Source organism: Aulonocara stuartgranti (genome assembly GCF_965226115.1).
Source record: "Aulonocara stuartgranti genome assembly, chromosome: 20".
NCBI lineage: Eukaryota > Metazoa > Chordata > Actinopteri > Cichliformes > Cichlidae > Aulonocara > Aulonocara stuartgranti.
This window is the reverse complement of record NC_138956.1, coordinates 35,783,706-36,006,523: the sequence shown is the minus strand read 5'-3', so window position 1 is coordinate 36,006,523 and position 222,818 is coordinate 35,783,706. Positions and strand designations below refer to the sequence as shown.

The 222,818-nt window shown below is 43.5% G+C and overlaps 2 protein-coding genes and 4 long non-coding RNA genes across 15 annotated transcripts; 1 reads left to right on the top strand and 5 right to left on the bottom strand.

The window, feature by feature from the left end:
• Positions 1–67,232: 67,232 nt before the first annotated feature.
• On the bottom strand, positions 67,233–73,093 carry LOC309697039. Of its 2 annotated transcripts, none has more exons than XR_014273732.1 (4): positions 72,958–73,093; positions 67,750–67,960; positions 67,464–67,675; positions 67,233–67,380 (listed from the first exon to the last, which is right to left on the bottom strand). It is a non-coding gene; the product is annotated as an uncharacterized lncRNA (long non-coding RNA). The 2 variants fall into 2 exon arrangements; XR_014273733.1 differs by having other exon boundaries at positions 67,750–67,883; positions 73,034–73,093.
• A 109-nt stretch (positions 73,094–73,202) lies between these two features.
• On the top strand, positions 73,203–191,901 carry LOC309697016 (extracellular sulfatase Sulf-2-like; the record flags this gene model as incomplete). 7 transcript variants are annotated; one of them, XM_082518628.1, is made up of 25 exons in its annotated part: positions 73,206–73,613; positions 93,480–93,517; positions 111,930–111,987; positions 147,614–147,842; positions 148,807–148,927; positions 149,843–149,961; positions 150,033–150,184; positions 150,371–150,540; positions 157,759–157,909; positions 162,076–162,175; positions 162,764–162,839; positions 164,887–165,015; positions 170,258–170,314; positions 170,839–170,968; positions 177,959–178,199; positions 179,837–180,029; positions 180,112–180,208; positions 182,140–182,234; positions 182,314–182,373; positions 182,482–182,651; positions 182,926–183,068; positions 184,374–184,497; positions 185,908–185,941; positions 186,116–186,172; positions 187,232–191,901. In XM_082518628.1, the coding sequence occupies exons 4-25, from the start codon at positions 147,683–147,685 to the stop codon at positions 187,260–187,262; spliced, it is 2,610 nt and encodes an 869-aa protein (XP_082374754.1). In that variant the 5' UTR covers positions 73,206–73,613; positions 93,480–93,517; positions 111,930–111,987; positions 147,614–147,682. The 7 variants fall into 7 exon arrangements, with proteins under 7 accessions (XP_082374757.1, XP_082374754.1, XP_082374751.1 ...); XM_082518625.1 differs by having other exon boundaries at positions 185,905–185,941; XM_082518630.1 differs by lacking the exon at positions 186,116–186,172.
• LOC309697040 lies at positions 124,039–132,272 on the bottom strand. Its single transcript, XR_014273734.1, has 3 exons — positions 132,049–132,272; positions 127,484–127,565; positions 124,039–124,393 (listed from the first exon to the last, which is right to left on the bottom strand). It is a non-coding gene; the product is annotated as an uncharacterized lncRNA (long non-coding RNA).
• Positions 132,916–138,619, bottom strand: LOC309697041. The gene is made up of 3 exons (XR_014273735.1): positions 138,528–138,619; positions 133,589–133,703; positions 132,916–132,977 (listed from the first exon to the last, which is right to left on the bottom strand). It is a non-coding gene; the product is annotated as an uncharacterized lncRNA (long non-coding RNA).
• LOC309697042 lies at positions 159,532–162,064 on the bottom strand. The gene is made up of 2 exons (XR_014273736.1): positions 161,017–162,064; positions 159,532–160,902 (listed from the first exon to the last, which is right to left on the bottom strand). It is a non-coding gene; the product is annotated as an uncharacterized lncRNA (long non-coding RNA).
• A 497-nt stretch (positions 191,902–192,398) lies between the features above and the next one.
• On the bottom strand, positions 192,399–215,082 carry LOC309697671 (myosin-7-like; the record flags this gene model as incomplete). Of its 3 annotated transcripts, XM_082519769.1 has the most annotated exons (45): positions 192,399–193,417; positions 193,500–193,643; positions 194,898–194,993; positions 195,086–195,190; positions 196,374–196,453; positions 196,728–196,818; positions 197,069–197,194; positions 197,282–197,491; positions 197,700–197,886; positions 198,596–198,711; positions 198,782–198,906; positions 199,132–199,297; positions 199,395–199,578; positions 199,742–199,938; positions 200,049–200,167; positions 201,278–201,404; positions 201,813–202,044; positions 202,397–202,554; positions 202,635–202,725; positions 202,853–202,998; positions 204,002–204,178; positions 204,267–204,509; positions 205,134–205,218; positions 205,319–205,489; positions 205,758–205,894; positions 205,975–206,098; positions 206,177–206,294; positions 206,715–206,802; positions 207,051–207,127; positions 207,239–207,371; positions 208,146–208,325; positions 208,418–208,588; positions 208,905–209,054; positions 209,157–209,275; positions 209,786–209,924; positions 209,998–210,101; positions 210,781–210,879; positions 211,401–211,464; positions 211,571–211,663; positions 211,770–211,863; positions 213,191–213,218; positions 213,477–213,633; positions 213,720–213,863; positions 214,138–214,241; positions 214,983–215,082. In XM_082519769.1, the coding sequence occupies 45 exons, from the start codon at positions 215,080–215,082 to the stop codon at positions 193,406–193,408; spliced, it is 5,811 nt and encodes a 1,936-aa protein (XP_082375895.1). In that variant the 3' UTR covers positions 192,399–193,405. The 3 variants fall into 3 exon arrangements, with proteins under 3 accessions (XP_082375895.1, XP_082375896.1, XP_082375897.1); XM_082519770.1 differs by lacking the exons at positions 210,781–210,879; positions 211,401–211,464; positions 211,571–211,663; ... (4 more) ...; positions 214,138–214,241; positions 214,983–215,082 and adding an exon at positions 210,443–210,450; XM_082519771.1 differs by lacking the exons at positions 210,781–210,879; positions 211,401–211,464; positions 211,571–211,663; ... (4 more) ...; positions 214,138–214,241; positions 214,983–215,082 and adding an exon at positions 210,356–210,381.
• Positions 215,083–222,818: the final 7,736 nt, after the last annotated feature.

The window sequence follows — 222,818 nt, the reverse complement described above, 5'->3', positions numbered from 1 at the left end:
CGCCGCTGCCAGGACTGAGAGAGGCAAAAATTTAAGGCTCATTAACATTCATGAAAACGCTGTCCCACGGCTCCCACGCGCACACTCTGACATCAAACTTCCCTCCAACTGCAGCCTCCCAGAGAAGCTGCGGCTTTGGAGGGAAGGCGCTGTCCTCGGGGTGGTAATTACCCACAGCCGTTTACTTCATTTCATGTGACGGTGAGTCATGTTAATTTATTTCTCATCACATGTTGTTTCTTGTGCAGCAGCCCCGCAGCCTTTGATATCCACACGGGTAAAATGCATTAATTGGTCTGCTTACACTTCCATAATTTCCCACCTGCCTGCGGCTCTTGTTTGGCTCTGATTTGTGTCTGTAAGCTCTAAACCTGAACTTTGACACAGAGGTGAGCGCTGATGCCTGCATATAACCGAATGCATTCAGGAAACTTCTTTTCCAACTATTTATTTGCTCTCTCTGTGCTGACAAAACCTCTTCCTGTGGATGCTGGGTCCATTTCCACCTTAAGTATAAAAACGAGCAGCACTGAAGCCATTTAAGTAATGAGCACGTTTTTCCTGTCTGGGTTTAAATTAAACCAGAGGAAGAGAGTGCATTCTTAACTGGTGGCTTTTCAGACACATGTGAAACTTGGATTTGTTATTTTTCATCCAGAGTGTTTGAGGAAGGACGGAAACGAGATTATAATCACCTGCGTTGGTCCTTACTGGCGAATAAGAGCGCAGCCATCGGGTTTTTGAGACCGAGCTGTTGTAATTTAAAGCTTAATGACATTTTCCTCATATTCAGGTTGACTCAGTACGTCACATTTTTCAGCCCATCTGTATCCTGTGATGACTCATCTATAAGGAACATCTTTATAGATAAAGATGATATATAGATCTGATATTGCTGTATTGGTGTTGCTCAGGTGGAGAAGTGGTATCATTTGATGTGGTGTGGCTGCCTGGTCATAAACTCTCTTTATCTTGTCGTTCTGTTGACGTGTAGGTGAACATATTTCTGATAAGGTTTTGTTTCACTTTGTTGGCGCTGTAAAAAGTCCAAATGGTGAATGGGCTGCATTTTTCAGGACGTTTTGTTCACTGAGTCATAAATTAGGGAGCCACCTCGTGTCTGCTCCGATGATGGTGGTTTATGTCTCACTTTTGCAGAATTCTAGCAGATTTTTTCCACCAAATTAACTTTTTAACCTTCACCTAACCTTCCTTCCGTAACAATGGCTTGAATAAACTTATCAGTGGCTCGTGTCATGTTGGCTCTGAGTTATCAGAAACCCTTTTCAACTCTTATGCACGTGACTGGTCGCTGTGTGTTGGCTTGAGTTCAGGGAGTTTGGATTGAAATCAAAAAGTTGCAACTTTAAAAATAAGAATCATGTTTGCATTAAAGTGTGACAACAATTATGTGCAATCGACTCGCTCTGGTCATTTCTCTGGTCCATGAAGGTCATTAGTTGATAAGAACATCAGTCCCTTCAACCCTTGTGTGAACACTGAGCCATTAAACACATAATCTCCACCCATGCACCTCTGATGATATGATCTCCTTCCCTCAGGCAAATGTTACAAGTCCCACAGTGCAAATCTGTCATTCAGCACAACCTCGTTTAGACTTTAAATAGCACCACTAGGACACACAGCTATTTTTAAATTATTGACACTTATACACCTTCCAATTTGTGTTTAATTGCATTTCACTCAGACACACCGCTACACTTTCTGCTGATGGTCTTTGTCTGTGTATAGATACAAACTTTCTTAAAGAATCATTATAACAAAGCTATTGGCAATAATCATAATGTAGTAATCAGTTTCCTTTTCACTGATCCTCTTGCCCTTTGGATGCACCCCAAATCGACAATCTTGGACTGCAGATGGCAATGGCTGCAGCCTCTGGGACCCCCTTTGCCATCTGCAGTCGAAGACGACAGAGTTATATTCCATCCTACAGCTATAGGAGCAGTCCACCCCGCAAATGAGCCGGAATAGAAAACACAAAATGAGAAAGACCCAGGACTAGCAGTGTCTGCACTTTAGTGTCCACCAGTAAATTGTGGATGGTATTTTATTTTCAGACAGATTAAATAAAGTTCTCCACTGAAAATGTTTGGACTGATAGACGTAGCCACCACGATGCAGCATTAGTGTTTGCTTTGAAGAGAAGTGAGCTAAGCTAGCTGCTAACTTAGCAAGACTGTGCAGATGCAATGCACAAAAACACATATGACAGTATGTGTAAGTAATAACATGCTAAAATTTAACCCACCGTAACTGAAGCACACAACCCTTAAACTTGTTGAGCTGCGGCACACATTGTCAGATTATGTGTCAGCTAGTTCTAGACATAGATCAGTTAGATCTGTCAGTCACAGCGGCCCATGCATGACTCAAAAATCCAGAACGAATAGTTATAACAATAATTCTCCACCATAGTGTGGTAACAAAGGGGAAAACTGCTGAGGAACAATGATGCATTCAGATGCATATCAAATGAGAAAATTAATATGGATCATTATCAACACAGGTTATTCATTAAATTGATTTAAATATTTTGTGAATTTGTGGGTTAAACAAATGAAAAAAGGCAGAACATCTGATCATTTTAACTAACTGGTGTTTTTATGTGACTCTGCTGTATAAAAATCCTGAAATCAGAAGCTTAGAAAGAAGACTCACCTGCAAAATGACACTTATCAACATGCAGCCCTGGGAACGCTACAGGTCCTGATGGAATCCCACAGAGGCTGCTCAGGAGATGTTTCACCTTTCACTGTCACATTGCACAGGCCTAAATGCCTCGAGTCTTCCACCATTGCACTTGCTTCCCCCCCCCCCCCCCCCCCCCCCCCCCCCACTAGTCTCTAAAATAACCAATGACTGCACAAAAACCCACAACACCAACTTAGACATCAAGTTTGCAGATAGGACCACTGTAATTGAATTAATGCACCATGGTGATGAGTCTGCCTACAGGGATGAAGCCTGCTGACCGTCCCAATGGTCCTCCATCATCAACCTGCCAATCAATGTCTCCAAGACAAAAGAGCTGATCAGCTTCAGGAGACAGAAAAATGTTCCATCATGCAGGCAGAGACATTGTGGAGATAGTGCCAAACTTTAAATTCCTCAGCAGACATTTCCCAGGATCTGAGAGACTTGGACCCTAAATCCTAAACACAACTTCTCCTTTGAGGAGGGCAAAGAAGTGGCTCTACTTCTTAAAGAGAGTGTGGCATGTCAACTCCATTGAGGCTGACAAGAAGGCTCTTCATCAAAGGATTCATCAAACCAGCACAAAGGACCACCAACACTCTGCTACCTTCACTTGACCAGATCTACATCAAGGCCTCTTCTCATCCTGACTGCCACCTTTTCACTCCTTTGCCTTCTGAAAGGTGCCACAGATTGATAATCTCTGTACCTCCAGACTACAGGACCTGTATTCAAATCCCATCAAAGTGTTTATCTCTATCACTATGGTCTGTAGAAACGATATGTGCATATATCCTTTGTAGGACCTGCCTGTGTGCATGCATTGCATAAAAACTTTGCAAAAAAATATAGAAATTAGTGTTGATTGATTGTTGTTCATTTCCCCTTAAATGGGCACCAGAGTTGAGCAGCAGAGTTTGTGAGTTGCGTGCAGGAAAAAGCTGCCAAACAGCTTATTCTGCTTGTTTGGTGTCATTTATTCCATTGGATAATTGAAGTATGAAGTTTTTGTTGTAAACCTGTAGAACGACCAATGAAGACATTCTGTTATATTCTATACGACAGTTGTTGTGGTCATATCTTCTTTGTGGCCCTTCCTTCTCAGACACCAAACTCAGAGCGATTAAGTAATGTGGAAGGAATTAAATTCGGTTAATTCAAGAGAAGCCATGATCAGGTCCGAGGTTTAATCTGGGCTTTATTTTATTCTGGGAAAATGCAGCATCAAGTCCTCAGTTGGCAGGAAACCAGCAGATACACTCCTCCCGTGCATCTCTGTGTAATTAGAGAGCAGACTTATGTTCACTACTTTAACTTGCACTAACCTGCGTTTTCAGTTTCTGAAGTCTGTTTGGTTTGGCAAAAAAAGTCAGCAAAGGAATTTTGTGCCCAACCCACGAACAACAACGGTCCCATTCACATCCCACTGTGAACATTTTGACTTGGCATCTGTAGCTAATAATGGCAGAGCTCCACTCGGGCGTGGCAGCGCTGTGACACTGTGCTATTGTGGTGGCGGTTTCACGCTGTAACTCTCTGTTGGACTCGTGATGGACGTGAAACCGTCACAGATATGATCCGAGACTTGTTTTTGCTCCTGCGTCCTCCTTCCTACCATATTAATGCAAATCTTCACGAGTATAAACAATGATGTGTTGAGCTTATTGGACTGTTTCCATAACAGCTTTAGGGCTCACCCTGGTTGGTTTGAATCCCTGTGAATGTCGTCACGGTTGTATCACCTACTGGTTTCTTAAATCCTGTTTCAAACCCTGTAATTTAGCATTTTAGCAACAACCATCTTGGCTTTTGTACCAGAAGTGATCATATTGGGATAAGAAGGCGAGGTATTAATGCTAGTAAGTGAATCCAGAGACATTACAAGTGCATACAATTTAAATGCATCTTAAATAGCGCCGCATAGTGTAGGAATAAAAAACAGCAGCTAGCCTCACAGCAGCCACAGGCAGTACAACCGTGACTGTGTTAGACTGCTTCTAGTGTCCTGAGTTTGTGGTTCCAGTCGTACTAGTTAGCGAACATAAACTAATATTAGTCCATTAGATGCATTCAACAAACCAACCCTGGCCCGAAGGTTCAAAACATGTTCACAATATAAGTTAGTTTATAAGTTAGTTTTTTACATTTTGGATTACTTTCTGAATGACGGTTTTTCTATTTATTTATCTTAGACACTATTATGTAAATGACTTTTTGGTTTTCAGATAAAGTAAAAATTCAGTGTGTTGTATTCATTGCAGTACTCACTCCTATTATATTGTATATTAGTATGAACTGACCAGCTGAGCTGCCCTTGTGTATTTCTACACTCCTGTCTGATTTAGGTTTGGCCACTAGCATCTTAGTATTGAGCAAATCTAGATTCACCTTCTTAGCTACGTCTTGCTAGTACAGGGTTGGAGCCCTGCCTTACGTCTTTGTAGAACAGAACAATGAATGTAGTCAGCAACAATATTCGGGTTGGCTGTGGTGTTTAAACAATGCTCTCTTGGGACTAAGGAGCTGAAGTGTGTCCCACCACCGGCCTGAACTGTTGTCTTACTTTGGTTAGCTTGTGTGTATTGTAGCCTGAGTTTCCTGCTAGCTGAGAGAGGTGGTACCTGGAGTGGTCGTCTGCTGCCAGAACCCACCTGCTTTGACCTTTGACGTGCTGTGTCTTCAAAGATGGGCTTCTGCATACCTTGGTTGTAATAAACTGTTTTTATTTTCGAGTTACTGTTTCCTTTCTGTGAAGCAGACCTCTCACATCAAGACATTTTCAGTCAGAGAACAGCTGCTCACTGGATATTTTCTCTGTTTTTGACCTCTCTGTAGGTAGAAACAACCACGACATGTTCAAAGCCACCTAAATCACCCTTCTTCCCTCGTCTGATGCTCAGCTTGAACAGCAGCAGGTCGTCTTGACTGTGTCTATAGGACTAAATGCACTCAGTTGCCATTCGATTGGCTAAACAATTATTTGTGTTACTGCAGATTGGCAGGGGCAAATAACATCTCTGAAGGTCTTGTGCTATTCCTAAAGCTTAATTGCTGTGAGTGCTGCACTCATTAAAATCGATCTCGACGAGCATATCAACATTTTTATCAGCTCCACTCGCCTCTCATCTGAAACATGACTGCAGGACAGTAAAAAGACTGTTCTGGGGGAAATCTTAAGTCAAACATATTAGAAGTTTGTCAGTGGAAAGCATCTAAATGCAGATTTAGAGAGAATGTATGTGGTCTGTACCTAAAGTACACCAGCTGGCTCTAAAGCTGCTGTTTGCATTCCTTAACTGTGAAATAACAAACCAAAAGGAAGCAAATACTGATTCATGAGCATGTGCACATTGTGCTGCATCACATTCAGCCAGCAGGACAGACTCTACAGACAGTTTGTTCTCTCAGGACATTTTCTATAAGCGAGGGAGAAACCGTGTGTTGACATTTTCCCTTCGGAGCAAAGTAAATGGTAGAAAAACGCTGATTTAGACCCAGTTGTGTAGCGTGCAGCTGCGAGGACAACAACTGGTGTGTGGATGTGACTGCGTAGCCCTTGTTGCCATGTAGCGATGCATCGATGTGTTTGTGCGTGTGCAAGTCAGAGGTATTGATTAAAAAGCGAGCCTGCTGGCTGCAGTTATTAATATTTGAAGCCGACTTCTAATGGAAGCCTTTGAAGCCGAACAGTTTGAAGTGCTCTGACATGAAGTTAAAGCTCAGTCAGGACAGAAACACTTAGAATGCTAGCCTGAAATCTTCACCCAAATATATTTTTTATATGAATAGATTAAATAAAAACAAGACAGCAGCTTGATGCTGGGGTGGGTGTTTGCTGGACTGCTAACCATCAGCAGCACACAGATTCTTCTCCATCGAAGGACTTTGCAAAACAAACTTCCATAGAAGGCTTCTTATGCGTTTTCTCCTTGCTTGTGAGGGATACACATACAGAGATTATTGGTTGGATGACAGGACAGGACAATAGCAGCAGCAGTTTTCTTCTACCACAGATGCAGAGGCACAAACTGGCAGTTTCTGACACACAGTTGTTCATCCAGCATCTAAAGGCTCCACGTGCTTCTACAACCACTGACCTTTGACACTCACCGACAGATGTGTGCTTTAAAATCATTTATTTTTCTAGTTTAATCAGTCTGTATATAAAAATAGTTAAGATCTCTCTTATGGCCAGCAGGAGACGACCGTGGGGTTTACAAAGACCTTTAGTTTTATAGAAGTCTGTTACTGTTGGTACAATTCATTAATAACCACAGTAAACACTTACCTCACGAGTTTATGGCCTCAGTCACAAGTTTCAAGTCTTTTGTAGAAACACAACTATAGTTGGGTTACCTGGATCGTTGGCCCAGTGTTTTGAGTTTTGAGTCTTATTTATTCATTATTAGGTTCTCTGTGTGTCGTTTTCTAGTTCAGTTCGCTTGGGCTCTTGAATTTTTCAGTATTTCTGGTTTAGGTTTCCTTGGTTGTTAATCGGCCCGTTTGTCTCTTTGTCTCGTCTCTGTGTGTGTCTTTCTGTCCTCGCTCCCTCGCCTTCTCTATCCTCCCTCTGTTCCCTGGGTTTTGTCAGTCTGCGTCTCAGTGTGTGTGTTTCCAGTACTTCCTGTTTTACTTTGATAGTAATTCTCTGTTTGAACCTGTCTATTGCTGTTTGCCAGTTAGCCTTCCAGTTTTGTTGTTTCTGTAAAACCAGCAATAAATCCATTTCCGAGCACAGTGCAGCCTGCGAGTCAGCACTGTGGGCCCACAACTCTGCCTGACACCAAGGTGCACAAACAAATCTGAAGAGGCTAAAGCTGTACCACACTCGCAATATTATCATCAATTTACTTTTGGCTTCAAACACACGTCTGAGGTAAAAAGAACAATTAAGCGGGATGCTCTGCAAAAAGGCCCAGTGTAGCTTGAAAGCTACCTTTGGCTGCTCCCTTTTCAGAAGGGGTCACCACAGCAGGTAGCTCTAAATATTTAATTTGGCAAATTTTTAGACTGCCAAGTGATTTATGTCTCTGGCAGGGATCAAACCAGGGACATGTTTTAATGTGGGCACCATTACATCATGGATCCACTGGGACAATAGAGTAGTTGGCCCTTTTACTGTCCTTACATAGTGCAGGGACAGTTCAAGAGAATCAGAATCAGAATCAGAAAGGGTTTTATTGCCAAATGTTGAGCAGGTTTACAACATTAGGAAATTGCTGCGGTGCTTCAGTGCAAACATACTGTCATAAATTGCGCTTAAATAGACATGAAAAAATAAAAGTAAGAAGAAGAAGAAGAATTAAAAGTGCTACGTAGAAAGATATATGCATGAGATATATACATGAGAATAAGAATTAAGTGCTACGTAGAAAGATATATACATGAGTGCAGGTGGTGATCAGTGCCAAACATGGAATGATGCAGTGAACACAGCGTAGGGTCATGTGTTAGTAGTGGGAACAGTCATACGTTTATTGTTCATGTGTCCAACAGCAGAGGGGAAGAAATAGGATTAAACTCAACTGTAAATTCCAAAAAGATCTATTTAGAGTTGAAGAATGAAAATTTGGAGATGACGACAACAAGTAGCAGGTCTCCTATAATGAACCAGCTAGAACCCACGTGTGTGTGGAATCGTCCTGTGTGGACCCAAGTGGGCCTCATGTTAGATGCCCGTGTGGTTCCCCCTACAAAAAGAACGTGAGACCCATAAAAATGTGGGCGGGATCTTTGTGACACAGACTTTTGAATTTCATAAGACATGCAGCGTGTGTGTATCCTGATACTTCAACAACGTGGAACTGAAACATTCTGCTGGTTTGTAGACATTTGTGTTACTGTCGCAGTGACGCTGGCTGTCTCCAAAGCTCCACATTTGGTCAACGTCGACGTTTCTTCTTGCAACTGCAGTTATACATAATTACACCATTATAAAAAAGTCCCCCTAAAGTGAGCAGAGCTAACATAGATTTTAATGTAAAATTCCTGTTTCTACGTTTTCATCCCAAAAACGGTGAATCAGGAAACTCAGTTCCAGCTGGACTGCGTTTCAGTTTGTATACAGACAGAAAACACTTTTGCTCCACACTTCAGCTTCTCTCTGGTGTTTGCATTGCACCTTAAATTGTTCAACCTTTCATCCTCTTTCTTTTCTCTCTTGCATCCACTGGGATATTGATAAGCCTGGTCCCCGAGGAAGCCATTAGTTCATTGGCTCTGAGGACTGTATTTGTGTGTATGTAAAATACTCCCTCCTGCTGTGCTGGTCCATTCCTGCTTTTTCAGGTTCTGGCTTTAGAAGAAAAGACCTTCATCTATTATTGAATGACTGCAGAGAGCTGCCTCATTGAAAGAGGTGAGCACACAGGTAGGAGGTTGGTGATGTAGACGGGTTAGGTGGACAGACGCAGCAGAAAAAACTCATTTTACAATGTTTGTTACGGGTTGCATTAGTGATTTGACTCATGCCGACACTGTTTGTGCTCCGGGGGCTGTATTTACTGGTGAGGTAATATGAGTAATCTGTAGAAATCACTGAGTCCAGTTCCAAGTAATGCCATCAGTTTAATCAGTTTTAATAAGAGGGTGTTCCAATCCCCTAAAACAAACAGCTTGATTGCATTGTCTCTTTCTATCTTCATCAATATCTTCAAACAGGTTTTGGAAGAATATCAGAGCCAGTGTGGTAAAGAGAAAAAATGATAGAAAAACAAACATATGAGCAACTGTGCTTAGCCTGCATGCTGCAGCAGCACTGTTTATGGAAATATGGATTATATGCAGAAAACCAAACAACACTGCATTAAGACCAGGTAAATAAACCAGAATAGCAAAGGCCTGCAACTATTTCATTTAGCATCACTTAATCCAGTCTTCAGGTTATATCAGTCAAAGCCACTGGCATGGCTCAGTTATGTGTAAATGGACTGGTTTGTATAGAGCGCTTTCCTAACTCATACGAGAAACTTGCAGTTAGTATCTTCCCTGAGGGTGCAGACTGGAGCAGATGAACCACCAACCTTCTGGTTTGCAGGTGACCTTCTCTGCCAACTGAGCTAAAGCTAGCTTGTCTGTGGAGCTGATACTGCCACCAACTTTGGGACCATTGCCAAAGGTTGTGTGTCACGATGGTATCCCACAAAAGGGGGACAACATCCCACGAAAACAAATTTCTCCAGACTACTGAAGCTCTAAACACGGGGTACTTTGTGTTGAAGGATCTTTATTTACCACATAGTTTGTTTCCATATTTATTTAGTGAGATTAAAGGAATGTTTAATGATTCAAAGGAATAAAATAAAATGTTACGACGGATGTAGTTTTTGTTGAACTTGATTTCTGCTGCAAAAAAGAAAAAAAGAAAAAAGATATGCAGTAAACTTTCTGAAACCTGGTTAAACAACAACTCTTTTCCTGACTCATTGTTATAAAGCTGTTAAATGTGATCTGGCAGAAATGTTTTCTCATTCCAGTGTGATATTGTGCATTAGGAGATTTATGTATTTCAAAGATCCTCCCAGTAGTATCTGATCCAAAGAGCCCCAGGTCAGGCAGCTTTGCCTTCAGTTTGGTAGCGCTCACTGACTTAATTTGTGGATGTTTTGAAGTGAAAACATCCTGGAATAATAACACAGCCTAAATATTACTTGGACTGTGTTTGCTGAAACAATATATTTTCCACGCCTCTGTCAGTGCGCCCCAGGGTGGCTGTGGCTACATTGTAGCTGCCATCACCAGTGTGTGAATGTGTGTGTGAATGGGTGGATGACAGGTTGTGTAAAGCGCTTTGGGGTCCTATGGGACTAGAAAAGCGCTATATAAATACAGGCCATTTACCATTTACAAAGTGCCATAATTAAGCAAAATAAGTAAGAATTAGAGATTTTATATTTTGGACTGCCTGATGAAACGTTATAATCAGTAAAACAATTATTTCAGATACACAACATAACAAATATAACACAAGGTCAAAGATGAGCCTTAAGCCAAGCACTTAAATGAAGAGAAACAAGCGCGCAAAACAAATGACAGAACAGCTAAGAGGGTGAAAATAATCACACTGAACACTGGGACAAGACTCCTTTGTTCTTGTTATCTCTTCCTACTTGATACCATTCAGCCATTAGGAGCCTGAGTTCGGCTAACAGCTAGTCCCGTTTGCATGCAGTTAGTCAATGACGTCGAGCCACGTATGAGACGGAGCGCGACAGTGGAGCCTCGGTTTCTTAACATAAAACTCATTGTTGCACCCGGGGCGGCACAAAGGTTTTAGTTTTAGTGTCCTTGTTTTCCTCTCAGTTACGTCACTAGTTTGCTAACATAAGCTAATGTAAGTCTACAGCGGCAACCAACCAACCAACCAACCAACCGACCATGTGACGTCACATTTCGTGTTGAACATGTTTTTAAAACTTTAACTTTAAGCACTTATATTTAAAATCTAGCTTCACAGACAGAGTTTCATCTATTTTACATCTATCTATTTTTTGAGCGCAGGGCTCCATGATGTAAATTATGGATATGTGTGTGCTACATGTCCCCTTTAAACGTGTGTCTGCATTTCCACACCTGAACGTCTACCGGGGTCCACTGGAATCTAACTGATTTATATTTTACCGTCAGATCAGACTCATCTGTGGAGACTTTGCATTAAAACGCACCAGTTATGCCCCCTTCAGGCAGACTTCAAGCGGTTTTCATTATTAAGTATAATGAGAATGGCTGCTGATCCATGGTGTCTGCAGCTGTCTGTGTCACTGTCAACAACCGAGTATAATCCCCGTCTAGCACTCGTAGCATCCAAACACCCAGTACTTCTGTGATTCAGCACATGTGGCCAGATGCAGCCAGTGAGCTCAGATGATGATCTCAGCTTCAAAATGAAACTACTAAAAATTTGCCGTGATAAAAACTTATAAAAATGACATAAGTTTTGTCATTTTGTGTCGAGTCTCAGCTCTGACTCAGAAGCCTGGAGCGATGATTTTGCATTGCTCGTCATTTTAATTGCAAAGGCATTGTTTTTATCTCCAGATACATATTTTCCAGTTTTTGTGTGTCTGTCTGTCTGTGTGTGCTTGTGCTTTATTTGTCTGCCCCGGTGTCGGGTCCTGACAGGTGTGCTTTGGCTCAGGGTGTGCGTGGGCTTCGGGTGACTCAGCAGACATTGATTTGTTATTCAGGGAGTGCCGTGAACCTGGACTTAACCGCCCACCCTCACACAGGCAGACACACACACCCTGTTACCTGTGGGGACCTGTTGCAAGTGATGAATTCAGACTGTTGGATATAAAACTTCTCAGGCTAGTTTGCCCTAAAAACCAATTTATTGATTCCACATCTGTTAAAAATGATTCATTCTGTTTTATGATTAAGCTGTTTTTTTCCCAGTGATGCATTTTCACTTTAAAACTCTATATTAGGATAATATTTTCAGGCTACACAGACTGCCTATGTGTTTCTGCTCCTGTGTGTCCATTTGCCAAAGACTGTGTTGCCTGGTTTTCAGTGTATTTGTGTTCAGTTTTCAGACCAGGTTAAATTAGATTCAGCAGCCACGTAACCGCTCGCAGGACTTGAAACATGTTAACTGTCTGAGTTTCCATATGAATAATTTGAACCTATTAAATCAGACACAAAAGCATAACACTGTAAACTGAGTGAGTGGAGGTAAAGTTGGAGTTAACATCAACACCTTTTTTTAATTTGTGCCTGTTTGGACCATTGAACTTTAAAAGCTCTAACAGGAAAAAACTTTATTGGAAATCTACCATCTTCTACTTCCTGAAAATTTAGCACGAGGCTAAAACGAGACACAAAGGTTGGGTTAAACATGCAGACACAGAGTTGAAAAGTAAACTTTGTGCACCTTCATGTTATTTACCTGTTGATTATAGGACGACACAGTTAATCTTCTCACCTCGTGCAGGCTGTTGCATCATGTTGCATGAATCTTCTGTTAAATCTGTTACCTTCAAACACGTTTCTAGACAACTGAACAGTTTCCTCAGTCGTGTTCAGGTGAACTTATTTATCTTCTTTACCAGCTTTCACATAATTTGTGAACGCTTACATCAAACATAGCTGGAGTTTCAAATAACGGGGTCAGCTACAGGTACTCCCTGAGAGCCAAAGGCTGCTTTCAACGCTTCGTTGCACACTTTTATCACGCTATAATAATTCCCACCATTTCACAGCTTACAGAGCCGACTTGAGTTCCTTTTCATGGAAGGTATAAAAACATTTTTGTTGCATGATTGACACAAATCACACACCTGGATATGCCTCACAGCGCACAGCGTTTGGGAACCACTGGTCTGTGACTGGTTCCTGATCATCTGGCACGATATCTTAATAATTATCTCTTTGCATGTTTGTTAACTCACGAAAGACGTGTCGCTGCACCTGCACGCGGTGTTGTTCTTGTTCAAAACCGCCACTTGGTTGGTTCGGCTCGAGTTACTCTGAACTTTCACTATGTTAAATCAAAACCCCCTGTTTGCAAAGATACTTTGCTCCATGACTGGATCCTGGGGGAAAACATCCTGTCAGTGAACAGATTATTTAGACGCAAAGACTCCAGCGGCGCGGCTTTACCAGCTGACCAACGTGCTGCGGCTCGTGGCCTTCGTAGGGGTCATTGCAAAGTGTTTGTGTTTTTAAATAAAAAACAGGAAACAGAAAAAACAGATTATTGAAATGGATATTAAATCAAATTAGATTGTTTTTTTTTTATTAACAACATCATCACAATATTAACAAATGAACAGAATCTCATTTACTCTACTATTACCTCCTTCTAGTTAATACATATAAAACTTTATGGCACAGCACATGATTGTCTTTTAATAATTGTAAAATGATGTCTCCGCTGATACGAAGAGGACCAAAGCTGTTGCAAATATCATGTATTTGTGTTTCAGCGTTAATGGAGGATGACAGGTTTTCATTGTTGCTCGGTGTGTCCCAGTCTGGATCCACTGAATCCATCCAATCTCCCTCCATCTGTCTCTCGTCTTTCCCTCCGTCCCTGCGCACCATATGTTGGTCATTATGTTGTTAGTGCCCGTGGTCATTGAACCCACAATCCTCCATATCTAACGACCACAGCAACTGGACCACAGACAGAGGGAGGCGTTCGGATGAGATTGCAGTTTCAGGCCCTCCAGTTTCTCAGCACAGGAGATTTATAACCTGCAGCAGCAATGGCAGATTAACAAGGTTGTGGGCCTAATTTCCGAAACCATTTATTTACCTTACTTAAACTGTACTGGGAGTTATAGCTTAAGGCCGGCAAAGTCCTTTCAGTTCTTTTTGGCTTCTGCCTAACAGAGCTTTGGGAAAGGACAAGGCATTATCTCCAGTATGAGCTGACACTATGGTGAGCAGAGCACAATAGCAAGATGTGACACAGAAGGCAAAGTAGGAGAAAAAAGTTGGTATGTGTTAGAGTTTCATGAATTATGCAACACATATTTGCATTTGTATACAAACCTCAGGGTGAAGGTCCTTCCTGACCAAGTAGGCTTGTCTCTGTGTGTGTTTATGGTCCTCAGCAGTTCCTGGACACAATCAGCCTGTTTTCACTTACTAAAGCATATATCAAAGCCTCTGTAAGCCTGGAGATCGAATTAATGAGGATCTATTTTCAAAATGACCACCGGCACACTTATTAGGCAGCCCAGATTTACTGGTTCAGATAATAATGACTCACTAAAGTGGAAAAAAGAGCTTTGGATTTAACCTCGGATAGTTGGAGCTTAATCAGCTGAGCATACAGAGGTTTACAAAGTACAACAGCAAAATGTGACATTAAAGCAAAGTAGGAGAGAAAGATGATATGAATCATTTAACACATATTTGCATTTGTATGCAAAACTTATGATGAAGGTCCTTCATAACCACGTAGACCTCTCTATTTGTGTTTGCATGCTCCAACATTGTCTCCCAGCAGTTCGTGGGCACAATCACCCCTCCCTGTTTTCATTTATATGGACAGTTTCATCGGGCCGTGTGTCATATCTGCTGATAGTGAAGAGTCTCCACATTTAAATGGCTAAAAAAACACACTTTCTGAGACAGACAGGTTTAGGATTGGACGTGTTCTCTACTATCTTGATGTTCAGAGACACAAATGAAAGGTGACTGGTTAAAAATCTCAGTATCACATAGAGGAAGCTTGAAAAAACGGTCGTCTGTTACATTCATGAGGTTAAATCTGACAGAAAAAATATCAGCACATCTCAAAATTAGGCGAAGAGTGTGGTCCAAACTCCTTAGCATTTACTAATATGCTGACTAAGCGGGCAGGTATAGTAAGGGAAGAAGTTGAACATGAAACTTATTATATGACAACATGCTGAATATGGTCAAAACTGCTCCTCTCCACTGCCACGCTCACCTCACTCAACATCACTGTGTCTGATATTGAGGTTTTTAGAATCCACAGTCTCCCAGGAAGTGTACTGAAAGAAAAAAACAGAGCCTAGTTCGTTGTATGTGTACACATACTTGGTCAATAAAGCTGACTCTGGAAACTCAAGCACAGGAAATAAATGAGCCGTTGGCCAACTTGCTAAGGCAAACATCAAAGTCTCTGTAAGCCTAGAGATCAAATTAATGAGGGTTCAGTTTCAAAATGCTCATCAGAGAGCCCAAATTTAGTGGTTCAGATAATAACGTGTCACTAAAGCAAAAACAGAGCTTTGGATTTAGCCTCAGATTGTTGGAGCCTAATCAGTTTAGCATACAGAGGCTGACAGTTTTCACAAAGACTTTCTTGTCTAATGTAAATGTTAACATTACTAATGATCAGTAAACAATCATCATTTAATTGTTTATTGCTACCAGTATAAAATGTATCAGCAACGCTTCACATATAGTTAGATTTGTTATGATTTTATATGGCTGAGATGTCAGGACTTATATTTGTGCAAACAGCAATTGCAGATGCCGGATCTCAGCCACAGCTGTAGACCCAATAATGCCCATGTGGTGCATATCTGGTAATTTTGCATCTTCTCTGGCTGTAACACAAGTGACATATTTTAAATTAGCGAGGTCAAAGCAGTGGATTCCATTAACATACTACAACCTCGGTGCTGATAAGAGAGTCAGAGAAAAGGATGTTATTCTTTCAAGCATGTCTAAACTGGTCCATTAGAGCCCGTCTAATGTACAGTCAACAGTTTCCCAGAGCCTCATTACACAAACACACACAAGTGCACACAGACACTGATCCTCCGATTAAAAAGGTCACATATTGGACAGTTTGATGGAGCCTTATTACACCCAGACTCAACAGCTGAAGGAGATCAAACTGCTGATCTGCTGACAGACGCACTCGCTCAGTTAGCTGCCACACACACCGGTGATGTATCAGATCTCAGCACACACACCTGCTCCAGATGTCAAATCCCCGCTTCATCTCTTCCCTCTTTCCTCTGCCAAAGTTCACATCGGGGGATCTGTCATAACCAGTCTGAAGGCAAGCTACCATGTCTTGTTAAACTTCCTGTTTGAGAGTCGGAAGGTCTCACAAGCTGTTTTGGGTAAAGTCCTGAAGAGTTTTGTCTAATGAGGCCACTACAGCTGAAGGTCAGCCTGTGTGGACACAATCAGACATTAGACGCTCTGAGAAATGACTCAGAGTTTAGAAACTTACCTTATTAAAAATCAAGTTAGATCTTTTACCTTGACTTACAGACTTTTACTTTCTTAACGATATACAGAGTTATTAAGGACCGTGGTGGCTGTGTAGGTGAAGAGATATTACAGACAATTGAGCAGTGTCTTCAGTCAAGCCTCAAATGAAAGAAAGTTTTGATGGACTGTGGTTCAAACTTTCTTGGGTGATTTTTTTTTTTACCTTTGGTTATCCAATGTAAAATTGTGACAGTCTAGGCATCTGTGGATCTCTCTAACCATCGCCTAAATTTCTTCAGGGTGGACATTGAGGCATATCCTAACCACTTGCTAGATGGACGCTCCCAAAACACATTACCTAAGCTGTGGAAGCAACTTGGTCAGACACTCAAACCACGTCCTCCGGATCGAAGCAGTTCATCCTCTCACACTTTATCCAAGGACGAGTTCAGAGGACCCTTCAGAGGATGCTCATTAATAACTTCTTCTCAAACTCATTCTGCTCTTTTTCCAGATAACTTTGAGGTAATAATTCTAGAGGTACAGCTTTGAGGTACTAACTTCTATCCCACTTCATGGTAGCAAGTATATAAGGATGGCTGGATTACCAAGAAATGTGGTTCATGTTCCTCTAGGGACTCATTCCGATACATTTTTTAGTCCTCTATACTCATCAGCAGTTTATCCAGCAGAATTGTTCGTTTACTTTTTGAATTAATCTGATGATTGTTTACATCTCATGTAGTATTTTAAAATCCCTCCATAAGAACTGCGAAGATGATTCGAAAGCTGGAAACTTTACTCACTTTACTCGGCTTCTTTAGAAACTTCATAGCTTTTGAATTTTGTCCAGAAATTTTTCCGGAGCCTAAAGCTCCTCCAGTACTTTGTGTCTGGCATTTCAATGGCAGGGCAAAAGTCCCGGGAAGAAGAAAATTAGTCCATTGTTGCATATAACGTGAAGCAGTTTCTGATTGCCTTGCTTACAAAAACACAAAACAAAGCCTTGTCAGTTCATCTGTTGTGAAATGTTTAGGCTGCTCCAACCCGATTGCAGTCAGCCACAAGCTACAGGCAGAACAGCTCGTTTGCACTTGACTGGTTTAACGCTGTAGTGTTCATCAGTGGGACAATCGCTGGCAATACTTTCACGAGGAGAAAAGCACTATGTCAATAGTCTTTAAACATTGTTACAGTATTTTCTTACACATTTTTACACAGATTTACACGTTTTGAATTTTGCACCTAAAATATCCATATCTCAACAGTTTAAGTGTTGGGAAGCTGACAAATAGAAATTATTGGTTAATTTCACACAGAGAAGAGTTGTAAAATATGTCTGCATATTCAGAGGCAGATGCACTTACATTGTGTTAATAAGACATCATCTAATTGGAGCAACTTCAGCCCGTCTATAACGCTTCCCTTCGTATTTACACCTGGGTTTTGAGCCATCATGTAGTGATTTATTCCTCCAAAGAGACCTGCTGTAATTTTGGAGTTCACATTCTCCTCACCTAAACAGTGGTATTTTACCTGAACATATCCTGTGATGGAGTTCTGAATTGTATTTTATTTTTCATGTGTAGACACAGCACAACCTAAAAGCACCCAGGCCTTGGATTTAAGGGCAAATCTCATCTTCCTCCTGCCAAGTTGCAAAGCTTTTAACATGAGTAACATCTGAGAGAGAGGTGGTAACGGAATCTCCCTCAGATTACAGAGGAGCCTAACTGATTTAAGCTGTTTGAGCTGTTTTCTTTACTACTTGTGTCTTTGTTGGAATACACGTCCAGCACGTTAATGTTAGACGTGGTTCTTTTTAATCAGGACCTGCTGACATTTCACTTGTGAGATCCTGAGTGTATGTGTACACAGCAGTTATTGAGTGCTGGGGTGTTTCTCTTTGATGATTTGAATGGCTACAAACTAAGTAAACTCCTATCCGGGCTTTAAGTCTGACGTCATTAGCCATGTCTGGGCCCAAACTCCGCCACAGGTCCCTAAGTAAAATGATCACTGCAGCATTACTGAGAGTTGAAAAACTGTCTAAATTCTTTCATCTGTAATAAAAATGATCACTGTTGCTGCTCCACCAGGTGTAACAATTAAGTTTAACATCCAGGCATCCATGAATATGGAATTTATGACATTTAACGGAGTTAGAAGTTAGCAAGGAGTTAGCTCGCTAGCTTCCCTCTAAGTATAATATAGCATGTTCTGACTGAGAGATTTATGAAACAAATTCAAACGTACAGCTCTGCTATCACTTCTAACATAAATGAAGACAGGAAAGTAAACAGCAGTGACGTTTGAAAGGTTACTGAAGTTGGGCTAGCTGGTATATAATGTTGTGCTACGTGATCGCTAGCCACACAACTACGTTAGCATAACAAACACAGTGAAGCTTTTTTCCACTCGATAAAAGTTAACGTGAGGGTTCCCGATGGTTAGGGACAAATGCAATCGCATGGCAGGATGCTGTAAACGGACCAAACTTCATTCAGGAGAACAACTGAGATAATCCATCCACAATATCAGGGTAGTCATTAATATACTGCTGCATGGGCTGGGCTGTAGTTGCATCACAAGGGTTTAAAAACTGAGCTTTAAAATGATTAGCGGTAATAAAAACCAAGAGAAGCCAACTGTGATCACTGACTGTTTTTACGGGCTTGTTGAGATTAAATAGAACAACATTAAAACATGTTAAAAACATGTTAAAAAAGTTACAGACCGGATAGACTCGCATTGATATCGTCCGTGTTTGTGCTATTGGTACTGTTGTGAGCTACTGCCTGTCTAAAAAAAATGTAACTAGTGCTAATTAGCAGATATGTATGCGGATATGATTAACCCGTATAGTTTATGAATCACCTGTACAGTCTATGATGCAAAATTGCTAAACAAGGTAGCTAGCATTAGCTGATAATTTCCATCCTCACTGAAAGGAGCTAATTGGGGTGTTTTGTGCATCTGATTGGGATGGTTTCTTAGCAGGCTCCCTGGTTGAGGTGTTCTGGCTATGTCCTAACAGGAAGAGGCCCTGAGATAGACCCAGGACACACTGGAGAGATTAGGCTGCATCTTTCGGCTGGCCTGGGAATGCCTCAGTGTTCTCCTGGATGAGCTAAAGGAGGTGGCTGGACAAAGAGGTCAGGGCTTCTCTGTTTAAGCTCCTGCCCTGGTGACCCAGCTCTGAATAAGTGGCAGGAAATGGATAAATGGATGGCTCTCAATGAATGGTCACTTCTGATTCAAAGTTTCTTGGGACTCAAACTCAGTCCACTGCATTTCAGCCATGCGTTGTCTGCCCAACCAGTAAGCTAAACTGGTGCCCGGGTTTAGTGTTCCTGAAATATGCAAGACCTAGACCCTTAAAAAGATGTAATCTGGAGCTTATCTTGCTCTAAAACTTGTATATATCTCTCAGCTCTGATGTGATCGTTCCATAAGTGCGAGTTTTTCGCTATTTAAATGAAATATTATTGACCCCCGTACAATCAGAGATGCAGACTTAAGAACTGAGCAATTACAACAAGTCAGACTGAACCTCTGCCTTTTAGTCCGGAGGATGTGGAGTCCATGTTTTCCAAAAAAGAATATAAAATTTTGATTTCCAGTTTTTTCACTTTGCCTCAGTCCATTTTGAGCTTTTGCAGTCTTTAATGCCCGTGGGCCCAAAGATATCCCATATCCAATGTCGATTTTCGACCCCGTCCATCTTAAACGGAGACGTCTGTGAAAAGATAATGAGATGTTCAAAGTCTTGAAAATTTTATATCGAGGAACATTTTTCTGAAATTGTGCCACAATTGTTAGCTCACTTGTTCAACGGTTTTAGTTTCAGTCCTTGCAGAGCTCTACTCACATCTTAAACATCCAATTTTTTTCTGGGAAAACAAACAATAAATGGTTGAATTGTTCCACTTTGTAATCAATCATCAGATGTGTTAGACTCTTGGCTTGCAGTTTCCAACACCTCTCCCTGCCTTTTTCCTCCTTTTAGGGTCAGTGAGGTGACCTTGTCTGTCAAGGAGATCCCTGCAGGATCTCTGACAGATGGATAATCCATAATCCTGAATGTATGATGCTGCTGTTGGCTTTAAATCCTCTATACTGGATGTCCCATGTCATGTTTCCAGGGTCAAGAGTTAAAAGGTTGCATCTCTTTCATGCATCTCTAAATACATCAACAGAAAAAAAATGACAGGTGGTGTTATTGCTTCTGTGTGGCAGCCCCCTGCCACATTATCACCCACCCACATAACACTTATTTCTCCATCACCTCCTCCAGCCTCAGTGTTGGTCTCTTATGAAACGCAGCTGATGAATCCAACCTGCCAGAAGGACGTTTTGCTCATATTACAGCCTTTTAAATCAAGGTTCTCTGTATTTTCTGCAGCAACATTCAACAACTGAGCTGTTCACGTCTCATCCTGTCAAACTAGTGACCTGAAGTGAGTTAACACTGAAGGCAATCACTGTACATGGACAGTCATATGAAAAGGAAAGTACACCCTCTTTCAGCTCTAAGGTAGAAATCACTGGGTTCAGTTTTAGGTCTTAAAATGAGGTAAATACAACCTGACATATGACAGATTACAAGATGTTGTTATTTATTTGTCAAACACTAAAGAGAAAGAAAAAAGTGTGAAAAATGAAGTGCGTCTCCATAGGAGTATTCCCACTAATCAAATGCACTTGATTAAATGATCATGAGCCAGTGTGAGCACCTCTGTCAGAGAAGATGTTTTGGATGTTTGCTGGTCTTAAGAATTCAGGGATGTTTTGACAAAAGGCCAAGAAGGGAAAATATCAGCGATCTTAAAGAAGCAATTGTTGTCCATCATCCTACAGTAAGACAGATTAAACATTCATCGCAGACGCTAATCAGGAAGCAACCTCACCCCAATAAGGTGCGATGCTTAAAGAAAGCATCTCAGACTCTGCAGGCATCAGTCAAATGTTAAAGTTCATGGCAGTGTTAGCCCTTGTGAATAAGGTGTTCTCTTATTCATACAGGATTGCCCACAGAGAGTAGCTCTGCATGTTTGACTAAGCAGACTTTTATACAAGATGCCCTTAATGATGCAACCCCAAAGGATTTGTGTCTCCTGAACCCTGGGAGTTTATACTTGTTATACAAATGTGTAAACCACCACACTATGAGCCACTGTTAAAGTTCATGGCAGAGCAATTAGAAAAAGACTGAAAAGGCTTGTTTGGAAGCTGATGATCTAGTCCAGTATTTACTTGGACGTGACCAATTAACCAATACCAACCTGTTATGTGTCAGCTGTTCTATCTATTAAGATGTGATTGGTTAATTTGAATTTTTTTTGTTCCCTGTCTTTTATTTAAGCATACTTCTACAATGTTTTTCTATGACCCTGATGAAGGTCACAAGCCGAAATGCGTTGGTCAATCAATCAATCAATCAATCAATCAATCAATCAATCAATCAATCAATCAATCAATGCTTTATTCGCCACGTGCAGGTTGCCCTGCAGTGAAATGGGACCCCCTCCCCTGACCATACACACACAACACAGACATCACATGGGGATACAGGTCGGAGATCGGTAGCGTTACAGAAAAACACTGAAATATACACTACAATGGGAAAGTACAAGAGGAAAAAAAGAGACCTCTACTCATGCTGGGCTCCTGGGAGGACAGCATGAGAACAGGAAACAAAAAAACTCCTCTGCACAAAAAAGCACATAAATGTCCACAGCACAACATTATGGAACACGTGACAAGCCACAGGGTCGGGTGGGGGGTGGGGAGTAATCTGAAGCAAACACAGCAGCCATCCTGCCCAGCGCTACCATTCCAGCGTGGGCTCAGACCCGCCGTGTTCCCAGGAGGGAACAAGCATCGAAGGCGTTTGGAAAGGGAGGGGTGATGCGTGTGTGCATATCAGTGTATATGTATGTGTGTGTGTGTCCAGAGTTCAGCTGAGACAGTGTCCTTCGCCCTGCTAGGCTAAGTAAACAGTCTGCCAGCCAACACAGGTGGCTTTGCATGGAATGGGAAGGAACAGACTAAACAGTCGTTATCAGGGTGTTGTTGTTCGGCTCCAGCCTTGAGCCCACAGCTGGCGCCGAAGGGATAGCCGCATCATAATGGTGGTTTTTCTTTTATGCGAACAACTCATGAGAATTTCAAAGCTGTTCTTTAACACTCCGACACTGGTCTCTCAATCTCCCGTTGGAGAGCCGCGAGCTTCTCCATGATGTTATCAGACTTGCGCTCCGTGGTCTTGTCATTCTTGTGCTCAAAGAGCCGATTCTGAGAACTCACGACTGCAGTGAGCTGCTCCAAGATGTGATCCAACTTTCGCTCAGAGGTCTTATTCTGATTGAACTTCTCCCTGATGTAATCCAATGTACGCCGTTCTGAGAAGTCGCGCCTCGTCCCATCGTTTCAATCCCAGCGGGCAGCCTTGGGGGGGTTTGAACAGCCGGTTCCGCTTTCTTAATTCTCCGATAAGCCAGGGCCAAGCCAGCTCCGATCAGCAAGATCCCTGTTATCATGGTTCCGAATAGGTAGATATCTTCAGCGTCCTCGATCGACAGTCCCGCCAGGCACACGACCCTCCATGTCTGCCACCCGTCCATCGTGTATCCAGCAGGGAAAGTCCCTCCAGGGCACTCGGGTTCTCCCGAGCCCAGACTTCTCGTTGAGGAAAGGGTGTCAATAGAATTCAGAGACCAGTTGATCAAATCCATAATTCTCTTTTAGGTTTTAGAAACAGACTGTGAGAGAGTGTTCCAGGGAAAAGTAAAAACACAAGACAAGACAAGGACATAAGAAGCTAAGCAGAGAAGATAAGGGAGAGGAGAGGAGAAAAAGTGCGACCGCCTTCGCCGAGAGCCAAACGAGAAAATGTCAGTCAATAAAGTTGTTCCTCTTCCCTTAAGTGTTGCTGGAGTTCCTGCATTGTGAATTGTTTGGAAGAGCTGCCAGGAGAAAGCTCTTCTCTAAAAAGGACACGACAGCGAGGTTCAGGTTTGCAAAGTTGAGCAAACCACAAGACTTCTGCAACGATGTCGTTCAGACAGATGAGATGAAAGTAGAGATGTCTGGCCGTTATGCACAGCACCACGTCTGGTGAAAACCAAGGACAGCGTATCAGCGAAAACACCTCATGCCAACTGTCGGCAGGGCTGAGGATTTGGGAACCTTGCATTCACTGAGTTTACCACCAACTCCTCTGTGTACCAAAATATTCTGCAGTCAGATTTGAGGCCATCTGTCTGTCTGCTAACGCCTGACTGTAATTAGTTATTGCAACAAGACAATCATCCCAACATGCAGATCTCCAACAAAAAGGGAAAAAGAAGAAAACAAATTTCTGCAATGACTCAAAGTCCAGACCTCAACCTGATTTGAAATGCTGTGGCAGGCTCTTCAGAGAGCTGTGCATACACTAATGCTTACAGCATAAATGAGCTGACGTGATGCTGTCAAGAGCCAGAATTCATCCACAACTCTGTGAGAGTCTGATGAAGTCAAAACAACATATTCCTTCTAAAAGTGGTTCTACAAAATACTGAATCATTAGGCTAAAACTAATCGACAGTGGGTGTGCTTTCTTCTTCACATGACTGTAAATCTGTCCTGAATCATGTGATATAATTTTGTTCATTACAGATGAATCAGAATCACTCCCGTCAGTGAAAAAGTCCCCTGCTTGTAATGTCTAGTTTGTGCAGATATGATTAGGGATGGAACTTACTGAAGGACTCATCGAGTTTATGTTGTTTTAGGTTCAGGGAGTGTTCCAGACCGGAGTCTGAGACGGCCTCAGAAGGTTCGAGGTGTAAATTTGTTATGGTTGACGAAAAAGACACAAAAATAAAAGAATTTTAGTCCAGACTCACAAAGAAAGCAGAAAGACGAGACAAAACCCTGACAGTAATCCACACAAGTAACTAACCTTCAAACAGAAAAAGAAGTAACTGGAATAAGAACAAAGAACCACTCAGAGTCAGAAACATGAGAGCAAAGTAAAACCCAAGGATTACATCAGAACCAGCATGGAGACTTTGGCATTCAAAGTATTTGCTATATACTGTCAGAAATCTCATGAACTGTCCTACCTTTAAATACACAGTAGTGTTTGAACTAGGGCTGTTCGATATAACGATATATATCGGATGACGATATAAAAACGTCTATCGTTTCATTTTACGCTATCGTTTGTTTCGTGGTGTCGCAAAATCAACTGTTTACAGCAATATTTCTTCATGGTTTTGATGGTCACTGTAGTTATTATTCATTTCTTAAAGTTCTCTCTTTCTCTTATATTTAATATAACCACACTACAGACGGACAAGCGCCTGTTTTTATGCGTTGTCGTTAGCAACAATGACGGTAACAGCATCGCGTGTCCGCTTGTTTATGTTCCACATAAACCTTTCACAATAAAGCTCAAGATCCTGTTGAGACTTTTCAAAATAAACTGAATCACGTGAAAGAGCAGATTATTTACGGATGAGAAGTAAAAAAGAGCCGTCAGGTGCTAAAAAATAGACCTTAGACTCAAACGTTAGAACAGGCAGTTCCCTGCAGCAAGCGAAAATGTAACATTACAAAAAATGTTACATTTTTTTGATTTATATCGTTATCGGGACGATAGAATTCTTATATCGGGATATGAGATTTTGGTCATATCGCACAGCCCTAGTTTGAACATCTGTATTTGTGGCAGGAAATCTTGACCTGCAGGGAGTAATCTGTTCCAGCACCATGGCCCTAAAAGTGGAAGAGCTCCTCTTCTTCCGCTACTTTCAAACTTTGGTGTGATGAAGCCAAACACCACCACATCAAAAAAGCAGACTGCCGCCCACTTTCTGAGATTTCAGCAGGACTTTAGTACAACGCCTTTGAAATGTAGGGAAAAAAGCCCCCTCCAGATTGATTAGTAGGTTACCTGCTGATGTGTAATACCTACTCTGATTAGGGATAAAGCAAAAATGCATTAAAGGGAGAGCAGATATTCTGTGACTGCTGCTGTGCTTTCAGGTAAAACTTTGACCTGGGATTAAAAGCAGGCAGATTATGTCTGGAATATGATACTTTTATAAGACGAACCTGAAACAGATGCAATCTAATCCACCCTAAATACAGCTAAGGATGAGCAGAGCCGTGTGCCATGACAGAGACATTAGAAAACAGTGACCCTTTCTGTTAGAGCAACAAAGGAGTGTAGAGGAGGAGGAGGAGGATGTGAGGAATTTGGTTATGTGTCAGAGAGTGAGAGCATGGAGGCTGCAGGAGGAGGACGGCTAGAGTGACACTTAAATTACCATCCTGATGTTTTTTCTCTTTTTGTTTTTATGTAGCCATGTTTCCAAAAAAGTTTGGGCACTATATGAAATATAAATCACAAGAAACTACAAAGATCACATGTCAAATACTGAGTGTATTCAATCGATGAGCGGCTCATCACTGTCTTTGTTACCTGTTAATGTTCAGGCTGCGGTCGACACTCAGCTGTAACTGTGTGTTCTTGGCTAGCTTAGCGTTAGCATGCTGTCTGTGCAGGTGCTTGCAAGGAGCTGTTGTTGCGTTAGCAGCATAATGCGGTTGTTTCTGTCCTGGATGCATTTTACAGTCGTACTCGTATCTTTTTGTGCAATAACAATAAAAGTCAGGTCTGTATCTCCACTCCATCATTTTCCTCCCCACGCACACGGACTAATACCAGCTGACTGCAAGTGCAAGAAGAAAATTGAAAGTTTGTTTTGTGTTTGTTTCTTTCTGTCTGCCTGCTGCACAGATAACTGAAGAAGCTTTGTTATGCAGTGTAATTACTGAATTTAGTCCAGTAATATGTTACTGTCACGGTCTGGCTGGCAGACCGTGGGGATGTGGGGAAAGGAGGACCCAAAACGCAGACTCTGCGATGCAAACAGTGCTCTTTATTCACAGTGAAAAACTGTAAACACAATAACTCCCCGTTGCTCCCTTGAACCCCGTGTGCGTGCTTCCCTCCGACGTCTGTGCTCGTGCTCGTGCTCCCCGCTGTTGTGTTTCCGCACACCCCGTGCGTGCTGCCTTTCTGGCCCACTCTTCCTCCTGCAGGGAAACCATAGAGGCAGCCGTCAACACTAACCCTCGGCGGGCATATACGAACAACACAGACATATGCTGACACACTAACTTGGTACGATAACTCAATGATCCCGCGCCGGTGGGAGCTCCAACACTCTCCTAAGTAGCTCCCCCGACGAGCCCTGATCACCAACAGGTGTGGCAGGAACTTCAGGTGTGGCCAGTCCTTCGCAGGGCCACACCTATCAGGCCTGCAGGTGGCTGTGCTCCATCCTCCAGCCACACCCGCAGACATACACAGGTATACACCCACACCCTGCCTATACATACGAGTGGGACACAGACTAACACAGCATTGTGGAGAAAGCACACATCACCAAATAATAATAATACTAACAACAATAACAACAGTCAAAACTGGTCACGGACCCCCGAGTCCTCCAGAGCCGGGTCCGTGACAGTACCCCCCCTCAAAGGGTCAGCTCCCGACGACCCAAAAACACAAACCAAAAACAGCACAACCAACCCAGGGCGGGCGGCGGGAGGTCCAGGACGGAGGGCAGAACCAAAACAAGCAAAAACCCCCAAAGAAAACAACCCCCCCATGGTCACAGTCCCAGAGTCCGACCGCGCATCCCGCAGCGGAGCAACAAAAAGAAAAAAATGCCACAAAACAGTCTCAGGCGGCCCATCAACATAACAAAAGAGTTCAGGGGGCCTACCTCGAGTCCAATGGTGGCGACATTGCAGCTCCGGCGGGCAGCCACGGGTCCGGCAACAGCAGAAAAACGGTTCTGGGGGCCTGCCACTGCTCCAGTGGTGGCGGCACTGCTGCCCCTCCGGTGGCGAGCCCCGGGTCCGAAGGCGGCGGCGCTGCTCCCCAGGCGGCCTGCCCGGGATCCAGTGACGGTAGCAGCACTGCGGCTCCTCCGGCGGCCTGCCCCGGGTCCGACGGCGGCGGCGCTGCTCCCCAGGCGGCCTGCCACGGGTCCGGTGGCGGCGCTGCTCCTCCGGTGAGCAACAGCGAGGTGTGGCACACGGTTCATGACGCGCTGGTCGCTGACGTGGATGCAGAGGACGTGGATGGCGTGGAGGCCGCGCCAGACGTGGAGGTCCCTCCGTACCTCCGAGCTCCTCCGGTGGCAGCGCAGGCTCACCAGGCTCGCTGAGCTCCTCTGCTGGCAACGCCGGTCCCTCCGGCTCGTTGAGGTCCGCCAGCAGCGGTGCGGGCTTCTCAGTGGGTGGCTCGCTGAGCTGCTCCAGCTCACAGTGCTCCTCCGGCATTAGCTCGCTGGGCTCCCCCGGCTCACTGTGCTCCTTCGGCATGCCAAGCTCCTCCAGCATTAGCTCGCTGAGCACCTCCGGCTCGCTGAGCACCTCCGGCTCGCTGAGCTCCACAGCTGGCGACGCGGGCTCCCCCCGCTCACTGAGCTCCTGCTCGGGCAGCGCGAGCTCCACCTGCAGCTCCCGCTCGCTGAGCTCCTGCTCGGGCAGCGCGAGCTCCACCTGCGGCTCCCGCTCGCTGAGCTCCGGCTCGGGAAGATCGAGCTCCTCCCGCTCGCTGGGCTCCTGCTCCGCCACGCTGAGCCGCTCCTCCGGCTCGCCGGGCTCCTGCTCCGGCTCGCAGGGCTCCACAGCTGGCGGTGCGGGCTCCTCCCGCTCTCCGAGCACCCTGAGCACCTCCGGCTGCGCTACAGCTACTGACGGTCGATCTGGAGGTGAAGATGGTGATGCGGTGTCTGCAGGTGGGGAAGGTGAAGGTAGAGTAGGTGATGCAGATGGCGAAGCCGAGAGTGCTGCGGTCGCTGCAGTCTGATGGGACTCTGGTGGAGAAGTAGCTGCAGAGGGAGGAGGTGATGATGGTGCGGTCGCTGCTCCCGGTGGACTGGCCAACGATGCAGGGACAGACAGGTGAAATGATGGCAGAGGTGGTCCAGCAGGCATATCGACCTCCAACTGAGGATGAAGGTGAGAGGCTGACCGGACTGAAGACTCAGTCACCAGCTGGGCAGCAGACTCCGTTACTAGCTGGGCAGCGGACTGAGTTGAGGGTGATATGGCTATTATGAAGGGTGGAGAGGATGAGAATGTTACAGCTGGCTCAACAAATTCCAGGGGTCCAGAGGCGACTGAGGCCTCCAGTTCGGCCTCTGGGGAAGCCCCGGGGAGAACCTCTGTCTCCATATGGCCAGACTGAGCCAAAAAGTCATTTGGGTCTGTATGCTCGGAACTCCCCAGCTCCCAGCTTACAGTCTCAGAGGGAACATTTTCTGAGTCTTTGGAGGTACAGCAAACAGTTTCTATTTTCGTGTTTACAGGAAGGGAATTTATAACACCGGCAGAGTCCATTTTACTCACTGTGGCGTCCAGAGCCGCTGGTCCTGAGTCTTCGACCAGCACAGGAGTGAGTGTGGATGTGGTTGAACGCTGCTTGCGAGGACGCCTTCTCCTCCGTGAAGGCGGGGCCGTGTGCATGGAAATCCGCTGTTCATCTGTGTTTTGATTGTCAATGACAGGGTTCATTATTGAAACAATTGAGTCTGGTTTACTCACTGCGGTAATGAGCGCTGTCGGTCCGTTGCCAGCTGACCGGGCTGAAACCGCAGGAGTGGGTTGCGGTGTAATGGAATGGTGGTGGAGAGTGCGGCATGCCTTCTGTAATGGCGGATCAAACGATTGTGCCGCGAGCATCGACGGGAAAGCCCTCCGCCGACGCGTGAAAAACCAAGCGGCTAGAGTCTCTAGGAGAGCAGCCGAACTGTCCGTGCTCGGGCCACCCAAGCCAAATAATTCAAAACTCGAGCTCTCCCTTAAACTAGTGACCAATTGCCTAAGTTTGTTAATGTCCAAAATGTTCATGGTGAGGGTAGTGGATGTGAGGTAATTGTCAAGGAACACTACCTGTAGGTGTCTCTTGTGTGGGTCTACAGCCTGGATTACGCTCCGGCAGTAATCCCATAACTGCGCGAGCAATCTCTCCTCCGTGGCAACTCCTGAGTTTGCTGGGTCCATGGTGGTTGGCGGGATCATTCTGTCACGGTCTGGCTGGCAGACCGTGGGGATGTGGGGAAAGGAGGACCCAAAACGCAGACTCTGCGATGCAAACAGTGCTCTTTATTCACAGTGAAAAACTGTAAACACAATAACTCCCCGTTGCTCCCTTGAACCCCGTGTGCGTGCTTCCCTCCGACGTCTGTGCTCGTGCTCGTGCTCCCCGCTGTTGTGTTTCCGCACACCCCGTGCGTGCTGCCTTTCTGGCCCACTCTTCCTCCTGCAGGGAAACCATAGAGGCAGCCGTCAACACTAACCCTCGGCGGGCATATACGAACAACACAGACATATGCTGACACACTAACTTGGTACGATAACTCAATGATCCCGCGCCGGTGGGAGCTCCAACACTCTCCTAAGTAGCTCCCCCGACGAGCCCTGATCACCAACAGGTGTGGCAGGAACTTCAGGTGTGGCCAGTCCTTCGCAGGGCCACACCTATCAGGCCTGCAGGTGGCTGTGCTCCATCCTCCAGCCACACCCGCAGACATACACAGGTATACACCCACACCCTGCCTATACATATGAGTGGGACACAGACTAACACAGCATTGTGGAGAAAGCACACATCACCAAATAATAATAATACTAACAACAATAACAACAGTCAAAACTGGTCACGGACCCCCGAGTCCTCCAGAGCCGGGTCCGTGACAGTTACATTCAAAAAGAAAAGAAAGCAGAGGCTGCATTTTTGTTTCAGTGTTTTAGAGTTCGGACGCTGCATTTGTTAAAACTGATGTTCAGAGCCGCTGCTGAGTCCATGCAGTTATTTCCACCACAAAATCCTATTAATTCCTTTACTTTACAATATAACGCAGCTGTAAGTCTTTCCATGATAAACTCTGTCATGTTCTGTCGACAAACTTTACTCTTAAACTGTCAAACTGCCCTCAGAGTCTTCACGGGATCATGAATCAGTATTTCTGAAATGCTGTATTCATCCCAATCATATCAGTAGTTAACCTCTTTAGCTGTGACCCTCTGTGCTCATGTGATATTAATCTTGGATTTTCTGCACTTTACACTTTACACATTCTCCTCAACAACTTTAACTTTGTTCAACTATGTAAACTAAACTCATGTGAGGTCATCCTTAGTTTTTATACTAATATCAAATAGTTATGAGATATTAGCCCCAAACAAGAGGTGTCAGTGTTTGGTTTCCCTTGTCTGTTGTCTGTCTGCCGTTTTCCTTTTTGTAAATAAACATAGTTCTGTGCTTCTATATCTTATGAATCCCACACTGGGTTTCCATAATCACAGTTGCTCTGTGTTGTATTTTCCCATGTCCCGTGAGTTTTCACTGAATGAAGGCCTTGTATGTATATTTTGTGTTTATGTGCAGATGCATGCCCTGGTTTTGAGGATTATCCCAGTTCTGATCACGTTTAAGAAACAATAATTCTAAAGAGGGACGGGGCTCAGCGGGAAACTATATCAGAAATAAATGCCAAACCAAACCTGACTGTACCATTACAGCTGCAGCATTAAAGTAAAAGAATGAACTACAAGGACACAAAGCTGATAAAATGTGTCAAATGTAAACATGTTTCATTGTGTTGAGTGGCTCAAATAAAGGGGCGATTAAACTTCAGGGGTGGTAGGTGTTCCCCCAGGCAGTATCTTTGATTTAACATCAAACTTTATAATAATAACTACATGGAAATGCTCTGAAACACTAACTGTGGAAATATGTATGGTTTTGCTTTTTTCCTCATCTTAAACCAAACTGTTTATAGTTTCAGTATTTTACAGTCTAATACTTTGTGAATCACCATCAAATATATGTGCAGTTCACTGCTCCTCAACAATTTTTTATCAGTGGTGCGGTGTTTAAACGGACCGACCGACTGACGTCCTGCTGCTGTGATGAAAAACAGGACAGAAGGAAAAGAGCTGATGCAGTGAAGAGTTTTATTGTCTGTCTTCCAGGATGTAATCAGACTGGAATCTGCTTAATGGGAGGCAAACACTGAAGTACTGTCTGTACTGACATAGTGTGTGTGGGGGTGTGCCTCAACTAATAGACATTAAGGGTAATAGAAGGCACATGCCGGGAATAAAATAATAAAATCTTACACTGGGCAGCTAAAATAAGACGAGGTAGAAAGAGACAGAAGAAGAGAAAACCGATAAAGGTGAAAAATAAGACAGTTAATTTAGATGAAGAGATGATATCAAGTGGAAAGAGTGAGAAAAAGAGAGCTAGGGGTGATAGATAGATAGAGGTGACCTCTCTGAATATTGATCAGCGTCTCCCAGTCATCAATAAACTGATAGAGATCTGATAGGAGGCTGTCTGCATGCACAGGCACTCTCAGGGCAGCTCGGAAACGGAGGATGCTGCTGTGTTCGCTTTGTGTCTGCTTCCATCTGATAAAACAGGACACTTAGTCTTCATCCCGGCCTCTGCTGTGCTTCTGCTTCCTGAGTGTTCAAATCGAGATGAAGTCACGGCTTGTTCGCGTATTTCCGTTAGTGTTGTCGGCGTCGCACAGCAGGAAAAGATCTCGGATGTAAAACGGGGAGGTGCAACGTGTCGGAGGCCAATGCATCGGGAACTGATAATGAGTCAATAACCTTATTGTTCAGATGGCTGAATTCCTGTCAAAACAAACTACGTGACTGATGTTCTCAGCGCTTTCTCGCAATAGCCTCAGGCTAGACAGGCAATAGACGGGTCTACACTCTACGCCTGCACAACACACTATATATGAGATATGCTCTGAGCTGAGCTTAATTGTCCATATCAGGCCTGCCTGCGAGTGAACACACGGCTCTGTTTTCACTCTTATAAAACTTTCTCAGTCGAACTTCTCGGTTTTAGCTGGAACTGAGTGTAAAATGATGAAATGCTGGCAGCAGCAGTAACTAACGTTACATGTTTGTCATGCTTGATGACAGGTGAAATGAAACTTGAAGAACATACAGGCCATAAAGTGCTAGTCCAGATATCTGTGTGTGGATGAGAAGAACATCGCAGATGGTTTGCTGCTCGCTCACTAATCGGTTTCTCCTCCTGATGTGTTTCTTGGCATTCGTATCGTTGCCAGGCCTTTAATAAGGAAGCTTAGCATGAAGGTGAACCACTTGATTTATGGGTCAATCTACATTTCCACCCTCACCTTTGACCACAAGCTGTTGCTACTGAATACAGGATAAGATTTTTTTTATATATATATATTTTTTAAGCAGCCGAAATGTGCTTCTCCTGCAGGGAACATGAAGTTACCTTTAGAGAATCTGGACGATTCCTCCACATTAGAAGAGACAAGTTAACGTAGTTTGAGTATTTGACTAGAAAGCCTCCTGCCTTAGGTGTTTTGGGTTTGTACAGCTGAGGAGCCTGCAGCAGATCCAAGGCATGCTGGAGAGATTAGATAGTGGATAGAGACCCTCTGATTCCCTTAGGGTCAAAAGCATTTTAGCGATTAGCCTGAGTGTCTTGCACGAGCGGGGCAGTGAAGGCTAAATTAGCCTGCGGCGCGGTTCCAACTGGTGGCTAGTCTCCCATTGCTATCTTAAGCTGTATTTAGCTCCCCCGGCTGTGTGTCCTCTGGTTTCTTCAGTTTGTTGACTTTCACAGCATCTGGTAGTGAAATATGGTTGCTTGCTATTTTTTGAGTCCCACTAAACAAATCTACATTATAATTTCATTAGTTATGGTGCAATGTATAACCTGCCATCCCAAGATGCTTTCTGTTCAGCCAGTAAGAAGTCTCCTCTTTAGATCCACGTCCCAGTCAGAAGCTGTTAAATGGGGGCCAGTTTCCCTGCAGTTTATCTCGGCCTACCAGCCTTATCTCCTTCTCTTTGTAAACTGATGACTTTGATGATGTTTATTGGCTTCAGCCTACACAGACCGCATCATTCCTCCATTTGCATCAGCCTTCTGCTGCGTTACAGCATCCAGTCATGATGTGGCTGAATGACAGTGAATCTTTGTCTTGTCGGGAGATTTAAATGATGAATGTATTTATATTATTGCAGGATGTATATACTTCCCTGGGCTCTTACACTAAAACCTTTTCATACTCCCTGCATCAACTCTGCCAGCTGCACACCTAATAAAGTAAACTGCATGCCCAAGTTTGGACTCTTTCGTGAACTTGTTGGTGGGTAACAGGTTAGGCCCAGCACTAAGGCTTGCAAGGTGCTCCTCTTGGGCTACGTCCCCACTAGCCCGGATAAATTTGAAAACGGCATTGTCGTCTGAAAACGCTCCGCGTCTGCACTATCGTTTTCAGTCGTTTTCACAGAGTTGTGACGTTCCAGTCCTGCGCATGTGTGAAGCGCAAAACGATTCGACCTGCCTCATTTCTGTCTGCTGTTTATTTACTGTCCGGCTCTTCGAATCGTCGCGGCAAAATGTCGAGTTTTTTAAATGGACTAACAATGAGGTGGAAGGGTTCAGCAATCATTGACAAAAGCAAAACTTTATCAGGTCTTCTGGGACATAATTCAACCTGACACTAAAGCTTTTACACCAACCGTATTCCTGAATGTTGTCAAGTTCGGGCTCTTCCATTAAGTCATCATTTGACACTGAGATAACTTTATATAGCAAGCTAGGTCTGGTCCTGAAGTTTGAGTACAGCGTTCCAAAGCTGCTCCCAGCCCGTCAGGTAGAACCGCTTCCTGCTGATCTGAAACGATCACAGAAGGAAGAACAGCTGCTGATGATGACGTGTGCTGCGACGCACCACTGGAGACATGAAGAGTGTGTGTTGGAAGAAATGATCATACACTCCTACGCACATGCTTCCTCTCTCTCTCTATTAACACTGATGATGTTTCCCAGAAGTTGTTTCTGACAATGAGACCTGTTGGCTTCCAACCACACAGCTGCTAATTACTTTCTGTCACACACGGGCTCATTTGCACATCTATTCTAAGAAAAACGACTGCTGGATCGCAGCAGACTCGAGCAGATCTGCGGTTCGGTCTTGCTTTCGAGCTTGGAGCGAGTCTACAGTAAATAGCTCAGGTTTGAGCTTCACAGGCTGATTGTGTCGTTTGTGTCCTCACGGAGACAGAAGTATGAGACGAGTGTGTAATGAACAGGAGCAAAATAAAATAAAATAACATGACAGGCAAAAATAATAATAATTCAACACTGATAAAGGATGGATCTGTGTGTGTGTGGTGAGCTGCACACACACCACTGAAGGCAGTTAGCCGGGGCTGATTTGTGGTTTGGCTGCGTCACATGTTTATACAGTCGGAGTCCTGCGTGTGTTCATCTTCTTTTTCATTTCCTGCGAAACTTTGACTTTCTTATTTTCTTTCAGTAGTTCAATCATCGGGAGTCATGCACAACAGGTAAATGTTCCACTTTACAAAGGCGGGGAGGAACACGGCGAGCTTGTTTAGAGCAGCAAAATGTAGAAACGCTGGCAATAACTTTGCAGCAGCTTTTATTTAGAGGAGGCTTCTGTTGTTTCACGAGCTGTTTGACATTCAGTCGGAGCATCGCTGTTAAAGCAGAGACAAAAGCCCTTCTCTGAGCTCCAACTGCATAGACTGCTACAGTCACGTGTAGCGCAATTAATTGTCCACTGAGCAGATAGTTAAGCACAAGATGAATGAGAAAGCTCGAAACCTAGCGTGTGTTTTTTTGGCAGTGCACCTTTTAGCCTAGCAACCTTGGCCACATGCATAAAGCCACAGAGATGATTGGAGGCCTGGTGCACGCAACACGCTGACATCAGGAGGCCTCTGCTGCCAGCACGCTATCATGAAATGGCTCACGAACCACATGGAAAAGCATCTGACTTGTTATTTATGAGCTTAATTTTTGCTTTTCATGAGTCATTTCACTTCATTAGCGATGACCTGAACTTAACCCTATCCTTTTCTTTTCTCCTGTCATTGGACTGAAGGCACACTGGATGCTAAAGTGACTCACTATCCTCTCTTTAGACACAACGTGGTCAGACACCTCGAGGCACTTTGTATTACAGGTAGAGACCTACAATCGTGTCTTCTTGTCTTGTCAGGTGTTTCCAGTCTGCAGTGGGCAGCCAAGGCTCACTGAGGAGCAGTGATGGGAATTACAGCGTTACTATTTTCAGTAACGAGTAATCTAACTAATTACTATTTCTATTGTTACAACGCCTTTACCGTTACTAACAAGAAAATGCGGTCACGTTACTATTTTTCAACAAACAGACGGTTGAAGCTGTGTTCAGCCTTATATCAGTTGCACGGAAGTAGCTGTAAGTAATCTGGGTGCTACAGCTTTAAGCAGCTGCTCGCGCTCCCGCGGACGGCAATCACTTTATGGCACAACACCTGGTAGTGGTGCAACGGATCACGGTTGATCCGAAATCCGAACCGATCCCGCTCCACAGTTCGGTACGAACGTGATCCGAAGATTCGAAAAAGCTGCAGACGGGAGGCCGTCGTCTGTTGTGCAAAACAAGGGGTTTAAACTATGATTTCACGTTGCGCGTCCAGTTTAGTGGATCGTTCCAAGCATGTATGAGCAGGAGAAGTTTAAAGTTATGGCTGAACTGTCCCAGGCATCTTTTGTTACCCAACTACAAATGGGTGGAGCTCCAGGTCAACGGAAAGCTACATGACCGTGACCGCTCGTTACATCCCAGCGGAGTGGTAGATACAAGCCCTGTACTGCCCTGTGCTGCACCTTAATTTGTTTTATATAATTGCGTGGAATGAGTCTTGAGTTGAATGTTTTTAATAGGCAAAAAATACTTAAAAAGTTAATAAGTAAATGGTAAAATCTTGTCTTTTTTTTCTTTTTTCCTGATCCAAAAGTTGAGCCGATCCATGACTTAAAACCGTGATTTGATCCGAACCGTGAGATTTTTGATCCATTGCACCACTAACACCTGGAGCTAAGGGGGCAAAACAATCGCATGTGTGCTACTGTTTGACTGAGGAAGGATAAAGTAGTCGTGGTAAGACAATCACATGACCACTTAATGACAAAGCAACAAGGTGCCATATACCAGTTTATAAACTGTGTTGATAGGCCACGTAAAACCAGAGTCGTGATAAACAATATATACGTGTGTTTTTCCTCAATAGTTTCATGTTTACTGTCTAAGGACAGCGCAGCGACACTCTCTGCTTATGAGCAACAAATAATAAAACAAAACAAAAACAGCCCGTTTGTGTTGGTGGAAGAATGCACCATGTTGACCAATCAAAAAATGATATGGCAACATGACATTTGGTTGTTTAGGAAGAGAGAGAGAGAGAGAGTTTTGAGATGTGAGAGATTTGTGAGGTTTAGCGTGTTTGGAGTGTGTAGTTAATGTGTTGTGTAGTTAGTGTGTAGTGTTGTGGATAGTTTTGTGTGTCAGAACAATGAGGCGACTGCTGTCTCCAGGTAGAAACAGGAGTGACACACCTGCTGCTGTCAGACCTGCAGGTATCAGGCTGTGATGTTTCCTTTATAGTGGACAGAAATTATTATTTTGGAGTGGCACAAATAATTTGTGGCATCTTTTTGAAGAACAGCTGATTGTTCTGTAAATAGTTTGAAATGGTTATTTAAAAAATCAAGGTCAAAGGTAAATGGCTGCAAATAACTTGTTGTTTGCAAAACTTGTGCATATGATTTTAAAATTGACAATTTATATTTGCATTTAAAGTTATGAAATATGATTCATTAAACATGTTTGTGGTTGTTACAGTAAAAATATAACTTTTTAAACTTGGATTGTATGTTTTTTTGTCTGATTTTAGCTCAATTGTGTTAATACAGTTTGTCAAAATGAAAACATGACTGTAAATTCAGACACGTGAGGTTGTGCTGAAAAGGATGAGACCAAACAAGGCAAAATAACTAGAGGGAACATCAAAAGTAGTTAAAAATGGCCAATTATAATCTGGACCTCAGAGGGTTAAACATTTTTTTTAAAGTAACGCAGTAGTTACTTTTCAAGTAATTAATTACTTTTAGAATCTTGTAACTTAGTTACTAACTCAGTTACTTTTTTGTAGAAGTAACTAATAACTATAATTAATTACTTTTTCAAAGTAACTTGGCCAACACTGCTGAGGAGTGAAGGCTGGTCCGTGTGGTCCAACAGATGAGCAGCTGTAGCTCAAACTGCTGAAGACGTTCATGCTGGTTCTGATAGAAGTGCAGCGCAGGCTGTTGTCTCTGAGGCTGCATAGCTACACGCCAGTCAGCGTGCCTATGCTGACCCCTGTCCACTGCCAAAACAGCCAACAGCAGATGCAGTATGGAAAGAAGGCAAGCCAGAGGAGACAGCGTGACGCTTTGGGCAGTGCTCTGCTGGGAAACCTTGCCCACAGGAAACCTTGCCTGCTGACACCACAGCACAGCTCCAGGGATCTTAGTGGAGTCCATGCCTTGATGGGTCAGGGCAGTTTTGGAAGAAAAAGAGGGACCAACACAATATTAGGCATAATTTCAAGCCTGATTGGTGTATAGATAAGGACCAGACACATAATTCAATGAAGTCTTTTATGAAATGTAAAATTTTATTGATAAATTTTGGTAGTTTTTGACTTTTACACAGTGGCTCTAACTTCTCAGAGATTTCACTTAATAGTTAACAATGAAAAAAGAGTTTCAGATCATTTTTAGTGAGAGAAACATTTTCCTTATTCATTCACTTTACTTTTACACTGTTTTTGTTCCACTTTCAGAGTTTTTATGCCCGACGCATGAGATTCAACTCCTGTTTGATCATAGACAGCGGTCAGATGATCACGGCTCTTTGCTTCATCGTTTCATCACCTCAGACTGTTTTGTGGTCTAAGAAAAATAGATTTTCATCTCCTAAACGTGAGCGCCGGGGACTTCAGTTTGAAGAAGCTAACATAGCAGTTTGAGAAAACACAAATATGTGTTTTAAACTAAGACTTCAGGTAATTTGATTACTTTTTATTTATTTTCAATCTAATTATTTACACATCTTTGCTGGAGCTGTATTTTCGTTCCCGCTGCAGGTGGGTGCAATTTTCCAAAACTTTGTGACCAGCATTCTCAAAAGTACAAAATAATCCTCATTACTGAAATCATGCAGGCTGAATCAGTTTGGTTTGCCAGTAATCAGCCATCCTACAGGCACGGATGATTGAAGACAGATTCTGCTGACAGCAGAAATGTGTTTTAGATGAAGTGGGATCCCTTTATATTCAGGACTAATGATTTGTTTTGTTTTACTGCACTACTGCTTTGACCTCTTAAGTGTTTTTTCTTCAATTCTGGATGCGGGCGACTTGATTAGCATGCTAGCTTCCCCTTAAATGACCAACAGCCTGTTGTACCAGGAAATAGAAATATGTGTGATGTCTGTGAAGCTGTAAGAATTCAGGTAGTTTGGTTATTCATCTGAAACAGTTCCAGTTTAATCATTTAAACTAATGGATGCTCGCTGGAGCTGTCTTCTAGTACATGCTGGGCCTGTGTAATAGTTCCTGCTGCAGGTGGATGCAATTTTCCCACAAAATTGTGGCCAACATTCTCCAAACTAACAAGTTAAACTGAGTGAGTGAGGAAGATTTCTGTAATAAGGATTAGTTTCCCAGTAATCAGCTGTCCTGCAGGCAGAAGCGATTGAAGGCAGATTCTACTTACAGCAGAAACATATTTTAGATGAAGCAGGAGGTCTTAATGTTCAAGACTAATGATTTGTTTTGTTGTACGGCACTACTGCTTTCACCCCCTCAGTCTTCATTTTGTTCATTCTGGATTTCTGCTGAGTGTTGTCATGTAAATGCTGCAGAGTCGAACTCTCTGCGCTGTCTGCAGCGCTGACGCAGGAGGAGCTGCAGTTATCTCTTATCTCCCCTCTCTCATAGACATGCATATGTGTGACTCGAGAACATGACTGTTTTAAGAGTTTTTGTGCGTCCTTGCTTTTAAAGGATGATCCCATCTGTTCGGGTTTTAGGGGAAAACACAGTTAGGACCAGACAAGGACACACCAAGGAGGGATGTGTGAGTGTGTTTGTGTCCATCAGCTACAGATACGATCTGACACTCAACAATGTTGCTCTGACAGAACGCCTCGTCGCTGGAGGTGATGAAGAGAATACACGTCCAAATATGGGCAAAGAGTGATGGATGCTTCCTGTTGACATTCTGACCTTCAGGTGAGGCGTAGAGGTTAGTCTTTAATTTGTAGGAAAATGTGGCCAAGAGGAGGAAAACCGATGATTAGATGAGAGTGAGGCAAAGGGGAAAGGAGGAGAAGAATGCAGATAAGGAAGTATAGTAACAAGGACGAGATAAGACCAGAAGAAAGATGATCATGTAGAAGAGAGAGGTGGGAAAGGGGAATGGGGGGTAGACAAGAAAAATGGTGGTGAAATAAATGAACCTCAGAGGGAGGAAGGGAAATCAGATTTATCACATTCCTGTGTAGACCTTTGTGTTTTGCATGTGATTTAACTTTTTGAAATCCCAGATTAAAAAGACTGCGACTCTGTTTCCTGGTGTTCAGCCAGAGCTACACCATCCAAAGTGTGATGGAGGCTGTCGCGCCTAATAAGACCAGGTTTCCTCAGGAAGTTTTCCAATCATCCATAGATTGGGGTCACTCTGGCTCAGCAGATAGGGTGAGGTCATCTACCAATCAGAAGGTTTGGTGGTTTGAGCCCCAGCTACTCCTGTTTACATCTCAAAGTGTCCTGAGGTGACCCACAGTTGCATCCAGCAGAGTGTGTGTGGGTGTTAGACAAGGTGCTTAGCTTTACAACAAAATTCTACATTATATGTTAAGAGCCCTACAACATTAAAGAGAGAACCACAATGATCTCTCAGAGCAAGTATCTGGTGATGGTGAGGAGACAGAACTCCCTTTTTACAGGATGATCCCACTGGAAGAGCCAAGAACCACCATGACCAGTTGATTGCTTATAGAACAAGAAGCCAAAACAGAGGAGCAAAGAGAGATGGGATTAAGCACAAACTATGGAAGAGAGAGAAAAAACAGGTAATAATAGTCGCAAATAAATGAGTGACAGCAGGGAAGTAGACAAGAAATATTCGGTGCATTATGGAAAGCAACCAGCCTGATTCTACCCGTCTTTAAGTCTGACGTCATTAGCTGTGTCCGCTTCAGGTCCCAAAGTCAAATGAACACTGCAGCATCACTGAGAGTTACAAACTGTCTAAATCATTTCATCTGTAATAAAATCATCAGCGTTGCTGCTTTACCAGGTGTAACAATTAAGTTTAACAGCCAGGCATCAACAAAAACAGGATTTATGAAGTTTAACAGAGTTAGAAGTTAGCAGGAAGTTAGCTTGCTAGTTTCCACCTAAGCATGATATAGCATGTTCTGACTGAGAGATTTCTGAAAATTTCAAACGTACAGCTCTGCTGTCACTTCCAACATAAATGAAGACAGAAAACTGAAGTTGGGCTAGCTGGTATATAACGATGTGCTACGTGATTGCTAGCGACACAGCTATGTTAGCATAACATAAACACAGTGAAGCTGGAGCATGAACGCTAACTTTTTTCCACTCAATAAAAGTGAACGTGAGGGTTCCCGATGGTTAGAGACAAATGCAATCGCATGGCAGGATGCTGTAAACGGACCGAACTTCATCGTACACTACAATGTAAAGTTTTAAACTGAGTTTTAAAATAAACAGTAGTAATAAAAACAGAGAGAGGCCAACAGTGATCACTGACTTCTTTTAAGGGTTTGTTCAGATTAAATAGGACAACATACAAAGAATTACAACATGTTAAAAACACAACAGCCTTAATAAACACAGAGTAGTTTGGACCCAAAACCATAGTTCATACGTCATCACTTAAAGACCGGCTAGCAGTATTGTTCAGGGTCACCTGATACATCCCTAAATAAAAGCTTTATCAAAAACAAAAGTTTGAAGCCTCGAGTCCTGTTTGATGGACATGTGGAGGTCGTTGTTGAGAATCCCTGGTTTGTGGTTTGAGGACACGACTTTGCTAGGAGCACTGGAAAGATGTTAAGAGTGGATAATTGGCACAGGTGCACTGCTCAGAGTTGTTCCATCCATACTGTTGCACCTCCTCACTGAGGTATCTGAAGGGTTGTGCACATCCCCAGAATTCAGGGGCTTATCTCAGAATCTTTTTACAGGAAAGTTTGGAAAGCTTTCACTGAATGTGTGCTCTCCCAGTGGCTTACGTTGTGGCGACAGCTTTGAAGAACTGAGGCTGGGAATCGAGAAGTGCTAAGAGAGAGACGGAGACAGAAAACTAAAGGAGAAGAGAAGATGAAGAGACAGGAGAGGAGCGGAGTTATCAATAAGCCCCAGGACGTTGAACACTGTGCACTTAACTTTGCTCACCTGCTCTCACTACTGTGTGTGTGTGTGTGTGTGTGTGTGTGTGTGTGTGTGTGTGTGTGTGTGTGCGCCTGTGGGCTAATTAGCCGCACTCGCTATGAATTTATTTAAACACAAATTGGACTTCACTGTTGCTATGGTTACGAACATACATCCCTGCTCGTCTCTTTTTCGATCCACTGCTGTCACCCCCCAAGAGGACCTAGGTCTCTGACCACACACACACACACGCACACATGCACAGTTTCCGGTTATAGCTACTGTAGCTGTACAGTCCTCAGCCTGTTGGCTGTTGCTTAGTAACGGCTGATTTGGAGCCAGCGGACGTCGACAGCATTTCTCCGTTTTGTTTTTCAAGTTAAAGCTGCTGGAGGCAAATTTGGAGAGCAAAGTTTGAAAGTACACATGCAGCATACCCACAACACTTTTTTATTCCACAGTGTCACTGTTGCTGTTAATGCTGGAAGTTCTGAGGCTGAAAACTGATGAAAACTTTGACGGTAACATCTGTGCACACGGGAGAAGATGGAGCTTCAGCAGTAGCACTGACTCGCAGCTCACGGAGGCAGATGAGGAACTTTAATGCCCCTGGGGTGTGTTCGAGTTCTTGACTCAGTCACTATAAAGTGAATCAGCCATTTCGTACTGCTTCAGATTTTCAACTGTTAATTTTTTCCACTATATACCCACCCAAAGGTGGAGTGCAGAGATTTATGCACTCAGTCTGTGCATAAGAAGACGTGTTTCGCTGCACAGTGTGACCGCGAAAGAGTGGAAAGTAATACAATTCAAACAGTTCATCGATCGTGTCGTTTGCTGCAAAGTGAAAGCTCTTTTCACGCGTGCACTGCAGCGTGAACATCTTTTTAAAGCCAAAGTGACCAAACCTTTCTTGGCAAGCCGCTCCACTTGGCAGCCATCTTGATAACATCATGAGGGAGTTATTCCAGGGTAGTGAGACCAGGCTAATCAGTGAACCGGCAGAGAACCACAACTCTAGTTTCAATGGTACACAGAACATTAAAAAGCGTATGAATAGATAAAAATGTTCGGTGACTACGCCCTGATATAACACACGCACGCAGTTTCACATTCATTCGACCACCAAGCTAAAGTTCACTTTAGTGAACCTTAAATCAACATTACATCTATGCTGTACGTAACTGCAAACCCCTCTGAAAGACGACTGCATCATTTCTTCTCCTTTTCTTAAAGAAAACTAGTGTTTTAAAATGCAGAGCAATGCAGGCACATCACACACAACTATTAGCCTTTTCTGTAGGTTCGATTTGTGCATATTGATTGTATATAGTAGCAGGTTCTCAGTAATCCAGATCATAGGTGGATAGGTGTTCTTAAATATTCAACTTCTTTAGGTTTTCTGGAGACATTTCACTTCTCACCTAAGAGGTTTTTCAGTTCAGAGTAACTTGGTTTCCAGTTGACCCTTTGTTATTTTTAATTGTTCGGGTAGTTAGGGTCTAGGGTCCAGACTTCATGGGGCTATCGCTCATCTTCCCACCACATGGTTGAAACTGTTGGGAACCTTAGGAGTTCTCTTGCTTTGATGCAACAAAATGATTGGTTTGTTTGTTTATCTGGTTGGGCTATTTTAAAGCAGATGATTGGCTCTTTGGGGAGATGGGTTAGGCCACTTGCAACTTTAATGATACCCGTTCATCAGTCAGTGTTTGTAGACGACAGGTGGCTCCCATATCTGATGGGAATATTGCCAATGGAAGGTTATTTTAGAGGAATTCCTGGATTCCTCAAGTCTACTCATCGCTTGCTGGGCAGGAATGTAGATCCATCACGTTCAGCTCTCTGTTTACCAAAACAGGTTTCAGGCATCAGCTTGTTAATTAGTACAGTGCTCTTTGTGCCTGTCCTGCTCCAGATTTCCTCCAGTCAAGAACAGGATAATAATGTTGGGTATCACTGCCACATTTTCCATGTTGTACGAGGACAGATTGCAAAAGGCGATTAAACAAAGTTTCTGTATTTTCACTGAAAAGCATTTTCTTTTCTTTTTTGTATGATTTGCACCAACCCATATTCTTGATTTTGAAGTAAGTTATGATTGTATTTCATCTGCATAAACATATTTGATATAGTTGAAAACTTGAGCACTAATATTTTAAACGCCTCACTTGTTAAAATGACTCAGTTTCCACGTCCAAGCATCTCCTGCGTAAGTTTTTTTTTCTGACCCGACATAAACATCCAAAAACACTTTATTTGTTGTTCTCAGCCTCTCTGGGTTTTTATTAGCATGACTCACGTGCTGCACACCCGTAGACGAAGGTTTTCGAAAAAGCCTGTGGGGTCGTTTTTCAATGCTTCCAAGTATCTGGACCTGGAAACGGCTAATAAGCTGATTAAATAACGTGTGAGCTCACAGGAACTGTGCTTCAGTGTAGTCCTGTTTCATAAATCAGTCATAATAGCAGCGGTTCGCACTGTTTGACAAAGTGCCACGAGTCTTGGCAACATGATGCAACAGGTGCAACAGCCTCCACCGCGTTTCGACGATACGTGAATTTTCCCCTCACAGTGTGACTGAAGCACGATGCATGTATCGCTATAATCATTTTTTCACATTTCTCAGTGCATGTTTGCATATTTGCATCCAGACACATCCATTCATCCTCTCCTCCACCTAAACTCCCAACTGTCTGCTCATTCATCGATCCAGCCAGCCTGTCCTCCGTCCGTGCCTCCATCCCTGTACACCCACCATCTTCACCCATCTGTCCATCCCTCCATCCATCAGCGTCTGCTTTAACTGTTCTGCTGCCTTTTCTGCCTCTATTGTAGAGCTAATGACCCTCTCCCCCTCGTTTCCCATGTCTGTCTGCTGTGAATGTGTGTGCGTATGTGTGTGTGTGTCTGTGTGGTCTGACCGATGGCCGGTCTGTGTGTCAGGCCATGACAGGGCCTCTAAAGATGGGAGGCAAAGTGAAAACAAAGAAGAGAGCCAGCCAGCCAAGACGAATAGAGCGAGAGGGCAGAGAGCATGCTCGGATTGTGTGTGTCGGTGTGTGTGTCGGTGTGGGTTGGGGAGGTTCTAGGAAAGGGTCAGTCTAATTTGCAGCTCATTGAATAGGAACAAGCTTCCTCTGATGGATGGGTTGAGGGGTCGTCTGTGTGCTGGTGCGTGTGTGGAAGAAAGCAGCAGGAACAGTTTATATCTGACAGCAGCTCTCCAGCTACTTTACAGCTATTTTACTCTGAGATGCAGTTCATTTATCAGCATTTTGCCCACATTAAGATGCCACAAATAGTTCAGCACCGGCCTTTTTTCACACATCAGACCTCCGGACAGTGCCAGGAGAATCGCATCAGCTGCTTGTAGAGTTGTCTTCTCTCACATGCCACAAACAACAGGAGAAAGCGCTTCAGGAGAGTTCTCAGTTTGCTTTAGCCCGGAGAGCTGCAGGAGACATGACATCCACCCACTCCAGACTCCAGACACTATTTCATACTTTTATGCAGTTCACAATAAAGTAATGCTGTTTCATTTGCCTTGGAAGTTGGATGTTGGGGCTGAGAGTGACGTCACTCCCGAGTTAAGCGTGTTCTGGTTTTAAAGTTGGAAAAGCAAAGAAAAACTGGATTTCTGTTCCTCCTTAACAAACCGGAGCCATTCCTGCATCTCTGGCAATACAGCCTCAGCGATGTATTTCTGATCTATATGCACTGAATGGGCCACTGCGTCCAGGCGGCATGTGGTTGCCTGCTCATGCAGGGTCGCCTGCATTTTACTTCTCTGCATGATCCACACAGGGAGGGAGGATTAATCGGTATCGTTAATGTAAGTTTCTCATTGTCAGTGTTGGTTACCGCCGCTTCAATTATGCTTTGTCTCTGTCTGCGATGTAGCTTCAACATAGCTAACTGCTAATCTAACACTGAAATACTTATAGTTACAATATAAAATTCAATGTTTATGCTGCTTCAAACGAGGGATTTAAACCCAGATGTGTTGTTCCAAAGATGGCAGTGTTGCTAACACGCTATGTAGCTAAACTGCTCACATGCCCCAAACGTTCTCCAGGCTACCCAACATGTCTCGTGTGGTCGTACAGACAGAGAAAAAGCTTTGGTGAAGCAGATGTAAGCAACACCACCCCAACATCTCACTGATCACCAAACTACACCAGCACTATGAATCCTGCTCTGAGGAGACTCACTCAGCGAGAGATGGAACAAAGGCAAAGCAGCACTAAGCAAGGAAACGACCTCTTTCCAATAAGTAAACGCACGTCTCCGTTTCAAAGTTACTAAAGCCAAGCACACAGCACATACAGGCTACGTCAGCAACACGTCGCTACGTCTGAGGCTGTGATCTCAGCCTCACCGAGGAGGAACAGAAATCCTGTTCTTCCTTGTTTCTCCAGCTTTGGCACTAAAATGCACTGATAGTGACGGACGGTGCTGTGTGGTGTTTTTCTGTGATTAAAAACTCTGCTGCACCACATTCATGGTCAGTGCTCTGCATATGGTTTATTTAGTGAGTCACAAATACACAACAGTGGGAATCCAGATGAAAGGTTTTAGGTTTGCTGCTGTTTACGTTCACTGTCGCCATCCCGGATTGTTAAGTCGGGGTAGTGGGGCTGCTCCAACTGGGAACTTGGAAATTCCAACCTCCAACTTCAGCTGGAATGCACTAAAATACAAACACATGACACACAGTCAGATATCCCACTCAATAACCATGCACACATAACCAGTATCTGAAAGGCTAAAACTTAAGACTTTCCCTTTGAATTTGAATTCACCAGAGAACCGTCGACTTTATTAACACACACGGTGTGAAAAATTTAAGCCGTGCTCGACTTGTACCAGCTGTACCTGTGCACCTCCAAAGGTGGTACATCAAGATGTTGGCATCAAGCCCCAAGTGACATCTGACAAACTATATTATTTTACACTGAGAATAATGTGAGAATACCGAGTTAAAGACACGGGGTTAGATCTTTAGCTGTGTGCACATTTGTTACATTCTTAAAAGTCTGCTTGTGTTTCCAGTGTTGTTGTGTTGTGTGTGCATAACTGCATTATACATAGAGGGGAAAAGGTACTTCCTTAAAAACTGGTGCTCAAGCAGATGCTGTGTGATTTTAAAGGTGGGCTTCACAACAGGCCAACTGGAACAAATTTGAACCTTTATTGCATCCCATAATAGGTGCTTTGGTCTGGCTGAATAAAGTTCAGTTCTTAATTCAACAAGAGGCTTGAGTGGTCAAAAACGGATCATCACTGTGTGCTTTGTTCAGGAGAGTTTTCTGTGTGTTTGATTCATTCATTAGAGGCAGTGTGGTTGTGCAGGATTAGTAGAAGAGATGGGGAATAAAATATTCAGGGAATTTAACTCACGGTTCATTGCAGAGAGTATAAAACAAGAACTCATTCACACATTTTAAGGGTTTCTTTAGCTTCACTGACGGCTGTCTGTGCATCCACAGGTATGTTACAAACAGGAGCTGCTGTTAGCTGATTGGCTTGATTTTATGGGCTCCACTTCAAAAAATAAGTACGACTACATGATAAAAATATGACACTTGGCAGAACCTACATGCACAGTGAGCCTGTGGGCTGCAGCTCTCCTGTCTGCTTTAATTTGCTCAACACATTTTCAACTTCCACCACTTTTCCAAAAAGGCTTGGTGTCACACAGAGCTGTTAAAGGCTGACGTCCACAGCTGCTTTATACTAAAAGCTTTTTGGCATTTCACGAACCCCCAGCATTAAATCACAGCAACCCTTCATACCATGTTTACTGTAATTAAATCACAAATTACATCCAAATAAAACTGCACACATCAGAGCGGCCAGTTAGGACTCTTTGTGCAGCCTCAGAGACGTCGCATTAACAAGGCTTTCTGAGCAACGGCCTCCTTTTACTTTCCTTACTTAAAAATGAGCAATTCATGTTTTACTTTTCAGACACTTTAGGGTTGAAGATGCAGCTGTGATGTGAACATTTGCGTAGGGCAGGAATATACTGGAAGAGTTTCTCATAGACAGTCAGTCAAATTCCTCCACCCAGGAGAAGGTGCTGGGTTTTAATGATGTTTCTCAGCTTCTTCTTCATTGTCTGAAAGAAAGGTAGAATATCTGCTCCAGGCAGACAGCAGCATGAATTATGTTTCCACCCATTAGTTTTATTAGTTCATGCATTTCTTACTTTTAGATTCTGCATGTCCATAAAGCGAGCCATCATGTGAAGATGGCCACATTTATCAGTGTGATTAGAATCATCTGCTTGGTCACCCGATATGGAAAAGATTTATATAAATCTTATAAAGTTTGTGTCTGTCTGGTGTGAAACTTGTATGAAAAGCATAAAGAGTGAAAACAGATATAAGATCCCTTGAAAAATCATATAAATGAAACTTGTATCCTTTGGATACTTCCTATAACAATATATGAAAGTGGCCACTTTCATGAGTAAATCATATAAGCCTTACATGATTCACTATATGAAGTTGGCCACATCTTATGCAAGTCGTTTTTTCTATTTCTTTTCCATATGGGACAGTTCTCTTTGTTTAGACAACCATATAGCATAGCAGAGGAAGTCATACAGACTGATTACCTATAAATTATTTTCAGACATTTAAACAGTGTTGGTCAAGTTACTTGAATAATAATAATAATAATAATGGATTGCATTTATATAGCGCTTTACAATTCCACTGTTCATTCAGTCTCACATTCACACACTGGTGGAGGCAGCTACAGTTGTAGCCACAGCTGCCCTGGGGCAGACTGACAGAAGCGAGGCTGCCATATCGCGCCGTCGGCCCCTCTGGCCAACACCAGTAGGCGGCAGGTGAAGTGTCTTGCCCACGGACACAACGACCAGGACAGAGAGCCCGGGGATCGAACCGGCGACCTTCCGGTTACAGATGCGCTTCCCAACCCCCAGCGCCATGGTTGCTGAAAAAAGTAATTGGTAACTAATTACTGATTACTTCTCCAGGAAAGTAATCCTGTTACTTTACTGATTACTTATTTTCATAAGTAATTTGTTACTTTATTACTTCCTTTTTAAAAAACATAATACACAACCTGAATACGTAATAAAGCGAGAGACCTTTCAGCCCAATTCTACTTTTTCTGCATAATCCATCATATACAATTGAATCAAATGAAAAACTGTTTTATTAGTTTTACTCTTTTCACTTTGAATTAAGCAAAAATTTAATTATATGCAACTCTTTGACTGGAAGAAATTCTTTAACATTTAAACCTGTTTTCTGCATATTCCAGCATATAAAATAAAATAATGTTTTGTGATTACACTCAGTCTGTCGAGCAGATGAAATAATAAATACAATCAAAGATTCCTGTCGCTCTTAAATCTATTTTCACCTGTTTAGCAGGAGTGGGGCGGGGGAGGTTTGCCCGGTGCTGCAGTGGTCATGTCAGTGGGCGTTTCTCTGTGAATTTCACATTTCGGCGACTTGCTTGGTGTTTGCTCTGATTTGAAATTACATTTTTCGCTCTAGAAAGAGGGTTTCTTCCCACGTAGAGTGCACAGTGGACGCTAATGTTTTTGTCACTTTTTACGGACTAAATACTTATGGAAAAGGTTCTTTTACAGCCTTAAAGTAGACTGAAGACTCAAGAAGTTTATTGTCATTTCGTATGGTGTTACCCAGTCTGAAACGAAATACTGTTTCTCACCTGCCTCTACAGTGCAATAAGCAATACAGTTTAAAAAGAATACGTTTAAAAAAGAGCAGCAAAAAAAGACATAAATAGCATCAAATCTAAAACAAATTCCAGTCACGTTCGTTCAGGTAGACAGCAGCAGTCCTTTCACAGAAGGGGATGGTTAAATTAGGTAGTGTGTGTATCTGGGGAGTGTGTGTGTGTGTGTGTGTGTGTGTGTGTGTGTGTGTGTGTGTGTGTGTGTGTGTGTGTGTGTGGACAGGGGCAACACAGTCTGCTTGTTGATCTTACAGTGTAGCTGTGTGGGTGGCTGTGTGGGTGGGGAGGGGGCACAGTCCATTTATCCGTCTCACCGCTTGTGCAAAGAACCCTCCAGCATCCTGGTGGTTCTGCAGCTGATGCTCCCGTACCTCTTGCCAGACGGCAGGAGGGTGAACAGGCCACGAGAGGGGTGGTGGGGGTCTCTGATGATGGAGATAGGTCTGCGTATGCAGCGCTGTTTGTAGATCTCCTCCAGTGGTGAGAGAGGGGCACCAACAATCCTCCTGGCAGTCTTAACAATCCTATTAAGTTGACGCTTCTCGCAGGACTTGCAGCTGCCAAACCAAGCTGCAAAACTTTGTGTCAGGATGTTTTCAATGGTGCCTTTGTAGAAAGTTGTGTATGAAGTGTGGAGAGTCCTGCTTTTCTGAAACTTTTGTGCTTTTCTGATAACTCCTGTGGTGTTAACGGAGAAGGACAGGTAATGTCAGTACTTCCACGCTTTGACTGCTGCATGGTCGTACTCTCTCTCTCCCTCCATATTAGCCACTGTTGATCTGCACACGTCTGTTGATGCCATGAGCGTCACACACTCGTACGTCATTGTCATGAGACGCTCTCACAAACAAAATCACCAATTAGTAACGCAGTAACACAGCGTGCTTACGGGAAAGTAACAGTAATCTAATTACTTTTTTGCAATAGTAATCCCTTACTTTACTTGTTACTTGAAAAAGTAATCAGATTACTTTTGTTTTGTTTAAATCCGAAAGTAATCGGACTGCCCATATCTGCATTTAAATAATGGATTCAGCCCCATTGTGTTAAATATTTTTTACATTATAATCTTTTTGTGTTGCTGCCTGTTTTATTTATATAGCAAATGTAAACAGTGGAAGTTGACTTAAAGAGCTTTAAAGACAGGCACGTTTACACTCCAGGTCTCCATAGAAACCCAGTTTCAAAATAAAAGATGTCTAAAATGTGTTATTTTTGTTTTTGTGCAGAGTTCAAATCATTAAAGGTTCATATCTGGCAAACTGATAATGTTTCATCTCATAAATCAAATCGATACCAAAAATAGCAGTTGTGCCTGTGTCACTGTTATCCCTGAATGACAAATAGTCAGGTGATTGCCGTGCATCATTTCAAATAAGCAAGAGCTGTTAGAGGTGTGGAGGAATCCCAAAGCTCACTGACGGTTTGATCTGTTTTCACTTCTCTTAAGAATCTCACAGATGCAATCAAACTGTAAGGGGACAAATAAAAGCATCACATCTCACCCGTATGTGGCTGTACTCTGATATATTTTCTCTTTGGTGACTCATTACAGCCTGAGAATAGAAATACGTGCACATGGAAACATGAGAAAGAGAGAAGTGTGATCTAGCACAATGAGTCAGCCCAGGAGTTGTTTCTCTGGAGGAGAGGTTAAAATGCTTAAGTTTTTATCTTGGGATGAGAATGAAATAGTTTTTTTTGTGGGAGATTTTCTTTCTTGAAGGGAATATGTGAAATGCAAGTTTAACATGAGGAGGGTTAAAAGCAGCACTTTTTCCCAGAAAATTGTCCCCGCTCCAGCAGGCGATAAAAGTACTTTCCAGCACTCAGCTACAGACAGTCAATCCAGATGCATTTCACCGAGGATTTCAACAAGGCTAATATTAAGTCTGTTTTACTCCATTTCTACCAGCATGTTATATGCACAGCAAGAGAGAAGATATGTTCACATGTATTCAAACATTAAAAATGCATTGACTGGAGCCCTGTTTGCCTCATATTGGCAGCTCTGATTATCTCACTGTCCCTTCAGCGTACAGAGAAGAGAAGAGCCCCTGGTAGAGAAGGACATTGTGTGTGGAGGCTTTTCTACCTTTACAGGACAGCTTTGAGTGCACACAGTGGTGCATTTTCAAAAAAGACAGTAACAACTGGGGACTGCGTAGACCTTGAGCCATATACTGAGGGTGTGATTGGATTTATTAAAAAATGCAATGATGACGTGACTGTTATTAAATCTGTCAAGCTGCATTCCACCAATACACCTTGGCTAACTGGGGAGATCTGCTCCTTGTTGAGGCTCTGTGATGCTGCATTTACAGCTGGTGATATAAGACAGCAAGAAACAACCTAAAAAGAGAAATCAGGGAGTCTAAAAAGCCTCATGGGAAAAACGTTGTCCAATCACCAACACCAAAGACATGAGGCACACACAGACAACAGAGCACTACAAAGATAAGCACTGCCTCCTAGCAGCCAGGGTGCTGCTGGTCCAGATCACATCCCAGGTTGTGTGCTTAAGAGCTGTGTAGAAAAGCAGGATGCCTTCATGGACATGCTCAGTATCTCCTCCAGCCAAGCCAGATCGCCATTCTGTTTTAAAAGCACCACCATAGTACATCTGACTCAAGACCTGAAATCAAGTCTCTATGAACAGCTGTTGGCCTTGACCCCCACAGTCATGAAATGCTTTAAGAAGCTGGTCATGAATCAAGTCATACCTCCCAACTGATCTGGACCCACCCTGTTTCACCTCACTCTGACTCGTGACTTACTCACTTATGGAGTGAAGACCCAACAACACCTTTGCTCCCTCTGCAGGCTGAGGAAAGTGGACCTCCCCTCTTTTACCATATTTTACAGAAACACCACTGAGCAGATTTTCACTCACTGTATCTACTCCTGTTTCTGAAACACTGTGACAGAGGAAAGACATAAACTGAGCAGGGCAGTTCACACTGCTGAGGAAATCACTGCCACATCTTCAGGACCTCTATACTGAGGTGTAGGTGCGACTCAGTCAGTTTGATAATGGCCTCCATTCACTCTCATGGTTTGTGCCTAGTAATGCAGTCTGGACAAAGATACTGAAGTATCGGATCAAAGACCACTCAACTGTTAAACAGCTTTTTTTCAGACAGCATTCAGACAGCTAAACCTGAGTGTGAGGACTGTTCATGAGAAACTGTGATTGATTTTTACTGTATGGAAAGATGATGACAGCTGCATAGAGTCTATATAAAAGACAGAGGTAACATGATGTAACGTCAGTGGTTGTCTGTCAGGGGAAGCAAGGCAAGTAGTGTTTTTCCAGTGAAATCTAATTATAGCTATCAATTAAAATGAGATGAGATGAGATGAGATGGCCTTTATTTGTCAGTTGCAGGTCTTTTGCCCACAACCGAGATGACAGATCTTGCCGACCGTACATACAATACAAACATCACATTGGGGAGACAGATCAAAGTGAAAGCATCGCAAACCGAATTCTGTCCCATAATCTTCTCTCATTGCCTGTTTGCTCCAGCCTTACTAAGGTTACGGACACCGTGTGGCTGCAGTTGGTTATTGTGCTGGAAGCAGGATGAACTCCGCTTGCCTTTGATTCCACTGAAAGCTAAAGCATCGTTGTTTTCATGGGTGTGTCTGTCCTGAGGCCTTCTTTTGGTTGTTGGTTAAACTCCTGCTGTTTAATTGGAAACTGAGGGTAGGCTAGTGTACTAGTTAATCTGCCACTGGCTCTGCATCGACTGTTCTGAGATCAGTTACCATCAGCACTTGTGTGGAAACAGATCTAGCATTAGCGAATGAAAAAGGGTTCTGGTTTAGCACTGTAGCAGATGTGTTTTCTCTTACTGACAACCTTGGCCAGCATGTGTGATGTGGATAAATTACAGTGCTGTATGATAAAACTCCTTTAGCATGTGAGCAATGGAAGCCTCCATGATACAATGTCGTGTTTAATAGAGCAGGCAATAAAAAAAAAAAGGATAATTTTAAGCTCTAAAAAGATTTTTTAATCTTTTACCACACAGTTAAAGGCATACAGCTATAAAGACCATTTTATTTTGTATCAGGCTGTAAACATGTTTGTTTTTACTGGACAGTTGAATATTTTAACATTGTTCTAAATTACTTTCATTTTTTAGCTTCGAGGGTTGCTTTGAAGAGAATGATAAGACTAAAAACATCATTTATTTCTAAAGAAAACCCAATAAAATAGTTTCCTGTTTATCTTTGATTTAATTTTACTAAAAGTTAAGTATTTTATTTATTTATTTTATTTTTCATTTCCAAACACAGACACCAAATCCGTGCTTGTTTCTTAAAAAGTTCCGTTTTTACCGCTACCATGATCTCTGAGAAAATTTGGGAATTCAGTAAATAAATAAAGTAAATAAATAAATAATTTTGGAGATCATACAGTGGGAAAAATAAATAAGTAAAACCCTTCCATCTTTACCTAGCTGGAATGGAAACAGCTTTAATGTTGTTTGATTTAATTGTTTGAGGGAAGTGACCTTCTCAGTTCGCCCTCAGTGTTTCTGCATTTTGTCATCAAATTAAAACCTTTGAGTACTCAGAGGTCAGTAATGCCTGAAGGTCAGTGTGTGATCTCATTGGTCCTCCAGAGATGATGTCACTGTGGTATCAGGGCTTACTGCTCAACACCCAATGACATCACTTCCTGCAAAACCATGGAAAATTTGATTTCAGATGAAATAGTGAGGCCAAAGTCGCTCTGTTCGGGAATGTGTGTGTGTGTGTGTGTGTGTGTGTGTGTGTGTGTGTGTGTATTTGTCTTGGCTGTGGTCCTCTATTAATCCTGTTCAGTCTGACATTAAGTGTTGTTCAGGTTGAGAAATGAATTACCCTGCAGGGTGGCTAGCACACACATTCATCACCGTCTCTCTTTCTCATACAAACACGCACGCACACATGCACGCAGACACACACTGTTCACATGTCTAGCTGCAGTATTTTCCTGTCATTGTGTTTCGGTGGCAGCAGCCGTCCTCCAGTACGATGGTTTCTGTGCCACACTTTTCATCCTGAGCTGAACCTCTGTAGCACTCTGGAAGAATCAATCTTACTCCGACTGGACCTTTAGGTTTATTGATTTGAGACCCTGAAAGAGACAATGAAACACAGCGGTGTGTATTTTGCTCTCTCTGCCACTAATAAGTACCTGCAGAGAATGTATAAAATCCCCCATTTTTGAGTAATGTCTCTGCTGGGTAAACTGCACATGCATTCTGATTTCTTTTGTTCTCTCTCACACTTTTAAACATGGAAATGGTGACTGACCAGTACAGCTAGCCTACCTCACCTTTGAATTGCTAAAAAGGTCAAAATTGAGCTGTATATGTCAACTCTTTTGGAAGAAAGGGTCCAGCGTTTAATTTTCTTACCCTGTTGCACTGTGCAAGCTGCTTTGCAACCCACACCACGCCTCATCATTAATGCTCTGACTTACTTCAATCATTATCATGTCTGTTTTTATTCAAGAGCATCCTGTCAAAAAACTCGATATTCTGTTGTTCCTTCATCTGCAGAAGAAGATCAAGAAAAACTGGGATTAATGGGAAAACATTGTAACATTTTTAAAGGAAACAAAGTTACAGTTATAGAGTGCAGATCGCCACTCGACGGACTTTTAATAACTGTTCGTGCATGATTTTCACTGAAACCTGGCTGGACAGCGCCATTCCCGATGCGGCTATCGATCTAGCAGGCCGCACCGCCTATCGAGCCGACAGGTCTGCGGACTCGGGTAAGAAGACTGGCGGGGGGCTGTGCATCTATATTAACAACCTTTGGTGCACGAACGTCACGGTAACGGAAAGACTGTGCAGTACAGAGGTAGAACTGTTGGTGTTAAAGTGCCGTCCATTCTATCTCCCTCGGGAATTTTCTGCCGTTTACATCTGCGCTGTTTACATTCCACCAGATGCTAATGCTAAGCTAGCGTTAGCACAATTGAGCAGCAGCATCAATAACAGCCTGGTAGCACACCCGGACAGTGTCTTTATTGCGGCTGGGGATTTTAACCACGCGGACCTGAAATCTGTACTTCACAATTTCCACCGTAATGTGAAGTGTGCTACCAGAGGAGATAGAACGTTGGACCAGGTGTACACCAACATGGCGAATGCGTACAGAGCCCAGGCTTATCCCCACCTGGGTCTGTCAGACCATCTCTCCCTTCTGCTACACCCAATATACACACAAAAGATCAAGAGCACTGGGATTACAACCAAAACCGTGAGAACATGGCCGCAGGACGCTATTCCGATGCTTCAGGACTGTTTCCACTGCACAGACTGGGATGTATTCAAGGTGCAGGACACTGACAATCGTGTCGCATTGGACAGTTACACCTCCACTGTCTTGGACTACATCTGTTTCTGTGTGGACAATGTAACAACTTGGAAACGATTCCGTGTGTTCCCTAATAATCCACCCTGGATGACACACGGAGTTCAACAACTTATTCGAACAAGGAACAACGCTTTCAAATCCGGGGACCAGGAGGCATACAGTGCTGCCAGGGCCAACCTGAGAAGAGGCATCAAGACTGCCAAGCAGCAGCACAGGAGGCGTATCGAGGCCAGGTTTGAGAACAACACAAACCCAAGGCAGGTCTGGGAGGGCATCAGGGCTATCACGGACTACAAAAGAAGAACACCATCACCCTCAGCCGACAGTTCTACTCTGGCTGAGGATCTAAATCTCTTTTATGCCCGTTTTGACAGGGAGAACACCGACCCTGTCCTGTCCCCTCTCCCCTCAACCGACCCTGCTCCGGTCCTGAGCACTCATGAGCTGAGGCGTGTGTTCCGGAGCATTAACACCAGGAAGGCGGCCGGGCCGGATGGAGTGCTGGGCCGGGTGCTAAAAGACTGTGCTGCGGACCTGGCGGACGTCTTCACCTCTATATATAACACCTCGTTGTCCTGTTCACTGGTACCATCCTGTTTCAAAGCAGCAACCATCGTTCCCATCCCAAAACAGTCAAATGTCACATGTCTGAACGATTTCAGACCTGTGGCACTCACCCCCATTCCCGCCAAATGCCTGGAGAGACTGGTCATTAAACACATCAGAGCTGCTTTTCCACCATCCCTGGACTCGCACCAGTTTGCATACAGGGAGAACCGGTCAACCGAGGATGCGATCGCCACAGTGCTGCACACATTACTGAAGCACTTGGAACACAGGAACACCTATGCACGGCTCCTCTTTGTAGACTACAGCTCGGCTTTTAATACCATCCGGCCATACAAACTCCGTCCCAAACTCCACCAACTGGGACTTAACTCCTCTCTGTGCAACTGGATTGTGGACTTCCTCACTAACCGTAGACAGAGTGTCAGAGTGGGTAAGAACACCTCTTCCACCCTTGTGGTCAACACCGGTGCCCCTCAGGGGTGTGTTCTGAGCCCTCTGCTATACACTCTCTTCACCCATGACTGTATTTCCTCCTGCGCGTCCAATCTCATTGTTAAGTTTGCAGATGACACCACAGTGCTCGGACTTATATCCAACAATGATGAGACAAACTATAGGACAGAGGTGCAACAACTAGAGTCATGGTGCCACGACAATAACTTGGTCTTAAACACCAAAAAGACCAAGGAGATCATTGTAGATTTCCGGAAGAGGGGTCATAACCACCATCTGCCTCTCTTCATTGGCAGTGAGGCGGTGGAGAGGGTGAGCAGTTTTAAATTCTTGGGGGTAACTGTGACCGAGGACCTGTCCTGGGGCAACCATATCACCTCAGTTGCACGGAAGGCCCAACAGCGCCTCTACTACCTGAGGAGACTGCGGAGCGCACACATTCCCAGATCTCTGATGTTGAACTTCTACAACTGTGCCATCAGCAGCGTTCTGACGTATGGATTTCTAGTGTGGTTCCCCAGCTGCACCAAGGCCGATCAGCAAGCACTCCAGCGGGTGGTGAAAGAAGCTGGCAGAATTATTGGAACAAGTCTGCCAGAGATCAGTAATATCTTCCCCACTCGCTGTCTGAGGAGGGTGCACAGTATCCTGCGGGACCAACATCACCCTGCGCGCCACCTTTTCCATCTGCTGCCCTCAGGGAGAAGGTACAGGTCTATACAGGCCAGAACATCCAGACTGGCCAACAGCCTGTATCCACAGGCTGTGAGGCTCCTGAACTCTCTGCCCCCCTCTCACGGACAATAACCATATCCAACTTCTTAATAGCAATGAACTGGTCTGCATTGGTGCATCATATCTTTATTCTCTTCCCCCTCCTGCCCCCCCCCCCCCCCCCCCTCTTTCTTAAATAGATAACTATCATATCTGATATCATATCTCACAGTACAATAATATTGAATGGGTTGCATTGTTGTATTTTGTCATGTTTCTCAGGTCTTTGTCTGAATTTCTACGAACATTATTGCTAAGGATTGTCTTATTGCATTGGAGTCACACTGGGTTAAATATGTACACTTGGGTTTTAAGGGGTATTTATTATTTTCTTCTTTTTTTGGGTTGTATGGAAGCCCCAAACGCAATTTCATTGTTCTTGACAATGACAATAAATAAATAAATACTAAATACTAAATACAGTTATAGAAACTGACTGACAGCAGGTTGTTCTGGATTCACCCAGAGGTTTGTTAAGTATCTGTGAAGTATAGTCGTGTTGATCTCTCGATGAAATTTCATATATATTTGCCATTGCATCAGAAACTGCTGGTTTTGCAGAGGTAAGGCAGTGAGGACAGGTAAAGCGTATGCTGTGTCCAGTAATAAAACCTTACTTTGGTATGGAACTTTGACCTTATTTCCAAGTCTATGTGTGGCTTTCCTGCTGGTTTCACAGCTCTCGACCAGACTGTGAACTTTCCATGAATTTTTTGAACAATACAACATTAATGATCCTTTAAAAGTGCTAGCTAAAAACAGGAAGCCAAGGTTGCTGATGTTGCAATAATGGAAGACCTGCTTTCAGAAAGGAGAGTGTTTAGTCCTTGATTATCTCTCTTCTGTTTTGTACATCACTGATTTAGTCAGGTTAATTTGGTTATTTCCACCTGCAGTGAATTATATTTGGTGACACTGGCCTGTTCCTCCCCACCATTGCATTTACACTGTTGCAGCACAGAGCAGGCATCAGTGACAGCACAAAAAGAAAATAGTGGAGGTGGGTTTCACAGTAGCTTGCTGCAAAAAGGCGTCTTAAACAGTGGACAGTCTTCATCTTGCAGGACTGCAGCTGGCATTGACTTTGTGGCCTGCCTGAACTAATGCTATGCTCAATTTGTGCTGTCTTACATGAAGAGACATTGCTATGCCTCTTAGATCAGTTTGTGATTTGTAGATCACAAATGCATAGCTTACAAATTTGATGCTCAGAATCTTATATAAACTGTTTGGTGTGATCTTAAAGGCTCACGAGGGCTCATAGGTACAACTGACTGCTTTACTAATATTCTAAATCATAATGCAGGATTTTCTCTTCATTGTTCAGTAAAAAAAATAATCAGAAAATTTATATATTGTTATTGAGGTGGATGCGACCGTTGCTCAAGACACACATTTTTGATTTTTAGATATTCGGATGCTCTGAATTGGCTTGATTATTAGAAAGCTGCAGTGAGAGAGAACAAGCAGCATCACAGTCAGCTAATTTGCTGCTCCATGGAAGACATTAGAGGAGGATAATGTAGTGAGTCATGCAGTCAGAGTGCTCACGTTTTAGTGAGAGGAGAAAAAAAGAAGAGAAAATGTGTGCTTGGTGGGTTTTTTATGTTTTTTATGATCCTCGCTGAGGTACAGTGCTGTGCAAAAATCTTGAGCCACCCCTTATTTCTTCATATTTTTCCAGTAAAATGGGAAATACGTGCAAATTTGTACAATTGTAACAACCTTGGTGAGTCATATTTGATAGGAGGACCTTTACTTTTAACAGATCTTGCTTAGGAATCGTTCTTGTAATTTCTTTGTTGGCTGCCTGTTGCACTGGGAATCAAAATCACACGCTTGAATGCCTTCTCCAAGTCTGCAAAGCACATGTAGACTGGTTGGGCAAACTCCGTGCACCCTCGAGTATCCCTGAGAGGATAAAGAGCTGGTCCAGTGTTCCTCCTCTATCTGAGGTTCGACTCACGGATGGACTCTCTTTTCCAGCACTGGCAGACTTTCCCGGGGAGGCTGAGGTGTGATCCCCCTATAGTTGGTTCCCCTTCTTAAAGATGGGAACCACCACCCCAGTCTGCCAATCCAGAGGTATCGCCAATTTGATCCAAAAACTTTAATTTTGGATTCATCCATCCATAAATTCAGTTACCATTGATATTCAGTCCAGTTCTTGTGTAATTAGAGATACCTCAGACTTTTCTCCTTTTTCACTAAAAACCTTGAAAGACCTTCGAAAGGCCTGGAGAATTAAACTCAACTCCACAACACTTTGCTGCAATTCCAGCTGCCAGTCTTTTAGGGTCTGTCTCTACCAGCTTTGCACATCTACAGACTAAAATCTTTGCCCATTCTTCTTTGCAAAGCAGCTCCAGCTCAGTCAGATTAGATGCACAGCGTTTGTGAACAGCAGTTTTCAGATCTTGCCACAGATTCTGGATTGGATTTAGATCTGGACTTTGACTGGGCCATTCTAACACATGGATATGTTTGTTTTAAACCATCCCAGTGTTGCCCTGGCTTTATGTTTCGGGTTGTTGATGCTGGAAGGTGAACCTCCGCCCCAGTCTCAAGTCTTTTGCAGACTCCAAGAGGTTTTCTTCCAAGATTGCCCTGTATTTGGCTCCATCCATCTTCCCATCAACTCTGACCAGCTTCCCTGTCCCTGCTGAAGAGAAGCCCTCCAGAGCTTGATGCTGCCACCACCATATCTGACAGTTGGGATGGTGTGTTCAGAGTGATGTGCAGTGTTAGTTTTCCAGACATAGCGTTTTGCATTTTGGCCACAAAGTTCCATTTTGGTCTCATCTGACCAGAGCAGCTTCTTCCACATGTTTGCTGTGTCCCCACATTGCTTGTGGCAAACTGCAAACGGGACTTGTTATGGTTTTCTGTTAACAATGGCTTTCTTCCTGCCGCTCTTCCATAAAGGCCAACATGGGCCTCTGGGCTGCATTTCTGATCAGCGCTCTCCTTGTTCGGCCTGTGAGTTTAGGTGGTTGTCTTGGTAGGTTTACAGTTGTGCCATACTCCTTCCATTTCTGAATGATGGCTTGAACAGTGCTCCGTGGGATGTTCAGGGCTTGGGAAATCTTTTTGTAGCCTAAGCCTGCTTTAAATTTCTCAATAACTTTATCCCCGACCTGTCTGGTGTGTTCTTTGGACTTCATGGTGTTGTTGCTCCCAATATTCTCTTAGACAACCTCTGAGGCCGTCACAGAGCAGCTGTATTTGTACTGACATTACACACAGGTGCTCTCTATTTAGTCATTAGCACTCATCAGGTAATGTCTATGTGCAACTGACTGCACTCAGACCAAAGGGGCTGAATAATTACGCACACCCCACTTTGCAGTTATTTATTTGTAAAACATGTTTGGAGTCATGTCTGATTTTCGTTCCACTTCTCACGTGTGCACCACTTTGTGTTGGTCTTTCACGTGGAATTACAATAAAACTGATTCATGTTTGTGGCTGTAATGTGACAAAATGTGGGAAAGTTCAAGGGGGCCCAATACTTTTGCATCCACTGTAGTAAAGAAAACAGTCCTAAAGCATGAAGTCCAGTCTGAGGAATAAACTGGCAGTTATCCATGTTAAAACCATAATCTCTGTCAGCTGATCACCGCTTGATATGTTTTTTAAACCTTCTTGCAGATCCATTTTGCTTTAATTAGAAAGACAGTCAGAGCTTATCTTCATACTTTCTGTCAGGATGTCTTTGCAGTCTCTGCTGTGAGTGCCGTACCTGCCAGCAGTGCAAATAACACAGCACTCCAATAATAAACCTGATTCAGGAGCTCTGTGGACCGAAGCAGACAGCAGGTATTTTAACAGACACTGCGGTGCTGTTAGAGTCCAGAGCACAGGGCCATTTGTCTCCTTGTCGATGGTATTGACAGTTTCAGAGCCTGTTGGGAGCCTAAAGAGAAAATCAACACTCCACAGTAAACAGGATTTATGTCCAAATAGTGTTTTCTAACGAACTGAAAAGCTGAAGTGTCGAATCTGGAACACTTGTGTGATTTATTGTGTTTCAGTTAGGTGGCGTCCCTCAGGACTGATAATTACTTTTTTTCCATTTCTTTTCTTTATACAATGTTAAATCTGTGGATGGGGATTCTGGGCATAATTGTAGTTTTACAACTTTGCTGGACAGAAAAGCTTGTTGAATGTTGAAAACAGGACTGTGAAAGATTGAGCTGATGAATCTTCGCGTCTCCTGAGGTTTCAGACTGTTGGTCAGAATCAGAATAAAGCCACAGAGACGACGTGCCATATGTGAGGCATCCAGACTTCTGCTGGTGGTGTAATTCTGTGGGAATGTTTCCTTGGCACGCTCAATACCAACAATCATAGCTTGAATGCATAATAAGCATTGTCACTGATGGCTCGCATCCCTCGATGGCCACAGTCATTCTCTTAATGGCCACTTCTACCGAGATAATACTTCATGGCAAGTCTAACTTGTCTAATGAAACAGTGATTTCAGTGGCCTTGAGTGGCCTCCTCGGTAAGCAGATCTGGATTGAGTATAACAGCTGTGAGATGTGTTAAGACCAGGGCATCAAATACTGTTTACTAAAGCTGCTGGTGTCTTAATGAGATACATTTCCAGCGTCATCAGTTATGGTTGTAGGAGGATGGGCCTTTCAGTCCCAACTCATCATAAATCGGGGCCTCAACTTTGCATTTAATCACACAGGGTCAGCGTAATTCTTGATCCCACAATCCCATCCAAAACATAACCACGTAGTTATTCCAAGCCTGAACCAAACGAGTGAGCAAAAGCCAAAAAGCAAAATAAGGCCAATGCCAGTGGACATGTTGATGTGTTGGATCATCAGGTTTTCTGACGGAATAGCGGCATCGTACAAAATTACTGCAACAAATAAAATCTCAAAATGCAGCAGAATCTCATAGGAAGGGACACGCAATTTCCACTCAGTGTGGCTCAAACCTTGTGTTTGTGAGGGGCAACCAATCAGAAGAAAGCGGCCTTAAAGGGAGGGCAGGGCTAAGAGGGAGGAGTTATTTATATTTACCACAAGTTATTTAAGATAAACAAGACAGATAACAGTGTGAGATAAATTAAATTATTTTGAACTGTCAATCATGCAGCGCTGTTCTCGCACTGTGTAAGAATAAAATATTGAACTGGAAACTTAAAATTATAGGTCCATTTAAAACAGATAAACCAGTAAACAACTAGTAGAAGCATAGTGTTTCAATGTTGCCTTCTGGCAAACACTTTAAAACAATAGTACCAGCCTTATTACTAATATTTCAGTAAGGTGTAAAGTTTTCTGTCAGTGGTTCTGACTGAGGTGAAACATGTTCAGGCGGGCTGAGAATGCACCACCTTAATTTGAAAAATATGCGTGACACAGTAAAGGGAAAGTCAATCTGTATTTGGTTTCCCAGCCATCAGCAGAAATCAAACAGGTAGGACAAGCTGAGTAATGGCTTTTGGTTTCCCTGAGCTGCATACTTGACAGATGCACCAATCTGCTCATTAGATCTAAACATTTCTTGAGCGGATGGAGACAGGAGAGGAAGTGTCACATGCATCTTAAGAAATCATGTATCCTTAGAAGCATAATTATTGATTTGATATGTTTTAGAGTAATTCTAACCAAAAAATTTGCATGCCATTTAAAACTGGATGCAGTAAATTGGCATAACCTCTTCAAACATGTTCTACAAAGCAGACAAACCTCTGGGTTGTCACTATCCATCCATTTTCTCACACTTAATGTAGGTCTAGTTTGACTCGTCTCTTCCTCCCATCAGTCGATCAATGGATAGTGATAGATGGATGCTGTTTTTCAAATGCCAAAACTTTCAGGAACTTGAACCAAGTGGTTTTAAAGTCTAAAACTGACAAGACCTGAGAACCTTGGCTGAATGCTGCTGCCTAGACTCCTCACCTCTGTACGTCCACTGTGAACTCCTGTCTGTGACCTTAGGCCTATATAAGGTTCTCCAAGCACAGAATCATGGCCCTAAAATAACTCTTCACATAATCAATGGAAAATGAAAAGCTGTAAAATGCCATCTGCGTTTGGATGTTTCAAACAGGAAGGCTGTCAGCCAGTTCGCCTTCAGAACGCATCTGGTGGTAAAACAGGAAAAGTCCATTCTGACTTGGAAAATCTGCACGGACGAAGATTCAACCTGAAGTCGGAAAATGTTAGTGACCTAAATAAAATAGAAAAACTAAATCTTTGTTGGTTGCCAGAAAACTAAGGTCAGTGGTTTGACCTTATATATTTCACTGCAGTTCACTTGACAAGAATACTTCGAAATCTCCGCTCACCCCCAACCGGTTGCAGCTGAGTTTTTATTTCCCACTGTTGCCAAGTGAAGCTTGAGGAAGTTATTTTGGCATACAGTAAGTGCCCAAGGAGGAACTTTTACAAGAATGAATGGGGAACAACCCTGTATCAGTTTCTATTGCTCCTTCTTCACATCCACGAGCTAGTCCAGCATTATTGTTCGTCTCCAGCACTGCTCCTGCCTGGGTAAATATATCCACTCGGAGGCAGATCAGGGCTGCATCATCCCTGGCTGTCACATTTTCTTTTGAACCAAGTAAACACTCTGTGTCACTTGGGGAGGCTGCTGTATTGTTAATGAGAAACAGTAGAAAATGCTGCTGTTTCTCTTAGGTTTCCTGCATACATGCTGTAGTTTATTCAGCGTTTGCTGCTGAAGCATCCAATTCACACTGTTTCTTCTGCACGCCTAATTGTATCTTACAGAAACTGCATTTAGCATTAACATCTGACAACACAGGATTAGAGCTTAATGCATGGGGTGAATTGTTATTCATTTATTTAGTTTTGGCAAAATATCGATCATGTATATTATGTTCAGAGGGATTTCTAAGATCCGATATGTTAAGAAATTATTTCAATTAATAGTGAAATTTTCAGCGACAGTCGTGTAATTGTTTATCACACGTTAACTGTCATCAGTTTTAGGTTAGTGGATGGATTTATGTTGAAACTGTAATTAAAAGATCTTGCAGATCTTCTTTGCATGGTGGTTTGTAGATGATGTTTGGTAAATTCAGTCTGTCAGGAGTAAAGCTCTGCATCTTCTACATAATATTAATATCATGTACAGCAGCTCACCAGGCAGCCCCACATGTTCGATTTGACAGATTTTTATACCACATGTTCCTGACTCAGCTCCAAAAAGCCTCCTCCTGAGACTGGAGCAGCGTCTCACTATGTGCCCTGATAGAAAAGATCCTGTGATCATCTCCCAGTGGTGTCTTCTTCAAAGGCTGTTTTCTTGTATTTGTGTCAGTGTTGACTTGGACATAAACCACTACAGTGGACACTGATGTGTCACTCCATACCCTGCCATGTTTAAAAAAAAATGAAAAAAGTACATGTATATAAGTTAAAAAATGATTTTTTCATGCCTAAAGATGAATAAAAATACTTCCCGATTGAGGTTTTCATAATTAATGCATGAAAGCGTTAATGCTCCTTGTTATTGCTAAACTTTGCTTACCTGAATTACAGAGCTGAAGTTCGTAAACCCTTCATCCAGGTTTGATGCGAACGTCCTCAAATTAAAGCTAGTAGTCGGCACAATAGCCTGAACATGGTTTAAACAGCAAGAAAATGTGCACCCAAAATATAGGAATCAAACTTTATGTATGCTGAGAATGAAAGAATGAAAAAGAAATATAATTTTGCCTTTAGGAAAGATCAAGGCCGGGAATAAAAGTCTTTGACTGATCAAAAGCCTGAGCCGCTCATTATTCTCCACAGTAGGCCCAAGAAACAAACAGAGGCCTCATGTAACGTCAATAATGCTGCAATTTTAAACTACAGCAGAGAGTCAGCAGCAGCAAAATATATTCGCGCACTTTAGTTTATCCATAGAGAATCTATTAGAGATAGACATGGCCACCATAATATACATTTTACTGGCTTTTAGCTTTGATGACAACTGAAGGATGCTGCACATTTTATTTTATTTTATTTTATTTTCCCCTACTGTATCATGCTGCTGAGTGACTGCTGCTCGTCAAACACATTTCATTGCAATGTTGACCCTGTGCTAACTTGCATATTACAAATAAAACTGAAAACTGAAAACATTCATAAAGCATCTTGTAAATAACCCAAAGTCTATCTTTATTTTACTATAATGAGACATAATTAACATTGTGTAAGATGTTTAACAAGTGACTGAGCTGGAAACTAACAATTGAATTTGAAAACTAATTTCTCAGACATCTGTACAGTCAGGCTTCTTTTTGCAACCAGATGACTGAACCCCTGCTGGCCGTTATAAAGAATGCAGTTTCAAGGCACTTCAAGATTGGTTCACTGTTCAGACCTGGAATAATAATAATAATAATAATAATAAGAAGAAGTCACATAAAAACTGTAATAATCACCAGTGTGAGAACCTTCACAGACACCAGTGTGATGTAAGCAGCTGTTTCTCACTCAAAGATTGACATATTATTATATAATATTATTGAGAAAGAAAAACCTCACCTGGTAGAAAATGTATTTATTGAAATTGTAAGATGTCAAGCATGAGCTGTAATGAGATTGCTGAAACTTGGATCCCCTGTCATCATCAGTTGTTCGGTAACAGGAAACCCAGCCACACTTCTCAGGATACTGTAATGTATATAGCCCCGCCTTCCTCTGTGACCTCATGTATACAAATTAAAAAATGTCCACGCTGAACATAAAGAATGTAAGTGGAATTCATGGCAGAGCAGTGTGGGTGTTTTTCTTGGGTGATTTCTTCCATTTGTCTGCAGATGTGTTCTCACAGGCTTGTTAGTGTGTTGCAGGGGATCGAGTGCAGTTCAGTCAGTGAAGGCTTGACTGCAGAGAAAACAGACTGCTGAGTAAATATCTGCAAGTCTGTCGATGATTTAATGTGCATTTTTTCTGTAAATGCCTCAAGGCTGCAGCAGCTGGACAACTGCTTTCCCAGGATGCTTTACAGCTCAAAGACCCAGGAGGGTGTGTGTGTGTGTGTGTGTGTGTGTGTGTGTGTGTGCGTGCGTGCGCGCAGCAACTTGGGCAGATTTCCAGATGGTACCATTCCTGTGCCGTCCTGGAGCTGTATGCATACACTCACACAGAGATATTAGAGATATGCGCGTGTATACTTTCTCTGACTTGCACATTCGTGCTAATAACCCTGCTCTGGTTTTCACCTACACCCCGAAATCACTCTGGGTGCATTGTAGCCTGGTCTGTTTCTCATTAATGTGTCTGATGTCTCTCTGTGGGTCACTGTAGCTTTGCACTCTGTACAGTAAAACAGAGTGACGCACAAACAAAGAGCCAATGCATGATTTCTACATATCTGAGGAAGACGTCTCCCAGGTGTTTTGATCCGAGGGGAACGTCGGTCAGGTGGAGTTCCTCAGTTCTTTTGTTAGGATCAGTTTGCATGATGGAAATTGCACAGTGTGTCACAAAACGGCCGGAGGCCGAGCACCAAAATTCAAACCCACGTGCAGAAAACCCAAGGCGGAGGCAGAGTAAAGGGTTTAACAAAGGTTTATTTACTAACACCAAAAAATGACGTGGATTGGATTTAAGGCTTGACACGTGGGGTGTGAGGGTATTGGCCAGGGGAGTGGGGATAAGCAGGGGACAGGTCCAAGAAAGCAGCGGCAGCTGGCTGGTGATTAGGTACGTACTGGAAGAGAGGAGAGCAGTGTTAGAGCGGTAGCCAATGAAGGGTTCTGGAGAGGGTGGAAGATATGAAAATCTTCGTCTTACTGTGCAGGTGAGAGATGGAAGCGTTGAGGGAGAGGTGATGCGGTCCGGGTGGGTTTGGTGGTGTGTGGCAGCTGTCCTGAGCGGCGAAGGTCCAGAGGTGGTGTAAGGGCAGGAGGGCAGGCAGGTGAGGCAAGGAGATGATTCTAAAAGCAGGCGGGTTAACCAGATTTCCAAGACGAGTGGTTCAGTGTGATGGAGTTTTCCTGGAGTAACTAGAACACGAGATTACAAGGTTAGTAGAGCATTTGAGATTCATAGACATGATGCGTGAGGCCTGGTTACCAACATAGGGTAGTGGACGAATTGGCGTGGATGCAGTGTCAGCAAGCAGCTTAGATCTCCAACCTGATTGCTTCAATCAGCTTCAGGTGAGAGAGGCTGTAGGCCCTGCCCATGGGTGGATACCAGGGAGGTCCAGACCTTCAATGGAATTTTACAGCCACACACCCAGACCATGACACAATGTTTCTTTGATACGTAACTCTGCAAACACACAGCTGCACACGTGGACACAAACAGGTATGAGACGATGAAAATGCTGGAAATGGAAATCAATGAGCTAACAGCTTTTGTCTTAATATATCAAAGTCCCTCCAGAAGCAAGTCTTGGTGCTCAGCAGCCATCTTTGAAACTTCTGGTAAGGTATTCTGAAGCTCTTTAATTAATATGAAGAGAGCAATAAAGTTAATCTCAATGGTCACCAGGAAATAAAAACTGCACAGAACAAATAGTCTAATCAGATTTAATAAATGCTAAAAGTTTACTGGCTCTGATCAAAATAAGGATCAAAATGTGTCCCTTGCACAAGTTTCACTTCTACAAGACATGCACATAGTTACACAACAGTATGTTTAATTAACAGCTCAGATCCAGAGAGCCAGCACAGTCAGTGGCTCTGTCTCCTCCTGCATACAGGAGGGAAGCAAAAAGAAAGAGAAATCTCCCCTTTAAACTTCCCCCTTTAAGTGTAAAGAATTACAAGTGTATAAAAAAATCTGCATAATGACATACTGTATTCTGTTTCTGAAACAATCCCCAGAGCAGGCGTTTAAAGGGCGTTCTCACAGAGTCCCTGCTTCTGGCACCGTCAGCGGAACAAATAGGCCGTTAGAACACTAAACATCTGATTTGCTCACTGCACCACCGAGGATTTCCTCAGCCTGCATATTTCATTCTGTTTAACTGTCTGCCATTATTCATTGCTGCAGTAAAATTGCAACGCTGCTCGTATCAATACTGCAAAAACCTGCTGGACAGAGTGGAAACGTTTTGATGTGGATGCTAATGCAAGTTTCAGCCACGGAAGCCAGTGAGTCCCAGGAGCATAAAACTACAGTTAGTGCTAAAGATGGTCTACTGAAAAAACCCACACTTACCAGCAACTGGACAACGCAAGGTCACACCCACCTACAAGCAAGCACTTGGTGATAGTGGGAAGGAAAAACTCCCTTTTAACAGGAAGAAACCTCCAGCAGAACCAGGCTCAGGGAGGGGCGGGGCCATCTACGGCCATCATTACATTCCATGTAAAGTCTGTTATGTATGATTGGTCTGTAGATGCACTCCAAAAATCAGGTACCACAAATCTTCTCCATGCATTCATATGATGCATGTATGTTTATACAGATTACATACTGTACATGGAAGTTAGCACGTGACATCATATTGCGGGTGAATGCTGAATAGGCAGATTTTTTCAGAAAATTGAATAGATTAAAAGACACTAACTGAAAAGGTTATTTTTCAGATTAAAAGTTGCCTTCACTGCTTCTCTGTGCTTGCAGTAAACAGATTGTGCCTGTTGAAAGTCAGGCTATTAAATCCATTTAGAGTGCGATGCTAAAAGTCGAAATATTTTGAAGTGAAGGCACTCCGTGCCGTGAAAACATGCCACACTCTCAGCTCTGTCAAGCACATGAAACAGCAGCTCGTTTATGGAGAGCAGGAGGCGGCAGAGGAGGTTTCTGCTGCCGTGTTAGCCGGGTTTTGTCAGCTGACTAGTTCATCTGCCAGAGGCTCGTGTTGGTTTCTCAGCCAAGAGGCAGACCTCTCTTAAAACTGAACTAAAGAACCAAAAACACTCGTTTGATTTACATACAGCACACACATGTACATCGTTCACGTTCATGGTCACATTAGATATGGCTGGCCATAAAAAAAGTTCATGTGTAATGTGTGGACAAACACTCATTTTCCTCTCTCACATTATTTTTTCATCAGTTCAATCCGGCCCATCTTCAAGAGTTAGCACGAGCTGTGCTGTTTAGTGTTAGAACATGTCTGGTTATAGTATCAGTAAGATTGATGGTCACTCCCAACATGTCATGTATCAATGAGGAGGATTACTATTGTACAGAGATGTGTTTCAACCCACCATCTTTCCCTAAGAAGGCAGGTTTTAGTTCCTGAGCCTAACCAGCAAGTGGAAGCGACAGTAAAGTGAAGAAAAAAAAAGAAACTGTGTCCAAAACAAAAAGTTCTCAAGCAGACACGAATCGGTGTCCGGTTTGCTGCTAATCCTGGAAAGTACACCTTCCTATGAGGATTTTGGACATCTCTTAAACATGGCTGTTATCTCTTGGCAGCTGATGCAGCTGTGGCTGGAATGTCAAGAGTAGCCATGCTAAAGGACACTGTGTGCATAATGGAGAGACACAGCGAGTACCTGACAAAGCAGCACTGTACAGGAAAACGGTGCGCACATCGTTCCCTCAACAAGTACAAGATACTTCACTCGACTGCAAAGCATGAATAACGGTAAAGGTGTTGTGTTCATGTCATTGGTGACACAACCAGCTGGTGGGAAAAATGAGTTTATGTGAACTGATGTTGAGATTTAAAGCACAATCCTGACAAAGTGCAAGATTGACGTGCACTTTAGGTCCCGTGACACACCTGGGCTAATATGGTCCCTCGCTATAACGCGGTTCACCTTTCGTGGGTGGCCTCGCTGTTTCGCAGATTTTTTTGTGTGTGCAATTTTGCATGTTTTTTTTGTTTTGTTTTCGCTTTTTTTTTTTACACCGCATTGTGTTCTGTGTCCTGATTGGCTGTAGGCCATTGTCAAACAATCCCCTCCGTGCCGTGTCTCCTTTACAGTACAGAATGTGTTCAGCTTGTTAAACATACGTAAATCTTTGATCGCTAGCAGTGTGGAAGATGCTAACCATCACACAAAAAGTTGGACTTGTGGATGTGCTAAAGGAGGGTAGTATGGAAGGTTTTGGATTATAAGGCGCATTAAGCGAAACAAAACAGTCAGGCTTGCCTGGAACTCTGAAGTCTATACCCAAACGCCATGACCAAAGATGAAAATGAGAATTGATACAACTGCAGAAGCTGGACTGCAACATGTTCACAGCTCTGCTACAGTAATACGCTTTACCCTGACCACTGCAGACTTTAGTCAAACTGTCACTGAACAGGAGAAACTAGTAATGCATCATCCACCATGTCAAATCAACAGTGGCACTACGTCGTGCAGCAAAGACAACTGTTTTATTAGCGTGGCTGTTTCTTTATATTCATGTTCAGTGATAGAGTAGAATGACTTGTTTCTGTTTTAGGGGTCGTGTGATGGTTTTATGCAAAATGGATGCAAAAAACGAAGGTTGTGCAACATTTGCGCACAACCTGAGAACAAATTCCACCTGAAATTCACAAAATATCAGCGCGGCTGTCAAACACGATCTTTCCAAATATCACGCTTTCTCTGCAGCCCTGTGACTCATCACAGGCACTAATAGAAATGTCAGAAACACTGCCTTTACAGCCTCTTACTCATATGAAAATGTGACATGTAGCATGAAATTGTACCAAAAGCTACACACGAACACCTGTGTTTGAAGCTCGTCTTACTGCCTGCTGGTTCCTGAACATGCTGCTTCATTTACAGCTCCGCACCGCGTGAGGGAACGCTGCCTTGATTTGGTTAAGTAAACAAAGATGACTGCAATCTGCGAAAATTAACTTCTAAATGCACGAGTCTCCTCACAGACGATTTTCGGATGTTAAAAGCCCTCTTTTTAGAAATTGCACTCAGTAAACCTGCTGTGGCCCTGCTGGAGACTGCACCGTCTGCAGGTCTTCACTGCACGTTCTGTCTGCGATGCCTTTACCTGCTGGATTCATAAGCCCGTTGGACGTGTCGAGTCGCTGTGACATTTAATTTAATTGAATGGATCTGAATTCACCATTTAACATGTCTGCAAGTGTTTGCACGGTGCTCCTTGGAAAGGGCATAAGTAGACTTCTTGTTCAGTTGAAACTCAGCACCCCCCCCCCCCCCCCCCCCTGCCTCTCTCTGTTCGCTCCATTTAACTGAAGCCACCAGCTACATGAATACCCATGAACAGCCAGGAGCTCTGCCAACAGCTCCATTACAATCTGCACTCTACCTCCTCTTCATCCCTCCCTCCCTCTTTGTTCTCTCTCCATCGCTTCACTCTTTTCCCCTGCTCTTCTTCTCTTGCTTCAAATCTCTCTCTACCTTGTACTCCATGGCCAAAGTATGGGGACATCTGAATGTTGCACCTGTACAAAGTCCACTGATAGTCTGGTATCTAAATAGACACGCCGGCTCCTCGTTTATGTGATACTGATAGATGCCAAAGTAGTAACTATTTCTAGTTTGCATAGATCTGAAAAGGAGTTACTCAAAGTGTCACAGTAAGCCCATTTTGATTGTTCTTTATCAGCATGTCAGTAAAATTTACTGTTTTGCAGTCGTATACTTTTTTTTCAGCTTCTCCTCACTGACGCCAAATTTAAGCTCCTGTAAATCTTGTTTGTAACCTCTCATCTTGCAGCAATAATGCACGCGTGAACTCAAATCATTCCCTACACAGTCTGTAGCCTGAAGCTCTCCACTGTGTTTGTGGTGTTGATGCCTTTTGGAATATTTTAATAGAGTTCTGTGAAAACTAATGTGGCTTTCTCTTGCAAATTCTAGGATTTTATTAATCTGTTTAGTCAGCAGATTCGCGTGTCTGGGCTTCACACCTGTAAAGTTCATGAATGCAGCACGCTAACCAGGCTAGCTAGCTCTGCCCTCTGGTCACGTGTGGCTAAAACAAATCAGCAGTAAATCCATCATTTATATACAGTCTGTGGTTAAACTGTGATATCAGTGCACTGGAAACAGACAAACGTTTATCTGTCACTGCTGGTAACAATTTCAGCAACACAGGCCCAAATACCTCCGCTCTGACCCTACACCCCCCTCTGACCACATGCTCCTTTCATTCAAACTGTGCAGCTCTGCAGCAGTTTGGACAGCAGGCTGTCTGTCGCTCACACATCTTTAACCCGGACGGACACCAGAGAACACGGCACGCTTTTGACTTTTGTACAGTTTTATGAAATTGTAGCTTTCATGCAACTTTGCCCAGGTGTCTAAAAAAGTTGCTAGCTGTCTCTGTAACCCAGGACTTCCTCCCTTCATCGAAACTGAGAGGACACTAAAGCATTGTCTGCATATTTTTGGCCTCATACTGTCACGTCTGCGCCTCTGCGTTTCCCTTCTTGGGCCACCTCCCCTCTCTGCGTGTGTGTGTGCGTGGATATTTGCCTCTTGTATTTCTCCTTCCCTCCTGTATTTATTTCATTCTGTCCTCTCTGCTGCTGGTCCTCCCCTTCCAGTCAGGGTGAGGGATCTGTGCGCCTCCCCATTGGTTCAGAAACAGGGCAAAGTCCCGCCCCCTCCTCTCTCTCTCCGTCTCCGCGAGGCAGAGTGAAAGTGGAGGAAGCAGACAGACGTGTTGCAACAGATGGCTTCACCAGCGGCGGCTCGGCGGCTGCAGCACCGCCGTTAGACACACTCGGATGCAGACAGGGAGGGAGGGGAGCTCGTGAGCGTGGCTGTGGAACAAATCAAGAAAAAAAGGAAGAGAGGGAGACTTTTACCTCCTCCTCTGCCTCGGCTCACAAACTCACTCTTCCTTTCCAGACACACAGGAGCACATGCCGGTGTGAGCGCAAGTTTAAAAAACATTATTTTATGGATTTCCGAAACTAAGGGGAGTTATGGAGGTGGCGGTGTGAACCCAGCCTTCCTCCCCTTCCTGCCGGAGGGGTCAGAGGGGAGAACACCTGCTGACAGTGAGGAGTTCCTGAAGGAGGCGACGCAGCCGCAGGAGGAGGAGGAGGAGGTACAGCACTGTCTTCATGCTTCTGCAGGAGCGCCTGTGTGTGTGTGTGTGTGTTTGTGTGTGTGTGTGTCTTCAGTTCTGCTCTACTTCACTGTGTGTCACTTTCTGTGGTCAGAGCTGTTAGTCAGAGCAGCTTTGTTAATGTGTGTGTGTGTGTGTGTGTGTGTGTGTGTGTGTGTGTGTGTGTGTTGCTCCACTTTACCGATGTGTTCCTTGCATTAGTTTTGAGGCCATCCTGTACTTAGACTTGTTTGCAACTGTGTTTCACGTGCTTTCCCACCTTTTTCAAAGTGTGTCTGTGTGTGTGTGTGTGTGTGCATTTATTTATTGCTTCCTGATTGCTGAACACGTGGGAGTGTGTTATAGCTGCGCAACACTGAGGCCAGTCAGGATAGACGGAGAGGGAGGAAAGACAGAAAGAAGAGGTAGATGAATGGAGGGAGGGAAAGAGGAAAAAGGAAGGAAGGGAGGAAAGCTGTTCCACCCAGCTCTGTTTTTATTATAATCATATTTTTTATGCTCCACTTTACCTAAGTAAGTAACAAAGGGCTTCATGGGGAATATAAACCGTGAAAAGAGGCTGTAAAGAGCAACTCAGACCAATAGAAACCATAAAAACACAAGAAGTGTGCAACAACTACAGTGAACTGAGACGTGACACACACACCGTGCTGAGTTATGTGAGACTCCATGAATCCAGTAACAATAACTGAGCTCTTTCAAAAGCTCCGGGTGGAAAACGGTGACTTTGTTGTGTAATTATGCTGAACTCATGAAACGAGTCAGTGCTGCACAAACTTGTAATTGTTTTATACAGCTACACTAATAAAGTGCAGACACTATAAATATTCACACGCTGTGATTGGACGACACTGCAGACCTGGATAACTATTGGAGACTGAACGGCTCATTAAGATGAAACGAACTGTTTTGTACATGACTTCATGATAATGATGCTGCGTAGCACCTGTGTTTTGACTACATGTGTGTGTTAACCTGTTGTTGTGTGTGAGTGATGTAAATTACATCAGAAGGTCGGTGTGGGGCTCCCAGATAACCACGAGCCTCCAATAACACCCAGCAGGTCACTGATGGAGCGTTCAGGGTCAGGGGACGCAAAAGCTTTTAGTAGGAAAAACTGTGACGCTGTGTTTGAGGCTTTATTTGAAAGGTAACATGTTCCAGCCACGGGCGACCAGCAACTGATTGGAAATTAAGCTCACAATGAAACACTTTTTATATTTCTCCCCTTCGAACCATCTAAGCAAAAACTTTCACTGCTGACTGACCCTGGAAGACTCGCCACAAATGCTCCAAACATTCATCTCTCTCACTCTCATGAGTGAAATCAGACGTCCTCCTCTGCACCTGTGCATGGACCAGTTTCAGAATGAATACTTTGCGTGAACCTGGTGGAAAAGGTTGTTGCGATCAGTCCTTTTGTCGGCTTTGCTGTTTGTTGGGTTGGAATTCTGTTTTTTGCTGAATTAGAAAAATGAACTGTTCCCCGTCAGTACTAAGCCCCGCCCAACAGTTGGCCCTGAAACACCTCCCTGTTTATGCTCCAGTACTTCCTGCCTGGTGAAAACCTTTGGGGCAGATCTTTAAGAATTCAATATTGTTGTCTGGCCAAGAGAGCCGAGATCGTCCCTGCAGTTTTAGTTAATTATGCTGTAATACAACAATTTGGAGCCGTGGCAAAAATGAGCCAATGACAATCATCAGGAGTCAGAGACGGTGATCCAGATTGAAAAGGCCGGAAGACTGACACAGTTGTGATGTTTTGGGGGGAAATTATGCAATAAAATGTGATGAGCGATTGAGATATTATTTCTTTAGTTCCTTAGAAAGATGTCAGATATTTGTTTATAGAACTTTTGGTTTTGAGATAATCGACAGTTTTGCTTTATCTTTGAGCGCACTGATTACTAAAGACAACAGATCAAAGTATAAAGTTGAGCAGCAGCAGTACACTAAAACCTGTCCTCTGCACCTACTGTGTGTGTGTGTGTGTGTGTGTGTGTGTGTGTGTGTGTGTGTGTGTGTGTGTGTGTGTGTGTGAGAGAGATGGTGGAAACACAGTCCCCGCCAACACTGACCACTTCAGCCCACACACACACACACACACACACACACACACACACACACACACAGCACGGGGTAAATGAGGCTTATGGCTACTTTGCCACCACTGGAATGTAAACATTCACTGACCCAGACTCTTTAAATATTAACGGACACACACACACACACGAGTTTTACGCTCGCCACTCAGCAGAATTAATATTTAATGCCAGTAAGTCCTCACAAAACAACAAATAGAAAATACTACAGCGTACCAGAGTATTCAGAAATAAACAATTTTCAGCGTTTGTCCTCCTAAACTGAGGAGGAGGAGTCAGTGCAGAGGAGCTGCACGGAGTTAATACGTTGTAATGCACTGCAGAGCCACCAGAGGGCAGTCTCTGCTGTCGGATGAGGCTGCTGAGCTCGGCGAGCTGTGAAAGAAGGCGAGCGGTAAAGAGAGAAAAACACAGCCACCCTGTTTGGAGGCATCGGGGGTTTAGCCCCATTGATCGAAGTCAGCCAGCCAACACGGAGGAAGCTGTGCGGCTAAAGAGGGTAACGCTAAAGACTCCACCCCACACAGGTCATCGCTGCGTGAGCCACAGGAACAAGTTATAGGAGGTCATTCGGATTTGTGTTCACACCTCTGGACACCACGTGGCACTTCTTTGTGTTCGCTGTGTAATTGAGTGTTGTGTGTTAGGAGGAGGCGGTAGAGCAGCAACAGGTGCTCGCCACCCAACTACGTGGGTTCTCCAGCGTTGATCTTTGGAAAAAAATATAACCAATCATCTAAAAGAATTGATTAGTTTAAAAAGTAATAAATAATAATCGATCTGCATATTATGTAGGATTCATTTTCTGCAGCATTTTTGGCTGCAGTAAAGAATAAAGCCACAGTCTCGTGTTATAACAACGACGTAATTGTGTCATAAATGAACTACGTGTAAAAACGCTCATTAATAATTAAGGTTAATGTTGGTCATGTGACACACTTTCAGTAGCTGGACCTGCTTTCTAAAACATGTCTGTAACTACCATGATGTCACCGTTGGTTTCCATGGTTCCCAGGTGTAGTTTGAAGCCTCAATCGTATGTTGGCCACTGATTGTTGATTTTTGGGGGGTCATTTTTAAGTATTTATGATTTGTTTTGTTTTTTAGTCAGAAGTGGCCATATTTGGACGAGAGGTTTGACTGTTAAGCTCATGACACAGAAGTGACACCTGCTAATAAACAAATTCTAGAAATAAATTCTAGAAACCAAAACCTGTGTAAAGACTTGTGGGATTGTCTGAGTGACGTGTCCGGCCATATTCTTTGTTAGACGATACCATTAAAAATGCTCTGAAAGGCACAAACACAGTGACTCCATTTAGCAGCGGTGAGGCTCCGCCTGTCAGTCAAAGCGACCACGCCTCTAACTTCGAGCCCATGAATAAGGCTGAATAATTTAGTTATTAAAGAAACTGATGCCAGTGTTGGTTTGTTATAAAGCAGGATCAAACCCACAGATTTGATTTCTGCTTCTAATTTAACCCACGAGTCTGTGGGAACTGACCTGCTGTGGGAGCCTCTAGTGGCCATAAGAGGAACTGCAGTTTTTGACACTTTTGTGCTGGCTTCATTTTTTAAAAAAGTGTTGTTAAAAAAGTCGAACACTGTCCACCTCTGTGCTTCTGTGTTGTCAGGTTTGTGAAATGAAGTGAGCGGCTCAGGGCTGTGAGTTTTGTGTGTGGTACTTCTTGAGGCTTTGTTTCATATTGATGGGCGGTCACGCTGGTTTCCCCTCCATCGCTGCTCTTTGCGGAGCTGCACCGGCGCTGTGGACTCACACTGTCTGCACATATTTCAGCTTCTTTTCTTTAAGTTTGTCGAGAGTGAAATAAAAACTGAAGCAGCTTCAGGACAGGCGGCTCGCTGTCACGCGTCGCATCTGTGTGTGCGTGTGAAGCGATGATGACGATGACACTGGAGCCTGGAGCCGCTTCACATCGCTGTTGTCCTTTGACCTCCCGCCCTTCTGTTCTTCTCGCTGCACTTCCAGTGTTGTCACTTCGTGTTTCATCAGAGACTTCAGCTGGTTTGTGTCACGTGACTCTGTCTCCACATGAGCTCAGACCCGTTTCAACAGTCAAAGCAGAGAATGTGTGTTTTTGCACATGAACAGAGAGTGCTTTAAAAGAACACACAGCAGTCACATGAGTGATGTCGTGTTGTGAGTCTTTTTGTGTTGCAGATAGTGAGTCTGGTCTCTAAATGTTGATTAAATATGTCACGCAGTGAAACAGCTGCTGTGTGCTGTGGGGCGCTGATTGTCAGTCGAAGCATGCTGAAATGAACTGCAGCATTATGTTACATTTGGCTCTCAACATTATTTTAAACTGTGGTGTGAAGTTGTTCAGAATGTCAAATTGAAATGTTAAAATCGCTGCGTGACACTAAATATGTATCAAATTTGCAAAAAGGGTCGATGTTCCCACAGAAGCCTCACGAGACAATTTTCAGGCTTTATTGACAATCGAATGGTCGAAAAGCTCCAACCTGAATGAATCTTGCTCTGGGCAGCCTATCAACACCCAGCTGAGCTGCTGCAGTGCTGCTGAGCACAACGACATCATGCCCGCACGTCAGCTGATCCTGCTGAGCAAGGTCGATACCACGGCGATGACGCTGGGTGACCTTCGAACTTGTTACATGTTGGAGCCTGACACATGTGCAGGGTCTCACACACACACACACACACACACACACACACACACACACACACACACACACACACACACACACACACTTCCTGTGCTTCGGTTTGTTTTCGGCACTTTCCCTCTTCCTGTTCTTGCCCTTTTCTTCTTGTTTATTTTCTCTAATATTGATTCATTTGGAAAGTCGGCGGTTTGAAGCGTGCGAGGCGGCTCGGCTTCTCTCTGTGTGTGTTTGTACTCGTATACCTGCCTCTGTGAGGACCAATGAGATTGCTTTTCCTTACAAAGTGAGGACATTTTATCCGGTTCTCAGATTATTTCAGATCTTCAAAAAGCTCTTTATGGTTCCGACCTGATAAAAAGAGGTCGGGTTTGGGTCACGTGCAGATCAAGGGTTGAATTTAGTTGTGATTTAAAGGTTTTTGTAGAGTTTCATCATATAGGGGAAGAAAGAAAAACCTCAAAAGTCCCAGAACCACAGCTGTGAAGCCAAAACGTGCTACATTATGCTGTGTGGATAATAAAACATTGAGAGGAAATTAGGGGCAAAACTACCTCTCAGGAGTCATCTTGGAAACACCTCCAGGCAGTTCTTTGGGTTTTTTAGAAGGCCTTAAGTTCACATTAGCATCTCAACCTGGGTTTGTGGCCTGGTCATTGTCTGACTCCTTGCACCATAATGTTGATTCATGCCATGAATATACACTGCTCCAAAATTAAAGGAGCAATTTGAATACAGTAATGCTGGGCGTCTGTAGTGATGTGTTAGGAATGGAAAGATGCCACATCATTTCATGAAAGTAATCAACCTTCAGGGCTGAGTTCAAAGACACCTGATGTCTTCGATGGTGCTCCGTAGTTTGGATGGCCCCCACGTGCTCGTACGCATGCCCGAGAACCTCGGACCGTGCTCCTGATGAGCCGATTGAGGATCCCCTCCCAGATCTGGACCAGGGCATCACTGAGCACCTGGACACTCTGAGGTGCAACCTGGTGACATCGGACAACAAAATGTGTTCTGTTAGATTTAGGCAATGCAAGTCTGTGGGAACCAGCCAATGATATCACTGTCACGTGGGGCGTGACAGTGGGTCCAAGGACTTCATCCCGATACTTAATGGCAGCGAGAGAAGTCTGTGCAGGAGACTCAGCGGCTGCACCTGTAACACCAGTCTGATTAAAAAGTGCATCAGGCAGTGATGCAGCGCAGCAGTGGAAGTGATGTGTCACCACCTGATTGGGCGTGTGTGTTTGGTTTATTGTGCGGAGCGTAAAGCACGCTGAGCGTGCATGATGCTCTGAACCAGGTTGTGACTTTGGACTGTTTTCATTGGTTGGAGATTTTAGTCAGTTTTCAGCTTGTAGTTTGTCGTCTGCATCAATAATGTGACTGGACGGAGGTGTTGTTGTGTCGTTGGTCTTCTAATAACATGTTGTCTGGTCTGTTGATCTCTGGAGTTCTTCTGAAATTTACAAATTTTATTGAAAGTTTTCTTTAAAAGTTTTTTCTTAACATCCACCCAAAGCTCCTTTTTTATTAGTATTTTTCCATTTTATTGTTTTATTATATTTGCTTATCTTGAGTGGTCCTAATATTACTTCCTTTTTGTTTTGTTTCTTTCATCTTTAATTCATGTTTTTTCACTTCCTGGATGTTTGTTTCCTCACCTAGTTTTGGTTTAATTTGAGTTTTTTAACTGAAGCCTGCATGAATACTTTCCATGAGCTCAAGTCTGCTTGGTTCAGAGTAACAAAAATGTTGTTACAGTGGGTGAGCGTGAGGATCCACGTGCCCGCCTGTGTTTTTGTTTTTTCTTGACCCCTTGTTCGCATCTGCAGAGAATTTACATTACAATGCACCGAGTGTGCGTGTGCCCCAGCGGCAGAGTCCCCGCGGACTTCAAAGAAGTACAACGCGAATGCCTACTCAGCCGTCGGGTCTCCAGCTGTCCGTGTCCACGTTCAGTGTAATCTGGGCTTGAGTGTCCTCACAGGGATGGAAATCTCAGCATGTGTGAGCGACTGAGCGAGCGCCGGGTCACCGAGGTCACATGTAGAGATGTAAAGAACAGCAGGGACGCTTCTGGTCTTTAGAAACGAACACACACACACACACACACACACACACACACACACACACACACACACACACACACACACACACACACACACACAGTGGGACGAGGCTGCTCGTCTCTGTTGTGGAGCTGTTTAGATTCCACTCAGCATTACTTTTTAATTTGCTTTATCGCTGCTCTGAAAGTGAAAACTCGTCTCTGGACTCGTCCACAGTCACACGGCAGCAGTCTGCTCGTTCCCTGCAGCTCTGAGTGTGTAATGAGATGTGCAGTTTACTCAATGTGTATCCAGATGGAAAACAGAGAGCATTTTGGACCCTGGAGACTTTGGGAGAGTAAGTGCAGGTCTTTGTGGCTGCTGGAGCTGCTTTTCACAGTGTTGGAGGTAAATGTTAAAAAACACACAATTAGACCAAATGTGTAATATTTTGTAAGGAGGGAGGTGTTATTGTGTCAAATGTGCTTAATGTAGCAGTTATTAATTCTACTCAGGACAGTTTTCGTTGACCTTTTTGTTGTTGCTGTTGATCCCCATGTTGAAATGGTCTTTACAGTTCAACATAAATGATACTTAATAACATTTTAGTTCAGCTTTCAAACATGTCCCCCGGGTGTTCCTAATAAAGCGCTCGCTGAGTGCAGGAGCACTGATGCTGATTGGGGCTGATGTATCACCTCTGTTTGCATCTCTGCTCGTTCTCACTCACATTAATATCTGTGTGTTGCAAAAGTGAGACTGCTTTAAAATATTTGAAGTAAAGCTTTAAAAAAAACCTGACAGATGTGCTCATCCTGCACGTGCGTGATGCAACAAGCACCAAGAACCTCAAACAATCGACACAAACGGCGTCTCCGGCTACGCCAAAGGGAAAAGGAAGATATCATGCTGGTAGCAAAATTAGGAGGCAGCCTCAGACTACAGAACCTCAAGAAAAGGAACAATTATTTTAGTGAGTAATAAAAGTGTCAGGACAGAATAGAAATAAAAGAATAGAAGATTATGTCTCACTGTGTCACATGACTCTATTTACTGTTGTGTACTCGCTGGCAAGGAGACTGCTTAATTCAAAAAACCCTCAAATTAAACATACAGAAGCATTATAAATAGAATAATGCAGAAGGTGGCGTGCAAAATCACATTTGCATGGGCAAATAATAGAAGGATTACATAACTGTCATCATGCACACATTGATATATATAAATCATCAAGAGTGAAACAGCATATTGTGGAATGAGAGCCATAAAAACGTAACATGTTTTTCAAATATAACACAAATGATTGAAGGTAGAGTTTTTTTTATTCTAGCTGCAGTTACTGTTGCATGTTATGCCCTTCAAACTCAAACACGGCACCCTCAGCTCAGCTAATGGGAAAACTCAGGACAGGATGAACAGCACCACCCGTCAGCAGAGCGCGTGCACGCACACACACACACACACACACACACACACACACACACACACACACACACACACACACACACACACACACGTGTGATACAGAATTTGATCTGCGTCATAACATGGAAAGTAAAAAAAAGGTGCCAAGTAGCCCACGTGTTGGTGTATTTGCATTTTGTTATTTCCTCTGCATGTGAATGGAAAAACAAACTGTCTGTTATCTAAGAGGTTCAAATTTCACATCCAGGAAATCCCGTGTGGACCTGATGCAGGGCGCTGAAGCTGGTGCGTGTAAATATTGCATGCAAAGGGAAAGATGTCGTAGCGTTCTGAGTCTGGATGATTGTGTCCGTTGTGTTTAATAAACTAAAAAAATCTGCTGCTGACATCAGTAACCACAGATGTGAACGACACTCGGTCGGTCAGTGTGTCCTTTGAACATTTCATTTTATTATTATTCCTGTAACATAATCATAACACTGTATTAAATGTAGTAATCACATTACTGTTATCTATCAAACTAATATGTAGTTACTGTTGTTACATTCTTTAATTATCTGCACGATGGGTGGTAAAAGAATTTGGGAAGGAAAATAACAGAGTGGTGATGTGAATGCAAACTTTACTGCACGAAAAACAAAAGCACGACGTAAAGTTCAAACTGCAGGTCAGAAACAACCGTCCACAACTGGACAACGCGACATTGACTCTTTAAAAGCTCCCGCCAAGACTGCATGCTAACACCAAGCTAGCAGCAAGCAATGCCCAATCCAAGCAGCCGGAGCAGATCCTAACAGGAAACAGGCACACTACATCTCACGCCACGCTGTGCTGTAACACAACAGAACAGTTACTTTATGTGGGTAGGTTCTCACTCATCCAGGTCATGGTAACCTAGAGAGAGCTGAATGAAACCACTGGTGAGAGCTTGCCCGACCACCCAGTGTGACCAATAGGGGTCACCTGAGGTAAGGTGCACGGGGAAGGATCTCAAGACTGAAAGCTGATAGCTGGTGTCACAAGCCATCACCTCTGTCAGCCATGTAACAACAACAACAACTACTTCATATGGGGAGTAGTTAATGTAGTAAAATGTAATGCATGTAATGACCTCAGCCCTGTGGCCTTCAGGGTCCTTTAAATCTGCAGGTGTTTCTGCTGTTCGGCATCTGGTCATGCAAAGTCCCAGTCAGGATTAATGGAGACCGGATTCATATTCCTGAGTCTGAATGGGAAAAACCATTACTTCTGTTGACCCCTGATCTCTGATAGTTTTCTGATATCATTTCTGTGGACGATGTTTGCAGAAACTCAACCTTCTCCCAAGAACATTTAGCCTTCCTCTTGTTTTAGGCTGTAAGAAGACATCAATCTTTGGGATGTTCTTTTTCCGTTCGTCACCTTCTCACTGTGACTGCAATGACACCTGCGGCCTCCAGGGAGCGCCGACAGCATTCCCAGTCGTTCCCTTCTGAGCCCCGGCACGCCGCAGTGTTTTCTCGGCGGTTCTGTTTGCCGTGTGACTTTTCATCAGCGTCTCATAAATCGCCTCATAAATCTCCTCCACTTTAATTGTCCTTTTCACTTTGCTTCATTTAGACAGAAGGTCACTTAGGATGTATAAAAAATACAGCTGGAACAGCTCTGATTGGTGTTCGCCCTCCTCGCACTGTTATATTTAAAACCCCTCCTCGCCCTCCCCCTCACTGTAGCAGAATTGATGAAATTGGTAATCGTTGTAGACCGCTGCTTTGGAGCGGCTGACCTTCAGAGACGCTCGGTGAGAGCGATGGAGGGAGGCAGGAGGGGAGGTTTTAGTTTTTAATGAATGTAAATTCTTCATAGAGCAGCAGTTTTAAAGCGCGATGCTCTCTGCAGCAGCAGTGGAGCCAAACTAACTGCAGGCTGTAAGAAGTCATTTGACTGTGGAACATCCACAACTGCTGTGATAAATCAGAGACAAAGACGACGAGGAGAGGAGGAGTCTGCTGTTTAAATGGTAACACTAAATCCACATTTACTGCCAGAGGTTTCTGGGCCCAGTCTGAACCTGTCTTTGCTTTTCCTGTGAAAATCTGCTAATTCTGTCCTGAGCAATCAATAAAAATGATTGCTTTTTACTTCATGCTCTCAAACTCTACTGATATGAGCCGGTGTGGGAACCCATCGTCTGGTCTGCTGACTTAGCCTCTGGGGATAACGGCTGGTATTTAGTGTAGTCAGCAGTCATCAGGATTAAGCTTCTAGAAGCAGATACTGAAGGAGCTCATAAAAATGATATTTTCATTGTCAGGCTGATGGCTTTGAACAATAATCTGTACACACACTGTTTATTTTCTGCTTTACAAAGTCCGCTCCAGTTTGATGAAATCAGTGAGTTCTACATTTCTGTGGGTGAAGATCCCAAGGCTAGCTCCAAACCCCATCCAAAAAAGTCATTTAGGATAAAATGATTCTAGTTCTTTCTGCGTGTTGGTTAGAGCAACTATTTTATTTTGGTTTCTTCCCAGATGGTTGAGGACAGCTGAGGGGAAAAGAAACCTGTATATTGTGGTAGCGTTAGCGACAGGGTTGAGGTCATCACCAGCGATGACTTGGACCTCACAGGGTTAGAAGTTGGACAAATGGACCCAATACTACAGATGGAGTCCCTTATATTCAGTAGTTTGATCAGTACAGAAGGCCAACGAGGTAATTATAATGAAACTGTATTCATATTTTATAGTTTTTATTCAGTTTGAGCAAGACTGTGGCTTGTTTGCACAAGATGTGTGAACAAGCTGTTGTCTTGTGGATAGAAGAAAAGCATCTTCTTACCCTCAGTTATTTACCTTGTGTGTAAAATTTAACTGTGTGTATTAACTGAGGATAAGCAGCAAACAGCATGATGTGAGGTGAGCTTATTTAAAAAGAACAAATCTGTATCTGATTTCGCACTTTTTAGCTATAAAATCCTTCACAGGGACAAGAAAGTAAAAGAAAATGTCATAAAATCCGACTTTAGAAATCAGTCATCAAGGAGAGTTATAACCCGTGCGTCTCTGATGTGGTCTGTGCACGGCGGTGGGAGAAGTTAGAGGTGTCTTCTTAAAATCTTAAAATCTTCAAGATAACATCCACGTGTTTTAGTGCCGCTGGCGTCGCCGAGCATGTTGGGTACGTCTGAAGTGGAAGTGCTGAATAAAACAGCAGCAGTCAGACATGATCTCATGATGGCCCATCGGATGGAGGCGCACACAAAGAGCTGGATAGAGAATTAAACTCTCCAGCACCGTCTCCAGGAGAGGTACTGATTAGGTCGTGTGTGTGTGTGTGTGTGTGTGTGTGTGTGTGTGTGTGTGTCCGTGTCCGTGGGGCTCCATTAGCAGTGACACGCTGTGCAGAAATGGAGCAGAGTGATTCAGACTGACAGAACAGGGTGAAGACAGACAGCAGGAGGAAGTGAAGTGAGTTTCACATGAAGGTCACAGATGATTTTCTTGTCCCCCGCGGGAAACCTGTTGGTGGTCGAAACGACTGTTACCACGGTCACGGACACCATCCCAAAATACTCTGCTTGCTTTCACTGCTTCATCTTCTACAGCAGGGACACACCTGATGACTGAATACTTGTAGAGTTCATGTCCTACAGCTATCCCGGGATCAGCTACCGGATCGACCCACATTTTCCAACATTTGTTTTGACAAAGACTTTTAAAGGACAGACAACAGTTTGACACCTGCTGTATAGTTTCTCTGATATCTCATGTCCAGGGGTTCGTCTGTAGGGACAACATTTTAGCAAATCCTCGATAACATTTCAAACACGTCTCTAAATGCCGTGCTGGGTTTACCAGCAAAAAGCATGAGCTCCTCGCAACTTTCCCAAAAAGCTGAATTGTCTATGAATCATTAGAAACTTCAGAAACTTGCTGTGTCTGTGTTTCCCTTACGGTCGTGCAGAGGTCACCATGTTAACGCGTTACACCACCACTGTTTGGCAACAGTGTTACAGCGTTACTGTAAATACATTACATTTTTCAGTATTTACATTACAGTAACAATTATGCTGTTACATCCATTACAAAGGTTCTTCAGTTATCTTATTTTTACTGCACAAAAAGACAAGAGCATGATTATAAAAAGCAAACTGTATCCAAGACAGCAACAACTGCGTTAGACTGCTAACACAGCATGCTAACGGTGAGCTAGCCAAGAACCCAGAGTGCAGCCCAGCAGTCGGACCCTGAACTTCAACAGGTAACAAGTAGTAATTAAGTAATGTACTCCAGAAGAGTAACGGATAATGTGTAATATATAAACACGTCTCTCACCTGCCTCACCTCATAAAGAACACTGTTATCACACAGTGAAGTGTCATTTCTCAGCATGATGTTTCCTAAATATGAACCAAGTAGTTTTTGTTTCATGATCTTAAAAATGAAGTAAAAACAATAAGTGAGTGTAAACAAAACGAAGGTCAAAGCTCCCAAATGATCCACATCTTCTCTCTGACCATCTTAGTGCACCGCCCCCCCTCCATCCTCCAAATGTGCACAATGGTTATATATCGCCCATCATCATCATCATCACTGCCGCTGCTTCAGGGCACTGCCGGCAGTATCTGACATAACAGTATTTCTCGATGCCCTGGGATGTCTGTTATCTTTTTCTCTGGCTTTTAGCTCTTTTTTTTTTTTCTAGATATGGCTATTTTTCCCCAAAAGCTCCTCATTATACGTGTAACATCTTTTTGTCCAGTGACTGCTCCCCCATTAGCACGTGATCGTGCTCTCACGCAGCACGCAAAGCTGTCTGTGACTGGACTCTGTCAGTGAGCGAGCAGCTGTTGCAGGGTTGTTTTAGTGGTTTGTTACCCAGATGTTGCTGTCAGATAGGTATGAAGAAACTCTGTGTGGTTGTTATGTACCTGGGGAACATTTGAATCTGATCTCAGTTTACTTCTGTTAGATTATAAACAAACACATTTTTCTATAACATATCTGCTCCTCATGTTGGAAGGCCAAGTGAAGTGTGTAATTGCTCACTTACAAAGAAACGAACAGTCTGTAATTTTTATTGTAGTTTTATTTTAATGCAGAGAAACAGAATATCAACTAAAAAATCCAGAAAAAAACAGAAAAATATAAAAGGTTACTTTGCAGTTTGGCTTTTCACTCCACATTTTGAAGGTTAGTTTGGCCTCAGACATGTTTTTGTTTTTTTTCTTTTCATAGGATCTCTGAAAAAAATCAAACGTACAGCTCTGCTATCACTTCCAACATAAATGAAGACAGGAAACTAAACAGCAGTGACGTTTGTAGGGTTACTGAAGTTGGGCTAGCTGGTATATAATGATGTGCTACGTGATCGCTAGCGACACAGCTATGTTAGCATAACATAAACAGTGAAGCTGGAGGACGAACACTAACACTTTTCCACTTATAAAAGTTAACGTGAAGGTTCCTCATGGTTAGAGACAAATGCAATCGCATGGCAGGATGCTGTAAACGGACCAAACTTCAGTCAGGAGAACAACTGAGATAATCCATCCACAATACGAGGTTAGTCATTAATATACTGCAACAACATGGGAATAGAGCCGCTGCCAGAGAATTCAACATTAATGAATCAATGGTACAGAAGTGGAGGAAGCAAGAAGAATGAGTTTAATAAAGTTTGATTTATCTGACTGCTTTGTTTCGCTTAATGTGCCTTATAATCCCGTGCACCTTATGGTCCGAAAAATACGTACTGCACACTGCAGTTTAATGTTGCAAAGCACCTCTTTTTAACTTCAGTGGATATTATACATGGTTATGCTCAGGATATGTCAGCCCATTTCTACTGGAAATGCCTTTTGGTTAAACTTTCAGCAAGGAATTTGCATTTGCACTGTTACATTTTTATAAAGCTTTAATGTACATAAAAACCAGCTTCTTGTTTAAGTGAAAATAAATGGAAGGTTGTCTTTTTGCGCTAGTAATGTTGTGGAGTTGTATTTTGTCTCGCATCAATTATATCGTCGGTTATATCGTTATCGCAAATTTTCAAATATATATCGTGATAAATATTTTTGGCCATATCGCCCTGCTCTAGTTATAAGTTTACAGCATTAAAAAGCATGTTAGTGTAAAGTTTTCCACATAAGCTTCACTTTTCACACTTTATTGTTATTTAAGTGACAGAAAGCAGTTTGTGAAAATAAATGGTGGTTGCTCCTTATGTATGGACATTGCTTGTGGTGTACCCCAAGGGTCAGTTTTGGGTCCAAAATTCTTCAACTTGTACATTAACGACATCTGTAAAGTGTCCAAAGTATTAAAAATGGTTCTCTTTGCTGACGATACAAACATTTTTTGCTCTGGTGATGATCTGCAGAATTTATTGGAGGATATGACTAATGAAATAAGTAAAGTGAAGTTCTGGCTTGATAAAAACAAATTATCATTAAATTTGAATAAATCTAAACTGATGTTATTTGGAAATAGTAGTTTAAATACAAATGCAAAGATTCAAATAAATGGTGTTGATATTGAAAGAGTCAGTGAAAATAAATTTCTGGGGGTAATAATAGATGAAAAACTTAACTGGAGAGCTCACGTAAGATATATTCATTCCAAAGTATCACGAAGCATTGCAGTACTAAACAAGGCAAAACAGGTATTCGACAGAACATCACTTCATATTCTCTACTGTTCACTGGTTTCACCATACTTAAGCTATTGTGCAGAGGTCTGGGGCAATAACTATAAAACCACATTACATTCACTTTTTACTCTTCAAAAGAAAGCAATTCGAATCATCCACAATGCAGGTTATAGGGAACATACAAACTCACTATTTTTGCAGTCTGAAATATTGAAAATTGACGATATAGTGAAATTCCAAACAGCACAAATTCTATTCAAAGCAAAAAATAAAGAACTGCCAGGTAATATTCAGAGTATGTTTTTTTTGAAAGAAGGAAGTTATAATTTAAGGGGTTTTTGTAACTTCAAAACAATGAAGGTACGTACTACAAGAAAAGGCTTTTGTGTTTCTGTTCAAGGAGTGAAACTATGGAACAAACTGAATATGGAATTAAAGCAATGTCCAAACATAAAACTGTTCAAAAAGAGTTATAAAAATATGATCTTCTCGATCTATAAAGAAAAGGAAAATATTTAAATTAAGTGAATGTCTCTATTTAAAAACAAACAAACAAAAAATTCATGATGTGATATTATAGTATATAGTATATCAGAAATCTGTTCACTATTTTTATTACAAATTATATCAGTAAGGAAGCTGACTAAATATTCACTGATAATTTATGGGACAGGGGTGGGATTAAATAAGTGTATACTTCTTCCCACTCCCTTTCAACATGTAAATTAATCAGAATGTTTTTTTGTATGTAATTTGTATAGTATATATTTTTTTTCTCTCATTTCTTTTCTAAATGTACTTGTATATTGTTCACATGTTGAAATAAATTACCAATCAATCAATCAATCAATCAATCAATCAATATTGTAGCAAAACATTTTTTATCCCAAATACAGGTTTTTTTCTTTTCTTCTTTTAGTGGTTTTATGGCACCGACACAGGTGATGGATTTATTTCTAAACTGTCCCAGAAGTAGCTGCAGGAGAGGAAGAAGGGCCAATATCATTAATGTTTAGAGAGTAGAGGAACAAAGGAGAAAGAAGACGAAACAAGGATAGAAGGAAAAAGATTAAAGGATGGAAGAGGTAAGGAAAAAGGAAGCAAAGGGGGAGAGAAAGGACAGAAAAGAAGGAGGGTGATGAAGAGGAAAGAAGGTGAGGATTAGAAACAACGATGGCTGAAAAGCTTTTCACTGAAGCATGAAATGAGAATTGGGGGATTCTTTTACACACTCGTGCACAAAATCTCGGACCCATCACCTCCTAAAAAAGCTCCTCCTCTCCTTTCTGACCTGGTGGCGCCTCCCTGTGTATGTGGAGGCGTCAGAGCAGCACTCGTCGATACGAAACAGACGAAGAATCTGGAAACTGGAGATTCTCTCAGATGTCGATCACTCTGCTCCCTCAGAGTGCTGCTGCTGCTCAGCGTTTCTTCAGTTTTCCTTTAAATTCATTTGCCACTTGCTTTTCTCTACAGATACTTTTCATTTATACACATGCACGTCCTTCAGTTTTTAAAAACATAGTGCCGTCAGAAAGAATCAAGTTAAGTGATATTAAATGGGCATTTGACATCCGTAGTGAACTCTGCAGTAAAGAAACAGGAAAGGTCATCTTACTTCAACGTAAAACAGAAAAAAATCAAAGAGCTGCAGTGCATTCTCCAGCCAGTTACATTTGTACAGTTTCTGCCGTCTACCAACCAAAATCCACAACAAGACTTTTAGTGTGTTCCTCTATGGAGGCGTAGAACTGAACTGTGCTGTCAGTAATGCAAGGTTGCTGAATAGCCCTAAACTGACCCCCACTGGACTCGGCATTGGGGAATTTTAAAATATTTCATAAACTACCCGCTAAGCAGTTATGAAACAAACCATTAACCTTCAAAGTAAAAGCTGTGCAATTTTAAAAAAAAAGTAGCAAAGCTTTTATACCAAAGCTAACCATTCTCGGTGGTCAGTTAGCAAGTATTTGCAGATAAGTGCTTGAACTCGGGCGGTCGCGTGTCTCAAGCCTCATCTCAGTTCAGCTTGTTTCTCCGTGTTCTTGAGGGATGCCTGAAAACAAACAAGCCTTTTAAAATCTCACCGTTGAGGTGCACAATTTAACAGTGCTTGACAACAGCTTTGACTCTCCCTGTTGGACTGATTGGCTAATTGTTAGTCGCTATGGCAATGCTCATTTGGTCAATTGTTTCAAGAAACAGCTGTTTCATGTTACAGTGCAGGACCGAGCCCGTCAGCTCAGCTGAGCAAATGGATTTAAGAATCAGCAACAACAAAACCTCCTCTGTTACAGATTCTCTGCTTTGTGTGCCATCCAGCCCACATCTACACTTCACGAGTATCCATCCTGCAGCTAATTTAGCTCAGAGAAAAAAGCACTTCCTGCTTCATGTTGCTGGGAATAACCGCAGTTCTGAAAGTTCAAGAAATGTTCGATATAACTCGTGTATTTTCTGCATGACTGGATAAAAGATGCTGTGCACGCTGAAAGAAAGAAGATCAGTCAGTTTCAGTGCTTGGACTTTATTTCAGCTTTTTAAAATCTGACAGAAAAATGGAGCAGCATGCGTCCGAGCCTTTGCCGAAGATATTTGGCATTAAAGATCCAGCACCATAAAGCTGGTTGTTAATGTGAGACATTACGGTTGTTAGAACATGCTGAAACCAGTGTGGGCAGTGGATGTGGGCCTTTGGCGAGCATGAGGCCAGTACATACTGTGACTGTGCAGCAACAAATGACTACAGCACCATGTCTTTAAACTTCACAGGAAAACTGTGTGCAGCAAAGAAACCCTGAGACAGTTCAGGGTTAATGAAAGCTACAGCAGTTTGTCCTAAAGTTAATTACCAGAGTTATCATAGTTTTAATTAGTGTCAGTGTCGTGCTTGTCTGGTCACAGCGCTTTGATCTCAATTAAAATCGCAGAGTTTGTGATTAACGTGATGATTGGAAGTTTTAAATCATGGATGGAGCAGTGTTTCACCCACACGGAGCGTCCGCCCGCGAATCGTAAACTCTCAAACTTTTTTTAGTTTAGTTTTATTTTTTATCCACCCAAGAGAATGATGACATCATTTACTATCGTGACCATCATTCTTATTTTGTTTTGTTTCTGCCAACCAGCCCTGGCCCTTCCTGTTCTGTTCTATCAGATATTTATTGTTCCAGAGAGTTTCTCACCCTGGGTGGAGTAACTACACTGTAAAGGCCTGCTTTACAGCAGGTTGGAAACTATGTGCTGCTCCATCTGTGGGATGTGGAACTCACTGGAGAGGTGGCTGATCACTGCTCTGGTATCCATGGTTAGTGGCCGTGAAGTTACAGTGAACACTTGTGTTACCTTTCACTGTTTCCAGTTCACTGTTGTGTTCTTCAGGCCTTCATCACTGGATACTCAAATTCTCAGTGCACACGCTTTTTCTCAGATGGACCATTGAAAGTATTTGACTCCACATACGCACACGTCCATCTTTTCGTGTGTCTCGTAGTTTTTGGCTCGTTCCAAACCTTGTTAAAATTCAGTTACTTTAAACGTGAGCGTTTAACCGTTTCTACCACTTTTCCCAACCACAGTAACTGAAAGTGCTCTGTTAGAAATCTCACTGAATCAGCTTTTAATGCAAAACTAAAAAGTGTGGTCAGGTTCTGTTTTTTTAGGTTTTTTAAAGTAGCCAACTCCTGACTGCACTTTGATGTGTGGTTTGATAATCAAATTCAGTTATGATAAGCAGGTACACGTCTGGATTTGGTTACGATAAAATGCCCAGCGAGCTCCGTCTGCAGACCTGCCGCGGCTGTTTGCAGGACGCCTTCTGCAGAGGGCGAAAGAAAATACATTTTTGCAGACAGACTGAGGTCTTTAAGTGGAATCAGGTGGATCAGAAAGTCCAGAGAGCAGGTTCAGGTCCTGAACCTGCCTGAAGACCTCCACCATGTGGCCTCATTATCCAGCCACACACACCAAACCCCCCAAACAGACCACCAGCCCAGCTAATTGGAGATGTTGTATCACCTCCCTCGTGTCTTTTGCTCTTTCTGTTTCCCTCTCTCTCTCTCTCTCACACACACACACACACACACACACACACACACACACACACACACACACACACACACACACACGGTGACCCAGTGGGAGTTGGCAGCTCGGAGCGAATTGAAAGAGAAGGCAGAAAGTCATTACTTCTCTCACTAGATTGTGTGTGTGTGTGTGTGTGTGTGTGTGTGTGTGTGTGTGTGTGTGTGTGTGTGTAATCCCACCATCAGTATGCTGCTCATGCTTTGCAACAGAAGGGAGGAAATTGAAGAGAGAGAAAGAGAGAGGAGGGAGAGAATAGTAGGAGGGGGGAGGCGACAGTCCAACACGGAGTTCTTTTGATTACAGATGGTAAATGTGCCTTCAGTTACCACCACCTCCTCCTCCTCTTCATCGTCTCCTCGCTCCTTCTCACTCGGGGGATTTGAGGTGGACGTGAGCGGAATCGCTGACTCTGAGCCCCTCACCACTAAGGGAACACAATAGTCACATTTCATGGCCATAGGTGAGCCTAGGCTCGTAGCTCAACCAGGAAATGCCTTAACTTATCTTAGTGAATATTATTTCCAGGAACCAAAATCATTGTAATTATGATTTCTGTTTTTAATCAGGCAGCCTTATTGACATCGTTGCATTGTAAAAGACGCGTGGAGCTTCCACCTCTGAGAAGTTAACCCAACGAGTGTGCGCTGTGTCCACTTTTACGCCTCACTTCCAGCTCCATAACAGAACTTCATCAGTGCCTACATCAATAGTTATACTGTCTATGGCTGCAGCCAGTGTTTTCACCACTGTATGTGGTTTAAATGTGGCCGATGAGCTGTGACAGGCTACTGATTTAGCAGTTCATTAAGGTGCCTGCGCCTGTACTCGCCTGACGTCAGTGTAAATGTCAGTCAGAGCTCCTCGTTAACAGCTTCTTCTGTCTCTGTTTGTCTCTGCAGGACTGAACACAGCAGGAAACGCCACACACACCTGACAGGTAAAGCTATTTTTGCTCTTCGCTAATTTGGCCACGCCGTCTGTTTGCTGGTAACGAGGAGCACGGCTGCAGACAGATGCAAACAGCTGCAATGGATCACAATTATCTTGTAGATTTGTGGCACTCATGCTTGCAGAAACAATGATTACACTTATTACTGAAATAAATAAAAACTCTGCTTTTATTCATTTAACTTCCCCCAAACGATTTTCTTGGGACTCGATGGTTCGTGATTTCTTACTGTAACATCTGATCTCAGTCTGTCGTGTCATATGAAATCTCTTTAAAACCACGACGCTGTCATCGTGGGGTAATAACAGATGAATAGCAGCTTCACCAAACTGCTATTTTTAACCCTGTGAAAACAAGATGGGAAGTTGTAATCACAAGGAACAGCCTGTTATCCCAGGATATCAAGATCGCAGAGCTGTTTTACCGAGCTCTCTTAAACCGAAAAATAGAGTGTGAAGGAAACAAAGGTTAGAAAAACTCCACACGGGAATCCAAAAAATGAAACGTAGACTCGCAGTGATGCAGATGAGGAGGTGAGACTGAGCGTTGCAGCCTCGCACTCTCACGTTCCTGATTAATGACGGGGCTGTTCCCAAACAATGACAACTCACGGACACGGTCAGATTGTGTGTACACCTCACACTGGGGGGGGGGGAATTACACACAAGTGCAAAGTAGAAGCAGTAAAGCATGCATGGGTGTGACTCAAAAACACATACTGATCTACACTAGGAAGCTGGTAGTCCAAATCAGGTTAATCAGACCAAGACACGACCTAAAGACCGCCACAGTCACATGTTACAGTCACAGTGCAGGAAACAGCGGTTGAAGACCACAGCACGCCCAAGATGAATGCAACTGACTGCAGTCAACCTTTGATCGTTGTTGTCTTTGGTTGCTTCGAAGTCAGAGATCAGGGCTACGAGCGCTCTCAGCCAGGCACTGGTGAATTTGGTGCATCGACATGGTGATGATCCCTCTGACTTTAAAGATGTGCTGCACAGAAACAGGAGACGCGGCCATTACATCATCATTTCACAAGCTGACAGCGGCGCAGTCACCACATACACAAAAACTCTCTGATGGCCATGTTTCTCCATGAAATGTGTTCTTCTACTGCACCTGCCATGAAAGCGTGGACGTGGATAAGGACACGTGGATCGCTCAGTGCAAAAACAAACAGATGTTCGAGGCTGTAAATAAGACGCCTGCTTAAACAAATGAAGAGAAATGAAATGGCAGTTACATAAACACACCGTTGGAGCTGCATCAAGAACAAATCACGTCTCTCTCGTGGAGCGTGGCTGAACTTTCAACATTTAGTGCAATGAAATTCTGCCAGCTGGCGAACAAGCACGGGCAGAAATATCAGAAATATCAGTGCTGCAGATGTTTTCAAGACCAGCTGCATACGAGAAGTACGATGTTAGAACTCTGACAATAAAATGACTTGAATCGTGCGATTTGGGAGGCAGAGGTAAGTGTTTCATGTTTCTGTTAAATCTGCTGTGTAAAAAGCACAGAGTGGATCATGGAGACGCTGCAGAGTGAAGGAGTTGGTGCTTCAGCGTGAACTCTGCAGCCTCGTTTGTTTCCCTGCAGCTGATTTCTGGTTCAGCTCCAGATGACCTGTACTCCTCCACATTCCTCCCTGTGTGTGTGTGTGTGTGTGTGTGTGTGTGTGTGTGTGTGTGTGTGTGTGCGTGTGTGTGTGTGTGTGTGTTTTCACACACTGAGAGGACACAGAGGCAGAGAGAAAACTCGAGAGTTGTCACGTCGACGGATTTTTTCTCTGCATTACAAACAGCAGAATGATTAATTTACTGGTTTATTGATTAAGTGACTGGTTGATTGATTTGTGGGCGGCCTGTAAAGCGTGTCATGTTTTCCTTTCTTTTCTTTTTCTTTTTTAAATAGCAGCAGTGATATCCAAACAATCCATGATCTGATTGATTAACCTCACCCAGCAGCGCCCCCTGGTGTTTGGCATCTGCACTCTGTCTACATGTGAAATAAGCTACACAAAATATTTCCATCTTCCAAAAATTTCTATGCAACGTATACGTTACAAACATGTGACGATTGTCTCTGTCTGAGGTAACGACACTGATTGTGTAAGTGGAACATCATTGGTTCAAAGATCCGTCTGAGGATCTTTGCTGCTCCGCGGTCTCTCCCGTGTCCAGTCAAATGAAGTAATAAAGTAGAAATGCTCTTAAAATAATAAAAGTCTTTGAGTGGAAGCGGGTCAGAGGAACTTCAGGGATCATATCTGTCAGCGTTGTAGCCACTTCATCTATCAAGCATAACTCAGCTGTAGTGTTCACTCCCAGCGGTCACTGCAGTGAGGAGACTCACAGTGTTGTCAGCATGATGCATCACTGCCCTGTGTGTGTGTGTGTGTGTGTGTGTGTGTGTGTGTGTGTGTGTGTGCGCTTGTGTGTGTGGGACTGTTACTGTTCGGATGTGGGACTTATGGATAATCTACGTCTAATTGGCCCGTTCTCACTGCAGCCTTCATCCCTGCACAGTACGGGAGTTACCAAGTGATCGGTGCCTCACGCTGATTGTTTTTCTCTGGAAAGGAGACAGAATTAAATTCTCTCTTGTTTTTGATTTATTGAGTCTGTCACTTTTTCGGGCGGCCTACAGCAGAAATAACTTCGGATTGGAGGGAGCGTTGTGAAGCAGCACATCAGAGGAGAAAAAAACTCACTGCGTCTTACAATGCAGATTGCTCATTGGTTTTGATTGATTGATCATACTTTATTCATCCCGAGGGAAATTGGGTTAAGGCTGCCAGCCGTGCCAGCGCCATCTTACCCTTCCGACCATACATACATTACACAAACATCACATGGGGAAGACGGGTCAGAGAGGTATAACAATGGAAAATGCACAACATGAGGAAAGAGGCACTGGTCACAGGTCTCTCAATTCCCGTTGTTCTTCTGCAAGATCTTATCCAGATTGCATTCAGTAAACACAGTCTGAGTACTCACAGCCCTGCCCATCGTCTATCATGTCGAACAGCCTTGTGGGATTTTGAACAGCTGTAGCCGCTTCTTGTTCTTCGATAAGCCGGGTCCGATCAGAACTCTGTTATTGTGGTTCCGAATTGGTAGATGTCGTTCAGTGTCCTCCATCGAGAGTGTCGCCAGACACACGACGCAACGGACCATCAAGTATCCGACAGCAAACATCTCCACAGGACAATCAGGCTCTCCCGAGCCCAGCAGGGGGTCAATTCCATTTGACCAGTTGATCAAATCCATAATTCTTCTTCAGGTTTTTAGAGAACAAGTCTGGGAGACTCTCTTAGGGTTAGAGAATGCGCGAGACTATACAAAGGCCATGAGAAGCCAATCAGGAAAGATAAGGGAGAGGGAGAAAGTGCGACCGCCTCCATCAAGAGCCAAGAGAGAACGGAGAATTTTGATGTTTAATGTTAGTAATTGTCATATTTGTGCCTGTTTACATTTATCTTTTTAAACATTCATTAAATCAGATCAGCAGGCCGTTTGCATGCTGGATCAAGGCGAGACCAAGAAACGGAGTTTTGACTAAAAGAGCTTTAAGAAAGGAGCACGTGGCTGTCTGTGGATATATGAATGTGTTTAAGTGCTGCTGAGGCCTGCTGCTGGCCTCCGGGCCACAGCTTGAGAACCTCTGTGTGGAACGTAGCTGTAACTTTTTATTGTGATGATGTGATGATGCTGACTTGAATCATCTGGTTATCATGGAGCCACTCACTAACGTAGGCTGCCTGTGCAGGTTTACCAAGTGGTTGTCGTTACCTTTTTCTCTGTGAGATGAATGTTTGTATGACGCTCCTGGGAAAACGTCTCTGTAGCCTTTGCGTTTGTTGAATTTCCATTACTTTGTGTCACCAATAAGCTTTGTAACAAAACACGACACAAATTCAGCTTCAGAGCCTCAGCATTTAAACCTGAGCAGCAGGCTCCCGGCCGGCTGAGACAGTCAAACAGTTTGTGACAGAAACTCATATTAAATGAAATGTAATAATCAGTCTGTAATTGTTTAAATGTCAGGGCAGCCGATTGAGTGTGCGATCTTTGTGTGTTTAACCTTTATTTAACATGTTTATGTGTAAAGCAGCCAGCAGATTGCCTGAATGGTTTCAGAGTAATAAAGAGTCAAATACAGAGAAGAGCAAGATATTGATCTGTGAGAGATTTAGACTGGAACTGTGTCCTCACAAGTATAGGAGTGCAGGCGTGTGTGTGTGTGTGTGTGTGTGTGTGTGTGTGTGTGTGTGTGTGTGTGTGTGTGTGTGTGTGTGTGTGTTACAGAAAATGATAAATGGCTCCTTTTCTTTCTTTCTTTCTTTTTTTTTTTTTTCAATTTCCATTACGTCAGTCCAATCCTCCGAGGAAATTATTTGCAAAATTCAAATGTTCTCTGCAGCAGTGATCTGGAAGCCGATTGGCTGACAGATCAGCCTCACACCTACAGCTGAGGACTAAAATGACTGTAATGACTGTAACTAGACCTGTTCCTGACTCTAAGCTGTCCTGTCTTCAGCCACATGATGGCCAATCATGGACTGCATTTCAGCTAAGTAGCTAAATCATAGCCAAGTGATGGGAAGAGGAACAAAAAAATCCTTCCGTCCTTCCATCCTTCCTTCCTTCCTTCCTTCCTTCCTTCCTTCCTTCCTTCCTTCCTTCCTTCTGGATGAGTTGTCTTGCTCTTTGTGATGCTGTTGCACCGTTCAGTTCACTTTTATTTATATAGCACCAAATCACAACAACAGTTGCCTCAAGGCGCTGAAGTCTCTGCTACACAACTTGCACTTCCCTTCAGAGCAGCTTTCTTCACTTCTCCATTGTCATGCAGATTTCTTCCAACAGTCTTGATCTTATCCTTGTAATGGGGACATGCTGTCCTTCCTCTGCTCAGTGTATGGCATCACGGGTGTTGTGGCCGGTCTCTCAGAGTTGGTGCAGCATTCCTGAGGTGGGAATCATGGTTTCCTTCAGATCACTGATGTTGGCGTCTCCATCGATTGAGTTGATCTTCGGGATCTTTGGTGGAGCTCCATTGTTCTAAAGTGCCTGCTGTGGGCGCTCCATGATTCAGCAGCATACAGAAGGGTTAAGAGTCAGAAAACCACACACCCACACTGACCACGTCTTTGGACTGTGGGAATAAAAGTGGGAATCCTTCACAGGGACAACAGATGCACTCTGTACAGAAAAATCCAGAAACCTGGAAGCTTTTTGCTTTTCTCTGCACCACAGAGCCACCTGTAACTCTTTAAATCTTTATTTAAAATCGTATCCAGAGCCTGCTGCTGTAACTCACCAGGCTGAGTGGGTGAGCTTTATGCTGAAGGCCACTGCAGGGTTCCGGATCACTTCCTGTGTGCCATTCCTCCTCGCTCTCTCCCGGCATTCCGGTTTGCCAAAAAAGCTCAAAATGCCCCAAACAATTCTGAAAACTCGCTAACAGTTACATTTAGTTACATTTTTGTTATTTAACATGAAAACCACACGTTTCTGCTTCATTCATACCCACTAAAAAATCCCTCCACAGCTGAGGTCCACCATCATATCTGCTGCTATGCAGGCCCCCCTGGCTCAATGCAGGCAAACCGAAGGCATGTGTGTTAAATGACTCACTGACGTTCTATAATATACGCTCAGTTAATTAGGCACAAACAAACGCACGCCACTACAACCGCCAGGATGTAAATCCTGCCGTCATCAAGGCTGGAAGCTGCAGTAAACCAGAGGCTGTGAGAAGCACGTAAATATTAAAGGAGTCGAATCCCGTCAGACCTGCTGTCAGCCGTGAATCAGGTGGAAGAAATCTGCAGCAGGGTCTGCAGGAGCATACATTACATGTTTTGTCTTAATATATGTGTGCATACAGTAAAGTGAGTGTGTGCGTCCGGTGGTCATCTCCCAGCAGAGCGCTCCTGCTCTCCATCAGTCTATTTCTGTCTCTGAGTGGGCAGGATGGATGAACCGCCCGAAGGGATGGAGAGGGGGATGAAGAGAAAGTGAGAGAGGTGGAAATAGTAGAGGAAGAGCAGCGTATGTGATGCCGCCGTCCTCTCGTTTTGATCGACCTGTGTCGCTTTGTGTTCAATCTGTTTTTGTTTTTTTCCAGCTCGTAATGAATTAATTAGAGATGACATCACGGAGTGAGAGAGCGGCAGGTGTCGCTGCAATGGAAGACTGTGATAGGCTGTGAATGATGAGGGTGACAGACGAGGGGTGAAGAGGAAAGGACAAGAAGATTAGAGGGTTTAGAGTAAGGACACCTCAGAGGTCTAATTAGCGCCCGTCCATTAGTGAAGTCTTTGGACACCACTGGTTGTCACTGGCAGCAGACTTAAAGATCTGCAGACTGAAAGGAAGTTTTGTTTAACCGCTCATTGAAAGCTGAGTAAAAGTGCGTGCACCTGTCCAGGTGTCTTGTTGTACTCATGTTTCCCTCTAACAGGCTTGAGCATGAACATTTCAGTCAGCGTTTCCTTTTCAGGAACGTCTCAGCAACATGTCTCCTCTCGCCTCTCACTGCTTGCTGTGTGGGAAATTTGATCGCTGTAAGTTTGCCAGAAAATGAAAATGGTGACATGTTGGAAGAAAGACATCAGCAATGATCTTAAAGAAGCAAATGTTGCTGCCCAGCACTCTGGGAAGTGTCATAAGTCCACCCCAAGCAACTTGAAGTCGATCATTCTACAGTGAGAAAGATTATTAATAAGGGAAAAACACTGAAGGCTTCATGGCTCCTGTGGAGGGTTTGCCAGGACAAAAGCCTGAATATGTCAGCACAGCTTGGTTTGCGGAGTTGCATCACATAAACCCAGAGACCTCTGGAACTGCGTCCTTCTAGCAGACAAGACCAAAGTGGAGATGTCCGTCCATGATTCACAGCACCAAGTCTGGAGCACAAACACCTCACACTAACTATCAGCACGGCGTGGATGGGTGACAGTTGGGGCACCTTTCACTTACTGAGTCAAAGTATTCTAGAGTTAAATGTGAGGACATGTGTCCAACATCTAAAGCTTGGGTCATGCAGCAGGACAGTGATCCAAGCTCAGCAGCAAATCCACAGCAGAATGGAGAAAAAGAATCAAAGTGCTGCAGTGGAACAAGTCCAGACCTCAGCTTGGCTGAGATGCTGTTTGGGAACCTTCAGAGAGCTGTGCATGAACAAACGCTCTCAAACCTCAATGAGCCGAAGCGATAAATGTGGCAAAATTCCTCTAGAATGATGTCAAAGACATAAAACCATTACTTCAGGTTATTAGTGCTAAAGGAGGCTCTACAAGCTACTGACTCTGGAGCCAATCCCAGCTGACGCAGGGCTTTTTCACTGTGAGCCAGCAATGCTAACCACAGCGCCACCATGCTGCTCATTTAGCGTTTCTTAAACGAACAGCTGTTCTTCTGAGGATGCATTTGGCAAATTTTTAAGACCTCCTAGAAACTCCTGTTACATCAAACCTCATTTTATTTTTCTCATGATTGTGTCTTACCTGTTTTAAAGATCATTTATGCCTCATGTCGGGTGAGCAGCTGCATGAAAAAGATAAATGTCATGATTAAAGAGCTGCATTAGTTACCTAAAAGTAAAGATAAACTTTTGAGGAGGAAAATGACAACGTAGTATTAATAATTACTTTTCTCTTGACTCATTTTTAGACCAACACTGATTAGATAAGTGTGCTCTTTGGCTGCTCTGCCTCTAATCCTGCCTCAATGGTAGCCGAGGCATTTATGTGTAATTTAGCAGAAGCATCCATTACACAGAGCAGGATTAGGTTCGGGTTGCTGATGTGACTGAGGTCAGACTGAAGAGTCGCTGGCTCCGAGCGAACGTCGAGTCAGTAAATGAATAACAGAGAAAACTCGGTGAATCTGAGAGAGAGCGAGGCAGCAGCTGCTTCTCCTCCTGCTCGCAGGAAAACAGCTGCTTCACTGGTGGAGGATACCGCCTGAGGGACTCGCAGTGACACACACAGATCTCTTGTGTGCTGAGAGGTCAGCAGGCTACCAGGTAAAGGTGGAGGACGGGTGAGAGGAAAGAGAAGGAGCTGAGGGAGGCGAGGAGATTGAGGAGGAAAAGAAGGGGGAAGTGCTGAGTCTAACTGATGACCGCTGCTTGCTACAGCCTTCAGCTATTTGTACGTCGCAGGAAAAAAAGATAAATAAATAAAGAAGACAAATGTCCCCTGCTCTGTGGAGGACAAACTAAATCTTCCCTGCGGCTCTCTTCTGCTACTGTTTCAGAAACTCTAAACCAGAGAGGAGAGCAGCTAAAGAACAATAAATACATCCTGGGAAATGCGGCTCGCCGGCTGCTGCATTCGCCCGGTGTGGGCAGGGATTTGGTGACCTGCATTTCAATCCAGAGTAAAAGGACAGAGAAAGACAGAAGGGAGAGGAGAACGTGGACGTGCTGATGGACGGGTTGTAACAGAGACTCAAAACTCAAAGACTCAGAAAGACTGGAAACTCCTCCCACAGCTTTATTACTCCTCGTGATGAATGTACGGAGAAAATGGGCTAAATGAAAATTACATGCAGAACGAGTGAGTCCTGCAAAGGCCTCAAACTGAAACCTGAACCCTGTGTGACCAGTTCCCCCCTAAAAACATTGAATTTCATGACCTAAACCCCTCCTACACTGGGGATCTCCATCTGGGACATCATATTAGCTCCGTCTTCGTATCAGTTTGTTTACATAAGCTGCGGCTTAATACAGTGAAGGACCATAATGTTGTGAGTCGTTTTACCTTGAATGTTGGCTGTGTGTGATAACACACTTTATATTGTAGTGCAGTAGATAAACTTTAGTTAGTTTCTATAAATTGTAGCTTAAACTAAATCAAAGGTAACACAGCTGATGCTGCACACAGTCCTAGAACCTGCTGATAGGATAAACTGCATATAAAAGATGGCCTTCTGCTCTAAAAAGGGCCTAAAACACCAGTTCTTTCCAGTTGCCAGCAGGGGGCATCTCTCAATTAACTAAATGTTTGTTGGAAAACGACCCTTGATCTGTGACATCAGTGAACACTTTCAAATCTTATTTAATACAATGTTCAGTGTATTTTATTTATAAATCACCAAATCACAACATCAGTCACCTCGAGGTACAACCAGGGATCTTCATCAATCACAAGTCATTAGCCAATGAGCTGCGAGCGTCTTATTGGTAAAGTCCGTCCCACTTTTCTGATGTCTGGTTTCAAAAAGCCAAGATGGCCTTGATGTAATGCTGTTCAGCTGCACACATCACAGTTATTCAGGTTAATACTGTAATCGTGGTTGTTTAGCAAGTTAACAAATGTTGCAAATGAATAAAAATGAGGCGAGGGTCACGAGGGACACGGGTTTAACTGGTAGGGGGTGGATCACGGAATATAAGACCAGTTTCCCAAGGCCAGCCAGCAGTCACTGCAGGACAGACTCCACAGTGGGAGCAAAGAGAGCTCCAGGTCAAAGTGAACTTGCATCAGGTCCCTCAGAAGACCTTGAGCTAGAGAGAATAAACCAACAGCCACGTGCCTCATGCCACTGGCAGCAGAGCAGGAGACAAATCCTGAGACGAGGGCGGCTGCAGATAATCCTGGGACAGGTTCACCTACAGAAACCCTCTGAGTTTTATTTCCTCTGGTGTTGTTGATCAAAGGCTCTCTGTGTGCCAGTTAGCTGATATTAAGGTTTAGCTTAAAGTTAATCACAATAGGTGACATCACAGTGCGCTACAGCCATCTTTTATGTACAGTATGTGGTCAATATGCACATAGGTGAGAAAATCCCAATCGTGAAACTAAAACTAACGAATCCAACTAACGTTTGATGATCTTTATTCTGGAGATTATTTCTTTTAATTGAAAGACAAGATTAAAACAGGCTCCAGCAAACACTGGCCGTCCAAAGCTGTTACAACGTCGAAAAAGTAATTTTATCTGCTGATATCATCTGTTATGACGTCACCATCACCAGCTCAGTAAAAGGAAAGCTGTCCACGGCCTCACAGATGGACGCAAACCTGCAGGTGATGGTGCAGATGGTTGGGTTGTCCATAACGCAGTTAGCAAAATATTAATTCCAGGTGTTTCTCTCAGCAGACGGAAAACGAAACATTTGAAATGATTCATGTTCACTGCTTTGTTTGACTGTTTCTCCAAATCTCTGTCGCGCCATGCAGATGGAGCTCGCATCAATCTTCACTCCTGAAATGATCAAATGTAGAAAGTTTGATAGAAAATATAAACATTTTTTGCAGTAGTCACACACACACACACACACACACACACACACACACACACACACTCTGCACTGATGTGCAGCAGAGAAGACGAGCCACCCGGGGAGAGACTCTCCGTTTCCTGTCAGCCACGCCAACTTCCTGTCACCATGTTGATTTACTGTTCCATTACTCTACCTGTGGAGCTGTGTGTGTGTGTGTGTGTGTGTGTGTGTGTGTGTGTGTGTGTGTGTGTGTGTGTGTGTGTGTGAGATAATTCTGTGTTTTAGCCTTGTGAGTGTGTATAAGATAGTCTTTCAGTGTTTTGTGTGTGTTTCTCCCCAAAGGCAGGCATCACTGGCAGAGTGCCTCACTGGAGTAATTATAACACACACACACACACACACACACACACACACACACACACACACACACACACACACACAGCCTCACAAGCAGCAGTAGTTGTTACCATGGTGTCATCCTCTCTCTGACGATTAGCCTTTAGACTTTCTTCTTGTTGTGCTGAATATTTTTGCACTGAAAACATGAGTCTCATTTATAATTGGAAGTAAAAGTTCTTAAATGTCTCGGTGATGCTTTAATCTGGCTTCTTCTTTCTTACCACTTGTACATCAGTGTCATGATGGTGGATCTCTGCCTTGATACCGATACTGTGATCAATAATATCCATATGTATGTAATCGAGTGATGTCTGAAAGAACAGTTGTGCCTCGTGGTGTACCTCAGAGGTCTATTTTGGGTCCACTTCTCTTTTGGCTTCTCCCCATTGGCCATATTTTTAGATGTATTTGTGTTATGTTAGCAATTTCTTATTATCTCTATGCTAATGAGGTTCAGTTACACGGTTGTTTCAGCTTCTGAGTTTTCTAAAATGTTTAGTTTTAGTGATCGAATGACAAAAATCAAGCAATAGTTCACTGACACCTTCCTTTAAATCCTTTAAATATTGATTTAAAACAAACTATGATTATTGTTTCTTCAGAAATTAGGCAGAATATCAGTCTCAGAGATTTGGGTGTCATGTTTCTGGCTTATAAAAGAAGACGTTTTTATACAGTCAAACTTTTAACTAATGTCACGAGTTCGAAAATGTTGAGCAATGAAACAAACCAACAGAGGCCCAGGAGATGCAATCAAACGATGAGTTTATTAAAACACACGCAGGAGTCTGCAGCATCACATCAGCACACGTCTCCTGCTAAGAACACACTTGAAAATGATTTTATAACATCAGGGTTTACGCCCCTTCTTGCGTCGATTACAGATCAAATACATCGATTACAGTAAATTGTACATCCTAAATGGCTAAAAACAGACACAGAAGTTCCTCTTTCTATAACACCTTCCATACATGGCAATAGATTTCAAGCCTAGATGGTCTCTGAGGGCTTGTCCTTTTCTTAACTGGTCTTCTGTCATCTGTTACTAAGCAAACTGAAATGCAGTTAGAAGCTAAATGAATTTCGGGCCTCCTGCCTGGCAGGCTTCTGGATTATATGTGTGTTGTAAGCGTGTATGCTGTTCATCCTTCTGTGCTCCAAGTCACCTACACAATAGATTGTGACGACATAGCGCTTCACAAAGCTTAAAACCTTCTTTAATAGACTGAGCATCAACTCTGAATGAGCACAAACATGCAATGTGTATAAAATAATCATAGCTGCACCTGGAATAAAAAGGTTAACGTGGTGGCTATAGCTTTAATAAACATCTTTAATGCAATATCAAGGCTGTAGGGTATATTATTAATGCAATTAATAGTGCAGGTTATATTGTAGCAGTAAAATAATTTCTGTATCTCCACACTAACTTCATGTTTTATGTTGTATTCTATTGCTTTACATCGCTATAGTATGTTTTATTTCTAACATTTTATTTCGAAGCACTGGGTCATTATCTGTGAATTACTTAGTCACTATACAAAAAGAAAAGGAATAAGACTTCTCAGAATGTTAATTTAAAAGCTTTAGAGTAATTTTAATATTTTCCTCATTTCTTTTTCTCCTGATAATGCACCTTAACAAATGTAAGTAGAGGAATCTTCTATTATATATGTTTTGGACATCGTTGGCTTTAGGTCTGGTAAATAGTGCACATTCATACACTGCTCACATATTTTGTGCTCTAAGAACAAACCAAAACCAGCGAGTGATGTCACAGTGATTGTGTCCATCTTTTATATACAGTCTGTGGATATATCCTGGTTTTAATGCCTCTGACAGCTTGTCATAAAATACAATGTGATTAACGTGGTTTTGTTTTAGAGCAGCGGTCCCCAACCCCCGGGCCTCGGACCGGTCCGTGAGTCGTTTGGTACCGGGCCGCGAGAGTTGAGGCTCAGGTGTGAAATGTATGGTTTTCAGGGTTTTTATCGGTTTTCAGCGTTAACTCTGTTTTCACGTGTTATGGTAAAAGTGGTAAATGGCCTGCATTTGTATAGCGCTTTACACTACATCCAGTCATCCAGCCACTGGTGATGGCAGCTACATTGTAGCCACAGCCGCCCTGGGGCGCACTGACAGAGGCGTCACTGGCGCCACCGGGCCCTCTGACCACCACCAGTAGGCAAACACGGGGTTAGTATGTTGCCCAAGGATATTTGGCATGCAGCCAGGAGGCAGCCTGGGATCGAACCACCGACCTTCTGATTAGTGGCCGACCTGCTCTGCCACCTGAGCTACAGCTACCCCGACGAATAAATAACGAATAAATCTTCTTTTTTCGGTACCGGTACTAGTTTTATTTTGTTGTATTTATCCGCGACACCTTAAAGGCCGGTCCGTGAAAATATTGTCGGGCATAAACCGGTCCGTGGCGCAAAAAAGGTTGGAGACCGCTGTTTTAGAGGACTGAGGGACCTCCAGGGTCAAGAGGGTTGCTTTTTCTTTTTGTAAAGAGTCACACGGTGTGCTCGGGTGCTTGAAAATCTCTTCATCTTCACCAAAGCCCTCTGTTGGTTTGAGCTCAGTCTAAATGTGTTTGTGGTTTTCCGTTTGAACCCTGAAAGAAAAATGAAACTTCCACTCGCCAAGCTAATTTGCTTCATAATGACTCTGCCGGGGATGCAGTTTCAACAAAGAAAAGTGGCCTTTCGCAGAAAAACACAAAGCATCTACATGGGGACCGAGCCCCCTCCCGGTGCCCCCCGTTGATCCCAGCCAGGTTGTTTTGCAGCTGAGCTCTAATGAAACTCTGAGTCTATTTTGGTTTGTGCGACATGCAAACATTCGGGTGCCTCGGGCTGCACGCTGATCACAGTTCACAGGTTTTAAACAAGCGAGAACACGAAGACGACAAGTGTTTCCTGTCATCGGAGATTTACGCATCTGAGAGTGGAAACAGGATCAAACAATCAAATGTGTCTGTGCAGACAAACGAGCTGAAAGCACACGAAAGGATCCCAGACCGGCCCCGTCTCTCAAAGTGATCGACACGAAAGCTCGTGAAGTTTCATTTGAGGTCACGCAGGTTACACTTTCTTTGAAACTACTGATTATGTGTCAAATTCAGAACTATTGCTGCAATATGACCCAAATAATACTTTTTATTCTGTATTTAATGAGATTACAGTCGTATCGCTGTGAGATCTGGCTGTTACAATAAGGGAAAAGTTAATGGAGTTATCAGTCATCGCTGTACTTGAAAGGAGAGATGCTGGCCCAGCCAGATTTATTGTAATAAAATGTGTGGACAGCAACATGAGCCCACAGTTTTATGTCTCTATTGTTTTATAGTTTAGAAAATGATTTGCCAAAGATGAGTGCTTCCAGTTTTCTGCAGACTGCACGACCTGACTGTGGAAGTCGGTTTCTGCCACCGAAATATGAAGTCGATAATAGTTTTGTGTTATTTTCTCACAAGCTGGAGTCAATAAGTGGAGATAATAACCTGTTAAGTTTTGAATCATGATGATCTCTGTCAGTGCCTGCACAAAAATCTCAACTGTAGCTCAACACAACACAACCAAGTCCAGCACAATGAAAACACTGACCCCGGGTTTAAAGAGGACCAGAATGATCCAGAACAGAGTCAACGACTAATTAAATCTGACGGGTACTTCAATACAAAAACACACACAGAGTTCATTTTTCATGATCTGCAGCCTCACAAACAGCTGATGTCATGGAGGTATAAAGTCAGAGCAACAACGTTACTCTTACTGCGCATTTTTAATTTCTTTATTACTCCTTTATCATCCAACCAGAGTCAGAGAGGAGTCTACCCCACCCACCACAGGGCGAGAGGCGGGGTACACCCAGGACAGGTCACCACTGAAGTACCATAAAATCAAATCAAATGAAAGCATCCTTACAATAACTCTGCAGTGCTGTTTGAAGTACTTTTACGTTGCGCCATTGCTGCACTTCAAACTTGTCCTCAGAGCAAACATCAAATTCTCTTTCAAACTCTGAGGCTGTGGAAGTCTCCTGCATACTCGTAGAATAAGACGCCAACCAGAGTGCTGCTGTGCATGTGGTCAGCACTGACATGGACTTCAGATAGGGTTGCCAACTCCCTGAAAAATAAATAAGGGACACCTCGTGGCCAGGGCCGGGCGACCCAGTTGTCTTCACCCTTCCCAGTGTGGTGAATTTTCTAGCTCTTTTTTTGTGTGTGAAATTATTTTTTTTAACCCTTTGACTTGAATTTGATTTAAGTAGATGCATATTCTATTCTTTGTGATATGAACACATGTGAAACAAATGATCATTTAGCCATTTATTTTTAGCTCAAAATGACAACATTAACACAGTAAAACAGGTCTCCTTCTTAAACAGAAGCCTGTCATGCTTAACTTTTGAGAATATAAGTAAATCTTTCTTTAAAAGAACTCTGTCCTGCTTAACTTAAAATAATAGAAAGCAATAGAACGAAAAATATTCTTGTAACAGTGCACATTTAGTGCATTTAGTACAATCGGCTTCAGCTGAGGTATTATTTCAGCTTTTCTAAAGCTAATCAGCTGCTCCTGTTTGTAAACCCGCTTGCTCCCATGATTACGCATCTTAACTCATCATCATTATTCATCTATGTATTACTTTTATTTATTAGTCATCTATTTGTTGTAATCATCTATCCTTGCAGTTGTTTATTACACAAAATAAATTATATTATCACACTTCTGGCCACATAGCGCTGATATTCACTGCACATGCCCATATTAACTTTTTCCAGCCAGGTGTTTTCCTTTTCCCATTCTTCCCTTTCTCTGAGGGGAACAAACATTGCTGCTCTAACGCTGGGCTTACACTGTGCGGTTTTAGGCCCATTTTGAGCCGATTTTTGAGTGATTGGACCGATTTTGGCCTTCATCGTGCATCGTGTAGTATACGTGGGGTAACGAGAAGTGATTAACACCTCACGACCAGCTCCCGATCATCAATCGCTCGTGAGCCGCTCACACTGCTCGCGCGCAAACACGTAAGCGCCGTGAAAAAGACGGAGCAGCACGGCTGTGCAGCCTGTGATCTGGACACAAGCGATGGAGGCACAACTTGTAGAACTTTGAAAAGCTCATCCGAGCCTTTTCGATGTGGACTCACAAAATTATCACGACCACAACAACCGTGAAAACAGTTGGATCGACACTGCTGCTTAATCACAGCTGCCTGATCATGTTTTTCATTAGCAATTTAGCAAAGTTGATGGTGGTGGTGTGTCTGTGTGAGTGAAAGACTGAGAGAGCGAGCGACAGATTTTCTGTTATAACCTTCATTTTATGGAGGCACAGTGTGAGCACTCAGGTCGCATCAGAGCATCGGGCGGTATAGTGTGAGACCTGCATCGTGACCTACCAACTTCTAACCCCTGCGAGTCAATCGTGCAGTTTGAGCAGGAGCTGAATAACGTGACTGAAAAAATCGCACAGTGTCTGCCCAGCTTTAGGTGTACTGTCGTCCGAGACTTGCACCGCAGTGACGGCGTTTGTTTCCCTGTTGGCCATGCTTCTTGTTGTGGTCATCTGTTGTCTTCCGGTATTTTCTCCGCAAGCGACCTTTCCTCGACCAATGAGATGAGCGGTAATCTGAATTGTCATACTCGAATTGTCATAAGTGTGCTGTCAGCTCATTGGTCACAAAGCAGGAGAGGGGCTGGGAATTATGTTTTCAAACAAAGTGTTAATTCCATAAACATTTATAGACTACTTTTGATTCTCACTGTATTACGGGACAAAGTGCGTCCCTTATTAGCTCAATACGGGACGTGTACTTTTGTTTCTAAATACGGGACGATTCCGTATTTTAAGGGACGGTTGGCAACCCTAACTTCAGATGTAGAATATTTTCACTCCCTCACCTTCCCCAGACAGTTCTAACGTTACGCTCTTTAAACGCCATCAGACTTTGGCAGGACGGAGTCTGGAGGCTGCCTCATGGAAGAGAGGAGCTCTGCCTGTTTGGCTACATCCACACGTACACGGGTGTTTTTGAAAACACGGAGTTTCCGTTTTTGTTTTTTGTTTTGTTTTTTTAAATCCCGTCCACACGTGCAGTTTTGAAAAATATCTCCGTCCACATGTTAACGCCAAAAACAAAGTCAAACACTGTCGAGAACATGCCAAATCCTAACTGTGTAGAAAGGTTGGCCAATCAGAAGTCTCGAATCCTGGGAGGGAAAGACTAAACAGGGTTTTGTGCCGCTGAAAAGGTTAAATACTAATGAAAAAGTTGTTGTGTTTTTCTGGGATGGCAGCTCATTTTGTGTTACTTTTCCGATGCCTTCATCGTTTCAAATGTTAATAACTAAAAACAGTATTTTGGCTGGTGTAGACTCACAACTTAGGAATCAATAAAACACATATAGCATGCATAAATTTAATTTTCTAAAATTTAATTTATTCAAAACCGACGACGCCGTTGGCAGATAGATTAGCAGCAGCAGTATTTTGTCTCCATTGTAGAAATTCATCTCATGTAACCAACAACGTGGCCCAAAACGTGACATCAGAAAAGGCGTACACCTTTGATGTGGCGTGACTAAATCTCCTTTTTCTTCGTACACACGTAAACGCAAAAAAGACGTTTTCAAAAATCTCAGTTTTCAGTGAAAACGGCGTTTACCTGTGGACGAAAGGCGCAAACGCTCAGAAAAATCTGCGTTTTAAAAAATCCCGGTGTACGTGTGGGCGTGGCCTTACTCAGCTTTGATGCTGCTCATGTGTTCACTGAATAAAATTAAGTAACCGATCAAGGCAGCAGTGGAAGAGCAACCCTTACATTCGGTTTCTTGTATTTAAAAAATGCTCAGTTATAGCGAACGTTTAAACAGATGATCTTTGTAGGTGGGATAAACCTGTCTCCTCCCAGCAAGAAGGTCCTGGGTTTGAATCCATGTCTGCATAGATTCTCTCCTGGTGGCCTGACATCCTCCCACAGTTTAACTGCTTCTTGCCTAATAACACACACACACAGTCCTGTTTTTATATCTCCGTGGGGACATCTAATTGATGTAATGCTTTACCTAACACCTAACCCTAAAAACTGACTGCCTGACCCTAACCCTCAGCCCTAAACCCAACCATAACCTAATTGTACCCCTGACACTAAAACACCATGTTGTCTCAAAAACGCCTTCACACTCTTGGGGACGCTCGTTTTGTCCACACGAGTAGAGTCACATTCCAATTTCTGTAAACATGCTGCAAACACGACCCTGAACTGAAAAGATGGATGCATGTGTAAAATCCACATTGCTGCTGACTTGTTCACAGCAGGACTTTGTTTAGCTTCTGTACCAGTATTCCTGAATTGGCTTCTCCAAACCGGCAGCCTGCTGTTACCATCAGCTGTGGGAAATCTACAAACTCATTACAAAATATCCAAACTAAGACTTGTTTATCTGTTTAATCTTCACGATTTCTTCATCTTTTATTCGTAATCTGTTTTTCCCTTGCTTGTAAAAATCAAGCCTGTGCACACTTACGGTTCATTTTTGACGTTACGTACAATCAGCATGCACAAGATGTCTCGCAGGCATTTAGAAAATGTCCTCCTTGATAACTGTCTGCTGGAATGAGCACCGGCGCCTCTGGGGACTGCTGGCAGGACTTTCAAACACATCAGTGATGTTTCCCGTGATGGCGTCACGTCGTTTGTTTGCGTGTGTTTAATCTAATGTGTGTGTCTGTTTGTTTCAGGTCCCTGCTGAGCCCAGCGCTGTCAAACACTTGCCACACTCTACAGCATCAGAACAAGGTAACACGCGCACATACACATACACATTGTGCGCCTTCACCAGCCTTTCACACGGGCCAAACTAAATGAGTAACTGTAACCAGAACCCTCAAACGGTCCTTTGAAGCTCCGCCCCAAAGTGAGTGAGGACCGAAAACGTCCTCACGTCCAAGGTTGGTCCTCACAAAGACATATGTGCCGCTGTGCAGTCAGACGCACTCAGGACCAATTAGTTCTTGGTGTGTGATGAATTCGTCACCGTGTGCCTCCTGCGGCCAGGCTGCTACAGCTGGTCATCACGAGAACCAACAAATAACTGAGCCGTGCGTGTTTCTCATCTGTAACCATGGTTACATTTGGGTGCATTTTATTTGAAAAAGCTTTTACGTGGCCGGCGGCGTTGTGATGCGCTGTTGTGTGCCGGCGACGTGCGAGTCTCTGGATATTTCAGTGCTCTGCTGGTTTTCATGTTTTAATACGTCTGTCAGAGCAGCCAGAGGTCAAAAGGTCAAGCCGCGCTGCAGCTAACCCGCTAACTGATTAGTTCAGCCCGCTGCTGGCAACAAGGCTGACTGCGGGAGACACACACACACACACACACACACACACACACGCTCTGCCAAATGATGCCAGAGGCCCAGTAGGCTGCAGCATGCCATTACTCTCTCTCGGTGGATCTTGTTTCTGAGGCGCCTCAGTGGCTCCGTCCCTGCAAAGCTGGAAACACTCCCATTCTTCTTCTTTACCTTCCTCTGCTCCCAAAGTTGTTTTTTTTAATGTTTCTGCTGTTTTATCAAAGCTATATTATCCATCTTTAGTGCAAAACTCAAATCTTTATTAGCATGTATAGAGATGCCCTGAAGCCGGCACTCTCTGTTTTCATACGAGCGTCTTAAAACGTTGGAAGAAGCAGGTCTGGGCATTTGCCAGAGTTTTTCTTGCTGGCAGGAAGCTCACAGCAGGAGATGGTCTGCGACAAACGTGGTCTCACTACTGGAAGTACTCCATCTGGTTTGGGCAAGAGAGCCTCGCTGCCTAAGATGTCATGATTAGCTGGAGAGAGGAATCAAGTGAAGGCGTAAAGCAGGTTAAACAGCAGAAAGCAAACCTGTTGTTGGAAGATTAAAAAAAAAATCTCAAAATTAAAGCAAAACTGAAATTTAAAAAAAGGTTCACAACATGAAAAACAAGTGAATTATTCAAAAAGTTTGCAGAGTTAGACGTTAAAGACGTCAGCCCGATGTTTGGATCACATATCAGTCCACCGAAGCTGGACCGGATAGTTGACGTAGCGGCAACGTAACGTGCTGCTGACACGGCAAGTGAAGTTTATGCAGATAGCAAATAGGCCCCCCCCCCCCCCCCCCCCCCCCGAAAAGTAGGAAAAAGGACAGATAAGATAACTTTATTGTCATTGCACAGTCATACATAGCACAACAGTACAATGAAACTGGAAAACTGTCCCACATCGGCACTACCTGCAACACAACACAGTAACTTAACTTAAGTAAAGAAGAATAAGTATGTTTATTGCAGCTTGTTATAAATGTAAATATTAATATTGTTCTTGTTGTTACACCCCAAACAAGTCCAGGGAGGCCAATCAGGTCAGCTGTTAGCACTGATTAGGGCTGACAGAAATAATAGGAAAAATAATAAATAATTAGTTACAACAAAAGTAACGACAGTTACAATGATAATGATGGTGAACCCATCGGACCTAAGGATGGGTATCGTCACTGATTTCTAGAATCGTTTCGATTCGATTTGAATCGGGGAAATTTTTGCCTCAGACAGTCAGAAATATTATAATTCTGATCATGCATCAGTACATTTCCATATTTTTATATTTATAAAAAGAAAGCTGACACTTGTGAGACTTTATCAACGGTGTAAACATCACAGCAGAGGCCTTTGTGTCAAAGTAGCTGAGGATGAAACAGAAAAACATGAAGGAGATTTTCCTGGCCTGAGATTTTATACAAATATTCTGCAGTCGATCAAAAACGAAGGAAAACCATTAATCAACACATGAACATTATCTGATGCTGCTGAGGTGAAGCAGAGCAAAGTTACAGAGGTTTGATTACAGACACAGCTGAGAGTTTTGCAATTTTGCACAACTGTAAAAATTTTAATTTTGTTCAGTATTGAACGGCAGAAATTAGGTTTTCTTTTTGGAAGTAAGTAAAAGGAAAAAAACAGCGGCCGACAGGCTGTAAACAGCAGTAGACTTGTGCACAACAAACAAACGAATAATGAAGAAAACAGACTTTTAGACGGGAAACTGTCCTTGAAGTACAGAGAGAGAGAGAGAGCTGTGCATGAAGTGTGATTTTATCCTGGTGGAAGCAAAACAGCAAAAGTCAGAGTGAATTCATGACGATGTTTATGTGAAGCGCAGTTTGGATCTTCTTTTGCTGCCGGTTCAGTCAATATTGTTTGGAGAGAGATAAAACCTGCAGCTTTTGAATCTAGAGCAAAAAGGGCGTGAACACAAAGTAGTGATGTGCGATACCACTGATTTCCTTTCCGATCCAATACCAAGTAAAATTCAGGGTGGTATATCGACGATACTGATCCAATACCGATACTTTGTACAAAATCTTTAATCTTTTATTGTATCTCAAATTATAGCATCATAATGATTACAGGACATCAGGTTACTTGTTCTTATCACTTAATAATGCAGAGTTCATCATATAGAAATTTAAAAAAAAATGAAGTTGTGCACTATTTGAGCATGTTGCCTGCCTGCAGCACTAAAGGACTCCGTGGAAGACGTCTGTCTCGCCCTAGCAGCACCTGTCCCTGTCCACTACTCCTCTTCAGTTCGCCTCAACATACGCTCGTTATATTCTGTGATATGGTTTACTCTGAGGTGTTTGACAAGGTCAGTGGTGTTGCCACAACACCTCACTGTCTTACCACATGTATCGCAAACCACGTCTTGGCTGTTTGTGGATGCAAAATACGTGAGCACATGACTCCAATTACACTCAGCTATTGTTGTGAGTGTGCACGCAAAGGGGCTGCGACACAGTTATACAGCTGTATTTCACACATGACTATGGAAGGCGGAAGAGGAAGTAGTTCCTTCCAATGTAGACAATCCGAATGTTATAGTTTCTTTCCACTGTGTTAATGATAAACTACAATTTAACCCAAAATTATTAAAATATCGATATTTTAATGTGAGAATCGATTCTAGAACATAAATGACTGGTATCGGAAGAATCGATATTTCAGGATCGATCCGCACATCACTGACACAAAGCTCGACTCGCCGAAACATCAGAATCAGCGAGCTGTCGGCTTTCAGCCCCGACCGCGTCCGTGCCGTCGGTGAGAAAGGCGACATTTCATTGATCCTGATGCGTCGGCGGGTCAAGCTTTGTGTTTACGTCTTTGTGCAGAATCCGTGTTCCTGCTCTCAGTTACTGCTTTAGCTGTTTGATGGTTGTTGAAATTTTGTGAGCTTTAACCTGAGATTCTGGCATTTCTGGCAAAATAAATTTATATTAAAAAATTCAGGATTTTAATGAACTGATATCACGTTATCCAAGTCAGAATCGATTTTAATCAATAAATTGATCATCAAAACCCAGCCCTAATCAGACCCACCAGGTGTGTATCCATGAAACATGTCAGACATTACAACCAAATGATTTATAAGCAATGAGTAATGATCCTAACTGAGTTAGCCGCCCTGTTTAAACTGAGCCTGACACTTGCTTAGACATAAAGAACTATTCCCAAATCATCCCCACAGTGAGGGATGGAGATTATTGATTGGTAGACTGGTATCGGATCACTGCTTCATACTGGATGATACTCAAGCCACGCCGCGGGTATCAGGTCAAACCAGAAAAAGATGAATGAGGAACATTTTAACTTTTGCAGTGTCACCGTGGGCTTCAAACTGGAGGAGAAGGTAAACATCAGAGAGCCTGGAGCAGAATAAAAATGGCAGAACATCACTGGAGGTCGACGCGTGGTCAGGGCGACCCTCCAGAGGCATTTACAGCTCCTTTAAAACAGTTTGGGCGATCCTCGTGTCAACTATAAATACTGTGTCACTGTACCCAGGCTCCTGACTCTCCAGACGAAGCTGAACTTTTTCACATTAAAACACGTTTCTAATTAAAAGCCATGCAGATGTCAGCAGTTAATGAATCTCTGCACTGTCTGAGCCTTTCAGCTTCACTCTAAATCATCCATTTCTCATTACTTCAGTTCATCTTTAGTTGTTGTAACTCATCATAATTAGGACTTGATCAAAGAAAGCACTGATTGACTGTCACTGGTCCAAAATACAAGTTCAGATCTTTAAGTTGAACAAATTCTCGTATCTCTCCATTGATTTGTACTCGTTTCAACAATTAAAAATCCTTTTATCTGAACCTGGATGAATGTAAATTATATTTCTGACATACTAAAATATACAGGAGATGACTCAGCGTCATGCCCTTTGCTGTCATGTGCCTGAACTGTGATTAACAACCCTGCAACAAGGTTTGAAATTTTTTTCGTTGTTTGTTTATTCTTTCCTCCATTAGTCTGTTGTCCTGACGTGATCGTGAGAAAACCAAATATTGTGCTGATTGCTGAACTCTGCTCACCGTGAGCTGCACAACAGAAGAGCAAACACGACTATCATTTACTGGGATCCGTTTGCAATTTGTATTTCTGTGTTGAGTTCAGTTTCCTCGTCCCCTGAAAGCAGACTCGCCATCTGCCTCAATCGGATGTGATGAGCTCAGTGTGCTTTCCAACTGCGGAGGGTGGGGGGAGCTTTCAGACCAATCATCATCTCCTGTTTGTCAAAAACACAGAGCACTTCTGAAGCTTTCATTTCTGATGATATGCCTCTTTGTGACGTGAAAGGGGGGAAAGGGGACCTGGTAGTAATAGGATGGATTTGTAGGACATCTGTTTGGACGGGTTTCATCTGAGGCAACAATAATCAGAACAAATGACATATTTGAGTCCATTTCGTGACGTTATCACTTCAGTTTTTGGTTTTGTTTGTTTGTTTGAAGTCTGTATCGAAGGATCCATCACATCCCTGCAGCATGCAGATCATTAGCGCCTCAACATTCAGTCGCCTTTGTTGAGAAGATTGTAAATCTTGCTAACAAAGACTTTAATAGGTCTCAACAAACACTGTTTGGATCATTTTGGAGGACAAATCGTGCGTTGAGGTTCCTCTATGTTAGCAAGTTTGGACTTTCAGGGACGGCTGATTGACATCGCTGTGAAGTAAAGGAGTCCACTGGATGCAAAAGTCAAGACTGAAGAAGAACATGTTGAAAAAGTCAACACAGTAATAGTTTTATTTCATTTATATAATTATTGTGTGCTAAAGTTTGTATTGGAACTGGAGGAGTAGGAGGAAAGATGGGGTAGAAGGGGAGTTGTGTGGAGCAGCGGCTGTCCAGAGCTGCACGAGGACACCACCCTAAAGGGGGGATCTGCCAGAAATTGCAAAAACCAAAACAAAGCATATTTTGATTTTTGTGGCACGTCGACTGCTCTCTTATTTCTGCGGTGTAGTAATTCACATTTGTACAGCAGTGTGACCGAATGATGCATTTCGAAGAGTTTTCGGGAAACGATCGAGCCCTGCGGCGGGGCGAATGAAAGCCTTGTGGTTCTAATTCGGATGTATTTTTCCAACACTCCTCATATTGTGAGGATATAATAAACACGTGTGCCTCGTAGGAACACTGGTGTGGCTCTAGATGTATTTCTCACTGACTGCTTGGCTGTATGGCCCCCTCACTGTGGTGTTACAGCAGGGATTTATAACGTTATTTTCTCACATGCCGGCGGGGATCAGCTTCTGTAAGCAGGCAGAATCCGATGGAGGGACCTGGTACTGGCCTGTCATGCTTTTCTATTTGCTTTAATGAGCTCACAAAGGATGGATGGATAGATAGATCGTGTCTGCAGCTGCTCTTTAAGTCTACATCTCAGTGTAGCCCATAATAATCAGCATCAGCCTGGTTACCATGACAACAGCAATCAAATTGTGGAGTGAGAGATTTTTTCTCCTCCTCTCTCTCTCCTGTGTCCTTTTTTCACTTTGGCGTTTTTTTCTCCTGCAAACTCACCATCATCTGTTTTGCAGGACTGAATTTGAATCTGAAAGCTCTTTTGTTGTTTGTCTGAAAGGAGACAAACACACAAACAGCCCAACGTATACACACACACACACAGTGTCGAGTCGATCAGCCAAGTCAGTGCTGCAGAAACTGTGAAGCTTACACAACTCTTGCCGTGCGCAGGAGAACAAACGAGTTTCTGAACTGAGTGTCGATTTAAATGAGTGAGGCTTGTAACAGTTTGTGCCGAGGAACATAAATTCACTGCTTTAACTATTAGAAGAGCAGGACCTTGATAGCTGGTAGGGAGGTCGTTAAGTAGAGTCTTAAGGTCTTGGTGTGTGTGGGCTTTATACCGCACAGTTAGTCATTTTCCTTTAGTGGCACTTATTAAATATCTTTTATTCCTTAATTAAGGTCTGCCTAATGTGGACTGAGTTCTGCATTCTTAAGTGATGTCTTGCTAATAACTAATTCTCCAGCAGTTTGACACTTATTAACCTACACAGGTTCATTATTTTAAAGTTGTCTCCTGTTCACACTTCTTAAATCCATTATAGCACAAAATGACAGCAATTAACTGCCTGTATTCTTAAGTGAAGAGTGAGAAACTGAAGGTCTGCAGAGAAACACTTTGCTTTTCCCCCCACTCGATAATAGCTCAGGTATCTGTCATTGATGAGCCATTTCATTTTCAAACGTCACTATGGAAACATTTTATTTTAAGTGTCATGGCGTTCCAGCTTTTGGTGTGATCACATGGATTTTCATCCATTAAACTGCGTTTTTTCCACAGAGTAATTCACTCCAGCAGAAAAAGGAGCAGTCATGTTTAAAAGTCCAGTCCTTTCCTTTCCAGTCACCTTTCTCGCTCACTATGTATTAACAGACCTCTCTGCATTGAATCATATCTGTTATTAACCTCTGTCTCTCTTCCACAGCATGTCTTTATCCTGTCTTCCTTCTCTCACCCCAACCGGTCGCGGCAGATGGCCCCGCCCCTCCCTGAGCCTGGTTCTGCCGGAGGTTTCTTCCTGTTAAAAGGGAGTTTTTCCTTCCCACTGTCGCCAAAGTGCTTGCTCATAGGGGGTCATATGATTGTTGGGTTTTTCTCTGTATCTATGAAGTGCCTTGAGGCGACTTATGTTGTGATTTGGCGCTACATAAATAAAATTGAATTGAATTGAAAAGTCTGAATTTAAACTGAGCCCCTAATGGACGATGTTAAACACCTGCTGAACAAATACACTGTGCGTCTATGTGTTCGAGGCGTCTGTAGCTCAGGAGGTCAAGCAGGGCACCTACTAATCAGGAAGTTGGTGGTTCAATCCCCGTCTGCTCCAGTCTGCACTCCTGGGCAAGATACTAACCCCGAGTTGCTTTCCGATGCATCCGCCAGTGTAGGAGCCATTTTTGGGTTGATACCTTATGTAAGCTGCTATAGGTCACCTTTTGAGTTTTTCTGCATGGTATGTTTATGTGAAGGCATTTAAGGTAGACACACGTAATTAGTGGAAGGTGTGTTGTTGATCAGAAGGAGGCAAACAGTTTGCTGCGCTGCTTTGTTAAATCGTGGAAATAAAGAATTTAAAGGACAAGATGAGTAAGGCTGGAGTTATTGGACTGTATCAACTTTAATAAGTTAATTCATGCAAGTGACATCACGTCACCTTCGCCAACGAACACCTCAGTGGCTTCAAGCGAAGGCTTAGCCTCTACAGTCGGAGTATGAATGTGTGTGATTGTTAGATAGAAGCACTTGTGAAGAAACATCTTGTGTAGATGGGTGAATGTGAAGCACTTTGAGTGCTCAGAGTAGAAAAGCGCTATATAAGAACCAGTTCATTTAATAAGTATCAGCTTCCTGATAAATTAGTCATGAGCAAGATCTCACTTTAGACTGTGAAGGATAGTCTGAGTTTGAGACACTTACTTTAGAGTCCTTTGGACACTTTAAACCACGTTTTATAGATCAAACTTTGTGTTTTGATTGGTTTTCAGGGTGCTGAGTCCAACCCTGACCAGACACTTCCTTCATCGTACAACTGTGTGCTATGTGCTCTGGACTAGCTTGTAGCCTGTTTGCAGTTAGATCTTAGCCTGTCCGTCCTGTAGATGCAATCTGAGTGTTTTAGTTTCAGTCATCGTTTTTCTTTTTAAACTAGACATAATTCTGACTCTAGTAAGGACCATCATTTACAAAAAAACAAACATTTTTCAGTAGTGAGCGAGGCAATGAAGTCATCAGGAAAACTGTTTACTAAGGTCAAGAAGTAGGATCAGAATTGGTTTTGCTGCCTGCTGGATATCAGCCTCTCTTCTATTTGGATTTGGGACACAGACACTTTCTCTGCTCCTAAGATTGGGCTTAAAACTTTGCTTTGTCATAGTTGGGGCTGGATCAGGTGACTCTGAGTCATTAGCTAGGCTGTGATAGGTGTAGGCTGCTTGGCATCATGGATGGGTTCCCATGATGCACTGAGTGTTTCTTCTTCAGCCACTATGTGTTGCCACACCTCTCGTTAGTTGTTGTTAATCTGTCTCTCTTCCACAGCGTGTCTTTGTCCTATCTTCCTCCCCTCATCACCAGCCGGTCAGCACATGGCCCCGCCCCTCCCTGAGCCTGGTTCTCCTGGACGTTTCTTCCTGTTAAAAGGGAGTTTTTCCTTCCTACTCTCGCCATAGCGCTTTGTCATACCTTCCCATACAATATAAAGCACTTTGAAGAGACTGATCTTGTGATTTAATGCTATAGGAATAAAACTCAATTGAATGCAGGTTTAAGGTGCTGCCTCTCTCTCTGTGTGCGTGAGGCTGCACCCCACACAGTCACATTTTAGAAACCTTGATGTATTTTTATGTTTTCACCACAGTCTGATTGGAATAAATGTCCTTTCAAGGCCTCTGCACTGCTTTTTAAACTTGTGGAATATCCTTTTCCTCTGTGCGTGTGTGTGTGTGTTGTTATTGAAGGTTTTATTATGTTAAATCTGTTACTTTATTTCAGTTGCTACGAGTATTGTAGTTGTTATTTATGTGTGTTTATGAATTCCTTTGAAAAATGTTATATGAGGTTCAGACGCCAACGCTTGGGGTCGGTTCTAATGTGGCACCGTGATTCACTTTAATGATACAAAATAGCAGCTTTTAGTTCCTCAGAGCTCTGCTGAGAGCTTTTAGACATGAACACACACACACACACACACACACACACACACACACACACACACACACACACACACACAGATCAAAGTCTTCACGGTGTGCGTCTCTTAGTGTGTGCAGTGTCAGGGGTGAGCATTTAACATGAACACATCTTTCTAATGGAGGCAGTAATTACCTTCTGGCAGCCCGATAACACAACTTACTGACACACACACACACACACACACACACACACACACACACACACACACACACACACACACACACACACACGCCGTCTTTTGCTCGTGTTTTATTTTCTGCAGTTTTGTCTTCAGGCTTTTGTGAAACTTGGTCTCGTCCAGCTCCGGGTTACAGTCAGTAAAAATCAAAAGAACTGGTAAACTGAATTAATTAGGATCATAAATCTGAATCTGACTGCAGACAGTAGCATCACCTCAGAATCTGTTATGTGTCAAAAATAGCTGCACTCTGTCTTCTTTGAGTGCATGTTTTGGGTTTTGTTTTTACAGTTACAGTTACTGCAGCACAGTGTTGCTAAAGTTCATTTAAAGCAGGTTTAAATATTTGTCTCATAAACACAAGAAGAAACTTTCAGGTTAAAGAATTTGCAGTGCAAAGTTGAGCAAGATTGGCTCATTAAAGCATATGTGCAGATGAATAGCCGGGCTAGTTAAGTGATGAGATCCTTAATGCACTTAATAAAGTGTCGCTTCCATCCATCCATTTTCTGCCACTTGTCCAGGCCCCGGTCAGCGGGATCGCAGGCTGAGCCGAGGTGCACAGACTTCCCTCCCTCAGGAGGACACCGAGGTGTTCCCTAAATTCATCTGTGCAGCTGTGTCCTCTCAGTCAGTTTAAAAACAGTTATTTAAAATGGTTTTGTTTTGAATCTCTGTAATGGCGGTTAACAGTGCAAAGTTGTTATGACCCACACAGATGCAGTAGAAACACATGATAACCCACATAATAGAAACACATGACTCGTGATAATAACGCTGGCCTTCCGAGTCTTCTGGTTGGCTTCAAATCACACGAGGAGTATGTCAGAACCAGAGCATTTTGTCTTTTATTTTGAAAAGCTGACCTAATGATTTGTGGCATTTCTCACTTCCTGCTCTCCTCATCTTCTGCATCAGAGCTGGAAAGCAAAGCGGCCGTGCTCGGTCTGTTTGTGGGGTAACAAACGCATTGTCACCATGGCCAGACTATCAGCCTGAGAAGCCCCGCGGCACAATTATGTAACTTAATTAATTAGTAACACCTGTTTGAAACGCCACAAACCACAATCAGCTGATCCGAGCAGAGCCGGGCAGAGCGTGAATGAGTAAAAAAATATTTTAAAAAATAAAGAAACACCACATAACAACATTTGGGGAGATCTGCTGGTTATGTGTACCTGAAAATGAAAACATAAAAAATTCCACTTATACGTCCTTAAGTCAGCTTTTTAAATCTCCAAATATCAGTAACTGTAACTGTCTTAAATATTGTCTGTTGGTCAGAATCTACTAACCATACTTTTGGTTATTTAAAGGGTAATCCGAGGATTAGCCTGAATAAATTAAGCTTCGGGGAATTTTCACTGTTTTCCGATGAATATTTTATACTCTAAACTATCTGTACTGACGTATGAAGTCTGCTTCCGGCTCCAAACTACTCTGTGTTTATTAAGGCTGTTGTGTTTTTAACGTGTTTTAATGCTTTGTATCTCGTTCTATTCAATCTGAACAAGCCCATAAAACAATCTGTGATCACTGTCGGCCTCTCTCGGGTTTTATTTCCTCTAATCATATTAAAGCTTCGTTTTTAAACCCTTACGATGCAGCTACAGCCCAGCAGCAGTATATTAATGACTAACCTCGTATTGTGGATGGATTATCTCAGTTGTTCTCCTGAATGAAGTTCGGTCCATTTACAGCATCCTGCTATACGATTGCATTTGTCTCTAACCATCAGGAACCCTCACGTTAACTTTTATCGAGTAGAAAAAAGTTAGCGTTCATCCTCCAGCTTCACTGTGTTTATCTTATGCTAGCATAGCTGTGTCGCTAGCAATCACGTAGCACATCCTTATATACCAGCTAGCCCAACTTCAGTAACCCTACAAACATCACTGCTGTTTAGTTTTCTGTCTTCATTTATGTTGGAAGTGACAGCAGAGCTGTACGTTTTCATTTTTTCAGAAATCTCTCAGTCAGAACATGCTATATTATATTAGCGAGCTAACTTCCTGCTAACTTCTAACTTTGTTAAATGTAATCAGTTCTGTTTTCATGGATGCCTGAATGTTAAACTTAATTGTTACACCTGGTAAAGCAGCAACGCTGATCATTTTATTAAAGATGAAAGAATTTAGACAGTTTTTAACTCTCAGTGATGCCACAGTGGGACCTGAAGCGGACACAGCTAATGACGTCAGACTTAAAGACCGGATTAGTTTTTTATTAAATGCAAAGAGAGTGAAAAAATGCAACCGTGCATTTCGCCTGTGAAAACACAACATGACTGACAGAAATGGCCCAGCTGGTTCAACTGTATCATTTGTGACACAAAGAGCTGGTTCTGAGATAAATATTAATTATTGTGATGATCTGGAGTTATTGTTTGACACGTGCAAAACCACATTTAGAGCAAAACAGTCAGATTTGCAATTTATCCAATAATTGTAACTTTTGACTGCTGGTAGGAAGGTTCTTGAAAACGGCCGAGGTGCTGATATATATTCAGTGCAAGCACAGCTCATACAAATTGTTTTACAAGTCATTTATTTTTGACTATTTACTTTTTCATGCTCATGTTAAAGGATTTTCCCTCGGGCAGCAGTTATTCTGGGCGAGAAGTGTGACGTTTAGCCGTCAGATGTATGCGAGCCGTTGCATTAGCATTTCATTTCATCACCCAGACGGGAGCTGCTGTGAGAGGAGCTCCTCACCCGGGGACAAAAGGCCGTCTTTCAATCCGTCACTCCCTCCGTCCGCGACGCTGCTCGTCATTCAGGAGTGCTGCGAGATAAGAAGAGTTCATTATTCTGATAACTCATCTCGCGCTCGTCTCTTTGGCTTTTCCACTCTCTTCATTCCTGCCTCGCGACCGCTCCGTCCACTCTGGCCTCGGCGCTCCATTTCAGCTCCTCGCGTGTTTATGTATCCCTGCTTCAGGGCGCAGACAGAACAAAATGTTAGTTTCACTTCAATTTGGATTTCCTACAAATATAAAAACAAGATTATTCAGATAAAATGATTCTTTTCACTTCCTGACATAACAAAGTCTAAAGTTCTGTTGCCTAGCAATGATATACAAATATCACATACATTTCATTTGCAGCTGAAAATATGTTTTACAGGAAATTCTGTGAAGATGAAGCATTGCCTTCAGACAGCAGTACCGGCAAACTGGGACCGACTGTCAGCTGTTTCCTTAATGCACATCCTAATAGCAAATCTCAAATCCAAGCTGCTTCAGCCTGCATTAACCTGCAGTCCACTTTGCAACCCACCTATGTCCTGTCCTGTGCTACTGATGCCTGATTGCTGCTATGGGAGGTCTCACTGCTGCTTTATCTGTCTTTAGACTTTCCACGTACACTGAGAGGAAGAGCAGGATGCTCCCAGAACAACACCATCCATCCATAATAAAAGTTAATTATTGAGTATATATAAATATAAACTACTGCAGATTAAATACTGGGTTTGATTTAAGTGGTCCTGATGTTGATTGGAAATGAGTTGATTTAATCAAATAGAAATAATGGTAATTTGTGTATTTAGTCAAAAAAAAACATTTCAGTGATGCAACAGTCACTGCAGGGAAAACTGTGGATGGATTATTGCAGCTGTGTGAAATAAACCTTTGAAATGGTTCCTTCAATCGGGGACGTCTGTGACCGTTTACGCTCAGTTGTTGTCTTCAAAGTGACTCTAGATATTAGAGAGATTCCTCTAGCTAAAATCAGCGGTTTACAGGTGATTTCATTTTTTTCACATTCAAGAGTTGAGGTGAGAACTGCCAACTGATTCCAAGCAGATTACACAGATTGCCTGTTGGGAGGCAACCTGTCACATCCAGCTCAGACTGACCTCGGTCCTTCTCCGACTCGTTGACCGCAGTTTGTAAAAACCAGAAACAGATCAGCACAGCCATGAATATCGCAAATGGGAACTTGATCCAGCTGATTACCAGCTAATTGCATTCTTGTTGTATTCCAACATAAAACACGGTTGCCGAGCACCTACATGCATTCAGCCAAATTCTCCTCCTGTAAATCCTTCACCTGTAGAGGACTTTCTGTATTTCTGTGCAGCATCAATGAATTTCTGTCTGGACTCTAAATGTAGTCGATGTGAATTTAGAGAGAAACAAAATTGATGAGCATCTGCTTCCTCCTGTTTCTTTTTCATATTCATTTGTTTTTATGTGTATTAACACTTGTTACTAGTATATTGATTGACTGATTTCTACTATATTGATGTACCGTCCCCAACAGAGTGCATGTAAAGGCAGCTTCACCCCATCCAATCAAACTGCCAGCAGGCTTGTTGTCTTATTGCTGTTTTATCACTTTGAAGTCGGCAGCTGACTGCGACTGGTTGCAGACCTGCTGCCAGTCTTCAACCATTTCAACAAGATTGCAGGTTCATTGCATACTTCTGTCTTAATTTTGGTCATGCTGTTGAACGAATACCGCACACTAAATCATTCTACACGTGTAAATCCAGCGAATTCTCACTGTGGGCTGTCAAATGCAGTCAGGTCTCATCATTATGTGCATAGCATGTTTTGGTGTTGATACCTTTGTACAGAGAGAGAGAATCCCAACCAGTGTTGGGAGGATGAAGGGAAAGTGCTGCCGTGAGTTTCAGGTTCACCCACCAGCCCGGGGTTTGCATTAGCCTGCATACGTCTCTGTGGCACTTCAGTTTATTTCTTTTTACGCTGATACATTTTTTTAATGATAACGATAAAAAGCATTTTTATTGTTAGTGTTCAAAAACACCAACAACACCGTTATTATATCGATGATCAATTTGTTATTTTTTCAGGTAATATTTCAGCTAAACGACCAACAGATAATAAACTTTCTTTCTTGGCTTTTATAAACACTGCGTGACCACATAAACCTGAAGGAGCTCTGATGATATTAGTGCTGAAGGCTTTCTGTCGCTGACTGTTTTCTTTAGCGTAAACTTGTATGAAAGGAAAATCCCAGGATTCTCTCTTAGAGGAGCTCGAGTGACCTCAGTGCATTTAGAGGACATTTGTATCTTTGTTTTTCATCTGTCGAGGGCGAGGTTTTTGCTCTGATGGTGGCAAATATTCATGGAAATCAGCCGATCATCAGCATCGTCAGCATTTTTAAAATCGGCTGGTTGGCTGTGCTCTTTCAGAGAAATGCCTTTTCATTCGTTGTTTTCTCTTTTCATTCTTTTCTCTGACCTTATCGTCTTTGACTTTTCTGATGAGAAATCAGATTTTCATCCTGTTCTCTTCATTATTATTACTGTGTTATAGTTAAAGGCTTTCAGCTTTCAGGAGGATGGTGCAGTCCTCCTTTTTCTCAAAGCTGATTTCATTAGTATGCCTTCACCCGTGATATGTAGTGCACTCTATGAAGTCTATAACTGTATGTATGACTGATGTGTGCAAATGAGATGGAGGATAAAGGCATAGAGAGCTGATGCACATGGGAGGTGTACAGATGGAAGGAGCATTAAAGAGATGAGTGGAGGTGTAAAAGAGGCAGTGGGCGGAGTCTGTGGTGTGGAAAATGTATGAGATGCGAGAGGACGTGTTGTGCAAATGTGTGTAAATGGCCGACTCCATGTTTAATATGAACAATGGACAAAATGCCACATTGGCTGAGAACAGTCATTTGAGAGGTGTCTGTGGTTGAGAGTCATCTTTGAAGAATAAATGATTATTGAGTATCTGATAGGATTGAGTGGGAAAAGTCCGTACCTGCTCTGCACCTCCCCACACTGGGAGCACAGCAGATGTGTTACCATAAGTGCAATAAAAGCTTCCCATCAAGTGCTAAACTGACACACAGGGGAGTGAGCTTCACTAAAGGCGTCACTTTAATGCAGCCCGCTTTTCGCTTAAATCACAAACTACAAAAAGGAAAAAGGAAAACATCCGTTTAGCCTTTGCCGTTCGATTGCTTGTTAGCGCTTCTTCTGGGACCTGGTTCACTGCAGCTGACTCTTGGTAATGTAACAGTAACAATGTAAAGTGAATGCACTGACCAGTTCACACTGATGCCTGATCTGGTTTTTGGTTTATTGTGGCTGGTAGCTGGTAGCTGGTGCAACAACAGGCCCGGTGAATCTGTAAGGACAACCAAAGTGATAATAATAAATCCAGTGTTAGGTTTGGGGTTTGTTGGGCCATCCAGCTTTCTTGGATGTTAGCAGAAGTCATTTAGGGGCACTTGCTGTAAAATCTTCAGTCTTGTCTTCTCAGAGGTTTTTCCTAAGCTTATTGAAGTGGTTTTGTAAGTTCTGATGGTGGTAGAGACACTGAAGACATCAGGACAGTGACACGAGACATCAGCAGGCTGAGAGCTGAAGTCGATGCGCTTTGTCTAAAATGTATCGTTTCATGCATCGGTTAAAACACTCGACTCCAGCTCACGCAGCTGGAAACACTTCACGCAAGTCGAGCTGCCCGAGATTCACAGAATTTACAGAAAATGTTACATTTTTGTGATTTATATCGTTATCGGACGATAGATGTCTTATATCGGGATATGAGATTTTGGTCATATCGCACAGCCCTACCTGAGTGTGCATGAACAATTTAAAGATCATTACAGTCTAACCGTTCTCTGCAGAGCATGAATGTGTTCAGGACAATTCAAGACAAATCAGATTGTAGCGTTTATCCACATCATCGCTGCCTACATTTACTAGAATTTGTCTCTGCTAGTTATCGAATGTAATGCTCGGTGTTGAAAAGGCTTTTCTTCTCCAGCTGGTTATTAATAATAGAAGCACCGTAATCAGCTTTTGAACAAGAGGTAGGAGTGTCCAAAGGTCAGAAGCTGCAGTGTGTGGTTCCCAGGTGGCAATCTTCAGGGCTGAAAATGAAGCCGCTCCACAGGCGACACAAACCGCCTCTTGATTGGCAGGTTCTGCTCTGCAGGGAGCTGCAGCCAATCAGTGTCTTCGAGGTCTCTGATCCGAACTGTCCTGTTTGTGTTTGTTTTACCTTTTGGAGCATTTCTGGTGGAACCTTTGATGAGTATTATGCTTCTCCTTGACCGTGCTTTTAGGATTTAAACAAGTTTAAAATTACTTCAATACACTGAAGACATACGTGACTATGTGTTGCACCAAGCTTGCTAACAAAGCTGGCTAGCGCTAGCTTATAATTTAGCACTCCACCCTCTCATCCAGATATGGTCACTCCTGGCTACAAAAAAACAACATGGTGGTGTCCAAAAATGCTAAGGTTGAGGCTTCAAATTGCAGCGTTCAAAACCAATGGGTGACATCACAGTACTTCCACCTTTCATATCCAGTCAACGGTGCTTCCACAGATTCATGGAGGTTGTGTAATAAGAGCTTTTGTTATGCCTTTTGTGGATTTCTCCATCTTTGATGTTACCATTTATGGTTCTTTTGAATGGGACACTCCACCAGAATAATTTACTGTCAGCGCTGTCCTTAGTTAACCCCGTCTTTCATTCGTTTAGGGCGATTCATGAAACGTATTTGTACCAAAATGGAAAACAGGATTTGTTTTTCAGACTAAACAGGTTCAACATAAGAAGACGAATTCAGTATTTGACACTGAGCAAACTTTACACTGTATTAATAAACTAGGCAGTCATTTAACATCCTTATAAAACTAAAACTGTAAAATGTAGTCTGATGATTATTATTGCTGTAATTTTAGAGAGGTGTCAAGTGAGGACCACTTTATTCTTCTGTCAGGGGTGTAGCGTGGGTGTTACACTCCACAGGACTGTGAGAGCCCAGTTGGAGTCCAGTTGGAGAGAGTAGCTCAAATTTACAGGGAGACGTTTGTACTGTTTTTCACATGAGAAAGCTCCATAAATAACAGTGTGATAAATGAGAAAAGACAAAGACTGGCTGGTTCCTGTACAGCTGCTCACGGCATGAAAGTTCCAAAAAGTGCAGGTCTGCCCAAAGCACTGGCCCTTTAAGGCTGTGGAGGTCGGGGTGTTGGATGGGTGCGTACAACATCGTGCTATCCTGAAGAAAATGCAGATTTGCTTAGCTTGATATTGTAGTAAATGCTAGGTCACAAATTTCAGACAGTCACAGAAATGGTCGGTCCATCAAAAGTCAGAAATCTGTGGAGGAGCAAGCACTTTGAAAACGTCCCATCAAAGGTTGTGGATAGGTGTGTGATTCTTTTTTGTGCTCAAACACACCAATACACTTTTTTTCTAATGTGTTCAATTTTTTTAAATATATATAAAAAACAACACCCAGCACGCCCCTGCGGGCGGTTTATCCTTCAAGCTCGGGTCCTCTACCAGAGGCCTGGGAGCTTGAGGGTCCTGCAGTATCTTAGCTGTTCCCAGGACTGCGCTCTTCTGGACAGAGATCTCCGATGTTGTTCCTGGGATCTGCTGGAGCCACTCGCCTAGCTTGGGAGTCACCGCACCTAGTGCTCCGATTACCACGGGGACCACCGTTACCTTCACCCTCCACATCCTCTCGAGCTCTTCTCTGAGCCATGCCCACCGATGCCTTCTTGTTCCAGTAGCCCACTTTTCGTCAGGGTGCCCTGGTTCCTCAACACCTGACGCGGACCTTGTTGATCCGGGCGACGTCCGAGCCGGCATGCCTTCATATTTATCTGTCTCGCTCATGTCTGCGGTAGGCTTGCTTAGCATAGGGGGTCTAGCCTTAGGACCCTTACTGGATACAGACGCCCCAGGCAGGAATCGAACTTGCGATCCTCTGTTCCAAAGGCGTGTAGTCTAACCACTACTAATATATATATATTTATTTATTAGGGGTGCAACGATACACAAAATTCACGGTTCGGTTCGGTTCGATACTTTGGTGTCACGGTTCGATATTTTTTCGATACAAAAAAAATGTTCATGCCTTTTTAATTTGTCATTTATTAAAATTATAAATATATATTTTAACTCAAAAGTACAGTTTTTAAATTTAACCCTAACCCTTGTGCGTGTTTTTTATTTTGACAGCGAATGCGCACCTGCGGACCACTTATGTGCAGCCCTGGTTATTTAGCTCGTCATATTGCAGCCACAGAAATTATTTTGTCCATGAAACCATAAAGCTGCACTTTCTTTTTGCCTTATAGTCTGATTTGTCATAACTTCTCCGTTTTGTGGTAAGCTTTTCTTTGGCTGTCACTTCTTCACCCTGACCTGTCTTATTTGGCTCAGCAGATCTAAAATATATATCTGTCTGTGAAGGTTCTCAGTCATCCAGGTCATCGTAGTCAAATATAAATCCTGCTGCTTTTACACACGCACTCACATAAGCTCAGCGATTCTCTGCGATCAACCTCTCACATGTTTAAGCTGCGGGAGATTTCACTTGTCATGTTTGCATAGTAAGCTAACGATTAATAAGACGATGTCAGAGGAATTGGTGCACAAATTATCATCACTCACAGATCAGTGCTGTCGCTCTCTATACACAGTTCGCATGATTGCAAAGTGAAAGCAAAAAAACAAGCCAAATTCAAACGCGATTTCAATATGTCACATATTGACAGTGGCTCACCGATGCCAATGACATAATTACCCAGCTACATTTCCGAAAGAATGCAAAAGCATTGACATATATTTTTCCTACAATAGCCCGACGGGCAGGGAAGAGATAGATTTTGGTAGCCGCCTGAAAAAAATCGCTAGCTCCAGGACGTCGGGCTAGCGATATTGCGAGCCCTGTATCTGATTGAGGAATCACTCGTCTTTGGAAAAGAGAGTTTATTACAGAGAAATGGCTCTTTCCAAAATAAAAGCTATACTATACACTTCTTCTGGGCTATATTCTCAGCAGCATAAGGAGAATCATGTGCTAACAGCTGTCTAAATGACTCGGCTAAAGTTAGTAGCATGCTTGTTGTTTTGGTCTTTGCACTAGGATGATGTCGGCGTAAATGTGCAGTCATATTCGTTGTGTTCCCACTAGTGCTTTCAGGTTAATCTCGTTGAAATGACCTTAACGCCACAACACGGCAAATCTCCGTTAACGAGCTACCGCCGATCGCCCCGTGAATGGGGCTAGACGGCCAACACGTTAACGAGCTAACTGCGCTAACACACTAGTTCCCACCCATGTAATTGAGCATTGCATGGCACATCCAACATACTGTTTTACTTTAGTCCATGACTCGCTTACCTTCAGGGTCATACGTCACATGAAAACCAAAATAATTCCAAAACGCCAGATCTGAATGAGAGTGGGGGAGGTCCATGTTGCTGAGAGCTTAACTTCTGTCTCGCTAGCTTGCCCTGCGCTCTTCCTTCTGACTATGCTGTCTGTGTTGAGCGCTCAGTGGATCTGCGCTCGACAGTGCAGCCTAGGCGGAGTAGTCGAACGCAGATTCACAGAGCGCTCAACACAGACAGCATCGTCAGAAGGAAAGTTGATAAAATAAATTACAAATTTTGTATTGTTCGATACATATGCGTACCGAACCGAAAGCACTGTATCGAACGGTTCAATATCGATACGAATATCGTTGCACCCCTAATATATATATATATGTGTATGTATGTATGTATGTATGTATGTATACACAGAAAGTTTGTTGCTGCAAATTAATCTGAAGAACCAGAATCGCTCCTGACCTCCTGGTTTCTTCTTCTTGTTCTTCTTCTTCTTCTCTGTTCAACAACTGCAATTCAAAATAATCCAGACAGCAAATTAACGAGCACCACAACTAATTCACATATTGGTGAAATGACTGTAAAACTGTAAATAGGAGGAGGACATCGGAGGAATGGGCAGAAAGATATGAGAAAGTGATGAAGCGATAGAGAGACAATAGAGAGCGAGAGCCAGAGAACGAGGAGGGGAGGGAGTGATGGAGAGAGCCAGAGGAGAGCAGGGAGATACAGAACAGGAGGTATAAAAAGATCAACACAGAGAGAGAGAAAGTGATAAAGAGGGAACGAGCTGGAGCGAGCGAGGGAGGAGGGGAAGAGGACGGAGGAGGTTGAGGAGCAGCAGCAGCTCAGCTGTTGTTACAACAGTGAGAGCGTGCGGTCGCCGAGGGGAGAGAGCTGTTGCCACAGGGATTATTGTCATGTCTGCCACCTTGACAACAGCCAACAGGACCTAGGCTGAGAGGAGGCTGGGGAGGTTGTTGGTTTGGCGCCGGAGCCTACGAGCAAGGCAGCGTGGCCCATGAGGACGAGGTAGGAACGAGAGCAGAAGTAAAGAGCGATGTGAAGGAAAAGACAAAGGAAAGCAGAGCGGGAAAGGAAAGGGAGAAAGAGAGAAGTGTAGTGAGAGATTTGAGTGTAAAACATCATCTGAGAGGAAGCGAAAGAAGAAGTAAAAGCAAAAAGGAACAGAAAGCAGAAGTGGAGCTGTGCGTTCGGGTTATTCTGCAGAGTTTCAGGAGAATTTCTGCCTTCTTCTCCTCCGACTTGCGTCTGTTCGCTCTCGTGGTGTTTCTCTCTGTTTGATCTCTTCACGTTAAGCTTCATGTTCTTCGCCTCGTTGCAGTAAGTGCTTCTGCTTGTAAATGGTTTCGTGCCTCTGTTTTGGAAAGCTTGATTGATAGAAAAGAGCAGAGAAAGAATGAATGTCAGCAAATCTGAGCAAACCAAAAATGTCAGTCTGTCGTTAAATACTTTGTTTCTTCTCCATTTCCTGTTCAGTCACTTACAGATATACATTGTTTAAATATACGACTAACACATCAAATATATTACACACAAGGAAATCCAACATCCCCACAATAGAGAAGCTGGAAAGACCGTTTTTACATCAAAGCTGAGGATTGTCAGTCAGCGAAAAATGTGAATTTTGTAGAAAGAAAAGTTTCTGACAGAGAAAAGACATCAGACGTACGTCTAGAAGTCTTACGTGTGTCTCTGGGTTGTAGTTGTTACAGAGATAAAGGTTTAAGGTTAAATCTGGTGATGCTCTGGATTTTTCTTTCTTGACCACCAAACACAAAATTTCTTGCAAACAAATAAAATTATTGAGATGTTTTGAATGAGTGAGTCTTAAGGGTGTAGAGTTGTCAGTGGATACTCTTATTGATACTTTTACTGATATTACTTTCTGTGTTTTGGAGCAAAATAAAGGCATTATAGTGGTAATGGCTACTTTTGACGCTTCAGCTGAAGTTCACGTGATGCTTAAATTTGGACGTACAGCTGAGAGGTCTCTTCCTGTTAAAAGGGAAGTCTTTCTTCCTGCTGTTACCAAGTGCTGCTCGTAGGGTATCGTCGAATTCTTGGGGTTTACTTTCTTTTCTTTTTTTCTTTACCTGCAATACAGAAGCAGTTATTGAGGCAACTATTATTGTGAATTGTCGCTGTGGAAATAAAACTGAATTGAATTCAGTGGAGCTGTTACCAACTGGCTCATTAGCATACAGCACCTGTACTTCACTGCTGTGATGGGCAGTAAACCTTTTACCATTACTGTGCCAGCAGGCCTGTTACACTGCTTATCTAGCAGCTGACGGTGGCTTTGACTTGGGTGCCTGCATGTGTTGGAGCATTGCTTGATTTATTTCATTTATCTGTGTCTTTATCTCAGAAATACTCCAAATGTCTGTTAATCCACGGCTGAAAATCGTCCCGTCAAATGAACTACGTCCATCTGTCAGTTCGATAAATGATTTCCATGTTTAGTAACACGTCGCCGGTCAGTGATATAAATGAAACATTATGTTTGTTGCTCTAAAGAGTTGCCTTTTTGGCAGGAACCAGTGGATTTGGAGTTGAGGGCCATCAATACGAGGTCAGAAGGTTTGGGGGACACACAAACTTTGGTGTGTTCATAGGATTTGTTGACAGTAAGAAAAATATACAGTTAAACTCCAGAGGACTGAACATCCTGTTTGTCCCCAATCAAAGTTTGGCTTCAGTGCTGGACAGAGAGAACAAACAGAAGATGGTGTCCAGTTTCCTATTTCTACTTCTCCAAAACATTTGGTAATATGATATCGCTGTGAACCCTGCACTCGAGGTTTATTGTACGGAAAACAGAACAGAGCCGCATTTTTTTGGGTGTCCTCGGCCATCTGATGCGTATTAGTTTCATCCGTGTGTGTCCAGTGCAGAGACTGGAAGCAGCCAAAACTGTCGTCTCATTTTATCAACAGAGAAGAAGGAAAAGAATCCAGTGCAAACAGAGCTGGACTTTTTCCATAGTTGCTGCTTATTGTAACCGTAGCTGTTACTTATTATAGCAGTCACACTGAATTTCCATTAGTTGGCTTCTGTGTTTCGCTTTAAAGCTGAGTGTGGCCAATTCACATTTAGCACCATTTAACTCTGAAGTCCAACTAAAAGACACACCTGCACCGTCTCAGTCCAGCCTGCAGCATCCAAAAATGTAAGGGTGGTGTTTGACGGGGTCAGTCACAGGAACGGATTGGGCACGTTTTCTTGCTATTTACCTTAATGGCAACAGAGGGCGCTGTACATTAAAATAGCCCTCAACTTTACCTTGTTCACCTCAAGTGAGGGTTCAAGTGGCCCTAGCTGATGATACAATCGGAGGTGGTGGTGAAAAGTCATGTTTTTAACCAAGAAAGGACGTCTAAATGTTTTTGTCACACACGCCTCCATTCAGGGCAGCATGTTTGATTCTCAGGGGGGCAGAAATAAGTTCAGGAATTTCATGACGTCTACAGCTTCTCTAGTTATAAATCTGTTTGCAGAAATGAATGCACAACTTGTTGGTTCATCCTCTGAAAAGAGGAAGTGTGTGCTTTTAAAGATTTCTGTCTCTTGTAGGAGGAATCCATTGACGTCAGCCTTCCCCTCTAGCTGACACCCTGAATGAAGGTTTCACCTAATTGTCCACTGTTTAGTTCAATATGCTGTGTTTGTCTAATCTGCTGCTGCTTGTTAGAACAAGCTCATTAGGTTGTGGAAGGAAAGAAAGGGCGGCTTTATTTATAGTGCACAGTTATTCCATGGAAACATGATGTGCTTTGCAGGTAAAAGGAGACGTAAAACCAACAAAATTAAAAAAGCTATACATGAAGGTTTACTTCTGATGTAGCTCTCAGGTAAAAGACAGAAATGATGTTTTTTAGTCTAAATCTTCAGCGTGTCGTTGACTTGCTCCGTTCTATGCTAGGACCCACAATGAAGCAAAAACTGACTGTTATTTCTTTTTTGCCTATAAAAAGCGTCTCCTGAATGTTTCTGTAACTCTGACCGGTTTATTTCCTTTTATACTTCTGCTATATTCAGTGAAAAGCTGGGAAATACAAGTTCAGCACTTAGAATCACCTTTTATCTGCTTAATTTCCCACAAAGTAATGAGGGAACAGGCCTCACCTGCTGCCTGTCAGTTGTCTAATTACTTTTAAAAGAACTTTTGGCGGCTCTCTTACTTCCCGAGGGGAAGCCACAGTGTTTGATTTGGCACAGGTTTTACACCTTTCATTGCGTGCAGTGCTTTTGTTACAACCCATGAATTAAAGCTGTAGATTGTTTGATTTAAAGTCCACTGAAGTGGTGCACGGAGGCAATACTACACAAAATCAAATAAAATGTGCTGTTGTCCAAAAATGTAACACTGTAAGTGAATTAAACCTGCAGTGGCCAGAAAGGGGTCACATCCCTGCTCCTTTATCTGTGAGCCTGTGAACACTTTAATACTGAGCCTGTGGCTATCCCCAGTATAGTGAAAAGTAGGGATGCAACGATACCAATTTTTTCAAACCGATACTTGGATCTGAGTACTTGCCGATACAGAGTACAAAAACCGATACTTCTACCACACACACACACACACACACACACACACACACGCAATGAATTGGAAGACAGGTTTTATTTTATTATCTGCCGATAAAAAATAAAATCTTAATAAAAATGACCACAAAAAAATTTCAAGTGAATAATAAGCAATTCTGTTAAATTATTGCAGAGTCTCCACATTGTAATTTAACAAAATATCACTGAACTATTGGGCACTGTCTCGAGCTTTCAGAATAATAAATAAACACTTCTGTTTGGAATAAAATAAATACAAATTAGGTTTGAGAATAAAATAAACTTTTAAATTATTGCAGAGTGTCCATATTGTAAACAAGCAAACAAAAGCCGCCAGTCTCACTCGCCTAACCCTGTGCCTGTTTAGCGTCCCCCTAGTGGCCAATTTAAAAAACTACAACAGAAATGACAAGCCATCCTCTGATTAATGAAATAAGTTAGTATCGGTTCATGGTATCGGTTAACTTTTACGAGTATGAGTACACACACATTTTAGAGTATCGGGTTTGTCAGCTGTTATCAGAGAACGGAGAAAGCGGCCACGCAGCAGCATCAAACATAACTGGAACCTGTGTTAAAATAAACGTGGAACCTGTGCTGATTTGTTACCGGCCCTTAATAGAAATTCCTATTTGACAAGAACTGTTTCAGTGGTGCAGTGCGATACAGAGAGGTATTGTTGGATGGACTTTAAATAAAGCAGAAGGTTAAACGTGGTCTGAGAGCCTCAGTGGCGATGCTGCCGGAGAGAATTTAAGGTTGTGTCCAGAAATAAATCCCTCACGCTAAATGCCTCCTGACATGTTTATTAGTAAAAGTCGAGAAATATTAGCCGACGCATCAATTACAGCCAAATGAAAATGGCAAATGCATTGATATTTCTGTCTGCGATCAGCTATACGTCATATAGTGTATGTCAATAACCGCAGCCGGCTCTGTAATAAAGGCTAAGAGGCTAACGTGTCACCACAGCAACCGCAGCACTTTTCATTTTATCATCTGATACTTTTTAGAGTTTTGTCGAGAAGCATTGAGCTGACCTTTCACCTCCGCGCAGGGAGATATTAAGTCTCCCCTGCTGGTCTCTCTGCATGTAGAGATGCTAATGAATATGAATGAGCAGTTGGAGCCATATTATGGCTGCAGTATCTCTTTATTGACATTCACCACATTTCATATTGAGTCACTTGGTGGCCAACTGCTTCGGCTGCGAGGCCCGCCCACGGCGCATGAATATTAATGAGCAGATAGATGTGATCGAGAAGCCACAGCCAGAGAGGGCACATCGGGATGACAGACGAGAGAATTTATGATCCGTGGGGCTTTGGAGCGCTTGTTCACAGTTCAGGAGAGCGCGACTGCACGTGTAGCGCATATTATAGCCTGATAATATAGTTTAATTCATTGCTCTGCCGAAAGCGTGCAGTCGCTCCGGTATTTCGGCGCTGTCTGAGAGCGGAGCGTGACTGTGACTCCACGTTCATTAATATGCAGCTCTAACAGCCTTCCTTGTCTGGATTCAGTCTCTCCAGCAGATGTTGAACCTGCTGCAGGGATTAGCTCCCATTCAGACACTAGAGCGTTATTGAGGTCCAGCACTGATGTTGGGTGATAAGATCTGGCTCACAGCTGGTGCTTGGGTTCTTCCCAAAAGGGTTGGATGGGGGGGATTTAGGGCTCCATGCGGACCAGTCAAGTTCATCCTCACAGCACTTGGAAAAGCATCTCTGTATGGTGCGGGCTTTGTGCATGGAAGCATCTTTATATAGAAGGATAAAGTCTGCCTCAGAGGTCTGAGAGAAAGCTTCTCAACCAGTCTTTCATACACACTTTTAACCCTCGGGCGTCTTCGGTCTTCAGATGTCTGGATGTCTAAAGATGTCTCCCATGCAAAGCTGTCATGTTGGCTTTGGCTAGGCAGCATCTCTACAAGTTATTCCTGTGAGCCAACAGCTCCCAACACTTTAAACGCTACTCTTGGCTTTATGATGCCATATTCAGTTTGATTTTATTTATATAGCACCCAGAAAGAAACCTCCGGCAGATCCAGGATCAGGTGGGGACCAGATACTGCCCTGATATATGGTTATTTTAGGCACACATATAGGCTGTATATAGACACCACGGCTTCAGTCACTGGTGCTCAGATCTGCATTTTGAAGCCTCAGTTAGTGAAGTTAGCATTTTGGCAACAGTCCAGACTGGTTTTGGAGGCAGAAGTGGGAAAATTTGGACAAGAGCTTAAAATGCTAAGTTATCAGCTAATGCTAGCTCCATTTATAAATTGCACAGGTGCAGTGCACAGACCTGCTCTTTAGTGTCCAGATGAATAAATACTGGGTTTCACTCACCTACAAAAGGACAGACGTCTTGGGTGATCTCTACCACAAAAAGCCACAAACGCAGCAGATTTGTCCTGTACAGTGAGCATATGTGTGGTCAAGCAGACAGTTAGCAGCTCACTGAAGCCCCTCCCACCTGCAGTTTCACCTAATTGTCCACTGTTTAGTTCAATATGCTGTGTTTGTCTAATCTGCTGCTGCTTGTTAGAACAAGCTCATTAGGTTGTGGAAGGAAAGAAAGGGCGGCTTTATTTATAGTGCACAGTTATTCCATGGAAACATGATGTGCTTTGCAGGTAAAAGGAGACGTAAAACCAACAAAATTAAAAAAGCTATACATGAAGGTTTACTTCTGATGTAGCTCTCAGGTAAAAGACAGAAATGATGTTTTTTAGTCTAAATCTTCAGCGTGTCGTTGACTTGCTCCGTTCTATGCTAGGACCCACAATGAAGCAAAAACTGACTGTTATTTCTTTTTTGCCTATAAAAAGCGTCTCCTGAATGTTTCTGTAACTCTGACCGGTTTATTTCCTTTTATACTTCTGCTATATTCAGTGAAAAGCTGGGAAATACAAGTTCAGCACTTAGAATCACCTTTTATCTGCTTAATTTCCCACAAAGTAATGAGGGAACAGGCCTCACCTGCTGCCTGTCAGTTGTCTAATTACTTTTAAAAGAACTTTTGGCGGCTCTCTTACTTCCCGAGGGGAAGCCACAGTGTTTGATTTGGCACAGGTTTTACACCTTTCATTGCGTGCAGTGCTTTTGTTACAACCCATGAATTAAAGCTGTAGATTGTTTGATTTAAAGTCCACTGAAGTGGTGCACGGAGGCAATACTACACAAAATCAAATAAAATGTGCTGTTGTCCAAAAATGTAACACTGTAAGTGAATTAAACCTGCAGTGGCCAGAAAGGGGTCACATCCCTGCTCCTTTATCTGTGAGCCTGTGAACACTTTAATACTGAGCCTGTGGCTATCCCCAGTATAGTGAAAAGTAGGGATGCAACGATACCAATTTTTTCAAACCGATACTTGGATCTGAGTACTTGCCGATACAGAGTACAAAAACCGATACTTCTACCACACACACACACACACACACACACACACACACACACGCAATGAATTGGAAGACAGGTTTTATTTTATTATCTGCCGATAAAAAATAAAATCTTAATAAAAATGACCACAAAAAAATTTCAAGTGAATAATAAGCAATTCTGTTAAATTATTGCAGAGTCTCCACATTGTAATTTAACAAAATATCACTGAACTATTGGGCACTGTCTCGAGCTTTCAGAATAATAAATAAACACTTCTGTTTGGAATAAAATAAATACAAATTAGGTTTGAGAATAAAATAAACTTTTAAATTATTGCAGAGTGTCCATATTGTAAACAAGCAAACAAAAGCCGCCAGTCTCACTCGCCTAACCCTGTGCCTGTTTAGCGTCCCCCTAGTGGCCAATTTAAAAAACTACAACAGAAATGACAAGCCACCCTCTGATTAATGAAATAAGTTAGTATCGGTTCATGGTATCGGTTAACTTTTACGAGTATGAGTACACACACATTTTAGAGTATCGGCCCCGATACCGATACCAGTATCGGGTATCGGGTTTGTCAGCTGTTATCAGAGAACGGAGAAAGCGGCCACGCAGCAGCATCAAACATAACTGGAACCTGTGTTAAAATAAACGTGGAACCTGTGCTGATTTGTTACCGGCCCTTAATAGAAATTCCTACTGCTATTTGACAAGAACTGTTTCAGTGGTGCAGTGCGATACAGAGAGGTATTGTTGGATGGACTTTAAATAAAGCAGAAGGTTAAACGTGGTCTGAGAGCCTCAGTGGCGATGCTGCCGGAGAGAATTTAAGGTTGTGTCCAGAAATAAATCCCTCACGCTAAATGCCTCCTGACATGTTTATTAGTAAAAGTCGAGAAATATTAGCCGACGCATCAATTACAGCCAAATGAAAATGGCAAATGCATTGATATTTCTGTCTGCGATCAGCTATACGTCATATAGTGTATGTCAATAACCGCAGCCGGCTCTGTAATAAAGGCTAAGAGGCTAACGTGTCACCACAGCAACCGCAGCACTTTTCATTTTCTCATCTGATACTTTTTAGAGTTTTGTCGAGAAGCATTGAGCTGACCTTTCACCTCCGCGCAGGGAGATATTAAGTCTCCCCTGCTGGTCTCTCTGCATGTAGAGATGCTAATGAATATGAATGAGCAGTTGGAGCCATATTATGGCTGCAGTATCTCTTTATTGACATTCACCACATTTCATATTGAGTCACTTGGTGGCCAACTGCTTCGGCTGCGAGGCCCGCCCACGGCGCATGAATATTAATGAGCAGATAGATGTGATCGAGAAGCCACAGCCAGAGAGGGCACATCGGGATGACAGACGAGAGAATTTATGATCCGTGGGGCTTTGGAGCGCTTGTTCACAGTTCAGGAGAGCGCGACTGCACGTGTAGCGCATATTATAGCCTGATAATATAGTTTAATTCATTGCTCTGCCGAAAGCGTGCAGTCGCTCCGGTATTTCGGCGCTGTCTGAGAGCGGAGCGTGACTGTGACTCCACGTTCATTAATATGCAGCTCTAACAGCCTTCCTTGTCTGGATTCAGTCTCTCCAGCAGATGTTGAACCTGCTGCAGGGATTAGCTCCCATTCAGACACTAGAGCGTTATTGAGGTCCAGCACTGATGTTGGGTGATAAGATCTGGCTCACAGCTGGTGCTTGGGTTCTTCCCAAAAGGGTTGGATGGGGGGGATTTAGGGCTCCATGCGGACCAGTCAAGTTCATCCTCACAGCACTTGGAAAAGCATCTCTGTATGGTGCGGGCTTTGTGCATGGAAGCATCTTTATATAGAAGGATAAAGTCTGCCTCAGAGGTCTGAGAGAAAGCTTCTCAACCAGTCTTTCATACACACTTTTAACCCTCGGGCGTCTTCGGTCTTCAGATGTCTGGATGTCTAAAGATGTCTCCCATGCAAAGCTGTCATGTTGGCTTTGGCTAGGCAGCATCTCTACAAGTTATTCCTGTGAGCCAACAGCTCCCAACACTTTAAACGCTACTCTTGGCTTTATGATGCCATATTCAGTTTGATTTTATTTATATAGCACCCAGAAAGAAACCTCCGGCAGATCCAGGATCAGGTGGGGACCAGATACTGCCCTGATATATGGTTATTTTAGGCACACATATAGGCTGTATATAGACACCACGGCTTCAGTCACTGGTGCTCAGATCTGCATTTTGAAGCCTCAGTTAGTGAAGTTAGCATTTTGGCAACAGTCCAGACTGGTTTTGGAGGCAGAAGTGGGAAAATTTGGACAAGAGCTTAAAATGCTAAGTTATCAGCTAATGCTAGCTCCATTTATAAATTGCACAGGTGCAGTGCACAGACCTGCTCTTTAGTGTCCAGATGAATAAATACTGGGTTTCACTCACCTACAAAAGGACAGACGTCTTGGGTGATCTCTACCACAAAAAGCCACAAACGCAGCAGATTTGTCCTGTACAGTGAGCATATGTGTGGTCAAGCAGACAGTTAGCAGCTCACTGAAGCCCCTCCCACCTGCAGTTCAAATGCCATGTTTGTGAGGGGCAGCCAATCAGAAGAAAGCTGGCTTATTTTTTGCTGCGTGTAAATAAAGATTATTTACATCTGGAATAAACCAAAGAAAAGCCACAGTGCGGCTCTATTGTGTCTTCTGAGGATAAAACGTGGTTCCTCTCTTGTTAATTACTCAGGAAATGAAAATTTTTCTGTAAAGTCTAAAAACTTCACCGTCTGTTTTAAATAATGCAGTGACTCTGCTCTCTGCTGCTTCCGCCTGTGTGTTTACTGATGTTCCTCAGACTCCAAGGTGAGGATATTATTCAGCGGCTTCACGAAAAGGCTCTGAATATCAAATAAAACAAACTATCTGGAATCAAGAGCAGCAGCTTTATTTTCAGGCTCGACTCCATGAATATCAAATGAAAAGAAAGTATTGGGATTCAAAACAGCTGCTGTATTTTCAGCAGATTGAAATTACAGCACTATAAAGGCTTTCGCTCCCGAGCAGTGAACCAAAGCATCTTCAATGCAAAACTGAATCTTCAGAGCGGCGAGTGCATGTACATGATCAGGACATGTGTAGTCCTGCAATCAACATCAGAAACAGACTATTAACTCTGCAATGGCCTTAAAACCCTCGTTTTAACAACACTGGCTCGACTAAAGCTTTATTTACAAAGACGAGTTATGCTAATTTGTGTCGTTAATCAAAGTTATGGGGCTTTTAACTTGTTCACATGATATGCTGGCAGCTAAGATGAGCCTGTTAGGGTGTAATTGTCTGGTCTGATGGGAGAAACAACCGGCTGTAATTAGAAAATTAAATATTCCTGCTCAAATTACCTATTATATTTCACCAAACACGGAGGGTATTTCATGATATTAGTCCTTGGTGGCTTGCCAAATGAGTTTTCTTTTTAATTAGCTGTTTCTTGACTGTTTCAGGTAGATAATTTTAGAAGCTACAGTAGAAATGATTGATGAGCAGGAGGGCTGGAGGAGCAGCAGGAGAAGCAGAATTAATTACCCACGGAGACAAACAGAAGCTCGGCACTAAAACTTTCTTTTTATCTTGACTACCAAATGTTTGAGCGCAGCTTCTTATTCAAAGGACTTGAATGTTCTACAAGGTAGAGCAAAACTGCAACACCTTTGGAGCTGTGAAGTAAACAGAATTCCACATCCTTCACATTATCCTCAGTTTGCTTTGGTAATAGTGTTGCACTCTTTTACTCTACACACAGTTTAGGTTTTGGTCACCTTTGATGCTTTTATTTTGAAGGAATTCTCACTTATTTTCCTTCGCTCTGCACAAACTCATCCCAGACCAGCTGGGTTTGTTTAGAACGTCCAAGTGCTTCTTAAAGCTTAACATCATTGAACCAACTTTTAACATTTTATGTACATTAATAAAATCTATGTTTAATCAGCTGGTATTTCTGCTGCAATATTTAAACATCTTGTTGATTAGTTGTCCACATCCCTGCTGGAAATATGGTTTGGATTAGGTGAGAGCATGCAGGTGGCAGTACACAGGATGCCTGTTCATTCATTATAAATTAATCAGATGGTACTAACAGGTGCAGGTGAGCAGCACATGGACTTCACACCAGAGAGCTTACAGTGTAAATATGTCTGATCCGACTGTGTCAATATCACAGGCACCTCTGCTGGGTATTTTCAAGAAGTTTCCATTCAGTGATCCATTAATTCCATCCATATTCTTCAGTTTATCTAATCCAGGGCTGCAGAGCCTTTCCTGGAGCCGGGGTACGCCCCGGACAGGTCACCAATCTGTTGAGAACAAAAATGACAGATTCCCATCACGATTTCTACTCTGAGTGTTTGAGATTCGATCGGGGGAATGGGCTCCACAACTATGAATCGGCTCGTTTTTCTATAGCAGTACAAGCTGATATTACCTTTGGATTTTTTCGCTTTGGTGCCCAATTAATTATCAGAATTGTCTTTTTTCCTGTGTGAGTGTGGGGATAAATAACTCCTGAAACCTGTTCTCTTTTTTTCAGCGACCAGTTGGTAAAAATGTGAAGGAAGGTAACAGTGAATGCATCCTGTCCCTAATTTTGCATAATACTAGTACATTTTATGAACTGCACGAATAAATCAAGAAGTCAGCGTTGACACCTTTATGATCCGTTAGTGCTGCAGATCATTTGCACTTTAACCGTGCTGCGTTCAAAGCTGACTGTGACCCAGACTGAGACCGAAAAATAATCCTGCAGGTTGAGTCGGGGGTTAGTCTGGTCTCAGGTCAGTTTGTAGGTCAGTTTCATAATGACGCTCAATGACATAACATGAATATATTGCAGTAGATTACCGACAGTGGTGGGCTGAACATGGCCAACAGCTGGACCGCTCCACTTCAGTCCAGATGTTGGGTTGGATCCATAAACCAGGTTAAACAATGCAGAGTCTCGCATGTGTTTATTCTCAGTTTCACTTGGTTCCTGTTCAAAGTCAGCATCATTACCCAGTCGTATTCATTTAGAGCCAACATCCCTAAAAGGACAGCAATAAATGTGTGTATCTACCAGAGTGAAACATATTTGTATCATATTTGTTTGATGGTTTTGGTATGAAAAGATAGAAACGTAGAAATAAAAACAAATGAATGAAATTCAGCCGTAATAACCAAAGGAAGAGGTGCTTGTGCTAAAGCTGCAATAACATCAGTGCCATATAAATCATAATGCAAATATACGAAGTGGGAGTCTGTGTGAGGGCAGCTTAAGTATCAAATGTCAGAAAGTTTGTTAGAACAGTTTCTGTTAAATCAGATTACAAATGCAGATTTAATGTCACTGAACACTCCATTATAAATCTGCACAGTTGTTCATCTTAAGTTTAATGTAATCAGTTTTAGCTGTCAGTCATTTATGTTGGTGCTTTATGAAGAATTATATTTTAAAAGAACGTCAGAGTTGAAGTAGCTTCCAGGACTGAAATATGAAGCAAATGCAGAAGTGTCAGCATTATTTCCTTTGGCCAGCAGAGGGCGACTTATCTAGATATGGTCCCAATCCCTATTTTCAAGTGTTACTGATGACAACATGATATTTATTATTAATGTTATGATCCCCATTAGTGATAAAGTACCGTAACCTTTAAGGTAGGCCTCCTGCGTAACTGCTCCGGTGCTACATTTTCAGGGTTTTTTGGTCAGCGCCTCACTTTTCAACATCCAGTTTCAAAATTCCAACATAGCAGCAACAGAAACAAGATCAGTGTGTGACATCAGTCCATGTTTAGGGTCCTCACCACACGAGCATGCCCTGAGCACAAATAAATCAAATAAATCTGGGATTTATGGTCCAGTTCTGACGTCTGTTTGTGCAACCTGTTGCCTCTGCAGACAGAGGGATCATGGGAACCAAAGCACAGACTGCAGAGATGCAGCCGTAGCAATAAAATGTGACCTCTGTATGTTCAGGCTGAATGCTGATTGGTTCAAAAGTTGGTTTGAACAGGTAAGAATGTGAAATTGGAGTTCATCTCCAAGGAGAGAAAAATATGGGAACAAACATTAAAGATGAAAAATTGTGCACATGAGAAGCTGCAGCTGACAGTTTTAAGGCTGTGACGCATTTAAGGGTTTGAGCTGAAATGTAAGGACAGTTGAGTTTAGTTTAGTTGTAGTTAGTGTCTTTGAACTTTGGGAAACAATGACGTAGACGACCACATTCACCTCCTGACTGAGACTCATGGTACCACAAGCAGCCTTACAAATACAAGAAAACAGCGGAGACACTTTATTCTTCAAGCAGACCAACACGTCTTCATTCTTACTCTGTCACAGGACCCAGAATATTCCAGCCCGGCTCACCCTTTCTGATTTCATCGTTACTGTGTGGGTCCTCCTTTCTCTGTCTGTGGATAATAATCTTGTTATCACGTGAATATGTTGATGGATTTGCATTGCAAAACCTCCCAACTCCCAGAGTTCCCTTCCTCTGTGACCTCTTTATACTGCTGTGGAGTATCCGGGTGGCTTCATTCTGGATTCTTTGAGCATTTTTACACAAACAGATGAGCTCAAAATATGTTTTTTTGGTGAAGATTGTTTTAAAATGAAATACGTGATTGTGGCTGTGGCCTGAATGGAGCGTGGAGGTCTCTCTGCCAATCTCTCTCTCTCAGCAGGTCGTGCGTAATCTCCAGTCTGTTCACAGCTGGAGCCACCAGACCACTTTAACATGAGAGCTCCATCAGCAGCCACACACACACACACACACACACACACACACACACACACACACACACACACACACACATATCACCGTGGGTGTGTTCAGAATGAGCACTGAGCCTCTTCTGTTTTGATTACTGGCTAATTTGCATGATACACCCTGCTGTGAGCTCTTTCTCTCTCTCTCACACACACACACACACACACACACACTCACACACTCACACTTGCAGACACACACATTTCTACTGTGCTTTACGTCAGTGTGACTGATAAGATTTCAGCGTTTTATTATCAGAGAAACAATAGACTGCAGCTAATGACAACTGTGTGTGTGTGTGTCCTGTAACTACTGGGACCAGAAATCTTTGACTTTTTTATTATTATTATTTTTGCTGTGTGAAAGCAGCGCTCTCTTGGATGGATCATCAACATTCCCGCCCTCGCGCAGTAAATAAACGCAGCGCGTCACGTACCGCAGCCACATTTCAGCCAAACGCTGCTGCAACAGTCATAACACGTCCGACAGCTGCGCGAGCAGCGGGGCATTCGTTTGGCCTTTTCAAATATCTGACCCGCTACTGGCCAGATTACTGTGACATTTGCTGCAGGTACTTTTCGCCTCCAAGAGGATCAATCCTGATGACGCTGATGACCACCTGCAGGATTCCAATCAACTACAACAAACATGCATCTAGGAAGCGAATGTTAGCAACAGATTGAGGAAGTGTTTGCAATATCAGAAGGAAAACAGTTTCCTAAAATATCTATAACTAAAGCAACATTATGTGGTTCTGGTACGGTGTAGACGCCACTTTGAATCCTTTTGTAAGGTCTTCTCTTTCAGTGGCCAGTTGAAGGTTTATATCAGTACACAAGCCGTTCCCGTGAGCCTAAAACGCAGGCGTCAGCCTGTCATAAACACTCTGTTTCATACATATTTCTTCTTCTATGGTAACTAAACTGTGGTCATCTTAGACTGGTAGCACAGGAACTCCACCATCGACTGTTCAAATCTTCTGTTTGTGAACGGTAAGTCAGAGGAAAGCTGTCTTGCAGGCAGGGTGGCCTTGATAGGATAGGAGCTCAGCTTGTTTGAGAGACAGCATAAACTGAGGGGGCACCAAGATAAATATGGATTATCCTGAGTCCTGGGTCATGCCAAGATTCTCTAAGTGGAGTCGAGGAATAAAAATATGGAGCTGGAAATGGCGAACGTTGTAAACCGGTGGCTCAGTCTCACGCAGATTTGTTTGAACCTCGGTTCTGAACTCGAGGCGGTCTCTTTGTGTGTTTTCCAGAAGCTGAGACAACTTGTGGGAAGCAGCTGATTGGTTGACCTTTGTGGGGAGGCCCGGGGGTCAAAGGCCATGGCAGGTCGACTTCTCCTCTTCCTGTTTGTCTCCGTGGCGCTCTGTCACGCTCATTTTTCTTCTACGCAACGCCTGAAGCCCCGCCTCCAGAGAGACAGACGCAACATCCGACCAAACATCATCCTCATCCTGACTGATGACCAGGACATGGAGCTGGGTGACTGAAACTCCACTACAAGCCTTATTATAAGCATTAGTCTGACTGTCTGTACTGTTAATGTAATTGTTGGTAACACGCTGGTGTGGACATAAAAAAGTCTCAGTTTAACAGTAATACACAGTTAACATAATATTACACTCGTCATATCAATACATCGGACAGATCTCGTTTGAGCAGCTTGAGCAACTGAGCTTTACTTCCAAGTCAAAGTGTTTGAATCATTAAGTAACTCCTTTATCTTGTTCTTTAACAGGTCGGAGTGCAATGATCACTGTCTGGGAGCCTTTTTAGGGCTAACTTCCTCTCTGCGATCCAAAAATTTATCTTCTATTATTAACGACATACAGCTGGAAATGGCTGTTGTCTGCTGCTGTCTGAGATTATGATCCCATTTTTAACTGTATCGTAGATTGTGCAGGCGTGTTGCAGGAAGAGAGAACTTTTGTTACTCTGTAACCTCTTCGCTGCTTGTTAGACTCATTGGGTCTTGTACTGGCTTAGTAGCTCATTGCTCTGACCAGAACACATGTGGTAAACTCTTTAAACATTTAAAGCTTACTAAGAGTAACGCCTTTCTGAGCCGAGCAGTTTCTGTCATATTTCAGGCTAGCTCGTAGAACAAAGCTGCTGGGTTTGCGTCAGAAGTTGGTGAGCGTGGTCTCCGCCAGTGCAGCTGCCCTCAGAAGAACCTGTAAACTGTTCTAATGGTCGCCAAACCACGACTTTACTGATATAAAGCGAGGTGTCAGAACTCGTTATTGAGGGCAGAGGCGAGGAAAGAGTTGATCTTTAATCATCGAGCATTTTAAATAAGAACCATGTTTCAGGTGTCGCTCTCCATTTTATGTCGAGGCTTATGAGGCAAATGATTTTGAACAATTTTCAACAGAAACCAAGGAACTTATCACCAAAGCAGGTGGACAAGCTTTACAATGTGCTAACCGTGGGTTTCTCCATGTAGGGTCGATGCAGGCAATGAATAAGACTCGCCGCATTATGGAGGAGGGCGGGACTTCCTTCTCTAATGCCTTTGTGACCACGCCCATGTGCTGTCCGTCACGCTCAAGCATGCTCACTGGGAAGTAAGTACAGTTCCAAAGATGGAGGTGCCTACTACACCCGAAAAGTGAAGCCAGAGCCGTTGGCCAGCAGGGGGCGACTCGTCTAAGTGCAAAAAGACAGCCGATGTATAAACTGTCTACAGGAAAAAGGTCGTTCCTGACCTCAGTAAAGACTTCAATGATGAGGTCATGGTTGGGTGCTAGTTTCAAATCTTTTAAATACAAAATGATGTTAATTTTATTAATCAAGTCAAAGAGGATAATGAAGCACATTTACACTTAAGGATCGATCAAGTTCGACCTATACCGAGCTTGATGATTTGCCGAATGCTGTAACCAGTTATTCCACCAATTATTACATGTCAAAGGCAATTTGCTCCTCAGTTGCTCTCCATCGGCTAGTCTACTCACTTTCCCCACTTACACCACCTTTAAGTAGTAGCTCCTCTCTGAGTCAGAAGGAGGCCCGCGGTTTTGAAGCAACAACAACTACCCAAGAGCAGCAGTGGCGTCTGACAGATCACAGGTTCCTTGAACAATGACAATAACGGGTTATTCTATTCTTCTATTCTTATGTTTTGTAAGCAACCAGCTGCTTATGAGTCATTTACAGCTTTTTCCAGTTATCGTGTCTTGGCTGTGGGTTTCTGCAGAGAACCAGCCTGATGCAGGTGTTAAATTAATCAGCTGCATGCCTCAGTGTGAGATAATCTGTGCCCCAACAGGTCAAAGCTGGTTTGGCGGCCCAACGAAGACGTTAGTAATATTAGACAGGTGATTTTAATGTCTTCATGTGTAAAGGAAAGAGTGAAAATCCTATAATGGATGTGTTTTATTACCAAAGCGCTATTAGCAGAACTATTAAAATAACTTTACATGAGACTTGGGATACAAAGTGCGAGCCTCTTGTAGTAACACGTGTTCTGTCTCCCTCAGGTATGTTCACAACCACAACACCTACACCAACAACGAGAACTGTTCCTCGCCGTCTTGGCAACGGCAGCACGAGCCACGGACCTTCGGCGTTTACCTCAACGACACTGGATACAGGACAGGTAGGCAAATACACAAACACGCACTCGGGCTTTGTGAGGCTTCTGTTAATACATCTGTGCTTTTTCTCCAGCCTTCTTTGGAAAGTACCTGAACGAGTACAACGGTTCGTACGTTCCCGCCGGGTGGAGGGAATGGCTCGGTTTGGTGAAGAACAGCCGCTTCTACAACTACACGCTGTGTCGCAACGGCGTGCGAGAGAAGCACGGAGCGCAGTATCCACAGGTGAGGACACACAACACAACTCTGTCGCTGCACAGCAATGCAAGTTTAGCATGTGGCTAAAATTGAAATGAACTCTGATCCTGCGCTGACTGCTTCGTCACTGATTCGGTGGATGTTAAGTGAGTTTTAACTTAAAGTGAAGAAAATCAGGGTTAATAATAGTGATGTGTGTTGTTGTGCTTCCAGGACTACCTGACCGACCTGATCACGGCAGAGTCGATCCGTTACTTCCGCTCTTCAAAGCGACTTTATCCTCACCGCCCTGTTCTGATGGTTCTGAGTCACGCGGCCCCTCATGGACCCGAAGACTCTGCCCCGCAGTACAGCACCGCCTTCCCCAACGCATCGCAGCACATGTAGGCCTCCCACAGACACACACAGTTATCTTTTCCTCGACTTGCATTCATTTCCTAGAGAATTATCCTAAAAAATAAACCTGCCGTCATGCAAAACGTCATGATTTACATTGTAAGGACTTAATTTTTGTCCCCATAAGGAAGTAGAGTCCCCACAGTGCGACTGTGGAAACACATTTATGTCCTCACAAAAGTAGTAATGCAAGTGCACACACGCATGCACACATACAATGAGACTAAGCCACTGTAATCCAGCAGAACAATGGAGCAGCTCTGTTCTGCACCACGGGATAAATCCTGAAGCAAGACGACTGAAACGGCACAATCCTCCCTAACACGTGTGTGTGTGCTTGTGTGTGTGTGCGTGTGTGTGTGCTTGTGTGAGTGTTAATGAATACATTAGTTTTATTTACTCTCTTTACATGAATTTGAGTCCAATTTTAGCGAACATGACAAAGTCCATGAGCGAGTCTCGCATCAGAGATACGTTTCCTTGTTTATGATCTGACTGGGAGACGGCTGAACAGACAGAGACATCACACTGAAATCTTTTTCATCCCGCAGATATAAACAGATGCCCGAGGAAACTCCGGCTGGACTCCTGCTGTCAGGAGACCATTTAAATCCCATTTAAAGCTCACAGGGATTTTTATGCAGGTTTTTCTATTCTTGTAACACAAAAACGCTGCTGGAAGTACTCGGAACAGACAGTAATCCCTTTCCTCTGACAGTCAGTGCATAACTCGACGCTCATACGCTGGAATGATCAGCGTTTGACAGTTTTGTCTTTGTGCACAAAGAACAAAAATGCAGCACAGGCGCAGGGTTGCTTCTCCTTTTATTATTCAGTATGAATTAGAAAGCAGGAACCCAGCAGCACTTGCAAAGTCTAATTTAAACCTTATTGACGGGACCGAACGATGGCTGATTAAGACCCAGCGAATCAGTGCGACTGAGGAAACGTGTGGTGCTGCAGACTTTAATGAAAGTGGAGACCTGTTGTGTTGTCAAATTCTGAAGAAAAGGTCGGGTTTAGGCTGCAGCTTCTCCCCGAAGTAATAAACAGCCGTGCATTCAGCTTTAGTCTCGTAAATAAAGACAAAATGAAGCAGAAGGAAAGAAAACATTTTACCTTTCTGCTCTGAAACAGGCGCAGAGGCTGCAAGCTGAACGCTGAAGACAGCAGTGGGAGCGTACAGCCATAGATGCTAAAACCATTTTGTTGTACCAGCCTGTAAACCTGGGGTTCTGTGGGGATTGACTCACTTTTGGACATGGTCTCATTGCCGATTAGAGGAAATGCATTTCTGTGTTGGCTTCATTTCATTTCTCAACACCTCAAACGAATCCAAAGCCAACCGACATTACTGGACCAGAACCAGTAGACAGTGATCAGGCGAGGAAGGCAGACATTCACCGTCCTTGTTTGCCTACCGATCTGCTTCAAATGTGCTTACTGTGACGCATCATCATGTCAGTTACACGCAGTTTAACAGTTGAATGCAATTCTGCTTTTCGGTAGCTGCACTTGCAAAATGCATGAAAATGCAATGAAAGTGAATCTGGGAACAGCGCCTCAAAGAGAACCGTTTAAATGTCAACAAACTGTCTGCTTGTCGCCTGGCAGGTTTGAACTCAGCACCTCATTGCTGTGAGGTAACGGTTTCACCGCAGCTGCACTAATGAGGCGCGCTGCAGTCCTTCAAAATGAATAAAGTCAATCTTCCCTAAAACGAGTTCACGAGCTCCACACGTGTCAGCTGACCGCCTGTCAGACGGACCGAAGTGTTCCAGCCCGCCTGCGCCCGTGCAGATGCTTCCAGCTGCCCACAGCATTTCTGTCCCGACGAGGAAATTTAATTATGAAGCTGCCGAGCAGGAGCGAGGAGAGGAGTAAACGAGTTAGCTGATGGGAGTCATTCATTATCCACGCAGAACACAGTGCAGGAACATCTTCTGCAGCTAACACAGCAGGAGGACAGAGACTGTGTTATTAATGAAAAGGAGCATCTGCTGTCATCACTCCTCACACAGCCTGATGTGTCCAAACATGATATTACACTCAGCTACACACAGACACGCACACATCACACGTGCGGTTCATTCTAACACTGCGTGGAATACATTTGTATTCATATTCAGCCTGGTGTTTTGTTTATTGCCTCCATATATACATAAAAGTTAGAGGAAGCATTCAGACTCGGTGTCTTAAACCCACGCTGATAAGAACAGCAGTAAGATGCTTCCTGTTGTTGGTCACATCTCAGGAGGGTGACTGACCGGCTCCTCCTTACAGAAACTCTCTCAATCCTTCAGCTTTCTTGGATGCTGTTCAGCAACTCCAAGCTTCAGCTGTCTGGACAAAGCCATGACCTTTATGTGCTTCTTCTTCAGTCACTGCTTTGTTGCCTTGGTGCCTTCGGTCACTGTCTTGCTGAAAGACTCATCAACTCATCTTCAGTGTTCTGGCTGAGGGAAGGAAGCTCTCATCCAAGTTCAATCCATGCAGCTCCATCCTACAGCCAAGTTGTCCTGTATCCTTAACAGAAAATCTGATGATGTCCTCGCCTCCGTGCTTGACTGTGGTTGTCGTTTGAGCCGTCTTCCTTCCAACCCAGCACGTCCAGTTGGTGCCAAAGAGCTCGATGTTGGTTTCCTCAGCACTTTCTTCCAAGCCTTCTCAATCATGCAGTGTGTTACCAGTGGGGTTCATGGTGACTGTCGTCCCAACTGCCTTCAGATTATTAACAACCACCTTTCTCATGGTCATTTTCACCCTGTGAGGCAAGACCTTGCATGGAGCTCCAGACCCAGGGTGGCTCATGGTCATTTATATTTTGTCCATTTGCAATAATCTCACCAACAGTTGTCACCCTCTCACCAGGCTTCTTGCTGATGGCCGTGTAGTCCAGCGCTCCCCCGCCACGGACCGGTTTAATGTCAGACAATATTTTCACAGAGCCTTTAAGGTCTCGTGGATAATTACAACAGAATAAAACGATACGACCGAGACAAAAACTGTGGTGTTTTGTAAATATAATAATAAACGGGAAGTCACTGTGTAACTGTGTAACTTTATTAGCAGCGTCCTCCTGAAATGCGCTAACAACACTGAGAGTAACGTCCTCCTCGCTGCCCCTTAATGCTCTCTGGTCGCTATGGTAACGTGTAAATATTTCTTTCAAAATAAAACACAACTACAACACGGGAAATGACCCAGGGAAACCGAGTTACCGATAAAAACTCTGAAAACCACCCGAGCCTCAACTCTCCCGGCCCCGTACCAAACGACTCACGGACCGGTCCCGGTCCCGGGTTGGGGACCGCTGCTGTGGTCCATTCTAAACTTGTGCACGTCTACAGTCTCGTCCTTTGAGAGTGAGCAAACTTACAAATTCATGTTTTTCTATTTTAGAGATTAGTCCTCCTTTAAAATACGGTCATGCCATAAAGCAGGAAGTTGCTGTGAATCCAAAAAGCATGTGGAATGGTTCAGTTTTGCAGTTTCTGCTGTTATCGACACATTAAACCATAATCACAAAGAGAAGACGTATTTTTAGAAGAGCAATGTTCAGACTGTTCGGCACATCGCTGGCTCGCTCACTTCACTTTTAGCCTAAACTCTTCTCGGGTAAGTCTGTAAGCAGCTTGTGGATCAGGCATTGCTGCCTCATAGCCAGTAGACTTTTACAACCCTGCTGGAGCTCATACAGTTTTTCATTTCTTCCATTTCCTGTTTTTCTCATTTAATTTCCTGTTGCTGCTGCAGCAGCTTTAGTAAATACAAGTCTTGTTCCTGATCAGTTCACACAACTTACCGAGACCTGACATCAGCACAGACATCGAGCAATTACTGCCAAGGTCTGCAGGCCACAGGCCAAGTCTGAGGGCCTTCGTATTAAGTGATATTTCCTCTTGTAAAGTTAAGTGAAATAAAAATAACAAAAAAGACATTCAAAGGACCAGAAATGGAGACAAACTGATCACAGAGACGTTAACCAGTGAAAAAGAAGACACAATAAACACAAGTGGATGTGGAAATTTCTTGAAAGAAGCATGAAGCAGATGAAACATGTTTGCAGACTGAACGACCACAAGCTGACACAAAACAACCACAGAGAAACACACAAAGATGTTGGAGATGAGAAGGCACACAAAATGAAAACAAGGATGCAAAATGATACTAAAGGATTGCACAGAGTCTCAAAACGACCACAAACACTTCAAATGGACTGAAAGGAGACACAAAAATAAAACAAATGGGTGCAAAACCACCACAAAGACACACAAAAGAAAAGTTCAACATAGACCAAAAACACATTTCTGTCATCTGTGGACCTTTTTTTCTTTAGCATGCTGCTCTAGTGCCCATCGTGTCATAATTCATCCTCGACCACAGATACAACAACACATCCAATCATCGTGGAGCAAAGTCACTCACAGAGCTAACTTGGCTGTTACTGTAGAGCAGGGCTCGGCAACCTTTCTGATGATGAGTGCATCTAAAATTTCAGTGTGCCATATGATTGCATTAGCAATAAATGTAATAAAGCTCTATATGAACAGTTACACACTATGTAGAACCACTTTATAGGATTATATTTGTTCGCAGATGTTGGCAGCTATCAGCGAATAGTTATCAGCTATTTGGAAACAAAATACACAAAAGCAAATGAACTGTACAACAGAAAATACAAATGCTGTTTATGGTCTCCTCACAACAATGATAAGAAAAATAAACTGGGCCAACATGGCATGTTTGTTAATACAGAGACACACATGTTACTGTGATCTCTGGTCTCCCACTCAGAGACACAGGTCTGCGAGTGTCCAGCATTCAGACGGCTACCTGAGGACCCATGTGAGAGAAAATCTGCTCACACAGACATGTAGAGCCAAACACTGTCAATAAGGCCTCTGCAATGTTCTGAAGACAGTTAAGCTTGTCAGGTAGTGACGTCCAGCAGGTGAACATGCAGCTCCATGAACACGCACAGCTGTGGATTCCAGCTGCTTCGATGTTGCATTAACTGACATTAACTCAGCCAGTTAATGTGAGACTAATCTAGCTGCTCATTAAAGATTTCTGGTTTGATCAGAAAAGAAAACATTGGTCCAAACACCTGAAAGTCCCGAAAACGCATTGTGAATTCTGTCTCGAATCTACGGATGTATCCGTGTGTTTCCACGGTGCTGATGCTGCGCTGAGCGGACAGCTCCTGAAGTATTTGAAGTGTTGGAAAGTGGAAATTTCAACATTGCTTGAAAAAACTGCCAGCTAGCAACGTCCCTCTCACCAGTAAGCTAAGTTATTTTTAGCCAATTACAAGCTGAATCTGGTAGTTGGGGTTGTTAGCTAAGATACCGTCATTAAGAAGCAGCACAACTAATGTGTCTATGTGAGCTGATTTGTGATGTGCACCGCTGGCCCGGCCATTTATTTTTTAATGCACCTTCTCAGATTAATGCACTGCATTTTGACTACAGACCGGCCCACCAGGTATTATAGGAAAAGCCATAAAGCCTTTGAATGAAAACAGACGCTGTTGTGACAGTGATGTGCAGTCTTGTTGGTATATGTATGATTTCTATACATTTTATGTCATACTAAAAACTTTGGTTGTAAGATTCAGATAATTATTTATTAAAAGCTAGACATTTTAAATGAGAATAAGAAAGAAAAGTATTTCTTTGTGCCCCCCTCTCCCTGTTAATGCCCTACATGGCCCCCTGGCAACACTTTCCTAGACCCGCCCCTGCACAGTTACCAGCTGTCAGCTGCTTAGAAAAGGATCCTGGTGTTATTAGTCTCTCAGAAACAGTTCATAACTTCCCTTCAACTCATTCATGCTGCTGTTGTTTACCGCGACATCCGCTGGTTTCCTCTTTCTGGCGCAAAGTGATAAACAAACAAGAGAGAAAAGCTGATCAGCTGATCATTGATCAGTTTCATGATTGAAGTAGAAACAGGAGAGGGAGGGGAGAGGATGAGAGGAGAAGAGGCAGCTGTGCAGCGTAAAGACGCAGAATAAATCCAGCTTTGTGTCTTTTTCCATTCTAGCTGAAGTTCGGGACAACCTGCGTCCCTTCTCAGCTCAATATGAAACGCGTAACATTTTCTCTGAATGCGGGACGATTATGTTTTTTACGGGATGGTCGACAAGTCTGCTAACTAACCTTATGAATAAAATAAAGTTCACTATCAGTAACATCACAGCACCCACCCAGCTGTCATGCTAGCTAGTACGCAATACGAGTTATTGTAACTGACAGTTAAAAGTCAGCACAACGAAAATAAACTCCACCTAAACTTTGTTTATATCTGACCCAGATAGACTGCAGGTCATAACTTCTTACCTGAAGTTCAGTTCACCCTTGGACCGGCTTCCGCCTCTGGTCTCTCCTCGTCCTGCCTCCCCTTTCCCTCATCCACCTGCTGGCCTTTATGCTAGCTCCGCCATAGCCACCACCAAACATCTGTGTTATTTCTACACATCGGCCAGTATCTGGCCAATCCACCACCTTTCATTGTTTATACCGTTACAAAAAAAAAAAAAAAAAAATCATCGGCCCATAAAAACGAAAAATCACATCGGCCCACTGGGCAAATGCCCGGTATGCCCGATGGCCAGTCCAGCTATGGCCGTGTCTTCAGTTAACCATGCGTGCTCAGGGTTGCCGACCCCTGCTGCAGAAAGTGTGTGGCAGTTGCACAGCTTTGCCCTGTGATTTACACATATATACGACTTTGCACAGTTTGTCTTTGAGTCGGTATTTTGATGGTAGTCAGTCGTTTCTTGATGTCAGTGATTAGTGGACTCCATTTCTCAGAAGCTGGGATTGGAAGTACTTGGGGGGAGGAAAGCCTCAAATTCGTGATCATTATGCTTGGATTTGTCTGGGAAATCCATCCTGTATCTTTCACATAGAGGTTTCTCCACAACATGTTTGAGGCAACCGAGAGTCAGTCTCATGATTAAACTTATAATACAATCTGTTAACACACTGGAAAAAGCAGAACAGAGCACATTTAAAGCACTCGCAGCATTCCTCTCTGATCACATGGCATCACATTGCTCTGATATACAGAGCTTTGGTTGTAAACGGTGCTATCACAGACTATCCAAAGCCAGATCGTCTTTTCAGCACAAATAACTCAGGATTTACCCAACACTCCACCTGTCTTATCTCCTTTCCTGTCACTGTTCTTCTCACCAGTACTCCCAGTTATAACTACGCGCCGAACCCAGATAAGCACTGGATCATGCGTTACACCGGCCCCATGAAGCCCATTCACATGGAGTTCACCAACATGCTGCAGAGGAAACGGCTGCAGACGCTTCTGTCTGTGGACGACAGCGTGGAGAAGGTGGGCACTAACACACAAGCACACACACGTCTGGTATTGCTATCCTCGTGGAGACATCTCATTGACATAATGCTTTCCCTGGCCGCTTACCCTAACCATCAAAAATGAATGCCTAACCCTGACGCTTACCCTAACCAGAACCTAATTGTAACCCAGACACTAAAACCACATTTTGAGTGTGAAAAATGCCTTCAACCCCGTGGAGACCAAAATCCAGGTCTGTTGGTCCCCACAAGGATAGCAAATGTCAGATTTTGACCGGAACACACACACACACACAAACCACCAGCTACACACTTGATGGCTGGAAAAAGATAGCTTGTGTTATTAGGCAAGGCAAGGCAAATTTATTTGTATAGCACAATTCAACAACAAGGTGATTCAAAGTGCTTTACAGAGACATTAGAAACAAAAACAAATAAAAAGCATGATTTAAAATTGATTAAAACAAGCAAACAAACAAACTAACTAAACACACACATTTCACACCTGTTCGCGCGATCTGAACCCTTATCGTAAGGGGAGCTACCAGTCCTTCTGTGGACAAGCTACTTTCTATTTTAAATTCCCTGAATTTAAAATACTCTCTAGACCCAGTCTAGACCCAGCTGGGGAGTTACCCAGAGCTCTAAACCCACTTAACAAACAAACAAACAAACAAACAAAACAGTATATAAAATCAAAACAGATAAAATCAGAACAGTAGATAAAATCAGTAGTTAATGTAAGTTTTGAAATTTAAGCTTAACAAACAAACAAAACAGTATATAAAATCAAAACAGATAAAATCAGAACAGTAGATAAAATCAGTAGTTAGTGTAAGTTTTGAAATTTAAGCTTAAAAGTGTGGATTTGGTGCTTTATTCAAATGCAGCTGAGAACAGGTGAGTCTTCAACCTGGATTTAAATAAACTGTTGTTATAACAACGACCAGGACAGAGACCCGATCAGCCAGAACCCTGTTACCATGGTTCTGAATAGGTAGATATCTTCAGCACTCAGGCTCACCCGAGCCCAAACTTCTCGTTGAGAAAGGGGTGTCAATTGCATTTAGGGACCAGTTGATCCAATCCATAATTCCTCTTTTAGATTTTAGAGAACAGACTGTGAGAGAGTGTTCTCACTACTGTGTTCAGTTATACACCGTTTTGTGATCACTGCTGTTGATATATTTGTGGGGGCTGAAATTTTACTTTCAAAGAAAACACAGTAATGATCAGATAAGCCCACATCAGACACAGTAACCTTTGAAATGCTCAGGCTCTTGGAGATCAGTAGGTCAACAGTGTGTCCTCTGTTATGTGTGGCCTCTGTTACATGCTGAGTCAGCCCAAAGTTGCCCAGAGTGTTACTCAGGTCTTTAGTCCCTTTGTCCTGAGGGTTGTCCACATGAATGTTAAAATCCCCAACAATAATTACACAGTCGAAATCAACACAGATCACAGACAGCAGTTCACTGAGGTCATTAAAAAAGTCTGTGCAGTATTTGGGAGGCCTGTAAACATTAAGAAACACAACTTTGGATGGGGCCTTCAGCTGTAAAGCCACATATTCAAAAGACTGAAAACTTCCAGGAGATAGCTGCTTACATTGAAATGATTCATTAAATAAGACAGCAACCCCTCCTCCTCTCCTGCTCACCCTGGCCTCACTGATAAAACTGTAGTTAGGAGGGGTCGTCTCGATGAGAACAGCTCCACTGTTACTTTGGTCCAACCAAGTTTCAGTTAAAAACATAAAATCAAGGCTGTGCTCAGTGATTAAATCATTAATTAAAAATGTTTTCCCAGCTAAAGATCTAACGTTTAATAAAGCCAACTTAAGTGTTTTAGAGGTATTATTTGCCACATGTCTCCTTCTGTCACCTAAAAGTACAGAAATGTTAAAACCTTCTAGTAAACAGGGTCCCAGCTTCTCCTGGGAAAAGTCACCACTGCCATAATCCTCGCAGCCCGGACCCTCCACACATCACACATCAGACTGCGGAGACAGGGCATGAAGGTGGTAAGGAGGAACTAAGGGGGACGAGGCTGGGCAATGTGACTTCGATTGCTCTGTTGAGGGCGGGGCTCGATGGCGAACCTTTGGCTGCTCTGGTGGGGGGGTTTATGGGGGACAAAAAGGGATTGGGCCGGGGGGTAGATCTGAGCCCAGCATTGACCCGCTCCATCATCTCCTCAGTGAATTTCAGGTGTGGCGAGGAGGGAGAAAGGGAGGGGGAGGAGGGTGATGGCCTGTCAGGGGTTTGGGGGACTGGGGAAGGTCGTGGTCCCTGGTCCTGGTCGTTGGTGTTGTTGAGAGAGTTGGAGGCAAATAGGGACCCCTCTTCTTGCCTCAGATGTCTCTCCTTTCTGAGGCTCTTCCCAGGTGGGGGCAGATGGAGCTCCTCCTCAAGGTTTCTGCTGGGCTTTGTCTGTTCTTGGAGTACTGTTTGTTCCTCTTTATGAGATAACTCCTCTTTTATCTCAGCCTTGGCACCAAGCACAGATGGATGACGTATGGAATAAAACAAATTGGAGGTGAACAGTTTCGCCCCTGACTTGTTAAAATTAAATCCATTTGCTTTAAACAGATGCCTGTTGTTGATAAAATGCACTGAGTGGTCAGTACATAATAGTAATGGATTGCATTTATATAGCGCTTTTCAAGGCACCCAAAGCGCTTTACAATTCCACTATTTGTTCATTCTTACATTGGTGGAGGCAAGCTACAGTTGTTATAACAACGACCAGGACAGAGAGCCCGGGGATCGAACCGGCGACCTTCCGGTTACAGATATGCTTCCCAACCCCCTGAGCCACGGTCGCCCGTACATGCTGATATAAGCCATTTATTCAGTGCAAACAACCTGCTGAATCTCTCGTCTCCTCCTCTGACCGGCAGTACAGGTCCACTGATGAATACAGCTGCATTCAGAGAGTTTACAGTATTTAATAATCCAGTAAAGTCCCGTTTCAGAACCTCCGACTGTTGTTTGGACACATCGTTTGACCCTGTATGCAGAACAATGTTTGTCACAGTTGGATATTCATCTGCAATTTGAAGAATTCTCTCCTTCAGGTTGTTGACCATATCGTTAGGAAAGCAGAGGACTTTAGTGTTCTTACCGCACATCCTTTGTACATCCTTTACGGCAGAGTCACCCACAATCAGAGTTTCAGGCCTAGCCTTTAGCTTTCCCTGTGGCCTTTTACTTTTCAACAGATTTTCAGACCTTACTTCGCTACTTTTAGATGGATGGTTGTCCGATATAGATCCAGGGTCCTTTGATAGTGGAGCAAATCTGTTCTGCAGTTTCACATTCAGTTGTTTTGAAGGTTTGTTGTTAACCTTCCTATTCACAGTTGTCCAGTCCTGTTTCCTCTCGTATACAGGGGTAGAAGAGCTTCTCTGTCTCGTAGGAAGTGAAGGCCAGTCGGTTTCAGAGATTTCAGCTCGCTGTGCCCTGCCTGTGATACGTCCTCCCCCTTCCAGGAGACATGATTTATGTCTTGGTTTTGCACCAAGACAGTCCAGGGGGGGATTATCGCTTGAGGATTTATAATAATGCACAGAGTCTACTTTCTTGGTCATGTTATCTGTGCTCCTTAGCTGTGTACTAGCTTGCTCATCGCCATTGTTTTGAATCAAAGGCAAGGTTGTTTCATTTCCACACAGTCCATTTACCTCCACGTTTACTTCTAAGCGATGAATTTTTGTCTCCAGTACTGCAATCTTCTGCAGGAGGCTGTGGTAGTCATCTGTGGAGAGGGAAGGCATCTTGTTGCTAGTTAGCCTAGCGGTTAGCACCTTTCTAGGCTATTGAGGCTGCTCGGTGCCCAGATGCTGTAATCAGGCTTCAGCTGTGTGTAGGCCACAGACACACGGAGCGCTGAGGATAAGGTAACTATAAAAATGTTGCTGTTTCTGTTAAAAACGCTTTAGTCCTAATGATCTATAAGTGTCCAGAAGCTATCGCAGGTAAGCTCATACAGGAAAAAAGGGAATAAATCAGCATAAAAATCAATAAAAGAAGCAAAGCATTTAAAGAGCAAAGAGAGGAAGCGTCCACACTCACAAAAGTGAGTCAAGTTTGGTGGAAGTGTGAACAGATAAAAGATGACCAGTGTGCAAAATCACTCCGTTTTTTTAAGCCACAGACTGAAATGGTGTTGTTTGTTTCTCAGCTGTATAACATGCTGGTGGAGACGGGCGAGTTGGAAAACACCTACATCATCTACACGTCAGATCACGGCTACCACATCGGCCAGTTCGGCCTCGTTAAAGGTACGAACAGAGAATAAGGTTCTTGTGTCTGCCTGATTCTTTTTCTGCCGATGGAAGAAAGAATTTGTGATAATTTTTATAACTGATTAAACTTGATTATCATCTGGAAACATCCTGATTTGTGATTTAAAGGATTAGGTTTTTTTTTTAGTAGGAAAACAGCTGCAGTGCAGGGAGGAACATTGTGAGATGTGTGCCAGACTCATTTTAAGAACCCTTCTCCAGCAGATGAAACAGCATTATGTACAAAATAAACAGCGAAACAGCACAAATTCTAAGACTCTGGAAATTGGACAATCGCTCTTTGTGAGTACGGGCTGAACAGCAAACAGAATTTCAGATGCACGTAAAGAACATCTGAAGAATCCAAGATAATAAAATGTTTGAGTTTAAAGGAACAAATGTTTTGTGTTTGATCATCAGAAAACTGTGCTGAGCATGAAGATAACGTCAGAACGTGACAGCAAAACACACCTGTGTGTGCGAGCTTCAGTGTCACCACCTCAGCTACAAACCACAGCATTAATAACGTGTGTGTGTGTGTGTGTGTGTGTGTGTGTGTGTGTGTGTGTGTGTGTGTGTCTCCAGGTAAATCTATGCCGTACGAGTTTGACATCAGAGTCCCGTTCTACATCAGAGGACCTAACGTGGAGCAGGGCAGCATGTAAGCACACACACCTCAACAACAATTCACTGCACAAAGGCGCCGCCGATCCTCTGAACTCAGTGATAACTTTAAACGTTACTTTGTTCAGTCCATAAAACACGGACAGCTGTGGCCGCCTGCTCATGACCACAGCAATCGCAAGAAGGGTTTTAGTGCACCCCCCTCTATTTTCACAGACTCCACCTCCCACATGCCAGCTGGTTAGGGAATTCACATTTTCCCCATGCAACCTGCATGTCAGGGGCTCACTGAGGCCCGAGGTCACCTTCCCATGCACCTGTGGACCCTTCCTGACCACCTGCATGTGCACATTTACAAGCAAGCATCAGCTTCTTTGTCAGACTGATATTCAGGTAGAAATCTGGTGATGAGAGCTGGCTCTCCATCCACACACCAAACAGTTATTTTCAGGTAATGAATCATTACCAGCCACTCAAACTGTGGCGCACGCCATCATGTCCCAGCACACGGACTTGTATGATCCAATTCTAGCAATTTGTTTTTAAAGAGCATCTCGTCAAATAATACATATATTGATGGTCTCTGTTGTTGGCAGTTGATTAAAAAAAGCACTTTGCAGGGTACTTTTAGGCCAAGCAGTTAATTAATTTACTGAGTAAATAATAATGCAATCAGTAATTAAAATGCATGTTTTTTGCAGCCCAATTAATTGTACAGAAAAGAAAAATAAGCCTTAACCAACAAGGCTCAGCTATCAGCAACGTCTCTGCTTCATTGGAGTCGTTCCTTTTTTAAATTCCTGTTCCTGTTTCGAGCAGCAAACAAACCCTCAGTGCTCAGCACCACATGGTGGATGCAAGGGAAGAGAAGCTGATGGAGCATGTACAAAAACCTGCTGGTTTTGGTCTCCACCACGAGCGTACAGGCTGCTTTAAAAAATCTCAGAACCAAAAATATAAAGAATCTGTGGAGACGTGAAGCAGCAGAAAGATCGTATCCATGAAAAATGTGACAGCACTGTTTTCTTCAGAGTGTGCTACTGTGTGCGTTTGTGTGTGTCAAATTGAATTACCACAGTCAGAGCGGTTCCACGAGATGATCACGGGTTCAGGGCAAGAGTTTCTTTCCCTTCTTCGGAGCAGACGTTATTGAGATAAAAAACACTTTGTTTGCAATACTTCACAATAAATGTCCCCGTGAACTTTCCCCCCTGCTCTCCAAACCCAACAGAAGTCTGTAAAAGCTCTCGGGTCTGTTTTGCCTTCAGCAATTCACTTTTAAAATATCAGTACAAAGCAAGATGCGACGAGTAATTTGTCCTTTTTTAACATTTTCCATTATGTGTATTTTTTTAATCTTCTGGTGTTCTGCTGTGGCAGCAAACACCGTTTTCATGGTGGAAGATTTCACTTAAAAGGTTTTGAGGTATAACAAAAAACAAATTTTTGCCCCTTATCTCCTGTGTCTTTCAGGAAGTGTTGTTACCTATAGTCTGTAAAAGAGGCGTAGCATAGGCGGAGGAGGGCTCGTCAAATAAATGAGTTAATTTAAGAAGATCTGACTTTGTGTGTGTGTGTACATGTTTAGATATCTTTGTGAGGACAGAAAAATTGGCATGCTTGTGGGGACCAATAGTCACTCATGAGGACACAATGCCCGTCCCCACGAGTTTGAAGGCATTTTGAGGATGAAAATGTGGTTTTAGTGTCAGAGTTACATTTAGGCTGTGGTTGGGTTTAAGCTGAAGGTTAGGCACTGATTTTAGATGGTTAGCTTAAGCAGCTAGCATTATGTCAATGAGATGTCCTCACTAAGATAGCAAAACGAAAGTGTGTGTGTGTGCGTGTGTGTATGTGTGTGTGTGTGCACAGCTGCAATAAAACCATGTATGATGCATCTGTGCCACATGTCACATTTAATGAATGTCACATGAAAATTGAAGCCCTGTTTTGGTAAAAAGGAGACATTTATTAAAGTCTTATTAACAGTTTCTTTTTCGGATTTCGTTATGACAACATGAAGCTAAAACAGGCACACATATAATAAAATAAGCGCTCATACTCTGTTTGCATGTTTGTGTCAGTAACCCTCACATGGTCCTAAACATCGATCTGGCTCCGACCATCCTGGACATCGCTGGCGTCGACACGCCTCCAGATATGGACGGAAAGTCGATAATGAGTCTGCTGGACACAGACAAACCTGCCAACAGGTACACACACACACACACACACACGCGCGCACACACACACACACACACACACACACACACACACACACACACACACACACACACCCCTAAATGCCAGATTGTTAAAGCATTTCACTTCCTTGTTTTGTAACCATCTGAAGGAGCTGTTGCGTCACCGTTTTCCCAGCTAAGATGCTCTTTAACCATCTGAGCGCTCAAAGAGCTTCTGAATAAATAAACAGTCATTTTTTCATGCCATTAATCATCCTAAACACACAAACCATTAAACACAGATTGAAGTTCATTTCTCAGAGTTCACAGTGAGGTAATCAGGTGCTTGTTGAAAACAGAGGTCAGAGAACAGAGACACATCACCAGTATGTAAATCATCTTCGTGCAGAGAGTCGTTGGAGCAGCAGGGCGTCTCTCAACTGTAACGACCTCATTTAAACTCCTGGTTGCGCCGCTATTCGGCAGCACAAAGAGCCATCTGGTTCGCCTGGAGCGAGAGAAATATTCTATTAATATTTATAATGATCAGAGCGTCAACAAAGGCAAACATAAAGGTCAGGAGGTCGGAACAAACAGGAAAGCGTTCCGGGGGGCTGTCAAACCCGCCGAGCTGAGGCGAAAGGATTTTGCACACAGGGTCGCGGTTTAGTGCCGATAACCTAAACTGGTGATTATTTCATCTCCATACACCCTCCTGTGAGGACTCATGATACCAAATGTGGATTCATCCATCAGTAAAAATAGTCCCCAACTACAGGAATGTGTCAGATTTGATTGGTAAACGGACCGTGACCATCTGTGTAGGAAACATCGGAGCTGCTTTCAATTAATGAAACTATATCTGTTTGTCTTCACTGAGAACCGCTTCACTCTGTGTTGCTCATAATAAGTTGTACATGCTGTCAGGTCAATGGAAACAATCCATTTGGTGCTCAAGTCAATTGTAAATGACTTCATTAGGTAAGTTATAGGTGACTGGACTTATTCTGTGAGTGGCTTCTTCCTTCTAAAGCTGAGGTTTCCTTTCCTACTGTGGTTGGGAGATCTTTTCCACAGTCACTTCATCCTGTTATCCCGCTGTGATTGCCAGTGACCAATACATCGCTGTCGGTAGCTGAGGGGGGGTGAGGTGCACTTGCTAAGGTTTGAAGGTTATATAGCTGCTGGTGTTGGACACACACGCAAAGGAGTTTAATTCCCACTTCCAGGTTCAAGGGAAAGTAGATAAACTACACCAGCGTGAGAGTCTCAATCACTTCTAATGATGAATGATTTAGTCTGGCTTAATTAGTGGACGGATATCAGCTGAGCAGCTAAAATGTAATTAAGTCTCTGCAGACCTAGAGCTAAATGAAGCCCTAAGGGAGGGATGGACGGAGGGAGGGATGGATGGATGGATGGAGGGAGGGAGGGAGGGATGGAGGGAGGGAGGGAGGGAGGGATGGATGGACGGATGGAGGGAGGGAGGGAGGGAGGGAGGGATGGATGGATGGACGGATGGAGGGAGGGAGGGAGGGAGGGAGGGAGGGAGGGATGGATGGATGGATGGAGGGAGGGATGGACGGAGGGAGGGAGGGATGGACGGAGGGAGGGAGGGAGGGAGGGAGGGAGGGAGGGATGGATGGATGGATGGATGGATGGAGGGAGGGATGGATGGATGGATGGATGGATGGAGGGAGGGATGGAGGGAGGAAGGGATGGATGGATGGATGGATGGATGGATGGATGGAGGGAGGGATGGAGGGAGGAAGGGATGGATGGATGGAGGGAGGGATGGACGGAGGGAGGGAGGGAGGGAGGGAGGGAGGGATGGATGGAGGGAGGGAGGGAGGGATGGATGGATGGAGGGAGGGAGGGAGGGAGGGAGGGAGGGATGGATGGATGGAGGGAGGGAGGGAGGGAGGGAGGGAGGGATGGATGGATGGATGGAGGGAGGAAGGGATGGAGGGAGGGAGGGAGGGAGGGAGGGATGGATGGATGGATGGATGGACGGAGGGAGGGAGGGAGGGAGGGATGGATGGATGGATGGACGGAGGGAGGGATGGATGGATGGAGGGAGGGAGGGAGGGATGGATGGATGGATGGAGGGAGGGAGGGAGGGATGGAGGGAGGGAGGGAGGGAGGGATGGATGGATGGAGGGAGGGAGGGAGGGAGGGATGGAGGGATGGATGGATGGATGGATGGAGGGAGGGAGGGAGGGAGGGAGGGATGGAGGGATGGATGGATGGATGGATGGAGAGATGGAGGGAGGGATGGATGGAGGGAGGGAGGGAGGGATGGATGGAGGGAGGGAGGGAGGGAGGGAGGGATGGAGGGAGGGAGGGAGGGATAAACCCGAGTTTCAGTAGATTGCACAGGTTCACGAGGGTTCGAGTAGTGAAGGTTTTTGAGGTCCATGTCAGGTCAGAGACTTTGGGGGATGTTGCAGCTGAATGAGAACAATAGTTCAGAAATTAAAGTCTTCTAAAACGTTGTCCGTACAAGCAGACATGCTGTTTGTCTTTTTTCTGGTTAAACATGTTGTGATGCAGCCGTATCTTTGTGTTTTTCACGTTGTTGAATTTAAATCAAACCAGATATGTGTCTTTAAACCTGAAACGTAGCGTTTTTAGCTGTACTCTCAGTTCTGCAGCACACCGAAGCCTCTGAGGATATCTGTCTGAACATTTGAATAGAGTCCTTACATTCTGTGCTGAGACGAACTTTACAGCAGCTGTTCCCTTTTTATTATCTGTGAGGTGCAGAGGAAACACCAACAGTAGCTGAAAGACTGATTACCGAGAGTTTATTCAGAATAATGGACTGATTCTGTGCAGATTCTCCCAGAACAGTCTGCTCTTTGCAGTTAGGAGAATTAAACCAGACTCGTCTTGCAGCAGCTAACAGCTCACAACAAGCACATGATTATAGATTCCTGGTGTTTTTCAGGAGGAGCCAGATTTTCAGCAGCACAGGACAAAACAGTGACTGATAGCAGTTTACAGCCAACAAATAAAGAAAGAGGGTCCTGTTGTGCTACAAACATGAGAACAGACACTGCGCAGGCATTTACAGATAGTTTAGTCTTCCACGTTTGACTGTTTCGCTGTGGTCAGAAATCCAGTGTGCGCCTGTCTTCACACCTAAAAACACAAGTGTAACTCATGTGTTATGATTCTAGGTCATGAATAAATATGGTTTCATATACAGTTGACCAAAAATGATCATAATTCTATTTTTATTTGTGCCAGTTTATTGCAACCTGGACTTCATCTGTTTGCTTGTTAAACATATTTCAAACAATACCAGTGTAGTGAAAAGGCGTTTGATGTTTTCCATCAATCCATCTCCTTCTGCTTAGCCAGTTCAGACTCATAGATAAGCAGAAGTCGAACACCAGTCTATCACGGTCTGCTATAATCGCAATGACAGTATCGACAGCTGCACTGCAGAGCCAACAAGAAGACAGCCCCCTGATAATGAGGGTGCATTTGGTGAAATGGGTCTGCTCTGGATCCTTTACTGCTGAAATCTGCAGGCAGGAAGAGCAACAGAAAGACATCCAGCACATGTGAGCAGACATCAGCAGCTGTTATGACAGTCACAGATGCAGCGTGAAAAAGGAGGCGTGGGTATGGTTGCAAAGCGGCTTGCAGATGTGCAGTCACTGTGAGCAGGTTAAAGCAGTGTACCGGCTGCTGCTGCGAGTTCTCCACAGTAACGTTGGGCAGCAAATCTCACTTTCACAGTTTTATTCAAACATTATTTTTCACACAGTCTCTGACTCTCTGTGACCGGCTGTGCTGCACCGGCTCTCAGACTCACCGCTGAGCATCTCGTGTCTCTCATCTGCTACAATCTACATGCTGTCGGGGGAGGGGTTAATTAGACGTCCCCAGCAGGTGTCCCACCCTCCTCATCAGACACACTGCTCTACCTCTCCTTCCTGCGACTGCGCCCAGAAACCACAACCCGCCTCCACAAGCCGCTTAAATAGCGTGCCCTGTATAAGACAGCCAATTAGATGCTTTAAAGGGTATTAGCAGAGCCATCAGCTGATGTGGGCTGACACCGAGGTCAGCTGATTTGCCACAGCTGAGTTGGCCTTCATGGTCTGCCTGAGCTAACACCAGGATCAGTGTTATGCTGTGTTTTTTCACGTATAAAAAGAAACTAAATGATAAAAATAGTTTAAAATAAGGATGTTGGGCATTTGACAACAAAGCTTCTGAACGTGCCCGACTCTGCCCGGAGCAGACACAGAACAGGCAGGAGGGATTTTGTTGTGAACACCTCGCTGTGGCCTCAGACGTGAGACGACTCGACAGCTCGGCTCCCACTTGTTGCTTCTATCTCTTCAAACCGTTGTGAACAGCAGAGAATCGGTGGATAGCGGTGCTGTCCTTCAGGTCACCAGCAGCTTCTTAATAGTTGCACTTAGATTTAATTCGCTGACTTTTTACAGACTTTCTACATGTTTTCACATAAGAAACAAAAATCTTATGAGCTCCGTTTGGCCAGGGTGTGTTTAGCATCTCCCAGCTTGTGGCTAAAGTTCAACCCAACCCTAAACCTAAGCGCTGCGCTGGCAACTGTTTGGATGTTAAAGGTAAAACTAAAAAAATCCAAATATTTCGTTGTTAGCTGCGCTGATGGCTGTCATATTGGAAACTTAAATGAGTCCTTCTTCATTGTGTTTCAAACTTTGGAGACAAGCTTTTACATCGAGCAGCAACATTTTCCGCCGCCTTTGTGTGTAAATCCTCGTCGCAGCCTCATTATCATGTTTGTGTCTTTCTGTGCTGTTTATTCTGTGAATCAAACAACTGGAAAAAGTCCTGCAGTCGTTTCCACTGCGGTGACTGTTGTTCTTTTAAGTGTAGGAGGAAAATCAAAATGTTGTTCCTGAAAGTTAACGTTACAAACATCCCAGAATAGAAACCAGATGGAGTCACGCGCTTAATGAGGGGACGGTATGAGTATTATATAAATGTGTGTAATGTTCGATGATTTGAACTGAAATGAACTCGCTGCGAGAGGAGCTCCAGCCCGAAGTTTAGGGGTGTAAAATGAAGCGGCGATGCACATTTAGCAGCTCGTTCAGACGCCGCTTCAGTAAAGGCAGTCGTGCTTAATGGAGTCGACGTGAAAAAAGAAGAAGGTGAGGTGAGGTGAAGGCGGGCGGAGGGTGCGACAGTGTTGGTTGTGGGTTAAAAATAGCAGGAGAAGTGCAGGAATTCTGATTCTCGCTGTTTTCATCCTCTTCTTCAGGTTTCAAGTGAACAAGAAGCCGAAGGTGTGGAGAGACTCGTTCCTGGTGGAGAGAGGGTAAAGACGACACATCACTGCTGCTGCTCGGGAAAATATAACACATAACAGTCTACGTTCAGTGCAGAGTGTAACACAGCAGCTGCTCTCACTGCTGGGAAAACATGGCAGCCAGAACTACTGTCCTGAGTCATGGACGTGCAGCTGGTGTCGTCCACCCGGTGGAAGCAGATCTGCCTGATGATATTTGGTTAATTAGTAAAAACTCATAATAACTCTGAGACAGATATTAATCACAGCTTAAACACATCATTGAGCTTTGATTCAGTCAAATGTTCTTCTAACGGAGGGCTAAAGGTTAACTTTTAAAAGTTTGTAAAGAACTCTCGAGTGAGTCGCTCGCTGGCTTCGTCTCCGTGGCATCGACCCCCACGCTCGAGGCCACCGAAGCATTTACACAGAAAAAAGCAGCTTTCTTGATTCAGACAGAAGAAATGCATAAATGTGCCAAAATAAACTTTTATTAACTTTGAATCATGAATTCATTAAACATGCAGAGTTCCTCCCTGCTCGTGTTTTTACAGGAAGCTGCTCCACCAGGTCGTCGAAGGTAAGGAAGTATCGCAGGAGGAGAACTTCCTGCCCAAACGCCAACGAGTGAAAGACCTCTGTCAGAGAGCCGAGTACCAGACGCCCTGCCAGCAGACGGGACAGGTACAGTAAGACTTCTGATTCATTTACTCCTCGACTCCTGATCCTACTTCTCCCAAAGGTATCACGTTCCTTCTCCATCCTTGCACAACAATAGTCAGATTTTTTTATAATCTCCTGAATCCAATGACTTCACTCCTGATGTTATTATTGTACTTTTGATCTAGCTGCTTATTCCTCAATGCATAATCGTATTCCTCTCTTTTACTCTGGAATACCTTATTTTTCCTGAGTCAGTCATATGAGTTTCACTGCGTAGCCGTCCATGAAACCACTCAGAATTCTCTGAGTTTGCATCCACTGACTTCACTCCTGATCTCATTACGTGTCCCTGATTGCATTACCTTACCTCCAGTCTTAACTTTACTCCAGAATACGTTCCTAATTTTCTATTTTTTCCAGAAACCTTATTTCACTCCGTTCACCAAATTAATCAAATTCACTCATAAAATTATCAGTATTCCTATAAATTTGGCTCCATTGAACTTACTTGACTGTACTTTTGATCCCATTACTTAATTCTGATTGCAGTACTTTATTCCAACCCTTTGCTCCACACACCACACTTTAGATCAGAAGCAGGTTTGGAGCGTTCCCTTTCCTTCCACTAAAATGCTTTTTCTCTAAACTTCCTTCTGGTAACCCATTCCTGGTCCCATTATCACTCTTTTAAATGACTCTTATCCTTTTCCTTACTCCAGAATCCTATTCTGTGCTCCGTTCTGCTCCCAATCCAATTAAATCATTCTTTCAAACCTTATTATTTTCCCAATATCCTCACATCCCATTTCTAACTTCTGAATCTGAGACTTTATTCCTGATTCTACTCGTTTTTATTATTATTTCATTCACATCACATTATCACATTCACTCCATTCCTCAGTCATAATCCAGTAAATGTTCCTCTTTGGTAAATTGCTTTATTCAAGATCTCGTTGCTTTGTTCTGCACACTCCTATTTTACTCCAGAATAATGTTCTGCTGGGTCTCCCCTGATCCTGTTGTTTGTTTACAGCACACCTTACCACTTTATTCTAGTCTTCATCTCGTTATTTGAGTTGTGACTTCATCGTTTCGTTCCTCACTCGGGACTCTACATTTCTCGATCCACTTATTTCTTCCTGATTCCATCATTTTGTTCACAATTGAACTGATTTACTCTTAATCCCTGTTTAATCCTCGTCTAATCACTTCATCCAGATGCTATTTACTCTCAACTCCATAACTTCCAGAAATCCGAATCCCATATGTTTAATTTCTCTGTGCTCCTAACTGCTCCTCCTCTGCCAGTCTCATCGTTTTACTGCTACGATCCTGTCGTTCACTCCTGATCCTGTGGCTTCAATCACAGTCTTATTGCTCATTATTCCTGCTTCGCTTTGACAGAACATGCAGGCTATAAAGTTTGCACTCTTTCCGATGCAGTTTTTCTTTGGTCTGTGCAGTCTTCGGTAACAAGCTGTTTTTGGAATAAAGATGGGAAAGCTGGGATGGCTACCGCTCCAATAAACAGAGACTTGAAAGAAGCAGGGTAGACTTGTGTCACAAAGATGAAAAACCAGATGTCATCGCTGTAAACCAGACACATACAATAACTGCAGACTGGAACGACCAGAACACAATGGACTCGCTGAATGCTGCAGCATCAAAGAGACGTGGAGAGAATCGAGATGCGACAGCACAACAGAAACTTTTCTGCCAGACATTTAGAGCTGTGTCACTGTGTGTTTGTGTTCACGCTTGTTTGAGGTTAATTACACTTGTCGAAAAATCCCTTTAGCAAGTTGATTAGTCTCTTAGCAACAGAGTCTGCCGGCTGCTGGGTTGCTGTGATAAACAGCCCCAAGAAAACTGCATTTATGTGTGTGTACTTAATAATTCAGGCATTTGTCGCTCTTTAATAAGCGTGAGTGACTCAGGGCAACAGTCGCAATTCATTCGGGTCATGCTAATCTTCTAATGAACAACTACAGAGTCACGATGCAGCCGCCGCTGAAAGCAAAAGAAGACTCTGAATGTATCGTGCGTGTTTACGAGGCAATCGACGGCCTCTTCCCAGCCTCGCCTTTCCTACCTCACCCCCCTTCACTCAAAGCCCGGCAGGTTTGGTTCGTGCTGATCAAAGCAAATCCACGTGAATGTTTCGAACCCTCACAAGTCCTGAAGCTCTCTTCTCTCATCGTGCAAACACCTGTCCAAGGTTCCCTCTCGTTTTCAGAGGCACTCTGCCTCTTCTTCACCTCCTTTAGTAAAGTGACTCTTTTCATAGCTTCTATCAGGATCCTGCAGGAGCTGTCAGAGAAAACGGAACCATTGTTCTTTTGTTCTTTTTGGTTCCACAACAGCTTTCGAGGATTTTGTAGCCGGTGGCAGAGCGCAGTCAAGAAGCCAGTGTGATTTGTCCTAGAAACATTGTGTAATCAGCGTTTACCTTGGGATGATGTGTGAAAGGAACCTACTCATGTTTCAAACCTACGAACGCCACTCAGTGCAAGTCTGGCGTGTTGAAGCTCAGGTGTCGCTGGTTGCTACCCCTGGAGTATCACCGTAATCAGCGGTTTAAAACAAGCTCACTGTCATGGTCCTGCGACCATGACTCAGTGACTTTATGTTTATGTACTTATTGTTATTACTTTCATTATTATTCATGGCTGTTTTGGGATGGTTTGTGTTTGGGATTTTAGACACTGGGTTCTGGGTTTGTGCTCCCTCTGTTGGTCCCTGGTGTTAGTGTTCCCCTGTCTCGTCAGGTTAATCAGGTCCAGCTGTTTCCCCCATCTGTGTGTGATTTCCCAGTGTCTCTTTGTGTATTTATAGCGTGTGATTTCCTCTGCTCCTCGTCGCGTCGTCTGTGTTCCTACCTGTGTTCATCCTCTGTGTTACCCTGCGTACTCTGCATCTACCCTGTGAAATCCTCTGCGTACTCTCCCTGCTGTTCTCCCTTCGTGTTCAGGTTTGCCACTCCTTTGTGTAGTTTCACCCAGTTTAGTTCATCCGTAGTTCTGTTTTGCCATCTCCTCTTTATGTTTGTTATTATCAATAAATCACCCTCACACCTGAATAAGTGCTGCGCTTTGAGTCCTCCTTCCACTCTCCACACGGCCGCTGCCCCGGACCGTGACAGTACGACGCGACCACCAAATGGACCCAGCAGCGCTTAATCCGTCCAGGGAGCTACGAGAGACTCTCATCGATGCCACACAGGAGCTCATCGACCTGTGGCTGGAAAGCCCGGGTGGCACGTCCCAGCGCGCTGTAGAGAGGCGGCTACAGCGTCTGGTGACCGGTCTCCCATGGCTTCTGGGCTCGCTATGTCCGTGGGAGCGGGAGTTTCTCCTTTTAGACCTTGGACTTCACCCTCCGTCTGCATTCCCTTTCGAGCAGCCCGATGCGGTGAGTGAGCGGGACGCTTTGGTTTCCCCAGTTTCCGGGACTTTGTTTTCTGGGGCTATTCAGAGCGGGATGGGAGACTGTATGGATCGCTTACCCACCTTCGTGGTGACTGATCCTTCCCAAGTGGGCGTGTACAGACCCTCTGCAAGACTAACAGACTGTGTCTCTGCCACCCCTTCTGAGCCAGGACTTTATCGCCATTCTCCGGCTCAGTTCAGTGCTCGGCCACAAGCTCCCCAGTCAGTAGCTCAGCCGTTAGCCTCCCTGGGGGCGCAATTGCCTGTTCTGCTGCCGCTCCAGTTAGCCACTCAGCCACCACCATCACCGCTAGCATCGCTACAACCCACGGTTCCGGTAATAGCTGAATCACAGTTTTCACACTGTTTTTCCACCGCTGTTTCTAGGCAGGGAGATGAACTGTTACATTACGGACCTGTTCCTCAACAGCTGGCAACATTAGTGACTGTTACTCACTCCGGGGCTTCCCCAGAGGCGGGGTTACTACCCTCAGCTTACTCTGGACCCCTGGTGGCCAAGATGCCAGCTGTGAACTGCACCGGGCTGTCACTGCCTGAGCAGGGTCAGTGCTCTGCGCAGCTGCAGCCCTCCTTATGTGTGCCAGAGGCCCACGTGCCTACTGGTTTTGTTTCATGTGTGCCAGAGGCCCACGTGCCTGCTGGTTTTGTTTCATGTGTGCCAGAGGCCCACGTGCCTACTGGCTTTGTTTCATGTGTGCCGGGGGCCCCGGTGCCCACTGGTTCTGCGGCTGTTTTCGCTGGGGGGCCCGAGGAGCCCGTCCAGCCTCCTGCTTCGCCTGCTGGGGGGCCCGAGGAGCCCGTCCAGCCTCCTGCTTCGCCTGCTGGGGGGCCCGAGGAGCCCGTCCAGCCTCCTGTTTCGCCTGCTGGGGGGCCCGAGGAGCCCGTCCAGCCTCCTGCTTCGCCTGCTGGGGGGCCCGAGGAGCCCGTCCAGCCTCCTGTTTCGCCTGCTGGGGGGCCCGAGGAGCCCGTCCAGCCTCCTGCTTCGCCTGCTGGGGGGCCCGAGGATCCCGTCCGGCCACCTGTGGCTGCTTCTCCACCTGTGGCTGCTTCTCCACCTGTGGCTGCAGCGCCGCCTCCTGCAGTATCATCACCTGCAGCGCTACCACCTGCTACTGCCACGCCTCAGCCTGAAGCTTCAGCCTCGCCTGGTTCTGGTCCAGCTTCATCCTCACCTGGCCCAGCTTCAGCTTCAGCGTCTGCTTCGCCTAGCCCAGCTTCAGCTACAGCTTCATCCACGCCTGGCCCGGCTTCATCCACGCCTGGCCCGGCTTCATCCTCGCCTGATTCTGGTCCAGCTTCATCCTCACCTGGCCCAGCTTCAGCTGCAGCTTCTTCATCGCCTGGCCCGGTTTCATCCTCGCCTGGCCCGGTTTCATCCTCGCCTGGCCCGTTTTCATCCACGCCTGGCCCGTTTTCATCCACGCCTGGCCCGGCTTCATCTTCGTCTGGTCCGGCTTCATCTTCGTCTGGTCCATCATCAGCTTCATCAGCATCGTCTGGTCCAGCCTCCGTGTCTGCATCCTCGTCTGGTCCAGCCTTCGTGTCTGCATCCTCGTCTGGTCCAGCCTTCGTGTCTGCATCCTCGTCTGGTCCAGCCTTTGTGTCTGCATCATCATCTCCGCCTGCTGCGGTCCCGGCTTCCGTGCCCTCAGCCTCGCCTGGCCCAGCCTCGTTTGGGTCTGGAGCTAAATGGCCGTTTTCTGGACCGCTGGCTAGGCTACTGGCCGAGCGCCGTCGCCTGACTGGCCGCCGTTGCCTTCCGCACGGCCGGCCCCCGGACCGCCGTCGCCTGAGTGGCCGCCGTTGCCTTCCGCACGGCCGGCCCCCGGACCGCCATCGCCTGTGTGGCCGCCGCTGCCTTCCGCACGGCCGGCCTCCTGAACTCTTTACGCGCCGCCGTTGCCTTCCGCACGGCCGGCCTCCTGAACTCTTTACGCGCCGCCGTTGCCTTCCGCACGGCCGGCCTCCTGAACTCTTTACGCGCCGCCGCTGCCTTCTTCGTGGACGGCCTCCTGAACTGTGCTTTGGACTCTGCTCCCCTGTGGGTTTTGTGTTCATCTTTGTTTTGGGACTCTGGGGCCTCCGTCCGTGGTCGTGGTCCGGTCCCTCCGTCCTGGGCCCCCTGCCGCCCGCCCGGATCTGGTGGTGTGTTTCTGTGGCTGTCGGGGGCCAGCCCTTGAGGGGGGGGTACTGTCATGGTCCTGCGACCATGACTCAGTGACTTTATGTTTATGTACTTATTGTTATTACTTTCATTATTATTCATGGCTGTTTTGGGATGGTTTGTGTTGGGATTTTAGACACTGGGTTCTGGGTTTGTGCTCCCTCTGTTGGTCCCTGGTGTTAGTGTTCCCCTGTCTCGTCAGGTTAATCAGGTCCAGCTGTTTCCCCCATCTGTGTGTGATTTCCCAGTGTCTCTTTGTGTATTTATAGCGTGTGATTTCCTCTGCTCCTCGTCGCGTCGTCTGTGTTCCTACCTGTGTTCATCCTCTGTGTTACCCTGCGTACTCTGCATCTACCCTGTGAAATCCTCTGCGTACTCTCCCTGCTGTTCTCCCTTCGTGTTCAGGTTTGCCACTCCTTTGTGTAGTTTCACCCAGTTTAGTTCATCCGTAGTTCTGTTTTGCCATCTCCTCTTTATGTTTGTTATTATCAATAAATCACCCTCACACCTGAATAAGTGCTGCGCTTTAAGTCCTCCTTCCACTCTCCACACGGCCGCTGCCCCGGACCGTGACACTCACGTGCATGTCACCTTATTTAATATAAGATTAGGATAATCAGCCAATCAGTGATCAATAGTCAATAATAGAACATCACTGCTGAGAGTTAACGGCCCGACCACAGAAGTATTTCAGGGTCTTTTTCAGTCACATGGACAGGATGGAGTACGAGGCCTTGTGCAGTAATGAGTATAAGGTGGAACTCTGCTGTCGGGCAAAGCGTCTGATTTATCTGCTGTGAGTCAAAGAGCTGAAACGAGCCTCTGCTTGGAGACTTGTGGACATTCTCCCTACAGACTGACTGAGGAGCTCTGAGTAGAGCTGCTGCTCGTAAGCGTCTGGAGATTTTGCTGTTTCACATCAGCTGTTCATGGCCCGATGTACGTGAGGATCTTTAGCCTCAATCCAAAATTTCATCGGCCTGAACAAATCAAAGCCTGACATCCGAGACCAGCAGCAGTCAGATGCTCAGTGTGATTACGGCGCTACACCGAACCAAGTGGACCAAACAAGGCCTTTTGTTAAGCGTGCGTGTTGTTGTAAATTAATTCTGAGGTAAACAAATATTTTTCTGTTTAATTTTGTGATTTCGTGAACTTTTGTTGCATCTTTTGTAAGTTGTTGTATATGTGACATCACATCCTGCCTGAAGATAATCCTTATATGATTATCAGGATGCCGTTTCCCTTTTAACTTCCAGCTTTCAATATTCGCGTTAAAGTATTTATTTATATTTTATTTATGGAGCTTTTATATACTAACATTTGATGTTGGGAAAACTAAACCGGCTCCTCTGAATTGTTAAAAATAATTCCTCGCGCTCGATTTTGTGTGTGCAGAAGTGGCAGTGTGTGGAGGACGCCACGGGGAAGCTACGGCTCTTCAAATGTAAGAATGAAGGAGGGGCCACAAGCTTCCAGAGGGGTGTGATTGGCCGTCAGCGTCCAATCAGCATCAAGTCTCAACTGTACCTTCCAAATTCTGGTGCCTGCGACTGCGATTTCCGTGACCTGCGACCTCTGAACCTTCGACCCTCCATGATGAAGCCGTTCAACAAGAAGCCTTTCTTCTCCAAAAAGAGTGAGTGTTAACGCTTCATTCCACCAGGGGGCAGCAGTGATTATTAGGCATGCGCAGTTTGCCTCATGAAAAAATAATTTTGTGTTGGGTTTAAAATGGAAAACTGTTGAGCGCCACGTGTGAGCAGTTTAGCAGCTTTTCTGGAATTCTCTGATTCCTTTATTAAGTTTCATCCATAAATCGCTTAAAAGCCTAAACAGGTTAAAGGTGCGATCAGTGGTGGGGTTTGTGTCATCATGCTGCTCGCGGCGTCTGCAGGATGCGAAGGGATGATTGGATACATTTGGATGATGCGTTTAAAAGAGTGCCAGGACAAGATGATTGTTGTTACTGACTTTACAGTGGTTTCATTGTTGTGGATGACTGGTGTACGCAGATGTTTTAATCCCAACGATTAATAATTCAAACGAGCACCTACACACCGACACGTTGGAATCATCACTGTGACCAAGTCTGACAAACTCCTGCAGATATGACACATTAGTGCCGGTCATACTCACAAACAGACGAACCTCTCACCAAAGAAATGTCAGAGCTTTTGGAAAATAGTACCAAAATGTTTTTGCATGACACTTATTTGCAGTTTTTAATTTTCCAGCTGCTGATTGCTGCTGATTTTAAACTTTCGTTTTTTTTTTTTCAGCGTAGCTGTCGCTGCTTTGTGGTAATAAGTTTGTCATGAAACAGGAGCCGCGGTTCATATGAGATGATACGAGCACTGCTGTATGTGCTCAGAGAGAAAGACGGTGCATAAAGTCCTCAGACGTGTCAGCTTTAGATCTCTTTCACTCCTCTGACAAACTCATCTCGCCAGGATGACACGTTTGAGGCGGCTCAATGCGGTCGTAGAGGAGTGCACACTCTTGTCATGGTTTGGATCTTTATCTCTGAGTTCAGCAGTGTGTTTGGCTGATCCTGTGTCTGATGGATTGCTACTTTGAACTCTGTGGTTGGAGGCCCACATGTTTAAATAATCCATTTGTCAGATTTGTTCAGATGTCACATTAGAGCATAAATTTAAGTCCTGCAGCTGTTTTTCACAGCACCACTCGGAGCAGTGACTGTTGTGCACGAGGCTGGGTTTGTTTACCATGTGCATGCAAGCACACGTGGTAAAATGTCCTTTCTTAATTCCTTAAATTGAAGCAGGAACAGGATCGACTCTTAAGTCCGTGTAACGAATAAAGAAGTTAATTTATTTTTAGGTCAGTTTCCAACAGCTTGCCACCAGAGCTTCCAACCTTTCCTTTAATGACTTTTCTATTTCCCTTTCTTTCTTGTGAAGAGGCTGTGAGCGAAGATGTTTTTAGATTTAGAGATAACCTGGTTTCTCCTGTTTCAGAGCTGTTGTTCTCAGGCCGCAGCTTCCACTTTGTGGTGTGATGCTGACCTCTAACGTTTGAGGACAGCACTGCATCACCCTTATGGTGGTAGAGATGCAGATATTTGAGGTTCTCCGTCAATGATGAGCTTTAGTTTAGCCATTACTGTAACACTGAGGCATGTAAACGTGTACTTAGAGACTGCAGGAAGTGGATTTTATTGTGTAGGGCAAGAGCAGTGTGATGATAAACTTCTTATTCTTCTCAGTGGTGATATTCGCTGAGGTGATGAGCTTAATTGTGTTTGTCTGTCAGAGTTCAAAGCCCTGAAGAATTACTCCAGGAACCGTTACAGCCGCTCTCTCTCCATGACGAACAATTACCCTGGAAACCAGAGCCTGGCAGGCTGGGATCAGCCAATGAGAGACGAGTCTGAGGACGAGTTTAGCGGGATGGGAGGAGATCCCAACGCCGTGGTCACACCCAACTCTGTCAAAGTCACTCACCGGTCAGTAATGCTTGTTTTTTTCGTGTTATGATATGATGCTCTTTAACCAAATACGACTGATATTAAATCTGTTTTCCTGCAGATGTTCCATCCTGTCTAATGCAACAGTGAAGTGTGACACGGGAGTGTATCAGTCCCTGCAGGCCTGGAAGGACCACAAGCTGCATATCGACCACGAGGTAACGTCCTTCTCACGTTTCTGTAAAAGCCACACAGCAGTACGAGTTAGCGTCTCTGCACTGTTGGGACCACAAACTGTATGTGAGGTGGACATGAAGCGCATTAAAGGAGCATTCTGTCTGACGGCCTCTTCTCTTCTGTATTTGATCTCTGACCTGAGGACACACTTTGCTGATGGTTTTGCTTTCTTTCTTTTTAAGTCTTATCATTTCTAACCTGTTGGTTCTGAAGATTTTGGACCTGTTAGAGTCAAAAACATAAAGGAAGGCACATTTTAGGCCCGCCCTACCTCGTGATTGACAGGTCACTATCACTGCTTCACGGTGAGATCCATCACTCGCTTGTGACTTCCGGGTTCAACAAACTAAGCTGCCAACAACCAAAACACTTCACAACTTTAGTGACTATGAACAGATTTTAAAACAACTTTTTTAAAGGCTTTAATTTAATCTAAACTTGACCTTCTCCAAAGGTAGTGCTGGTACCTAAACCCTAGTCTCCTGCTTAAAGGTTTTTTGTGAATTACCCCCTGAAGCTCTGGTTTATTTAGTGATATTTCCACCTGAAATAACGTCCCACAGTCACATGCAGACACAGTAGTGCTGAGATGTTGAATCAGTCAGTGCGCTCTTGTCCCTTTAAACTGAACTGTCCTCGAGCTTTGAAGCTCCTGACTCAGCTTTTTCTGAAAGGTGGAGGGAGGATGTTCATAAAGTGCTTGAGCCGCTCCGCTTCCCCACGATCCATCTGCATGTTTGATCAGGCACAGATTTTGCACCGTACGCCCGACCTAACAAAACCCTGGGGTTGTGCATGTGCGAGGCAAGTGTCGTGGAGTCGGTTTATAAAGCAGCAGAATAATCAATCAAATTAGTCGTCATGTATAAAAGTAAGAAAACAGTCCAAATTAACTCATTCACTGCCATTGACGTCTATAGACGTCAATTACGTTTCCAATGGGAGGGGCTAGAATACAACCTCGGGCAGCTTGTCAGTGAACATCAGACTGCTTGAAATGTATTTTTCACAAAAAGCTCGTTTTCTCCCTTTTTGTGGTCAAAACAGGCATTTTTGGTGGAACCCACCTCTCTTCTACAGCTGATTACTAAAGAATGGAAAATGGTAGAAACAAGCTTTTTTTTTTGGATGGAAGAAGAGAGTCTGTTCTTCATTTTGGTAGGTTCAGCGTTTATATGATCATAACACACAGTTTTCTGTGGCTCTTCAAAAATGAGTGAAAATGCTCAAAAACCCTGGCAGTGAATGAGTTAAGCACAATTTAATGGGAAAGGTTAAATACAGGGCACATTTAAAAGTCAGTGATCGCAGTGATTACACCAGTGATTACACCAGTGATTACACCAGTGATTACACTGTTCATTGATCTGATCCTATTCTAGGTGCTGGGATGTGCAGAGTGTGGATAACATTAGCAGCCCTGCCTCCTGGCAGGTTAGCGTTTCCGTGTCTGTGCAGACTGTAGCTGCCCGCTGTTCCGGGTGAATGATTCTGTGACAGATAACTGAGTCTGCCGGGTTCCTCTCTCTCTCCACCTCATTGGTTTACAACTTCCTGCTACAGACTGGGATGCTGCTGTCTGCTGGACTGCAGCCCCGGCTCCTGTCAGGTGTGCACAACACGGTACACCTGTCAGGTAAACCTGGGAGTTGTAAATGAATGAAATAGGACTAATTGGTTCATCCAGCTAACAAGATCTGCAGCATCTAGGCAACCAGTCGTGCTCACCCAGCCAATCAAAACAGTAAGTTAGAGAGTGAAAAAGACTTACAGCAGTGACGCTTGTTTTAAAAAGTTTGGGATGTCGCTCTAAAAATCCCAGCTCACACCCGACGCCGCAGAAGTGAAGTAAGTTTAAGGTTCTGCAGAATATTATTAGTGGCTCTGAATGATACCTGTGACATTCTCTCAGATTGAGACTCTGCAGACGAAGATAAAGAACCTGAGAGAGGTCAGAGGTCACCTGAAGAAGGCCCGCCCCCAGGAGTGTGACTGCAGTAAATATCTGTAAGTAGCAGAAAAGTGCACGCCACAGTTTTAGATTCATGCATGTGATTAAACGCGATGTGACGTTTGTGTTTCTCAGGTACAAATCCAAACTGAAGAACAAACTGAGGTACAGAGGAGGGAGTCTGCATCCGTTCAGGTGAGACCATTGTGGCGATAAGCCAGCACGCTGTGTTTTTACATAAATGGCCCTGGGCAGCTACATCCTACAAGCTTTATCTGTGTGTGTGTGTGTGTGTGTGAGCAGGAAGGCCGGGGCTCGGGACAAGAAGGCGTGGCTTCTAAAGGAGCAGAAGAGGAGGAAGAAGATGAGGAAGATGATCAAGAGAATCAGAAACAATGACACGTGTTCAATGCCAGGACTCACCTGCTTCACTCATGACAACCAGCACTGGCACACGGCGCCGTTCTGGACGTGTAAGAGCCACTGCTTTACTTTGTGATGATCATCACAACCCTGAGCGTTTCGACATCACGATGTTTGAGCTTTCGATCGTTGTTGTTGCAGCCACTAAAAGAGTTTGCTGTGATCTGTGTTTGTGCTGTGCTTATAAATAACGCCATCAAAGTGCTGTCCCAAACCGAGAACCACACTTTCTAAAAATCTCCTCGTTCTTCGGGTTTAACCAGCACAGCAAGAAAAATATTGTTAATGAATATGTGTGTGTTTGTGTTGGTGTGTGTGTTGCAGTGGGTTCATTCTGCGCCTGCACCAGTGCCAACAACAACACGTACTGGTGTCTGAGGACCATCAACGAGTCCCACAACTTCCTGTTCTGTGAGTTTGCGACTGGCTTCCTGGAGTACTTTGACCTCAACACAGACCCGTACCAGGTACAGAGCAGTTTTCTGATTTTAGCTTAAAGGTGTTGATTTCCTGCGTTAGCTCGCTGACATGCTTCCCATGACATAAATGCTTCCCAAAGTCCCAAACTCTAACCTCATTGTGGCTTTAACCCTCAAGCAGGTCTGTGAAAGGGAGGGGGGGTCTAAAAGTCAAACTGGTCCTCGTGAAAAATATGTGGTCATGTTCTATCTCATCATCATCTTTAATCTTCGGTTTCCTGTGAGAAATGACTTCACTCACACAATCGTGTTGTTCTCAAGAAAGCTGCAGTCTTCTCATCTAAAGCATTCAGTGAGTGTTACAGCCGACCTCTACTGTGCGACCGCCTGTGTGTGATACGTTCAGGAGACATCTGGAAATGAAAGCTCCAAAACATAGCCTGGGTTGCCTCAAGGCGCTTTATATTGTAAAGTAACCCCCTGTGAACAAGCGCTTTGGCAACAGTGGGAAGGAAAAACGTCCCTTTAACAGGAAACCTCCTGGGAAGGCCATCTGCCACAACCAGATTGGGGTCAGGAGAGAAAGACGGGACAAAAACACACTGTGGAAGAAGTTAGGGATGAATAATAACTAATGATTAAATGCAGAGAGGTGAATAAACACACAGTGAGTGAAGAAGAAACACCCAGTGCATCATGGGAATCCCCCAGCAGTCTACATCTATTGCAGCATAACTAAGGGAGGATTCAGGGTCACCTGGTCCAGCCCTAACTATATGCTTTAGCAAAAAGGAAAGTTTGAAGCCTGATCTTGAAAGTAGAGATAGTGTCTGTCTCCAAATCCAAACTGGAAGCTGGTTCCACAGAAGAGGGGCCTGAAAACTGAAGGCTCTGCCTCCCATTCTACTTTTAAATACTCTAGGAACAACAAGTAGGCCTGCAGCGCGAGAGCGAAGTGCTCTAATAGGGTGATATGGTACTACAAGGTCATTGAGATAAGATGGGGCCTGATTATTTAAGACTGAAGGTTTTTCAGGGAGCTTTTAGGAAGTCCTGATAATAACAAATTACAGTCGTCCAGCCCAGAAGTAAAAATGTGTAAACTAGTTTTTCAGTGTTTCCCTGAGACACGATGTTTCTACAGGTTTGCATATTTCTTTCATTTATAAATGACACACATTCAGCCCGACAGTCACACTCACAATGCACGCGTCCAAGAAACTTGCATGACAGCAGAAATGTGGAGTTCCTGAGGCCCCACGGCTGTTGGGCTGATACACCTCATCTAATTTACCTGAACACAAACCACACAAACTACCGCCTCTCTCTTTGTCTCCTCATTTCTGCTTCCAGCTGATAAATGCTGTCAGCTCTTTAGATCGGACGGTTCTCAATCAGCTCCACGTGCAGCTGATGGAGCTCAGAGGGTGCAAGGGACACAAACAGTGTAATCCTCGCACGCGCTCAGTGGAACCAGGTAAGACAAACACACACACCTTGGACAAACGTCATTCATATAGCTGCTGCTAAACAGCACAGTTTTTATTACTCTGGAACTGTTTCACTATTCTTCCTCAAAAATATGAAGACTGTCAACTTTAACTCCAACGCTCAGTTGGAGCTGCTGTACTTCTGCAATTCAGACAGCAGCTTTATGCATTTGCATATTTCCACCTGCAGATGTGAATGAACAGCATTTGTTCCCTCAGCAGCCTCAGAGCCTGTGCTCTGCTATACTGATGGCTGAATTCACTTTAATGCTGGTTCACTGTCGTGGGGATAGAGATGTTGTTGCTAAGGCAGCTTTGAGAACATAAGAAATCTTCTCAGCAATGAAGTTTTCTGCGAGAGAAAGCAGCTTCAGGGTTCTTTGTTCTTTTTAAAAAGGTGCAGAGTACGTCAGACCTGTTCAGCCAGTATTCATGGAGGCGTGTCTGTGCTTCCCACAAAATTAGCCTGGATTCAAATTAAGAGCCAGTGGCTGCAACACTGCCTCAAAGGTTTTAAGCTGTTCAGGGTTCCAGCGAGATGTGAACTTTCTGAAATTTAAAATAAAGATACAGGTTTTAAAATTTTTAAAAAGCACGGTGGTTCGAACTGTTGCCTCACAGTAAGAAGGTCCTGAGTTCGATTCCAGCATCAGGCTTTGGTCTTTCTATGTGGAGTTTGCATGTTCTCTCCAGGCACTCTGGCTTACTCCAAAAGTTCAAAGACATTCAATTAGACTTAGAATTTGAACTTTTATTGTCAATGTACAGTTGCTTACACACTGAAATTCGGAGTTAGTGGGATTAGGTTACTTGGTAATTGCCCATAGGTGTAAATGGTTGTCTGTCTCTATGTTAGACAAGTCTATCCCTATCCCATGACTCCTGGGATAGGCTCCCTGAAAAGGATGAAGCTTTTAAAATTGTATCAGAAGAGATGGAAAGATGCATTTATAGTCAATAGCAATGGGCCAAAGTTAGAGCCCTGTGGCACTCCATTACTGAAAAAGGTGAGCATCAGCAGCAACTTAACGCTTAACTTAATTCCAGCTTCTCATTGTGACAAGTCAACAACAAACAACATTATTCGTCACATACACAATCATACAGAGAAATGCTTTGTGTCCGAGCTGCACACAGGCTGCAGACGCAGCCTCGCCATTCCAGGGCTTAGTTTTAGGACCCTTACTGGATACTGGGTGGGAATCGAACTTGCAACTCCCACTCCAAAGGTGTGTGGTCTTACCACTACACTGCAGTGTGTGTGTGCATTCAGATGATCCTTGTCAAGTTGAGTGATCACATGATGCTGCTGTACTTGATGATCAGGGACAACAAAATACCTCATCACAAGTGGCCTTGCCTTTGCTCATCAACCAATCAAACTGTCTTTTCAGCAGGAGGCCGGGCACATGGCAGCTTTCATGACTACAGGTACACACACACACACACACACACACACACACACACACACACACGCTCGTATATAATGTTTTTCTGCTCTGAATGCTGCATGATTTCCTGATGGAGCTGAGGGCTGCTGGTGGTGAAGCAGAGAGAGAGTGTGTGCGTGTGTGTGTGTAACATGGTGTGTGTTTGTTGCATCAGGCTGTTTGAGAGGAGGAAGTGGCAGAGAGTCAAGAAACCTTCATCGTCTCGAACCCTGTGAGTCTTCCTCCTCATTTTCCTCTTCATCTGACCTGCATGCCGCTTACTGCCTTTAACTGTGTGTCTGTAACATACAGTAGAGATGTGAATAAAAATAAATAAATACAGTAAAAGCCTTAGTTGAGTTAAACAAGCTGGTCTCCTCGTGCACCTCTGGACGGTTCTCAGCTCAGCTGAAGTCTCGGCCTGTCCACCTGCACTTGAAGTACACAGTGAGGCAAATGTGGCGAGTAGAAGCACATGACCGCTGTCCTGGTGTGGAGAAATGTGGGCACGCACCACAGTTTGGCTCATTTCATCTGAATGTTGTTCCTCAGACACTGGAGGACATTTCCAGCTCCACTTTGACAGGCTCAAATATCACACTGAGCTATAACCTCACACTGGAGTGAGCTTCAACCAGAGCCCAGCTCTCGCTAACAACAATGATCTTTCACAATAAATTTAAGCCAGTTTGAAACAAAAGTTCATGTTTGCACTTAGTGTCACTGCAGGACTTCAGCCTTGCTGAAAGAGGTCTGCAAGTGGCTGACAGGATGACTTCGAAGGGTCGAAGGTCATATGTCTCCTTCAGGTCTCAAAATAACTTCCAGCTGTTATACTAAAAACAGACCTGAGAGTGATGGATCAACCTTTACTGATGCTAATAGGTTTTTCTATCCAAAGGAAGTGTAAATATGACCTGAATTTCAAAATAAAACACTGCCGGTGGAAATGCTAACTGATGTCTGTTTGCGTCCACATGAGTACTGAGGAGTGTAATTGTTACCAGCAGCAGGAAATAACTCATATGATGTGTTAGATGTTCTGGTTTTATCAAAAGTGAAAGCCTGAAGGTGCAGAAACCTAAAAGTAGAGAGTGTAATTCATTTACTGACTCGTGCTGTTTGGCAAACAACCTTAATAAAGCGCGTTTGTGTCTGAGCCGCCTCCTGTGCTGCTGCCTGCATGGCCTCTCTGCTGTAACTACTGTAACTCACACTCTCAGTGCAGACACACAACTGTGGTTCAAGTCTGAGTGTGTGTGTGTGTGTGTGTGTGTGTGTGTCCAAACAGGGGTCCGATCTGGGATGGATGGAAGGGCTAAACCTTTATATTGGTTGAACTCCACCCACATCAGCTCGAAGGTGGAGGGCGTGGTCGTCAAGACATCATCACCAATTGACCACCACGGCTCCGCCTCACCTGTCAGCCAATCAGCTTCTTTAGTCTATGTGACATCACCAGGACCTCCCACCCTGCCGCTCAGGGAGACACTGGGACAAAATAGTCGACGCACCCCTCCACTGGGTGCTCCCGCTTCCTCCTCTTCCTCCCTTGACAAGGAGGGGAGCACCATGTGGAGGAGCAAGAAGAAGGAGGAGGATGGGGATGAGGAGGAGGATGGGGATGAGGAGGAGACAGAGAGGTAGACGAGGAAACCGTGATTGTAAAATAAAAGCAGGCTTGTTTGAGGAAAAACGTTTTGCTGTTTCACACCACCGAACATCAATCTGCTGAAATTCTATCTCTTCTTATCGACTCCTGTTTTCATCTCGTCTCTGACAGAAATCATGTTGCTTCAGGTGTTCATTAAGCACTCTTTGATTTTAATCAGTTTTTTTCAGACAGCAATGCTGGAGCGTCTGTTTATAAAAAAGTTTCTTTTCTCCGTTTTTTTCAGCGACTCTGTTAAAGATGGAAAAATTCAGATAGATGTTATTTTCCCATTTTTGTCTCCAGTGAGAGAACAACACAAACAGCTTCTGCCGTGATGAAATAAATGTTGTGTACCAACCTCTTAACTTTATTTTTGATACATTTTCTTGCTATTACACTATGTTGAAAATGGTAAATTGGTATTAATAACAAGAAAATGTTCATAAGGAAATGTTTGTCCTTGATACAGGAAACTTTGCTTGTTCCACAAAGATGGAATAAATTAAAAAGAGGAAACATGTGAACCCACTATGAGGACGAACATTTGTATTTTTTATGGCTTTACAGTTTTTTACAAAATATAATATAATAACCTAAATCATAAATATCATAAATACTGAAAGCAGATGAAAACTGTCACAGTATAACCAGAATTTTGTTTCCACAATAATGAATAAATAAGTAAAACAAATTCACATCTCTTTAAAACAAGAACAAATATTTTAACATATTTTTGAAGCTTTGGGGGGAAATGTTCCAGCTGCAGTAAAAAACTTTTTACATGAGACACATTGTTTCTGACATTTTTATCATATCTGAGTTTTATAAGAAACAATGACATGAATACTAAAAGCTCTTGGAAATGTGAAGTATTTTGAAATTTACATTATTGTCTGACACATTTCCTTAGGGGGGAAAATTGGTATATCACAATAACAGGAGAATAAAGTCTGATGAGATTAAAAAGTAGTGAAACTTTGTTGTGACACAATATCCTGAGTCCGTCATTATTGATCAGCTTTTTAAAGGTAGTAGAAGTTTTGACATATTTTCACATTCTTAGAAAAATATTGTTATCACTTGATTCATCTTCAAAACTCAGTGGAAGAAATCTAATGATGACAAAAGAAACCATAAATAAGTGTAAACCAGTATAAAAGAACTTTAGGCTGTTTTCATGATATGAAATAAAACATTCAAAAGGTAAAAGTATGATTTTAAAGCTTGTTGAAATTTAAAAAAAAAATAGTAACACATATAATCATAGTTTCACTCTGATTATGTGAAGTTTTACAAGAAACATTGTTAACATGCTGACAGCTGGGTTTGTGTTATTCAATTCAGTTCAGTTCTATTTACACAGCGCCAAATCACAGCAACAGTCGCCTCAAGGCGCTTTATATTGTAAGGTAGACCTACAATAATACATACAGAGACAAACCCAACAATCATATGAGCCCCTATGAGCACTTTGGCAACAGTGGGAAGGAAAAACTCCCTTTTAACAGGAAGAAACCTCCAGCAGAACCAGGCTCAGGGAGGGGCGGGGCCATCTGCTGCACCGGTTGGGGTGAGAGAGAATTATAAAATAAAACATTTCATTTTCATGTTATTTTGACGTATTTATCAGTTTCTTCCTTCTAAAACAATAAATCATCTCATCGTAAGGAGAAAACACAGAGTACATCCAAGTACGAATTGGTTTTTACGATGTTGCTTTTCATGGTTTCATGGGCTGTTAAATCATCTGTTTGGGAATAATAGCCTTCAAACAGTTATTTTATTATTATCATTGTTTTAAACTAAACGTGAAAGATGGTTTTAAAGGCTCAGTGTTTTGGTGGTCAGAAACCTTCATCAATGAACTGCACGGGGGCATCACTCAGACATGCATGCCTGCTAATTACAGCTAATTAACAGGCTGATAAAGAAGACGAAAGCACAAATCTCTCAGAAAGTCCTGTTAGAGTTAGAGAACTTGTGTTGCAGACACATTTTAGTCTGTAGTGACCTTGGTCGTCGTTGGCCAACCTTTGATTCCATCTTCTAATAACGATCTTATAAATGTAGGTCATCAAACTATTTTCAACACAAATGGACACTTTGTCACTGCAGTAAGAAACCTGCCATATATGTCTCATGTTTACATTATTACTTGTAAAAACGGAATCTCATGATAGCAAGAAAAAATGTCAAATATAAAAATGAGAAGTTATTTTTCTATTAAAACGTTTTTGTCATAATTTAGTATAAGAAAGTATTTTAATCTCTGATATTCTGATCATGATGAAAATGTATTCGTGTTGAACCTCGCAGTGAAGAGGCTCGCCATTTTTACAGAAGTATAGAAATGAAACCACCTCTTCCTCCTCCTCCTCCTCCTCCTCAGGTGACCTCCCAGTGGCCTCATTTGTTCTCCATGTTCATATTTAGTCTTTCTAACCATCTCTGAGGACTTTAAAGGACCTGCTCTCCCTTTTCCTGTTGTTACTAAACGGAGACTGAAGCGGACGCCACAAACTTTCGCTAACTTGGGTGTCGGTTACCGTAGTGACCGACAGCTTTATTGATGACAGAGCTACAGTTGTACTAACCTGGTGACTGACTACAGTTCCCATGATGCAATGCAGCAGCCCCGAAGTGAAGAACATGTCAGAGTCAAAGAGAACAAGCGAATGAATGAAGCGAGGGCACGGTGATGACGTCATCAGGTCTGGAAACAAAGGAGAGTTCACGGAGATCTGGTTCGGTGTTTTGGTTTTTTTAACGCTTCATCGTCCAATCACGTTGTACCTACACACCTTCCTTTTGGTTCAGTTGTTTCGTCCGCTCAGCTGAGTTTTAAAGTATTTTTTTTCATCTAGATCAACAACGGAACATATAAAATGTAAATTGTAACTGTAGAAAAGCACGACTGGATTCACACAGGAAGTCAAAACATTGAAATCGTGTATTTTTGAGTTTCCACGTCTGAATATTAACGCTGAGTGTTGAGAGAAGATCACCGTCAGTACAGCTGGACAGGAAGTGATAGTTTTCTTACTTGCATCTGGTCCCGCTTGTGTTTCTTATATTTCCCAGAATGCTGTTCAGCTGTTCGTTTTATTACTGCAGTGGACCTGTTCTGCGTTTCAGTATTTTCTGTAACATATCAGCTATCCAGTATTGGATGTTCATATTAAACATGGCCAAAGTTCAAAACACAAAGGTCAGTGTGTACAAATAATCACCGCGAGCGCTGGGCTTCAGACTCTCAACAGTCAGTTTCAGCCCATTTTTTCAGTGCTTGGGTCTGTGTGATGTCATAGAGAGGAAATATCCCTAACATTGTCATCGCAGGCACAGCCTCACCCACCTGCAGCAGAAACAGCAGAAATCTGGATTGTAGGAGCTAAAACAGGCAGTGAACCGAGCACCACGGCCCTGTTTGACATAAAGAAGGATTATTTTGAACTTGGACTCAGGAAAAGCTGCTCCAGAGAGTCCAGGGCTGAAAATGTGGAGCTGGAAATTAGCAGAACAGATGTCGGTGAACTCGGTGATCCAAATTATTCGTGACCTATTATTCCCTGAAGTTAGCAGTCATACGTTATAACAGTCTGTGTAATATCATTTTTTAAAAAGTTTGGATTTACTGTATATAGAGTACCGAACAGCTCAAGGGTCAAGAGGGAGAGCACACAGTGACCTAACATGATATCACAACACCACAGTGAGACCACTGTTCATTGGCTAATCTGGGCTTTTAGAAAAAAATCAACACATTACATGACGTTAATGTCATATCAGAGTTGCCATGATGATGAGTTCTGGAGGTGATTTTCTTCCTTCCTGTGTGAATGCAGCTGTCACTCTGCTGTCTGTAGACGTTTTTTCTTTCTTTCTTTAACCCCAAAGTGTATTTTGCTCTGCGGTGCTATTTGCTGTCTAACAGATATCTAGGAAAAACCTTCTGGTTGTGTTTGAATGTATTTGTAAATGTGTAGGCGTGTCTTCTGAAGACGCACACGAGAACCGGACCGATGTGGTCCAGCTGAGCCTGGACGGACGCGCACATACACACCTTCACTTTATCCACACGCACGCACACACACGCACACACACACTGAAGGACAAACTGCAGAGCACTTTGATTGGAGGATGCAGGGGACAAATGAACCAATGGAGGGTTCGTGGTGAGGCATGATGTAAAGCTGCCATGTGCAGCCAGTTAATACTGATCTAACACACCTGTACAGTCACCCACTGACCTGTGGATACAGTGATTGGTTTTAGTTTGTGAATAAAGTGTTGAATGCCAAACTGTGCCTTTTCTGTCCAAAGTGTTTTTGTCTGCAACCTATCCCAGAATTTGGCTACTGAACTGAACATGATATATAAGTGACTTAGATAACTTCTAAATATTTGGCTGAGATTGAACATAGTTTTCACACAGCTGAATAAACAGAAAACTGATTAAACTGAAGTGTGAGATGATCGAGAATTTACTCCAATGTCTTGTTATATTTTGACGCGAATCTGAAGGCGAGACCGTCCCATTTCACAGCCTCGCACTTCTGCCCTTCTCGGTCTTCGGAGGACCCGGCCCACGTAGACCGCGAAGGCTGGGTCCTCCGAAGGATGCAGGCCCTGAATTGAGACACGGCTAAAGATCCCAAGCACTGCAGCAGATCTACAACAAAATGTTGCTGCAACGGCCCAAAGTTCAGACATGAACCGGACTGAAAGGCTGTGACGGTATTTTACGGGAGCTGTGCAGAAACCTGAAAGAACAACATATAGAGGAGTGGACCAAAAGCAGCAGTCAACAGCATCAGGCTTTTATTGGTCACTACACAGTAAAACAAATAATTATAAAGCCACACATCAACATACTTACAGTCTGAATACAGGCACATTTCTTTCGTTTGAACTCCTTCCCATTAACATGCTTTTGGCCATCACCGGTGGGCAGAGAAAAATCCAGCACTGATGTTCCATCCAGCAATCAGAAAGCTCTTTTAGCTCCGGTTTTGGTCTCCACCACCTCGAGTATGTTTTTCCCCCCTTCAGTTAAGCAGTCGGTCTCTAAATGCTGTTTTTTCTTTCTTTAATTGGGAAGTTACAGTCTGACACCACAAAACATTTACAAACCAAACTTTTTATGCACAAAAACCAGTACTGACATAAAACACTGCTAAATTGATTTAGCAAAAACATTTTTTATTCATTTATAGTTTTATTATTTTTTTATTGTAACGACGCTTCTTTGCAATACATCCTGTCCCAGTTGAAAGCCGGTTTATTTCCTGTTTGTTAAATGGTTCCACGTGTGTGTTGCAACCATGAAAAACTTGCCAAATCTTCTCTGCCGGTGTCAAACAGCTCATTCTCATGAAGTACTGACACATACGAGAAGTAAAACAACTATTTTTTGGCCTTCTTTCTTTCTTTTTTTTGGTTACATTATTTTTCCAGGATCGCTGACTGTGGAAGGGGGATTAAACTGCTATTTTAAAAAGATCTTTATAGTCTTCTCTTTAATTTGGTTAAGCATGCTGAACCCCTCTGAAAACAAACAAGCATAAAACTGTTCAAAACAAATTTAAGGGGGTGAGAACTGATGCTTCCCCCTCTGGGCTTACACACGGCTGACCGCTCGTATGTTCTCGCAGCCCTCAACACTTCCCTTTCAAACCAGGTTATAATACTTTTCATTGAAAAAACGCATTGTCGTACAGTAGACGCAGATGTACAAACACACTGGATAAAAACACACAGCAGGTAACAAACAACACGTCAGTTAATCAGTGATGGAGATGCTGCAGAGCTTCATTCAGTGATCTGCAGAGACACGAACGGCTCATTAGGAACACTGATGGAAGTGAAACAGTGTTAACCTCTACTTCGTCCAAGCGTAACTCACCATGGCGACCTTGCTGGTCTGTTCGCGAGTTCGAATCCTCAGCTTGTTGACGGTCGTCTCGGCGATATCTGCTCTCTCCTCGGCTTCGTCCAGGTCGTGTTGGACTTTGCGGAAACGTACAGTACTGCAGCTCACCTGCTCCTCCTGGTGGACAAAAAGACGATCCCTTTTAAATAGATGTTATTTTATATGGATTAGAGCAGCTCTAAAAAGAAAAAAGTCCCTTTTAAGAGGAAGAGACCTCCAGCAGAACCAGGCTCAAGGACGGGCGGCCATCTGCCGTGACCACTGAGGGGCGGGGCTTTTCTGGGTTGCTCTCTGTTGATGTCAGTGTTTGCATGTCAGAATATCAATTAGTAAATGCAAACTGTGCATTTACTAAAAGTCCCAAATATCTGTGGCACTCAGGAAATGACTGTACTTTCATGAAGGCTGGCGTGGGTTGACTACACAGGTAAGCACACTAATTGTTCTAAAAACAAGCAAATAAAAAATGAAATAATAAATGCTGTTTTTGTTTAAAGAAAATCTCCCAGGATCATGTTTTTTTAAGGGTAATCTTGAAAATCTGAACATGCTGATTATGATCTAAATTTTCCTTCTGTGTTGTCTATGCAGGAAACGTCCTGCTAGTCATTTGTATATTTTATGTACACTCAACAAAAATATAAACGCAACACCTTTGTTACTGCTCCCATTCCCCATGGGATGGACGTAGAGACCTAAAACCTAAAAGACCTAAAAGTTTTTTGCGCTATTGGGGGTCTGGGGACCTAGAACCGGTCAGTATCTGGTGTGACCACCATTTCTCTGAAAGGCCTGTGGAGACGGCTTATGGTTGAGAAATGAACATTCAATGCACGGGCGACAGATCTGGTTGACATTCCTGCTGTCAGCATGCCAATTGCACGCTCCCTCATTGCTTGTGGCATCTGTGGCATTTTGCTGTGAGACAAAACTGCACATTCCAGGGTGGCCTTTTGTTGTGGGCAGTCTGAGGTACACCTGTGCACTACTCATGATGTCAGATCAGCATCCTGATGTGGCACACCTGTGAGGTGGGATGGATTATCTCAATATAGCAGATGTGCCCACTACCACACATTTGGACTGATTTGTGACCACTGTTTGGGAGGGATGGTTATATTGTGTATCTGGAATGAATTTTAGGTCTCTACGTCCATCCCATGGGGAATGGGAGCAAAAACAAAAGTGTTGCGTTTATATTTTTGTTGAGTGTATGTTTATGTTTACATACTTGCACATGTTTCACATTAAAAGCTCAGACGTGAGTCCCTCCGTGGAGCGATATTGACTTTATAGAAATAAAAAAGATGTTTTTTAATCATTTTGATGCTGATTTGCATTGTATTGACGAGAGCATTACTGAACACTCACAGCGTTCTCAGCTTGTCTCTTGTAGCTCTTCACTTTGGCTTGCAGCCTTTCAATCAGCTCCTGCATCCTGAGCAGAGTCTTTTTGTCCTCCTCTGACTGCACGAAAGCACAAAGATCCAATGAAAACACAGAAGACGGGACCAACATCTGTATGACAGCAGCAGCTGGATGCAGTGAGGACCTCACACCTGGTACGTCAGCTCCTTCACTTTCCTCTCGTAGCGTCGAACCCCCTTCTGATACTCCTCGCTCTTCTTCTGCTCCAAAGTCAGCTCCGTCTGCAGCGCCCTCACCTGCACACACAGCAGCTGATTTACTTCCTGCTGGTTACCTGTTACTGATATAGAGGAGCAAAACTGCCAAAACCAAGCATGAATAAATAATTCAATGACTCAGTAAAAAATATGCATGCATCAATTAATCTATGACAAAAGGTAAAATCAAATGTAAAAATGACCAATAAGAGGAATTGATTTAAAAAAGGAAAATTGAAAAACAAAGTATCAAATGATGTTGCATTTTATAACTTAATGTCTTTTTATTATCAAGTGCATTTTTTAGTGCGTTTAATAGTGCGTTTAATAGTGCGTTTTTTGAGTCATTTACTTTTTCAGTTTTCATTTTTAATGATATTGGGGCAAGCAGAGGAATCTTAGCAACAAATCCTCCCTCAGAGACTGAGCTTGCTGTTCCTCCCCAAACAGGTCAGGAGAGTTTTTAATTAAACACGTGCTGCACCGCGCTCCCGAGCGTCAACAACAACATAACCGACCTCACTCCTGGTAAAACAGTAACTGTCAGTGACTTTGTACCGCTGTATAAACAGGACAGTTAAACGTCATGTAACCGTAAGCAATAAAACAAGAACATCTTAACAGCAGCACGTGTCCCAAGGCATGATGGGAGATAACTGGCCGCTCCCCCAAAACACAACAATACTTTAGTTCATACAGTGCCAGTTTACAACAACAGCCACATGAAAGTGTTTTATACTGTAGGCTTAAACCTCTACAGTCAAACAACCCTCCTGTGAGCCAGCACCTGGCAACAGTGGGAAGGAAAAACTTCCTTTTAACAGGAAGACACCTCCAGCAGAAGGTTTTAGCAAGTTTATGCATGCTGCGTGCCTACATTGTTATGCAGCAGATGCCAGTAGAGGAAAATTGTTCCCAGCACAAATATTCTTTGGCAATTACTTTTTTGATAAACCTCAAATAAAGATGTTTTAAAGACTCTTGGCAGAGGCACTTTTTTTCTGTAAATGCGCTTTTTTGGAAACTGACCTAAGAAGTTACTCAGACGTTTTGGGGTTTTATTTATGTAATGCATGTAACACATCCACCGCTGTATAGAAGAGTATCTGTATGACAGAAACAAGGAAAAGTAGAAAGTGTCCTTGTTAAACTACCAGGTGTTGCAGTGAAACTTGATTTAACTGACAGTGAGAAACAACTCTGTGACTGAGTTTTCACTCACTGTTGTCTCCAGTTTGTGGAGTTGTTTCTTTCCTCCCCTCAGAGCCATCTGCTCCGTTTCATCCAGTTTCACCTGCAGTTCTGTCAGAAGAACATAGATGCTGGAAAAACACGGTGACATCTGCAGGTGAACTATGTGAACAAGTTATCATCTACAAGTGAGGAAATACGAATATACAGTATACTGTGCGTGTTCAGATAACCCAGATAACAAATGTGCCAGAAAGCAAACAGACAAGAAGTCTGTGCTTTTGTTTTGGCGAGCTAATTTCTATTGTTTCTATTAACCTACCATGACAACAGGTGACATCACAGTCGATACATGCATTTATTTTTGTCAGTAGTGTTATTGTACCTTTTACAGTAGACTCCATATTCTTCTTCATTCTCTCCAGCATAGTGCTGCTGTCCTGCTCCTTCTTCAGCTCCTCCGCCATCATGGCCGCCTGGTGAAGCACAAACATTAACAGGATTCTGGTAATAAGTATTAGAGGCTGACAGAGTGTGTGATGGATGCATGAATCGCAGCTTTATGGGGTAAATAAATGATTAAGAAATGCTAAAACGTCTGAGTTATTAAATTTAAAGATTAATAAAGTTTTCCAGCATCAAACTCGGTTAACATGTGATGAAAACTACAATTTAACAGCAGCAATGGTTTTGATCAGGGATCAAAGGTCATGGGTCAGGACTAACATCACCGATGGCCTTTTTGGCCTTCTCCTCAGCATTGTGACTCTCCTGCATCGCCTCGTCCACCTCTCCGGTCAGCACAGACAGGTCAGCCTCCAGCTTCTTCTTCTGGTTCATGAGGCCCGTGTTCTAAAACAGGAAGTCATCAAACCGTCTGTCATGATGAAATGCTCATATTTCAACATGATTGTATTTGATGTGCCGTAATTAATTAACCTGTGCAGCGAGCAGGTTAACTCTCTCTGACACCTCCACCAGCTCATGTTCGGCCATCTTGCGGGTGCGGTCAGTCTGTTCCAGGACCCCCCGCAGCTCCTCCTCCTCCGCTGACATCAGCGAACACCTCCGCTCCAGGAGGGCGATTTGCTCTCTGAGCTGATTGGTCAGCTGGACTTTTTCTTCTAGCTCCACCTGCTGCTCTTTAACCTGCGATAGAGTTCAGCACAGAAAGGTTGGTTTACATGTTATATCATTTGCCACTAGGGGGCGGAGCTTTGTTTTGGTTGAAGTTTTCACTTCTGCTGCATTTTTCAGTCCATGATTGATGTGATAATGAAGCACAGTGCGGTCAGTAAATAGCACATCCCTGGACACTGTTTTTACTCATCATTCTGATGTGAACAGGTGAGGGTACCTGTATCTGCAGGTGTCTCATGATCCTCTGGCTCTCTGCTCGTTGCCTGTTGGCGTTTCCCAGCTGAATCTCCATCTCGTTCAGGTCAGACTCCATCTTCTTCCTCAAACGAACCGCCTCGCTACGATGACGAATTTCTGCCTCCAAATTGGCCTGCATAGTCTCCAGGGAACGCTGCTGGCTCCCCCTGGTGGACAGCATTGGAGTTACCTCTCCATCAACACTAAGGTTGCAGTTGTCAGTTCTTTCTCTGGTTATGAACCTTTTTTTTCCTGGTATGACTGGTTGAGGCAGACCCTACACAGGGAAAGAGCTGCTGTGGACTCCGTACTTATGTGCCTTAGGACGAGGCTTTAACAGAAATATAGACAGTCACTGCTCGCTGCACTTACAGGCCGTCCATTCAGTGCAGAGCCTTCTATGTAGCTCGCCAGCTAACAGTAGCTAACAGTAGGAAGAATAACCTGGACCAGAAGCACTGCTGGCCTTCTGCCGCCCCTCAGTGGAGAGCGTGCTCTCCTCCTGCCTGGTGTTTGGTATGCAGGGACCACAACTGACAACAGGAAGGCTGTGCAGAGGGTACAGCCCAAAAAAATCATTGGCTTCCCTCTGCCTCGCCAGATCCTCCTGTCTCAGGAAAACCAGGACCATCACAGGTGACCCCTCGCACCCCGCTCACCACCTGTCTGACCCACTGCCCTGTGGTCAGCGCCTCAGGTCAATCTGGCCCCACGCCTACCTCCAGACTCACTAACAGCTTCTGCCACACAGCAGTTTTTCCTTTGCACCACTTTCAAGCATTTTCCAATGACAATAAAAGCCTATTAAATTTAATTCTATTCTATTCTATTCCATATATTAAGCCCCTTTCAGTCTGTTATTAATATATTTATTACCTGAGGCTGTCGATCTCCTCCTCTTTCTCTGCAATCTTTCGGTCCATCTCTGCCCTTATCTGCTCCAGCTCCATCTGATATTTCAAGATCTTGCTTTCCTCATGTTCCAAGGTTCCCTGATCAATGGAAAGGTAACAGTTCAGGCAATAAAGACTTTATAGATAATTGATTACAGCAGCTAATTACCTCTGCTTCCTCCAGGGCAGCTCTAATGTCGCTCTTCTCCACATCGAGGATCTTCTTCATCCTCTCCAGCTCATGGATCGTCTTCCCTTCCTGACTGATCTGATCTGTCAGATCCACAATCTCCTCTAGAGATATATAAAGAAAACACTTTGATACACTGGAATTTAATCCCTTAACTCCCACAATATTAAAAAAGGATTAAAAAATTGAAGTCGTTTGTTCGCTGGACTACAACTTCTCTTCACATCATGATATTCTCCATGATATTGAGCTTGTAAGACCAGGTCCCTGAAATGAAGATACCAGTGTGATTGTAGTAAGTTAAGAGGACAGGGGAGGGACTGCAGTACCCTGCAGGTTCCTGTTTTCTCGTTTAATCGTCTCCAGCTGGTCCAGAGCTTCTTCATAGCAGTTCTTCAGTTTGAAGAGCTCAGTGCTCAGACTGCGAGACTCTTTCTGTGAGGCCTCCAGCTCCATCTGACACTCGTCAAACTTCAGCTTCCAGTCACTGAGCACCTGCATCAAACCAGTGCACACATTTGTTTCTGAGCACACCTACTTATGGGCATTAAAGTGTAAATCTCCACATGGGGAATCGTGCCATATGTCTGACCATGTCAAAGTTGCGTTGCCTCTTGTCCAGAGCCAGAGCTGCAGCGTTGGAGCGCTCCAGTTGGACCATCAGGTCTTCCATCTCTATCTGCAGACGCTGTTTGGTTTTCTCCAGTGAGGAGCACTTGGCCTGAGACGCCTCTGCAACTTCTTCGAGAGTCTGCAGTCTCACGACCAGTTTCTTCCTGCAAATACAACAATTCAACTTATTAAACGTTACCAGTCTAAAGTCAGTAGCTGCTTTGAAGGAAACTGGATAAAGAATTTAAACTGTGGTCTTTGCATTCTCCTATAATGTGTTAGTATGGCACCTCAGAGTGACGTGCAGCTACAGCAGTGTTGTCTTACTTTGCTTCCTCCAGCTCCTCTATCCTCAGCACAGCATCAGTCTCATACTTTGCTTTCCACTGAACCACCTGACTGTTGGCTGTAGACAGCGCCCTCTGCAGTTCCGCCTTAGCTTCCTGCTCCTCCTCCAGCTGTTCTCTGAGAAGGCTGCAGTCGTGTCGGGATGCCTGCACCGCATGAGCCAGCGCCACGCGAGCCTGAAACACAGACACAGGATACATTTGTTCCAATAAAATACCTTCAAAAAGGTATTAATAAGAGCACTGAAGTGACCTGATGTGTTACAAGTGTAAGAGTTAAGTATTACTTTGCTCTCCTCCTCCAGCCGTTTCTTCATATCCTCAACATTCTGGCAAGCGCCCACCTTCAAGCGCTGGAGCTGAGCGATCGTAGCGTCTCGCTCCTCCAGACGACGTCTGTACTCGGCTGAAAAGGCGACAGCCAAACGTACATGAGTACGATAAGCTTGCTGCATCTTAGACATCAGATATTCATTTACCATTTTTACAAATTGTATTTTTTTGTTGGCGTGTTTACTAAGAATCGTGGACAAAACATAAGCACAGATTCAAAAACTTTCATCGTTTCAGATCAAACATAAAATGATGTTGGACCTTTTTATGACTCAGAGGACAGAACACTATCAAGAACAACCCTCAGATACTCAAATTATCCACCAGTGCGATAGGTCACTATTTACTACTGTTAGTGCGGGACGGCGTGATGACTCCATGAAGTCAATTACCACATCAAAAAAAGTCGTGGGTCATTATCAGCAGAGGTTTCAGGTAAAACCATTGTGAGACCTTGCCTCACCCTGTCATGTGACCTATTGAGATCACCTGACGCCAGATGTGAGTGAAGACTAATGTGCCTGGGAAGGAATCTCAAAGCTGCATTGTAGGTGACTGACAGGCACTTCCTGTCATTTAGATCCTAACAAGGGCTGCATGTTTGTAATCTAAAGTAAATACAGAAAGTTTTTACTTTTAAGGTGTTTCATCAGTTGAGCCTGAAATTCTTTTTTTAAATGGAAAAATGGGGAAAATCTAACAGGAAATTTTTGATGAAGGTGTAGAAACCAATGCATCGATGTTGGGAAACTAAAGAAGTTCAGTTTTTAAAAGTTGCAAAATCTTCTACCAGTGGTTCATATTTCAGCCATGATTGTAGTGATGGACATCATCACTAGCTTTAATAAGCTTATATTAACATTTTATGACCTTCTACTTGTCCTGTTAGCAAAGCTTAAGCTGAGAGGGAGAGGAATTTATGCCATCTCAATAATTCTCCATCACCTTTCGCTGTCAATTAATGTTTAATATTATTATGTTGATCACTAAAGAAATCATTTTAAATGCTTTTTTCTATAGAGTACGCTTTAAGCATTTGTCCTAATAATCCTAACACAACAGACAGGAAGGTGAGGACATCCACACAGAGTGCTGCAAGATGTAGGAGAAAGAAAATTCATGCAGCCTAAAATCAGGTGTTCAGATCTGTAGAATCAGTGTCGGGTGTGTCAGTGTGCTGTACTGGTTTCTGTGACTGCTCGTGCTTTCTGAGCGTTGACTTCAGACAGCTGTCTCTGCAGCTCGTCTGCTCTGCTCCTGCTTTCATTCAGCTGGTCCTCATAAACCCTGCACATCTTCTCCACAGCAGCCTGCACACAAAGATCAATCAACAGAGAAGTTACAGTTAATGTGGTCTAAGAAACACGATCAACGTGCGGTGGTTACAATGTGACCAAATCTGGTCGCACTGCACTGCATTAACATGTTTCACCTCCTCACAGGTTTAAAGTGTAAACAGGTCAAGAGCACGAACCACCTTGTTTTGTGTCCCATCATCAGTTCTTTTGCAATAACGCTGCTTTATGAGGACAAAGCTGTCAGAGCATTGGAAATGGCCTCTGGGCAGATTAAGATCAAGGATGAGAGGCAGCACTGTACCCAGCTCTGTTACTGCATCCATGGCAGCATAAACAGGGCCAGCAGGACTCAACATGACGAGTAGACTGACACTGATGAACCTGGTGGAGTGGCCCCTTAAGCGGGAGGTCTGTTCCTACCTTTGACCTGGAGAGCTGCTCCACGCTGGCAGCCAGGTCATCAGCCTCCAGCCGGAACTCCACCTTCTCCTTCTCCAGCTTCTGTTTGACTCTCTGCAGAGCATCTATCTGCTCGCTGAGCTCCGTCACCATGTCCGAGTGCTTCTTCCTCAGGGTGGCTGCTGTTGCTTCGTGGTGAAGCCCCGCCTCCTCCAGCTCCCGCCGCAACTTCAGGAAATCTGCCTCTCGCTTCCTGTTCAACAAAGCAGTATTTGTGATAATCTGGGCAAATCTCAGTATTGAGATACTAATCCATCCACTGTCGAACTCTAAAGGTAGGAATCTACATCTGCATGTAATCTTTAAGGGGTTTCTCTGACATACAGCTAGAGCTGTGTTCTTGAGATCACCATATTAGTCTCAACGCCTCACAGGAAATACCTGTGCATACAATGACCATGTTATTTTAAAACAGCCATCATTTGAGCGCTTTGTATATGACCGAAAGTAAGGGTCACCTCTAACGTAGCTACTGTGGCTCTGACTAACTGACCCCTAATGGATCCCTTTGATGGAAGTTAGAAATCACCAAAGCCCATTTTAACCTGTTGAGGGCGATCTGAGCCGCTGAGGCTCCTCCTGCCTCCTCCAGCTTCTCTCCCAGCTCCTCCAGTTCTTTGGCAATGTCGTTCCTCTGTCGTTCCGCCTTGGAACGCCATGCCCGCTCCGCCTCCAGGGCCTCCTCCAGCTCCTCGATACGAGTCTGAGGAGGGCAAGTACAAAACAAACTACAGCAGCAGCAGTGAAGAAGAGGAAGCTGAATAAGATCCTCTCTGCACCAACCTGAAGCTCTTTGATCTTCTTATGAAGCTGAGCAGCCAGACTCTGCTCATCCTCCAGTTTTGACTGAAGCTGCACCAACTCAAAGTCTTTCCTTTAGAGAAGGGTGAAGAGAGAAAAGCATTTTGTAGGGATTGACAGTAATAAAGTACCTTTTTTCAGTTAAAATGAGCCCTTTCAGCTAAACATTTATATTCCAAAACTCTAGACATTTCGCCTACTTTCTCAGTCTCTCTTCCTGCTCTTCCTTCTGGTTTTCCAGGTCCCTCACTGAGTCCATGGACAGCTTCAGATCCCCCTCTAATTTCCGTTTGGTTCGTTCCAGATCGGTCCGCACCTTCTTCTCCAGCTCCAGCGAAGTCTCAACCTGCACATGAGTTGGAAACCAGTAATAACAGCAGGGAACATTACAGGTCTTTTCTGGACCAGTGCTAAACAAGCTTTCAAAAGTTGGTTGTAGAAATCCTTTTGGGTATTTCAGTGATTGTTTAGGGACAGAGAATTAACAACCTGCAGGGTTGAAAAATAAATCAGTGTAAAGGGGCAAAATCTGCCAAAAGCCCAGACCTGTGGCGTCCACTTGAAGCTGGCTTCAGAAATAAGTCAAAGCTCTAACGCACTCCTGTGCTGAAATGTCCAGCTTCACAGCAGAAGTAAACATGTTTACTCTATCGTGATGCTGTATGAGTGAAAGTTTTATCCACTCGTTTGGATTTTGTTAAGGTTGGGGTGAGATGCTAATGACCAGCTAATGCTAGCAGGTTTGAAACAAACAAGACACATTTCTGCTAATTAAATAACAGAAAAGCAAAATACTAGAATTTTACTCAGAAAAGCTGAAGCATGGATACAAGGACTCCACAGCAACACTGATTATTTTTCAGTTCATTCCATTCAAGTGCTACGAAAGGTGCAAACAACACAAACACAGGGGAATTGTCCATTTCAGAGACAGGTGAGCGTGGCAGTGGTTATCGGTGATCGGTTACAGCTACCCATGTTGGAGAAGGTAACGTGAGACGTGTACGGGGATAGAGGGATGGCAGTGTGTTTCAAAGCTGATATCCCATAAACAGCAAACTGCACAGCGTGGAGTGTGGATGATAAAAAGCCCCACAGGTCAGAGGATGTTCAGTGTGAACCATCCCTTCAAGACGCTTTATCTGAGTTTTCATATGAAGATTTTTCTCAACACTAAAACTTAAAAACAAATGAAAAAGTTACCTGAATAAACTTCAGGTAATTCAATTTTATTCATTCAGCACAGGTTCAACCAGTCGTCTCAAGCTGCTCATCCTTCCACTCGAGTGCCATAAATAACAGTTTATATTGCAGCCTACTGTCAGACATCCAGGAATATCTCTCCTTACACTGTCCACTTGCTGCTCCAGTCGAGCTTTGGCCTTGGCCAGCATGTTGACTTTGTCCTCCTGCGCCTGGAGGTCATTCAATGCCTGCTGGTGAGCTTCCAGCAGGGCAGCCTTCTCTCTGCTCAGAGATGCTATGGATTCATCTAGAACAGACATCTCCTGTGATAGGTTCTTCACCTGCATGGAGAGAAAAAACAAACATTATTCTGTGAGTGAGGGAAGTGATGGAAAGCAGCACTGATATGGTCTCTTTTGGGGAACAAACCTTGTTCTCAACCCCATGTCTCTCTTTCTCCACTTTAGCCAGGGTCATCTCCAGGTCATCCACGTCTCTCTTCAGCGATAACACCTCGTCCTCCAGCTGACGCTTCTTGGACGTCAGCGTGGAGCTCACCTCCTCCTCATCCTCCAGGCGCTCCTGCATCTCCTTCAGCTTTGACTCCAGAGAGATTTTAGACTGAATCAGCTGGTTGCAGCGGTCCTCAGCATCCATCAGGTTGTCCTGCTCCTGGATTGTTTGGATACAAAAAGTTATTTAAATATATGAGGCCAGTCTGCATATCAGAAGCTAACAGCTGTAATATGGACAGGGTATATTAAAAATTATGAACAAGTGCATAAAATTCTTGCATAATGGACTACGCAGTATACAGAGTGACTAAAATTGTGCTCGTATGACTGCACATGTTCCATGACCATGACGAGCTGGATCACTAAAACAATGAGAGTTTGTTTATTGGTGGGTGCTTAAACCCATAGAGGGTTTGCTGAGGCTAAAACAAGCACCCAGAATAAAGGAATCAACATATTTTAAATAGCAAAGCAGGAAATATATCACTATGACCTCAGAGGGCGAGAACGCACGATTAAAAGTGACTAAAGAAATCTCCAGCAGAACTACGCTGGGTCTACTACCAGTGGGCAGACGATAAAGAAGAGATTTATAGAGACCACGAACAATAAACAGGACAAAACACGATCTAATGTAGAAAGTAAACCTATGTTAACCTTTTAATGCCCACCAGGTTTCTGCCCTCATTGACTCAGTTCTGTGTTTTCTATTACTCTGTGAAGCCCTGCTGTAAGGATCCTGCTGTGGTGAGCTGGCACCACTCGTTTAAATTTCTCTTACTGCTTGAAGCTGAAGAGCCAGGTCATTTTTCTCCTGAACCAAAGCCACCTGCCGCTCCTCCGCCTCCTTCCGCTTCACCTCCGACCTGATGAAAAAAAACAAACAGAAACATGGCAGGACATCAGACGTCTGTCTGCGTGCAGCTCAGCTGTAGCCCCGATTCAAGCGCCGGCGGATTAACGGACCTGCCGTAGGCCTCTTTTAGTTTCTTGAACTCTTCGTTCAGAGCGGCCAGTTCCTTCTCGACCTGGGCACTCCTGAGCAGCGGACGGAGCTTAAAGAATAATATCATCCACGGCCAAGTCCTCACTGAGAAGAATGCCCTGATGGCAAACTGGATCACCATCACTGCGTCCCTGAGAGGAAGAACAATAAAAAATCACATCAGCCCCAAAAAACAGGTGATGAGAGTCAAAACAACAGCAACATGCTGCACTAAGCAAAGTTTAAACATCTTGGCATGGTCATATATTCATTAAACTCTGTCAGGTTGCTTTTCTTTCTTACGAATACAACTTCCTTCTTACTTCTGATCAACTTTTCTGGCATCAGCACTTAAAAAGTTTTTAATCTCCTTTTTACTGATTTGTTATCATTCATTCCCCTGATAGATGTGACACTGACCTTTGCAGCATCAGTTTCTGTCGCTCCATCCTCATGAGCTTCCCTCTGCATATGGCCTGAACGGTGGTGAGGATCTGAGACAGACGGTTGTCCCGCATGTCCTCCAACTGACCCAACAGACCCGCCTTAAAGAACACCTGAGACGAAGCAACGGGACCATCAGCTGAACTCCAACAACATAGGTGTCAAAGGCAGGGTAAACTTGAATTTGTTGTACCTTTGTGTGTCCAAACTTGTACTGGCTGTGGTCTATGTCAAGAGAGCCCAGCAGTTTCTCCACAGCCTTCCTGTTGTCCACAAATGAGTCCTCTGGAATCGCAAAAGGGTTCAAGATGCGATAACTGAGAAGAAAAAAAAGTCCATTACTGAAGAGCAACAGCAGATGAAGTAAATAAATATGTGTTAGATATGCAACTCACCGCTGTCTGAACTCAGCGTACAGGATGCGGTTTGGAAAGCCCTTCCTGCAAATCCTGATCCCCTCGAGGACCCCGTTACACCTGAGCTGATGGAGGACCAGGAAGGGATCCATCACACCTGGAAAAACAAAGGAAGGCATCTCAAAAAATAACTTGGAGAATACTTTAACTGTGCAGTCCAACAATATTTTTATTTGGGGCATGGGAAGGAACTAGAATTTCCCTTTCAGTGCAATTAAGTAAAAGTCATTACTTCAGATGGTTTCTTTACAAAATCGAGCATTACGCTAAAACCAAACTGAAAGTGCATCAACAAATGCACGTAGACATAATATGTCTGTTGAGACTTGTAAAGTAGTAACAATATCTTTGGTAATATTTCTGGCACGAGACAATAAAAACACCTTTAGTGGTGCCAAGGTGAAAAACACCTTTTACCCCACCACATACAGGTCATTCATTTAGCAAGTTTATTTTTCTGGGTGAGGACGACTCACAGACACCAGCTGTCAGTAGATACCAGGGTTCGTGGTTTTACCTGGAATCTTGCTCTCATTGGGGATTATGCAGCGCACAAAGTGAGGTTGAGTGCTGCGAAGGTTAGCCATCAGCTTATTAAGATTTTCCTGGAATAAACACACAATTAGTTGAAACCTCTGTCATAGTGTACAGCAGGGGCTAAAGGGTCACATGACAAACTGAGACTGCTGTGGAGGCCCTCTCAGACTTATAAAGAGATCAAATTAAGCTTACTGGTTATGCCCTCCAGTAACAGTCCCAGTTTCTCCTGTGGCACCTTGGGAAAATGAATTGCCCCCCCCCCCCCCCGGTGTACTGTAATGGTGTCTCAGGGGAAGCTGCCAGTCACACCCACCTTGTGCAACTGTGACGCAGTTTGGAAAGAAGCTGCTTTCTTCCTCCTCTGTTTGGTTTCAGCCTTCGGATCAATAGCTAAAATAACACAAAAAAGCAAGACTCAACCCAAACACACTCATATAGTTCAATTCCTTGTTGTAGTTGAACGGTTTTCCATTAAATATTTAGTGAGGCTGGTGTTTTTACGCATATCAGAGCTGATGTAGATCTCAAAAAGTCCAGCCATCAGTTTGTTGGAGGATTTCTGGAAGAGGGCCACCACCGTCTCATTCAGAGGATCTCTGTTCTTGTCCAGCCAGCCTGTGATGTTGTACGGCACCTACAACACACACCAGTCAGTTGAGCTCTGTGACATCAACCTCGGCCAGATCTAACTTGAGAGAGAGGCGTTGCAATCAAAGCGTATTTGCATGACAGACACTCTCAGGTCAAAGAAAATGTCCAGATGTTAGCTTGTAGATGTACCAGATGTTTTTCCCACCTGTCAGTCAACAGTGTCCTTTAATCTCACTGATAGTTGTTTTAACTGTAGAGCCATCCAGTTCACATTGCTATCAGTTAGTTTCCTTGTGTCAATACAAGTAACCGAACTTCACTGATGTTCTGTGGCCACTTTGCTGCTGAGCTCTTCTAGCCACTGGGCTCTCATATGACTTAAAGCATAAGCATGATCCTATATAATAAATAACTGGATGTGCATTTATACCAAAATAAAACATCATAAGATTTTTTTTGTCAACTCGAGCTTTTAAAAACAATGCTGAGAATATAACACAATTTTTTTTCCATGTTTAAATCTTTAGGATTTTTTGTGTTCCTTATTCAAAGTCACACCCGACCAATTCCCATCCCGACGTTCCCAGCAACATTCTACATGTCCAGAGTTTCAACCCAAGCTCAAGAGTAAAATCAAAAGCTTTATGGCTTCACCTGAAAAGGCCAGAACAACGTCTCCATCACCCCGCTGTAGCTCTGTAGCTTATCTGAGCTAAGACCAAAGTTAAATTGTCCTGATAAAACTGGAGAACTTCACCTTCAAGTAGACTTCAAATGACCAACAACAGAAAAAGTGACTTTATGAAAGGATACCCACCACTCCAGCATAGTGAACCAACTCAAAGTGCGTCTCATATTTGCGCTTCTTGTCTAGACGCGGCCGCTGGAAGTTGGGTGACTTCCCAAGATGGTTGTCGTAAAGTTTGGTTTTAAAGCTGTGGTCCGTGGCCTTGGGGAACATACATTCCTCCTCCATGATGGACAGAATACCCATTGGCTGGACAAAAGAGCTCTAATTAATTAATTTCATATTCACACAGGCTTCATATTGGAATCATCCAATACAACCCATGTAACACGCAAACATACCTTCTCTATGAGGTCTATGCAGGCCTGTAAGTCCAAACCAAAGTCTATGAAGGTCCACTCGATGCCTTCAGCCTTGTACTCTTCCTGCTCCAGGATGAACATGTGGTGGTTAAAGAACTGCTGCAGCTTCTCATTGGTGTAGTTGATGCACAGTTGCTCAAAGTTATTGAACTGCAAACAGAAATGAACCATGTTTTTGGAGTTACTGATCAAAAGATGTTCAATTCTGCAAAATGACCGAACCACGAGTGACACCAAAGAAGAAAAACCTTTTCTCTGAAAAGCTGTCTGCTAGTGTTTCCTGTGCTAGGTTTGAGCTGACATCTAGGATATCCTTGCTATGATTTCACGACTTTTATTCCAATGGTTGCGCACTATTTTTACAGTAGCATTTATCTTCAAAACATATATTTGGTGTCACTGGAAAGACCTGGACCTTGGCTGGATTTGAAGGTGCTGAAAGTGTCTCTTTGTATTTCCTTTGTACCTCAAAGATCTCAAAGCCGGCGATGTCCAGGACACCGATGAAGTACTGACGAGGCAAAGAAGTGTATAAGGACGAGTTGATACGACCCACCAACCACTTAAACATGCGGTCATAGGTGGCTTTTGCCAGGGCGGCCACTGCATAGTTCACCTAGACACAAAACACGACCTGTTAGTTTTCCTGGAACCACAGATAAACATGTTTGGAAATTTACAGTTAAGTTTATGTAGTAAGACAGAAAACTTTGATCACCTGTTCTACAGTCTGTCCTTTAACAATAAACTCATTTCCCACTTTCACTCGAGGATTCAACAGGCCTTTCAGCAGGTCAGCAGAGCTGATGCCCATCAGGTAAGCTGCCTTATCTGCACCTTAACACACAAACCACATGCAGGTAATTATCTGAGGTCTCTACCAGCACAGACTAGACATGTTTTTCACAGTTATACAAAAAGATTTTAAAAAAAGGTGAGGACTTGTTCACTTCAATGCCAGATAGTTATAAAGATCAACTACAATGGACCATATGTAACTGATGGCTGTCGCAGCTCAACCACAAGTTCATAATACATCCTCTGAGGTTGTGTATTGTGAGATTTGGGCGAGGTCTGCAGTTAATCCCAGCTCATGACCTTTCGCCTACAATTAGTATTGCATTGGTACTTTCTGTACCTTAACCAAGAAATTGAAATTGAAAAAGTAATTTTTGTTTAAAAAGGCTAAAACTATATTGTTGCCTCGTTATCTTTCCATCATATTCTACCAAAATCCTTTTGATAACACACTGCGAGACAACAGAAAGCTCTGTCCAGGCAGCATCACCTGCATCCATTATACAAACTAACTGTTGTGTCTTTGTGATGGTGTTTAGTGGGTCATACTCTCTGTGCCGTCCGCTTCGGCCTGCTCTTCTCTCTGTTTCTTCTTGAACTTCATGTTACCGAAGTGCATGATGGCTCCAACAATTTTGTAGCAGCCATACTTCTCCTCTGGAGTGAAGCCCAGCGTGTCCATGGCACGCTGCACACATACAGAGTACAGTTTACACACATCATCAGAGAGAGTTTTCTTTGAGACGCTGTGTTCCTCTTACGTCGGTGAGCCTCAGTTCCTCTCCGTCACTGATGCCCTCCACCGTGGTCACACCCTGAGAGCAGAAGTGGTAGTCGTAGGGGTTGGTGGTCACCAGCAGCATGTCTGCATCATGAAATTATTTTATCATTAGTTATCACAGTTAACCCTCTCTTTCTTCCCACGCTCCTCACACTGTAAATGGCACGTTTCATATTTTCTGTGGTTACATTTCATAATGTTATTGTTCAGTTATTTGGTAAACAGTGTAACGTGCGGTGGAGATGCAGCTGGGTAGCGAATGAGCAACAGCTTCTGACTTTCCAAAAAGTACTCATTTATTTACAATATCGAAAATAAAAGTGCCACCTCTACCACACATTACTAAAGAGCACACTAGTCCGCGTGCACAAGGGAGCATCCATTACAGGAGGAGTGCGAAGAAGAACAAAAAGGGGGTGACACACCAGTCATGAGACAGGAGGCGCCGCCATGTGGTCATACACTGCATTACAACAGCAACTGTTACAACAGGCAAAGACAGCAAACTGTAGTAGCTGCCTCATTGTTTCAGGTCAGTCATATTTGTCGGGGGCGCATAAACCTGCACCAAAGCCTCCCCAGATTGCTGGGTTGATAAATTAGATTTTAAAGACATGCATTGTTTTTGTTGTTCTGCATGTTCTTGGTTTTATTTCTGTTTCTGTTAATAATGCAGTTCTATTAAACGGAGTGTCATTTATATAGCTGGTGTCTTTCATTGGACAGGTTGCAGCACTGGGTAGTTTTTTTGTTTGTTTTTTACCTTGTAATTCTGGCTTATGATTGGACAGGATCTGGTAATAGATGTGGTAGCTTCTCTCTCCTGGTTGCTGGAAAACAACTCTTGACTTTTCTAAAAGGTCTGAGGAAAATAAACACAAACTACGTCACTCATCAGCCAAAGCATCGCGAGACACCCACAACACCTCACAACCTTTCAGTGTCTGACGCTGAGATGTTAGTAACACATCTTGTCTTGCAATACCACTAAGCCATAAAATGAAGTATGCCCAAGAAATGTAAGATTATTGGAAACTTGGAGGACTGTATAGTAACTGCTGCATGACTTAAACTGTTCCTCAGTCATTTGTCACAGTGTACTAGGAGTGTTTGGGATGTACCTCTGTTTCCAACAATGCCCCAGAGCTTTTAGTTGTTGAGACAAGTTTCCAGTGAACTAATGTGCTGTTTCAGCCCTTTTTACACCCGCATGCCTTACAAAATTCTACACTAGATGGATGGATGGTTTCAATTAAAACGTATTTGTGGCTGTGTGATAATAAAATGTCATTTGAAAAATGCTGAGTAGAAAGGCTAACATGTTCGGCTAGTGCAGTTTAACTAACAAATTCAAACGTGGAATAACTTTTTGAGAACACTTACAGATGTCGATGTCAGCAGACGCCAGTTTCCCTGTTGGGCCAAAGTGAATTCGGATGAACTTGCCCTGAAGCACACAAATACAAACCCACGGTCTTTACAACACGTCTACACAGAAATCCACATGAGACACAAAGCTGTGTTCTCCACTCCAGCCTTGAGGATGAACTCACAAAGCGGGAGGAGTTGTCATTGCGGATGGTTTTGGCATTCCCAAATGCTTCCATAGCTGGATTAGCTTCAATAATCTGATCCTCTAAAGATCCCTGAATACAAAGAGAAACATTGCAAAGACATATTCCCAGTATGGGTATTTTTTTTCACTATGGACTGGAACAGTTAAGGAAAAGGGAAACTGTTGAGGCGTCTTACTCCTTTTTTCACATTTTCTCCTAGAGCAGCGACGATGGCAAAGTACTGTATCACCCTCTTAGTGTTGACTGTTTTCCCGGCACCTGACTCACCTCTGAAAGGATGGTGTAAAAACAAAGTCAATTTTCATTTAAACAATTTAAAATATGCCTTTATCAGTGAATGAGAGCAATAACATATTGGTGCTACTTCATCATGACATGTATAAACTACAACTCTGAGGCGAAAGACAGAACGAATACACTGAGGTACATATTAAGTGAGAACATCACTCTCTGTTCTCGGTTTAAATCATGACATTGTGCAGTCACGCACAGGCTTTGAAACCTTCAGCTGAGTGTTTTTGCTATTTCCGTTGAGCTAACTAACTGGATGTAATGAGCGATGGATGGGTCTACAGAAGAAACCACGGCCCTGTGCTCTCCTACAGTAGTGACTAGGGATGTAACACTTCCACAACCAAGACTGGAACCTTGTTTGAAACAACTGGAAGACCTATTGCCATCCCTATGCCATGATACCCATGTGGAGTACAGTTAAATCATGCTAGTCAGATGAGAGCTGTGATGTTTAACGATCACTCAGCTACCAAGAACTGGAAGTAATTCAGAATCCAATCCTGGTATGTGGTTTATACTTTTCTGCTCCTAAAGAAGAACCAAGGTGCCTCAGTATCCCTCAGCCATGTGTTCCTCCAGCTTTCTCTCTTCCTCTTTCCTTTTGGATACCATTCCAGTCTCGACCTAGTGATGTTAATGGTTGGCTTCCCGAGGTTGAGACCAATCCACCTTTAACTGCAGCACGTACTCCTTTCATAGGGAAGATCCTTCCTCATCAAAGTCGATTTGAGTTTTCTGTCAGTGTTTCTCTGTTTGGGTCTGGAGCCCTTTAGCCATATCTCAACCCCCAGGGAGAGGTGGTCCAAATCTGTGTGGCCTCTACCCTTTGACTTGTCTACTATGGGTGTCTCTGTGAACAGAAGTGTAGTTTTGGAGTATTTTGGATACTCATTAGCAACTTTTCGTCATCTCTGCACCATCTTATTTTAAAATTTGGATTTCTACAATACATTTTTTTCAATAAGACCATAAACTCTTGATTGTGACCATCATGAAATATTTACTAAATAATCAAGGGCGTGGCAGAGGCATTCACCCATAGACTTGTACACGACTTTGAAACTAGAGGAGTCTCCCCCTGCTGGCCAGTAGAAAGAATGTTCCTGGTTAACAGCTTTATGCTCTGACCTAGAAGCTACTTCCATCTTTTTATATGTAGTCTGTGGTTTAAATGAAATAAACTGCAAGTTTATATACAGGACATGGTTTGCTTTTCTCATATAATTCCTATTTCCATTTGTATTTTTATTATGATGTCATATTACCGACCGTAATGTTAGACCAGCTGTGCTTCTGACTTACGTGATGAGCATTGACTGGTTCTCACGATCTGTGAGGGAAATAAAACCAAGTGAATAAATATTCAGAAGAGGCAAATGAGCTCAAAGTTTATCCACTAAGCAAAAGATTTATTCACGCATTCACCTAAAGTGGTCCGTACATTGACACCACAAACACAGACTATACCTCTAATGTTTAATTGGAATAAAAGGTGCAGCATAGAAGACATTGTCAACTGGCTGGTTGCCAGGTAACGACTGCAATGAGAAAGCTGACAGCATGGCTGATGAGGCTAAAGGTGACTCACTCTGCAGCAGGTCAGTGTAAGCGTTGTCAGCGATGGCGTAGATGTGGGGCGGCATATCTGCACGGCGCCTCCCTTTGTAGGCTGTCACCACCTCAGGAGTGTAGACCGGCAGCCATTTGTATGGATTGACTGTGACACAGAACAGACCAGAGTAGGTCTGACGCAGAGACACACAGTTAGAAACACACAGTGAGGAAGATGGAAACGTGTTTTTGATGGTTGCACATTAGAGTAGATGCTAACATAGATCATCCACATGCTGTATCTCCTGCTCAGGTTGAAGAGGACAGATGCTTCGTTCAGGTGTGTCAACATGGCCATGTCCTCTATCATGTCGAACTTAGGAGGGTTCATTGGCTGGAGGTCGTCTTCTTTTACTATTAGAAACTGAAACACACAAACACACATGAAGCTTTAGTTAAACCCCTCAAAGTGAAATTTAACTGTTTGTTTTTTGATTGTGAAATAAGAAAAACAACATTCCACACATTTTAACTCAGGACAGCAAAACGGTGCATGGAAACAAAAGATCAAAAGGAGATGTAGTTTTATTGTGGGGGATAATTGGGGCTTGTGTGTTTCTACTCAACATATTAAATGACTAAATAATAGTAATGAATAAACAGCATATCGAGTAATTAGAATTAGCTGGCTGACTAACCCGTCCGTCTTTGGTCTCCACAGTAGTCTTGTCTCCATTCAGCTCTCTGATCTCCACTTCAGTGTATGCTTCAGTTTCATCGGGCATCCAAATGCGCTTCGTGCCTAAGAGAAATGGATTACATAGCATTTTATTTAGTATGCAGTAGCATATATATATACATACAGCATCTAGACCCATGTACAGAGCAGAGGTTGGAAGTACAAATACTTTGTTACTTTGTTATTTCCTAATTTTCAGGTATCTGTACTTAACTTGAGTATTTATTTTCCTGAAAACCTTTTACTTTTACTCCCTACATTTGAACATGTATATCTGTACTTTCTACTGTTTACATTTTCAAAACTGGCTCCTTACTTCAGACATCAAAGCGATGTGAGCCTAAACAGTAGTGCATGAAAGACAGTACTGTTTGTGTATTAATGACCAGGGTTGCTGTGTGTCATAGTCTGGTGTTAAAGTGGGCCTGTGTTTGTTTGTCTTTTTACAAAGGTGAGGAGTGCTCAGGTTAGGAGTACCGGTTTTAAAGAACAGTGTGTGATTGGTGCACAGCTGTGGTGTAGCACAGATTGATTGGAAGTTGGGTGATGATGCTGAGATTCAGTCACTGAATTCCACCTTCATACCTTCTAGTATAAAAACAACATAAACTGTATAGTCTCAGTGTAGAGGATGGAACTCAGCTGGGGCAACTAAACCTCAGAGCAGCAGTACTTGAAGTTGAATCACTACTTTGACTTTTACTGGAGTAGTTTTTTTACACTAGTATCTTTTCTTATACTTAAGTACAGATTGTCCGTATTTTCCACCTCCGGTGCAGAGAAATATAAAAAGGAAACAGAGACCGTCAAAAGCTTGGGCCTTGGCAGCCAGCTGTTCCAAGTTGGTGAGGCGGAGGTAGTGAGCCGCTTCTCCAAACTCCGCCATGTCCAGGAACCGAGACATCTGAACACACAAACATCACAGATATGAGCATTCATTAAAGATCCTCGGAGGGCTGTTATTTCCCAAACAATGTGGAAAAGATGTGGTACTTTCTGCTTTAAATGTTCTGAAGGCTCATGAGCAAACTTTTAAAGCATTCTCAGACAGCAGCATTTATCACCATGCTAATAAATAACAGTGCTGGCTTTCTTCTGGCTAAGGTAGGGCGACACTGATCCAACTTCTGCACCAACTTCTTCCCGTTCTGTTACGTTGGCTGCAGATATGTTCTGATACAAAGTTCAGATGCTCATTTTCCACCAGTCACACTTGAGAGGACGTGCACCGTCATTGTTTAATGCAAACGTCATCAGTAGATTTCTCATGTAGAGGCTGCGTCTGTTTCTTGAAATTATTTACAGTGAGAAAAAAATAGAACATGCGCACATTTATCTTTCCCGTCATTATAAGCCACGATCATTCATCCCATCGGCTGCACTATAAATCTTTATTTAGCTGCGAGTAAATCCCAGGCATGGACTGAACTAAACTGTGATGTCAACAAATTGGCATGGCAGTCATTCACAGTAGTTCTGGCCTACCTCGCTGCATTACTCAGGCTTTCCAAGAGAGCTAACAGCTGCCACATCAGCTCAAGAGGATCCCTTTGCAAATTCTTCTAGTAAATATAACCCTTCCGTTATCTCCCTTTGTGTGAGTCTGAGTGCCTTAACAAAGACTCACAAGATGAGGTGAAGCGTCTATGTAGCATCTGTGGTTCAAAAGGTAGGTTGTCTATAAATGAGAAGGTCAGTGGTTCTATCCCTGCCTCCTCTACTCGTTGAAGAGTCCTTGATACTGAATCTTGGGTTTGAAATGTCTTAGTGTAAAAGTGATTCTGCATAGAACAAAGTGCTTGAATGAATGAGGCTTTTCATAAGAAACTCTGAGTGCTCAAATACTCTAGAAAAATGCGGAACAAGTCCACTTGGCTTTTCCTTTTCAACATCAGGACAGAGTTAAAAGAAGACTATTATATTAGTGGGCAGAAATCTTCTGCTTGGCCACATTTGACCTAATAAACCTAAATCCATTCACCTGAGTCCAAGCTGAGTCCACATAAAGTCCACAGTTCAAATATGGTGAGTAAAGTATTGCACTGTTGATAAATACACAGAAACCTGTTTCTCAGTCTGCTTCTTATAAAATAAGTGCAAAATAATAATGTTTCATTAGTACTTGTTTATATTTTGAGGCTTCTCTTCTTTTCTAGTTTAACGAGGTTCAGTAAGAACATTCACATACTTTTGAGCACCAGTAAAAGACTCTGTAGTTGTTGAAGCTCATGAAGCTAAATTTTCACCTTATTTCATTAAAAATGAAGCAGATTTGAAAACAACTCTCCGGGTCTTTTAAATTCAATTTAAATTGATTAAATTAGAAACGTATCTGTTGTCAAATGGACCAGAAATCAGCTAATACAAAATGACATTAGTGAATCAGCAGGGACACAATTCTGTTTCTGAAATTTAGGATGACCATCTCACAATCTGACTGCAGCCAGTCGGGATGCAACAGGAAATAACGTGCAATTTTGGCAAAATGAAACAAAGTAAAAAATATAAAACAATTTTTTTTGTAGGACATTAGTAAACAGGTACATCTAACTTCATCACTGCGTCACAATCCTACAGCTGTTACCAAGGAGCAGACAATAATGGTGTTAGCCATTAGCCGTGCATCTTGTCCTCAGTTCAGTAGCAAACTTGCACTAAACTTTTCCCAAGTTCACTAGATGAGTGTCACACAGTGTTGCTCATACTGGACTCATACAGTTACACACTGGGTAACACCTTCAGATGCTGAGGTTGCTGGGAAATTTGAATCCTTTACATTTTTGCACTTTTTGTATTAAAAACTCAGTTACCCAAGTTGCTGTGTACAAATAAAATTCATCTTAGGATCTATTACAGTCATGTCAAATATCAAAGCATACATCACAGAAATCTGATGATTAAAATGGGGGCAGTGTACTTACCGTGCTGGGTGGCTCTGTTTTGAAGATCTTTGAGGATGTGCAGAAAAACACAATAGCGCAACTCAAAGAGCATCACTTTGCTTTATAACCTCACTGTGAAGGTCACTGCAGCATGTGACCCCCTCCCCTGCAGCTGACTGGGCAGACTGGTCTGCTGGATGGTCATAAAAGGCCTGCTGTGGTCAGGATAGAATACCAAACTAAAGCAGAACCAAAGCCCCATCTGCTCCCTCCTCATCCCGGTTTTCTCCCACTGCATCCCGGTCTATCTATGGAGACTGACTGTCCACTGCTGACTTTCCCCTCTGTGCTTCTGCCCATCTGTGTTTTGTTCCATCTTTCTGACATGTATTCCATCCAGGCTATCTCTGGGTATTAAACCCCAATTATTCTTTATTTAACCCCGTGGCATCAAACTTAAGCCAAGCTGTCAATGAACTGCTGATGTGGTAAATCAGAGAAACCTGTCAGCATTGCTCCTCAGGCTCTAAAATCTCTAAAGGTAAATAAATGCTGGAGCCTCAGACTTTTTAAAAAAATATTAATTCACAGAAATTTCCTGTTTATTCTTCAACTTTTTTTTCTCATAGACCACCTGTAAACAAAAATTCTTATATTTACTGGCTTTAATGACAGCACAGTGCTAGGACTTTTGATGGGTGAAAGTCATTCGTGTCTTCAGTAGTTAGTTTTCAGTATCTGCTTCTATTCATAGAATATTCATTCACATAAACATTGAAAGCAAAGATGTAATTGAATAAAGTCTGAATAATTAGTTATGTAGATGTGAGCTATGCTAACTTATATCAGCAGATTGAGCAGCTATAAATTCATTTATCTGTATGCAGTTAAAATTTAAATCATTTTCGTTTCTGAAATGGAAACAAATGAGCAGTTCACTTTGTACGACTGCTTTTCTTTTTTGAATGTTTATAATTGCTTCCCCACATAAAATACTGTGTAACCACATTCAGCTAATGCTATGCTAACTGGAAACCCATGAACTACCTACCACTACTTTAATTAGAAAATAATGGCATTGGTCTTCTGAGTTTTGGCTTCTTTATCTGTTAATAATAGAAAAGATTCACTCTAATAAACTGTGATTGTCTTTTCAAGCAAACACCAGCCTTAGAAGCTGCTTGTAAGCTCCCATCATCCTCTGTTTTCCTCCATCAGTTACTGACAGTAATAAATAAGGCAATGATGCACATCATGTCTCACTGACTGATAACCTGACACACTGAGCGAGTCCAGACAGGATTTGGACCGCAGTGGATTTTGACATTAGATTTCTCTGTGCAGAGTTGAAATAATAGATCTGCAGTGGGGATTAAACTCGAGGCTTTCAGCTTTGATATCGTGCTATTTTTACACTGAGAACAACCAGCCTTCTGCTGCCTCTTTAATCTCATGAAAACTCAGCTCGCTCCACTGTTCGGCTGGTTTTTGAGGACCAGCTCACATATCAACAGGCAGGGGAACTGAAAATTACATAGCATTAGGTGGTGTAAGTTGGGGCAGTCACATTATAAAGATTACCAAAAGAATCTGCAGGCTACAGAGCTACTGTCCATGGCTCCAGCTTTGAGCCCAGCAGTACTGTGGCAGATAGATTTAATATGACGTCGGCCCACATTTTGCAGCTCTAGTAGCGTCAGCTCTTCTAGGAAGGCTTTCCTCAAGGTTTAGGAGTGTTTATGGGAATTTTGGACCATTCTTTAAGAAAAGCATGTGACATCAGACTCTAAGGTTGGCTGCAGTCTCTGTTCTAATTCATCCCAAATATCTTCTGTTGGGTTGAGGTCACAACTCTGTGCAGGCCAGTCAAGTTCTTCCACATCAAACTCCCTCATCCATATCTTTATGAACCTTTCTTTGTGCACTGGTGCGCAGTCGTGTTGGAACAGGAAGAGCCCATCCCCAAACTGTTCCCAGAAAGTCTGAAGCATGAAGTTGTCCAAAATGTCTTGGTATGCTGAAGTTATACGAGTTCCTTTCACTGAAACTAAGGCCCTGAGCCCAACTCCTGAACCCCACCTGAGACTTTACACTTGGCACAATGCAGTCAGATAAGTACCGTTGCCTCTGCAACCACCAAACCCAGACTCATCCATCGGATTGTCAGACAGAGAAGTGCAAACTGTCTCTCCAGAGAACACGTCCCCACTCCTCTCTAGTCCAGTGGCAGCGTGCCGTACACCACTGCCCATGCTTTGGTGATGTAAGGCTTGGATGCAGCTGCTGGACTATGGAAACCCATTTCATGAAGTTCTCTGTTTACTGGTTTTGAGCTAATCTGAAAGCCACATGATTTTGGACCTCTGCACACTATGTTCTCTGTGATTTTATGTGTCTACCACTTTGTGGCTGAATTGCTGTCTTTCCTAAATCGCTTCAACCTTTTTATGACACCAGTTCACCGTGTAATATTTAGTAGCAAGGACATTTCCTTTTTTTTTTTTTTTTGCCTGTCCCATTTGGCTCTTTTATTGTCTAAAGGCAAAGAAAGATGCCCAACGGATTTACTTTACCAAATTGACCATCCCAGCCTTGCCGTAATGGTCCATTTGATTCACCTTTTATTGTTTATTTTATTTTCACTTGCTGAATACGGGACAGACTTGACTGGGGGAAAGAAGGGGAGAAAGAAAGAGGGAAAGAGAAACAGCTGAGAAGAGGGCCGGGGGAGAAGGGCAAAAACCAAAAACCAACAGAATGAGCAGAAAAAAAAAAGAAAAAAAAAAGCATATATCAATCACCTGGATCACCTGCTGAGAAAGAAAAAAGAAAGCAAGCAGAAGAGAACAAGAGTAATAGAATAAACAGCATCACAATGATATATGGGAATATGACAGTAAATACTAAATATTAAACATTATTGTGCAGCACATAAGATCAACAGAACACAGTGTGCTTTGAGGTAGGAGCCAAAAAGGGTGTAGTTTGTGGGTGTGATCACCCGTGTGTACACCTGTGAGCATGGACGCGCTTGTTTTTTGTTTTTTAAAAGGTTCCTTCATGTAATGATCTGCTAGAGGGTGTGGGGGGGCCACAGCCCCGTCCTCCAGGGCATGAAGCAGGTATGGAGGAGATCAAAACTCCAGACATCCAGAGGCCCCCAGAACACAAGAGACCAAGGAAGACCAACAGAGGGGCAGCCGCGCCACTGTCCCAGAAAGAGCTGAGGAGAGTCCCAGATGAGGGCTCACTCAGCAGCCGCGGAGCAGAAGCCAGGGGGAGTTGCAGTGACGCGCCCGTGAGCTCCGCCGGCAGCCAGCCGTGCCTGAGTGACCGAGCCCCAGGCCGAGAGGCCGGGGGCACCCCACCTCCGAAGTGGCCCGAGCGAGCCCCAGGCCCCGATAAGCGGCCGCCAAGGAGTGAGCCGGTGTGTACCTGGACGCCCATCCCCGCAAGGACATTTCCTGACTGGACTTGTGACGTCCTATCACTGTACCATGCTTCCTGAGCTCCTGAGTGACCGACAAATGTTTGTAGAAGTGGTCTGCATGCCTAGGTGCTTGACACCTACGGCCACGGAAGTGACTGAAACAGCTCAATTTAGTGGTTTAGTGGTTTGAATACTTTTAGCAGTTTGGTGTAGGTGGATAGTTACATGAGGGATGAATGGATTGACGATCGATCTATGGATAGACAGATGGACAACAGCGATGGCCATGTTAGCAAGTGAGCTGTCAGAAAGAGTAGAAATACTGATATTTATCTTTGTGTCGTATTGATTTTTGTGTATCATATCAAACAAAATGTTCCGAGTTGACTTCAGCGCAGAGAGAAGTCCGTCTTATGGTGTTTGGTTCACTGTGATCCTGTCAGGTTTCCTGTCTTGTTGCCGTCCTGTTGGCTGAGCCCTTTGTGACCCTTTTATAAATAAAGGTTTACGCACAAACTTACTGATAACGCCACACATATCTATGTAAGCCCTGCACCCATCCACCCATTCAACCGTTCCTACCAGCTGTCTCTCTCGTCTTCATCCCTCCATCCCTCAGCTGTCTGACAGAGGAGAGAGGGAATAATTAATAGTTCATTTTCCAGAGTGCTTTGACTTTTTCTTGGAAATGACTAAGACGCCTGCCGAATTCATGACTTTTTCTCTCTGTTGTGTCCGTTCTCTTTTTACCTAAACCATCCTTCCACTCCCGTCCCAACCACCTTTTCAGTTTTACGTTTTTTCATCCATCTCCATGCTCTCTCTTTCTCTCTCCAGTTAATACGCTCTAAACCAGGACAAGTTTGTGTGAAGCCTATTTACTGACTCACACAGCCGCAATAAATCCCTGCAAATGCTGCGCTCACACACACACACACACTGAACCACTGACTCTGAAATGCCTTCTTTAAAAATTCTGTTTTGTTTTTTTGCTCCCTGCTGAACTGATGGACTCAGAAATAACTTTAAAAATATGATCTAAGGGTGAGGATCATATTGCACATAGTGGAAAAGTAATGCAATTTTATTTTGGGTTAAACTTTAGCTTCTATTTGACGTTATTCATGTCAAGAGCGCCATCACCACCAGGCCTATTTGAGGCCAAAGAAAACAACAAGAAAACATCTCAATCTGGATAAAGGTTTAGGACTTACATTCCTGTAATAACAGTCTCTTTTTCAAAATTGACTCAAAAGCTGTTTCATAGACTGGTGTGGGTTATTGTTTCTTCATCATTTACGCTGGAAAATGACTGGAGACGTTTCCAAAACACGCGACTGGTCTTTAACCTGCCAGCTCCCCTCGTAAAAAGCCAGAGCGACGCATTGTGCCAAGGTGCAAATAGCACAGGTGATAGTCTGGTAAATACACAGAGCGAGTGGCTGGCATGCATCTCTGCTCTGGCCTTTCCACTGCCCTAACTATTCACAGACAATTTAATGCACTGCAAACTGATTTGAAGTGAAACGATCCAGAACCCGCTGAAGTTCAGACTCTCGACTTTAATGAAAAGGGTTGAACAAAGTCATAGCATTAGCTAACACTAGTTTTAAGGTATCTATGCATAAGCAGCAGATGATTCCCTGGATGGTGCTTTGCAGTTTATATGGACAGTGGCCCAAAACATGCAGTTGAAGCAACCCAGATAAAGTTAACAGCTATTACTTGATCTCAGTCTTAGTGTTGAAGACGAAACTAAAGGCAAGAGCCACAAACAGCAGACAACAACAGGCAGACACAAAGGAAACATGTATCTGAAAACAGTGCTGCATTTTAACAGGATATCCATTAATTAAGTTAGTTTGTCCATTTACATTTGGGCCCCTGGCTATAAATGAAATACTCAACAGTTAATGCAACAATGCAGTTTTCCTTTTTAAATCTGTCATGATGGAGTACAGGACCAAAATTAGGAAAATGGTTTTACTGTGCAAACATTTATGGACCATTTCGATTGTAGTTTAACTTTTAAATGCACATTGGCACATAGCATTTGTGCATAGTGTTAATGCCTGCATAATACACTATAAAGTCTGTAAGCACAGACTTAAACAGCTGTCGGACCAACCACAGCGCTCTCATCTCGTCTCCCACATACAGCCCAGTGTATCCCAGAACAATGGGTGGATGCTATAAACTTATTTTAGTTTGGAAACACAGAGACGCCATGGCAACCCCAAGCTAGTCCCCCCAATCCCTGGCTGTCACTCCAAATTCCTGAAGACCTTCTATGACTCTGTGGTGGCTTCTGCTATCTTTTATGGTGTG